This window comes from Myotis yumanensis, unplaced genomic scaffold, assembly GCF_028538775.1.
Source record: "Myotis yumanensis isolate MYYU_CA2020_CCGP unplaced genomic scaffold, mMyoYum1.0.hap1 SCAF_20, whole genome shotgun sequence".
NCBI classification, from domain to species: domain Eukaryota; kingdom Metazoa; phylum Chordata; class Mammalia; order Chiroptera; family Vespertilionidae; genus Myotis; species Myotis yumanensis.
The window spans coordinates 8,194,439-8,397,924 of NW_027223771.1; the positions used below are offsets into that span (position 1 = coordinate 8,194,439).

The 203,486-nt window shown below is 55.2% G+C and overlaps 6 protein-coding genes, 3 long non-coding RNA genes and 3 other non-coding genes across 22 annotated transcripts; 2 read left to right on the plus strand and 10 right to left on the minus strand.

Moving 5' to 3' along the window:
* The first annotated feature begins 7,421 nt into the window (after positions 1–7,421).
* Positions 7,422–38,617, plus strand: CHSY1 (chondroitin sulfate synthase 1). The gene is made up of 3 exons (XM_070400441.1): positions 7,422–7,760; positions 19,704–20,199; positions 35,256–38,617. Exons 1-3 carry the CDS (start codon positions 7,438–7,440, stop codon positions 36,852–36,854), a joined length of 2,418 nt encoding a protein of 805 aa, XP_070256542.1. The 5' UTR covers positions 7,422–7,437; the 3' UTR covers positions 36,855–38,617.
* An 11,181-nt stretch (positions 38,618–49,798) lies between these two features.
* On the plus strand, positions 49,799–56,415 carry SELENOS (selenoprotein S). The gene is made up of 6 exons (XM_070400432.1): positions 49,799–49,899; positions 50,340–50,474; positions 53,685–53,791; positions 55,375–55,464; positions 55,560–55,638; positions 55,913–56,415. The coding sequence occupies exons 1-6, from the start codon at positions 49,824–49,826 to the stop codon at positions 55,990–55,992; spliced, it is 567 nt and encodes a 188-aa protein (XP_070256533.1). The 5' UTR covers positions 49,799–49,823; the 3' UTR covers positions 55,993–56,415.
* A 13,277-nt stretch (positions 56,416–69,692) lies between these two features.
* SNRPA1 (small nuclear ribonucleoprotein polypeptide A') lies at positions 69,693–78,136 on the minus strand. Its single transcript, XM_070400643.1, has 9 exons — positions 77,948–78,136; positions 76,117–76,264; positions 75,393–75,471; positions 74,926–74,972; positions 74,257–74,359; positions 73,190–73,269; positions 72,722–72,797; positions 71,731–71,824; positions 69,693–70,075 (listed from the first exon to the last, which is right to left on the minus strand). Exons 1-9 carry the CDS (start codon positions 78,027–78,029, stop codon positions 70,017–70,019), a joined length of 768 nt encoding a protein of 255 aa, XP_070256744.1. The 5' UTR covers positions 78,030–78,136; the 3' UTR covers positions 69,693–70,016.
* Positions 78,137–82,513: 4,377 nt separating this feature from the next.
* On the minus strand, positions 82,514–86,814 carry LOC138998266 (uncharacterized). Of its 5 annotated transcripts, XR_011469122.1 has the most exons (6): positions 86,574–86,814; positions 85,426–85,663; positions 84,929–85,075; positions 83,705–83,857; positions 83,289–83,400; positions 82,514–83,201 (listed from the first exon to the last, which is right to left on the minus strand). It is a non-coding gene; the product is annotated as an uncharacterized lncRNA (long non-coding RNA). The 5 variants fall into 5 exon arrangements; XR_011469120.1 differs by lacking the exon at positions 83,289–83,400 and having other exon boundaries at positions 82,514–83,204; XR_011469118.1 differs by having other exon boundaries at positions 83,289–83,857.
* On the minus strand, positions 83,468–83,592 carry LOC138998704 (small nucleolar RNA SNORA54). Its single transcript, XR_011469210.1, has one exon. It is a non-coding gene; the product is annotated as a small nucleolar RNA SNORA54 (small nucleolar RNA).
* A 3,003-nt stretch (positions 86,815–89,817) lies between the features above and the next one.
* On the minus strand, positions 89,818–91,987 carry LOC138998268 (uncharacterized). Its single transcript, XR_011469123.1, has 2 exons — positions 91,473–91,987; positions 89,818–91,387 (listed from the first exon to the last, which is right to left on the minus strand). It is a non-coding gene; the product is annotated as an uncharacterized lncRNA (long non-coding RNA).
* Positions 91,652–91,776, minus strand: LOC138998706 (small nucleolar RNA SNORA54). Its single transcript, XR_011469212.1, has one exon. It is a non-coding gene; the product is annotated as a small nucleolar RNA SNORA54 (small nucleolar RNA).
* Positions 91,988–100,603: 8,616 nt separating the features above from the next.
* Positions 100,604–105,095, minus strand: LOC138998250 (uncharacterized). Of its 3 annotated transcripts, none has more exons than XR_011469111.1 (4): positions 104,832–105,095; positions 103,061–103,207; positions 101,419–101,985; positions 100,604–101,333 (listed from the first exon to the last, which is right to left on the minus strand). It is a non-coding gene; the product is annotated as an uncharacterized lncRNA (long non-coding RNA). The 3 variants fall into 3 exon arrangements; XR_011469113.1 differs by having other exon boundaries at positions 102,948–103,207; XR_011469112.1 differs by lacking the exon at positions 104,832–105,095 and adding an exon at positions 103,334–104,209.
* Positions 101,605–101,718, minus strand: LOC138998707 (small nucleolar RNA SNORA54). The gene has a single exon (XR_011469213.1). It is a non-coding gene; the product is annotated as a small nucleolar RNA SNORA54 (small nucleolar RNA).
* A 2,918-nt stretch (positions 105,096–108,013) lies between the features above and the next one.
* On the minus strand, positions 108,014–160,896 carry PCSK6 (proprotein convertase subtilisin/kexin type 6). Of its 3 annotated transcripts, XM_070400639.1 has the most exons (22): positions 160,617–160,896; positions 146,645–146,749; positions 142,070–142,180; positions 140,601–140,744; positions 139,387–139,463; positions 137,310–137,398; positions 134,815–134,987; positions 129,619–129,831; positions 126,013–126,113; positions 125,099–125,202; positions 123,504–123,621; positions 121,454–121,642; positions 119,685–119,821; positions 116,884–117,063; positions 116,177–116,215; positions 112,904–113,006; positions 111,604–111,800; positions 111,087–111,174; positions 110,532–110,635; positions 109,664–109,793; positions 109,305–109,417; positions 108,014–109,216 (listed from the first exon to the last, which is right to left on the minus strand). In XM_070400639.1, the coding sequence occupies exons 1-22, from the start codon at positions 160,872–160,874 to the stop codon at positions 109,119–109,121; spliced, it is 2,871 nt and encodes a 956-aa protein (XP_070256740.1). In that variant the 5' UTR covers positions 160,875–160,896; the 3' UTR covers positions 108,014–109,118. The 3 variants fall into 3 exon arrangements, with proteins under 3 accessions (XP_070256740.1, XP_070256741.1, XP_070256742.1); XM_070400640.1 differs by lacking the exon at positions 116,177–116,215; XM_070400641.1 differs by lacking the exons at positions 108,014–109,216; positions 109,305–109,417; positions 109,664–109,793; ... (3 more) ...; positions 112,904–113,006; positions 116,177–116,215 and having other exon boundaries at positions 116,971–117,063; positions 119,707–119,821.
* Positions 160,897–176,504: 15,608 nt separating this feature from the next.
* On the minus strand, positions 176,505–180,878 carry TM2D3 (TM2 domain containing 3). 3 transcript variants are annotated; one of them, XM_070400506.1, is made up of 6 exons: positions 180,776–180,878; positions 180,287–180,364; positions 179,585–179,742; positions 178,863–179,037; positions 178,152–178,227; positions 176,505–177,224 (listed from the first exon to the last, which is right to left on the minus strand). In XM_070400506.1, the coding sequence occupies exons 1-6, from the start codon at positions 180,864–180,866 to the stop codon at positions 177,059–177,061; spliced, it is 744 nt and encodes a 247-aa protein (XP_070256607.1). In that variant the 5' UTR covers positions 180,867–180,878; the 3' UTR covers positions 176,505–177,058. The 3 variants fall into 3 exon arrangements, with proteins under 3 accessions (XP_070256607.1, XP_070256605.1, XP_070256608.1); XM_070400504.1 differs by having other exon boundaries at positions 180,287–180,379; XM_070400507.1 differs by lacking the exon at positions 180,287–180,364.
* Positions 180,879–182,010: 1,132 nt separating this feature from the next.
* On the minus strand, positions 182,011–200,326 carry TARS3 (threonyl-tRNA synthetase 3). The gene is made up of 19 exons (XM_070400343.1): positions 199,948–200,326; positions 198,346–198,414; positions 197,932–198,128; positions 197,136–197,259; positions 195,681–195,802; positions 194,791–194,908; positions 193,962–194,026; positions 193,439–193,517; positions 192,266–192,412; positions 191,533–191,631; positions 187,883–188,049; positions 186,950–187,112; positions 186,342–186,479; positions 185,322–185,399; positions 185,136–185,236; positions 184,081–184,185; positions 183,122–183,194; positions 182,412–182,526; positions 182,011–182,241 (listed from the first exon to the last, which is right to left on the minus strand). The coding sequence occupies exons 1-19, from the start codon at positions 200,233–200,235 to the stop codon at positions 182,093–182,095; spliced, it is 2,397 nt and encodes a 798-aa protein (XP_070256444.1). The 5' UTR covers positions 200,236–200,326; the 3' UTR covers positions 182,011–182,092.
* Between the last annotated feature and the right edge of the window lie 3,160 nt (positions 200,327–203,486).

Below are 203,486 nucleotides of genomic sequence, written 5' to 3' on the forward strand. Positions count from 1 at the left end.
GTCCCAAGTACGATCCGCTTGTGGCTGCGTGTTGTGTGGACGTATGTCAACACGGATGCCCACGCTGCCGAGGCCCAAGGAGCCCGAGGAAGTACGGGTGGCTATAAGCGGGCCAGGGCCACTAGCTGAGCTCCAGAGCTGGGTTTGCTCTGTTTCTATTTTTTATTTTTTTTAATTGATTTCCAAGAGGAAGGGAGAGGGAGAGAGAGAGAGAGAAGCATCAGTGATGAGAGAGAACCATGGATCGGCTGCCTCCTGCACGCCCCACACTGGGGATCAAGCCCGCAACCCGGGCCTGTGCCCTGATTGGGAATCGAACCGTGACCTCCTGGTTCCTGGGTGGATGCTCAACCCCTGAGCCACGCCGGCCGGGCTGCTCTATGTGACTGTGCCTGATGGATGAATGGAGACTCGAGTCACAGGTTCCCACAGCAACCAAGCCCTCACAAGAGGCCGGGGAAAAGCCTCACACCACCGCCTCCTCTGTGGAGGGGTGAGCGTGGAGCGGGCACGGGACTTCCGTCTGCCCTTGATTCCTGGCCTGGGGTCTGCCCTCCTCTCCACCAGCTACTCCGACTGCTCAGGAATGGGTGGGCGGGTGGGAGGGTGGATGGGTAGACGGACAGATGGAAATCTCCAGGACAGAGGCCCCTGGACAAGAGCTCGCGGTGGTGGGGGTCTGAATGGTTCTCTATAAACAGACCGGGGGGTCAGCAGCCGTCTTCATTGACCAGGGGACGAACGGTTCCCAGGCAACAAGCCCTGGGAACCCCCCAAGCAGATGCCTTTTTCTTCTGCTGTGATGCTGGCCGGGGAAGTCATCAGCCAGAGAGAAGCGGAGAAGGGGGGAGAGGGGGGTGCCTGGCCTCCCAGAATCTGCAGCCGGAAATGACCTTGACCTTCTCCCACCCCCGTGGTGCTTGGGAAACAAAGGCCCAGAGAAGCAGCCAACCCGGAGAAGTGTGTTGTTACCCGGGGCAACGCGGCCCAGGCGCTCCTGGCTCCCAAGCCTGGGAATCTGTCCTTGCTCCTCCGCGGGTGGGTGTTTGTTTCGGTTTTTGTTTTGTTTTTTAAAGGCTGAAGCAGATCGGGTTTTAAAATGCGGCCCCAGGACCGGGCAGCCCTGGCGGACAGCCTGAAAAGGCAGATTGAGGCGGAGCGTCCACACCCACCGCCCAACAAGGACCCTCCTGGGTTCCCAGACGCCGGGCACCGTGTGCAGGAGGCAGCCGATCAAGGATTCTCTCTCATCATTGATGTTTCTCTCTCTCTCTCCCTCCCTCTCCCCCTCTCCCTCTCCTTTTCTCTCTGAAATCAATAATGAAATATATGTGTGTTTTTAAATTATATTCTTTGATTTTCAATCCTCACCAGAGGATATTTTTCCCATTCATTATTAGAGTGGAAGGAAGGGAAAAGGGAGGAGGGAGAGAGAGAGAGAAACATCAACATGAGAGACACATCGATTGGTTGCCTACCACACGTCCCCTGACCAGGGCTGGGGCTCAAACCATAACCGCGGTATATGCCCTTGCCCAGGAATCGAACCCGAGACCCTTCATTCCCTGGGTGGATGCTCTACCCACTGAGCAAACCGGCCAGGGCTCCATCCACTCTTTCTGCCCTGGGCATCTCGCTGGGCAAATGTGGAGACTGGTTGAACTGACCAGGGGTGGACACCTTCTCCTTCTCCTTTTTCTCTTCCTCCTTCTCCTCCTTTTCCTGCTCCTCCTCCTCCTCCTTCTTCTTTTTGTTGATTTCAGAAAGGAAAGGAGGGGGAGGGAGAGAGAGACGGTGATGAGAGAGCAGCTGCCTCCTGCACGCCCCCTACTGGGGATGGAGCCAGAAACCCAGGCATGTGCCCTGACCGGGAATCAAACCCTATGGAGCTTTCGTCTGGGATCCTGGGGACAGATGGTGACGATCGTGCAACACTGGAAATGCGCCCACTGGGAGTAAGTGACATAAAGCTGTACGTAAAGCTCTTGTACGTGAAATGCTTCAAAGGGTACATTTTGCATCGTGTATGTTTCACCGCAATAAGAACAAGGCGGATGCCAAAACCGGTTTGGCTCAGTGGATAGAGCGTCGGCCTGCGGACTGAAAGGTCCCAGGTTCGATCCCGGTCAGGGGCATGTGCCTGGGTTGCAGGCACATCCCCAGTAGGAGATGTGCAGGAGGCAGATGATCGATGTTTCTCTCCCATCGATGTTTCTAACTATCTATCTATCTCTCTTCCTCTCTGTAAAAAATCAATAAAATATATTAAAAAAAAAAAAAAAAGAACAAGGCAGTCTTACTTCTGTAAATAAACTCTCTGGACGAGCCCAAGAGGAAGTCAAAACAAAATAGTGTCGTTTTGCAATGCGGCCACCACCGGGCCCAGGGCTGAGGGCGGCAGGCCCGGGCGGCCTCCCCTCACTGCTGCCCACCCAGGGCCGGCCTGAGCCGGGGCCAAGACGGTCTAGGCCAGTGGTTCCCAACCTTGTTCCGGCCTCGCCCCACCTGAGCATCTCTAACATCCTGGGTACCCCCACCTCCCACCCCGGTGACATAGAATTCTTATTATTAAAAAAGGGAACTCCTGTTCATGAGGAGGAAGCATAAAAAGCCATGAACTCGGTCTAAACAAGCTGCCAAAGAACATGGCATCCATGAAAGAGAAAGACAAAAGGACGAAAGGACAGTGGACGAACTGAGGAAGAACTCACTATGAAATTGTTAAATAATAATAATGTGAAGGGGTAGGAAAAATAGCAAATGAAGTTTCAAAACACATCATGGAGAACTGAAACGCATAAATATGTCACAGTATATATGTATGGACTGCCTACGAGGCCCCTCGAACCATAAGAAATGAAAGCTCACTGTGAGTAACGCATTCTCGAATTGCCCCCCTTAAACATCAAGTTGCCCTCCAGTGGGGCGTGTGCCCCACATTGGGAACCACAAGTCTCGACAGAGGAGGCTCCAGGCACTGCCTGGGAAGACCCTGGGTCCGGTCCTTCATCCCTGTAGCTGGCGCCCCCTTCAGGCTCAGGTCGGAAGTTCATCACCTCCGCCTGGCCAGTGTGGCTCAGTGGTTGGTGCCGACCAATGAACCAGGAGGTCACGGTTCCATTCCCAGTCAGGGCACATGCTCGGGTTGCGGGTTCGATCCCCCACTTTTTTCAGCTCCCCACCCCCCTCCTGCATTTGAGGAGGGGAGCTCCGAAGCATCGTCTTCAAAGAAGCCCTTACAGGGAACTCTGTCCGTTTGCTCCAGGCTGGCTGCCAGCAAACAATTGGGGTATTTACTGAGGGTTTCCAAGAAATGGCTGCACGTTCTATGAAAGGTTATACCTGTCACGGGCACTCCATGTGTTAGCCCCAGAGAGAAACGGAACATGTGTGGGAACAGACTGATTGGTGAGAGAATGTTCAGTCACGTCGGTGGAGAACCATGTTAAGTCCCTGCCATAGATGCCCGGCCGGCGTGGCTCAGTGGTTGAGCATCAACCTATGAACCAGGAGGTCATGATTCGATTCCCGGTCAGGGCACATGCCCGTGTTGCAGGCTCCATGCCCAGTGTGGGGCGTGCAGGAGGCAGCCGATCGATTATTCTCTCTCATCATGGATGTTTCTCTCTCTCTTTCCCTCTCCCTTCCTCTCTGAAATCAATTTTTAAAAATATTTTTTAAAAAAAGAAAACAGCCTTGACCGGTTTGGCTCAGTGGATAGAGCGTCGGCCTGCGGACTCAAGGGTCCCGGGTTCAATTCCTGTCAAGGGCATGTACCTTGGTTGCGGGCACATCCCCAGTGGGGAGTGTGCAGGAGGCAGCTGATCGATGTTTCTCTCTCATGGATGTTTCTAACTCTCTATCCCTGTCCCTTCCTCTCTGTGAAAAATCAATAAAATATATTTTAAAAAAAAGAAGAAAGAAAAGAAAACAGAAAGGAAGTTGTAGGATGTGTTTTTAACACATTTCTCAACCTCAGCCTCGACGTGCTGAGGAGGAACTTGGAACGTGACGTAGTGGAAACACCCAGTGAGAGATGAGGAAGCAGCTCTGAGCGGGGACGCAGCTGGCCCCGAGGGAACTTCTGAGCGCGGAAGGGAGACGGAAACCAGGGTCTGTGCCCCTGATCCGGCCCAGGACCCCTCGTGGGCAGGGTGCGTGCCAGTAGGAGTCCTCATCATTGAATAACTGTAACCTGGGGCTTCCCCTACTAGTCTAACCTGATTATGATTAAGGACACTCGTTTTTCATTTTTTAGAAACTATTTGTAGTGATTTTAGGGAGAGGAATGGAGATGGAGCAAGAGAGAAACATCGATGAGAGAGAAACATTAAAGGGCTGCCTCCTGCACGCCCCCTACTGGGGATCGAGCCCCGCCCCCCCCCCCCCGAAACCCTGGCACGTGCCCTTGACCTCCTGGTTCATAGGTCAATGCTCAACCAACAGAGCCACACTGGCCGGGCAATGTGCTTTTCCTTGGATATTAGTCTAGAAGAAGAAATATGGAGTTGAAAGCGGGTTAGACCCGTGGTCAGCAAACCGCGGCTCGAGAGCCACATTCGGCTCTTTGGCCCCTTCAGTGTGGCTCTTCCACAAAATACCACGTGCGGGCGCGCGTACAGTGTGATTGAAACTTTGTGGCCCATGCGCAGAAGTCGGTTTTCTGCCTGGGCGAGTCTATTTTGTAGAAGTGCTGTTGATATTTGGCTCTGTTGTCTAATGAGTTTGCCGACCACTGGGTTAGACTATTGAAACCACCCCATAGGTCACAAAATGGAACATCTGTGTCTTGTCAGCTGTGTGCTTGATGGAAAAATCATTGTGAATTAGGGGGGTATTGCCGAATTCGGGGGATCCGATGCCCGGTCAGGATCTGCGGTGTTTGGTCTTACTAAAAACCTCACTGGGACGGTGTGTGAGCCGGTCATGTGTGGCTGTGTGTCCTGTATTTTCCCCACAACCACGGCCAGAATCCTGCATTGTGTATTCACCGCATAATGAGTAATTTTAGACGTGGGTCACCTCGGAGGGAGGGTGTCTGTGGGGAGGCGGGGGATGGCACTATTTTTGACATACATCACAAGTGCCAGGAGCAGTGGTGCTACCCGAAGAATAAACAGGGGCGACCCCATTCAACTGCAGAAACGGCAAATGTGCCACCACCCGGCGCTTCCGATTGTGTCATATGTCAATCATCTGATCATATTATTATTATTTTCCTAATATGTTTTTATTGATTTCAGAGAGGAAAGGAGAAGGAGAGAAAGAGATGGAAACATCCATGATGAGAGAGAATCATGGATCGGCTGCCTCCTGCATGCCCCCTACTGGGAATGGAGCCCCCCAAAACCCGGGCATGTGCCCTGATTGGGAATTGAACCGTCACCTCCTGGTTCCTAGGTCGACGCTCAACCACTGAGCCACACCGGCTGGGCCATCTAGTCATTTCAACAATGAGGAAAGATCCAAGGATTCCCCCAGGCACGCTCACCTTCTGTCTCAAAGTCCTGGGGTCACCTGATTAAATGCTGGGCCCAGGCAAATACTTGGCTCTCCAAAAGTCTCATTGGAAAACCCCAATATGTTGGTCATGAAGTCACTAGACTAGTACAGGGAAGGCAAAAGCAAGTAGACAGTTGTTTGTATGGGAAAGAATGCACGAATAATAATAAGACGAGAGTAAACTCGTGTTTCACGTACTCACCACTGTCACCCTACTTCTGTCCCACCCTGTATTGTAGGCCCTACAAACACTTGTCCTACGGGATCTTCCTCACTTCCGTGGCCTTGGCTGTTGTCTGCTGTTTTTTTTAAATTAAAAATGTATGCAATTTAAACTCCAAAACCTATCTTCAGAAATCTGCATTACTTTTTGTGGATGGACCCCATTAAAATGTCGACAAAGGCCCTAGCCGGTTTTGCTCAGTGGATAGAGCATCGGCCTGAGGACTGAAAGGTCCTGGGTTCGATTCCTGGTCAGAGCACAGGCCGGGGTTGTGGGCTCCATCCCCAGTGTGGGGGGCATGCAGGAGGCAGCCGATCCATGATTCTCTCTCATCATTGATGTTTCTCTCTCTCTCCCTCTCCCTTCCTCTCTGAAATCAATAAAAACATATTTTTAAAAAAAGTTAACAGAGACTCAGGTTAGGGTACCTACCGACTATCTGTCCACATAGAATATGGGGGGCGGGGCGGGGACATACCCTGCCATTTATTCCTCATCCATTAAATGCTCATACTGTTAGGAGCTTGGACATGAAACATGCTCGCTTTTTAAAAAATTTTTTTTTATTTTAAGCATCGAAACCGGTGACAGGGAACAAGGCAACTGAATTCACGGTTCACTCCCCAAGCGCGCACGTCGCAAGCGCCTCCCGGAGCTGTTGATTCTATACGTGCTCGTCCCGCCCGCAGAACTGGCGGGAACAAAGGGACAGTGTGAACCGGGACGACGCGGAGAAGCGGGAGGCCAGGTCCGCCCGGCGGGAGCGCAGGGCGTGGACGGCGGGTTGAGCCGAGGACAGTCTCGGCCGGGGCGCACCCGCCGATCGGGGACAGTTCGGGAACCTAGAAGCCCCTCCGCACGTTGGCCACGCAGCGGGCAGCCGTGGCGCCGCCTGGGGAAGCGGGGCCGGGGAGGCGGGGTCGCCGGGCGCCTAACGGGCCACTCGGGCGCCGGTATCCGGGGTCCCCTCCCGCGCCTGTCAGGCCGTGCGCCCCCGCCGCCCGGCGACCCCGGTGCACCCCGCGCGGGTGGGGCAGTGCGCGCGCGCCGGGAGGGCTTCGCTGCCTTTTTTTTTTTTTTTTTCTGGTTAAACTTTAGCCACGTGCACCGCCCCCCATTCACTTTTGCACCAATCGGAGGGCGCGGACGGATCCCGAGAGGGGCCACGACGCCTCGCCTCCCCACCGCTTCTTAACGCGCCGTGCGTGACGTGAGGGGCTCCTGTTGCAATGGCGAGCTGAGCCGGAGGATGTGCGGCTGCAGCGGCGGCGCCGGCCACGACGAGGACGGGCACGGGCGCAGCGCGATCGCAGCCGAGCCGGCCGGGGCGCACGCGGACGGGCAGGACCGGGGACCCGGACTCGGCGGCCGCTGCGGTCGCCGTCCCGCTGGCCCTGCGCCCCCGCGCGCGAGCGGGAGGAGCCGCCCCCGCGGCCCCCGCCCCCGCCGCCGCTTTGCGCCCCAGCCGCCGCCGCCGGCGCGCGCCGGGCATGGTCCCGCCTTAAAGGCGCAGGCCGCGGCGGGGCGCGTGCGGAACAAAGCGGCGGCGCGGGGCCTGCGGGCGGCTCGGGGGCCGCGATGGGCGCGGCGGGCCCCCGGCGGCGGCGGCGCTGCCCGGGCCGGGCCTGGAGGCTCTAGGACGGGCTGGCCTCCGCGGGCGGGGGCGGCGAGCTGAGCGCGCGCGGAGCCGGCGGGCGGAGAGCGGCGCGGACATGGCCGCGCGGGGCCGGCGCGCCTGGCTCAGCGTGCTGCTCGGGCTGGTGCTGGGCTTCGTGCTGGCCTCGCGCCTCGTCCTGCCCCGCGCCTCCGAGCTGAAGCGAGCGGGCCCGCGGCGCCGCGCCAGCCCCGAGGGCTGCCGGGCCGGGCAGGCGGCGGCGGGTTCGCAGGTCGGCGGGGCGCGGAGCGATGCGCGCGGGGCGCAGTCTTGGCCCCACGGCCCGGCTCCCGAGGGCGGCCCGCGCGACAGGAACTTTCTCTTCGTGGGAGTCATGACCGCCCAGAAATACCTGCAGACCCGCGCCGTGGCCGTGTACAGGTGAGCCCTCCTCCCGCAGCCGGCATCCCTCCCGCGGCTCCTGCCTTGGCCCGGTTCCCAGGACCCAGGCTCCCGGGGTGCCCCTCGGGGTGATGCCCCTCGGGGGAAGCCAGGCATTGAGCAGCAGAGGTCAGAGGCAGGACGTGGAGCTCTCATCACTCAAGATGCAGGGACTTGAGGGTCAGATGGACCACGGTGCCCCTCTGGGTGTGGTCCGCACCCTGACTGCAAGGCACTTTCTTTAAAAAATTTTTTTAAATATATTTTATTGATTTCAGAGAGGAAGGGAGAGGGAGAGAGAGAGAGAGGAAAATCAATGATGAGAGAGAATCATGGGCCACCTGCCTCCTGCACGCCCCCTATTGGAGATGGAGCCCGAAACCCGGGCATGTGCCCCGATCGGGAATCGAACCATGACCTCCTGGTTCCTAGGTCTCTGCTCAACCACTGAGCCACACGAGCCGGGCTGCGCAAGGCACTTTAGCTTTCCATGTTCCAACCTGCCTTTTGTTTGAATGGTCCCGACTGAACGGACCTCCCTCGATAAGGTTGTTAGAACAACTCTTGCGGTGACAGCGGGGGTTGCTAACTGGTTGTCTGAAATCTGCCCCGTCGTCCTTCCAGAGCCCATGGAAATGAACCTGGTTAGACCCCCCTTGGTTGGCATGCGCGTAGATTTCACTTTGGGGCGCTGCTGTTCGTGAAAGGGGGTGCCCAGTGAGCCCGCCAGTCTGTGCAGTCAGTGGAAAGAGCACCTTTGTGACTTTGGTCTCCAATGGCACTTAGGGGCACAGTGAACTGTTCAGTCACTCAGGGCCCTTCTGGGCAGGACCTCAGCTCTGGATTTAGACAAGATCCTAAAGGGGGGGACTCTGGCCCGCGGGGACGTGCTATTCACTAGCCCCGTCCGGTGATGTGATGCCGGCGGCTGGGCCCTACTTGGCCAGATGAGTCATAAAAGTGGCCAGAATCATGTTCAGGGATTAGCGACGGGATTAGGCAAAGTCGTCTTTAGCAGGGAGATGGTTTGGGAAAGGCAGATGGGTGCTGGGGTGAGTTTGAGGTAGACGAGGGGCGTGGGTTCGTCCGGAAACCTTACCCGTGTGAAGTACAGAAATGCTGAGGTGCAAACCCGGCTGGGAGGGCCTCCGGGAGGGAACTTTTGGAGCACACAGCGCTGAGCAAGGCCAAGCTGGTTGGTTCTTTTTTAAAAAATATATTTTTATTTCAGAGAGGAAGGGAGAGAGAGAGAAACATCAATAATGAGAGAGAGTCGTGGATCAGCTGCCTCCCGCACGCCCCGCACTCTGGGGATGGAGCCCACAACCCGGGCATGTGCCCTGACCGGGAATGGAACCGTGACCTCCTGGTTCCCTTTGCCCTTTCTTCGCCTTGATTTGTGAGTGTCCCCCCTTTAGGATCTTGTCTAAACCCAGAGCTGAGGTCCTGCCCAGAGGGGCCCTGAGTGACTGAATGCCCGTAAGTGCCCCTAAGTGCCATTGGAGACCAAAGTCACAATTTGGGAACCTGCAGATCAAGGTGTGTTCCCCCTGCCCCAGATCTCGAGTGAATAATTACCCAGAATTTTACTCGAATTGTGCTTTTTGGCCCGAGAACTATCCACATCATGTCGTTCTGTGACTGTACAACATTGGGGAAAGTTCTCAGAGTGGTTTGTTCAAATAGTAGATGGTGTGACTCCTTAACACCGCCCCCCGCCCCCCCCCCACACACACACCAAACAAATATATTTTTCTGGACGCAAAATCCAGTCGGCGTTCTGGTATACCCGCAGGACCCAGAAAATGGAACTCGGGCTGAACCTAGTGTTTTTTTTTTGTTTGTTTGTTTGTTTTTTTAAATATATTTTATTGATTTTTCACAGAGAGGAAGGGAGAGAGATAGAGTTAGAAACATTGATGACTGAGAAACATCGATCAGCTGCCTCTTGCACATCCCCCACCGGGGATATGCCCGCAACCCAGGTACATGCCCTTGACCGGAATTGAACCCGGGACCTCTCAGTCCGCAGGCCGACGCTCTATCCACTGAGCCAAACCGGTTTCGGCTGAACCTAGTGTTTTACACTTGGAGGTGATTTTTGTCCCAAAGCCCAAGGTTAACCCACTTGGAGTGCGGGAAACGAGTTAAGTCGGCTCGCGTGAATTGCGCGTACTCCGCGGGGAGCCGTCTTTAACTCGGTTCATATAGATTTGCGGTGGAGTGCGGGAAACGTGTAAACTCGGGCCGATTGTAACTGCGTATTACCAGATATTTGTTTGTAATCCACCCTTTCGGTGGATGGAACAAAACCAAAAGACAGAGCCATCTTATATTTTGGCGGGAAATTCACCTGCACTCCAAGTGAACCTCATGGCCTCCTTCCAAAATCTTTTATCTCATCTTTTTCAGAGGTACCATTTCTTCCCATTGGGTTTTTTTTTCCTTCAGGCACTTAGGGGAAAGCGGAAACGCAATTTACCCTCTGCCCTCCCTAACCCCTTGCTTCTCTGTGACAACTCAACTGCCTTTCTGATAAAGAAAATCCCTATCCAGACACGCTGTGTCCTGTCTTCCTTCTTTGTGGACAGCCCTGCCTTTCTGATAAAGGAAAAATCCTTAGGGGGGGAAACAGTGTATCCTATCCAGTCATTCATCGCTCTCCCACATACCTTTTCATTTATCTCTTTGATCTTAAGAAGTTACAGTTACTTGGAGCCTGAGGGGGACCTGCCCCGCCCTGTGAAGGGCCTGGGCTTCTCCGCCGTCCACCCTGTGTTTAGACTGGCTGCAGGAGATGGCACAGGACCGTTTTAGCCTGGAGGGACTCGGGAGGCAGGCCTGATGTGGGATGGAGGCTGTAGGGTGTAACTTATGATTACGCCTTTGCTGTGCTCTGCAGCCTGAGCCAGGAGTCCACGCTCAGCTCTTAGATTGGAAAAAGTTCATGCGCAGCTCGGTGTAAAAGCCAGCTGGGCCCTGGCTGGTTTGGCTCAGTGGATAGAGCGTCGGGCCTGCGGACTAAAGGGTCCCAGGTTCGATTCCGGCCAAGGGCACATGCCCAGGTTTCGGGCTCGATCCCGCCCTCCCCCCTCCCAGTAGGGGGCGTGCAGGAGGCAACCAATCAATGATTCTCTCTCATCATTGTTGTTTCTATCTCTCTCTCCCTCTCCCTTCCTCTCTGAAATAAATAAAAATAAAAAGTTAGCTGGGATCCTCCAGCACAAGGTGGGACTCTGGTTTGGCATGGGGTGTGGTCAGCTTACATCTCCCCTAAAAGGCAAATTCATTCCAATTCTTCCTTTGCCTTAGCAAACACTCCAGTGTTTTTGGTTTCTTTTTTTTCTTTTTTCTTTTTTCAATTCATTTCAGAGAGGAGGGGAGAGAGAGAGAAACATCAATGATGAGAGAGAATTGTTGATGAGCTGCCTCCTGCACGCCCCCTACTGGGGATGGAGCCCGAAACCTGGGCATGTGCCCTGACCGGGAATCAAACCAGGACCTCCTGGTTCATAGGTCGATGCTCAACCACTGAGCCACACCGGTCGGGTTGTCTCCTGGAGTTTCATTCAGAGTGAATTAGCAAGACCTTGGTTTAGGCAGGAAAGGGAGACGATTGCATTCTGTTCTGAGCAGTAAATTCTGCCTGGTGTGTGGGCGGTCAGTTGTAGAGATCGGTTGTAGGGAAGCGGGGAGATGTTAGGAGGGGGTGCGGGGGGCGGGGCTGGGGCTAGCGGGGGGCAATGGGGAGAAGCGGGCGGTCCCTGGGCCAGAGTTAAAGATGCGCTGATGGAACGTCCATGACTTGTAAGCAAGGAAGAATTGGTGGGACTTCTAGGATTTTGCCTTGAAGGGTGGGTGGTTGTGTCACTCTTGGGGGCGGGGGAAGGCCTGAGGGGGAATCGGTCTTTAGGGGAAGGAGGTGAGTCAGCAGAGAGCTGGGTTTGCACAGGAAGAGTTGTCAGAGCTCTCAGACACACGGGTGGGTGTATCCTTGGTTTCACCCACGTAATAAATTTATTTTCAAAAATTGAGAGGAGATCTGCATCTCAGGTGATTGTATCTTTGGAGCTCCGAACCGATCTTGAGCTAAGATTCCTTGACGGATCTGGGTGGCTGGAGATGTGCAAATACCTGCGACGGTTGTTTTGACTTCTCTACAAAGGATTTGTGTTCTAGGTCATTTCACTGCAAAATGGTCCCGTGAGTCCCCCGTAGCGATGTGTCATGTTGGTTGGTGACAGGTCATCAGTACGCCTGGGTTCCTTGCATCTCCCATTACTAGTTGCAACTCATATTCTTCCCTTTAAAAAAATAAAATAAATGACATTGTTTGATATACAGAAGTTACATCTTCAGGCCTCGCCTGTTTGGCTCAGTGGATAGAGCATTGGCCTGGGGACTGAAGGGTTCCGGGTTCGATTCCAGTCAAGGGCACCTACCTTGGTTGCAGGTTCCCTGTCCCTGGGCGGGGCACGTGTAGGAGGCAACCCATCGATGTCTCTCTCTCTCTCTCTCTCTCTCTCTCTCCTTCTTCCACTCTCTCTAAAAACCAATGGAAAAATATTCTCCGGTGAGGATTAACCAAAAAGAAAAATAGTTACATCCTCATGTCGTTCATTTTTTTTATTTTAATTTTAATCCCCCACCCCAAGCTCAGAAAGTCATTATCCAGGAGAGAGTTTTAAAAGTAACTTTTTTTTTTTTTCCTAATCATGAAAGGGGTAGGAACATCCCCACCTCCCGTTTTCCCCAACCAGTATACTGTCTTTCGAACCAACCCTGGTTTCCCTCCCGGTGGTAAGGCCACCTCCATCCTCCTCTGCATTCCTGGGTCTGTTTCTCGAACTTCCGATTTGGTCCCCTTGATCTTCCTGTCTGTTCTCCGGCCCGTCCCACCCATGGAAGGGACTGGAAGTCGAATAATATTTTAATTTCCGGTGGACAAGGGCCCCTTTGTTACTCTTCTGTCCCCGGCACTTCTTGGCTACACTTCACCTGTTCTTGCTGGGAGAGTTTTGATGCTCTTGAGCGATTTAAAAAAGTAATGGTTTGATTAGAAGCCTACATCCTTAGCTTTGCAGCCCATTATTAGGCCTAGGGCACTGAGCTAACCCAACACCTCTTTTTTTTATTCTTTTCTTTTTTTAATTAGTTTTTATTGATTTTAGAGAGGAAGGGAGAGAGAGAGAGAAACATCGATGATGAGAGAATCATGGATCGGCTGCCTCCTGCACGCTCCTCACTGGGGATCAAGCCTGCAACCCCGGCGTGTGCCCTGACCGGGAGTGGAACCATGACCTCCTGGTTCATAGGTTGATGTTCAACCACTGAGCCACACCAGCCGGACTAACCCAACACCTTTTATTTGTCTTGGTTCTTAGCTGCCCTGAGCTGAAGACGAGGAACTGTGTTTCTGTTCCTTTTTGTTGTTAATCCTCCCCTGATTTCCATTAATTTTTAGAGAGACTGGGAGGGAGAGGGAGAGACTGAGAGAAACATCGATGTGAGAGAGACACACGTTGATTGGCTGCCTCCTCCACACGCCCCGACCAGGGCTGGGGATCGAGCCTGCAACCGAGATACGTGCCCTGGACTGGAATCAAACCCAGGACCCTTCAGTCCAAAGGCCGACGCTCTATCCACTGAGCCACACCAGCCAGGCCTTGTTCTTTCTTTACTTTCTCAGAAGATAGAGGGGGATGGTTTCCCTTCGTTGCCCTGGGCGGGACAAAGGGGACAAAGGGCTCCCGGATAGATTAGCATCAGTCTGCAGGGAGTTGTGGGAAGAAAGCTTGAGAAACGCCAGCTCTGGATCCCGGAATCTCATGGCAAGATGTCAGCCCCCCTCCATGGCCTTGTCCCTTGTCCCTTTTCCCACCCTCGGTGAGGGTGCCTCTCCCGCCTCCTGGAACTCGGTAGGACCTTGCTTATCTGGAGGCTTGAGAGCAGCACTTGCTCTCTCAGAATTCCGTTCGGCACTTTCAGTACATCTGTACCCATCCAGGTGGTCAGCCTGTAAGGGAGTTTTTGGAGCACAACCCATCGCACGTTCTCAGTTACCTGCCCAAGAAGACGGGCGAAAAACGTGGCGAAAACGGAGGTTGGGGGACGGACTCGATGCCCTCAAACGGGCGGAATCGTCCAAGGAGAGTCACAGCTGTCAATGCATTATGTATTGTATTTGTGTTTGTTTCCTTTTAATTATATTTTTATTGAATTTAGAGAGGAAGGGCGGGGGAGAGAGAGATAAAAGCGATTAGGCCCGGCCAGTGTGGCTCAGTGGTTGAGCGTCGACCTATGAACCAGGAGGTGACGGTGGGATTCCCGGTCAGGGCATATGCCCGGGTTGTGGGCTCCATCCCCTGTGGGGGGCGTGCGGGAGGCAGCCGATCCATGAGTCTCTCTCATCAATGCTTCTTTCTCTCTCTTTCCCTCTCCCTTCCTCTCTGAAATCAATAAAAAAATATTTTTAAAAAATAAAATAAGGGGTCAGGAAAGGCCTGTCCCAGGCTCCTGCCCCTCTTTCTTTGCTTCGTCTTTTATGTATACAGGTTTCAGAGAAGAAGGGAGAGGGAGAGGGAGAGAGAAACATAATGATGACAGAGAATCACGGATCGGCTGCCCCCTGTCCTCACCCTGACGGGGATAAGCCCGCAACCCGGGCACGTGCCCTGACGGGGAATCAAACCAGTGACCTTTCGGTGCACGCCCAACCCACTGCGCCATACCAGCCAGGGCCAGCGCGGCTCCGAGTGCCTTACATCGTAGGCAGCTGCAGGACTGCCGGGCACAGATGGCAAGTTGGCTCCTGGCCCCCTGGCACTCGGCCGGGGTCATTCTGGTGTCAGTAAGTCCGTTAATCCCGCCCGGAAATGTAGGGCTGAGCACGCCTGTCTGGTTACTGGAATTCGGTTTTCCTCGGTTACCGGAACATCACGACGTGGAGGGGATCCTCGGGGGAATGGGGTGACTGCATGTGTCACAGGGACCCCGTGTGTTAATGTGCCTACTCAGCATCGCCTGCTCTCGGCATCGATTTTGCCTCTGGCCCCGAGTGGAATTGGGGGAACAAGACACAGTGATGATGTAGAAGGAGCGGCGCTGTCCACCTCTTCATTTTAACCTGGTGGTGTGTGAAGCATTTATCGCCACCGTTATCTGTTCTGTAGCCCAGTACATTCGTTTTTGGTTGTTTAAATACAAGCTGTAGGTGGGCCAGTGTGCTCAGTGGTTGGCGTCGACCTAGGAACCAGGAGGCCACGGTTCAGTTCCCCATCAGGGCACATGCCCGGGTTGTGGGCTCCATCCCCAGTAGGGGGCGTGCAGGAGGCAGCCGATCCATGATTCTTTCTCATCATGGATGTTTCTCTCTCCTTCCCTCTACCTCTCCCTCTCCTTCTTCCTCTCCCTCTCCCTTCCTCTGTAAAAATGAATTTTAGCCCTAGCCAGGTTCAGTGGATAGAGCATCGGCCTGTGGACTGAAGGGTCCCGGGTTCGATTCCGGTCAAGGGCACATGCCCCAGTTGTGGGCTCAATCCCCAGTAGAGGGGACGTGCAGGAGGCAGCCAATCGATGGTTCTCTCTCATCACTGATGTTTCTATCTCTCTCTTCCTCTCCCTTCCTCTCTGAAATCAATAAGAATATATATTAAAAAAATAAAAATCAATTTTAAAAAACATATTTAAAAATTCCTTGCATTTTACACTTTTCAGTGATCCATAAGATAGCTCCCCAGCACTTGAACTTGGGGACCATGTCATGAGATAAGAATTCGCCTTGTGTGCTCAGACTCTACATTCTAATTCTGCCTTTCAGCGAGGGCGTATCTGCGGTCACTGCTCGCAGGGCAGGTTGCTGTTAGCTCCTGATACCCTGGGACCGCTCCTGGGCCGGAGCCCGGGCCATTGTCCAGGTGGGAAACCTGTAATCCACCCGCCAACAGCTTTGTTAAAGCCAAAAAAAAAAAAAAAGGGTGACTGTAATTTGATTTGTCTTTTTTTTTTTTTTTAATCTCCCCACCTTTGTACCTCCTTTCAAAAAGAATGTGAGATTGCTCACGGCGTAAGGTCCTTGCACAATGAGACAGTTAACGATTTTAAAAGAGGAAACCGCACATCCGGAAACCGCAGGCACGGAAGCAGACGCCTGCAGCTAAGCGCCCCGGCTGTGCCGCTCCCCGAAATAGTCAGGCCAGGTAACGGCCTGAATCACGCTCCTGACATCTGCCCGAGCCTGTTCCTTCGGCTCCCGGCAAGGCCTGGAGTCATCATTCTTAGGCTTGGTCTTTTCTGTCTTTTTTTTAATATATTTTTATTGATTTCAGAAAGGTTAGGAGAGAGAAACATCAAGGATGAGAGAGAATCATGGATCGGTTGCCTCCTGCATGCCCCCTACTGGGGATGGAGCCCACAACCCGGGCATGTGCCCTGACCAGGAATCTTAAACCGTGGCCTCCTGGTTCATAGGTTGGTGCTCAACCACTGAGCCACGCCGGCCGGGCTATTGCATACATGTAATTCCTGGGATCTGTCCGTTCTCAGGGTAAAACTCTATTCTCCCTCCCTCCCTTGACCCCAAATTCTGAGATGATTTGATCATCTGAGTCCCTGTAGCACTGTGACCCTCAGACGACATGTGTCGTAGTGATTTGGGGGAACTCCCAATCTCCCCTTCTTACCTATCATCAGGAGCAAAACGGAAAGTGTAGAAAATTGTGAAAGTACTCAATCTTACTCCTTTTGTCTTTGAGTTTTTGTCCATTGAGTAGAGTGAAGCCTGTTTTCACTGCACAAGTGAAAGTTCCTGTTGTCTCATCTTTTTAGTGTTTTTTGGATGCTCTTTTAGCTGAAAGCTTTCCCCCAAATGTAAATTTTTTTTCTGACCCTAAAAGCACCTCTCTGTGGTTGCAGAAAATTTAGCAGATGTAGAGAACACAAAGGAGAAAGTGAAATCAAGCCTTTCTGACCCTTCATCCCAAAAGCAGCCAGCGTAGGGCTGGCCGGTGTGGCTCAGCAGTTAGAGCGTCGGCCCCCCAGACCAGAGGGTCATGGGTTCGATTCCTGGTCAAGGGCACGTACCTGAGTTGCAGGTTAGATCCCCAGCCCTGCTCAGGGTACGGGTGGGAGGCAACCAATCAATGTGTCTCTCTCTTGTCGATGTTTTTCTCTCTCTCCCTCTCTCTCTGTCTTTTTCACTACCCACTCCCTTCCACTCACCCAAAAAAAAAAGTCAATGGAAAAATATTTTCTGGTGAGGATTAACAAAAAAAAACAGTAAGCACTTGAAGGTAGAGTTATACATTGTTAATAATAGTAATAATCCACACCACAAGTCTATATACCACTGTCTGCTTTGTAAACTTTTTAAAAACATTTTTGTGAGTTTTTTTGTTGTTGTTAATTCTCACACGAGGATATTTTTCCATTGATTCTTAGAGTGAGTGGAAGCGAAGGGTAGAGAGACAGAGAGAGAGAAACATCGACGGGAGAGAGACATATCAATTGCTTGCCTCCCGCATGAGCCCCAACCAGGGCCAGGGATGGAGCCTGCCCACCGAGGTACGTGCCCTTGACCGGAATCGAACCCGGGACCTTTCAGGCCACAGGCCGACACTCCATCCACTGAGCCAAACCGACCAGGGCCACTTTGTAAACGCATCTCTACATGATGTACGTGGACCCAGGACCGTGGTCACGCCATAGATGCAATTCAGCCCAGAAATGCATTTGACAGCGTCGTTCTTAAAGCGACACGACATAGGAAGGGAAACCCGGGAGATGCCCACTCCGCGGCGGGTTCCTTGGCGGGGCTGGCGTGGGCCGGCTGCACTGCCCGGCTGTGATTCCCTCGCTGGCAGGACGGAGGAGCAGCCGGCGGGCGGAAGGCGGCTTGGCACGCTCACATTTCAGTTGTCTTATCTGGGCCCGAGCAAGAGCCGATTATCAGGCGGCGGAAAGCCGAGCTGGCGGGCGAGGCCTTCGCCAACGTTCTGTAGTTTCAGCTAAGTGGGAGCTCCGTGCCCGGTGACCACCGTGGCGACAGCAGAGTGGACGTTTGCTGGGGAGAGTGAGGGAGCTGACCTGTTCCTGTCACAGCAGCTTTTCCTTCATTTCTTTCACATCGTTAACCCACGCCCCCTCTGCCCCCAGGACAGTAAATCACCGTGCATGGTCAGAGCCCTCTGACGCGGTGGAGCTGTTTAAACTACAGGCGCCCGAAGTGAAAAGAGCGTAATTTCTTGAGATCGGAGGGTTTACGAAAACTTCAGATCGCCCTGGCCGGGGTGGCTCAGTGGTGGAGCATCATCCCATGCACCAAAAGGTCGCCGGTTCGATTCCCGGTCAGGGCACATGCCCGGGTTGCAGGCTCGGTCCCCAGTTGGGCGCGTGCAGGAGGTAGCAATCCATGATTCTGTCTCATCATGGATGTTTCTATGTCTCCCTCTCCCTTCCTCTCTGAAATCAATAAAAATACGTTTTTAAAAAATAACATTTTAAAAAAACGTCATATTAAGAGATTTGCCTCCAACCACCAGTCATTTAAGATGAGAAAAGGGCCACGCGTTTCCCCCTGGGTTCCCTACAAAGGAAAAGAGAATTGGGTGGAGTTAACCATAAAACTGCACAGAGGCTTATGACGGTGGTTTGGGGTTAGATTGTCTGCCTTTGAAATTAATTGGTTTCTCTTCTTGGACAATGACCTCATTTCAAGTCATGGTTTAGGCATTCAGGGTGTTGGTGATGGTCGCTCTGGTCTGGCTGGTGGGCCAGATTTTGACCCTCGATCTCTCTATGAAGGATTCCGGTGTCTTAAGGGAAAACACTTGTCAAGTTTAAAGTCTTATTCGACTTTGACCCTGACGTTGTCTGAGATGGATAGTACAACGGAATTCTAACCGCCCGGCTGGCGTGGCTCGGTGGTTGAGCGTCCACCTATGAACCAGGAGGTCACGGTTCAATTTCCGGTCAGGGCACAGGCCCGGGTTGCAGGCTCGATCCCCAGTGTGCGGCGTGCAGGAGGCAGCTAATCGATGATTCTCTCTCATCATTGATGTTTCTCTCTCCCTCTCCCTTCCTCTCTGAAATCAATAAAAATATATATTTTTTTAAAAACAAACCACAGAATTCTAACCCAGAATAAAAGGTGAAAGTCACCTTTACCCCTCAGACTTCCCATTAGGGATTCATGCTGTTTTGATCCTTCAAGTCACTGTCACCATAATAAACCCAAATCTAGCAGTTACGTGAGAGAAATATACTGGGAAGGACATTTGGGGGGAACCGTGTTTTTTGATCTTACTATGGCTAAATTTCACTGATCGGAATATCCTGTATGAGATGTTTTTCCTAGAAGTTGACTATTTCATCTCTTTTTTATTATTTTCCAAGAGGAAGGAAGAGGGAGAGAGAGATAGAAACATCAATGATGAGAGAGAATCATGGATTGGCCGCCTCCTGCACCCTCACTGGGGATCAAGCCCACAACCCAGGCATGTGCTCCGACTGGGAATCGAACCGCGACCTCCTGGTTCGTAGGTCGACGCTCAACCACTGAGCCACACCGGCCGGCCTGGTTGCGTTTTTATTTTGTGGAGTGGAGGAGTTTGTAGCCAGGGAGTTTGAGAGTATCAGCAAATCCGCCTGAACCTTCCTCCCTCGGTGGCCCGGTAATCGGGTTTCCCGCCGTCGCCAAAACTCCGCCGTCCTGGACCCGCTTCAACACTCCCTCATCCTTTTTTGTTGTTGTTGTTGGGATTCTTCTGAGAATGAATGGGGACTCGGCTGTCCCCGGCGGCGGCGGCGCGAGGGCTTCCGCTGATCAAGTGGCTTCTTATCAGATCCCCTTTGAAACGCAGCAGCAGCAGCAGATACACGGGTTTCGGGGAAACGAGGCGCCCGGCCCGCGCTGCCCTCTCACGCCCCCTCCGTTTCCCATTCCAGGACGTGGTCCAAGACGATCCCCGGGCGGGTGGAGTTCTTCTCGAGCGAGGGCTCCGACACGTCCATCCCCATCCCCATCGTGCCGCTGCGGGGCGTGGACGACTCCTACCCGCCCCAGAAGAAGTCCTTCATGATGCTCAAATACATGCACGACCACTACCTGGACCAGTACGAGTGGTTCATGCGGGCGGACGACGACGTGTACATCAAGGGGGACCGGCTGGAGAGTTTCCTGCGCAGCCTCAACAGCAGCGAGCCCCTGTTCCTGGGCCAGACGGGCCTGGGCACCACGGAGGAGATGGGCAAGCTGGCCCTGGAGCCCGGGGAGAACTTCTGCATGGGCGGGCCCGGCGTGATCATGAGCCGCGAGGTGCTGCGCCGGATGGTGCCCCACATCGGCAAGTGCCTGCGGGAGATGTACACGACCCACGAGGACGTGGAGGTGGGCCGCTGCGTGCGGAGGTTCGCGGGGGTGCAGTGCGTCTGGTCGTACGAGGTAAGAACGCAGGCACAGACCCGGTCTGGTTTTTTTTTTGTTTTGTTTTTAGATGTTTTTATTGATTTGGGAGAGGGAGAGGGAGGGAGAGAGAAACATCCACGATGAGAGAGGATCACGGATCGGCCGCCTCCCGCACGCCCCACACTGGGGATGGAGCCCGCAACCCGGGCCTGTGCCGTTTACCGGGGAGTCGAACCTGGTTCACAGGTCGATGCTCAACCACTGAGCCACACCTGATGGGCTGTTGTACATGTTTGCCTCCTTTTTTTTTGTTTTTTTCATTTGAATTCCCTTCTGTTACCTTTTTTTTCTTGAACAAAGAAAACATACCTTCTAGACCAGTGATGGCGAACCCTTTGAGCTCGGCGTGTCAGCATTTTGAAAAACCCTAACTTAACTCTGGCGCCGTGTCACATAGAGAAATTTTTTGATATTTGCAACCATCGTAAAACAAAGACTTATATTTTCGATATTTATTTTATATATTTAAATGCCATTTAACAAAGAAAAATCAACCAAAAAAACGAGTTCGCGTGTCATAGGTTCGCCATCACTGGTCTATACTTTTGTCCTGATGCCTCAGGTAATAAGTAGATGACATCTGGGGCCCAAAGGAAAGATGGTTTGCGTAGCTCATGCCGATGCTGTCGTGATTATCCAGAAAACGTGTCCGGTCACCTCCTGCTGGTCCCACAGATGTGATTGCAACAGCGTAGGGTTACTCCCCCGTCTCCCCGTCCCTCCAGAAACCTGGCTCTTCTCCTCTGGTCATGTTGACCCACGCAGTTTACAAACGTCCCTGTTTTGAACCCATAAAATGAGTAACGATGTTTTAAAAAGCCAATAGCATGAGGCTTTGTATGTCTTTTCAACCTTGGCTGTTCAGATAGCTGTTTTGATCTGTAAGTCTGCAATATAGTTGTTCCTTTCAGGATCAGTGGTAGGCGGTTGCTGAGTCATCTTGAGACAGAGGTGCAAGATTTTTTTTTTTTTTTTTAATATATTTTTATTGATTTCAGAGGAGGAGGGAGAGGGAGAGAAACATCCATGATGAGAGAGAATCGTGGATCGGCTGCCTCCTGCCCGCCCCACACTGGGGATCGAGCCCACAACCCCGGCACGTGCCCTGACCTGGAATCGAACTGTGACCTCCTGGCTCATAGGTCGACGCTCAACCCCTGAGTCACGCCGGCCAGGCCAGAGATGCAAGTGTTTGAAGGATGTCTCCACGGGGACATTTCTAGAGAACATGAGTCCACTTTGACTTCGCTCTGTTTTCATTGGCAGATGCACGCCCCTTGCCTGTGATCACGGGATCCAGCGTTAGTCAGAGTGGAAAGAATTATGTAGGTTGGGTTGTGTTGAGATTGATAAACTCCTGATAGTCGTGAGCAGCAGGGGAAATCGCCGGACCTTGTGTCCAAGAAAAAGAAAACACACTTTCCGATGTAAATTGTGAGCTCTTTTCCCCGGAGTTAATTTTCCGAGGCGCTTGCGCGAAGAAGACGTATTAATGGCCGGACGTGTCTTCCCGCCGGACTTGCTTTTCCCAGTGTCTCCTCGTCGCTCTGTTCATTCCTTCTGAACTTCTGGGGACGTGGACGAGTTGGAGTGCACGGGAAGTCGTGTTCGTGTAGTTTGTGATTATGAAAGATACAGTTTCCATCCCAAACGGGATTTCGGCGAGCCCCTTGATCTCCGTGCGCACCTGACACAGGCACCACCTCACCAGATTTAGGGGGTCCTTGTTCTCAGGGATTTTTTATTTTTTATTTATTTTTTGTTTTTGTTTTTTAATTTTTTTATTGATTTCAGAGAAAGGGGGAAGGAGAAAGACAGAAACATCAGTGATGAGAGAGAATCATCCATCAGCTGCCTCCTGCACGCCCACCCACCGGGGATCCAGCCTACAAACCGGGCATGTGCCCTTGACCGGGATTCGAATCGTGACCTCCTGGTTCCTAGGTCAGTGCTCGACCACTGAGCCACACGGGCCGGGCGGTGTCATGCATTTTTGCAGCAAGGAAAGCGGGTGGGGTATGTCCTGCCGTTTTCGGTAGAATACAGCTGGCAGGCTCCCTCTCCCTTCCTCTCTCTGAAATAAATTTTAAAAAATATTTTTAAAAATGAGAGAGAGTGTCACTCGAGATGTTTGTTACAGAGCGAATTTCCAGGCCCAAACCCAGAGCCAGGCTCTTGGCGGCGGAGTCGGAGGGCCCGCGCTGTTTACCGCTCCTCTGGCGAGGTCTTCTGGTTGCTCGTGTCCTGAGCACCATCCGAGCCCTTCACGCTCTGACAGCATTTCCTGTGACACGGTGACGTCTTCCCTGGAGGCGGAGGCTATCTTTCGGTCACTCAGAGAGGGAGGGAGGGAGAGAGGGAGAAAGAGAGAGAGAGATCATTGATGAGAGAGAATCATGGATTAGCTGCCTCCTGCACGCCCCCTCCTGGGGATCAAGCCCGAAACCCAGGCATGTGCCCTGACCGGGAATCGGACCCTGACTTCCTGGTTCCTAGGTTGAGGCTCAACCACTGAGCCACACCAGCCGGGCATCATAAATGTTTGGCAGGCTAATGCCTGACGTGGTTTTTCCCTTTCTCCCCTCTTCTACGCCACCGTGTTAAGTGCAATGAGTCGTGGAGCCCGATAGAAGCCGGTGACCGCAAGCGCTGGTCAGCAGTAAATCCCCAGAAACAGCCAGGGAAGGGGCCATAGTCGATGTGACCCCGCAAACAAATAGCACGTGGCCCGAGGTGCAAGTGACAAGCACTTCAAAGCTGGAACAAAGCGGTATTTTTCACCGCTTGTTGTCCCCGCGGTGGATTTCACTCACATCTTGTTGATGCACCCGGGTGATACATGCTCCTCAGACCTCAGCTGCTTTTTTCTTTTTTTAAGCCTCAGTGATTGTTCGTTGCCATGAACTATACCTTGAGATTTGCTTATCAACAAATTTCATTAAAAAAAAAAAAAAAAAAGTGATGGCACCCTGGCTTGTGTGGTTCAGTGGTTAGAGCGCCAGTCCCTGCACCAAAGGGTCTTGGGTTCGGTTCCCGGTCAGGGACACGGGCCTGGGTTGCAAGTTCAATCCCTGACCCAATCAGGGCATGTGCAGGAGGCAACCAGTTGATGTGTCTCTCGCACATCGATGATTCCCTCTCTCCCTCCCGCCCTCCCAGTCTGTCTCTTAAAAAAAAAAAGGAAGAAATATAATCGGGTGAGGATTAACAACAAAAAGTAGTTACAAAGTTTTTATTAATGACTGTGGCACCTCTGACATGCACACATTTTTTTTGGATAACCTTCCCTCCTGGAGGCCGGACTTAATTCCCCTCCGCCGGCCTGTGACTCATTTTTAATGAATGGCGTAGGGAATGGAAAAAAATATTTAAGCCCTGGCTGGTTTGACTCAGTGGATGGAGCGTCGGCCTGCGGACTGTAAGGTCTCAGGTTCGATTCCCGGTCAGGGGCACGGGCCTCAGTTGCAGGCTCGATCCCCAGTAGGGGGCGTGCAGGAGGCAGCCGATCCATAATTCTCTCTCATCGTTGATTGATGTTTCTCTCTCGCTCGCTCTCTCTTCCTCTCTGAAATCAATCAAAATATATTTTAAAAGAAGGAAAGATGCCGAGGCTGGTTTGGCTCAGTGGATGGAGCGTCGGCCTGCTGACTGGGGGGTCCCGGGTTCGATTCTGGTCTGGGGCGTGTGCTTTGGTTGCGGGCACATCCCCAGTGGGAGATGTGCAGGAGGCAGCTGGTCGATGTTTCTCTCTCATCGATGTTTCTAACTCTCTCTCCCTTTCTCTCTGTAAAAAATCAATGAAATATATTTTAAAAAAAAAGGAAAGAAAGCCTTAGCCGGTGTGGCTCAGTGGACAAAGCATCGGCCTGCGGACTGAAGGGTCCCAGTCCCAGGTTCGATTCCGGCCAAGGGCACATGCCTGGGTTGCAGGCTCGATCCCCGGTGTGGGGCATGCAGGAGGCAGCCGATCCATGATTCTCTCTCATCATGGATGTTTCTATCTCTCCCTCTCCCTCTCTGAAATCAATTTTAAAAATAAAGAAGAGCCCTAACCGGTTTGGCTCAGTGGCTGGAGCGTCGGCCTGCGGACTGAAGGGTCCCAGGTTCGATTCCGGTCAAGGGCATGTAGCTTGGTTGTGGGCACATCCCCAGTAGGAGGCAGCTGATCAATGTTTCTCTCTCATTTATGTTTCTAACTCTCTCTCCTCTCCCTTCCTCTCTGTAAAAAATCAATAAAATGTATTTTAAAAAATAAAGAAAGAAGAAAAAGAGATGTTTCAAAAGAAAGGAGGAGTACTGGGGACCCAGGGATTTTCTAACTGGACACAGACATGAGGTTGCTGCGTCTGCCGCGGCCTCATGTTCGCTGCCCAGCGCCCCCGGGGAAGCGGGGTGAGGCCTGAAAGAGTGGCCCTCTGTCCGTCTGAGTGGGCATTGTGCAGGATGTGAGTCTTAGCTTCTTGACTTCTAGGAAATCGCAGACAGAGAGGCCTTTGTTCGCGAGGGCTGCAGACTCCATCCCTCATAAAGAGCTTATCATCCGAGCGAGCTCATAACGCGCCGTGTTATTCCTGTAAGAAACGCGTAATGGTCCCAGGGCAGCGAACCTGCTCCCGGGCAACAAAGGCCCTTTCAGCGTCCTTGCGGCCCGGCCCGGCCAGCGCCCCCCCGTCCGTCACGTCACCACGGCCGACCCCGCGTGGTTCGTTTCTGTTCTCGCTCAGTGAACACTCGCCGGGAGAGAGAGGTTTGTGCCAGGTGACTTTCCCTGATGCCTGACATTTATTGCAACGATTTCTCTTTTTTAAAATATATATATGTTTTTATTGATTTCAGAGAGAGAGAGAGAGAGAAACATCAGTGAGGAGAGGGAATCATGGATCGGCTGCCTCCTGCACGCCCCCTACTGGGGATGGAGCCTGCCACCCGGGCACGTGCCCTGGACCGGGAATCGAACCGTGACCTCCTGGTTCGTAGGTCGATGTTCCACGGAGCCACGCAGGCCGGGCTCAGTGCCGTATTTATAGCTGAGTCCAGGCTGATGCGCTTGCCTCCGGTCCCGCGTTTCTGACAGTTTGTACTTGGGGCTGGTGGCAGTCGATTTTTCGAGTCGTGTTACTGTGAAGCCTGGGCAGGCCTCTGCTTGGCTCTCGTGAGGAAACTTGCTGAATCGATCTGCTCGGAGGCCGGGGTTGATCCCGTCTCCCCCCCCTAACTCCCCCCCCCTTCGTTTTATGGCTGTTCAGGTGCCTTAGGCGTCTACACTATTAGTGCAGGTCCGAACAGCTTACAGCAGATAAACACATTCCGTGCGTCCTACCAGGTGAATATTAAGGAGCCGAGAGCGATTTTTTTTCTTTATGTAGAAACTTTTCTTTATTTTTTTCTTTCTTTATTGATTTCAGAGAGGAAGGGAGAGGGAGAGAGAGAGAAACCTCCATGACGAGAGAGAATCATGGAGTGGTTGCCTCCTGCGCGCCCCCTGCTGGGGATCGCGCCCGTATGTGCTCAGACCGGGAATCGAACCTGAGACCCCTCGGTCCAGGGGCAGACGCTCTGACCACTGGGCAACACGGTGCAGGGCTGAGGGCTGGGGTGACCGATTTTTAAATACAGTTGTTCGCTGGCAAAGTGGGGGGGCGCTTGGTGATACTAACTCCTCCCATTCTTAAGTTATACATGGGTATGACTCTTTCCTCCTCTTCCAGCCAAAGATTGTTTGTTTGTTTGTTTGTTTCCAAAAATGCGGTGTCGAGGAAAAGGCTTATCTTCCCCTCTGAGGTGGTGTGTGGTTTCATTTTCCTTTTGACTGTAATGCTATGTTAATATAAAAAAAATTTTTTGTGCCCTGGCTGGTTTTGCTCAGTGGATAGAGCGTCAGCCTGCGAACTGAAGGGTCCCGGGTTCGATTCCGGTCAAGGGCACGCCCATGCCCAGTCTGTGGGCTTGATCCCCATTAGGGGGCGTGGAGGAGGCAGCCGATCCATGATTCTCTCTCATCACTGATGTTTCTCTTTCTCTCTCCCTTTACCTTCTTCTCTGAAATAAAAAATATATATATTTTTTTTTTAATTAAAAAAAAAATTTGTCAGGAGTGGACTAATTCTGGGAAACAGACAAGGTTTGTTTACGTGTTTCTCCCCCTTTAGGTTTCTTTCTTTGCTTTTGGTTTTGTTTCCTTCCGTCTGTTCTTGTTTCTCTTCAGTAAAAAAGTTCATTCTAGCCCTGCCGGCGCGGCTCAGTGGTTGAGCACCGACCTGTGAACCAAGAGGCCGCCGGTTCGATTCCCGGTCAGGGCACATGCCCGGGTTTCAGGCTCGATCCCCACACGTTTTCTCACGGGTGACAAAGTGTGTTTCCTCCCTCCCTTTTCTGTCGCCAGGTTACTGAGGTGGCCGAACACGGCTCTCTTTTCTGCCTCCCTAGCTTCCATTGTTTGCTGGCTTTCTATTGAACATCATTCTTTTTTGATGTGGTTTCTTTAAAGGAGGGGGTGTTTTTGTTTTTATGATCTTCCCCCAAAGATATTTTTTCATTGACTTTTTTTTTTAGGGAGAGTAGAAGGGAGGGGGAATGAGAGAGAAACATTGATGTGAGAGAGACCCATCGATTCTTTGCCTCCCACACGAGCCCCCGACCGGGATCGAGCCTGCAATCGAGGTACGTACGTGCCCTTGACCGGAATCAAACCCGTGACCCTTCAGCCCACAGGCCGCTGCTCTAGCCACTGAGCTGTCAGGAAACGCTGTAGATCCCATGCGGGTTGAGAGCTACGTTGTGTATAATAAGAGAACAATGAGGACCAGGCTTTCTTACCCGGCTGAAGGGCACGCTGGTTTGGGCAGCACATGCTGGTCTCTTTTCCCCTCTGAATCATCAGTGTGGACGGTGGTAATTAGGGACCAGGAGGCCCTGGAAATTATCGGTTATAATAAATCGATGTCCTGCCCACGGCCCAGCAGGCAAAAGGGAGGAATTAGAGACAGAAATAGTCACAGATTTTTTTTGTCCAGGAAACCTCTAAGAATATAATGAGGTATTGTCATGTCGGTAACTTTAATTTTAAAAAAAAATTTTTTTTTAAGGGAGGAAAATCCAAGTATAAAATATTGAAAGCTTAGGTTCAACGAAACAGATTTCAAGTTCAAAGCGTCTTACTTTCCGCTTTCGAAAATCTCCATGGACGGCTAAGGAACCTTTAAGGAATCTCTGACCATAATCCCATGATTTATTCGTTGATGGTGGAGTCGTAGAGTGCTGCCAGAAACCACCACTGTCATTTCTCACCACTTTTTTGGGGGTAATTCTCTTATTTTAAAGTAATTCTAGATTTAGAACAATTCCAAGAATAGGACCAAGACCTCCCATATGTCCGTCACCCAGATTTCTCGAAGGTAGACATTCACCACATCAGCTTTATCGTTTATTCTCTGTCTGGATACATTCTTTCTCCCTGAACCACTTGAGAGTAAGTTGCAAAGGAAGTTGTAGACCCAATGCCCCCGCTTTTTATATATATATATGTATATATAATACATTTTTATTGATTTCAGAGAGGAAGGGAGAGAGAGAGAAAAGCATCCATGATGAGAATCATGGATCGGCTGCCTCCTGCACGCCCCCTACTGGGGACTGAGCCCGCAACTGGGGCATGTGCCCTGACCGGGAATCGAACCGTGACCTCCTGGTTCATAGGTTGAATCAGCTCAGCCATTGAGCCACACTGGCCGGGCCCAATGCCCCCTTTTGCCCCTAAGTACTTCACTGTGTACCTGTCTCCTAAAAACAGGAACACAGCGTGACAATCGCAGTCAGGAAATTCATGCTGACACAGCACTAGTAGCTAATCCCCGGGCTCTATTTATATTTCACCTAATAACGTCCTTCACGGCCAAAAACAAAATCCTTAAATGTTCAAGTGATCCGGGGTGCGGGCCAGGATCACACACGCTGTTTAGTGAACAAGTCTCTCAAGTGTCTCTTAACGTTAACCTTGTCATGGCCATTCATGACCTTGACATCAACAGGTGTGGCCAGTTTTTGTGTGTGTGTGTGTGTGTGTGTGTGTGTGTGTGTGTTTTCAGGGCCCTCAAGTAAAAAGAAAAAAAATTCCTAAATTGGGGTCAGTGAATGCGGCCGGGAGTCAAATGCCCTCGTACCATTGGGCCCCCACTCAGGCCCAGGGGCAGGCTGGGTAGACGGGATCCTGCACGAGCAGCCTGTGGACCCGCTGCCCCGTGGCCAGGCGTGTCCTCCGCTGCGGAGACGGGCCTTTAGCTGGCATGCTGCTGACTTGAGATGATGAGAGAGCATCATGGATCGGCTGCCTCCTGCACGTCCCCCCACTGGGGATGGAGCCCGCAACCCGGGCCTGTGCCCTGACCGGGAATCGAACCCTGACCTCCTGGTTCCTAGGTCGATGCTCAGCCACGGAGCCAAGGCCGCCTCCAGTTCTCTCTTGGGCTCAGAGTCAGGAAAGGCGGACGGCGACGATCTTCCTTCCTTCCCTCCCTCCCTTTCCATCTGTCAGTCTGGTGGCTGTAGGAAGGACGTGCATCCCTGGGATTAAAAGGGAAGGGCAGCCCTCGCAGCCCAGGCACCACAGGGCCGGGAATGCCAGTCTGCACGTCTTTCCTGCCGCCACACTGCCCACCTCGTAATCTCGCCATCCGGTGACTCACAGCCGCCACCCTCGGCGGGGATCGAGCTCCTGGAGCTCCTTGTCCACCGGGAAATGCATCACAGTAGCCCCCAAAGGGCCTGAAGGCGGGAGGCGGGGGCCGAGGGAGGAAGCAGTATTAGGCCAGGCGCTCTGAGGCCCCTCTCTGCCTCCCCAGAGCGCGGACACATCGCTCTGAATCAGCGGTTCTCAACCTGTGGGTCGAGACCCCTTTGGGATCGCCTAAGACCATCGAAAAACACATAGATAATTACATAATTGTTTTTGTGATGAATCACGATGCTTTCATTGTGTTCACTTTGTAACAATGAAATTGGGGGTCACCACAACATGAGGAACTGTATTAAAGGGTCGCAGCATGAGGAAGGTTGAGAACCACTGCTCTGAATGGATGCGGGACCAAGAAAAAATAAACACCATTCCTAAACAGAAGGATGGAGCACTTTTGTTAGGAAGGGCGCTGATTGATGGCTGGATAGTCCCACGGCCGAGGGACTCAAGCCAGTTTCATCCTAACAGAACCCCTTCCCACAACAGCACATTCAGCCCGGCCGGCCTGGCTCAATGGCTGAGCATCAACCTATGAACCAGGAGGTCACGGATCGATTCCCCGTCCGGGCACAGGCCTGGGTTTCAGGCTCGATCCCCAGTGTGGGGCGTGCAGGAGGCAGCCGATCAATGATTCTCTCTCCTCATGGATGTTTCTGCCTCTCTCCCTCTCCCCTCCTCTCTCTGAAATCAATACAAATATACTTTAAAATAAATAATTTTTTTTTTCATGCTCTAAAGTATTGGGCGGCTGTGGTAGAACCAGGCCCGGGCTAGCGTGCCTGCTTCAGAAATCCCCGCCGTGCGAACCAAACGGTGTGAATGGAGTCGCTCTCCCCGGCCCCTCACTCGTTCCGGGCGATGTGTCCCAGCGCCGTGGTGACTCACGCGTATCCAGTTGCTGATGCAGCTGGAATGCGGGTTGGAAACGGCCAAAAGGGACGGGCCCGGCGGTTCGTGGTCGCGGAAGGTTCTATTCTGGGGAGCGCTGCGTCTGTTTTTAGTTTCTCGAAACCGCCTTTCACGCCCAAAACCGAAGAACAAATGTCACCGCCGAAGTGTAAGGCCTGCCCAGTGCTTTCCGCTGCTGGCACTTCAGCCCGAAGCGAATGTGTTTAAAGCACTTAGACAGCCCGGCCGGGGTGGCTCAGTGGTTGAGCGTCCACCTGTGAACCAGGAGGTCACGGTTCGATTCCCAGTCAGAGCACATGCCCGGGTTGCAGGCTCCATCCCCAGTAGGGGGCGTGCAGGAGGCAGCCAACCAGTGATTCTTTCACATCATTGATTTTTTTTTTCTATCCCTCTCTCCTTCTGAAATCAATAAAAATGATTTTTAAAAAATAGAAGGATAGAAGGACTTGGGAATATTCTCAGAATACAGTCTGAAACTTAACAAATCAGTCCAGATGGGAAATTTCCCCGAGGGCATCTTTTTAAAAACTAATAATACGCAGGTTTCAGCTTGACCCTAACCAGAACCGCGGCGCTGGGGTTGCATTTGGGACTGAACTGTTAAGTGAGAGAGCATGGACGTTCCTTATTATTAGTTATCAATAGCTGATGTTTAAAGAGGGACTCTGATTAATGGGCTTGCTGTCAAGTTTATCAGTAATTGGAGGGAGAATCTCACATTGGATTAACGCCCCCAGGTTAGGGAAGAAAAGCAGTGGGTGGGTCTCGAGTGTTTGCATAGACGCATATTTGTGAACAAGCTCAAACAAAGACAAACTGAAAACGAAACATGCTTTGCTTCTGTGTGTTCCAGGGCTAGGCCTGGTGTTCGCTGCGTTGCTAGGGTCACATGCAACCAGGGCCACGTTGGAGGCGGCCGATCCATGATGAGAGAGCTCACCGATGTTTCTCTCCCCTCCTCTTTCTGAAAGCAGTTTTTTTTATAATTGTACTTGTAGCCTCCGGTTGACATGTGCCTTATTTAAGCTTTCTCCCTTCTATGAAATTCTTGCTTTTCTTGTAGCTTGTGATTGTGGTGTGTCGTGTTTGGCTAAAGTCCTGATTGACAAGGAGTAGAATAGCTTGGTTTTACTTAGCGGTCAGTGCTATCAGCTATTGCAGGAAAATAAGATGATCAGAGCAGATTGATGACCCGGACGTGATCTTCGAATAACCTCTCGCCTGACGGCGGTGAGATCCCTCGGGGACTGAACTCCTGTCTGTCATGTATGAGCCGGGATAGCATGGGGTTTGCTGTACATCATTTTGCTGAAAGTTGCAGGACCTGTCGGGGGTGTTAAGTGAGGACTTAGTATACCTGTAAGTTTATTTATTTTTGTTAAATACTTTTATTGATTTCAGAGAGGAAGGGAGAAGGAGAGAGAGAGAGAAACATCTGTGATGAGAGAGAATCATCGATTGGCTTCCTCCTGCACGCCACCCCCTCCCCCCCCCCCCCAGCCCCCCACTCCACTGGGCACTGAGCCCACAACTCGGGCATATGCCCCGGACCGGAATCGAACCCGGGACCCTTCAGTCTGCAGGCCAATGCTCTATCCACTGAGCCACACTGGCCAGGGCTAGCCCTTTAGTTTATACACACACATATCTACTTCCCTATTTTACCTTACATGTGAATATGTATCTAAGAACAACATTTTTTTAAATGTCAGCAAGAGTAAGCTTCTCTTAGTCTCTTCAGTATTCTGTAATGAATATATATTGCTTCGTAATAAAGGTTTAGCCCTAGCTGGTGTGGCTCAGTGGACAGAGCGTCGGCCTGCAGACTGAAGGGTCCCGGGTTCGATTCCCAGTCAGGGCACATGCCCGGGTTGCCAGCTTGATCCCCAGTTGGGGGTGTGCAAGAGGCAACCAGTCAATGATTCTCTGTCATCATGGATGCTTCTATCTCTCCCTCTCCCTTCCTCTCTGAAACCAATAAAAAAAATTTTTTTTAAAGGTTTAAAAAAGTCATAAGTGACGTAAAAAGTTTTACGAGATGGCCTTTTCGGAATCACATGGCTTACAGGTCAGGCTCATAAAAGGCCGTGTGTCAGGCTCCCCAGGGTTCATGAAATCCCCGATTTCATCATCAGAGCCACGTCTTTATTAGAAGACACACATCATTTCTCCTTATTTCTTTATGTTGTTAATGCTCACCCCTGGACATTTTTCTCATTGATTTTTTTTAAATTTTTTTTTTTTAGAGAGAGAGAGAGAATGGAAGGGAGGAAGAGGGAGAGAGAAACATGGATGTGAGAGTGACATCATTGACCGGTGGCCTCCTGTACCCGCCCCGACCGGAGGGCTCGAACCTGTAACGTGCCCTTGACCAGGAATCAAATCGAACCCTGACCTCCTGGTTTGTAGGTCGACGCTCAACCACTGAGCCACACCGGGCGGCTCTTTTCCGCTCTCCCACTGAAGCCGCTCTAACGAGGAATGGCTTTCCTGCCTCCGGAGGGCATGGGGTTGGGGGAGCGGGGGGAGGGCGTGGAGTTGCTGAGTTCCTTTGAGTCATTTCCACTTTAAAAGACGCCCAGGCTGGCATTTCGACCGGCTCAGCGCTGGTTCCGGGCCAAGGCAGGGCGGCTGCCGGCTGCCTGCAGGCTGGGAGCGAAGGAAGGGAAGGAAGTGGGTGGAGAGGGAGGCGGGCGATCCCCCTGCCCCCTCCCTGGAGTGGCCGTCCACTCCTGGCCCTCCATCCCCCCCCCCCCCCCCGCATCCCCCCCAGCCCTGCCGAGACTCAGTTTCCCACCTGCCCACAAAGCCCGGATGCCCGACTATGGGCGCCTTCCATCGCCAAGTCAGTGGCTTTTCTCAGGGAGCGCAGGTCCCTGAGGGCTTCACCGCCCCCGTGTGGACACGGGCGCTGCCGCCAGGGCTCCCGCGCCAGGGACGGGGCTGCGGTGCCACAGGGCACAGGGCGCTTCCCGCTCCCTCACCGGCTCCGAAGCTTCCTCCGACTGGAACCAGCTTCCGCGAGCTGCACTCGCTTGTCCAGAAAGCTGGGGTCATGGTTTCTAGCTTTTATTCTATTTTTTTATATTTTATTGATTTTAGAGAGAGGAAGTTGAGAGGGAGAGAGAGAGAGACATCCGTGATGAGGGAGAATCATGGATCGGCTGCCTCCTGCATGCCCCACACTGGGGATCCTGCCAGCAACTCGGGCATGTGCCCTGAACAGGGTGGCTCAGGGGTTGAGTATCGTCCTAGGAACCAGGAGGTCAGGGTTCGAATCCCGGTCAGGGCACATGCCCGGGTTTTGGGCTCCATCCCCAGTAGGGGGCGTGCAGGAGGCAGCCAATCAGTGATTCTCTCTTATCATGGATGTTTCTCTCTCCCTCTCCCTTCCTTTCAAAAATCAATAAAAAGATATTTATAAAAAAACAAAATAAAGATAGGTCTGCATGCATTCATTCTTCCTATGTGACCACCTTTGCTTATCTATGAAAAAAAAAAAGCCGGCGATGTGCGGAAAGCGGAAGTGACCCCCACCCCCACCCCACCGCCCGGGACACGCCTTAATAAAGAGCACAGATGGGGGTTTAGATACGGTTTCCGGCTGCCCACAGGCCTCTGCTCCCACGGGCGCTGTTCACCGGCCCAACCACAAACGGTCCCCTGCACACTCTTTTTTTTTTTTTTTTTTTAATGTATTTTATTGATTTTTTTACAGAGAGGAAGGGAGAGAGATAGTTAGAAACATCAATGAGAGAGAAACATCGATCAGCTGCCTCCTGCACATCTCCCACTGGGGATGTGCCCGCAACCCAGGTACATGCCCTTGACCGGAATCGAACCCGGGACCCTTCAGTCCGCAGGCCGACGCTCTATCCACTGAGCCGAACCGGTCAGGGCTCCCTGCACACTCTCGGTCCAGCTGCCTCCCGTGGTTGGCAGTTGTCGTTTTACTTCCCCAGGCGTCACCCCCAGTTATTTTGAAATGGATCCGACTTTTCCTAAAAGGTATTTAGATTCCAGGATCGGACACCAACCATTCAAGACGCATACGCACGGCCTCTTTCTCATGGCGGGAGACCCACCGTAATTCCCATAAAGAGTGTGGCTCTTTCTCAATGGAGCCTTTGAAATACAAAGCAGCTACCCCTTGGACCTATTGGATGACAGTTGGCAGCGCCCACAGAAAGCGAATTAGAAGAGACCTAATAGGGGGGACCCCTTGTCCTGGGAGCCGGGGACAGACCCAGTTTAAGCCTGTGGTCTTGGCCTGGGTATTTTTTTTTTTTTTTAAATATATTGATTTCAAAGAGGGAGAGCATTATTGATTGCTGCCTCCTGCACACCCCACGCTGGGGATCGAGCCTGCAACCCAGGCATGTGCCCTTGACTGGGAATCGAACCCGTGACCTCCTGGTTCATGGGTCGATGCTCAACCACTGAGCCACACCAGCCTTGGGGTGTCGAGTTAACGCTGCTTCTTCCTGGGAAAACCTTTTCATCCTTCTCTCTGCCTGCGGAATGACACCGGCCAGTTCTGGTCTGTGAGGAAGTCTTGTTTACACGGTTTATAGTTATGAATCCTTCTAAGCTCCTTGGGCTGCTGTTGAGCAGCCTTTCCCCAGGCCCCTGGTATGCTGTGGCTCACATATAGGGTGTCCCAAAATTCACACAAGAAGTAATTTTGATAGAAAACACAGGTTTATAATGAAAAATTGTAAATTTTTTATTGATTCATAAAGGATACAGTATAGGGTTATGTATGGAATAGCACATCGGGTAAATGGCCTCCACGGCTTTGCTGGCACAGACACAAAGCCACGGTCTTCATTGGTCTTCACTGTCCCTGCTCCTGGGCCGTCATTGGTACTTGGTGATGCTTATCAAATTGAAGGGATTGAAATCAAAGGGCAACAGATATTAGAATCTGATTCAATCAACCAAGTAAAATTAGGCTTTTATTTTTTGTTGTTGTTGTTAATGCTCACGCAAAATTCAAAACTTGCGTGAATTTTGGGACACCCTTTAGAAAGATTTCTGATTTCTTTTTTTTTTAAGTAGGCAGGTAGAACAGCCTGATGGGCCCAGTGGTTAGAGTATCGGTCTGTGTTCGAAGGGTCGCGGATTCAATTCCCAGTCAAGGGCACGTACCAGGGTTGCAGCTTTGATCCTTGGCCCCTGTCGGGGCGCGTGTAGGAGGCAACCAATCGATGTGTCTCTCTGGCATCAATATCTCTCTCTCTGTCTCTCCACCTCCCTTCCACTCTCTCTCAAAATCACTGGGGAAAAAAAGAAAGTATGCGTGCCACAGAGAAGCCGGGGGGCGCTCGGTCCCCTCGCCCTAAAAACGCCGCCTTGTTTTTTTTTAATCTTCATGTCCCCCCCTTTCCAGATGCAGCAGCTGTTCTACGAGAACTACGAGCAGAACAAGAAGGGCTACATCCGGGACCTGCACAACAGCAAGATCCACCGCGCCATCACGCTGCACCCCAACAAGAGCCCGCCCTACCAGTACCGGCTGCACAGCTACGTGCTGAGCGGCCAGATCGCCGCCCTGCGCCACCGCACCCTCCAGCTGCACCGCGAGATCGTGCTCATGGGCCGCTACGGCGGCAGCGGCGGCGAGACGCACAAGGACGACCTGCAGCTGGGCGCGCCCCCGTCCTTCACCCGCTTCCAGCCCCGCCGGCGCGAGGAGATCCTGGAGTGGGAGTTCCTGACGGGCCGCCACCTGTACTCGGCCGCCGACGGCCAGCCCCCCCGGCGGGGGATGGACTCTGCGCAGCGGGAGGCCCTGGACGACATCGTCATGCAGGTCATGGAGATGATCAACGCCAACGCCAAGGCCCGGGGCCGCGTCATCGACTTCAAGGAGATCCAGTACGGCTACCGCCGCGTGAACCCCATGTACGGGGCCGAGTACATCCTGGACCTGCTGCTGCTGTACAAGCGGCACAAGGGCAAGAAGGTGACGGTGCCCGTGCGCCGGCACGCCTACCTGCAGCAGACCTTCAGCAAGATCCAGTTCGCCGAGCACCAGGAGCTGGACGCCCGGGAGCTGGCCGAGCAGATCAACCAGGAGTCTGGCTCGCTGTCCTTCCTGTCCAACTCGCTCAAGAGGCTGGTGCCGTTCGGGCTGCCCGGCGCCGGGAGCGAGCGCAAGGAGCCCAAAGAGACGAAGATCAACATCCTGATCCCGCTGTCAGGCCGCTTCGACATGTTCGCCCGGTTCATGGGCCACTTCGAGAAGACGTGCCTGGCGCCCAACCAGAACGTCAAGCTGGTGGTGCTGCTCTTCAACTCGGACTCGAACCCGGACAAGGCCAAGCAGGTGGAGCTGATGCGGGACTACCGGCTCAAGTACCCCAAGGCCGACATGCAGATCCTGCCCGTGGCCGGGGAGTTCTCGCGGGCCCTGGCCCTGGAGGTGGGGTCGGCGCAGTTCCGCAACGAGTCGCTGCTCTTCTTCTGCGACGTGGACCTGGTGTTCACGGCCGAGTTCCTGCAGCGGTGCCGGGCCAACACGGTGCTGGGCCAGCAGATCTACTTCCCCATCATCTTCAGCCAGTACGACCCCCGGATCGTCTACGGCGGCAAGGCCCCCAGCGACAACCACTTCGCCTTCACGCGGAAGACGGGCTTCTGGAGGAACTACGGGTTCGGCATCACCTGCATCTACAAGGGGGACCTGGTCCGCGTGGGCGGCTTCGACGTGTCCATCCAGGGCTGGGGGCTGGAGGACGTGGACCTCTTCAACAAGGTGGTGCAGGCCGGCCTCAAGACATTCCGCAGCCAGGAGGTCGGGGTGGTCCACGTGCACCACCCCGTCTTCTGCGACCCCAACCTGGACCCCAAGCAGTACAAGATGTGCCTGGGGTCCAAGGCGTCCACCTACGGGTCCACGCAGCAGCTGGCCGAGATGTGGCTGGAGAAGAACGAGCCGGGGTACAGCAAGGGCAGCCATACCAACGGCTCGGCCAGGACAGCCTGACGTCCAGCCCCCGCGCTGGGCCCAGACCTTTCTAATTCTCTAATTTATTTTTCTGGAAATTGTTTGTTTTTATTTTTATTTTTATTTTTTTTTGGGTACCAACCCCGTTTTGCAAGTTTATTGCACCAGGATCTATTTTACACGTGACCTTTCTTATACCGAGGACTCCTTGTTGACGATGGAGCTTTTTTTCTTTTTTTTTCTTCTGGGAACAAAAAATGTGATGTTTCTGCCTTCGGACACATTTTTCTCCTCGCCGGACACTCTGTAGCAGAACCCCGCTGTTCTCCGTGACTTGAAATGTACCCGATGAATGAATGAAACGTTTTTGTTGTCGTTGTTCCGTTTCTTCTCCCAGGCCCCTGCGCTCCCAAGTATTATGGTAACAAAACACTGTAACTCCGCTCACTGTTCTGTTGTAACTGGTCCCCATCGCACGGTCTCTACCTTTTGTCTCTGCCGCGAGGCCGGCGATGTTTTGAAAGCCACCTTGGGTTCCGATGGTAGAAGAAGGGAATGCGATCATCGTGCATATCGTCACCCCCGGAAGAGCCGTCCCACGTGCCCTCCTGCTCCCTGCGGTCACGTGGGGCTTTTGGGCAAAAGGGAGCGAGGGAGACACCGTAAGAGAACAGGGCAGTTCTTGCCACTCGTGTGGGCTCAGTGGATCTGGCGTTAAAATCCAAGAAGGATCTGGTATTTCCTCTCTCCCAGGCCTTTCTCCTCAAAATGATAAAATATCATTTCTTTCTTTTTTTATTTTTAATCCTTACCCGAGGATGTTTTCCTATTGATTTTTATTTTTTTTTTTTTAGGGAGAGTGGAAGAGAGAGAGAAAGACAGAGAGACACATCCATCAGTTGCCTCCTGCACCCACCCTGACCAGGGCCCGGGCCCCGGGAGGAGCCTGCAACCGAGGCACCTACCCGTGACCGGAATCGAACCCGGGACCCTTCGGTCCTCAGGCCGGCGCTCGATCCACTGAGCCACACCAGCCAGGGCTAAGCTATTCATCGTTAGGATGGCAAAGATGGACGGTGGTGAATCGGCTGTACCCCCGCTAAAACGAAAACAGCGCCCGCCCTGATGACAGTGTGTGGGGGGTGAGATTGTATTTGCTTTTGTTCCTTCATCTCCTGTCTGTGTTATGTCAGTGGAGACGGCTGTTTCATTCTTTATAATTCCCTTTTTTCTCCCCCCTTTTGTCTCCAGAACACCTTTAATTTATTTGATGCTCGTTGTTCAGCGCGCTGCCGATTTTCCGGGACCTGCTAGGCGATCTAGTATTTATGTGTATCAGGGCGTGTCAAATGGGTTGTATTTGCAGTAAACCGAACTCCAAAGATTTCATCCCGAAAATGCGCCTCCCCCCGCCCCCCCACATTCCTTACCATTGTTGGTTTTTTTACTAAACTATCAAGTGTTCTTTGACAATTTTGGTGCTCACGCGTTTTTTAGGAACAAAAGCGAAATGAACCTGTCACCAGGCCAGGACGTTCCGTTTTCCCCTGGCGGCCCGCACGTGCCTTAATCAAACGGTGTTCCTCACGTCGATGCCCAGCAGCGACAGACCTGCCACGTCAATCAGTACTCGCCCGTGGAGGTCTGCCGATCTGTACATAGCCAGTCGCTCCTTCGGCGCAATAAACCCGTCGACAGTATTTTTTTTCTATCGGACTCTGCAGAGCCACTGTGTCTCGTTGCTCCTCTGTTTCGGCCCGAGGGTTGTATGACATCCGGGGAGTAAAAAGCTTAAGTCACGAGTTCACGGTGTTTCTCGGTTGATTTGAGGGCGATATTGAAGCGGACTGCAGGGTGGGAGTGGAATGACACGAACCTTTTTTAAAATATATATATTGTTATTGCCCTGGCTGGTTTGGCTCAGTGGATAGAGCATCGGCCTGCGGACTGAAGGGTCCCGGGTTCGATTCCAGTCGAGGGGGCATGCCCAGGTAGTAGGCTTGATCCCCAGAGGAAGAAAGAGGGAGAAACATCAATGATGAGAATCATGGATCGGCTGCCTCCTGCACGCCCCCTACTGGGGATCAAGTCCGCAACCCGGGCCTGTGCCCTGACCAGGAATGGAACTGTGACCTCCTGACTCATAGGTCGATGCTCAGCCACTGAGCCACGCCCGCCGGGCTCCCCTGTGCTTGCTTGTCAGTCCTCCCAGCCCTCGGCTGGGGCCCGCCCTGGGGATTAGGCAGTGTGGCTGCGAGCGAGCTGCTGTAATCTGGCTGCAAAGGCGCTTAGGTGCGGCAGGGGCTGGGGGCCGGCGGGGGACCTGCCTGCTGCCGTGGCCCCGCAGGGCTGCACCTGCCTCCCGGGCCCCCTGCCCTCTCCACATCCCCAGACGATGTCCCTGCTGTCCCACTCGGGGGAAAAGGCCCCGAGACCCCCTCGGCTCAGTCTAACTTGTAATAGACACAAATGAAAATGCAGGTCACAGTGCAATGGTTCAGATGACAGCGTCCCCTTCGGTATGACTTCCAGTAAAAGACAAAACGGCTGCCTTGGCCGGTGTGGCTCAATGGATAGAGCGTCGGCCTGCGGGCTACAGGGTCCCGAGTTTGATTCCCAGTCGAGGGCACGTACCTGGGTTGCAGGCTCGATTCCCTGCTGGCCCTGGCTGGGACGCATGCAGGAGGCAACCAGTCGATGTGTTTCTCTCACATCGATGTCTCTCTCTCTCTCCCCCCCTCCCACTCTCTCTAAAAATCAACGGGAAAATATCCTGGGGTGAGGATGAACAAAAAAATAAGAACTACCAAGGGAAGTCTGCACCCAGTATCTTGGTTGCATCATCCGGTGAACACGCAGCCCCAGGAGCCCAGCTGCGCCGCTGCAAACGCTGAGTCATGACAGTGAGAAGACGGGCAGACGGATGTCTCGGTGACTCAGGGCCTGAGGAGCGGCCAGTTCCAGACACACGGCCTCCACTCCCAGGCCGCAGACGCTGGTCTCCGGAGATCGGAGGTCAGGGCCGGGAACGGAAGCGGCCGGCTCCAGATAACAGCGGCTCTTTCCAGCGCGGCCGCCGTGGCTCAGTGACTGGGCGTTGACCTATGAACCAGGAGGTCACGGTTCGATTCCCGGTCAGGGCACATGCTTGGGTTGCGGGCTTGACCCCCAGTAGGGAGCGTGCAGGAGGCAGCCGATCCATGATTCTCTGCCGTTATTGATATTTCTCTCCCTCTCTGAAATCAATCAGTATATATATATATATGCATATATATATCTATTTCCTTTTTAAAGAAGAATTCACTAAAGTGGGCATCCCAGGGACAGGACGGGCAGCATGAGGGAGACTGATTCTGTACTGTTGGGTGTTGCCCAGTATCCCACTGGGTACCCCAAGCCGTGGCTCTAGAGACGGGTGAGCGTTTGGGGTGAGGGGCAGTGGGTAAAAGCACAAAGACCTGTGTTCACAGGTGTCTGGTTTGTCCCTGTGGGGGGAGCAGGGGCCTCTGGGTTGGAGTCGGTGGCAGGCTGGCCCGGCTAGTCCTCGCTCACGACCATCCCTTGTGCACAGCTCTTCCCAAACTCCCAAGTTCACTCGCATCCCGCTGGCCACCTGAAATCAGTGAGGTGGGGGTATTTACACCACAGGAAGTGGCAGCTGCCTCAAATTGGCCTTTTCTCTCTGTTTTAATTTATTTTTTAAATGTGTTTTTATCGATTTCAGAGAGGAAGGGAGAGAGAGAAAATCAATGAGAGAGAATCATGGGTCGGCTGCCTCCTGCACGCCCCCTACTGGGGATGGATCCTGCAAGCCAGGGATGGAACTGTGACCTCCTGGTTCATAGGTATATGCTCTACCACTGAGCCACACCAGCCAGGCAGGCTCTACCTCTTCACTGTTCTGGGGAGAAGCTCATCTCTGGGCCTGGCCTGGCTGCTCGTGAGCAGGGGAAGTGGCCAGGTGGCCGGCCTCGGGCCTGTCTCCTTGCCAGGACTGTCCCCTTGAATGATGAGCCAGAAGGTCCGAGTGGAGCCTCGCTGTTCCCGGAGCTGGTTTCTCGTCCCTCCCCCGGGGGTGTGGGCCGGGATGGCCGGATGCCTTTGTCCCTGTGGTCGCCGGGAGCTTGGACGCAGTCCCTGGCCAGGCCCCGAGCCACCAGCTGGCTTCCTTCAACGGAAGACGCTATCTGTCTGCCGACGGGCCTGTGGCAAGGACCGCGGGCAGCCTGCCTCCGGGAGGACCAGCTGCAGGGAGCCAAGCTGCGCTTCCTTTTCCACCGAGAGGGGACTCTGGCTGGAGGGCAGCGGGTTTCGGCTCAGGGCTCCCCTACAGGTTGTCCCCCTGTCTTGTCTTGTCTTCCTGACTTGTTCCTCTCTCTCCCTCCTCTTTTTTTGAATATATTTTTATTGATGTCAGAGAGGAAGGGAGAGGGGGGGAGAGAGAGAGAAACATCTATAATGAGAAAATCATGGATCGGCTGCCTCCTGCACGCCCCCTACTGGGGATGGAGCCCAAAACCCAGATACGTGCCCTGACCGGGAATCGAACCGTGACCTCCTGGTTCATAGGTGGACACTCAACCACTGAGCCACACCGGCCGGGCTGAGCTAATCTTTTAATCACCAGCATTAAAATGCGGCCAACCAGCTCACCCTTGGGTTTGTGTGCAAGGCCCCCGCCCCCACACCCCCCCCGTGTACCCCCCACAGTGCATTGTGCCCCCGGCCGTTCACATGCGTGTAGAAGGCGCTTCAGGAGGCCCCACGCCTCCTGGCTGTCTGGCGCGTGGATGTGCGTGATGACAGTTCTACCAGAGACTCCCGGGCAGCGTGAGGGGGCGCAGCACCCCCAGGCGGGTCAAAGGCGTTTTGATTGAAGAGGCGGTGCCCTCACCAGGTAAGTGCAAGCTCATGGAGCCCAGGGGCAGGGTGGTGTTGTCCAGGCTTGCGGGGTGGTAGGGACAACCCCATGCACCCAGACCTCTCAGTCCATAGCGTCAGAGTAGAAAGGGGACACACGGGGCCCAGCTGGCGTGGCTCAGTGGTTGACCTTTGAACCAGGAGGTCACGGTTTCGATTCCCGGTCAGGGCACATGCCCGGGTTGCCGGCTCGATCCCCAGTAGGGGGCGTGCTGGAGGCGGCCGATCTATGATTCTCTCTCATCATGGATGATTCTCTCTCCCTCTCTGACATCAATAAAAAATATTTAAGCAAAGAAAAAGGACACATGTGCTGTGGGCAGCATTTAGTTGGCTCCAGCTGTATACACCTCTTTATTCTTCAGTCCCCACCGGGGTCTGCAAGGCAGAGGGTCTGCATCTATGTTCCCAGCTGAGCAGCTGAGTCAGGCCCCTCCTACCCCCCACCCCCAGGCAGCGCCTCTGAAGGGAAGGAAGCTCCAGCCACACAGGCAGCCTGGGCCTGGCGCCTCCGCAGGTGAGGTCACGCTTTGGGGGTTCCTGGGTTCGCTCCTCTTGCGGGGGGCAGAGACTTGGCAGCCTGGAAACCCGGGCCCCAGCGAGGCAGGAGGGGGCTGGCCCCGGCCGACCTTGGCTTCATGGGGGGTCCCTCAGCCTCCCACTGTTGTTATTATTGTGCTAGTTTTCCTAATATTGACATGGGAGACGAGCTAGCTTTTTTTTTATACCCACAGTGCCTAAAGGTAGGAGTATGGGATGGAAGGATGGACGAGTGAATGGGTGGGTGGAGGGATGGATCGGGGGGTGGGGGGATTGAGCAGATGAGGAAATTGAAGGCAGAGAGGGCTAGCTGCCCGGTCAGCTGCCACAGAGGCCGGCAGCACCCGTCCTTCCTCCTCGTCCCTGTGGGTCTCCCCTCCCACAGGTGGGGCACATGCCTGGCCTTCGGCCCCAGCAGCAGGCAGAGGCTCTGGGCACCCTGGCAGGAGCTCCCCGGGGGCGGGCAGCCCCTCCCCGTGTCCACCCAGGACCCCGGGAGCCTGCCGTTGCCCATCCGGGCGGCCCCTCCTACCCCACAGCCTCAGTGTGGGAGAATGGGGAACACATGGTGGGAGGCCCTGACAGATGGGGAGGCAGCGTAGGCACCCTGCAGCTGTGGCCAGGCCGGACTCAGGCCCTGGGCGCTGGGGTCCCGCCAAGCTCAGGAACCCAGTGCGAGAACATGGGGCTGGGGTGGAGGAGGGCCAGGGGTCAGGAAGGGAAAGGTCTGTGAGCACAAGGATTATCAAGATTTTAAATTCATTTTTAGAGACACAGGTGTAGCCTGGCCCATGTGGCTCAGTGGATAGAGCGTCGGCCTTTGGCTGAAGGGTCCCGGGTTCGAGTCCGGTCAAGGGCACATGCACGGATTGCAGGTCGATCCCTAGTAGGGGGTGTGCAGGAGGCAGCCGATCCATGGTTCTCTCTCATCATGGATGTTTCTCTCTCCCTCTCCCTCTCCTTCCTCTCTGAAATGGAAAAAAAACAAAAAAGATCCAGGTGTAGAGACAGAGGGGGTGACCTCTGACCCTCCCCCCGGACTGGATCATGTGGCAGAGGCAGCAGCCGCGGGCCAGCTGGTCCCCAGGCGCTGTTCTGGGCTTTGCTCCAATGGGCCTGGCCCGCGCCTGCTCCTCCAGCCTCTCCATCAAGTCCTAAGCCCCTCATTTCCTGTCCAAACTCCCTTTTGCTCCAAATTGTTAGCATGGTGTCTGTTTCCTGTAACTGAGCCCTGGCCGATACGGACTGGAATCTGAAACCTGGAACGCTTTTGTTTCTAAGTCGATAGACATTTTTCCCAGGCCGGCTCCCCGGGCGGTGTGTGCGGAGCATGTGAATGAGCCGTGAGGCGCTGGAGGACGGCGAGAAATGGGCACTTTTTTTTTTTTAATGTAAAAATGTATTTCTTATTGATTTCAGAGTGAGAAAGGGAGATGGGGAGAGAGAGAGAAAGAGAAACATCCATGATGAGAGAGAATGATCGATTGGCTGCCTCCTGCACGCCCCACACTGGGGATGGAGCCCACAACCCGGGCATGTGCCCTGACCGGGAATCGAACCGTGACCTCCTGGTTCATAAGTCGACGCTGACCATTGAGCTCACCGGTCAGGGAGGCGGCTTCTCTAATATCTTGGTTACTCTTCTCCCTGGACCCCGGGGGACATGGCCGTGTGTGACATCACAGGCTCGCCCTCTTCTGGAGCCGGCCCGGCCCCCAGCGCTGGAGGCACGAGGGCGCCCCTGTCCCAGCCGCTGCGCTGTGGGGAGAGCATGCCTCGAGGCCTGGCTCGGCCGCACCAATGTAGTGTTTAAATATTTATTTTTAGTGGCCGCTGGTTAAACAAATAGCAGCCTGGGTTCGGTGAGGGCAACCCTGCGAAGTAAAAATAAAGCCGATCTGCGCCTGGTCAGTCAGTCCTCCCAGCGCCTGCTGGGTGGACCCTGGGCCTGGAGCCCCTGGCGGCCAGGGCGAGTGGCGGGGCCAGCGATGCCAGGGCCCTGCGGGGGGCCAGGCCAGCGGGTGACCGCAGCTCCTGGCCGAGAAAATTGCAGCTGGCCCGGCCGGCATGGCTCAGCGGTTGAGCATCGACCTGTGAACCAGGAGGTCACTGTTGGATTCCCGGTCAGGGCTCATGCCCGGGTTGCGGGCTCCATCCCCAGTGTGGGGTGTGCAGGAGGCAGCCAATCCATGATTCTCTCTCATCATTGATGTTTCTATCTCTCTCTTCCTCTCCCTTCCTCTCTGAAATCAATAAAAATATATATTTTTTTAAAAAGAATATGGCCCTGGCCGATTTGGCTGAGCAGATAGAGGGTCAGCCTGGGGATTGAGGGGTCCCAGGTTCGAGTCCAGTCAAGGGCACATGCCCAGGTTGCAGGCTTGATCCCCAGTGGGGGGGGGGGGGGGGCGTGCAGGAGGCAGCCGATCCATGATTCTCTTTCATCATTGGTGTTTCTCTCCCTTTCTCTCTGAAATCAATAAAGATATATTTAAAAAAAAAAGAATATGAAAAGCAGCAGCCCCCATTATATTGGGTAACTTGTCTGGTGAAGATGAAATAAAACCACGTCACTTGGAAAGCCTGCGGGGGAGCCAGTCTCTCCTGCCTGGATTGGAGGCCGGGCCCTAAGGGCACAGGTGCTGGTGGGAAATATGGTTGAATTTCCGAAGCAGGTAAGCCAAGCGGGGCTGACAGGGGTCTGGGTGGCTCTCCGAGCAGCCGGGACCTCCTCACCTGAGCTGAGGTCCCAGAGGTCAGCGAGAGCCCCCAGGAGACCCGGGTCCGTCCACCAATGGGTGAGATTCTGCTTCCTGGGGATTGTGGACAGTTCGGCTCAAATCAGCTTGACAGGTTTGACTGTTTCCTGGGTGAACAGGACCCAGCAGGTGGCCTGAGCAGCCCAGGTTAGGAAAGGCCCCGGTGCAGCGGCGTTTTATAAACAGCATCCCCTTCAGCATCCGGTGGGCGAGCTGGGCCCAGGGCCCCGCCCCACCCAGCACCCCGGGGAGCTGCTCAGGCCTCCGAGCAGCTGCTGCGGAGCCTGGAGCCTCCCCTCTCGGCACCGGATACTCCCCAGCTGTTCCTGCCGGCCCTGGCGATCTGTCAGAGATCTCCGCCAGGACCACGGCCAGCCGGCCAGCCTCAAAGGACCGTCCCCGGGGCCGCAGCACCTGGCCAGCCTGGGCCGCAGGCTGCCGCCGCCTGGGTGGATGGATCCGGCCTTTGTTCGCTCCACGCACCTGGCTGAGGAGGAGGAGGCTCCCGGGAGTCGGGCCTCGGGGCTGGGCTGAAGGGCGGCATCATGGATGGTGCCCGGGCCGATGCACAGGGAACAGCCCAGGTGCCCCCTCGGTGGAGAGGAGGGCCTTGAATGCCAGGGCTTGGCTTGGCAAGATGTCTAGTGATGTGGGTTGTTTTCTGAGAGGGATTTTGAAAAGTTCTAGTTTGGAAGGAAGCAAAGAGAGAGGAAAGGAGGGAAGGAGGGTGGGAGGAAGGGAAAGAAAAAAAGAAAGGAAGAAAGAGGCCTAGCCGTTGCTCAGTGGTTAGAGCGTCGGCCTGCGGGTCCCCGGGTTCGATTCCGGTCAAGGGCATGTATCTCGGCTGCAGGCTCGATCCCCTGGTCAGGGCGCAGGCGGCAACCAATCGATGTCTCTCTCTCTCACATCGATGTTTCTCTGTCTCTGTCTCTCCCCCTCCCTTCCACACTCTAAAAAAAAAGGGGGGAAAGAAAAAAAAGAGAAGTGTATGGCAAACGCTCTCCCAGCCTCCACGGGTGCTGGTGTGTGAGCACTGATTTGCATCACGCTCCTCTGTTATTTTATGGAGCAATCGGGCCCCTGGTGACACCCCCCCCCCCCCCCCAGTGCTCTTTTCTGGGGCTGTGCCAACTAGTGCCTTGACGCCTGCCTTCCCCTAAAAGCAACACAGCCCTTTCGGAAAACTGCATAAACCATGTCACAATGTCATCGAGTTAGTGAGTGACTCAAACATTTCGGTTCTTGTTGCCGGAGTGTGGTTTGTGCAGCAAATTTCACGAGAAGCCAAAAAGGCAGCCAGATACCAGCACCGCCCCCCCCCCCCTTCCCTCCCCAATGCTTCGTAGCCATTTAGTGCCCCCCCCCCCCGACCCCCACCCCCGCTCCTTGCTGGTAGGAGAGCAAAGTCCTGCAACTACTTGGAAGGCAGTTTTGTCCAAGCTGCAGATTCCAAGTGCGTTTACCTTTGACCCGGCCGTCCCACTTCTGGGAATTCTCCTCTTTGCCACGTTGTTTGTGACAGTAAGAGATTAGAGCCCAGTGTCCATTGATAGAGGAAGAGAGAAGTGAGTGACCCAGCACCCGTCAAAGAATTAAACACAACTGCAGGCGTAATCCCGGGAGCGAGAAGCGCGCCCTCTGGTGGGCGAGAAAGGGTACTGCATGGTGCGGGACAGGAAGCAGAGAGGAGGTTTGCTACTGTTTTATTTTTTTTAAATCCTCACCCGAGGATATTTTTCCATTGATTTTTTAGGAAGAGTGGAAGAGAGAGGGAAAGACAGAGAGAAATATCCACGTGAGAGACACACATCAGTGGGTTGCCTCCTGCGTGCGCACTGACCAGGGCCCGCGCCGGGGAGGAGCCTGCAACCGAGGTACATGCCCTTGACCAGAATCGAACCCGGGACCCTTCTGTCAGCAGGCTGATGCGCTATCCACTTAGCCAAACAGGCTAGGGCTTGCTAGTGTTTTTATAACAAAACACAACAAGGATGCACAAGACATGAAAGTGAAACCTTTGGGGTGCGGGGGCGTTGGTTGAAAGGAAAGATGTGAGCAAGATTTCCCAATGGATAATTTAAACTATGCACCTGGCTTTTTATTCTTTTATATATATATTTTTTAATTGATTTCTGAGAGGAAGAGAGAGGGAGAGAGAGATAGAAACATCAATGAGGAGAGTCATTGATCGGCTGCCTCCTGCACGCCCCACACTGGGGATCGAGTCCTCAACCGGGGCATGTGCCCTGACCGGGAACCGAACCATGACCTCCTGGCTCATAGATTGACGCTCAACCACTGAGGCACGCCAGCCGGGCCTCAACCTGGGTTTTTTAATTATGTGAGTGAATTATCTAACTCTCCCCACAAAGCACCCATTTCCCCCCAGTTGAAGCCCTAAAATGATGAGCAGAATATTGGTGCCTGAGACCATACATTCAACGGGAGAGCTTATTTGGTGCAAATGCTGCTGTGTAACAGGAGTGGAAACGGGCCCACATGTGTTCCTCCCGCGTGGGAATAGCAAGAGCCTTCTCAAACCATCCAAACGCTCACACTTCCTCCCGAATCCATTTCTCCGTTGGCTTTCTTCTTGCTCCTCCCTGCACTTCATTTTTGCAGCCCCCATCATCCTAGGGCCTCGTGCCAGCTGTGGTTTTCCCTAAACCCTTAACCATAGAAAAGAAGGAATCCCTTTGCAACAGGTTCTTGGACTATTGTGTTAACCAGGGGGCTCAGGTGCTGGAACTCTGTGACAACGTCGCCCTCTTGTGGTTCGGAGCTGTTACTGCTACGAGGAGGTCTCTCTTGGGCCCAAAGAGAGTCCTGACCAGGTATTTCACTTCCTGGCCCGTAACAGCCGGTTTCTAATGACCACCGTCACCAGCATTTCCCAGGGTGACACCGTGGTCCCCGATTTTTGGCTGACTAGCTGGTGGCCCTGTTAGAGGCGAGGATTTGAACTACAAACGGTCAGCGAGGATCTGGAAACGGAATGAGAAAGCGGGGAGGCGGGGCTAGAGTCTGGGGTGTAACAAGCAGCCCAGATGGTTCCGGTGCCCAAATAGGTTTGAGAACCGTGGCTCCCGGCTCTCAGGTGGGAAATGGGTCCCTTTCCCCAACAGACTGATAGGGAATTTTTGGACTGGAACCCGGATTCTTTTTTTTTTTAATATATTTTTATTGATTTCAGAGAGGAAGGAAGAGGGAGAGAAACATCAGTGATGAGAGAGAACCATTGATTGGCTGCCTCCTGCACGCCTCCCACTGGGGATGGAGCCCACCACCCAGGCATGTGCCATTGAGTGGAATCGAACCTGGGGCCTTTCAGTCCACAGGACAATGCTCTATCCACTGAGCCAAACCGGCTAGGGCAGAACCCGAATTCTTTATCCACCGGAGTGGAAGAAGGAATCCATGGACAGAGGGTGGTATAGCAAAAGCGGAGGTTTATTGAAGAACAAGTACAGACTCCCATTGGGGAGGGGGAAAGGGTACTGGGGGTCGAATCCGCAATCCGGGCATGTGGCCTGATAGGGAATGGAACCTTGATCTGGTGCATAGGTCGATGCTCAACCACTGGGCCACACCGGCCAGGCAATGGTTCATCTTTTCTTTCTTTTTTTTTTAAAAAATATATTTTATTGATTTTTTACAGAGAAGAAGGAAGAGGGACAGAGAGTTAGAAACATCGATGAGAGAGATCGATCAGCTGCCTCCTGCACACCCCTCACTGGGGATGTGCCCGAAACCAAGGTACATGCCCTTGACCGGAATCGAACCCGGGACCCTTGAGTCCGCAGGCCGATGCTCTATCCACTGAGCCAAACCGGTCCGGCAATGGTTCATCTTTTCAAAGGAGGTGTTAAGAATAAAATTCAGCCCCAGCAGGTTTGGCTCAGTGGCTTGGCCTGCGGATTGAAGGGTCTGGGGTTTAATTCCGGGCAAGGGCACATACCCTGGTTTCCGGCTCCATCCCCAGTGGGGGGCGCGTGCAGGAGGCATTAGATCAGTGATCCTCTCTCATCATTGATGTTTCTCTCCCTCTCCCTTCCTCTCTGAGATTAATAAAAATATATTTATTTTAAAAAGATGTCATTGTCTTTATTGAGGGAGTCATGAATCGGGCAGCATCTAATGTAGCAACTAGAAGGGCACTCAGAAGGGTTGTAGAAAATGGAAGGTTTTTAGAGGCAGGAAGGTGGGGCAAAGGAGCTGCTGAAAAAGAAAAAGGAGCCCTGGCCGGTGTTGCTCAGTAGCTAGGTATGTTCCCTTCAAAACCTTCTGGGGGGGGGGGGGGGGGGGGACCCACCCCAAGTCACATTTCAAATAGGTTGAGAGAGGCGAGTGTCAGGCAGCGGGTGCAGGACACTGTGGGAGGAGGACTGCGCCGTAAAGACGGGGACCGTCTGGGACGGTGACGCCGAGCGCGTGTTGGGGGCCCTCGCTGGGCTCATTCCTCCCCAAGAGGTTTGTCTTGCGGACGGAGGAGGAGAAACGCGGGGATCAGCGGCCTTTCTCAGCCGAGAAGGTGACGGGGCGGCAGGAGCCGGCTGCGCGGCTTCCCCACAAACGTAAACACCCGGGGTGAGCGGACAGGGACAGCTGTCACGCGTCCAAACCCGGCGGTGCCTGCCACTCTGTCGCTGCGCCGCGCCGCCATTGGCCGGGGAGGCCGAAGCCACGCCCCCGAGCGCACGTCGTCTACGTAGGGGCGGGCGCGAGGCCGGAAGCCGGAAGCCGGCAGCCGGAGCTGACGCGGCGCAGCCCCGGCAGCGCAGCGGCCGCCATGGAGCAGGACGGGGAGCAGCTGTCGGCGCGGCCGGCCCTGGAGTCGGAGGGGCTGCGCTTCCTGCACGTCACCGGTGAGTCGCCGCGAGCCGCGGGACCCAGGGGGGCGGGCGGGGGGCCCCCAAGGTCGGTGCGTGGTCCTCCGCGGCGCGCCGGGCGGGCCGGGGCCTTGGGAGGCCTTTCCCTCCTGGAGCCGCTCTTCCCAGGGCGGCGGCGGCGGCGTCCGGCCGCTTTTCTTTTTTTTTTTTCTTTTTTAATTGGAAAGCAAGCTGTGGGCTTGCGGTAACTGGGATCCCTGGGCCATAGCGTGCGCCCCCCTCCCCGTCCGCCCGCCCGCCTGCCCTCGCTCCCAGCCGCCCCGGGGTCCCCCTAGGGTCCCCGTTTCTCCGTGTCCCCGGGTGACCGGGCGGCCTCTGCCCGCCCGAGTTGGCGCGGCTTCCCTTCATCCCCAGTAAGGAGTGTTTGTCTTTCCAGTTTCTCACAAACTGGTTTTTTTGGTGTGTTTTGCTCGCAGTGGGCTCCCTGCTGGCCGCCTACGGCTGGTACCTGGTCTTCGGCTGCGTCCTGCTGTTCGCGGTCTTTCAGAAGCTCTCGGCCCGCCTGAGGGCCTCCAGGCAGAGGCGGCCGGACCCGGCGGCGGCTGCTGTAGGTTCGTACCTGATACCGATCGTGAAATCGAGGCTGTGGTTGGGAGTAAGGAGCCCCGGATGGTGACCGGCGTGGGCAGGGGCGGGGGGGACGGACCGCTTGGCGCTTCCGAACCGGAACGGGGTGAACGAAGGTGCGATCTCGGTTTTCCCAGGGCAGAGATTGTTTTGTTTTTAATATATCTCATTGATTTTTTAACGGAGAGGAAGGGAGAGGGATAGAGAGAAACATCCATCAGCTGCCTCCTGCACACCCCCTACTGGGGATGTGCCCGCAACCAAGGTACATGCCCTTGACCCGGACCGAACCCGGGACCCTCCAGTCCGCAGGCTGATGCTCTATCCACTGAGCCACACCGGTTAGTTCCAGGGCAGGGATTTAAAAAAAAACACACACACAAAACATTTTTTATTTCAGAGAGGGGGGGGGGAGATAGAAACATCAATGATGAGAGAGACTTATGGTGCCTCCTGCATGCCCCCTACTGGGGATCAAGCCCACAACCCAGGCATGTGCCCTGACTGGGAATCAAACCCAGGACCTCTTGGTCCATGGGACGACACTCAATCCACCGAGCCACCACAGCCGGGCCAGGGCAGGGATTTTTAATGGGGGTGGATTAGGTTGGAAACTTCACTCAGGGGTCTGCCTGTGAACCCCGAGTGACCTCAGGCCCGGAGCGAGGAGGAACTCGGGTGTGGGTTAGTCGGGTCCTTCCCATGCACTTTATGTTGATTGATCACCTTCTTACTAGTCGGAAGCTGCGCTGCCGTTTCCATAGCAGCAGCATCAAACACACGCGGTCGTGCATCAGAGTCACCATGGTTACCGAGGTTGGGGAGGAGAGCAGAGGTCGTAAAACTCATCAAGCCTGCCTCTCCTTCCCCGTGGGCCTTGGGCCTGCATGCCCAGTCAGTCTCTTGGATTGTTGGCCCTATGGGCAACGAGAAACTACAAAGTCCAAGTGTAAACCTTTAAAGCAGGTTGAGAGTGGTGTCGGGAACAGCCCCAGGCACCTGCCACAGCCACCTCCACCAGTAACTGTGTAGGGAAAGGTGTGTGGTGCTGCTGTTCAATTTGGGGCAGGAAAATGTAGGTTAAAAAACTACACTTGGGCCCTGGCTGGTTTGGCTCAGTGGATAGAGCATTGGCCTGGGGACTGAAGGGTCCCGGGTTCGATACCGGTCAAGGGCACATGCCCGGATTGTGGGCTTAATCTCCAGTGGGGGGCCTTGCGGGAGACAGCCAATCAGTGATTCTCTCTCATCATTGATGTATCTCCCTCTCCCTCTCTGGAATCAATAAAAATATATTTAAAAAAAAAAAAGAACTACACTTAGTTGATTTTATTCTAAGCTGACTCAACAGTTAGCAAGGTTCCTGTAATCCAGGGGTCCTCAAAGTTTTTAAACGGGGGGCCAGTTCACTGTCCCTCAGACCGTTGGAGGGCTGGACTATAGTTTTAAAAAAGCTATGAACAAATTCCTATGCACACTGCACATATCTTATTTTGAAGTAAAAAAACAAAATGGGAACAAATACAATATTTGTATTTGAATGTGGCCTGCGGGCCGTAGTTTGAGGACCCCTGCTGTAATCACACCTCCATATCCAAAGTGGAAGTATACTTTTTGTTTCCTTTTTATTTTAAATATTTTTATTGCCCTGGCTGGTTTGGCTCAGTGGACTCAGCCTGCAGACCAAAGGGTCCCAGGTTCGATTCTGGTCATGGGCACATGCCTGGGTTGCGGGCTCAGTCCAAGGTGCAGGAGGCAGCCAATCAATGATTCTCTCATCATCATTGATGTCTCTCTCTCTCCCTTCCTCTCTGAAAGCAATAAAAATATTTTTAAAAATATATTTTTACTAGTGACCTGGAGTACGAAATTCATGCAGGGGAGGAGGGGTACGTGTCCCTCAGCCCAGCCTGCACCCTCTTCAATCTGGGATCCCTCGAGGGATGTCTGACTGCCATTTTAGGCCCGATCCCATAAACCGGCAGTCGAACATCCCTCTTGCAACCCAGGACTGCTGGCTCCTAACTGCTCACCTGCCTCATCACCCCTAACCACTGCCTGCCAGCCTGCTTGCCCCCCACCAGCCTTCTCACCCCCAACTGCCCCCCCTGGCAGCCTGATTGCCCTCACTCTGCTTGCCTGCCTGCCCACCCTGCCATGGCTCTGTGATCAATGCTGCACAGAGGGAGGCCCTGCCCACCCAGTGGGGCTCTGCTATGGGCCCTCCCAGCCACAGCTTGGTCCGGAAGTTTGTCCAGAAGGTCTCCTGGTCTAATTAGCATATTACCCTTTTATTAGTATAGATTGCTTTCAGAGAGGATGGGGGACATAGAAACATCAATGATGAGAGAGAATCATTGATTGCACACACCCCCACTGGGGATCAAGCCCACAGCCTGGGTATGTGCCCTTGACCGGAATTGAACCCGGGACCAGGCCAACACTCTATCCGCTGAGCCAAACTAGCTAGGGCTTGTTTTCTTTTTAAAGTTTTGCTCATCCCTGCCACCACCACCCACACACACCCCCCACACTCCTTTGCCAGCCACTTGACCATGACATTTTGACCCGCATTTTATGTGGATTCATTCAGCTAAGGGGCCTTGTTCCTGTGCTGTCTGTAGATAGTGATGATCACCTCCCTGTCCTTTGAGTGGTCATGATGGGATATATACCTTCCAACGCTAACTGGAGGGATTTTTCTTTTCTGTGGAAACAGGGATAAAGTGATAAAGTACGTGAGGCTCTCGATTGCTTTCTGGTGCCGACCTGGACTAATTTCAGTGATGGCCAGCTGTCTTCTAGAATTCTGGTCAACCTCGGCACTGGGTGCTGGGAGGTATCCCGGCTGTGGACTGATACCTCCCACCCACTTTGGTTGCCTCCTGCACGGCCCCTACTGGGGATCAAGCCTGAAACCCAGGTACAGCCGAGTGTGTCTGTCAGAGCACCTACCTTTCAGGCTGGGCCTCTCCAGGTCTTTCTGAATTTGGAGTTGGGGGGGAAGGGGCAGGAATCTGCATCTCGGGGAGGTTTCCAGTCCCGAGGGGCAGCCTCCTCCCCCCCAAACAGCCAAAACAGATGCAGAGGGGTCCCCACGTCTGTACTCCCACGTCTTTGTACTCGTGTGGGCTCTGGAGAGTTTCCGTGGTGCACAAGGTGCTTTACCTTCCCTCATTCTTCTCTCCTCACAGCTCCCGAGGATGTTGTGAGACGGCAGGAGGCTTTAGTGGCCGCGCGCCTGAAAATGCAGGAGGAATTAAATGCCCAAGTAGAAAGGCACAAGGAGAAACTGCGACAGGTAGGGTTGCTCCGCCCTCAACCACAAGGGTCTGAGGCTTAGCGGGTAAACACTGTGTGCACAGGGGTGAGTCCTGGGAACGGATTCGGCAGCATCTTTTCAGCTGAGGGCAACGCTCTCCTTGTGCGATTTGTTATGGGGATGTCTTGTACTTTCATTTTTGCTTAGTGGCTCTCCCAGCAGGATTTCAGCCACCATCTGCGTGTGGCAGGTGTCATGGCAGCAGACAGAGCACACACATTCTAGTTCAAGCTGCGTGTCTCACATGCCCCGGCCTGCTGGGGCCTCTCTGCAGGGGACGGAGGGAGAGCAGTGACGGGCTAAGCCCAGGGCTGAGAGGGCATTTGAAGGATTTGTTGGGCCCTGGGAGAGGGGAAAGGAAGAACCAAGGATGGAGGACCAGCTATGACCCAGTCTGTCCCAACAAAAGGAAATGCAGACTGGACTGCGTATTCGCTCCAGCGCAGAGGTTTCTGGGCCCCTCCTCACCCCGAGGAAGCCTGTGGGGCAGCAGCCCCGTGGGTCCTCTGGCGGCTTTTGTTTCTGCGTGGGCTGGAGCCCGGAATGAGACTGCCCACGCTCCGGTAACCTAAAATGTACCACTGGCACCTTTTTGTGACTAATTTTTCTAAGCATATAGGTTAGAAAGGCAAAGGCAGGCTGTGATGTCACAGGCAGGCATTAGAGAAGTAGGGAAAAGCAAAAAGATGACATTTTTCCCCCCAATAGTAAATCGCACAAGGAGAGGATTACAGGGTCTCATTCCAGTGGCCCCACAGCAGGTGGCAGTGGCCCCTTGGCTGCAAACCTTATTTGTAAGCCTAGTGCACACAACACACACACAAAAACCTATGCAAATAGATTGAACGGCCGAACAGTCACGATGACGTCTGCTGCAGTGGGATGGGGGGGGCAGGTGAGCAGGGGCACCAGCCCCTGGTCCCGTGCACCTACGTTCCGCCTGCCAGCGCAGGTCATTTGCGAGAGGCGGCTGCTGCCCACGATCGGCAGTAGGGGCAGTAGCTGCCGCTCGCACCGGCTGCTGGCCCCAATTGCTCCGCAACCCGCCCCTGTGCCCACCGCAGCCTCACGCCGCACTGGACCCCTAGTAAAAAATTTAAAAAAAAAAAAAAAAAGTGCAAACCCAGCAAAAGTGGCTCCTCTGGACTTTTTGCTGTTCTTTTGCCAAATGATAGTCCCCACCCAAATGGCATTGCTTGAGGCACGTTCCTGGCATAAATGGGGACTGGGAACCATGTGGTGGGATTCTGCATGGACTGACTGGCATCTCCCTGAAACCCCCACCACTAGATGCATGGAGGTAGAGGGTAGAGGGTTTGGTTGGGGTGTACTGGTCGACCTCTAAACCTAGGGCATTTTTACCTGGCTGGAGGGAGCTTGACCCTTTCCTGCAATTTTTTTTTTTTTTTTTTTTTTTTTGCTGGGCCATCTGGTCGACCCCAGCAATGTGCAACCCCCTTCAAACTCACTCCAACCTCTCAGGCCTTTGTACCTGAAAGGCAGAGTGTGCTCTTGCAGCCACTCATCCCCACTGCTCTTCCCCCCTCCCTCCCCTCTCTCAGCTTGAGGAAGAGAAACGGAGAAGGAAGATTGAAATGTGGGACAGCCTGCAAGAGGGGAAAAGCTACAGAGGTCATGCCAGGAAGCCTCAGGTGAGCCCCCAGGAGCGACAGCAAGCCTCCCACCCAAGTGTCAAGTAGAACATAATACTCACTTTGAGCCTTGTCCGTCTGCCCTCCACACACAGGAAGAAGACAACCCCGGCCCTTCTACTTCATCCAGCCTCCCCAAACGGCCAGCGGACAGGAAGCCCCTACGTGGGGGTGGTAAGGACCACCCCACCCAAAGTTCTGCTCCTTCCTCTCTAAGGAAGGCTAGAGGGGCAAGGAGGCGGGAGGTTTGGAGAACTTAGGCAGAGGGTGGTGATGCCCCCTTTCCCAAGGCCTGGCAGTAAACAGCCTGCGGCAAAAGCTGCAGGGTAACAGTCTCAGTCAGATACCCAATTAGTGAGAAGGTCCCAAACAAGGAGAGCATAGTGCCCAAAAAGCTCAGAGCTGCGTGGAAGGGATAAAGGGCCCATTTTCTTTGCTGTCACTGCAGGTTATAACCCTTTGTCTGGGGAAGGAGGAGGAGCCTGCGCGTGGAGACCTGGACGCCGAGGCCCATCAGCTGGCGGATGAGGCTAAGAAAGCCTTGCCCGTGTCACTCGACACGTAGCAAGCCCAGCCCTCACCCCCAACCCCCTTCAATTGCCTTACGCACCCTTTCTCACAGTGACCAACCAAAAGCCCAGGGGGCAATGGGGCTCCCTTCTGTCCTCCACCACCTGCACAGCACCCACCAGGCAACAGCGGGTCCCCACCTCCGAAGGAGGCACATGACTCAAAGTAAAGGACACTGGGACCTAGAGGAACGGCCCCCTCTCACACAGCCCTTCGCTGCTGCTAGGACAGTCTCTGTGATAGGTTGCGTCGAATGACGTCCTCCTTGTAAATGGTGAAGTCACCACCAAGGATTACCGAGGCTCACAGTTGATGGGGTTTCTGTAAGACCTGCTTTCATGTACAGAACACTTTGGAAGGCATAAAACGTTTTAAAGCTGCTGTCTTTATGCACCAGGCATCTCTTTCCACAGCCGCCTTTACTATGGTCATTATGTGCCTCCCACTGCGCCTCCTCCCAAGCCCCTACCCCAGGGGCTGCCACACTTCTTAGAGGTGTAGGTGCTTCTCCACAAGAACCTCACCTTGCTCAGGGCAGGGAAAGGCAAGGTCCCCCAGCAGCACGAGCCACGTCAACCCTGGTAGCCCAAGGCTGCCCACTGTATGGCCCCACAGCCACTGCACTCAAACGCTCCTTAAGACCACACTGCACCTAGGAGCAACTGCACACTAAGCCAAGCAAATTATATTCCATATGTGGCACCACAGCAGGTACAGCCCCCTCAGTGGGCAAAGCAGCAGCGGGAGCGAGCAGGGCACACGCCCCCACAGTGAAGGCCTGGACAAGGCTCAGACCCTAAAAGGCACCGAGGACAGCAAAGGCCCCCAACAGCCAGACAGCACTAGGTGACACCCTGGTACGCCACTACTCATGACCATCTCAGCCCTCAGTGGCTGGTTCTCTCCAAAACACAAGCCTCCCTGCACACTGAAGGCCTGTCTCAGGGGTGATGTCAAGAGACAAAGCAGGGGCCTAAGGTACAGCCCTTGCAAATGTTCCAAAGAAAGCCTGTGGCACAAGCTGGCTCCCTGGTAAACCAGGCACTCACTCATCACCTTGAGAGAAGGCAGCTAAGCCCCATGCCAACCTTGGTCACGGGATCCCTGGGCACCTCAAGCCTCCTACATCAACTGTGGCTCACCCAACTTGACCTCTGCACTGAGAGGGCTTCCAGGCAGGCTAGGCCCCCACATGCACACCACCCTGCAACTTGTAGCGGGAACAAGAGCTGGGTACCCTTGCCACAGTGCAGAGAAGCACACAGCCCAATGGGTTTCTCTCCCCAACTGGCTGGAGGGGTTGCCACCACCAAACCACAATGGAAGCTTGGGACCCATTCCCAGCCCAAGCTCAGCTTATGAAAGCAAGGACCCATGCACACACCATGGGTATCAGCCCCCTGGTGCCCTGCACACAAGGGCCAGCTGCTAAGACCTTTCACCTCACCCAGGTAACAAACTTGCACCTGGCCCATCCAGAGCACCTCAATCCCTGGTACAAAAGCACAGGGCCAGCTTGAGCACCCACAGCAGGGCTGGGAGCCCTCAACTGTCTAGGGGCTTGGTCCCCCTTCACATGGGAAGGTTAAGTGCTTTCTCAAGAAAACACCAGAGGCAATGCAGTCACATAAGCATCAAATACCCAGGAGTTTGGGCAAAGCCCTAGGGCAAGCTTTGGTGGGCCACAGCCCCAACCTTCCAGATGAGCCAACTACACAGCTGGGCACAGCACCACACAAGTGCCCACTCCAAGTGCTGGCCCCAAAGCATCAGCACCAAATGACCATAGAAGCACATCCATCAGCAAGAACAGCCATCACACATTAGGCCCAGGCACCAGCGCCACAAGAACCAGTCTGGAGAGGCCAGGACAACAGCACTGAAGAACAGGCTCCTTCAGTTCTGAGTCGAGAAGCCAAGGACTAGGCTTGAAAGGTGAGGTCCCACCACAACTACCGTTTCCAGGGCCCTGAGGCACCAGGTCAGAATCACACTCACCCCTTCATATGCCTTCGCAGACAGCTTAGCCACCACTTTTCCCACGGAGCTCACCACACTGGCTCACCAGCAGGAACCACACAGCAGTAAGCTTTTTCAGAGGTTTCAAAGCAGGACAGGAACTGAAGTGACAACTGGGAGCAGCACCATGGGCATCAATCCAAGGCCCAGCAGGGCCCAAGCTCTGCTGTACAAGCTCCCACACCACAGGGTGAGAGACACAAGCTAAGGAGGGCAAGTGGTCCTCAGATTCAATTCTGAAGGCAAACACCATGAGGATGAATAGGGAGAGCAGGGTCCACAGGGTCCACACCCCTGCCCTCCACATACCTCTCCCAGGCAGGGAGCCTCAGGGTGAAACGGGCACAACACACTCCTCAGCAGAGTAGCCAACCAACATGTTAGGTCCAGCTCAACAGCCACAAGCAGCAGCCTGGGAAGCTCCCAGCAGAACCCAGGAAGCCAACAAACTTGGAAATGCTCCCTCAGTTAAGTCAACAAAAGCCCAGGGGGGCTTCTGCAAGGTGAGCAAGGTGAGGACACGAAAAGGCCCACCCTACCCTGAGCATCAAAGGGCATCACAGAGACCCTGGGATGAGGACACTCACCACATTTGGTCACTGGAGCCCATGACAGCACAAGGAGGGGCCTCAAAGTGGGGGGTCAGTCAGGCACATTGTAGAGTGGATCACATGGGTGAGAACCACACTCACCGCTTTGGGCACCAGAGCCCAAGGAGGGGGTCTGCAAAGTGGGGGTCAACCAGGCACATTGTCTGAGGCATGGATCACACAAGTGAGAACCGCACTCACTGCCTTTGGGTACCACGGCGGCCAAGGGCTACGACCACCTCCTGCACCCACTCAGGCATCCCCTGCAGGCGGGCAGAGCGTGGTGTCAGGCTGTAGTCAAACCCTGAGGCCTAGTGGTGCACCCACAGAACCAACCTGATGAGCCACCCACTGCAGGGTCATTACCAACCTGGTGGTACAAAACGCTCATTTCTGATGAAAAAAAGGACCGCGCCTGTTGGCCGGTCCTCAGCACGGGTCACACGGGCATCCTCGAGTGGTGGCCCGGTCACTAATGCCTCCCATCACCCCTTTTCTACCACCGAGCAACTCACAGCCATCTGGTCAACCCTAGTGTCAAGGCAACAACCCAGAGCCGGGGTGGCCCCCAGAAAAGGTCCGTTTGAGTCCAGGATGGAAACTAACATTTCCATGGAGGCGGCCCCCCGCCTACTCCATGCTCCCTTCACCGCCTGTGCCGGTCCCCGCCTCCAGGGAGAGCTGGCATCCCAACCAGGGACCCTCTCGACCACCATTGGGGGGCAGGGCCCTGTCCATCCGTGTCTACATCTGAGGACTTAGAAAAATGACACTTCATCTCCTGCAACTGAGAAAGAGCCCCAGGAAAGTGGAGAAAAACCCAATTCCTCGGCATCTCCCAGGGTGTAGGCGGCCGGCCAAGCCCCTCACAACTCGAACTTGCCTCTCCTCACCCCTCTGCTGAGCGGGCCTCCCTCTGGGCATGGAGCACCCGGTCCAATTCGCTGCCAAGCCCCGGCATCTGTGGGCACCGGCAGCTGCTGGTCTGCCGGTCCGGGCAGCCACGCCACCGCTTGGATCAGAAGATTCGGTGAGACACCCCTTTTAACCTGCTTGTACAATACCTGGCAAACCGATAGGGCGCCAACTCCCAGCATGACCCTGCGGGAACCTCCCTCTTCCTCGCGCTCTACCGCCACATTTACCTCCATCTCCTCCCCCCGGGAGGAAACAAAAAAGCAAACAGACGCAACTGACCTGATAACCGCACGAGAGCCACAGCCCCACGTCTGCTCCACAGGGCGGCAAAGGAGCACAGCCGGCCTCCTGGTGGCTGAGACCCCGCCAAAACCTCAGAGCCTGTCTTCAAGCCCGTAACAGGGAGAACGACGCAGTCGACCGCACAGCAAGCAAAGGCGTCCCCCCTCGGAGGGGAACCTTCCGGGACGGCAAGCGGAAGCTGGTGCGTGAGCGAGCCTCACGCTTTCCTCTCGCGCGAGTGGGCGGCAGCCCGGGGAAGAGGTTGAAGACACCTGCGGCAGAGAGCCCAGCAGGTGGGGCCTGCTAGGCCCGCACGAGATGAGGACGATACCACAGTCAGCGTCCTGGCGCCCGAATGAATGCCAGGCCCAGTGTGGGCCTCTCAGCAGCAGAGGCAGAGCTGGGAGGTGGATCAGTTCAAGCCCGAGCCCTACACGCCCAGAGAGCCGTGTTTGCGATTACTGCAGGGAGCACACCCTTGCCTCCCCACAGAGCAGAAAAAAGACCAATTCCAGGCCCTGCAAGCTGGTAACAAGGCTGAAACACAAAGGGCATATAGCGTGCCCCTTACCCATCACTCACCTCCAGCCTGTCTCCGGATGATCAAGGGGAGAATTCCACAAAGGAGTCTCCAGTGGTTCACTTAATAGCACAGCCTCCTACACGCGCTCAAAGTACATATACCCTGGGCCGGCCCCGCACCTAGGCAGCAAGCCCCAGACAAGCCTGATCCAATGGCCAGCACTCATGGCGCCCAAAGCCAAGCGTGTTACGTCCTCCACTTGCTTTCCCTGCAAGGTCCATGCAGGCCCCATTTCTGTAGCAGCACGGTGCCCAAGCACCAGGTCCACTTCCCTCCGGTTCTCCACGGAGCCCCTGTGGGTCCCCGAGGGTGCTGCTCTACCAGGCCAGGAATTGTGGAAACACCCCACAACTCTGGGGATACACATATCGGAACAAACGACCAAAGCCACCCTAACAGTACACCGAGTTGCATGGCAGTTTTCCCCGGGCACTGTGGGGCACACCGTGCCGCTATTTGCGGTCCACGAATTCCTCAGAAGTAACTCTGACCAAGAGCCATCACCAGGACCACAGCCTCTTAACCTGGAGCCCCACACAGCACCGGCTAGGCCTGTCCACCTCAGAAGCAGGAATCGCAAAAGTTGAAGGGGAAAAACCAATGTGACAGGGACCCACGAGTGCTCATGGCCAAGTCCGTGGTGTGCTCTAGCTGCCCACCAAGTTGCAGCAGTGAGTCCTGGACACCAGCTCCACTCCCTGCGCACCCCTCATGGGTGGGGGACACCATTCAATCCTATTCTTCCGTGCAGCCCCAACACTTTGGGCCCGGCGTGACGTTGAAAGTTAAGCTACACAATGCGGCAGGCAGTCTCCAGCGAACACTGCAGTCCCGGCGCCCCGAGAGCGGGCGGGTAGCCAAATTGGTCACGGGATCAGCCGCCTCCAGCCCTTGGCGCTCTCGGCTGGCACTGCAGCCCTTACCTATTGCTCTCTGGGTCTATGCAAGCAAGTTTGGGGGAAAAAAGGCCGCAGAAGCGTTTCACCCACACACTGCCCCGGGCCGGCCCCACCTCGAGATCGAGCACCAGTAAAAGTGCAGACCAATGACCAACACACCCACGCATGCACGCAGGCGACTTCCCCTTGCTCTCCAGGCTCAACGCAGGCTCGGGAAAAACCCACAGAAGCGTTTCATGCACATACTACCCTGGGCCGGCCCCAACCTCAAGACTGAGCGCCAGTAAAGCCCGGACCAACGGCCAACACCAACGTGTGTGCTCGGCCTGTCCTCCTTGCTCATCAAGCACCACCCAGGGAAGGTCGAGCGTTCAGAGACCAGACCCCCCACTCGGGTCTGTATCCCTGGCGGAGCACTGGCCCAGCTCCGGTGGGCTGAGGGGCACCGATAGGTGCTGGTCTGACCTGTTCAGTTCCGTGCAGCCCCACACTTGGGCCAGGACTCTGCGTGAAAAAATCACCTCCTACGGCACTGGAGGTACAACCTAGAGTGAGCAAATGCAGCGTGGATGGCCACACGTGACCGACACGACCTTGATACCAACGGCGGCCCGCTGGAACGCCGCCTTGGGCATGATGACCACATTCCACACCTTTGGCTATTGCCCTGATCCTCGGTGTGGAACTGAACCAAGGATGTGCCTTATCCTGACCGCTGACGGGTCCACGGCGGCTTCCACAAGCGAGCGGACCCCTCCGGGCAACGGCCACCACACGTGGAACCCTTGCAGCTCCCCCGGACAGAAACACAGCGGGAACGGGGCAGAAGGACCCTATAGGCAGCGGCTCCTGCGGACGGACCCCCTGCAGCTTTTGCGAACCAGCCCACTGAGGCTCCGACGAGCAGGCAGACCATTCGGGTGGACACTACACGAGCGGTATTTCTCACAAGTGGACTTCCGCAATTGGGTCCACGGTCAGCAGCTCCCACAGCCAGCAGCTCCCGTGTGTGGACACCCTGTCTGCCACAGACAGGCCCAAGGCAGGGATGGGAAAGGTGGTGGCCTCTGCGGACAGGCAGGCCCACAGCCAGTGGTTCCGGCAGCCGGTCGGAACCGCTGCAGCTCCCGCGGGCGGACAGGCCCCACAGTCGGTGGTTCCCGCAGCCAGACAGAACCTCTGCAGGTCCCGCAGGTGAGTCCATGACAGTACCAGGACTGGCGGACCCTACAGCCGGAAGCTCCCGCGGGCGGGCAGGCCCATAGCCGGTGGTTCCCGCAGCCAGACGGAACCCCTGCAGCCCCCGCAGGCGGACAAGGCCCACAGCCCGACGGAACCCCTGCAGCCCCCGCAGGTGGACAAGGCCCACAGCTGGTGGTTCCCGCAGCCGGACGGAACCCCTGCAGCCCCCGCAGGCGGACAAGGCCCACAGCCCGACGGAACCCCTGCAGCCCCCGCAGGCGGACAAGGCCCACAGCCCGACGGAACCCCTGCAGCCCCCGCAGGCGGACAAGGCCCACAGCCGGACGGAACCCCTGCAGCCCCCACGGGCGAGCAGGCCCACAGCCGGTGGTTCCCGCAGCCGGACGGAACCCCTGCAGCCCCCGCAGGCGGACAAGGCCCACAGCCGGTGGTTCCCGCAGCCGGACGGAACCCCTGCAGCCCCCGCAGGCGGACAAGGCCCACAGCGGACGGAACCCCTGCAGCCCCCGCAGGCGGACAAGGCCCACAGCCCGACGGAACCACAGCCCGACGGAACCCCTGCAGCCCGACAAGGCCCACAGCTGGTGGTTCCCGCAGCCTGACGGAACCCCTGCAGCCCCCGCAGGCGGACAAGGCCCACAGCCGGTGGTTCCCGCAGCCGGACGGAACCGCTGCCGCTCCCGCGGGCAGACAGGCCCCACAGTCGGCCAGGACCGCTGCTGCTCCCGCGGGCGGACAGGCCCCACAGTTGGTCAGAACCGCTGCCGGCGGACAAGGCCCACAGCAGGTCGGAACCGCTGCAGCTCCCGCGGGTAGACAGGCCCACAGCCGGTGGTTCCCGCAGCCGGACGGAACCGCTGCCGCTCCCGCGGGCAGACAGGCCCCACAGTCGGTCAGAACCGCTGCCGCTCCCGCAGGCGGACAGGCCCCACAGCCGGTCAGGACCGCTGCCGCTCCCGCGGGCGGACAGGCCCCACAGCCGGTCAGGACCGCTGCCGCTCCCGCGGGCGGACAGGCCCCACAGTCGGTCAGGACCGCTGCCGCTCCCGCGGGCGGACAGGCCCCACAGCCGGACGGAACCCCTGCCGCTCCCGCGGGCGGACAGGCCCCACAGCCGGACGGAACCCCTGCCGCTCCCGCGGGCGGACAGGCCCCACAGCCGGTCGGAACCGCTGCCGCTCCCCGCGGGCGGACAGGCCCCACAGCCGGACGGAACCGCTGCCGCTCCCGCGGGCGGACAGGACCCACAGTCGGTCAGGACCGCTGCCGCTCCTGCGGGCGGACAGGCCCCACAGTCGGTCAGGACCGCTGCCGCTCCCGCGGGCGGACAGGCCCCACAGCCGGTCAGAACCGCTGCCGCTCCCGCGGGCGGACAGGCCCCACAGCCGGACGGAACCCCTGCAGCCCCCGCGGGCAGACAGGCCCACAGCCGGTGGTTCCCGCAGCCGGACGGAACCGCTGCCGCTCCCGCGGGCAGACAGGCCCCACAGTCGGTCAGAACCGCTGCCGCTCCCGCGGGCGGACAGGCCCCACAGTCGGTCGGAACCCCTGCCGCTCCCGCGGGCGGACAGGCCCCACAGCCGGACGGAACCCCTGCAGCCCCCGCGGGCGAGCAGGCCCACAGCCGGTGGTTCCCGCGGCCGGGCGTAACCCCTGCGGCTTTCGTGGATGGGCCCCCTGCGGCTCCCACGAGCGAGCAAGACCCTACGGGCGGTGGTTCCCACCCGCGGGCAAGTGGACCCCCTGCGGCCCCCACAGACGGGCCCACGGCAGGCTCCTTCGAGCGGTGGTTCCCACGCCGGGCGGAACCCCTGCGGTTCCTCACAGGCAGCGGCTCCCGCGGGCGGACCCCGGCGGTGCTGGTACCGCCTCCTCACAGCTCAGCCAGAAGTTGCCCTGAGGCGTATAGTCTATATGACTGCCGGTACAATCTCCGGAGAACCGATGAAACGTGGACACGCAGAGTAACCGGGGGCGATCCTGATATCGCCTCCGGGCTTCTGGAACTCTGCCTCGGGCAACAAGATCAAATCTCATCCCTTACCGAATGCCCCGGAGCTACGGAGGAAGGCGGCAATATAAAAGTGGCCACAAGGTGGCGACTGACAATAGGGTAAAAGTCAAAGAGACGCATCTGAAGGGTGGGGGCGTGGGCGAGAGAGCACCGCCGCGCCCCAAGACCCCCCAACTTTATCTCGTTCATCTCAAAGAGTCTCTTGTCTGGCTCCGAGCGGGTGGAAAGCGTCCATCACGGCCGAAGGCGTCCAACAGGGACCTCCTGGCCGGCGCGGCGAGACCCTGGCCGCAGAAGGGGCATTTGGAAATATTTTTTTCAGGAAGCTGCGGGGAGGGGGACTGACTCCCCACGCGACTTCCCGGCGCCCTGCGGGAACGTGGAAACTCCCCGGACACGCGGGCGCGGGCTCCCGGAGGACTTACCTGCCCCCGAGCGTGGACTGACCGCAAAGGTGAAGCCTTGCAAGTCCTCACGGGACTGCCATGGCCGAGGCGGGTTTTAGTCTATAATTGGAACCGGGTCCTGACACGGAAAACACACCCTAATCATTTTCATTTTTTCTCCGCACGTTTTTGTTTTTGTGCTTTGCCTTTAAGGATCTAACAGCCGGGCTCCTTGCCTGGAGACCAGCAGACCGGGCCGGATCACACTAGTCCCAGAGCCACGCGGGTGCAGAAGCCAACAGATGAGCCACTAACCGGACAGGGGGCCGGTGTGCGCAGACCCCGCCCTTGGGGACAGTGTTCAGAGGGGGGGGGGGGGGTGCCTGGTGATTTGTGCTTGGCGGGGACCTAGATGTCACCCAATCAGACCTGCCAACCTTATGCTTTCTCTCCCCTTTCCATTTCCTACCCTGCCTGGTTGAGTTAAAAATTCTCTCTGGTCAATGTACCTGGAGAGGTGCCTGTTCCCTGGCTGAACCCCGGGGGCACAGGTGGCTCAAAAGGGGGGGATCAGAGTTCTCTGTGGAGTCCCTGAGTCTCTGTCAGTTTCCCTCTCACGACATTTGACAAAGGAAGGAAGCAGAGGTGGTTTGGGCCTGAACCCAAGACACAGAGCTCCTCACCTGCTCCTGATGCTCACCCCCTCCTACCTGCAGCGGTTGCTTTAATGTCACTACACATCTAGAAGCGAAATGCACTTGGGCCGTGGCCTGTGTTATGCAAAGAGCCCAGAGCACCGGCTGTGAAACACGTGGGTTTATAGCAGGACTTACGTTTGCACCGAAGTTTTCCTCTATGTCCCATCCGGCCTGCAGGTGGGATGCACCAGGGCTGCCTGCGGTGCCATTTTTTGCTGCAGCCTCGACTTCCCTGCTGCAGGGTTCTATAGGAGACAGAAAACTAAGCCAACCAGAGCCCGCAGGGGGAGGAGCTGTGTCCTGGGGCAAGCGGCTACCATGAGGGCTCAGGCCTAGAAGCAGTTTCTCTGTGGCCTTTCTTAGTCCAAGGAGCTGGCCAGGCTCCCCTGCCCTCACAGGCGGCTTACACATTACTCGTGGCCTCACTATACCCCTCGGGGTGGGAAGAGGAGGGGGACGGGGAGGGGGAGAACAGGAAGGGGCCCACACTACTATTTCCCATTCAGAATACATGTTCGTTTCTCAGAGACAAGTGAAAGAGTTACTGGAAACTGTCTGGAAGCCCAGGGACGGGTGGGGGGTGGGGGGGGGGACGGACAGATGCCGCTGGTTGGGTATAATCCCCTCCTGTTGACCCGTGTGTCCAGCAGCAGCTGGCTGCCAGGCCCAGCTGGGTCTTATGGACACAAGTGGCCACAAAAGCATGTTCCCTTTGGGACTTCCCTTCCCTTCGCCCTGAGTCAGGTGTGGAAGGGACTGGGGTCCTACTTGGGGGCACACAAGCAAGGCAAACATTTTGTGCAGACAATCTGGCCACCCATAGTTCGTGTGAGTGCCAACAGATGAAAGGGAGCGTTTTGAGAGCAGCAGAGAAAACGTGCCCCCCCCCCTGCAAACTTCTGCCCCGAGGGCCTCTGCAGCCTCTGAAGTGTGATCCAGGCAGGTTTGCAAGGAGACAAGATGTCCCCACTGGCATCTAGGACCTTATGCAGCCCGTTTACACCGGCTGATGCTATTCTTGAAATAGGCATTCTAGGGGTAACAGAGGGCAGGTTTAGGGAATTTTTAGAAATTAAGGGGATCATGGAGGGAGCATAGGGCTGCAGAGCAGCAGAAGGTATATTTCCATAGAATGGGGGAGCTGAAACGCTGCAACAGGTGCATTTCCATAGAATGAGAGAGCTAGGACCAGCAAAAGGTCTATATTTACAAAATAAAGAGGAGCCCCTCATCCAGAAGGAGAAGAAGAAAGCCCAGAGGGAATAGGGAGACAATAAGGAAGGAGGGGGGAGAACCTCAGGTGTCCCATGTGAGGTTCAACCTTTGAGCCCAGGAGTTACTATGGTAACCATTCCAAGCGAATAGTGATGATCATTATCAAGGCACAAAGATCTGCAGCCTTTACAAGGTGTACCGGTTAATAATGTGGAGTTTGCATTATTAGCTGGTACACCTATGTATAAGCCCCAGGGAAAAGGAACTCCGTGGGACCCTTTCCCCCTCCCCATGTGGGAGTCTGTACTTGTTCTTCAATAAACCTCCACCTTTGCTATACCACCCTCTCTCCGTGGATTCATTCTTCCGCTCTGGCGGACAAAGAATCCGGGTTCCAGTCCAAAAATTCCCTATCAGTCTGTTGGGGAAATTGACCCATTTCCCACCTGAGAGCCGGGAGCCACGGCTCTCAAACCTATTTGGGCATCGGAACCATCTGGGCTGCTTGTTACACCCCAGACTCTAGCCCCGCCTCCCCGCCTTCTCATTCCGTTTCCAGATCCTCACTGACCGTTTGTAGTTCAAGTCCTCGCCTCTACCAGGGCACCAACTAGTCAGCCAAAAATTGGGGACCACGGTGTCACCCTAGAAAATGCTGGTGACGGTGGTCATTAGGAACCGGCTGTTATGGGCCAGGAAGTAAATTATGTGGTGACGACTCTCTTTGGGCCTAAGAGAGACCTCCTCGGAGCAGTAACAGCTCCGAACCACAAGAGGGCGACGTTGTCACAGAGTTCCAGCACCTGAGCCCCCTGGTTAACACAGTAGTCCAAGAACCTGTTGCAAAGGGATTCTTTCTTTTCTATGGTTAAGGGTTTAGGGAAAACCACAGCTGGCACGAGGCCCTAGGATGATGGGGGCTGCAAAAATGAAGTGCAGGGCGGAGCAAGAAGAAAGCCAACGGAGAAACGGATTCGGGAGGAAGCGTGAGTGTTTGGACGGTTTGAGGAGGCTCTTGCTATTCCCACGCGGGAGGAACACATGTGGGCCCGTTCCCACTCCTGTTACACAGGAGCAGTTGCACCAAATAAGCTCTCACGTCGAATGTATGGTCTCGGGGACCAATAGTCTGCTCGTCGTTTTAAGGCTTTAACTGGGGGGAAAATGGTGTTTATTGAGGAGGGTTATATAGATACTATGTTCACGTAATGAAAAGAAAATCAGATGGAAAGTTTAAGTTATCCATTGAGAAACCTCGCTAATGTCTTTTTCAACTAATCCCCCAAGGGTTTCACTTTTATTTCCTGTGTATCCGTGTCGTGTTTTGTTATAAATAAAAACACTAGCAAACATCTCTGCTTCCTGTTCCGCACCATGCAGTACCCTTTCGCACCCACCAGAGGGCGCGCTTCTTGCTCCCTGGTTTATGTCTGCAGGTGTTTCATTCTTTGAAGGATGCTCCCTCACATATTCCTCTCTTCCTCTATAAATGGACGCTTGGACCTAATCTTTTACTGTCACAAACAACGTAGCAAAGGACAAATAACCTTGTCCAAGTGTCATTTTGTGCTGGTAAGACTGGAGGGAAATTCCCAGAATCAGTATGGCACGGTCCAAGGTAAATTCGCTTATTGACGGTCATATTCCCCGTCAGGGCACATGCCCCGGTTTCGGGCTTGATCCCCAATAGGGGGCCTGCAGGAGGCAGCTGATCCATGATTCTCTCTCATCATTGATGTTTCTCTTTCTCCCTTCTTCTCTGAGATCAATACAAAGGTATGTTTTAAAAAATAAACGCATTTAAACACACACAGGAACAAAGTACCTTGAAATGCTATGTTGAGCTACAGTGCATGTGTGTATGTGTATGTGCAGAGGGTGACAGATGGCTTGCTTAACTGCCATTCAATAGTGTGCTCGTTACCAGCGTGTATGGGTGGTGATCTCTCATTTCAGTTCCTAGTATATTGCTCTATGGTCCCCTTCGTTCTAGCCTGGCTGGTCCCGGTGTCTCTGGAACCAGCACGCCATCCATCTCACCTCGCTCGCCTACAACCCTAGTTATTTCAGTGAACGACTGCTCAGTACAGCTGCTCTGGTGATGCTTGCAAACAGGACAAAGGCAGCATCCAGAACTCTGTCACTGCCCATGAGAGACTGTGATTGGCCCAGGTGCGTCCCTTTTTTTTATTTGTTTAATCCTCACCCGAGGATATGTTTCCATTGATTTTTATTTATTAACCATTTTTTAAAAATTTATTGATTTCAGAGAGGAAGAGAGGGAGAGACAGAAACATCAATGCTAAGAGAAAATCATGCACCGGCTGCCTCCTGCACGCCCCCTACTGGACATGTGCCCTTGGCTGGAATCGAACCTGGGACCCTTCAGTCCGCAGGTCAATGTTCTATCCACTGAGCCAAACCACGTAGGGCTCCACTGATTTTTAAACAGAGAGGCAGGGAGGGGAGAGACAGAGAAAAACATCGATTGGTTGCCTCCTGCACTCCCCCCAACCAGGGTGGGGATCAAGCCTACAACTGAGGTATGCGCCCTTGACCGGAATCGAACCTGGGCCCCTTCAATCCAAGGGCTGGTGCTCTACCCACTGAACCACACCAGCCAGGGCCCCAGTTTGTCCTTTACAGCCCTACCCTCGCTGTAGCCTCAAGGTGGGGGGAGTGCATCTCCTGGCCTTTGATCTGGGGTGGCCCTGGTGGCTTCCTCTGGTCAATGGCAAGAGGCATTGTGTCAACGGTGAGCACAGGCGTAAGAAACCTGAGTCATTCCCTCTGTGTGTGGCCGTCAACCAGCTTGTGCAGGAGAAAGAAACAGCTGAGAGCAAACAGCGGCTGCCGTTAACACCCAGTTTTATTTAGGTTTAAACATCCAAACATTTTACAGGGGACGGAGGCCTACTCAGAAACGAGGCCTCCTGCGTTTCCAGCTTAAAGGCGTACGCACACACATACACACACACTGCGCGCACAGTCCAGGCAGCAGGAGTCTCTATTTTTACTGTAAGAATCAGGCACTGAGATCTCCGAGTGCGTATTAGAAATGACTGCGGCAGTCGGAGCCCTTCAGTGAAGCTCGACACTGTGATTCCACGTTCAAGGCAGGACTTGTCCCTGGTGGCAGGGCCCCTCGCCCCGTGGACACCGGCCCCGCGGACACTCAGGACCCGTTGGCTACGACGTCTTCCTCCATCTCCTCCTCCCCGTCATTGCTGGGGCCTGAGGAGACACAAAGCGAGGGCCACAGGGTTTCAGGGACAGAGCTGCTCGGGGCGAGCGCCCGGCTCAGGCCCTGCTTGCAGGCCCAGGACAGGGCACCCCGCCCAGCAGCCCCTGCCTGAGGCGCTTCCGGTCAGAGACCAGCTGTCGCCCGCAGGGACCGAAAGGGATGGTAGATCCCAAAGGAAAAGATGGCAAAGGTGTTTGTTTCACTGCGGACTTCCTTAAGCGAGACATGAGCAAGTAACGCCTGGGTTTGGACCTCACAACCCCCAGGGGCCCCAGGACACCCCGTGAGAACCAGCGTCTCCTGAAAGGCTTACTCGCCTGCAGCTTCAGTTCCAACAGTTCTTCCAGCCGCCCGCCCAGCTAGGGGCCGTCACAGTGCAGCCAACCTGGCAGCGCGCACCACTTGAGTTCCCACTTGACACCCCCTGCCCAACCCGCCCGACAGAGCTGGCACTCAGGCACCAGAGGACCCGGTGCTAAGTGCTACCTGTAAGCACCTTACTCAGTCCTCCCACAGGCCTTTGAGCCCTGGCCGGTGTGGCTCAGTGGCTAGAGCATCAGCCTGAGGACTGGAGGGTCCTGGGTTCAATTCCGGTCAAGGGCATGACCTTAGTTGCAGGCTCCATCCCCAGCCCGGGCCCTGGTCAGGGCTCCTGTGGAAGGCAACTAATTGACATGTCTCTCTCTGTCTCTCCCCACCCCCTCTCTAAAAACCAATGGAAAAATATCCTTGGCTGAGGATTAACAAACAAAAAAAACAAAACTAAACTAAACCACACCAACACCCTCTGAGGTTGGCACTGTTACCACCTCAGGTTTAAAGAGGAGAAGGATTCAAGGTTGAGTGGAGGCTCAGAAATTGACTGAGGACAGAGCTGGGAGGCTAAGACCTGGGCCTCGCACCCGTGTTCCAACTACTAAGCCATCCTGTGCGCACAGCGGTCAAGTCCACACTGTCCTCTCATGTTCATGTCACTCCACGGCTATGAAATACTGTTTGCATCACTGTTTCCATAGAAAAACCCCAGGGCCTGGCCGGTGTGGCTCAGTTGATCATCAGCCTATGAACCAGGAGGTCATGGTTCGATTCCCCGTCAGGGCACATGCCCGGGTTGTGGGCTCAATCCCCAGTGTGGGGTGGGCAGGAGGCAGCCGATCTATGATTCTCTCTCATCATGGATGTTTCTCTCTCTCTCTCTCTGAAATCAACAAAAGTATACATTACAAAGAGAGAGAGAGAAAAACCCCAGGGCCCTCTGACACAATATTCTACATCAGATCACTTCCCCTCCAAGAGCATCTAAAGCAGCGGTTCTCAACCTTCCTAACGCCGCGACCCTTTCATACAGTTCCTCATGGTGTGGGGACCCCCAATTTCATTGCTACAAATTGAACATAATTAAAGCATAGTGATTCATCACAAAAACAATATGTAATTATATATGTGTTCTCCAATGGTCTTAGGCGACCCCTGTGAAAGGGGCGTTCAACCCCCGAAGGGGTCGCGACCCACAGGTTGAGAACCGCTGATCTAAAGGGACCCGTGAAGTTCAGGTTAGGCGGCCAGAGGCGCTGCTCTGGGGTCTCGGCACTGAACTGCGGGGGGTCCCTGTGGGGGACGTGGACAGACAGACGTGCGTTCTGACCTGCTCGGCGCTCCCTGCCGGGGATCTGGCCGGACTGCAGCAGGCCCTTCAGCCGCTCCACCTCCGCCAGCGTCGACGCGTTCGCTATGGCGTTCTGGGGACACGGGGACGGACAGTCAGTTTCACCGCAGCCTACCCATCACCCAGACACCGTCAGTAAGCAGTTCCAATGCAAACCACGCTGGGAGAAGCATTTTATTGGCACTGCAATTGACCCAAAAACCAAACAAGGAATTTCCGAAATTGGTAAAGACTCGCAGACCCTCCTATAGGAGAGGAAATAATCATTGCGTGTCCTAACATGTGACAAACGGAATTCCGATGAGGACCATGGCACTGGGTAGCGTAGGAGGCAATGTTACATCAGCATTTCTCACTGCGCCCCAAGCAGGACCTTTCAGCGTAAATATCTGACAGTAAAAACCAAGGGAGAGAGAGAGAAAAAAACCAAAACCCAGGCAGACACTGACACGGTGTACAAAGTCCCAGCTGCTGAAATACACTCGTCCTGGGAAATTGTAAAAGGCCAGAGCTGCCCCCACTTTGACCGGCTCCTGTACTTAATTCAAGCCCAAGTCTGGTCAAGTAATAGCTCCAAGCTACTTTTTCCGTTAACAACAATATCGCTGTGCCCGGCCGGTGTGGCCCAGTGGTTGAGTGTCAACCAGGGAAGTCACGGTTTGATTCCCAGTCAGGGCACAGGCCCGGGGTTGTGGGCTCCATCCCGTGTGGGGCGTGCAGGAGGCAGCTGATCCATGATCTTCTCTCATCATCGATGTTTCCCTCCCCCTCCCTTCCTCTCTCTGAAATCAAAGAAAACATTTGAAAAAAGAACAGACACCCCCACAGAAATCTAGCTGGGCTCTAACACCTGTGTGTGTGTGTGTGTGTGTGTGGGGGGGGGGATCAGAACTGGATTCATTGCTGACTCTGAGTCGGAGAGCCTCCCCCCTCCCCCCAGCAGCCCCCCAGCCGAGGCCGGCAGCATCACCTTGATGGCCTCCACGTCCCCGGGCGACGGGCCGCCCTTCTTCTTGTCAGTGGGCAGACCAGCACCTGGGTTGAAACTGGGGAGGGAAGGACACGACGGTTAAGACCAGCCCAGCAGGAACTGCTCCTCTTACTTTCAAAGCTTTTGAAAGTAACTCAACCAGTGTAGTATCTTATCTTTGTTAACAAACTGATACGAGAACCTCTCCTTCAGAAACACCACTCGGGTCATCACAGAGCTCGGGACACGGGACATGTGACAGCGAGACCGGATTCGAAATGTTGGCTCTGCCCACCGACGGGGCAGGAGTGTCACGTGATGCCCGGACCGCCGATGGTCCGGGCTCGCGTGGCGCCAATTCAGTGCCGGGTCAGGCCCAGGCGTTTGGGTGGCGTTTGCAGGAGGCCCCGTGGCGGCCGGAGTGTTTCTGAAGGGGAAGTGGAGAGAAGGCGGATGTCCGCAGCTTACGTTTTGCTTCTCCTGGCAATATCCTTTGCAAGCTGTGCACCCCGCTTGCCCTTGAACATTTTCTCTGCTTCCTGACGCTCCTACAGCGACACCACACACAGAGTTAATGGAAACAGGAAAGCACACGCGTGTAACGCATTCCTCAGAAACACGGAGGACACTCTTCTGAGGCAGACTGGGCTGCTCACCAAAGCAGAGCCAAGGTCAAGGTCAAAGGCGACCCTGGGCTCCTGCCTTCTCGGGTGAAGCTACTGAAAGAAGAGGCCCCTCCTCGCCTCAAGGCGGGGCTCCCAGACAACTAAGGCTCAGCCCGGCCCGTGTGGCTCAGTGGTTGAGCATCGACCTATGAACCAGGAGGTCAGGGCTGGATTCCCAGTCAGGGCACAGGCCCGGGTTCGGGCTCCATCCCCAGTAGGGGGCGTGCAGGAGGCAGCCGATGGATGGTTTTCCCTCATCATAGATGCTTCTATCTCTCTCCCTCTCCCTTCCTGCAATCAATTTTTTAAAAAATACACATACAAAAAAACAACAATTAAGGTTTAAAACAGGGGTGGGGAACATCTGGCCCAAGAAATCATTTGGCCTGGCCCTGCCAAGGCATGGGTGGGGGGCGGTATTAAATGTTGGACCACACAGAGCAGGCTCATGTCTAAGGTGATCACTGCATGGCCCGTGAATGACGTTGTAAATAGCCAGATGGCGCCTCGCAGAGGAAAGGTTCCCACCCCTGGTTTAAAGCAGGAATACCCCCCGCCCCCTCCAGTAACGGGAAACCACCCCCGTGGACTGGGCCGTCCAGATGCGGCTGCTGGACTGGGCACGGCCAGCTCCCACGGAGGGCAGTCTCCTGTGGACCATGCGACCCGCTGGGATGACTGACATGAGACAGCTTCGCCCAAAGGCCTGCCAGGAGCCAGGCTGCGGGGAAAATTTCATCTAATGTTTTCTTTCCCACGTTATCATTACAAGCCAACAGCAAAACTCATTAGGCAATTTAAAAAAACCAATCACAATATCAAATATCAAATCCACAGGTGGACACCGACTTACGACTGAGAGGCACTTACTTTGAGCTTCACCTTCTGGAAGTCCAGCACGCGGACTTGGGGGACCTTGTAAATGACGTAGAGGCGGTAGTGCTTCTTGTTGGTCACGGGGTTCCTGAGAATACTGCAAGGAGGGCAGCGTCACCCGGCCGCCCGGGGCCTTCCAGGTTGTCCCCCCAACCCCCCCCCCCAGCGCACAGATCAGGGGACAGCCCGCTGCTCTTCACACGCAACTCAACGTCACAACAGCTCAGGGAGCATCAGGGAAAGTGTGACAGGGCACTGGGCCCGATGGGAATATTTGCAATATTTTGTTTGTGGGGTTTTTATTGATCTGTGAGAGAAACATCCATCGGCTGCCTCCTGCAAGCCCCACACTGGGATTGAGCCTGCAGCTCGGGCCTGGGCCCTGACTGGGAATCGAACTGTGACCTTTTGGTGCCAACCACTGACCCACACCGGCTGGAGCTGCAATATTGTTTTTAAAGGATGCTCTTTTCCTCATTTTTTATGGTGGTTAAAACCAAATTAGGAGATTTATGAGTTTTAAAAGTAATATACGTATGTTTTCTTTAAAATTTTAAACTTTTCCCAGTTCCCATGCAGCATTCCTCTGTCCTCACTGGGTGTGAAGGTCCAGGCCGGGCAGGGGTCACTGTGAAGGACTCACTGTCACAGGGCGTCACTTACCTCAGGTAGGTCAGCGACTTGAGCGACGCCAGCGGGTCCAGGTCGCCCTGTGGAGGGAGAGCAGACACCCCCTGAGCCGCTGAGCACGGTGATGCCTCGAACAGAGCCAGCTGTTTAATAATTAATCTCTAAGCTGCTCCAGGATAAACGGAACGAACAGAAAGAGAGATGAGCGCACAGGAGTGAGAGGGAGCAACGAGGAGGGAAAACATAAAGGTGAGCGAGACAAGTCCTTTCCAGGAAAAGAAGACAAAGTCAGATCCGCCAGGAAGCACAGCGAATGCAGAGCCGGGTCGCTTCCCTGGAGGACAGGTTCCAGGCGGATCTAACCCACCACGTGCTGCTTCCCAGAGCTTCAGACCAAGGCGAGGAGAGGGATGCGGGACACTTCCCAGACCTGCCCAGCTGCCCAGGATCGGGGTGCTCCCGCCTCCTGAGAACCCTCCCCCCACCCCCTGGGGGCTCACCAGCTCCACGAGGCTGTTGTTGGTGAGGACGAGCTCCGTGAGGCAGGGCAGGGCCTGGTCCAGCGCCTCGCCGATGCGGCTGCAACAAAGCAGACGCCCCGAGTCAGTGACAGGGAAGCCACAGACCATGTGACTATGTCCCACTCAGAGGAGCTCAGACTCCAGGTGGCAGGAAACTGGGAGGCTGTTCTCCCGACACCCGAGCAACAGAGGCACAAACACAAAACCTTGCTGAGGCCCCAGGACCAGTGAGAGCGGCAAGCTATTGGAACCCACGCTTCCCGGAGGCTGTTGGGGGCTCTTCCTGCTCCCACGCTGTGAGGACATGAAGAAAAGGAGAAACCCCAGCCCGGCCTGTGTGGCTCGGTGGTTGAGCATCGACCTATGAACCAGGAGGTCAGGGTTCCATTCCCGGTCAGGGCACAGGCCCTGGCTGTGGGCTCCATCCCCAGTGTGGGGTGTGCAGGAGGCATCTGATCAGTGATTCTCGCTCATCATCGATGCTTCTACCTCTCTCCGCCTTCTCTCTGAAATCAATATAAATCTATTTTTGGGGTCAGTCTTGTGCTGCAGCATTTCCGTACTTAGGTTGTGTGCACCCTGAGATGGAAAAGGCTGGAAACCGCTGGGCGAGCCCGATGCCAAGCTAAGCTCCCACCTGCATGAGGACTGGCAGCGGGTACGCTCAGCCTGGGCACCAGCCGCTGCCCCGGCAGCCACTCACCAGATCCTGTTGTTGTTCACCAGGAGGGTCTTCAGTCTCCTCAGCAGCGGGAAGCCGTCCAGCTTCCGGATTTCATTGTCAGAAAAGTCGATGGCATCGAACTGGTCTAAGGTCGCACCCAGATTCTCGATGACGGGGATCTTATAGCCTGTGAAGTGGAGGGAAAGGCCACAGGCGTGTTAATAGGACTGAGAGGCACTGGGGCACATCAGCAGAACTTCCTGGTCATTCGATCCCAGGCCGGCATTCATCCAGAAGGTGTTTACCTAGGTCCGGCCGGGGTGGCTCAGTGGTTGAGCATTGACCTGCTCAGGGCACAGGCCCAGGTTGCGGGCTCCATTCCCAGTAGGGGCCATGCAGGAGGCAGCCGATCCATGCTTGTCTCTCATCATTGATTTGTCTCTCTCTAAAGATCAATAATAAAAAAAAAAATGTTTATCGAGCACCCAGGTACCGGCACAGGAAGTGAGGGACACAGAGGCCCGGGCCCCAGCTGCCATGAAGCTTACGGGTCAGCAGTGGCCACGAACACGGTGACGGCAACGAGGCCAGGGGAACTGAGGGCGAGGGCGTTTGTTAGGCTGTTCGCTCTCAGCCAGGCCCCGAGGGAGAGACCTGGCAGGATAGGAACCTACACGGCGTTCTGCTCCCACCACTGTGCGCACCGTTTCACACACGGGACGAGAGCTGCCTTTTGCACTCCTGGGGCTCGTCAGGACGTGGTCATCATGTGCTGGGTCTCCCCAGGGCCCACGGCCCCGGCTCCGATCCACAGGTGAAGGTGAGGGGTTCAGACACAAGGTCACGGGGTCACCCAGAGGGTCAAAGGTTCACGCACAACGGTAAGCCTCTCTGTGAGCAATTCCTCCAGGCTCTCACTGACTGGTGTAACTTGGGCGCAGTGATGGTGCTGGACGCTGGCACATACGATGGGAGCCCAACCGAGGTAAAAGTGCACCCCAAGTCCATGCTACAGACTCGAGAGGCGGTGGCAAACTCCCTGGGCCGGGACCGGGAGAGTGGCCATTAGCCTTGAATGGAATCTTTCTCTAAGAATCTGAATTTCAGCCCCAGCCGGTTTGGCTCAGTGGCTAGAGGGTCGGCCTGCAGACTGGATGGTCCCAGGTTCGATTCCAATCAAAGGCACCGACCTCAATTGCAGGCTCGGTCCCCGTGTGGGAGACAACCAGTCGGTGTGTCTCTCTCCCAAACCCAGGTTTCTCTCTGTCTATCTGTCCCTCTGTCTTCTACTCTCCCTAATAACCAATGGGAAAATATCCTCGGATAAGGAATAACCAAAAAAAAAAAAAAAAAAAGAGGGAGGGGGAACAAATTAACTTCATAAAAATGAAAGTACTCCGGCCTTGGCTGGTTGTCCAGTGGTTAGAGCGCCGACCCACGCAAGGGTCAGGGGTTCGATCCCGCGGTGTGGTCACAACTAACTGGTGTCGCTCTCACTGATGTTCTCCGCCCCCCCCCCCCCCCCCCCCCCGTTCTCTCTAAATAAAGAAAAGGACCAGCACGCGCCCTACCCTCACTCTGACGCTATCACTTTAACGTGTTTCCGGAGAACCAGCAGCTCGCGCTCGAGCAGATGAGGCTGAGAAACGGTCCCACGAGGCCGAACCGAACGCAGGCCCACGGATACGGGTCGGGCAGCGATCCGAGTCCCCGTGCCCCGAGCCGGCCGTGCACGGAGCCTCCGGGATGGTCCTTCCGCCCCGCCCGCCAGACTCGGGCCGGGGCGGCCCAGGCGCAGCCCGCCCACTGCGGGGCCAACACGGCCGGCCAACGGGTCCGGCGTCAGCCCCCGGCCTCTCCCCCGACTCACCCCGCAGGTCCAGCTCGCGGTCCCGCACGGCGTTGGTGTACTGCGCCGCCTGCTCGATCAGCTCCGCCGTCAGCTTCACCATCTTGCCGCCTCCCTGCTCCCGCTCCGCGGCCCCGGGGCTCCCGCCAGACAAACCTCTCGGCGTGGCTCAGGCCCGCTACCAGACACACTTCCCGGCGAGCCCTGCGCCGGCAAACCACATACCTTCCGGCGTGCCCGATCCCCTACTGACACACTTCCGGACCTACGCCATCCCCAAGACGTATATCCCGGCATGCCCCGGGACAACGCTACCACACTTCCCGGCGTGCTCCACAACAGGCGCAAGACGCACTTCCCAGCATCCCTCGCTTCTGACGCAAGACACACTTCCGGCATGCCGCCACGCAGCCGCTGACGCACTTCCCGTCATGCACCGCGGTCGACGCATGACGCGCTTCACGGCGTGCACCGCTTTGTGCCCGCCCACAGGCAGCATTGATTGATTGGGCCGATTTACTCGCTCGCCGCTCGGCGCTCAGGCCAAACAATGGAAGAGCCAGGCTCCGGATCTCTTGCGGTTCGGAGGTCCCGGGGCGCCTGGGCTACGTCCCCGGTTCTGGTTTCGATCCTGGGGGGTCTCTGGAGTCTGGAGGGGCCCTGATTCTAAGCTTTTGTATCCGCTGGTTAAGCAAAGTGTTAAGCACGCAAGACTTTAAAAGTTCCAGGATGAGGACTGGCAAGAAATGAAGACTCAATGCACAGGGTGCCTCTCCCGGGAAAGGGGGTGCAGCGGGGTCTCTGGCCGCCTGCGAAGGGCCTTCCTGGGACAACGGGCCACATGGGAACCCGTCAGAGGATTGGACCAGAGAGACGCTCAGCGTGAACTTCCTGATTCTGACGGTTCTGCAGGAGAAGGCCCTTGTTGATAGGAAATCACCTCTGAAGTATCTGGGAGGGGAAAAAAATACTTGGGAAGTGGTAGGGTATCACCTGGGTGATGTCAGTAACTTGTCTGTAGTTTGCATTGTGATGACTTAAAAAAAAGTTTAAACCACATGCAATTCCAAATATGTCCACAAGGCGGCGCCACCACACCACAAAACTGGTTTTCCCAGTTGTACCGGTTAATAATGTGGATTTTTTTCACTAGTCACTAGTAATGAATTAAAACTTCCTGCAAATGCTTTTTTTTTTTGGCACGACATTCGACATTCTTAGGCATAAAAATATCTATGATATTAACACGTTCAGAAATTTGATATAGGAAGTTTTGAACCTTGTCAATACAACAATAGCATACATATCAAATCGCATATATATCAACACATGTGCACTGGAACTTGCCATTTCGCTTGCTGGGTTTTAAAAAAGGTTTTCTATCTGTGTTTTAAAATATGTTATTGATCTCAAAGGGGCATCACTGGTGATGAGAGAATCATGGATCAGCTGCCTCCTGTACGCCCAGTACTGGGGATGGAGCCCACAACCCGGGGCCTGTGCTTGACAGGGAATCGAACTGCAAGACCTCCTGGTTCCTAGGTGGAAGCTAACCACTGGACAACACCGGCTGGGCAGCACCCATCTGTAATCACTCTGCCCAAGAAAGAGACGCCTTCGCTGTGGGCTGTTAACTCTGTTATTAATTTAGGGCTAGCACTGCATTTGCTCAGAGGGCATCTGGGGTTCCATCCACCCCTGAGGAGAGACTCCCCCAGCTCCCAACATACGCTCGGCGCCCAGGCCGAAACAATGGAAGAGCCAGGCTCCGGATCTCTTGCGGTTCCGAGGTCCTGGGGCGCCTGAGCTACGTCCCCGGTTCTGGTTTCGATCCTGGGGTGTCGCTGGAGTCTGGAGGGGCCCTGATTCCAGACGTTTGTATTCGCTGGTTAAGCAAAGTGTTAAGCACGCAAGACTTTAAAAGTTCCAGGAAGAGGACTGGTGAGAAATGAAGATCAATGCACAGGGTGGCTCTCCCAGGAAGGGGGTGTACAGGGGTCTCTGGCGCCTGCGAAGGGCCTTCCTGGGACAACGGGCCACAGGTGAACCCGTCAGAGGATTGGACCAGAGACGCTCAGCGTGAACTTCCGATTCTGATGGTTGTGCAGGAGAAGGCCCTTGTTTATAGGAAATCTCCTCTGAAGTATTAGGGAGGAAAAAAATTAAAATACTTTGGAGGTTGTAGGGTATCTCGTGGGTGATATCAGATCGCTCATGAAGAGAATTCTCTGTACCAGTAACTTGTCTGTAGTTTGCATTGTGAGGACTTAAAACAGTTTAAACAAACCTCATGCAATTCCAGAGATGTCCACAAGGCGGCGCCCTCAAACAAAAAAACTGGTTTTACCAGGTGTACCGGTTAATAATGCAGCTTTTTTTCACCAGTTACTAGTAATGAATTGAAACTTCCCGCAAATGCGTTTTTGGCACGACATTCGACATTTATAGGCGTAAAAATATCTATGATGTTAACACATTCAGAAAATTGGACATAGGAAGTTTTGAAGCTTGTCAATGCAACAAAATAGCACACATATCAAATCCCATACATATCAACACATGTGCACTGAAACTTGTCATTTCGCTTGCTGGGTTTTAAAGAAGGTTTTGTATTTGTTTTTTTAAATATGTTATTTATCTCAGAGGAGAAGGCAGAGGGAGAGAGAGAAAAACACCAGTGAGGAAAGAGAATCACGGATCGGTTGCCTCCTGCACGTCCCCTACTGGGGATGGAGCCTGCAACCCGGGCATGTGCCCTGACCGGGAATCTGACACCACAACCTCCTAGTTCATAGGTCGACGCTCAACCACTGAACCACACTGGCCGCAGGGCGTGCGGTTGTTTTAATGGTCTCTTTTGCAGCCAAAGCTCAAAAGAATGAGACAAAAAGGACGGTTTCCAGGCACTCGACGCTCCGGGAGGGACTCTGGTCTTGAACCCTCACCCTCAGCCTGTGAACCTGCAGCCACGGGCAGGCTGCCCCCAGTACAGGGTCCTCCCAAGGCACTCATTTTTCTGACTCTTCCCAGGCTTCCTGCCGCTGCACCAGACATGACAGGCCAACCCCAACCGGAGCCCTCCAGGCTGCACACAGACGCCATTTTCTCTTTTAAAAAAAAAATGTTTTGATTTCAGAGAGGAAGAGAGAGGGACAGACAAACATCCATTATGAGAATCACTGAGGGCTGCCTCCTTCACCCATAACCCGGAATCAAGCCAGGAATGGAACCCGTGACCTCCCGGTTCATAGGTCAGAGCTTAACCACTGACCCACACCGGCGGGGCCGCACCCACGTGTCATCGCTGTGCCCAGGAAAGAAACAGACGGCTTCGCTGTGGGCTGTTAACTCTGTTATTAACTTACCGTTAGCACTGCATTTGCTCTGAGGGCGTCTTCCTCGGTGCCATGGGTTCATCCGAGGGCCCCCCCCCAGCTCCCTACGTACATGTGCGCCGCTCGGCTTCCAGGCGGAAACAGCCCAAGAGCCAGGCTCCCGATCTCTTGCGGTTCCGAGGTCCTGGGGCGCCCGGGCTACATCCCGGTTCTGGTTGAGATCTTGGGGGGGGTCTCTGGAGTCTGGAGGGGCCTTGATTCTAAGCGTTTGTATCCGCCGGTTAAGCAAAGTGTGAAGCACTCGAGACTTTAAAAGGTTCCAGGAAGAGGACTGGCGAGAAATGAAGACTCAATGCACAGGGTGCCTCTCCCGGGAAGGGGTGCAGCGGGGTCTCTGGCGCCTGCGAAGGGCCTTCCTGGGACAACGGGCCACATGGGAACCCGTCAGAGGATTGGACCAGAGAGACGCTCAGCGTGAATTTCCTGATTCTGATGGTTGTGCAGGAGAAGGCCCTTGTTTATAGGAAATCGCCTCCGAAGTATTTGGGAGGAAATAAATTTAAAATACTTGGGAAGTGGTAGGGTGTCACATGGGTGATGTCAGATCGCTCATGAAGAGAGTTCTCTGTACCAGTAACTTGTCTGTACTTTGCATTGTGATGGCTTAAAAAAAGTTTAAACCTCATGCAATTCCAGAGATGTCCACAAGGCGGCGCCCTCAAACAAAAAAAACTGGTTTTACCAGATGTACCGGTTAATAATGCGGATTTTTTTCAATAGTTACTAGTAATGAATTGAAACTTCCCGCAAATGCTTGTTTTGGCACAACATTTGCCATTTTGGGTGTAAAAATATCTATGATGTTAACACCTTCAGAAAATTTGACATAGGAAGTTTTGAAGCTTGTCAATACAACAAAATAGCATACATATCAAATCACATATATATCAACACATGTGCACTGGAACCTGTCATTTCGCTTGTTGGGTTTTAAAAAAGGTTTTGTATTTTTTTTTTTATGTTATTGATCTCAGTGGGGATGGGAGAGGTACAGAGAAACATCCATGATGAGAGAGAACCATCAATCGGGTGCCTACTGCACCCCCACAACGAGGATGGAGCCCACAACCCGGAATCAAACCAGAAATCAAACCATGATGTTCTGGTTTATAGGTCAATGTTCAACCACTGAGCCACACAGGCCCGACAGCGCCCAAGTGTAATCGCTGTGCCCAGGAAAGAAACAGACGCCTTCACTGTGGGCTGTTTACTCTTTATTAGCTTAGGGTTAGCACTGCATTTGCTCTGAGGGCGTCTTTCTTGGCGTCATGGGTTCGATGCACCTCTTTGAGGTGGGGGCCCAGCTCCCAGGGACAGGTTGGCTTTGTGAGGACCGACGGTGGAGCCGGACTGAATGGAAACGTCCAAGCTCAAGAGAAAGTTTAAGGCAAAGGTTACTCCTGGTCCCGGGAGCCGATCCGTGCATTTCCAGGGAAATATTGGGGCTCTCTGTTCATAGGACCGCCCTGGGGAGAACCGGACCAGGCAGCTGATCCACACGCCCACACAGGTTGGCAGCAGGAGGTCCCGCCGTGCTGTCTGGCTTACAGTCCGGGCGGAGGACACAGGCGGCTGGGCCCTTCTTCACTCGTGGGGACGGCCCGTCCCGCAGGAGGCTGGGGTTGACCTTGGAGATGCTGGAAGCCCAGTGAGAAGGGACGGGCAAGGCCACATGCTTGACGGTCCACTTTGGTTGCAAGATTCGGTAAATGTGGGGGTTCCCAGGCAGGGCCTGGGGGTGCACATTGGGGTCCCATCCCCACAGGTATTCGGCCGGCGGGCTGAGTTCCAGGGGCCGCCGCCCAGGGGCCGGCAGCAGAGCTGAAGGAAGAGCTTGCACTCACACAGCCAGTTGGACTTCACCATCTCGCAGGTCTCCTCTGCTGGGGAGAATAAAGGGGGGCCCAGTCAGATTGGGGGGCGTGGGGCTCCCTGCCCTGCAGTTACTGCTCACAGGCCTGGCTCACCGTGGGTGCAGGTGTGGTTGGCGACGCCTGAGGCCCGACTCGCAGCTCAGGCAGTTCTCATCACACCTGACCAGGAACTGACCCGGGACCCACTGGTTCAGAGGTCGACGCTCTAACCATTGAGAAACACCAGCCAGGGCTGAAAATTTTTTCCTGCCTTCCTCCCACCCCACCCCCATGCTTGTGTCCAAGACCTGACACTGAGAGCACCATCAGGCGGCCAGTGTGCTGGCAGTGGGGCTGCTGTCGCACTGGAATGGAACCCGTTAGCCACAGCACGGCCCACAGGTCACGAACAGTGCTTTGCAGGGTTTGTGTTTAAAGGTGCCCTTTTCTTTTCTTCTCCATAGCGGGGAAAACAGAATTAGAAGGCTTATGAGTTTTAAAACAATATAGGTATTTTTAAAATTGTAAACCTTTTCCAGTTCGTTCCCATGCAGCATTCCTCTGTCCTCACTGGGTGTTAAGGTCCAGGCCGGGCAGGGGTTACTGTGAAGGACTCAGTCACAGGGCGTCTCCAACCTCAGGGAGGTCAGCGACTTGAGCGACGCCCGCGGGTCCAGGGCGCCCTGTGGAGGGAGAGCAGACACCCCCCTGAGCCGCTGGGAGCGAGGACCATCCTGCCCCGTCCTTCCCGCTCCGGCGCCCGATGCGCTTCCAGGGAACAAGCTGATGAATGCACTGGAGCTTCTGCACCCTCCCATCTCGGCCACAACAGCTTCTCCACCCACAGCGCCAATGGCTTTAAACAGCGCAGTAGACACACAGCGAGCTGGAGTGCGGGACTGAAATGGCTCAGGGCCCTGCGCTGTCTGGGAGGGTAGAGGTAACACTGGTCACCTTTCCACTTTGACAAATGTGAGCAGACACCTGTGGTGATGGCCAGAGGGAGGGGGCTGGTGGAGGCGGCAGAGGCGGGGAACCGGGGCGTCTGTACTAGTGTCAGCAGCAGAAGTAGAAACTTGGGTAGCACATCTGTGTGCATCCCTAGGAGCTAGGAACAGAGCCAGCTGTTCAATAATTAATCTCTAAGCTGCTCCAGGAAAAACGGAACGAACAAAAAGAGAGACGGAGCGTGCAGGAGTGAGAGGGAGCAACAAGGAGGAAAAACATAAAGGTGAGCGAGACAAGCCCGCTCCAGGAAAAGAAGACAAACTCAGATCCGCCAGGAAGCACAGCGAATGCAGAGCTGGGTCACCTCCCTGGAGGACAGATTCTAACCCATCAATGATGGGATGAGCATCCACCTATGAACCAGGAGGTCAGGGTTCATTCCCGTTCAGGGCACCCGCCCTGGCTGTGGGCTCCATCCTCAGTGTGGGGTGAGAAGGAGGCATCCGATCAGTGATTGTCTCATTATTGATGCTTCTACCTCACTCCCCCTCCCTTCCTCTCTGAAATCAATATAAATCTATTTTTTGGGGTCAGAGTCTTGTGCTGCAGCATTTGAGTGACTAGTTGTGTGCGCCCTGAGATGGAAAAGGTTGGAAACCGCTGGGGGAGCCCGAAGCCAAGCTAGGCTCTCACCTGCATGAGAAAAGCTTCCTCATTTCTCATCTTAGGAGGAAACGTGGAGGTGGCACTGGCAGCGGGTAGGACGCTCAGCCTGGGCACCAGCCGCTGCCCCGGCAGCCACTCACCGGATCCTGTTGTTGTTCACCAGGAGGGTCTTCAGTCTCCTCAGCAGCGGGAAGCCGTCCAGCTTCCGGATTTCATTGTCAGAAAAGTCGATGGCATCGAACTGGTCTAGGTCGCACCCAGATTCTCGATGACAGGGATCTTATAGCCTGTGAAGCGGAGAGGAAAAAAAATCCACAAGTATTAGTAAAACTAAAAGGTGTGAGAGTACATTAGCAGAATTTCCCAGTAACTTAATTTTTTAAAAAAGCTAGCATTCATTCAGAAAGTGTTTACCCAGGCCATGCCAGTGTCGCTCAGTGGTTGATGTCAGCCCATGAACCAGGAGGTCTTGGGTTGCAGGTTCGATCCCCAGTAGGGGCATGCAGGAGGCAGCAGACCCATGATGCTCTCTCATCATGGATGTTCCTATCTCTCTCCTCCCACCACCCCCCACCCTTTCTAAAATCCATGGGAAAATATGCTGGGGAAGGATTAATAAGAAGATGGATAGAATGACCTGGCTTTGTCCGCAAGGAGTCTAGGCCAGAAGCAGAGCCAGCAGCAGCTGGGCTGAGACCCCGTGGTCCCCATGGGAGCAGATTCCGGGCACAGACTGGAGCAGCTCATGCCCAAGGTGGTTGCTCTTCACAGTCTTCCTAAGTCCCCTTCTGATTTGCTGGACAGACAGCTGCCTGTCCCTCTGATTGCTTTGTTGTTGTTGTTCATCTTCACCCTAGGACACATTTCCATTGGTTCTTAGAGTGGGAGGGAGGGGGAGAGAAGAGAGACATGGATGTGAGAGAGACACAGGGATTGGTTGCCTCCTGCACAAGACCCGACCCGTCCCGAATTGAACCTGCAACCCAGGAACCTGCTCTTCACCTGGAATGAACCCCTGACACTTCAGTCCACCGGCCGACGTTCTAACCACTGAGACACCCGGCCAGGGCCAGAACACTTTCCTTTTTATGAACTTCCTTTTGGTGGAGAAGGGGTCATTTCCATGCTGACTGACCACTGTGCTGCCTGCCCCCGGGACATCTCCGACATCTCTCAAGTAGGAAATGGGCGGAGCGTTGAGGATGCTCATTGGGGTGTGGCCATGGCCTGGAGGTGCACTTAACCTTTACTGGGGTTGCAGCAGCTCGGGATCGGTTCAGTGTCCGCGGGGGTCACCTGATGACCTGTCTGCGTGAAGGGCCCGGGGCCGCTGACGTTGCTATGGAAGCACAGGGAGCCAGTCCTTCACTTTCACCCTAATGGCCTCGCCCGCCCCATGTGGCCAGAGCCCCCGGGGGTCTCGGGTTCAATCCCGGACCGGTAAGGGCGTGTGCGGGAGGCAACCAAACAATGTGTCTCTCTCACATGCATGCTTCTCTCTCTCCCTCCCCTCCCCCCGCTCTCTCTAAAAAAGAAAAGTAAAGGACCAGCGCGCGCCCTACCGTCACTCTGACGCTATCACTTTAACGTGTTTCCTGAGAACCAGCCGCTCGCTCTCGAGCAGATGAGACTGAGAAACGGTCTCACGAGGCCGAACCGAACACAGGCCCACGGATACGGGTCGGGCAGCGATCCGAGTCCCCGTCCCCCGAGCCGGCCGTGCACGGAGCCCACACGGCAGGCCCGCGGGCCCGGCGCCAGCCATGGGCGCTCTCCCCGACTCACCCCGCAGGTCCAGCTCGCGGTCCCGCACGGCGTTGGTGTCTGCGCAGCCTGCTCGATCAGCTCCGCCGTCAGATTCATCACCTGCCGCCTCCCTGCTCCCGCTCCGCGGCTCCGGGGCTCCCGCCAGACAGACCTCACGGCGTGGCTCAGGCCCGTTACCAGACACACTTGCTTCTGTGACCCGCGCCGGCAAACCACCACTGCACTGCCTGCCCGAGCCTGCAAAGGACCACTTCCGGGCAACAAGACCTCCTCTGACACACTTCCGGACTGGCCCCGGCCACCACTAGACGCATCTCCCGGCATGCCCCGCGCCGTAGCGTCACACTTCCCGGCGTACCTCACGACGGACGCAAGACGCACTTCCCAGCATGCCCCGCGCAGACGGCAGACACACCTCCCGGCATGCCTCGGGTCGACGCCGACACACTTCCCGGCGTGCTTCGCGACTGACGTGCACCGCGCCGACGTCGACACACTTCCGGTGTGCTCGCGCCCAGCGCCAGGTACACATCCCAGCGTGCCCTGCGCCCTCCAACAGGCAGCGTTAATTGATCAATCATACTATACGCGCGCGCCGCTCGGCGCCCAGGCGGAAACAGTCGAAGAGCCAGGCTCCGGATCTCTTGCGGTTCCGAGGTCCTGGGGCGCCTGGGCTACGTCCCCGGTTATGGATGCGATCCTGGGGGGTCTCTGGAGTCTCGCGGGCCCGATTTTCTAGACATTTGAATCCGCTGGTTAAGCAAAGTGTACAGCACTCAAGACTTTAAAAGGTTCCAGGAAGAGGACTGGCGAGAAATAAAGACTCAATGCACAGGGAGGAAAAAAATTTCAGATATTTCTGACTTCATAGGGTGTCAAATCGGTGATGTCAGATCGCTCATGAAGAGTTCTCTGTACCAGTAACTTGTCTGTACTTTGCATTGTGATGGCCTAAAAAAAGTTTAAACAAACCTCATGCAATTTCAGAGATGTCCACAAGACGGCGCGCTCGGACCACAAAACTGGTTTTACCAGGTGTACCGGTTAATAATGTGGATTTTTTCAATAGTTAACAGTAATGAATTGAAACTTCCTGCAAATGCTCTTTTTTTAGCACGAAATTAGAATTAGAATTTTTAGGTGTAAAAGTATCTATGATGTTAACACATTCAGAAAATTTGACATAGGAAGTTTTGAAGCTTGTTGTCAATACACAAAATAGCACACATATCAAATCGCATACATATCAACACATGTGCACTGGTACTTGTCATTTCGCTTGCTGGGTTTTAAAAAGGGTTTTGTATTGTATTTGTTTTTTTTAATATGTTATTGATCTCAGAGGTGAAGGGAGAGGGGCAGAGAAACACCAGTGATGAGAGAGAATCATGCATCAGCTGCCTCCTGCACGCCCCACACTGGGGATGGAGCCCGAAACCCGGGCCTGTGCTGACTGGGAATCCAACACCTTGACGTCCTGGTTCATAGGTCAGGTCGACGCTCAACCACTGAGCAGCACTGGCCAAAGGGCGTGCAGTTGTTTTAATGGTCTCCTGTGCAAGCAAAGCTCAAAAGAACAGAGACAAAAAGGACGTTTGCCAGGCTCTCCAGACTTCGGGAGGGACTCTGCTCTCGAACCCTCACTCTCAGCCTGTGCACCTGCAGCCACGGGCAGGCTGCTCCCAGGACAGGGTCCTCCCAAGGCACTAATTTCTCTGCCTCCTGAAGTGCCTCCTGCAGGCTTTCTGCCGCTGCCCCATAGACCCGACAGGCCATGCCCAACAGGAGTCCTCCAAGCTAGGCACAGCTGCCACTATTTTTCTCTTTTTTAATAAAAAAATAAATATTTTTATTGATTTCAGAAAGGAACAGAGATGGAGAAACATCAATGATGAGAATCACTGGTCAGCTGCCTCCTGCACCCCAACAACGGAGATGGAGCCCCCAGCCCGGCTCATATTTTTTCTTAAAGCGCTTTTTAAAAATATATATATATTATTGCTTTTTTACCTAGAGGAAGGGAGAGGGATAGAGAGTTAGAAACATCGATGAGAGAGAAACATCCATTAGCTGCCTCCTGCACACAATCTACTGGGTATGTGCCCGCAACCAGGGTACATGCCTTGAACGCAATCAAACCTGGAACCCTTCAGTCCGCAGGCCGATGCTCTATACACTGAGCCAAACCGGTTAGGGCCCGGCTCATATTTCTCTGTACTAGTAACTTTTCAGTAGTTTTGCTTTGTGATGGACTTAAAAAAAGTTTAAACCGCAATTCCAAAGATGTCCACAAGGCGGCGTGCTCGGACCACAAAGATGGTTTCACCAGTTGTACAGGTTAATAATGCCGATTTTTTTCACCAGTTACTAGTAATGAATTAAAACTGCCCGCAAATGTTTTGGGCACGACATTCGACATTTTTAGGCGTAAAAATATCTATGATGTTAACACCTTCAGATAATTGGAAATAGGAAGTTTTGAAGCTTGTTGTCAATACAACAAAATAGCATAGATATCAACTCGAATACATATCAACACATGTGCACTGGAACTTGTCATTTCGCTTGCTGGGTTTTAAAAAAGGTTTTGTATCTGTTTTTTAAAAATATGTTATTGACCTCAAAGGGGAAGGCAGAGGGAGAGAGAGAAAAACACCAGTGAGGAAAGAGAATCACGGACTGGCTGCCTCCTGCACGTCTCCTACTGGGGATGGAGCCCGAAACCCGGGCCTGTGCCCTGACTGGGAATCTAACCCCATGACCTCCTGATTCATAGGTCGACGCTCAACCACTGAGCCACACTGGCCGGAGGGCGTGCGGTTGTTTTAATGGTCTCTTTTGCAACCAAAGCTCAAAAGAACAGAGACAAAAAGGACGTTTTCCAGGCACTCGACGCTCCGGGAGGGACTCTGGTCTCGAACCCTCGCCCTCAGCCTGTGAACCTGCAGCCACGGGCAGGCTGCCCCCAGGACAGGGTCCTCACAAAACACTAATTTCTCTGCCTCCTGAGGTGCCTCCTCCAAGGTTTCCTGCCGCTGCCCCACAGACCTGACAGGGCATCCCCAACTGGAGCCCTGCAAGCTGGGCACAGCCACCACTGTTTTTCCCTTAAAAAAAAAAATTATACATATATATTTTCATTTATTTCAGAGAGGGACATTGATAGAGAAACATCAATGATGAGAATCACTGATCAGCTGCTTCCTGCACCCCAAACCGGAGATGGAGCCCCCAGCCCGGCTCATATTTTTTCTTAAAGCGGTTTTTTAAAAAAATATATTTTATTGCTTTTTTTACAGAGAGGAAGGGAGAGGGATAGAGAGTTAGAAACATCGATGAGAGAGAAACATCCATCAGCTGCCTCCTGCACACTCTCCACTGGGTATGTGCCTCCAACCAAGGTACATGCCTTGACCGCAATCGAACCCGAAACCCTTCAGTCCGAAGGTCGATACTCTATCCACTGAGCCAAACCGGTTAGGGCCCAGCTCATATTTCTCTGTACTAGTACCTTTTCTGTAGTTTTGCTTTGTGATGGACTTAAAAAAAAAAAAAGTTTAAACAAACCTCATGCAACTCCAATGATGTCCACAAGGCGGCGCACTCTGACCACAAAACTGGTTTTACTGGTTAATAACGCGGATTTTTTTCACTAGGTGGACTTCCTAGTCATGAATTAAAACTTCCCGCAAACGCTCCTTCATTTTGGCACAAAATTCGACATTTCTAGGCGTAAAAATATTGATATTAACACCTTCAAAAAACTTGACATGAAGTTTTGGGACTTGTTGTCAATACAAGAAAATAGCATACAAGTCAAATCGCATATATATCAACACATGTGCACTGGAACTTGCCATTTCACTTGCTGGGTTTTAAAAAAGGTTTTGTATTTTTGTTTTTTTAAAATATGTTATAATCTCAGAGGGGAAGGGAGAGGGAAAGAGACAGAAACATCAATGATGAGACCCATCCATTGGCTGCCTCCTGCATGTCCCACACGGGATGGAGGCCCCAACCAGGGCACCGAACCAGAAATGGAACTGTGACCTCCTGGTTTACAGGTCGAAGCTCAACCACTGAGTCACACCGGCTGGACAGCACCCACGTGTAATCACTGTGCGCAGGAAAGAAACACGCCTTCGCTGTGGGCTGTTAACTCTTTAGGGTTAGCACTGCATTTGCTGAGGGCGTCTTCCTCGCTGTCATGGGTTTGATCCACCCCTTGGGGGGGCCCAGCTCCCAGGGACACGTGGGCTGCCTGATGGTCCGAGGGGGGAGCTGGACACAACGAAGACGTCCAAGCTCGAGAGAAAGTTTAAAGCAAAGGTTACTCCTGGTCCCGGTAGCCGATCGGTGCATTTCCTGGAAAACAGAGGGGCTCCCTGTCCACAGGCCCCCTTGGGGAGAACCGGAACAGGCAGCTGATCCACACGCCCACACAGGTTTGGCAGGAGGAGGTCCTGTCGTGCTGTCTGGCTTACAGTCCGGGCGGAGGACAGGGGCTGCTGGGCCCTGTCACACGTGGGGATGGCCCGTCCCACGGGAGGCTGAGGTTGACCTTGGAGATGCTCGAAGCCCGGCAAGAAGGGATGGGGAGGCCACTTGCTTGATACTCCAATTTGAAGATTTGCTTTGGTCGGAAGATTCCGTAAACGTGGGGGTTCCAATTTGGGTCCCGGAAGGATGCGTCGACAGGCAGAGTTAGAGGGGACGTCGCCGTACGGACACCGCTGGGCGCCGCCACCCACCAGGCAGGCAGCAGAACTGAATGAAGAGCTTGCGCTCACACAGCCAGTTAGACTTCACCATCTCGCAGAAAGTCTTGTCCCCTGGGGAGAAACAAGAGGGGCCCAGTCAGATTGCGGGAAAGTGGAGGTCCCTGCCCTGCAGTTACTGCTCACAGGCCTGGCTCACCGTGGCTGCAGGTGTGGTTGGCGACGCCTGAGGCCCGACTCGCAGCTCAGGCAGTTCTCATCACACCTGACCAGGAACTGACCCGGGACCCACTGGCTCAGAGGTCGACGCTCTAACCATTGAGAAACACCAGCCAGGGCTGAAAATTTTTTCCTGCCTTCCTCCCACCCCACCCCCATGCTTGTGTCCAAGACCTGACACTGAGAGCACCATCAGGCGGCCAGTGTGCTGGCAGTGGGGCTGCTGTCGCACTGGAATGGAACCCGTTAGCCACAGCACGGCCCACAGGTCACGAACAGTGCTTTGCAGGGTTTGTGTTTAAAGGTGCCCTTTTCTTTTCTTCTCCATAGCGGGGAAAACAGAATTAGAAGGTTTATGAGTTTTAAAAACAGTATGTATATTTTAAAAATTGTAAACCTTTTCCAGTTCGTTCCCATGCAGCATTCCTCTGTCCTCACTGGGTGTTAAGGTCCAGGCCGGGCAGGAGTTACTGTGAAGGACTCAGTCACAGGGCGTCTCCTACCTCAGGGAGGTCAGCGACTTGAGCGACGCCCGCGGGGCCAGGGCGCCCTGTGGAGGGAGAGCAGACACCCCCCCGAGCCGCTGGGAGCGAGGACCATCCTGCCCCGTCCTTCCCGCTCCGGCGCCCGATGCGCTTCCAGGGAACAAGCTGATGAATGCACTGGAGCTTCTGCGCCCTCCCATCTCAGACGTAACAGCTTCTCCACCCACAGCGCCAATGGCTTTAAACAGCGCATTAGACACACAGGGAGCTGGCGTGCGGGACTGAAATGGCTCAGGGCCTTGCACTGCCTGGGAGGGTAGAGGTAACTGGTCACCTTTCCACTTTGACAAATGTGAGCAGACACCTGTGGTGACGGCCAGAGGGAGGGGGCGGGTGGAGGTGGCAGAGGCGGGGAACCGGGGCGTCTGTACTGGTGTCAGCAGCAGAAGTAGGAACTTGGGTAGCACATCTGTGTGCGTCCCTAGGAGCTAGGAACAGAGCCCAGCTGTTTAATAATTAATCTCTAAGCTGCTCCAGGAAAAACAGAACCAACAGAAAGGGAGACAGAGCACTAACCGGTTTGGCTCAGTGGATAGAGCATTGGCCTGCATACTGAAGGGTCCCAGGTTCGATTCCGGTCAAGGGCATGTACCTTGGTTGCAGTCACATCCCCAGTTCGGGGCGTGCAGGAGGCAGCTGGTCGATGTTTCTCTCTCATCGATGTTTCTAACTCTCTATTTCTCTTCCTTCCTCTCTGTAAAAAATCAATACAACATATTTTTTTAAAAAAGAAAGAGAGATGGAGCACGCAGGAGTGAGAGGGAGCAATGAGGAGGGAAAACATAAAGGCGAGTGAGACAAGCCCATTCCAGGAAAAGAAGACAAACTCAGATCCGCCAGGAAGCACAGGGAATGCAGAGACGGGCCGACGATCTAACCACTGAGACACCCGGCCTGGATCAGAGCACTTTCCTTTTCATGAAATTCCGTTTCCTCGGGGTCATTTCCAGGCTGACTGACCACTGTGCTGCCTGCCCCCGGGACATCTCCGCCATCTCTCAAGTCTGAAGGGGGCGGGCGTTGAGGGTGCTCATTGGGGTGTGGCCATGGCCGGGAGGCGCACTGTAACCTTTCCTGGGGTTGCAGCAGCTCCGGATCGGAACGGTTCAGTGTCGGCGCTGACACGGGGGCTGTTTGATGAGAGACGGTCACCTGATGACGCGTCTGCGTGAAGGGCCCGGGGCCGCTGACGCTGCTGAGGAAGCGCTGGGGTGTTGGGGGGAGGGGGAGAGGGGGGGGAGGGGGCGGTCCTTCGCTTCCTCCCTAATGGCCTCGCCCACCCCTGTGGCCAGAGCCCCCGAGGGTCTCGGGTTCGATCCCGGACCCGGTCGGGGCGTGTGCGGGAGGCAAACAAGCGATGTTTCTCTCACTTGTCTCTCTCTCTCTCTCTCACCCTCACTCTGACGCTATCACTTTAAGGTGTTTCCTGGGAACCGGCTGCTCGCTCTCGAGCAGATCAGACTGAGAAACGGTCCCACGAGGCCGAACCGAACGCAGGCCCACGGATACGGGCCGGGCAGCGATCCGAGTCCCCGTGCTCCGAGCCGGCCCTGCACGGAGCCTCCGGGATGGTCCTCCACCCCGCCCGCCAGACTCGGGCCGGGGCGGCCCAGGCGCAGCCCGCCCACTGCGGGGCGAACACGACAGGCTCGCGGGCCCGGCCTCTCCCCGGACTCACCCTGCAGCTCGCAGTCCCGCACGGCGTTGGTGTCTGCGCCGCCTGCTCGATCAGCTCCGCCGTCAGCTTCACCATCCTGCCGCCTCCCTGATGCCGCCTCGCGGCGCCCGGGGCTCCCACCAGACAGACCTCCCCGCGTGGCTCAGGCCCGTCACCAGACACACTTCCCTTTCTGACCCGCGCTGGCCGGCGAACGACAACTACACAGCGTGCCCGCGCCGGCAAACGACCACTTCCGGGCGCCTCGAAATTCTTCTGACACACTTCCGGACTAGCCCCGACCCACTTCTAGACGCACCTCCCGGCATGCCTCGCTCCGCAGTCGTCACACTTCCCGGCGTACCTCACGACCTACGCAAAGACGCACTTCCCAGGATGCCCCGCGTACACGCCAGACACACCTCCCGGCATGCCCCGGGTCGACGTCGACGTCGCCGCACTTCCCGGCGTGCCTCGCGAATGGCGCAAAGACGCACTTCCCGGCATGCCCCGCTCGCCGCTAGCCTCGCTTCCCGGCGTGCACCGCGCCGACGTCGACACACTTCCGGTGTACTCGCGCCAAACGCCAAGTACACATCCCAGCGTGCCTTGCGCCCTCCAACAGGCAGCGTTAATTGATCCGGCCGACATACTATACGCGCGCGCCGCTCGGCGCCCAGGCCGAAATAATCGAAGAGCCGTGCACCCGATCTCTTGCGGTTCCGAGGTCCTGGGGCGCCTGGGCTACTTCCCCGGTTCTGGTTGCGATCCTGGAGGGTCACTGGAGTCTCGAGGGGGCCCAATTTTCTAGACATTTGTATCCGCTGGTTAAGCAAAGTGTTAAGCACGCGAGACTTTAAAAGGTTCCAGGAAGAGGACTGGCGAGAAATGAAGACTCAATGCACAGGGTGCCTCTCCCGGGAAAGGGGGTGCAGCGGGGTTTATGGCCGCCTGCGAAGGGCCTTCCTGGGACAACGGGCCACATGTGAACCCGTCAGAGGATTGGACCGTAGAGACGCTCAGCATGAACTTCCTGATTCTGATGGTTGTGCCGGAGAAGGCCCTTGTTTATAGGAAATCGCCTCTGAAGTATTTGGGAGGGAAAATAAATTCAAATATTTCTGACGTCATAGGGTGTCAAATGGGTAATTTCAGATCGCTCATGAAGAGTTCTCTGTACTGATGACTTTTCTGTAGTTTGCTTTCTGATGCCTAAAAAAAAAATCTTTATGCAATTCCAGAGATGTCCACAAGACGGCGCACTCAACAAAACTGGTTTTACTTGTCATTTTGCTAGCTGGTTTTTTAAAAAAGAGTTTGGGTTTTTGTTTTTAGTATGCTACTGATCTCAGAGGGGAAGGAAGAGGGGCAGAGAGAAACACCAATGATGAGAGAGAATCATAGATCAGGTGCCTCATGTACCCCCTCACTGGGGATCGAGACCACAACCTGGGCCTGTGCCCTGATTGGGAATCTTACAGGGCGATCACCTGGTTCATAGGTCGAAGCTCAACCACTGAGCCACACCGGCCGCAGTGCATGCGGTTGTTTTAATGGTCTCCTTTGCAATAACAGCTCAAAAGAACAGAGACAAATAGGACGTTTGCCAGGCACTGGAGAACCCGGGGTCTCCCGGAGGGACTCTGCCATCAAACCCTCACCCTCAGCCTGTGAACCTGCAGCCCCGAGCAGGCTGCCCCCAGGACAGGGTCCTCCCAAGGCACTAATTACTCTGTTTCCTGAGGTGCCTCCTCCTAGGCTTCCTGCCGCTGCCCCATAGACCTGACAGGCCATCCCCAACCGGAGCCCTGCAAGCTGGGCATAGCGCCTGTGATATTTGTTTTTTTAATATGTACTTTTTATTGATTTCAGAGACGAAGAGAGAGGAATAGAGAACATCCATGGTGAAAATCACTGATCGGCTGTCTCCTGCACCCCCAACCGGGGATGGAGCCCCCAACCTGGCTTCCTATTTCTCTGTACTAGTAACTTTTCTGTAGCTTTGCTTTGTGATGACTAAAAAAAAAAAAAGTTTAAACAAACCACATGCAATTCCAGAGATGTCCACAAGGCGGCGCCCTCACACCACAAAACTGATATCACCAGTTGTACCGGTTAATAATGCGGATTTTTTTCAATAGCTACTAGTAATGAATTAAAACTTCCTGCAAATGCTTTTTTTGGCACGACATTCGACACTTTTAGGCGTTACAATATCTACGATGTTAACTCCTTCAGAAAATTTGACATAGGAAGTTTTGAAGCTTCTTGTCAATACACAAAATAGCATACATGTCAAATCGCATACATATCAACACATGTGCACTGGTACTTGCCCTTTCACTTGCTGGGTTTTAAAAAAGGTTTTGTTTCTGTTTTCCTAATATGTTATTGATCTCAGAGGGGAAGGCAGAGGGAGAGAGAGAAAAACACCAGTGAGGAGGGAGAACCATCAATCGGGTGCCTCCTGCAAGCCCCGTACTGGGGAGGAGCCCACAACACGGGCACGTGCCCTGACTGGGAATCAAACCCCACGACCTCCTGGTTCATAAGTCGAAGCTTAACCACTGAGCCACACCGGCCGGATGGATGGTGTGTAGTTGTTTTAATGGTCTCTTGTGCAAGCAAAGCTCAAAAGAACAGAGACAAAAAGTTGGTTTGCCAGGCACTGCAGGCTCCAGGGCCTCCAGGTGGGACTCTGCTCTCAAACCCTCACCCTCAGCCTGTGAACCAGCAGCCACGGGCAGGCTGCCCCCAGGACAGGGTCCTCCCAGGGCACTCATTTTTCTGACTCTACCCAGGCTTCCTGCCGCTGCCACAGTGACCCGACAGGCCATCCCCAACCTGAGCCCTCCAGGCTGCACACAGACGCCATTTTCTCTTTAAAAAAAAAAATGTTTTGATTTCAGCGAGGAAGAGAGAGGGATAAACAAACATCCATTATGAGAATCACTGAGGGCTGCCTCCTTCACGCCCAACCCGGGATCGAGCCAGGAATGGAACCCGTGACCTCCCGGTTCATAGGTCAAAGCTCAACCACTGAGCCGCACCGGCCGCACAGCGCCCATGTGTCATCGCTGTGCCCAGGAAAGAAACAGACACTTTCCCTGTGGGCTGTTAACTCTGTTATTAACTTACCGTTAGCACTGCGTTTGCTCTGAGGGCGTCTTCCTCGGTGCTATGGGTTCATCCGAGGGGACCCACCAGGTCCCTACGTACATGTGCACCGCTCGGCTTCCAGGCAAAAACAGTCGAAGAGCCAGGCTCCGGATCTCTTGCGGTTCTGAGGTCCTGGGGCGCCCGGGCTACGTCCCCGGTTCTGGTTGCGATCCTGGGGGGTCTCTGGAGTCTGGAGGGGCCCTAATTCTGGACATTTATATCCGCTGGTTAAGCAAAGTGTTAAGCACGCGAGTCTTTAAAAGGTTCCAGGAAGAGGACTGGCGAGAAATGAAGACTCAATGCACAGGGTGCCTCTCTCGGGAAGGGGTGCAGCCGGGTCTCTGGCCGCCTGCGAAGGGCCTTCCTGGGACAACGGGCCACGTGTGAACCCGTCAGAGGATTGGACCGGAGAGACGCTCAGCGTGGACTTTCCGATTCTGATGGTTGTGCCCGAGAAGGCCCTTGTTTATAGGAAATCGCCTCTGAAGTATTTGGGAGGGAAAATAAATTCAAATATTTCTGACGTCATAGGGTGTCAAATGGGTAATTTCAGATCGCTCATGAAGAGTTCTCTGTACTGATGACTTTTCTGTAGTTTGCTTTCTGATGCCTAAAAAAAAAATCTTTATGCAATTCCAGAGATGTCCACAAGACGGCGCACTCAACAAAACTGGTTTTACTTGTCATTTTGCTAGCTGGTTTTTTAAAAAAGATTTTGGGTTTTTGTTTTTAGTATGCTACTGATCTCAGAGGGGAAGGAAGAGGGGCAGAGAGAAACACCAATGATGAGAGAGAATCATAGATCAGGTGCCTCATGTACCCCCTCACTGGGGATCGAGACCACAACCCGGGCCTGTGCCCTGATTGGGAATCCTACAGGGCGATCACCTGGTTCATAGGTCGAAGCTCAACCACTGAGCCACACCGGCCGCAGTGCATGCGGTTGTTTTAATGGTCTCCTTTGCAATAACAGCTCAAAAGAACAGAGACAAATAGGACGTTTGCCAGGCACTGGAGAACCCGGGGTCTCCCGGAGGGACTCTGCCATCAAACCCTCACCCTCAGCCTGTGAACCTGCAGCCCCGAGCAGGCTGCCCCCAGGACAGGGTCCTCCCAAGGCACTAATTACTCTGCTTCCTGAGGTGCCTCCTCCTAGGCTTCCTGCCGCTGCCCCATAGACCTGACAGGCCATCCCCAACCGGAGCCCTGCAAGCTGGGCATAGCGCCTGTGATATTTGTTTTTTTTAATATGTACTTTTTATTGATTTCAGAGACGAAGAGAGAGGAATAGAGAACATCCATGGTGAAAATCACTGATCGGCTGTCTCCTGCACCCCCAACCGGGGATGGAGCCCCCAACCCGGCTTCCTATTTTCTCTGTACTGGTAACTTTTCTGTAGCTTTGCTTTGTGATGACTTAAAAAAAAAAAAAAGTTTAAACAAACCACATGCAATTCCAGAGATGTCCACAAGGCGGCGCCCTCACACCACAAAACTGATATCACCAGTTGTACCGGTTAATAATGCGGATTTTTTTCAATAGCTACTAGTAATGAATTAAAACTTCCTGCAAATGCTTTTTTTGGCACGACATTCGACACTTTTAGGCGTTACAATATCTATGATGTTAACACCTTCAGAAAATTTGACATAGGAAGTTTTGAAGCTTGTTGTCAATACACAAAATAGCATACATGTCAAATCGCATATATATCAACACATGTGCACTGGTACTTGCCCTTTCACTTGCTGGGTTTTAAAAAAGGTTTTGTTTCTGTTTTCCTAATATGTTATTGATCTCAGAGGGGAAGGCAGAGGGAGAGAGAGAAAAACACCAGTGAGGAGGGAGAACCGTCAATCGGGTGCCTCCTGCAAGCCCCGTACTGGGGAGGAGCCCACAACACGGGCACGTGCCCTGACTGGGAATCAAACCCCACGACCTCCTGGTTCATAAGTCGAAGCTTAACCACTGAGCCACACCGGCCGGATGGATGGTGTGTAGTTGTTTTAATGGTCTCTTGTGCAAGCAAAGCTCAAAAGAACAGAGACAAAAAGTTGGTTTGCCAGGCACTGCAGGCTCCAGGGCCTCCAGGAGGGACGCTGCTCTCAAACCCTCACCCTCAGCCTGTGAACCAGCAGCCACGGGCAGGCTGCCCCCAGGACAGGGTCCTCCCAAGGCACTCATTTTTCTGACTCTACCCAGGCTTCCTGCCGCTGCCCCATAGACCCGACAGGCCATCCCCAACCGGAGCCCTCCAGGCTGCACACAGATGCCATTTTCTCTTTAAAAAAAAATGTTATGATTTCAGAGAGGAAGAGAGGGACAAACATCCATTATGAGAATCACTGAGGGCTGCCTCCTTCACTCCCAACCCGGGATCGAGCCAGGAATGGAACCCTTGACCTCCCGGTTCATAGGTCAAAGCTCAACCACTGAGCCGCACCGGCCTCGCCACGCCCATGTGTCATCGCTGTGCCCAGGAAAGAAACAGACGGCTTCACTGTGGGCTGTTAACTCTGTTATTAACTTACCGTTAGCACTGCGTTTGCTCTGAGGGCATCTTCCTCGGTGCTATGGGTTCATCCGAGGGGACCCACCAGGTCCCTACGTACATGTGCACCGCTCGGCTTCCAGGCAAAAACAGTCGAAGAGCCAGGCTCCGGATCTCTTGCAGTTCCGAGGTCCTGGGGCGCCCTGGCTACGTCCCCGGTTCTGGTTGCGATCCTGGGGGTTCTCTGGAGTCTGGAGGGGCCCTAATTCTGGACATTTATATCCGCTGGTTAAGCAAAGTGTTAAGCACGCAAGTCTTTAAAAGGTTCCAGGAAGAGGACTGGCGAGAAATGAAGACTCAATGCACAGGGTGCCTCTCCCGGGAAGGGGTGCAGCCGGGTCTCTGGCCGCCTGCGAAGGGCCTTCCTGGGACAACAGGCCACGTGTGAACCCGTCAGAGGATTGGACCGTAGAGACGCTCAGCATGAACTTCCGATTCTGATGGTTGTGCCCGAGAAGGCCCTTGTTTATAGGAAATCGCCTCGGAAGTATTTGGGAGGAAAAAAATTAAAATACTTGGGAGGTGGTAGGGTCTCACATGGGTGATGACAGATCGCTCATGAAGAGAGAGGTCTCTGTCTATACTTGTAACTTGTGTGTAGTTTGCATTGTGATGGCTTAAAAAAAAAAAAGTTTGAACCTCATGCAATTCCAGAGATGTCCACAAGACGGCGCCCTCAAACCAAAAATCTGGTTTTACCAGGTGTACTGGTTAATAATGCGGATTTTTTTCAAGTTACCAGTAATGAATTAAAACGTCCCCTAAATGCTTTTTTTGGCACGACATTTGATATTTTTAGGTGTAAAAATATCTATGATGTTAACACCTTCAGAAAATTTGACATAGGAAGTTTTGAAGCTTGTCAATACAACAAAATAGCAAACATCAAATCGCATATATTTATGTCAATGTATGTATACTGGTATTGCCATTTAGCTTGCTGGGTTTTAAAAAAGGTTTTGTATTTTTTTTAAATATGTTATTGATCTCAGAGAGGAAGGGAGAGGGACAGAGATAGAAACATCAATGATGAGAGAGAACCATCCATTGGCTGCCTCCTGTACACCCCACATTGGGGATGGAGACCCCAACCTGGGCATTGAACCAGAAATTGAACCATGACCTCCACCACTGAGCAGCACCGGCTGGACAGCACCCACGTGTAATCACTGTGCCCAGGAAAGAAACACGCCTTCGCTGTGGGCTGTTAACTCTTTATTAACTTAGGGTTAGCACTGCATTTGCTCTGAGGGTGTCTTTCTTGGTGTCATGGGCACAGCTCCCAGGGACACGTGGGCTGCCATATGGTCCGAGGGGGTAGCTGGACACGATGGAGACGTCCAAGCTCCAGAGAAAGTTTAAGGCAAAGGTTACTCCTGATCCCGGGAGCCGATCTGTGCATTTCCAGGGAAATATTGGGGCTCTCTGTCCACAGGACCCCCTCGGTGAGAACCGGACCAGGCAGCTGATCCACACGCCCACACAGGTTTGGCAGGAGGAGGTCCTGTCGTGCTGTCTGGCTTACAGTCCGGGCGGAGGACAGGGGCTGCTGGGCCCTTTGTCACACGTGGGGACGGCCCGTCCCAGGGGAGGCTGGGGTTGACCTTGGAGATGCTTGAGGCTCAGCGAGAAGGGACGGCGAGGCCACGTGCTTGACACTCCGCTTTGGTCGGAAGATTCGGTAAAAGTGGGGGTTCCCAGGCAGGGCCACAGGGATTCCGATTGGGGTCCCCGGAAGGATGCGGTCGCCGTAAGGACACCACGAGGTTCCCAGGCAGGGCCTGGGGATGTACATTTGGGTCCTGTTCTCACAGGTATGCGGCCGGCGGGTGGACTTCGATGGGCCGCGCCCACGTGCTGGCAGCGGAGCTGAATGAAGAGCCTGCACTCATACAGCCAGTTCGACTCCACCATCTCGCTGGTCTCCGCTGGGGAGAAAAAAGGAGAGCCCAGTCAGATTGGGGGGCCGTGGGGCTCCCTGCCCTGAGGTGCCGGGTCCCAGGCCCTGCTCACCGTTGCTGCAGGTGGGGTTGGCGACGCGTGAGGCCCGCCTCCCAGCTCCGGCAGTTCTCGTGGCACCTGACCAGGAATTGAACCATGACCTCCTGGTTCAGAGGTCGATGCTCTAACCACTGAACCTCACCAGCCAGAGCTGCAATACATATATTTTTCTCCAGCCCTGCCTCCTCCCGCTGCCATGCTTGTGTCCAAGACCTGACACTGAGAGCACCATCAGGCGGCCAGTGGGGCTGCTGTCGCACTGGAATGGAACCCGTTAGCCACAGCATGGCCCACAGGTCACGAACAGTGCTTTGCAGGGTTTGTGTTTAAAGGTGCCCTTTTCTTTTCTTGTCCATAGCGGGGAAAACAGAATTAGAAGGTTTATGAGTTTTAAAACAATATGCATATTTTTAAAATTGTAAACCTTTTCCAGTTCATTCCCATGCAGCATTCCGTTGTCCTCACTGGGTGTTAAGGTCCAGGCCGGGCAGGGGTTACTGTGAAGGACTCACTGTCACAGGGCGTCTCCTACCTCAGGGAGGTCAGCGACTTGAGCGACGCCCGCGGGGCCAGGGCGCCCTGTGGAGGGAGAGCAGACACCCCCTGAGCCGCTGGGAGCGAGGACCATCCTGCCCCGTCCTTCCCGCTCCGGCGCCCGATGCGCTTCCAGGGAACAAGCTGATGAATGCACTGGAGCTTCTGCACCCTCCCATCTCAGACGTAACAGCTTCTCCACCCACAGCAGCGATGGCTTTAAACAGCGCATTAGACACACAGCGAGCTGGCGTGCGGGACTGAAATGGCTCAGGGCCCTGCGCTGTCTGGGAGGGTAGAGGTGACACTGGTCACCTTTCCACTTTGATAAATGTGAGCAGACACTTGGCCATAGGGGGGGACGGGGGGAGGTGGCAGAGGCGGGGAACCGGGGCGTCTGTACTAGTGTCAGCAGCAGAAGTAGGAACTTGGGTAGCACATCTGTGTGCGTCCCTAGGATCTAGGAACAGAGCCAGCTGTTCAATAATTAATCTCTAAGCTGCTCCGGGAAAAACAGAACCAACAGAAAGAGAGACGGAGCGCGCAGGAGTGAGAGGGAGCAATGAGGAGGGAAAACATAAAGGAGAGCGAGACAGACAAGCCCGCTCCAGGAAAAGAAGACAAAGTCAGATCCGCCAGGAAGCACAGCGAATGCAGAGCCGGGTTATCTCCCTGGAGGACAGGTTCCAGGCGGATCTAACCCATCAATGATGGGATGAGCATCCACCTATGAACCAGGAGGTCAGGGTTCATTCCCGGTCAGGGCACCCGCCCTGGCTGTGGGCTCCATCCTCAGTGTGGGGTGAGAAGGAGGCATCCGATCAGTGATTGTCTCATTATTGATGCTTCTACCTCGCTCCCCCTCCCTTCCTCTCTGAAATCAATATAAATCTATTTTTTGGGGTCAGAGTCTTGTGCTGCAGCATTTGAGTGACTAGTTGTGTGCGCCCTGAGATGGAAAAGGTTGGAAACCGCTGGGGGAGCCCGAAGCCAAGCTAGGCTCTCACCTGCATGAGAAAAGCTTCCTCGTTTCTCATCTTAGGAGGAAACGTGGAGGTGGCACTGGCAGCGGGGAGGACGCTCAGCTTGGGCACCAGCCGCTGCCCCGGCAGCCACTCACCAGATCCTGTTGTCGTTCACCAGGAGGGTCTTCAGTGTCCTCAGCAGCGGGAAGCCGTCCAGCTTCCGGATTTCATTGTCAGAAAAGTCAATCGCATCGAACTGGTCTAGGTCGCACCCAGATTCTCGATGACAGGGATCTTATAGCCTGTGAAGCGGAGAGGAAAAAAAATCCACAAGTATTAGTAAAACTAAAAGGTGCTAGAGTACATTAGCAGAATTTCCCAGTAATTTAATTTTTAAAAAAGCTAGCATTCATTCAGAAAGTGTTTACCCAGGCCCGGCCAGTGTCGCTCAGTGGTTGGCATCAGCCCATGACCCAGGAGGTCTTGGGTTCGATTCCAGGTCAGGGCACAGGCCCGGGTTGCGGGCTCCACCCCAGTAGGGGGCATACAGGAGGCAGCTGATCGATGGTTCTCTCTCATCATGGATGTTCCTATCTCTCTCCCCCACACCTCCGCTAAAAATCCACGGGAAAATATCCTGGGGAAGGATTAACAAGATGAGGCCGGGTAGAAGGACCTGGCTTTGTCCGCAAGGAGTCTAAGCCAGAAGCAGAGGCAGCAGCAGCTGCGCTGAGACCCCTTGGTCCCCATGGGAGCTCATCCCCAAGACGGTTGCTCTTCATGGTCTTCCTAAACTATCTTCTGATTTGCTGGACAGACAGCTGCCTGTCCCTCCGATTGCTTTGCTGTTGTTGTTCATTTTCACCCTAGGACACATTTCCATTGGTTCTTAGAGAGAGTGGAAGGGAGGGGAGAGAAGACAGAGAGACACATGGGTCGGTTGCCTCCTGCACACGCCCCGACCAGTCTGGATTGAACCTGCAACGAAGGAAACTGCTCTTGACCTCAAATGACCCCCTGATCCTTCAGTCCTCGGGCCGACACTCTAACCACAGACACCCGGCCTGGATCAGAGCACTTTCCTTTTCATGAAATTCCGTTTCCTCGGGATCATTTCCAGGCTGACTGACCACTGTGCTGCCTGCCCCCGGGACATCTCCGCCATCTCTCAAGTCTGAAGGGGGCGGGCGTTGAGGGTGCTCATTGGGGTGTGGCCATGGCCGGGAGGCGCACTGTAACCTTTCCTGGGGTTGCAGCAGCTCCGGATCGGAACGGTTCAGTGTCGGCGCTGACACGGGGGCTGTTTGATGAGAGACGGTCACCTGATGACGCGTCTGCGTGAAGGGCCCGGGGCCGCTGACGCTGCTGAGGAAGCGCTGGGGTGTGGGCGGGGGGTGGGGATACACGGTCCTTCGCTTCCTCCCTAATGGCCTCCCCCGCCCCGTGTGGCCAGAGCCCCCGCGGGTCTCGGGTTCTATCCCGGACCCGGTCAGGGCGTGTGCGGGAGGCAACAAAGCGATGTGTCTCTCTCACATGCATGTTTCTCTCTCTTTCTCTCCGCCCCCCCCCCCCCCCCCCCCGCTCTCTCTAAAAAGAAGGAAAAGAAAAGGACCAGCGCGCGCCCTACGCTCACTCTGACGCTATCACTTTAACGTGTTTCCGGAGAACCAGCAGCTCGCGCTCGAGCGGATCAGACTGAGAAACGGTCCCACGAGGCCGAACCGAACGCAGGCCCACGGATACGGGCCGGGCAGCGATCCGAGTCCCCGTGCCCCGAGCCGGCCGTGCACGGAGCCTCCGGGATGGTCCTTCCGCCCCGCCCGCCAGATTCGGGCCGGGGCGGCCCAGGCGCAGCCCGCCCACTGCGGGGCCCACACGGCCGGCCAACGGGTCCGGCGCCAGCCCCCGGCCTCTCCCCGGACTCACCCCGCAGGTCCAGCTCGCGGTGCCGCACGGCGTTGGTGTACTGCGCCGCCTGCTCGATCAGCTCCGCCGTCAGCTTCACCATCCTGCCGCCTCCCTGCTCCCGCTCCGCGGCGCCCGGGCTCCCGCCAGACAGTCCTCCCGGCGTGGCTCAGGCCCGTTACCAGACACACTTCCCTTTGTGACCCGCGCTGGCCGGCAAAACGACCACTACACGGCGTGCCCGCGCCCGCAAACGACCACTTCCGAGCGACCCGAACTCCTTCTGACACACTTCCGGACTAGCCCCGGCCCACCTATAGACTCACCTCCCGGCATGCCCCGCGTAGATGACAGACACACCTCCGGCATGCCCCGGGTGGACGTCGACACACTTCCCGGCGTGCCCCGCGACTGACGCAGACGCACTTCCCGGCATGCCCCTTTTGACGCCAGACACACTTCCCGGCATGCCCCGGGGGTGGACGTCGACACACTTCCCGTCGTGCCCTGCGACTGACGCAAGACACACTTCCCGGCATGCCCCGGGGCAACGTCGCCACACTTCCCGGCATGCCCCGCTCGCCGCTAGCCTCGCTTCCCGGCGTGCACCGCGCCGACGTCGACACACTTCCGGTGTCCTCGCGCCAAACGCCAGGTACACATCCCAGCGTGCCTTGCGCCCTCCAACAGGCAGCGTTAATTGATCCGGCCGACATACTATACGCGCGCGCCGCTCGGCGCCCAGGCCGAAATAATCGAAGAGCCGTGCACCCGATCTCTTGCGGTTCCGAGGTCCTGGGGCCCCCGGGCTACTTCCCCGGTTCTGGCTGCGATCCTGGGGGTCTCTGGAGTCTGGAGGGGCCCTGATTCTAGACTTTTGTATCCGCTGGTTAAGCAAAGTGTTAAGCACTCGAGTCTTTAAAAGGTTCCAGGAAGAGGACTGGCGAGAAATGAAGACTCAATGCACAGGGTGCCTCTCCCGGGATGGGGGTTCAGCGGGGTCTCTGGCGCCTGCGAAGGGCCTTCCTGGGACAACGGGCCACGTGAACCCGTCAGAGGATTGGACCGTAGAGACGCTCAGCATGAACTTCCTGATTCTGATGGTTGTGCCGGAGAAGGCCCTTGTTTATAGGAAATCGCCTCTGAAGTATTTGGGAGGAAAATAAATTTAAAATACTTGGGAGGTGGTAGGGTGTCACATGGGTGATGTCAGATCGCTCAGGAAGAGTTCTCTGTGCCAGTAACTTTTCTGAAATTTGCATTGTGATGACTTAAAAATAAGTTTAAACCTCATGCAATTCCAGAGATGTCCACAAGGCGGCGCCCTCATAATGAGAGTTTTCTGTACTGGTAACTTCTGTAGCTTGCATTGTGATGACTTTAAACAAACCCGCTGCAATTCCAGACATGTCCACAAGGCGGCGCGCTCAGCCCACAAAACTGGTTTTGCTTACCATTGTGCTAGCTGGGTTTTAAAAAAGGTTTTGTGGGGTTTTTTTCTTGTTATTGATCTCAGAGGGGAAGGAGGAGGGTCAGAGTGAAACACTAATTTTGAGAGAGAATCATAGATCAGCTGCCTCATGCACACCCCACACCCGAGATGGAGCCCCCAACCGGGGCATGTACCTGACTGGGATTCCAACCACGGGACCTCCTGGTTCATAGGTCGACACACAACCACTGAACCACACTGGCCAGAGGGTATTCTGTTGTTTTAATGGTCTCCTCTGCAATCAAAGCTCAAAAGAACAGAGACAAATAGGACGTTTGCCAGGCACTCGAGACTCTGGGACGGCCTCTGCTCTCGAACCCTCACCCTCAGCCTGTGAACCTGCAGCCACAGGCAGGCTGCCCCCAGGACAGGGTCCCCCAAGGCACTAATTTCTCTGCCTCCTGAGGTGCCTCCTCTAGGTTTCCTGCTGCTGCTCCACGGACCTGACAGGCCATCCCCAACCAGAGTCCTGCAAGCTGGACTCAGCTGGCACTGTTTTGTTCCTTTCAAAAAAAAAAAATATATATATATATATATATATTATTGATTTCAGAGAGGAAGGGAGAGGGATAAACATCCACGATGAGAATCACTGATCAGCTGCCTCCTGTACCCCCGACCCGGAATCCAACTAGGAATCGGACCCTTGACCTCCCGGTTCATAGGTCAAAGCTCAACCACTGAGCCACACCGGCCGGGCAGCACCCACGTGTCATCGCTGTGCCCAGGAAAGAAACAGACGCCTTCGCTGTGGGCTGTTAACTGTTAATAACTTCGGTTTAGCGCTGCATTTGCTCTGAGGGCGTCTTTCTCGGTGTCATGGGTTCGATCCACCCCGGCAGCGGGGGGGCAGGGCGGGGCGGCCACTGCCATACGCGCCAACCGATCTCTTGTGGTTCAGAGGTCCTGGGGCGCCCAGGCTACGTTCCTGATTCTGGTTGTATACTTGGGGGGGTCTCTGGAGTCTGGAGGGACCCTGATTCTAGAAATCGCCTAAGTATTTGGGAAGAAAAAAAATTAAAATGTTTGGGCGGTGGTAGGGTGTCACATGGGTGATGTCAGATCGCTCAGGAAGAGAGTTCTCTGTACCAGTAACTTGTCTGTACTTTGCATTGTGATGGCTTAAAAAAAAGTTTAAACCTCGTGCAATTCCAGAGATGTCCACAAGGCGGCGCCCTCACACCACAAAACTGGTTTTACCAGTTGTACCGGTTAATAATGCGGATTTTTTTCACTCGTTACTAGTAATGAATTAAAACTTCCCGCAAATGCTCTTTTAGGCACGAAATTCGACATTTTTAGGCCTAAAAATATCTATGATGCTAACACCTTCAGAAAATTTGACCTAGGAAGTTTTGAAGCTTGTCAATACAACAAATTAGCATACATGTCAAATTGCATACATATCAACACATGTGCACTGGTACTTGTCATTCGCTTGCTGGGTTTTAAAAAAGGTTTTGTATTTTTGTTTTTTAAAATATGTTATTGACCTCAGAGGGGGAGGGAGAGGGGCAGAGAGAGAAACATCAGTGATGAGAGTCATCGATGGGCTGCCTCCTGCACCCCAACACCCAAGGCCTGTGCCCTGACTGGGAATGGAACCCCATGACCTCCTGGTTCACAGGTCGAAGCTCAACCACTGAGCCACACCGGCCGGGCCGCACCCACGAGTCATCGCTGTGCCCAGGAAAGAAACAGACGCCTTCGCTGTGGGCTGTTAACTCTTTATTAACTTAGGGTTAGCACTGCGTTTGCTCTGAGGGCGTCTTCCTCCTGCGTGGGCCCCCCCCGCCCCCCAGCTCCCAGGGACACGTGGGCTCCCTGATGGTCTGAGGGGGGAGCCGGACACAACGGAGACGCACAAGCTCGAGAGAAAGTTTAAGGCAAAGGTTACTCCCATCCCGGGAGCCCATCGGTGCATTTCCAGGGAAATATCGGGGCTCCCTGTCCACAGGACCCCCTCGGGAAGAACCGGAACAGGCAGCTGACGACACGCCCGCCCGACACAGGTTTGGCAGCAGGAGCTCCCGCCGCGCCCTCCGGCTCAGTCCGGGCGGAGGGGCGTGGAGGACCCGGCCCCCGAGGCCATTCCACGTGGGGGACGCACTGCCCAGGGCCGGGCTCACAGCGGTGGCGGCAGGATGGCCAGGCCCGGGGTCAGGCACCTGCTGGCTGGCCCCGTGGGCAGGCTCCCGGGGACCCTGCTCGGAAGACTCTGGGGGGGGGAGGGGGTGGCGGCGGGCACTGGGGCCGGGGGGACCCCGAGTCCCGGGACGGGCAGCCCCTTCCCCTCAGGGCCGTGGGCTCTGACTTTCTGGGGCGTCGCGGCCATTTCAACAGCCACGGCCGATGCGGAAACAGACCCCCCACCGGCCCCAGGGCCCAGCGTTCATGCCCCCAAACGGGCCTCCACGGCGGCCGGTGAGGTTGACCTTGGAGATGCTCAGGGTTGGCCTTGGAGATGCTCCAAGCCCGGCGAGAAGTGACGGGGAGGCCACGTGCGTGCCGTTCGCTTTGGTCTGAAGATTCAGTAAACGTGGGGGGTCCCAGGCAGGGCCCGGGGTGCCCCTCGGGGTCCCCAGAGGGAGGCGGCCGGCGGGCGGAGTTGGAGGGGACGTCGCCACAGGGACACCCCTGGGGGCCGCCACCCTCCAGGCTGGGCGCGCACAGCGGCCGCCGCAGGCCCTGGCCCCGCGGGAGGTGAAGCTGTCAGAGGCGGGCGCTGCCCCGGAAACGGGCTCTGGCCCTCAGTCTGCAGGCGGGCGGGCGGACGGGCGGACGGTCGGATGGACGGGGGCGGCCTGGCCCTGCCCCTACCCGGCCCGGAGGCATGTGCGGCAGCAGAACTGAATGAAGAGCTTGCTCTCACACAGCCGTTGGGACTTCACCATCTCGCAGAAGGTCTCGTCCGCTGGGGGGAGAGGAGGGGGGGGGCCCGGTCAGACTCGGGGGGCCTGGGGGTCCCTGCCCCGCGGTGCCCCGTCCCAGGCCCCGCTCACCGTTGCTGCAGGTGTGGTTGGCGACGCACGAGGCCCCCAGCTGCGTGAGGCCCGCTTTGCAGCGGCTGCAGTTCCGGCTGGAGCCCTCGCAGCTCAGGCAGTTCTCGTCGCACCTGCCGGGGGACACGGAGGGGACAGGGGTTCCCGCGGCTGGAGAGGGTACCGGCCCGGCCGCTCCAGGAGGTCCCGGATGCAGTCCCGGTCGGGGCACACGCCCGGGGTGCGGGCTCAGTCCCCAGTGTGGGCCGTGCAGGAGGCAGCCCATCCATGATTCTCTCATCCTGGATGTCCCTCTCTCTCCCTCTCCCGCCCTCTCTGTAATCAATAAAAATAAATAAAGACGACGGACAGGCACGTACCTCCGGCAGACGCGGTGCGGCAGGCCGGGCATGGCCTCGGGGTAGTAGCCCTCGCCGCAGGCGGGCACACACTTCCAGTCCTGGAAATGGAGGCTGGGGGCGCAGTGGATGCATTCCTCCCTGCTGGGGCCTGGGGGGGGGGGGAGACGGGGGAGAAGGAGCGACATCAGGGACAGCCCCCCACCTCCCGCCCGGCCGGCTGCCGCCTGAGAGCCGGGGTCCTGGCCCAGCCAGGTTCCCAGGTGCCCACCCTGTGCCCACCCCGCGCCGGGCCCTCCCCATCCCCACCCACTAGGGGGCAGCACACACCCATTTCACAGATGGACACATGGAGGCCTGAGCCAAGCTCAGCACAGCTCCCCACAGTCGGGGGGCCCCCCCCAAAAAAAGAAAAAGGGGAGAAAAAATAAAAAAAGGAACAAAAACCAAACAAAATATATATATATTTTTTAAAAAGATAAAGGAAATAAAAAACGAACAAAAGTTCATGGGCCCTGGTTCCAAATGCTTCCTTTCCCAGCAGGCCCTGCTCCTGCGAGAGATCCGCCCCCGTCTGGCTCCGCCTACATGAAGAAGGGCTGGACCCCAATCGAACCCTGACCTCCTGGTTCATAGGGTGGCGCTCTAACCACCGAGCCACACCGGCCGGGTCCCACAACCTTTGCATCTTCCCCAGTTCCAGCTTCACGCCTATACACTGTAGCCCGCGCCCCCCATCTTGGTATTTGATGCCACAAACCTCACAGCCGCCCGCGAGGTCCTAGGGCTTCCTCAGGTCCCAGAGAGGGGAGCCGCCCACCCACCGGGGAACCCGGGTCCCAGGACTGGGGGCCCCACGACCCCGGCGCCCGGCCGGCCAGGCACTCACCCACGCAGGTCTTGCAGGTGGGGTGGCACTGCCCGCAGCGGACCAGCTCCGAGTCGAAGTAGGTGCCCGGCTCGCAGTCGGGAATGCAGCTGCCCCGGGCGAGGCTGTCGGTGGGAAAAGAAAAGGCAGTTAAAAAACCATTGCGCATTTACTGATTTCGTAAAGGAAGAGAGAGGGAGAGAGAGAGAGAAGCATCCATGATAAGAGAGAACCATGGATCGGCTGCCTCCTGCACGCCCCCTACTGGGGACCAAGCCCGCAACCCGGGCCTGTGCCCTGACCGGGATTCGAACTCGGGACCTCCTGGTTCACAGGTCGATGCTGAACCCCTGAGCCACGCCGGCCGGGCCCCAGTAAGATATTTTTAGAGGAGACGTGTGTGCAGCTGAGAGAAGAGGGAAGACCAGAGTGTGATGTGGACAGACTAGACCTTTACCCTGCAGAGGTAGCTTTCAGTAAAAACCGGCAAAGACACGGCAACTCAAGCATAAACACGAAAAGGAAAAGAAAAGCAGGAACAGGTGGCCGAGCGGAGGGGGGGAGAAGGGGTCCCACCTGAACCCCTCCTTGCAGACGGTGCATTTCTCGGGGTCGTCGACACACTTCTTACAGCTGGGGTGGCACTTGAGGCATTTTCTCTGGCCTGGAGAAAAGGAGACGGGGGGGGGGGGGGGGGGGGGGGAATGGACGCGATCCAATCCGGGCCAGCGAGCCCGGCCGGCGTGGGAAGTTCTCCCCAGAGAGGGGACCCCGCCCAGCCCAGTGAGGCGGCCGACTCCTCATTTCTATGCCCGGTGCAGCCACATGCACTTTTTTTTTTTCTTAATTTATTCTTTTATTTTTAAATATATTTTTATTGATTTCAGAGAGGAAGAGAGAGGGAGAGAGAGAGAAACATCCATGAGGAGAGAGAATCATGGATCGGCCGCCTCCTGCACGCCCCCTACTGGATGGGGATGGAGCCTGCAACCCGGGCACGTGCCCTGACGGGGAATCGAGCCGGGACCTCCTGGTTCATACTAGTAGGTCGGCGCCCTAACCACTGAGCAACACCGGCCGGGGCCGCACTCACTGTCGGACGCGTAGAACCCGGCGGGGCAGGGGTTCACGCAGGTGCTCGCCTCCTGGTGGTGGAAGAAGCCGCGGCGGCAGGACAGGCACTGGGTGGGGCTCCGGCCCGAGCAGGTCTCGCAGCCCCTGTGGCAGCGGCGGCAGCGTCTGGCGGCCGCGTCCCCGAAGTAGCCCAGGGGGCACTCGCTCACGCACTTCCTGTCGGAGCCAGAGCAGAGAGCACCTCCTCCCTCAGGCACGCCCGCGCTCTCCACCCGCAGCCCAAGTCCCACGGCCGAGGCCCGGCCCAGGAAGGGCCCGAGCGGCAGGGCCCGAGCTGCCCCCCCCCAAACCCCCAGCCCCCCAGGAAACGAAGGCCCCGGGGGAGAAGGTTAAACCGTTCATGCCCGTTGTCCTTTCTGTTCTTCTAAATAATACATTTGTATTGATCTCAGAGAGGAAGGGAGAGGGAGAGAGAGAGAGAAACCTCAATGGGGAGAGAGAATCATGGACCGGCTGCCTCCTGCACGCCCCCTACTGGATGGGGATGGAGCCTGCAACCCGGGCATGTCCCTGAGCGGGAATCAAACCGGGACCTCCCGGTTCATAGGTCGATGCTCAACCACTGAGCCACACTGTCCAGGCATCACCAGGATTCTTTTTTCTTTTTAAACTAGTGGCCCGGTGCACAAAATTCGTGCACTCGGGGGCGGGGGTGTCCTCCAGCCTGGCCTGTGCCCTGTCACAGTGCGGGAGCCCCTCGATCCATCGCCCCAGAGAGGTAGGGTGGGGGCCCGTGGACCCCAGCACAGGTGCGTGGAGAAGCCGCCGTGCGCCGCCCCCGTCCCAGATGCTGGAAGTCCCCGCCCACCTGCGCCTGCTGCACACACGCAGCCTGCTGATTGGTTGTTATGCGTGAGGGCGTCCCGACCAATTTGCATATTACCTTATTATTAGTATAGATTTTTTTTTTCCCTTATACATTTTCTTTTTCACTTGAATTTTTAAGTAGGGTGCCGGGTGTGTGTGTGTGTGGAGGGGCTGAGAACACAGCTCAAAACAGACCCCCTTTGCCCTGACCGGTGTGCTCAGTGGTTAGAGCGCCGGTCCAAGCACCGAAGGGCCTCAGGTTTGATTCCCGGTCCCGGTCGGGGCGCAGTTGGGAGGCAACCAATCGATGTGTCTCTCTCTCCCCCCTTCCCTCCCACTCACTCTAAAAATCAATGGAAAAATACCCTCAGGGGAGGATGAACAAAACACAGCAAAGCCCGTTCCCGTGGGTGGTGCGTGGGTTCCCCACGCGGACGGGCCCCCGCCCTCACCTGCCGGTCTTGGCGTTGCCCAGGCTGAAGTGCACGCAGCTGAGGCACTGATCGGCCCCGGGGCCGTCGCAGCCCTTGTCCCCGCACTCCGGGTGGCACAGGCCTGCAAGAGACAAGCCCGGCCTTTCACCCACGCACACCCCGGCTCCGTCCGCGCCGTCCCCCAGGAGCGCGGTGGGCCTGCGGGGCTGGGCTGTGAGGGGCACAAAGAGAACGTTGGGGACCAGCTGTCACTATAAGGATCATGAATCACGCTCTGTGACCCGTGGCTGTGCTGTTCTGATTAAAAAGGCACCTTCTGACCTGGCTGGGAGCTGCACGCGGCCCTGGAGCTCCCCTGGAAACGCAGCCCGTCCTCCCCACTGGGAGCTGCCTGTGATCATGGAAGGATGAACAGCTTTACTGCAGAAACCAGAGCGCCAGCCCTCTGAGGACCCCCAGCCTTTGCACACCCCACAGGCCTTTGCAGACCCCCAGCCTTTGCACACCCACAGGCCTTTGCAGACCCCCAGCCTTTGCACACCCACAGGCCTTTGCAAACCCCCAGCCTTTGCATACCCACAGGCCTTTGCAAACCTCCAGCCTTTGCACACCCACAGGCCTTTGCAAACCCCCAGCCTTTGCATACCCACAGGCCTTTGCAAACCCCCAGCCTTTGCACACCCACAGGCCTTTGCAAATCTCCAACCCGCTCACCTGTAAACTGCCCATTTGGCATCACCCTTTGGCCGACTTCCCATGCAATCTTTGTCCTTCTGCCCACTACCAGCAGCTGGCTTATGGGGGGAGGGAGGGGCAGAGCAGGTGTTTGTGGGTGCCCTGCTGCTCCCCCACGCTGCCGGCAGGACTGGAATCAACGCTCACGTAGGATTCCACCCTGTCTCTGCTGAACGGGCTCAGGGAGTGACCGGCAGCCCGGACCCCATGTTGTCCGGCTTGTCGGATCCGTCTCACCCTCCCTCAGGCTGGCGGGGGCATGTCCCCACGTGGCCTCTCCCCGGGACCTCGGGGCCGCAGTGTGCCCACGCCCACCCTGAGCTGCGCCTCCTGCTCTAGAAGAGCCCGGGGTTACCCCATCTGCCCAGGGAGGGCCCGGCCCGTTCTGAGGGCGTTTGGCGTCTTTAGGAAGAAAAGGGAAACACGCCTGGTGTCAGGTCTGGTTCTGGGAGGTGGTGGGAGCCCGGCCGGCAGCACAGGGACAGGAGCACAGGGACGGAGGGGAGGACAAAGGCCCATTCTCCCCGCACAATGGGGCTTTGCTGGCGCACAAAGCCCGCCCCTCCCCTCCCCACGGGGCCTCGGACCTCTCCGCGGGTTGGATGTTGTTGGCGTTTCCAACGTGTGCATTGGGGGTCCCCTTTCTAGGGTACGAACCCCTGTCTAAGGGGTGTTTGTCCCCGGGGACGCTCACAGCACAGGACACAGCCACCCTCCCCGACCTGCCTCCCTCCCTCCACTCCCCCTGACCCTCCCTCCCCTAACGCCAGGCTATTTGCTATTTGCGATGTCGAGGTCCATGCCCATCTGATCTGACTCCTGTACACTCTAGTCCAGCCATTCCGGGGAGGAAATCCTCAGAAACCCAGCTCCTCGCACTGTTTTGGCTGAAAACACACTACACTTGGCCACCCGGCTGCCCCCTTCCCAGCCCGTGGCCCAGACCTGGCCCTGGGGACCACCCGGCCTCGCTCAGCGGTGACTTCCCCGGAGCCCAGGCCGGTCTTGCTCGATGAAGTTAACCATGTCCTCAATCATGCCGATGTCCTCCGCCTCCTCCTCCCCCTCGTTTGTTTTTAAAAATATATTGTTAATGATTTTCAGAGAGGAAGGGAGAGGGAGAGGGAGAGAGAAACATCCGTGATGAGAGAGAATCGTGGATCGGCCACCTCCTGCACGCCCCACCCTGGGGATCGAGCCTGAAACCTGGGCACGTGCCCTGAGCGGGAATCGAACCGTGACCTCCTGGTTCATAGGTCGATGCTCAACCACTGAGCCACACCGGCCGGGCCCCTCTCCCTCTTCCTCCTCCACGCCCCTCCCCGTTGCCCTCCACACCAGGAAACCCTCCCTGGCTCTTGTCACCGCTACTGGCCCACCTGTCCCCCTGGCCCGAGAACTCGGGGACTTCTGAGCCTCCGAAACACGCCCTCACCCCACAGACCCCCACCCCCCACCCCCGTTCTATCCATCTAGACTCGGGCTGCGGACCAGTCTTATATGGGGAGATTCCCAGGTGGTAGAAGGTTAGTCGGTAGCAGATTTTATGGGGAAAACAAAGCGTTCATTTATGAATTATGACTGAATCTGATTTATAAATCACAGGGGGGAACGGCCGATCAGCCCATCCATCATTCAACGTCCGTGTTAAAGGAAATTTAAAGGGAATCGCCCATCATTTATGCTCGCGATGCACTGGGGGTGGGGAGGCTCCATGGTGTCACCGCCCGGCCCCCCGACCCCCGAAGCGATGACATAACTCAGAGCATCAAGGGTGTCGGAGGGCGCCCTCCGCGCATCTCGCAGCCGGAGGACTGAGCGCAGGAAACTATGCCCAACCAGAAACTCGGTTTCTCGCCAATCGCTGTGGGACGGTTCGGGGGAAGGAACGGCTTGCCGCGTAGCCTGCTGATCCTAGGGGCAGGGTCTGAGGCCCTCGCCCTGCGGCTGGGGAGCGGGCTGAGCCGGAGGGGCCGCCTGGCAACGAATGACATAGCTGGGCCCGGCCGGCGTGGCTCCGTGGCTGAGCGTCAACCTGTGAACCAGGAGGTCACGCATCGATTCCCGGTCAGGGCACAGGCCCGGGTTGCGGGCTCCATCCCCACTGGGGGGCGTGCAGGAGGCAGCCGATGGATGTTTCTCTCTCTCTCTTTCTCTCTCTCTCTCCCTTCTTCTCTAAAAACTCAATTTAAAAACCTTTGGGAAGGAATCCTTACAATGAAGCATCTGTACTTTCTGGGCGACGCCGCAGCCGCTTTGTTGGCCTGGAAACCCAATCGCGGGTCTTTCTGGCAGCCCCTGAGGCCGGTCCACGTCTCTGCCTGGCTGTGCCCGTTGGACCGCACCCGCCTGGGCCCCCGAGGACCCGGGTCCTGGCCACGTCCTGGCCACGGGGACGGAGGGTGGGTGGGTTTGAGAGGACCGGGCCGTGAGATGGGAGCCCGGGCGGAGGCCCCCGCACACGGGGCGGGTCCGGTTCTGGTTGGGCATAGCGAGGACCTCGATTTCCCGGCCTGGGGACGAGGGGACATACTTACGAGCCGGACGCATACTTACTGGTCTGAGAAACGCTAGGAGGGCCCTGGGAGGACCGAGCTGTGTGAGTGCAAATCAGCAGCGTTACTGCGGCTCCCGGACGCGGAACAGCCCCCGTCCTGACCCCCCTGTCAGCCAGGAGCAGCCCCACGATTTTTAAATTTTTTTTATATATAGTTTTAAAATTGATTTCAGAGAAGAAGGGAAAGGGAGAGAGAAACATCAATGATGAGAGAGAACCATGGATCGGCCGCCTCCTGCACGCCCCCTACAGGGGATCGAGCCCGAAACCCAGGTATGTGCCCTGATCGGGAATCGAACCCTGACCTCCTGGTTCATGAGTTGATGCTCAACCACTGAGCCACACCAGCCGGGCCAGCCCCACGATTCCAGAGTGGAAAACCAGCCCCATCTGGTGTGGCTCAGTGGATAGAGCACCGGCCTGCAGACCAAAGGGTCCCGGGTTCGATTCCGGTCCAGGGCACGTACCTCGGTGGCAGGCTCCTCCCCGGCCCGGGCGCTGCCCTGGTCGGGGCGCGTGCAGGAGGCAACCCCTCGAGGTGTCTCTCTCACGTCGATGTTTCTCTCCGTCTCTCCCTCTCTCTCTCACTCTCCCTGAAAGTCAATGGGAAGATATCCTCGGGGGAAAATTCACAAAACCAGGGAAAACCAGGGGAAAACCAGTCCTCGCAAGAGGCAGGCCGTGCCCCTGGATTCAGGCGCATTACCTGTGTAGTCCTCCTCGTCCTCCGGGCCCTCGGCCGGGGCGGGCGGCCGGGCGGCCTTGGGCGGCTCCAGCGCGGGCGTGGACAGCTCCAGCATGCGGGCGCGGGCCTGGTGCGAGCTGAAGGTGTGGTAGGGGTGCTCGGCCGTGCCGTACAGGACGAGGCTCCACTCCTTCAATTTCCCTGCAAGGCACCCAGCCCCCGCGTCAGGAGCCCTCCCACGGCACCCTCTCCCGCTGGGCCGGCCGTGGAGGGCGTAGGTCTGTGAGTTCTGAAAAAAACCCCACTCCTGAGCTAATGCTTCTTAGGATACAGCCTCCCAAAGGGTGGTTTTAAAGGTATGTTTATGACTGATTTCAGAGACGATGGGAGAGGGAGAGAGAGGGACAGAGAGAAACATCAGTGAGGAGAGAGAACCATGGACCGGCTGCCTCCTGCACGCCGCCTACTGGGCATCGAGCCCGCAACCCGGGCGTGTGCCCTTGACCGGGACTCGAACCCGGGACCTCCTGGTTCCTTGGTCGACACTCAACCACTGAGCCACGCCGGCCGGGCTGTGCCTTCCATTTGTGAGAGAGGAAGGGGGAGGGAGAGAAAGGCCCAGAAAAAAATCACGGAATCTGTTTCAGGCTTACGCCCCGGCGGGCGCTCCTCCCCGCCGAGGTGCCGTGAACCCGTTACCGAGTTTACCGCCGAGGGTCGGGCGGAAGGGATAAAAATGGCTCCGTCTACTTATAAAAACATAACAACATACAAGCACGCTTTCAAAGAGCAGGTTTCACGGCCCGGGCACTGCGTGTCATAGAGCCGTTCTACGACAGACTGTATACACACACACACACACAGAAATGCCAATCTCTACCCCATGCATTTAACACACAGTTAAAAACACACAGGCAGCCCCGGCCGGTGTGGCTCAGTGGATAGAGCGTCAGCCTGCGGACTGAAGGGTCCCGGGTTCGATTCCCCATCAGGGCACATGCCCGGGTTGTGGGCTCGATCCCCAGTAGGGGGCATGCAGGAGGCAGCCGATCCATGATTCTCTCTCATCATGGATGTTTCTCTCTCCCACTCCCTTTCTCTCTGAAATCAATAAAAAAATATTTAAAAAATAAAATAAAAAGAAGGGAGGCAGAGTCCGATGGATGGAAACGCTGCGGAGTCCTGAGTCACACGAGGTGACGCGTGGAGTCTGCGGACGGACAGCCGAGCGCGTGCAGACGGGGACCCTCACCGAGCTGTTCCGGGGGGTCGGGGGGATGGGGGGAGCGGGGGTGAGGCCCGTCTCCCAGAAACGGGAGTGTTGGGGCCGAACCTGGGAGCCGGCACAGAAGGCACGGGCTCTACAGGTGCCTTTCTCTCCGGCCGCCAGCATGGGGTCGCGGGGGCCATCGACCCGGGATTGTGAAACCTCAGCGTTTCCTGGGAAGTGACACCGGTCAATGTCGCCGGCGACAGGACTCGGACGGCCAGGCTCTTAGGGGGAAAGAAACGTGCGGAGGAGCCACAGGAGGCAGTCGAGAAAGTATGGGACTTTCGATGATGGAAAAGTCACCCGGGAGAGGCTCATTTCTCCTTTTTTTTTTTAACCCTCATCCGAGGATGTTTTTTGCATTGAGTGTTAGAGAGAGCGGGAGGGAGAGGGAGAGACAGAGAGAAATCTGATGGGAGAGAAACACGTCGATCGCTTGCCTCCCGCACGAGCCCTGACCAGGGCCGGGAACTGCAACCCGGGCATGTGCCCTCGAATGGAATCGAACCCGGGACCCCTCGGTCCGCAGGCCGACGCTCTATCCACTGAGCCAGACCGGCCAGGGCAGGCTATTCAGTTTTTTTTTTTAAAAAAGGTTTTAAAACGAGGGACATAAACTGAGGTCAACGTGCCAGAGGTGGTATTACTGCAGCTCGCATATCACTCAGCCGCCTTAATTGCTTCATAAACCCCAGGTCTTATCTGAGATTTGGAAACATTTTGCTCAGCACGCCACTGGCACGGAGCTGGCTTTTTTGTTTGTTTGAAATCGAACAGTAAGAGATTGAATAAGTAAAATAGAGAACAGAACGTGCAGAGGGATGGCCTGGAGCCATCGGAACTGAGTTTGCTTAAAAAATGAAAACAATTAAGTTGTAGAGATTCGAGGGGGAGCCCGGCCGGTGTGGCTCAGTGGTTGAGCATCGACCTAGGAACCAGGAGGTCAGGGTTCGAGTCCCGGTCAGGGCACATGCCCGGGTTGGGGCTCCCTCCCCACTGTGGGGCGTGCAGGAGGCAGCCGGTCCATGATTCTCTCTCATCAATGATGCTTCTATTTCTCTCTCTCTCCCTTCCTCTCTGACATCAGTAAAAACATATATTTATCTTTTTTAAACTTTTTAAATGGACGTATTTATTCTTTTAACCCTCACCTGAGGATACTTTTCCATTGATCTTTTAGGGAGAGTGGAAGCGAGAGGGAAAGACAGAGAGAACCATGGATCTGAGAGAGACACATCGATGGGCTGCCTCCTGCTCGCACCGTGACCAGGGCCCGGGCCGGGGAGGAGCCTGCAACCGAGGTACGTGCCCTGGTCCAGGGAATCGAACCCGGGACCCTTCCGTCCGCAGGCCGACGCTCTATCCACTGAGCCACACCGGCCAGGGCCATAAAAAAATATTTTGACAAAATGATGGAAACTGTGAAGTGTGTGCCATGTGCCTTTTTACCTTCATTTAAAAAAAATGGAAAGGGCTAGAGACACCGTGGGGAAAGCCAAGCGCGAGCCGCGACGGGGCGGCCGCACGGGGAGAGGAACGCCGCGCCTCTGACCTTGCCTCCCCGGGTTGCGGACCTGCGACGGCATGTCCTGGATCTCCAGCGTCCACTCCCCCTCGGCCTTCTCTCCCCAGCTGTGCACCGTCATGAACTCCCAGTTGGAAAACCCTTCGTTGGAGTGGTCCAGCAGCCTGCGAGGGGAGACGGTGGTCAGGACACGGGGGGCAGGGGCACCGGGAAGGGGTGGAGGGGTGGGGGAGGGGGGGCCAGGGCAGCAGGTCTGAGGGCAGCCCTCGTCGTCGGAGGGGAAGGGGCAGGGAAGACCCTGACTGCTTTCCCACCCTTGATTTTATTTTATTTTTATTTTTAAAATATTTTTATTGATTTCAGAGAGGAAAAGAGAGGGAGAGAGAGAGGTACATCCATGAGGAGAGAGAATCATGGATCGGCTGCCTCCTGCACGCCCCCTACTGGGGATCGAGCCTGCAACCCGGGCCTGTGCCCTGACCGGGAATCGAACTCGGGACCCTTCAGTCCACAGGCGCTCTATCCACTGAGCCACACCAGCCAGGACTAAAAATACATATTTTTTAAAACACGTTTTCTACGACGTAAGATTCGATTCTCGGTTGGAGGGGGTGCAGGGGGGATTTCTCCGAACATCCCCTGTAGGAAGGTGCTTCTCCGGGGAGCCTTCTTGGCCTGGCAAAGAGGGCAGGGGGCACCCCCTCTTCCTTCTAAGAAGCGGCAAAGGGCGGACTGGGTTCCCCACGTGATGCCGGGCAGAGTCCAAGGCCCGGGCACAGAACAGACGGCCTTTGAAGGGCCGTGGGAGTCAGGGGTGCAAACTCACCCTCCGGGAAAGGGAACACCCGGCAGGCAGAGCGCGCTGCCGACTGGGGCGAGATGTGGGGCCCAGGCCAAGGCCACAGAGCCGACAATCACACGATCTGCCTTGGGGGCCGTGGGGGGGGGGGGGGGGGCTGCCAACGCTCAGGGCTCACACGGCTGCCAAGTGGCCTCAAGCGGGTGGACAGCAGCGCCTCGCACAGGGGGGGTGGTGCACCAGGGCACCCCAGGACCCGCCCTCTAAGAATCCGGGGGCTGAAACGCTAGGGCCCTGGAAGGTTCTCGAAGGTCAGGCAGGCGACGAGAGCCGGACGGAAGGGCAGCCAGGAGCCTGTGCCAGGAATCGCGCCCGGCATTGCCGTCTATCAGGGGTGGGGGGGCCTTTCTTCTGCCAAGGGCCATCGGGATATTAATAACATCATCACTCGCGGGCCACACACAATCACCCACTTAAACATTAGCCTGCTCGCCCGGCCGGTGTGGCTCAGTGGGTTGAGCATCGTCCCAGGCAACCAGGAGGTCAGGGTTCGATTCCCGGTCAGGGCACATGCCCGGGTTGCAGGCTTGATCCCCAATAGGAGGCGTGCAGGAGGCAGCCGATCCATGATTCCCTCTCCTCATTGGTTTTCCTCTCTCTCTCCCCCTCTCCCTTCCTCTTTGAAATCAATAAAATATATATATATACAGTTTTTAAAAGATGAATAATTTTCTTTAAAAAAACCCCAGCACATTTCCTGAGCTGAGGACCAGAGAGAGAAGAAGGGGGAGAGAGAGACGGAGGGAAACATCAATGATGAGAGAGAGTCATGGATCGGCTGCCTGGTTGCCTGGGGAAGCAGCCCGGGTGCCAGTGCGAGAGTCCAGGCTGCGAGGATGCCCACGTGGTTCCCTGAAGGCCATGGACACCCGCCCCCTGCCCCCTGCCCCCTGCCCCCTGCCCCCTGCCCGGCCGCGCAAGGCCAAGCTGGCCTCACCTCTTTGCCAGCAGCTGGGACTTGGTCCCCGAGGGGGAGATGAGGTGGATCTGCAGGTCGCCGCGGCGCGGGTGGGAGATGGAGATGCGGACCACCACGTGCTCCAGGAAGCCCACCCGCTGGTCCGAGTGGTCGGCGCAGGCCGTGGTCAGGGCCGTGGTCCGCAGCGTCTGCACCACGGGGATGCTCCTTGGGGGGGGGGGGGGGGGGGAAGGTCACCCACGAGGGCGGTGAGTGCCAGGTGTGGCCTCGGGGGTCCCGCCCACTGCGGGGGGAGAGCAGCTTCGCCCTCCCGTCCGGGACACTCTCAGATGTCCCTCCTGGAGGGAGACCTCCGGCCCAGAAGACGGTTGTCCTTCTGGGAGTTGCTTAGAGAGGTTGAAGGAACGGCTTCCTGCCCTGGCCTGGGTGGCTCAGTCGGCTGGTGCTTCGTCCCGGGCACCGAAGGGTCATGGGTTCGAGTCCCGGTCAGGGCACATGCCCGGGTTGCAGGTTTGATCCCCAGTTGGGAGGCAACTGATTCATGTTTCTCTCTCTCTCTCTCTCTTTTCTCCTCTCTCTAAAATGGAAATGTAGGTGAGAATTAAAAAAAAAGAAAGGATCCTGGCCAGTGTGGTTCAGTGGTTGAGCACCGACCTATGAGCCAGGAGGTCACGGTTCGATTCCCGGTCAGGGCACAGGCCCGGGTTGCGGGCTCGATCCCCAGTGCGGGGCGTGCGGGAGGCAGCCGATCCATGATTCCCTCTCCTCATGGATGTTTCTGTCTCTCCCTCTCCCTTCCTCTCTGAAATCAATACCAATATATTTAAAAATAGATTAAGAAAGAAGGGTCCTCAGGCTGCCCAGCCGCCCGTGGACACACCCCCAAGGCCGGGCGGGCGCCGGGCCTGTTGTGGGGAACGCTGTTCCCGTGAGGCCGACCTTCCTCTCGGGGGGAGGGAGGCGTGAAGCCAAGGGCGAGTGTCTCCCAGGAATTACATCGCTCGGCTCCGTGGGGCCTGAGTCATAAGAAACCCTCAGACACGGTCACAAACAGCGACGTCATCCCCCCGAGACGGTAAACACGCGAACACATGACGTGTGTGCCTCGCGCGTGGGCTGGGGCGGCCGGCGGCTGGCGTGGGCTGCTCCCAAAGTTCACCGTGCGCCTGACCGGCCCGCAGGCCCCCCGCCGTGGCGGACGCAGGGCACGGGAGAACGCTCTGGAGGGTCCTGGAAGGTTCCATCCGGCCCTGCCGGGGCCTCGGGGGTATGTCCCCCGGTAAAGACCTCCCCCCCACCACCCTGTACTAAGAAGGCAGCGTGGCTGTGCTGTGGGGAGGTGACTCTGTGTGCAGTCTCACCCATGGGTGTCGTCTCAGGAACACCCTACGCTTTCAAACTCCGAGCACATCTCTGGGTCCAAGAGCAAGATCAAGGCCAGGGTGGCTCAGTGGTTGAGCGTCGACTTACGAAGCAGGAGGCCACGGTTCGACTCCCGGTCAGGGCACAGGCCCGGGTTGCGGGCTCGACCCCCAGTGGGGGGCGTGCAGGAGGCAGCCGATCCATGATTCTCTCTCATCACTGATGTTTCTATCTCTCTCGCCCTCTCCCTTCCTCTCTGAAATCAATAAAAATATGCTTTTTTTTTTTAAAAAAGGTCCTAGCCAGTTTGGCCGAGTGGATAGAGCATGGGCCCTTGGACTGAAGGGTCCCGGGTTCAATTCCGGGCAAGGGCACGTACCTCGGTGGCAGGTTCGATCCCCAGCCCTGGTTGGGGTGCTTGCGGGGGAGGCAACCGATCGATGTGTGTGTCTCTCTCTCATTGATGTTTCTCTCTCTCTCTCTCTCCCTCCCTCCTCCCTCCCACTCTCTCTAAAAGTCAATGGAAAAAATATCAAAACAAACAAAAAGAAACCGTTCCTTCCCCAGCTTCACGGTCCAGGAGCAAAAGCGCGCGGCCCGCCGTCCTGTGAGTGCACACCTGCCCGGGAGCACCTTGCAGCCGAGTCAGGGTCAGGGTCAGGGTCAGGGTCAGGCGCCTGGGGCTCCCCGCGGGGCCGGGCCTCACCTGGGCCTCTTGTCGGTGAAGGCGACGCAGGTGTGCTGCGAGGGCACCGCCGTCCACTTCTTCGCCTCCAGGACCAGGGCTTCCGCGTCCACCAGGCCGAACCCGTACAGATGGCTGACTGGAGAGACAGCCCTTCAGACCTGGCGCCCCTCCCCTCCGCCCCCCGACTCCCGCCTACGGAGGGCACCCGGCCCGTGACCCCCACGGCTCCGGGACAGACCACCTGGGCTGCTCAGGGTGGGGAGGATCCAACCGTCCGATTGCTCCCAGGATCCTTTGCACTACTCAGTCTAAACACTCTACTCCTGCCCGGGCCGGTGTGGCTCAGTGGAAAGAGCGTCGGCCTGCGGATGGACGGAAGGGTCCCGGGTTCGATCCCTGGTCAAGGGCATGTACCTGGGCTGCAGGCTGGGTCCCCACCCAGCCCTGGTCCCGGCGTGTGCGGGAGGCAACTGGTCAATGTGTCTCTCTCACATCGATGTTTCTCTCTCCCTTCCACTTTCCCTAAAAACCAAAGGGAAAATACCCTCACGTGAGTTTTAACAACAAATAAAAATAATAAAAACTCTACTCCTTGCCTGGCCTGGGTAGCTCAGTGGTTAAGCGTCGACCTAGGAACCAGGAGGTCAGGGGTTGGTTCGATTCCCGGTCAGGGCACAGGCCCGGGTTGCGGGCTCCATCCCCAGTGTGGGGCGTGCAGGGGGCAGCCGATCCGTGAATCTCTCTCATCACTGATGTTTCCATCTCCCTCTCCCTTCCTCTCTGAAATCAATAACATCTATTTTTTAAAGAACAAAATAAGATAAAACCAGAGGAAGAAGCAATTGGAGGCCCCTGGGTTGAGCCCTCGCTTCTTCCCTTTTGCCCTTTAGCTCCCCGGCCGAATGCCAGGCCACCGGGGGACAGTGGCACAGGCCATGGGCCCTGGTGAACTGGCCCCGCCCGATGTTGAACTTGGCCGGTGCGAGACGGTTCCAAAGTTTCATTTGAGAGGCCCGGGGGCGGCACCAGATATGATCTATTCTCCTCGTGAACGAGGCCAACGCCGAAATGTGGGTCAGCTCTCGTTACGGCCCAGCCTGCCACCCACATTCCTGCAGGACGAAGACACGCTGGCCCTGGTCAATGGCCTCCTTATAAGAAGAGGAACGGCCCTGACCGGTGTGGCTCAGTGGATAGAGCATCGGCCTGCAGACTCAAGGGTCCTAGGTTCGATTCCGGTCAAGGGCACAGGCCAAGGTGACGGGCGCAATCCCCAGTAGCCAGAGCGGTGATTCTCTCTCATCATTGATGTTTCTCTCTCTCTCCCCCTCTCCCTTCCTCTCTGCCATCAATAAAAATATATCTTTTTAAAAAAGCCACTAAGTCTGGGGCTCCCTGAACTCTAGTGACCGGAGGTATTTTCTCGTTGAGGTTCCAGGACGCTTTTCTTAAATCGCTGGACACAGACTTTTCATCCTTGTGACACACACTCGGTGTTCTCCGGGGATCATCGAGAACTCATGGCTCCCCCGAGACAGATTCCAGGCCCCCCCCTCAGGGCCACCAGCACGGGGTGCCTGGCCCCGCCCGGCCCCGCCCACCGGGCCCCGCACCTTTGTGGCCGGCCCCGTTGACCTTCCAGTCGTTCGCCTTCAGGTGGGCCGGCCGGGAAGTCTTCACCAGCAGGTGCTGCACGTCGCGCCAGGTGAGCTGGCTGCTGCAAGGACAGAGGGACACAGGCTGCAGGCGCACAGGTCACACGGACGGACGGACGGGCGGCGGCACAGGGGAGGGGGGCCACCCCCAGCCTGCACGCGAGGAAGCTGCGGAGGCTCCGTGCCCGGGCAGAGGGTGCATTCACACCCTCTTTTAAAATAAAAAAAATACATTTTTATTGATTTCAGAGAGGAAGGGAGAGGGGGAGAGAGACACAGAAACATCCATGATGAGAGAGAATCATGGATCGGCCGCCTCCTGCACGTCCCACACTGGGGATCAAGCCCACAACCCGGGCACGTGCCCTGACCGGGAATCGAACCCTGACCTTCTGGTCCATAGGTCGATGCTCAACCACCGAGCCACGCCAGCCGGGCATCAAATACCCCCTATTTGATCTCAGGGCTTACTCCCTGGAAACCATTCTTTACAAAGAGGGTGTGAACTGCCCAGCCTGTGTGGCTCAGTGGTTAAGCGGCCAGGGCACAAGCCCAGGTTGCATTGTGGCTCGATCCCCAGTAGGGGGCGTGCAGGAGGCAGCCGATCCATGATTCTGTCTCTCATTGATGATTCTCTCTCTCTCTCTCTCCCTTCATCTCTGAAATCAATAAAAATATATTTTAAAAAAAACTTACCTTCTTTGATGACTCATTTTTTTAAAAAAGTCTGGAGACGGATGGTGGTATGGGTGACTTTGTAGTGAGTGAACTGTACACTTACAAACGGTTCACGTGGTCCGTTCTGTGTTGTGTGTTATTTTTACAACAAAAACTTGAAAAAGAAAAAGGAGGGCAAGCGAGTGGGAACTTACTTTGCTTCCAACGCCAGGGCGATGATCCCCGCCACCATCGGGGCCGAGACCGAGGTGCCCGTGTGCCCGTCCGTGCAGCGCTGGCGCAGGTCCGTGGTGACCTGGCGGGAGGGGGGCAAGAAGGGGGGTCAGCTCCCAGGACAACTCCGGGGCCGGGACCCTCAAGATGCTGGTCCTGCCCGGCCGGCGTGGCTCGGTGGTTGAGCGTTGACCTATGAACCAGGAGGTCACGGTTTGATTCCCGGTCAAGGGCATATGCCCGGGTTGCATTGCAGCTCAATCCCCATTAGGGGGCGTGCAGGAGGCAGCCGAGCCATGGTTCTCTGTCATCATTGATGTTTCTCTCTCCCTTCCTCTCTGAAATCAATAAAAATACATTTAGAAAAACACACAGAAAGATGCTACCTGGACACATTCTTTAAAATCGATTTTTTACTGATTTCAAAGAGGAAGGGAGAGGAAGAGAGAGCGAGAGAGAGAGAGAAACATCCATGATGACAGAGAATCATGGATCGGCTGCCTCCTGCACGCCCCCTCCTGGGGATCGAGCCTGCAACCCGGGCATGTGCCCTGACCGGGAATCGAACCCATGCCCTCCTGGTTCATAGGTCAATGCTCAACCCCCGAGCCATGCCAACTGGGCTGGACATGTTCCGGGCAACCAAGCTTTCCTTCGTGCCTGGAACTCGGTGCTAGAGGGCTTCGCTCTCATGGGTAACAAATGCATCCTCGATAGGAACAAACAAGCCCACCGCGGGGTGAGGACGGGGGGCGGGGCAGCGGGAAGACGATGTTTGTGCTGAGACACGAAGAGGAGCCCCCGTGGCCCGGCCGGTGTGGCTCAGTGGTTGAGCGTCCACCTATGAACCAGGAGGTCAGGCACCAAGCGTCCAACGACACAGCCCCGCCCTGCTCCCCGCCAGCCGGCATGCCCCCCGCTGCCCCCCCCACATCAGGCTCCGGACGGGCGTCTGTTTAACGAGACCCCAGCCAGTCCCCGTGCAGCTGGGCTGGGCTCCTAGGTGAAAAGAACACCATTCAGGACCCGGCGGCCCGTCCCGGGGGCGCGTGCTCCACTGGGAAAGAAAAATAACTTAAATTAATACCTTCGTGAGCCGGCCTGGCCGCTGCCAAGCTGGCGGCCGCCGTGGGGACCGGTCTTTCCGTCCGTGCAGGGAGCGAAGGGGGGAAAGAGGGGGCCTGCGTGCTCCCCCCGAAAAGTGTAAAAATAACCCCGCACGTCGTTTGTAAAGACGTGGCTGAGCAGCAGGAGGAACGAGAAGATTAAAACAAAAAGAAAGGCATTGCCCGGCCGGCGTGGCTCAGTGGCTGAGCGTGGCCCATGACCCAGGAGGTCAGGGTTCGATTCCCGGTCAAGGGCACACGCCCGGGTTGCAGGCTCGATCCCCAGTAGGGGGCGTGCAGGAGGCAGCCGATCCATGATTCTCTCTCATCACTGATGTTTCTCTCTCTCTCCCTCTCCTTCCCTCTCTCTGAAATCAATAAACATTATATATATATACATATATATATATTTTAAATTAAGCCATGTCTGGCCGGCTACATGATCTTGTTTTTCAAATGTCTGAAACCCAACGTAATGGCTGTGCACTGGAATTCTGCATTAGTCTCAACTCAACACCCATCCCTCCTGATTTATCTAATTATTATTATTTTTAATCCTCACCTGAAGATGCTTTTCCCATTGGTTTTTAGAGAGTGGAAGGGAAAGGGAGAGGGGGAGGGAGAGAAACATGGATGTGAGAGAGACACATCGATGGGTTGCCCCCTGCATGCACCTCGACGGGGGCAGGGGATGGAGCCTGCAACCAGGGCACCGGAATCGAACCCGGGACCCTTCAGTCCGTGGGCTGATGCTCTAGCCCAGGGGTGGGCAAACTTTTTGACTCGAGGGCCACCATGGGTTCTTAAGCTGGACCGGAGGGCCGGAACAAAAGCACGGATGGAGTGTTTGTGTGAACTGATATAAATTCAAAGTAAACATCATTACATAAAAGGGTACGGTCTTTTTTTTTTTTTGTTTTACTCATTTCAAACGGGCCGTAGTTTGCCCACGGCTGCTCTAGCCACTGAGCGAAACCAGCCAGGGCTCCTCTTTCTTGTTAAAGTCAGAACGCACGAAGGGAAGGAGCAAATGCAAATCCCGACTCTCTGACAAACGAACACAAGGACTTTATCAAAGACAAATCATACTGATGCCCGCCTATGTGAGCGCAGGGGGCGCACACCGCCGCCCAGCTCAGCTCAGCGTCCAGAGAAAGTCCTTTTGTTGGGAAGGGAATGCCCCGGGGGGCCAGCGGGATTCCGACCGTCTTTCAGGAGAGAACCGAGCCTCTCTCTCTTCCTCGGCGCTGCACGCTGAGGCCGAGCCGGTCGGGTGGGCTGGCTCCCAAGCCAGGCGACCACAGAATTTGAGAAAGCCAGTCGGAGACGCCGTGGTGAGAATGCACCTCATTCTTAAAGGGTATTTTTAGACCTCGAGAGCCGGAGAGGGTTTTAATGGGCATTTTGTGCAAAAATTAGCCAGGCGGGGACTGGGGAAGGTTGCCAAGGGACGGAGGGTGTACAGCTAGTTCGCTGATGGGTGAGGGTGGGGCACCCTGCGGCCCGGCACACAACGGCCTGGACCTGGCTCACCTATCTTTGTTGTTGTTGTGAATCCTCACCCGAGGATATTTTTCCATGGGTTTGTATTTATTTTCTATTTTCTTAAAAGATAGATCTTTAAAAAAAAAATACAAGAAACTATATATATAAAAGCCCAGTGATTGAACAGCAGAATGACCAGAATGACTGGCCGACCAGTCGCTATGATGCACACTGACCACCGGGGGGCAGGCTCTCAACACAGGGGCTGTCCTCTGGTGGTCAGTGGGCTCCCACGGTGGTAGCACAGCTCACTGACCGGGATGAGAGGCACGCCCACAGCAGGCCAAGCCCTACAGGCCCCGCCCCCACCAGTGCACGAATCGCTGCCTCTAGCATATATATTTGTATTGATTTCGGAGAGGAAGGGAGAGGGATAGAGCGACAGAAAAATCAAGGATGGGAGAGACTCATGGATTGGCTGCCTCCTGCACACCCCCTACTGGGGATCGAGCCTGCAACCCAGGCATGTGCCCTTGACAGGGAATCGAACCCGGGACCCTTCAGTTTGCAGGCTGATGCTCGATCCACTGAGCTAACCCAGCTAGGGCTCCACTGATATTTAGAGAGAGCAGAAGGGAGGGAGGAAGGGGAGGAAAAAAGAGGAGGAGGAGGAGAAGAAGGAAGAAAGAGAGAGAGACAGACAGAGAAGAGAAACATGGATGTGAGAGAGACACGCTGATTGGTTGCCTCCCACACGCGCCCAGACCTGGGCCAGGGATCGAACCTGCAACCCAGGTACGTGCCCGCCCTTGACCAGAATCAAACCCAAGACCCTCCAGTCTGCAGACCGACGCTCTATCCACTGCGCCACACCGGCCAGGGCTCATCTTTTTGTTGTGAGCAAAAGGAACTGGTCCCCAGAGGGCCGGGGCTCCCGCCCCGAGTTCCATCTACCCCCCCTGACCGCCCCCCCCCCCCCCGCCCCAGAGCACTCACGATCTTCCTCTCGTAGAAGGCGCCGCTGCTGTAGGTGGTGGCCAGCGTGGACGAGCACTCCTCCAGGTACCAGGGCTTGTAGCCGTTCTCCGTGGTGCTGCTCACAGAGATGGTGTAGATGCTGTTGGTGTAGCCGTCGCAGGAGCAGTAGTCCCCCTCTCTCCCGCCGTTCCCCGAGGCCCAGACGAAGATGGAGCCCAAGCCCTGCCGGCCCTGGAGGGGAAGAACAGCCGTCTGTCAGCCCGCAGCCGGAGCCGGGCAGGGCGGGCCTGGCACAGAGGCCCGGGGCCCCGCTTTCCCAAGGTCCCTTCCAAGGGGCCGGGAGCGATGTGTTCGGACCATCCGGATGCCACTGGAGACGTGGCTCGATTTTATTTTTTTGATTCTCACCCGAGTCCCAGCCGACGTGGCTCAGTGGTTGAGCGTGGACCTATGACCCATGAGGTCAGGGTTCGATTCCCCAGCAGGGCACAGGCCTGGGTTGTGGGCTCCATCCCCAGTGTGGGGCGTGCAGGAGGCAGCCGATCCATGATTCTCTCTCATCATTGATGTTTCTTTCTTCCTCTCTCTCTCTCCCCCTTCCTCTCTGAAATCAATAAAAAAATATTTTTTAAAAATTCTCACCCGGGGACATGCTTAGAGAAGAGAGAGAGAGAGAGAGAGAGAGAGAAACAACAATGTGAGAGAGAAACATCGATCAGCTGCCTTCTGTACATGGCCTACAGGGGATCGAGCCCACAACCCAGGCATGTGCCCTAACTGGGATCGAACTAGCAACCTTTCATGCACAGGATGATGCTCAACCAACTGAGCCACTCCGGCTGGGCAGGCATGGTTTAATTTTTTTTTTAAATATATTTTATTGATTTTTTTACAGAGAGGAAGGGAGAGGGATAGAGAGTTAGAAACATGGATGAGAGAGAAACATCGATCAGCTGCCTCCTACACACCCCCTACTGGGGATGTGCCCACAACCAAGGTACATGCCCTTGACCGGAATCGAACCTGGGACCCTTGAGTCCGCAAGCTGACGCTCTATCCACTGAGCCACACCGCTCAGGGCCGTGGCTTGATTTTAACAGAGGGCTCTGTTTTGATTCACAGGGTTGAGCCCGAGGACAAGGCTCAAAAGGACTACTCTGTTCTTTCTTTTTTTTTTAAAAAAAAATGTTTTTATTGATTTTAGAAAGAGAGAAAGGGAGAGAGAGAGAAAGAGAGAGAGAAACAGCTATGCTGAGAGAGAATCATGGATCGGCTGCCTCCTGCACGCCCCCTACTGGGGATGGAGCCCACAACCCAAACCTGTGCCCTGATGGGGAATCGAACCGTGACCTCCTGGTTCCTAGGCCGATGCTCAACCACTGAGCCACGCCGGCCGGGCCAGAAGAACACCTGTTGGAGAGCGAGCTACATCTGACGAGAGAGATGCCACCGGGATCCCTGGGTGCAGAGGGTGCCGAGTGCCCGTCAGCGTGGAAGTGGTCAGGGCGTGGACGCCAGCCCAGGCCAGTGGCTTCCCACGTGCGTAGAGCCCGTGTCTGAGGACGAGCCCATGAAAGCGAGTCTTTGAGAGACGGCGGCAGGTGCAGGTGGCTTCCTGGTCTACCCCACGCCCACAAGACCCATGATTTGGCACCAAATCCGCGGGCTCATGCCAGCCCAGGCGGCGGCTCTAGAGCAGCTCACCGGAGACCCGGTTGGTGCAAGGGGGCGGGCCTGCGGGTGGGCACGGCCAGCCCCGTCTCCGCAGGAAACTGGGCCCACGGGGCTGGTAGCTCCGGCGTCCTTGCCAGAGACCCTGCTTTCCAAACACGCGGCAGGAAATTGATACTTAGGCCCGACGACGGGCCAATTTAGAGAGAAAACTGTCAACACCATCCTGCAATCCGGCCGGCCGGCGTGGCTGGGTGGTTGAGTGTCCACCGACGACGAGCCTGGAGGTCAGGGTTCGATCCCCGTCAGGGCACTTGCCAGGGCTGCAGGCTCCATCCCCAGGAGGGGGCGTGCAGGAGGCGGACAATCCATGATTCGCTCTCATCATGGATGTTTCTCTCTCACTCCCTTCCTCTCCGGAATCAATAAAAACATATTTCAAAAAAAAATTTGTTTTAATTACAAAAAAAATAAATTCTCTAAGCTGGCACTGTTTCTCATGAGTTCGCTGGACTTGCCACCCGTGAAATCCTGAGGACAAGATAAAAGGAGGAGGAGGTGACTGTCGGAGATTTCACGGGCCCAGGGTCACGGGACCATCTGGCACAAAACGGGGTTTTGTTTCCTATTGAGTTTCAAACAACAAAACCCCTCGTACGTCTCCAGGGCTGGGGCTCAGACCTGCAGCCCGCCGAGGTCACAGGCCCGTGACCGGGCAAAGAACCCGGGGCCCTTTCGGGGCGCGCGGGCCGACGCTCTAACCACAGAGCCACGACGGCCAGGGCCCGAGATCTCAGATGGTCCGACATCATCTCATAGGAATGACAGACGGGCGGCATCCACGGCTCCCCCGGGGGAAGCGCCGGCCCTCATTTACAGCTTAAAATTAGCTCGGTTTTGGGGAGGCGCCGCCTGTCATCAGGAGGGGGCGCCGGGTGATGGAGAGGGTGGCGGAGCGGAGTCCCGGGGAGATGAGACGGGTTTATGGGCCTGGAGGGCAGCAGCCGCGTGACACGGACACGCCTGGGTCTTCCGGCGGGGCTGGGCTCGGCCCGCACCGGGTCGGGCGGTGAAGGACTCAGGGGGGGTGGGGGGAGGCCTGAGCCCTGGAAGGAGGGTCCCTGGGTTGGGGACATTCTAAGACAGCGGTTCTCAACCTGTGGGTCGCCACCCCTTTGGCGGTCGAACGACCCTTTCACAGGGGCCGCCTGAGACCATCCTGCCTATCAGATATTGACATGACGATTCATCACAGTAGCAACATGACAGTGATGAAGTAGCCACGAAAATAATTTTACGGTTGGGGCACAACATGAGGAACTGTATTGAAAGGGCCAGAAGGTTGAGAACCACTGTTCTAAGAGATAAGTACTCTCCCCCGCCCCCCAACACATAGGAAAATGAATAGAGCCCGGCCGGCGTGGCTCCGTGGTTGAGCATCATCGACCCTCAGCACCACTGACCCATGAACCAAGAGGTCACAGTTCTATTCCCGGTCAAGGGCACATGCCCGATGGGGGGGTGGTTCCAGTAGGGGGCGTGCAGGAGGCAGCCGATCCATGATGCTCTCTCATCCCTGATGTTTCTCTCTCCCTCTCCCCTCCCTCTGAAATCAGTAAGAATATATTTTAAAACGAATAAATAAAAGGGCCTGGCCCCTGTCCCCTCGACCCCCGCCCTCCACCCCGCCCCTCTCTCCTCTCTCCAATAGGACAAGCCAGAGGCATCAGGCTGCCTGGGTCTCCTGCCCGAACCCCTGCCAGCGTCACCAGGCGCTGGGGCTTGCTGGGCCACCCAGGGCCACGGGGACGCTGACCACAGCCCCACGTCTGTTCCAAGAAGCTGTCCTCGCCCTGAAACCCGCCTCGCCACCCTGCTTGTTATAGCTGGGTCCCCGCCAGCCCCCTCCTCCCCCCGCCTTTCTGACTCACAGCGACTCAGAGCCACTGGGACGGACCTCCGGGAGGAGCCTGTCACTGGAGGCCCAGCACCCAGAGGTCTGCTCTGTTTAGTCCCTGGGGAGGTGCCACCCCCCAAATTCTACGCGTCTCGCGCTGCCTGCTGGCAGGGAGGGGGAGCAAGCAAGACCAAGACTTCCTGCCCGGCCGGCGTGGCTCAGTGGTGGAGCGTCGACCTAGGAACCAGGAGGTCACGGTTCGATTCCCGGTCAAGGGCACAGGCCCGGGTTGCAGGCTCCATCCCCAGTGGGGGGCGTGCAGGAGGCAGCCGGTTCGTGATTCTCTCTCTCGTCATCGGAGTTTCTTTGAACAAAATAACTGAGACTCGAAATGAGATTATTTTGGTACACCTTCCCCCCTCGTATCTTATCAGGGGGTTGATTCATTTTCTACATGAATCAGTGTTTTCTGACCCCGACTGTATTGCTTGGGTTTTTTTTTAAAGTACAAAAAAACCACACAGTTTTCCCAGAAAGGTTTCAAAACCGAACAAAGATGAATTTCCAACTTATAAGCTTGTTTTTATTTTCCACCGAGGACTTGACTGCTATGAGAGCTGCTGTTTGATAGTAATTAAATACGTGGCCATTGACTATAAACCTGTTTGGTTCAACAAACGACAATGATTGTCCCAGGCAGTGTTTTCTTTCTCCTGTTGGTGTTACTGATGTGTGAGCATGCTTTCAGATGAAAAAGCATGGCCCGGCCAGCGTGGCTCAGTGGCTGAGCGTCGACCTACGAACCAGGAGGTCACGGTTCGATTCCCGGTCAAGGGCACAGGCCCGAGTTGTGGGCTCCATCCCCAGTGTGGGGCCTGCAGGAGGCAGCCGATCTGCGATTCTCTCTCATCATCGATGTCCCTACCTCTCTCTCCCTCTCCCTTCGTCTCTGAAATCAATAAAAATCTTTAAAAGACCAAAAAAAAAAAAGACTAGGAAGCATGAATGGTAGCTACCTTAAAAAGGTGTGGCCTCCAGTTCAGATATTTTGTCCTGACTTTTTTTGTTGCTGCTGCTCTGATTTTAAAGCTGGATGGTTTCATGCTAATAAAACCTGATTCCGTCTATTTTCTTGTTTAAAACTCGCACACTCGCTGCTTGCGGTGCCCTCACTGCAGCCACGGGGAAGGAGTAGGAGAGCCTTAGAATTTTCAAGGGGAAAAGAAAGCCTGCAACATACAACACGCTGTATCAAACTAGTTTACACGCATGACACAAGTATTCTGAATTTTACAGAATTCGAACGTGGTTAGGAACAAGGTGTCATGTGGTAAGTTTATTTTTCACAAACAAAAAGCACATTTATATGTATCTATGTTTATTGACTGATTTCAGAGAGGAAGAGAGAGAGGGAGAAACACCCATGATGAGAGAGAATCACTGATCGGCTGCCTCCTGCACGCCCCCCTACTGGGGATCGAGCCTGCAACCCGGGCATGTGCCCTTGACCGGGAATCGAACCCGGGACCCTTCGGGCCGCAGGCCGCGATGCTCTATCCACTGAGCCAGATCGGCCAGGGCTGAATCCATCTTGGGGTGCCCCCCGTGCCCCCCGAGAGCGTCCGGCAGCCCTGGGTTACTCACACCTTTTTAATGCCGTACTCGAAGGCCTGCTTGGCCAGCCGGCCGGGCCCGTCCACCGTCTTCCCGTCGTCGTCGGGCCCCCAGCTCGCGCTGTAAATGTCGATGTAGTTGGGCCGGACGCCCAGCGACTTGGCCTCCACCACGTCGGTCACGTCTCCGTCCAGCATGCGGATGCCTGGAAGCACAGAGGGCCGGGTGCGCGCGAGTCCCCCAGACGCTGGGCCCGGGAGCAGGGACGCGGCCGGGGGAGCCCCAAACAGCTGGGGAGCTCGTCCGGCATCATTTTGGTTTTCTTCGCTTTTTTAAAAATATATTTTTACTGATTTCAGAGAGGAAGGGAGAGGGAGAGAGAGACAGAAACATCCATGATCAGAGAGAATCATGGATCGGCTGCCTCCTGCACACCCCACACTGGGGATGGAGCCTGCAACCCGGGCATGTGCCCTGACTGGGAATCGAACCATGACCTCCTGGTTCCCAGGTCCGTGCTCAACCACCGAGCCACGGCGGCCGGGCAGGAATGTCTATTTTTTTAAAAAATATTTTTTTGTTGGTTTCAGAGAGGAAGGGAGAGGGAGAGAGAGATAAACATCAATGATGAGAATCACTGATTGGCTGCCTCCTGCACACCCCCCACTGAGGGGGATGGAGCCCACAACCCGGGCACGTGTCCCCGGCCGGAATCGAACCTGGGACCCTTTGGTCCGCAGGCCGACGCTCTATCCACTGAGCCAAACCGGCTGGGGCGGGAATGCCTGTTTCTGAACAAGAAGAACAAGATGCCAGAAGACAGACCAGACCGATTTCCCGACACCCCTCCCAATGCCTTGATGGGGGGGGCGGGGGTGTGACGGGGGAAAGGGCGAGTGATGGATGAGAAAGAAAGCCTCATGTATTTAGGGTTTAATGAGCCATCTCGTTTCCGCGACGCTGCCAGGTCGCCCGCAAAGCAAAGGTAAATATTTCCCGTAGAAACCCGCCGTTCCAAGATTAGCAGGAAACGCCGAGGATGGCTCCCTGGAAACGCCAAAGGGAAGGAACACAGGAGAGAAAGGCCCATTTACCCCGAAGGATCAGGTACAGTAATAATCTGGGCAAACGACTCGGGCAACCACGCCTTTTCCTGTCGGGATTCAAATGCCTTGACATGCGGGGCCTGGCCGAGTCTGGAGGGACCGGCACCCCCTCCCCTCCCCGCCCCCCTCCAATCGGCCAATTCCTAGAGACTTCCGTGTCCTACGTGGGTTCCTTTCGAGGCCACGCCCAACCACCTGCCTCATGGGCTCCTACATCCTACACCCAGAGCCCCTACACCCAGAGCCGGGAAATTATTCCAACCTTCCAACCGGCCAATCTTAAACCTGCAGAACCTGCCGGGCCTGTTCCTTCCTGCAGAAACCATAGTGAGACTTCAGGAGCATGAGTCGCCCCCCCACACACACACCCCCCGCTACCCCCCGCCTCCTGCCTGACCCTGTGTTGCCGTGTGTGTGTGTGTGTGTGTGTGTGTGTGTGTGTGTGTCCGTGTGTGTGCGGTGTGGCCCCGCCTGGAGAACTCCGGGGGAACAAACTGTGCAATGCTCTTGCTTCCTGGTCTGCTGGGCTTACCATTCCTAAATGAACCATAATGAAAACTCTCCTTAAAACAGGTCATTTCTGCCCTAGCCTGTTTAGCTCAGTGGGTAGAGCGTCAGCCTACGGACTGAAGGGTCCCGGGTTTGATTCCGGTCAAGGGCACATACCTCGGTTGCAGGTTCGATCCCCAGCCCTGGTCTGGACACAAGTGGGAGGCAACCCATCAATGTCTGTCTCTCACACTGACCTTTCTCTCTCTGTCTCTCCCTCTCCTTCCCTCTCTCTAAAAAATAAATGGAAAAATATCCTCAGGTGAGGATTAACAAACAAATCAATAAAATAATAATCATCTATCTCTCTATAGAAAACCCTAATATGCAAATAGACCGAACAGCAGAACAACCAAACAACCAGTCGCCATGTCGTGCGCTGACCACCAGGGGGCGTGTGGGGAACATGGAGGGTGTTGGCAGCAGGCGGCCGAGCCCCGAACGTGGCGGGCATGGGCCGCAGTGGGATGGTGGAGCGGGTGAGTGGGGGTGCCAGACCAAGGTGGGGCGCCAGTCGCTGTCATCGGGGCCAGCCTCCGGTGGTCACTGAAAATTCTTTGCTCCCTCGCGCCACAGTCCCACCAGGCACTTGCACCGGCTGCCGGCACCAGCCCAGATCCCTTGAGGCTGTCAGTGGTGCGAGCGGCAGCTGCCTGCTCCGGTTGCCCCTGAAGGCTTCTCCACCTCCCCCTGCTCCTGAGGGGCGATCGGGGCACTGACAGCACCAGCCCTGCTCGCACCCGCTCGCTCCGCGCCATCAGCGCGTGGGCCCAGCCGAGGCCGACGAAGGTGAAGCTGCCGAGACCCCCAGAATGGGACGCCCTGGCCCCCTGCCCTGCCCGGAAGCTCCCAGCCCCCCACCCCGGCCTTACCTCCGATCTTCGCGTTGTACGCGATGCCCACGATGCAGTAGGAGTTGTTGGCGGAGGCAGCCACTTCGCCTGCGCATCGCGTGCCGTGCCTGAAACCAAAGGCGAGGCAGTGAGGACTCGGCCAGCAATTTGGGGGAATCTGGTGCATTGCTAGCCCTGGCACAGCCCCGGGCACAGCCCCTGCTGGCGACAAGGCCCGCCCGTGACCTTGGAAATGGCTCAGGGGTCGTATCTTCCTTTACCCCATATCGGAGTGGGCTGCTCCTCCCCCGGTCCCCGCTCCCATCCTCCCAAACTCTGCATTCCTCTAACACCACACTGCCTGGCACCCATAGGATGGAAGGAAGAACACAGTGAGAACACATGGCCCTGGCCAGGGTGGCTTAGTGGTTAGGCATCTACCTATAAACCAGGAGGTCACGATGGTCAGGGCACAGGCACGGGTGGTGGGCTCCATCCCCAGTACAGGGCGTGCAGGAGGCAGCCGACCCATGATTCTCTCTCTTCTTATTGATGTTTCTCTCTCTCCCTCTCCCTCTCTGAAATCAGTAAAAATATATTTAAGGGAAAAAAAAAAAAGGAGGACATATGGACCTAGCCGGCTTGGCTCAGTGCATATAGCATCAGCCTGAAGGATTCCAGGCTTGATCCCCGACACTGGTCCGGGCAGGAGACAACCCACTGATGTCTGTCTCTGTCTGTCTGTCTCTCTCTCTCTCTCCCTCTCTCTATCTCTACCTCCTTTCCTCCCTCTTTCCCACTCTCTCTAAAAGTCAATGAAAAAATATCCTTGGGTGAGGATTAACAAAAAAAATTTTTTTAAAAAAAAGAGGACTTAGTATGCCTCGTGCCTGGTGTACCTGCCACCCCCACGCTCACCCCACACAGCCCTCCTGTCCTTCCCACTCCCCGTGGACTGCCCCACCCCAGCGGAGGAACTGGGAAGAAATCGCCAGAAAAACAAACTGCTCCCCCTCCTCCCCACAATGACCCCATCAGCCACTGTGCCGGCCGCTCAATTCCTCCCGCGAGAACAGCGCCTCTTTGAGAAGCGTCCCCAGGGGACGAGAACCAGGGATGTCCATCTAAACCCGCCTCTAAAAACAGCCCGCGGCCTGCGTGCCCTGGACCCCAGCCCTCCATCCTCAGCCCCACGCCTACCCGGCGGCTCAAGGGGTCAGGCAGCTCAGGGTCTGTCTGGCCCCGGATGAGTCCTGCCCGGCAAAGGTCAGGCGGTGGCGGTTTCTGGGTCATGCCTCTGTGCCCTGCGGATGTGAGGCTGGGAATCGAGGCGCCCTGCACCCCAGGCGGGCTCCCTGCTGAGCGGGAAGGGCACCTGGGGATGTGCGGCAGGGACAGCAGTTCTCCACTCTCCACCCCCCACCCCCCCCAGTGCAAGGCCGAGTCTCTGCAGGTTCCCGGAGCTGCCAAACCTCCCCGCGCAGTCCCATGTGGGCACTGGCCTCTGCCCCTGGGAGTCGAATCACCCTCCAAGGGAAAGGGGACGTGGGTAGGACGCATCCTGGCCAACGGACGTCTGGTCAACAGTGGGGAAGAGAGAAAGGGCTTTTGTTCTTCTCCTGGAAATATTTTTGGAAGAACGACGCGGAAAGCTCAGGCGCGGGACACCCTGACAGAGAGAGGACAAGCAGGACACAGCCCGGCAAGTCCCAGGAGCAGGTCTGAGCAACTGAACTCCAACCCGGGGCTGCCATGGACGGCGCCCAAGTCACCTGACGCCTCCTGAGGCCGCCCCCTTCACCAGCAAAGAGACGGTGACAACCTTGTTGTGTGTATTTTTTAAAAATATATTTCTTATTGATTTCGGAGAGGATGGGAGAGGGAAAGAGAGAGAGAGAAACATCCATGATGAGAGAGACTCATGGACTGGCTGCCTCCTGCATGCCCCCTACTGGGGACGGAGCCTGCAAACCCGGGCATGTGCCCTGACCGGGAATCGCACCCTGACCTCCTGGTTCACAGGCTGACACTCAAGCACTGAGCCACGCCGGCCGGGCCCTTCTGCGGGCCATTTCAAGGGGCGGGGACGGCAGGAAAGAGGGACCGAGGGACGTACTTGTTTTCGTTGCTGGCATCGTAGCGTGGCGTTGGATCGTAATCATTTCCGTTGACGTCGTAACTTGCGTAGGAATCCTACGGAATGAGATCTTAGTGAGCGGAGAGGGGAGGCACGGAGAGAGCAAGCCTGCCCCAAGCATTATGACGCCTCCATTGGAAAACAGAGAAAAAAAGGCACTTGGTACTCCGTCCCTGTGACTGTCACCTTATCTATGTTTCATTTTTTTAAAAATTGAGTTTATTGGGGTGACATCTATATAATAAAAGCCCAAGTGACCGTTACGGCCAGAATGACCGGTTGCTATGATGCACACTGACCACCAAGGGGCAGACGCTCAAAGCAGGAGCTGCCCCCTGGTGGTCAGTGTGCTCCCACAGGGGGAGCGCCGCTCAGCCAGAAGCCGGGCTCAGAGCTGAGGAGCACAGCGGTGGTGGCAGGAGCCTCTCCTGCCTCCGCTGTAGGCGGGCGGTAAGGAGCGAGGGGTCCTGGACTTCGAGAGGGATGTCTGACTGCCAGCTTAGGCCTAGGGGGATTGGGCCTAAGCTGGCAGGCGGACATCCCCCGAGGGGTCCCAGATTGTGAGAGGGCGCAGGCCGGGTTAAGGGATCCACCTAGTGCACGAGTTTCATGCATCGGGCCTCTAGTTGGTCAATAAAATTACATAGGTTTCAGATGTACAAATCCATAGTGCATCATCTTCATTTAGGGTATCCAAAAAAAACGTATGCACGTACTTTGAGTAACGATAAAGGCAGTGTTTACAAAAATACATTTCACTTTCAAAACTGAGCTATGAGTCCTGGCCGGCGTGGCTCAGTGGTTGCGCATCAACCTATGAACCAGGAGGTCAAACTTCGATTCCCAGTCGGGGCACATGCCCGGGTTGCAGGCTCAACCCCAGCACGGGGCGCACAATAGGCAGCCGATCCATGATTCTCTCTCATCAATGATGTCTCTCTCGCTCTCTCTTCCTCTCTGACATCAATAAAAATATTTAAAAAATAAAAAAATACTCGGTCAGCAATAGACTTTAAAAACAAAAAAATTAGATGAAAAATAAAAAAAAAGAAGAAAAGAAAATCATACGGTGACAGAATCTATGGGGGGAACAATCCGTCGATAAGGGGATCTGGGCGGTCCCCACCTGTGCTGCTCAAGGGTCCCCTGTGCTGACTGAATGACGAGCACGTGAACGCCGAGGCCAGACTCACGTAATTGGGGGCCAGGTCCGGGTGGTTCCTCTCGATGCCGTCGTCCAAGATGGTGACCACCACGTTCTTCCCCGTGTAGCCTCTCTTCCACGCCGCCTGCACGTTCATCTCCGAGCGGCAGCGGCTGTGCTTGTCCCCGCAGTGCTGCGCAGAGAGACACACGGACAGTCCTGACCCTGGACGGACACAAAGCCAGACCCAGCAGAGGTGCCCCAGGCAGGTCAGAGGAAATGCTCTCTGGCGCCCCCTAGAGTCAGGTCTGAGGAAGCACTCTGGCGCCCCTGATAGCCTAGAACTGTGGTCAGCAAACCGCGGCTCGCGAGCCACAGGCGGCTCTTTGGCCCCTTGAGTGTGGCTCTTCCACAAAATACCACGTGCGGGCGCGCACGTACAGTGCGATGGAAACCTCGTGGCCCATGCGCAGAGGTAGGTATTTTGTGGAAGAGCCGGTATTTTGTGCAAGAGCCACACTCAAGGGGCCAAAGAGCCGCGTGTGGCTCGCGAGTCGCGGTTTGCCGAGCCGCAGTTTGCCAACCACTGCCCTAGGGCATTGTCTTTCTTCGGGGCCTCTGTCCAGGGCTCGGCATCTCCACCGAATCAGCCCTACAGCTGCCATCCCATTGCTTCCCTGTTCAATGGGCCCCGCAGGGACTTTTGTATCATTTCAAAAAGAATTCACATCTAGCTGGTTTGGCTCAGTGGACCAAAGGGTCCTGAGTTCGATGCTAGTCAAGGGCACATGCCCGGGTTGTGCGCTCGATCCGAAGTAGGGGGCGTGCGGGAGGCAGCCGATCCATGATTCTCGCTCATCATTGGTGTCTCCCTCTCTCCCTCTCCTTTCCTCTCTGAAATAAAAATAAAACCATCCTATATAATAAAAGGGTAATATGCAAATCGACCAAACAGCAGAACGACCGGTCGCTATGACGCTCACTGACCACCAGGGGGCAGCTCCTGCATTGAGCGTCTGCCCCCTGGTGCTCAGTGTGCTCCCACACGGGGAGCACCATCAGCCAGAAGCCCTGAGCTGGGCTCCTGGCTGGTGAGCACAGCGGCGGTGGCAGGAGCCTCTCCCGCCTCCATGGCAGCGCTAAGGACGTCCAATTGGCAGCTTAGGCCCATTCCCCGGGCCTAAGCTGTCAGTCGGACATCCCCCAAGGGCTCCGAGACTGTGAAAGGGTGCAGGCCAGGCTGAGGGACCCTCCCCCCGCCCCGAGTGCACAAATGTCATGCACCGGGCCTCTAGGACAGCGGTCGCCAACCTTTCAGACCTCACGGACCACCGGTTGGCGACCGCTGCCCTAGTATAATAAAAATTCACAAGAAAGCTTGGGCCGCCCAGCCCAGCGTGAAAGAAGTGCTTTCCGCTCGAGGTGAAGGCTGTCTTTCTGCAGTCACTGTGCGAATTCAGCTTCGCTGGGGGAAACGAACCCATCCCGGGAGCAGGGCCCCGGCGAAGGCGCACTCACCAGGTACCACATGTTGGGCCAAATGGGGTCGTTGAAGTAAAGGGACTGGGGTTCGCTGCGCACCAGCCTCTTCACCCTGCGTTTGACTTCCTGTTGCTGGAGCCATTTCACCTGTTTGGGGGGGGGGGGAAACTCAGTGACGATATATTTAATTAACTAATTTATTTATTTATTAAATATATGTGTATTGATTTCAGAGAGGAAGGGAGAGAGAGAGACAGAGAGAAACACCCATGACGAGAGAGAATCATGGATCGGCCGCCTCCCGCACGCCCCCTACTGGGGACGGAGCCCGCAACCCGGGCCTGTGCCCTTGACCGGGAATCGAACCCTGACCTCCTGGTTCCTAGGTCGCGATGCTCAACCACTGAGCCACCCAGGCCGGGCACAGTGTTAGGATTTCTTTTAAATGATCCCCCTGATTGTACACAGCTTCCGCATGGGTGCTACGGGCGGCTGTGTTTTCCATGAACATCTGAGTCCTCTTCGACGTCTCCCACGGTCAAGTTCCCCCGTTGGAAAAACGACAACTTGTCTGTGTCTGTGGAGGTGTGGCTGCCCCCAGCCCGGGACCCCGCTCGTCGACCCCACGATCGGCCTGGCCACTTTCTGCCTCCCGGCCCGGACGTGCCAGGAACTCCTTGTTCGTTTGCACGTCCCCCGGTGCGAGCACACAGAGCCGCCCGGTGCCATCCCAGCTGCGGTTCAGGGAAAGGCCTGCTGACGTGTTGCCTCACGACTAGGAGGAACCCAAGCTCCAATTAAACTCTGTGGGCAAAGTCCCAGGTTAGGGAACAGCACGCCCGCTCCTGTCCTGGAAATCAACACGCTGCAACCGCAGAGAACGAAAGCGCTGAAACAGCCCCGGCCGGTGTGGCTCAGTGGGTAGAGCGCCGGCCTGTGGACCGAAGGGTCCCGGGTTCCATTCCGGTCAAGGGCGCGTGTACCTTGGTTGCGGGCTCAAGCCCTGGCCCGGGTCGGGGCGTGTAGGGGAGGCAACCAATAGATGTGTCTCTCTCACATCGATGTTTCTCTCTCTCTGCCCACCTCCCTTCCACTCTCTCTAAAAAATAACGGACAAATATCCTTGAGTGAGGATTCACACACACACACACACACACACACACACACACACAGGCTCAGTGGAAATTGCTGAAATGAAGGCTGGAGCCCGGCCGGCATGGCTCAGTGGTTAGAGTGTTGACCTAGGAACCGGGAGGTCACGGTTCGATTCCCAATCAGGGCACACGCCCGGGCTGTGGGCTCCATCCCCAATAGGGGGCGTGCAGGAGGCAGCCGATCCATGGTTCTCTCTCATCATTGACGTTTCTCTCCCTCTCTCTCTGCCTCTCCCTTCCTCTCTGAAATCAATAAGAACATATTTACAATGAAGCCTCGGGCTGGAGGCTCCCAGGGCCCCCGGAGGAGCCGGCGAATAACATCTTTATCTTTCTATTTCTGTCATCCATCTGGCCGGGAGCTGCAGGGCGGGCCAGGGCCAAGCCAGAATCATCACCCTGAAATGTGAGGGTTGGAGGACGCGGGCAGCAACATCGGACCGTCCCAACGCCAGGTTGGAAGGGAGTCAGAACGAGTAATTTAAGAAAAATGTGGGAGGCCTCGCGGCCATTGGCCGGCGCCTCTGCAACATCCACCCTTCTCCAGTCGTTTGGCCAAAGGACAAGTTAAAAACAAATGCTTTCAGTTTGCTTCAATGACAGGCTCTGGAAAAAGCCCAGCGACGGGTCCCGGGCCCTGAGAGCAGCCGGGCCTGCACTCCCAAGGAAGGCGCTGAGCAACACAGCGCTTCGAGCCCTGGCTGGTGTGCTCGGTGGTTAGCGCCTCGGCCCACGCACTGAAGGGTCCCGAGTTCCATTCCTGCTCAAGGGCACGTCCCTGGGCTGCAGGTTTGACTCCCGGCCCAGGTCAGGGTGCGTGCATGAGGCAACCAATCCGTGTGCCTCTCTCACATCAATGTTTCTCTCACTTTCTCTCTCCCTCTCTCTTTCTGCCTTCCTTCCACTCTCTCTCTAAAAATCAATGAAAAAAATATCCTCTGGTCAGGATTTTTTAAAAAAAACGAACACAAAGAAAGTACTTTGAGCCCAGCTGGTATGGCTCAGTAGTTGAGCCTCAACCTATGAACCAGGAGGTCACAGTCGGATTCCCGGTCAGGGCACAAGCCCGGGTTGTGGGCTCGATCCCCAGTGTGAGGGGTGCGGGAGGCAGCTGATCCATAATTCCCTCTCATCATGGATGTTTCTATCTCTTTCTCCCTCTCTCTTCCTCTCTTTAAAGGTGAATTGAAAAAAAAGAAAGTACTTCGAGCAAACTGGCCTTTTATTTATTTTATTTTTAAAAATATATTTTTATTGAAACATGTTTTTATTCCCAGAGAGGAAGGGAGAGGGAGAGAGAAGCATCAATGATGAAAGAGAATCATTGATCGGCTACCCCCTGCCCTCCCCCGAGTGAGGATGGAGCCAGCAACCCGGGCATGTGCCCTTGACTGGGAATCAAACCTGGGACCCTTCAGTCTGATGGCCAATGCTCTATCCACTGAGCCAAACCGGCTAGGGCAAGGCCTTTTAAATTTAATTTTATGTTTTACCATTTTGGTAAAAAAAAAAAACAAGGGAGAGGAATTAAGAATGTAAGGAGAACCGGTGACGAAAGCTGTCTGAACCCTTCCTCCTCCTATTTTGACAAAAGGACGTGCTATCAGTACTTCTGGGAGGCGGGGGGGGCGGGGGGGGGGGGCGCTGTAAATTCCATCCCTTTTCGAGGCACTTGATACATACGATGGGGACTGGAGCTCATTACAGTGAAATGCTGCCTGCGTTCGTTTGACCGACCTTTACCCGCAGCTCCATAACATTCATTCCCACTTCGGTCACCCCCACACGCCGGCGGCTTGGCGTTCCCAAGCCCCTCGATAATCTTACAGCGTCTTTGCCTTTTCGTAATCCTGTTAACAACACAGCTCTCCACCTGAGACACGGTTGCAAAAAAGGCTTGGCCGCCCTGGCCGGTGTGGCTCAGTGGTTGGAGCGTCAGCCCGCAGACTGAAGGGTCCTGGGTTCGATTCCGGTCCAGGGCAGGTACCTCGGTTGCAGGCTCGATCCCCGGCCCCGGTCGGGGCACCTACCAGAGGTAACCCATCGGTGTGTCCTCACATCGATGTTTCTCTCGCTCTCTCTCTCTCTCTCTCTCTCCCCCTCTCTTTTCTGCTCTCTCTATAAATCAATGGGAAAAATAACAACAAGAACATTTCATTTTCCAAACTGAGCTATCAGCCGTGAGAGTGCGTGCACACTTTGGGGGGAACAGCCTGAATTTAATCAGAACGAGGAGGAGGAGTGGCGATGAGTCGGACTGACAGCGAAGGGGCTGGGTCTGCGTGGAAACCGGGCGGTTTCCCCAGAGGCTGCCCGGCCCTGCTGTCCATCACGCTCTCCGGGGCTGAACTCCGCCAGACACAACAGGCAGCGGTGGAACGCCCGGCCACTCCTTCTCTCTTTCCTCTTTATTGGCTCCAAGGATGCTCCAATAGCGGCCCTGCCAACAGTCTATCCAGAAGTCCTGTAGCCCGGCTGGTGTGGCTCAGTGGTTGAGCACTGACCTAGGAACCAGGAGGTCACGGTTCCATTCCCGGTCAGGGCACATGCCCGGGTGGCGGGCTCCATCCCCACTACGGGGCCTGCAGGAGGCAGCCGATCCATGATTCTCTCTCATCACTGATGTTTCTCTCTCTCTCTCCTTCTTCCTTCCTTCCTCTCTGAAATCAATTAAAAAAAAAAAAAAGAAGTCCTGTAGAAAAGGGATGTTTATTGGAGGAATCCTAAATGCCAGGGCCTTTGCCTGGGAAATCTTTTCTTACTCTCATCTCCTTCCTTCGAGGACACAATTGGCAATATGTTGCCCGCACACTCAAACTGAATATAGCACTTTACTTTTATTTTAATACTAGAGGCCTGGTGCATGAAATTCGTGCACGGGGTGGGGTGCTGGTCCCTCAGCCCGACCTGCACCCTCTCCAATTCGGGAGCCCTCAGGGGATGTCCTACTGACGGCTTGGGCCCGCTCCCCATGGTTCTGTGCTCTCTGCGGGGCCTGCCTGCTCCACGCCACGGGGATGGCCAAGCAGGCCCTGCTGGGTGCTGCCTGCGGGCGCGCTTGCCTGCTGGGCTCACGTTGCCGGGGTGACGCCGCCAGCGTCCTGCCCCGGCTGCTATGGGCACCACCATCTTTGTTGTGGAATGATGGTTAATTTGCATATTACTCTTTTATTAGATAGGCTTTTTTTACTTGATTTCAGAAAGGAAGGGAGAGGGACAGAGAGAGAAACATCAATGATGAGAGAGAATCCTTGATCGGCTGCTTCCTGCACACCCCACACTGGGGATGGAGCCCGCAACCCGGGCGTGAATCTCTCTCATCATTGATGTTTCTGTCTCTCTCTCTCTCCCTCTCCCTTCCTGTCTGATGTCAATAAAAATATATTAAAAAAACAAAATAACAAAACAGCCAGCAACACCCTAGGCACCCACCCTGCCCAGGGAGCGGGGGCTGTACCTGGGGGTCCATTCGCAGGAAGGTGTGAGGGCCTCTGCTGCTCAGGGTTGACCTCTTGAAGGTCTTGCCGTGATAGAAGTGGTAGTAGTTTTCCAGGTTCCCGATCTGCAAGACAAGAAACAGGACGTCAGTCGTGAATACAGTCCTCCAAACGGTTTCCAAAAGCCCGCATCCGCCCGGCCGGCCGGCGTGGCTCCGTGGTTGAGCGTCGACCTAGGAACCAGGAGGTCACGGTTCGATCCCCGGTCAGGGCACTTGCCCGGGTTGCGGGCTCCATCCCCAGTGTGGGGCGTGCAGGAGGCAGCCGGTCCAGGATTCTCTCTCATCATGGATGCTTCTATCTCTCTCTCCCCCTCTCCCTCCCTCTCTCTGAATTCAATAAAAACATCGAAAAAGCCACACAAAACCCTGCAGCCCACAAAAGCCTTCTGGGACCCTAAGAAGGTCCTCCTGCTGCAGGTCAGAGGCAGCACCCCCTTGGACCTGCACCCTGGCACTTGGGAGACGTGAATGGGTGTCCACTCAGGGTCACGCGTCCCCGAAGCAGCTGAGCGAGTGTCACGCCAGGTCTACACCAAAACACTCCTCCGTAAACAAACCGCGTGCTCCCCACCCCTCGGCCGAGCGGGAATCTCTAAGAACGAACAGTCGCTCCGTCCGCTCCAGGGCTACGCGGGAGCCAAGGAAAGCACGCGGGTCCGGCGTGGGGGACTGGGCAGAGGTCAGCTGAGCACATCGCACTCCCCGGGGGGTCCCTCCGTTCTGAGGGGGCGGGGGTCCGAGGAAGCCTGGGGAAAGGATGTGGCCTGGGGATGGACGGACGGACGGACGGACGGCCCTCCCGGGAGCAGCCACATGCCCTTGTGTGTGACGAGACGACCCCTGCATGTCAGGTCACTGCTCTCCGAAGGCCTCTGTCTTGCCCTTTACTGGCTGCTGGAAAGAGCCCGGCCGGCGTGGCTCGGTGGTTGAGCACCGACCTATGAGCCAGGAGGTCGGTGGTTTGATTCCCGGTCAGGGCACGTGCCCGGGTTGTGGGCTCCATCCCCAGTAGGGGGCGTGCAGGAGGCAGCCCATCACTGATTCTCTCTCATCACGGATGCCTCTATCTCTCTCCCCCTCCCCCTTCCTCTCTGAAATCAATAAAAATATATTCAAAACAAACAAACAAAACAGCTGTGGCACCAAACAAGGAAGGGGCAGGCGCCAAGGCGGGTGGGGGAGAGGCCCAGGTTGGGGTGTTTACAGGAAGAGCCAGTTTTTTTTGTTTTTTTGTGTGTGTTTTTTTCCCCTGCAAATACGAGGACAGCCAGCTTCATTGGTCCTCCCTGCCCAGGCAGGTCAGGTGTGAGGCAGGCCGGAGGACTGGATCAGGGAGGGGGCCCGGCCGGCAGGGTGGCTGGAAGAGGGGAGAGTGGGGGGGGAGCGATTACTCCTCGGTGACACCACACCCTTTCGTACGGTCCATACAGAGCGGGGCAACAGTAGCTCTGTTGCCCAGTGGTTAGAGCGCCGGCCCTGGCACTGAAGGGTCATGGGTTCGATTCCCGGTCAAGGGCACCCACCTGGGTTGCAGGTCCCATCCCCGGCCCCGGTCAGGGTGGGTCAGGGTGGGTGTGTGCCTGAGGCAACCAGCTGATGTGTGTCTATCGGTTTCAGAGAGGAAGTGAGAGGGAGAGATAGAAACCACCCATGGATGTGCTTCTCTCACATAAATGTTTCTCTCCCCCCCCCCCCCCCCCACTTCTTCCCCACCTTCCTGAAGGAAGAAAAAAGACGACGCGGCACTTTTTTCCGGGCCCCGAGGAGCGGAGGGGGAGAGCCCTAACGTATTGATCCCCTTTGATCGCAGCGAAGGCGCTGAGGCGCAAAGGATTCCACCCCAGATGACATCCGATCGTTCCAAAGGTCCCCCCGCCCGCTCGGGCCTCCGATGGACGTGACCTCAGACGCAGGTGCAGTTCTGTGAGCTCTGCAGTCAGCAAGCTGGGGTGGGGGTGGGGGGGGAGGAACAGGGGGCGTGGGGCCAAGCACATACTTGGGTCGGGACACAGGAGTCCCGCCCCGGCCGCCCTCCCCGGCCAGCAGGGCGAGAGCCGCCCGCCTGCCTCCGGGGAACAGCCGATAAGCAGCCGGGAAAGGTCCCAACTCAAGGTCTCAGCGATGACTGTTCGCTGTCTCGCTCCCTGGCCTGCCCTTGGCCCAAACAGATGTTCTGCTGGTGGTTGCTGTTCTGTTTTGCTTTTTAATAAAAATTTTTTCTAGTTATTAATTTGAGAGAGAGGAAGGGAGAGAGTGAGAGAGAAACATTGATGGGGTGTTCCACTCATTCATGCACTCACTGGTTGATTATTCTTTTATTTATTTTTATTCTTTTTATAGATCTCAGAGAGGAAGGGAGAGGGAGAGAGAGAAACATCTGTGATGAGACAGAATCATGGATCAGATGCCTTGTGCACGCCCCCCACTGGGGATCGAGCCCTCGACCCAGGCATGTGCCCTGACGGAGGATCGAACCCTGACCTCCTGGTTCCTAGGTCGACACTCAACCACTGAGCCACACCAGCCGGGCTCCATTTTCTTTTTAAAAAAATTTTTTTAGCCCTAACCGGTTTGGCTCAGTGGATAGAGCGTGGGCCTGCGGACTGAAGGGTCCCAGGTTCGATTCCAGTCAAGGGCATGTACCTTAGTTGCGAGCACATCCCCAGTAGGAGGTGTGCAGGAGGCAGCTGATCGATGTTTCTAACTCTCTATCCCTCTCCCTTCCTCTCTGTACAAAATCAATAAAGTATATTTAAAAAAAAAAAAAAAAAAAAAATTTTTTAATTTAATAATTTTACAGAGAGATAGAGGGGAAGGGAAAGAAAGAATCATTGATGTGTTGTTCCACTCATTCATGCATTCATTGGCTGATTCTCGTAAGTGCCCTGCCCGGGGATCGAACCGGCAACCTCGGCGTATCGGGGCGTGATGCTCTAACCCACTGGGCTCCCCGGCCAGGGCCTGACACGGATGTCCTGAGCCCTGTCTGCTCGGGACCTCTGCAGCTTTTGGGGAAGAGTCTGTCTCAAAGTCGCAGGCGGCGGAGTTCAGTTATATAACGTTACGGATCCCCGGCGGGGGGCGGGGGGGGGGGGCGCTGCTTAAGAGAAACACGACTAATTAGCCCATAAAAACCGACACACCAAATGAATTCCGTCCTGCTCTGGCGACTTCCGCCCGGAGAAAGTTATAAACACACGGCGGATGGCCACGGAACCTATATTTAGCCGGCGCGGGGCTACCTGGCATTTATAATTAAGGAGGTCCAGGGAGAGAGAGAGAATGGGCAGTTTGTTGTTGTTGTTTTTTTAAAGCATTAAAAAAAAATTTTTTTTTTTAATGAAAAAAATTAAAACCCCTGCTTCCCATTTCGCTCACACAGACACAGGGCAGCATGCTCTTACTGCGGTAATTAGAATGCCGACCCCAGCGAGGATGCTTGCCTAATTTCCCGGTCTCCCAGATTTGCCTTCTGCAACACGCAGTCCCCCCCACCCCACCCCGGAGCATGTAATTAAGCTGCTGGACTTCCTGCGGGTTCCTGAAAAGGCCTTCATTTCGACAAAGTTCATTTTCTCTTCCCCGAAGCCAGAGGGGGCGGGCTTTGGAGGAGGGAATTGACTTACGTACCTGGCCTCACCCTCTACCTTTCACGTCCGCAAAGGGCCCACGTGTGACAACCTCCACAACCCTCGTGCTGGAGATCTTCCTTCTGTTTGTTTTTTTATTCATTTTTAGACTAGTGGCCCCGGTGCACGAAATCCGTGCACATGAAAAGGGAATTAATGAGAGGAAATATTTTAATATTGCTATTTGCCCTTTCTCCATAATAGAAGTGTCAGAGATGAAAGAAAATTAGTAAAATGTATAGGAATATCCCCCTCCTGTCAGAGTCTGGGGCACGCCTCGGGACCCAGAGTCAAGTCCCCGCCCAGCCGCGTGCGCCTCGAAATCGCGAGAGACCCAGACCCGGCCGGCCCCACCCCCGTCAGCCCCGCAGGGTGGGGGAGTGCAGCCTCAGGTCCCTGGGCCCTGGTGCGAGGGCGAGACGACCATTTGCATATTACCTCTTTATTATATAGGATTTTTATTGATTTTGGAGAGGAAGGGAGGGGGAGAAGGAGAGGGGGAGAAACGTCAATGATGAGAGAGAATCATGGCTCGGCTGCCTCCTGCACGCCCCCTCGTGGAGATCGAGCCCGCAACCCGGGCCTGTGCCCTGACCGGGAATCGAACCGTGACCTCCTGGTTCACTGGTCGATGCTCAACCACCGAGCCCACGCCAGCCGAGCAGGCTGTGGCTTTCCCTTCTGAGAGTGCCTTTAAATTCCTCACTTTAGGAAATCCTCACTCATTCATCAATCCATTCATTGCATCGCCTTCGTGTGAATCCAGCTTTGCTCCTTGGAGGGGCTGTGAACTTGGTGTCTCGTCCGATCAACGTGCTGTCTAAGGAAGCCGGAATCCCTGGTCTTCTAGGCAGGAAGTCCCGGCCGCCAGGAGAGAGCCGGCACCGTATGCCGATTTACATATTTTATCACATGCAGCACGTTTTTATTTTGCCAGCTCCCCTTAAAGCCCATTAAGCACTTAATTGGTTTGACTTCCTCGTACAACCAGGACATTTTGTATTTTTTGCTTGCCTGATGCAATTACCATAATCTCTGCCTCTGCCTCTCCCTGGAGTCATCTTAACACTTTCTCCTTTAAAAAAAAAAAAAATATATATATATATATATATATATATATATATATATCGATTGATTTCAGAGAGGAAGGGCGAGGGAGAGAGAAAAACATCAATGATGAGAGAGAATCACAGACCAGCTGCCTCCTGCACGCCCCCTACTGGGGATGGAGCCCACAACCTGGGCACGTGCCCCTGACCGGGAATCAAACCGTGACCTCCTGGTTCCTAGGTCGACGCTCACCACTGAGCCACGCCAGCTGGGCAACACTTGCTCCTTTCCATTACTAAATATTTTATGTTTCTCTCCTTATTTTCTCGGACTCTCCCTCCAGAGCAGTGGTTCTCCACCTTCCTGATGCCGAGACCCTTTCATACAGTTCCTCATGTTGTGGTGACCCCCAACCTTAAAATTATTTTCATGGCTACTTCATCACTGTCATGTTGCTACTCTTATGAATCGTCACGTAAGTATCTGATAGGCAGGATGGATTTTCATTGTTACAAACTGAACATCATTAAAGCATAGTGATTCATCACAGAAACAATATGTAATTATCTATGTGTTTTCCGACGGTCTGAGGCGACCCCTGTGAAAGGGTCGTTCGACCCCCAGAGGGGTCGCGGCCCACAGGTTGAGAACCGCTGCTCCAGAGCAGGCCCTCCTCGACCGTTTTTAGGAAAATGCCCAGCCTCCTCTTGGTCCCTAAGCTCCCGGCTCACTGGGCCACTGTTCCCCGTTTTAGCTTCACGTGCCTTCATTCCTATTATGTGTTACGCGTTCCAAGTTTCATGTCCCTCGGGCGTTCATGTTAATAGAACCAGGAGAATCTATAAATAAGAGCAGCTTCGAGGAATAATGCACTCATTCTTCCCCCCGGCCCCTGCCCCCACTTCTCGTACGTGCCCTGAATTCACCGGGAGGCACGGTGCTCCTCGGAGGGACGCCTCACTTTCAGAAATCACCATTCAGGCCCTGGCCAGTGTGGCTCAGTGGGTAGAGCGTCAGCCTGCGGAATGAAGGGTCCCGGGTTCAATTCCCGGTCAGGGCACACCTCCGGGTTGCAAGCTTGATCCCCAGTGTGTGGGGCGTGAAGGAGGCAGCGATCGAAGATTCTCTCTCTTCCTGTCCCTTCCTCTCTGAAATCAATAAATATCCTATATAATAAAGAGCTAATATGCAAATGGTTGTTGCGCCCTCGTGCCGGGGCCAGGGGACCCCGAGGCCGCGCCCCCCCACCCCGCGGGGCTTGACGGGGATGGGGTGGCCAGGTCTGGGTCTTGTGCGATTTTGAGGCCCGTGCAGGTGGGCGGGGACTTGACTCTGGGTCCCACGGCGCGCCCCAGACTCTGACGGGAGGGAGATTTTCATATACATTTTACTAATTTTCTTTCATCTCTGACACTTCTATTATAAAGGGCAAATAGCAATATTAAAATGTTTCCTCTAATTAATTCCCTTTTAATGTGCATGAATTTCGTGCACCGGGCCACTAGAGAGTGTGTGTGCGTGTGTGTGTGTGTGTGTGTGTGTGTGTGTGTATTTTGTTGTTGTTAATCCTCACCTGATTGATTTTCAGGATTAGTGGAAGGGAGGGAGGGGGAGAGAGACAGAGAGAGAGAGAGAAAAGGAAACATCAACGTGAGAGAGACAATCAATTGGTTGCCTCCCACACTGGGGCCGGGGAAGGACCCTGCAACCCAGGTATGTACCCTTGACTGGGAATTAAACCCAGGACTCTTTGGTGGGTAGGCCGACACTGTAACCACTGAGCAACACTGGCCAGGCCGGGTGCCTGCTGGGGGACGGGGGCCCCTCCGTCCTCGGCGGGCAGGCCCGGGAGCTGCCGGCCTCCGCTGGCGTATGAGCTTTATGGGGATGCTTCTCCCCGGGGCTCAGTGCCTCTGCGCCCGGAGCACCAGCAAGTTACGGGGTCCCGGAGCCACCCTAATCCTCGGGGATGCCAGACCAACCCCGGAACACACCTCGTAAACGCCGCGGCCCCCGAGGCCAGATTCCACGGGGATTTCTTGGATGACGTCACCGGCCCCGTTCACTAAGCCCCTGGGCTTCGAACCCTCATCTCTAGACACGAATGTAAGAGGTCTCCGAGGGGAGTAGGCGGTTTCTCCCAAGTCTCCCCTGGCCCCACCGCAACCCTAAGAATCTTGTTGTTCTCTCGACATCTGTGGTGGTTGTTGTTAATTCTCACCCAAGGATATTTTCCCACTGATTTTTAGAGAGAGTGGAAGGGAGGGAGGGAGAACAGAGGAGAGAGAGGAGAGAGAGAGAGAGGGAAAGAGGAACATCGATACAAGAGAGACACATCTATTGGTTACCTCCTGAACATGCCCTTGACCAGGGCCGGGGATCAAACCTGAAACCCAGGTACGTGCCCTTGACGGGGAATCGAACCCACAACACTTAGGCGCCAGGGATGATGCTCTAACCACTGAGCCCACCAGCCAGGATTTTTCCAACATTTGATTATGAAACACTTATTGGTTGGACTCTTGCCTCTAAGCACCAAGACCCTGCCCCGTCCCGGGGAAGGCATACCACCGGCTCCTGCATGCCCCCTCCTGTGGATGAAGCCTGCAACCTGGGCATGTGCCCTGACCAGGAATCGAACTCGGGACCTCCTGGTCCAATCCATTGGACGATGCTCAATCCATTGAGCAACACCAGCCGGGCCCTAAGGATCTCTGAGCATCACTTCCGTGCCCACGGTACGTGCAGAAACACAACCCTGCGGCATCTGAGATCTTGCTTCCCAGCAACTGTCAGTGTGGGCCAGAATACTCTTCTATAAAAATGCCAAAAAACTTGCCCTAGCTCAGTGATGGCGAACCTGTGACACGCGAACTCATTTTTTTGGTTGATTCTTCTTTGTTAAATGGCATTTAAATATATAAAATAAATATCAAAAATATAAGTCTTTGTTTGACTCTGGTTGCAAATATCAAAACATTTCTATATGTGACACGGCACCAGAGTTAAGTTGGGGTTTTTCAAAATGCTGACACGCCGAGCTCAAAAGGTTCGCCATCACTGCCCTAGCTGGATTGGCTCAGCGGACAGAGCTTTGGCCTGTGGACTGAAAGGTCCCGGATTCAATTCCGGTCAGGGCACATGTCCAGGTTGTGGGCTCGATCCTCAGTAGCGGCCGTGCAGGAGGCAGGCAGCCAATCCATGATTCTCTCTCATCACTGATGTCTCTCTCTCTCTCCCTCTCCCTTCCTCTCTGAAATCAATCTATAATAATAAAAGCGTAATAGGCTAATTAGACCGGACAACCAAGCGACCTTCCGGATGTCCTTCCGGGCAACCTTCCGGACGAAGCCAGGGCGGAGCCCCTTGCACGAATTTTGTGCACCGGGCCTCTAGTAAAAATATATTTTTAAAAAGAGGAAGAGCCGAAACCGGTTTGGCTCAGTGGATAGAGCGTCGGCCTGCGGACTGAAAGGTCCCAGGTTCGATTTTAGTCAAGGGTATGTACCTGGGTTGCAGGCATATCTCCAGTGGGAGGTGTGCAGGAGGCAGCTGGTCGATGTTTCTCTCTCATCGATGTTTCTAACTCTCTATCTCTCTCCCTTTCTCTCTGTAAAAAATCAATAAAATATATTAAAAAAAAAAAAAAAAGAGGAAGAAACAATTATTTCCCCACTTCTTATTCCTCCGACTATGGAAAATCCTGTGGCCGGGCGGCTCAAATGCCATCGGCCGCAAAGCCTTCCGGAACTTCCCAGGTGACACCAGCCCCGGCCGCCTCCGTTAGCCTAAGGTCTCTGGATTCCGCCTCCATCCCTTTTGCAACAGTGACTTGGGTTCTTGTCGGCTGTAGGTTGTTCCCTGCCTTGTTCGTCTCCGAATCACACAGAGGGACCAGCCCTGGCCAGTGTGGCTCAGTGGATAGTGCGTCAGCCTCCAGACTGAAGGGTCCCGGGTTCGATTCCGGTCTAGGGCACGTACCTCGGTTACAGGCTTGGTCCCTGGCCCTGGTCCGGGCACGTGCGGGAAGCAACCAATCGATGTGTCTCTCTCACATCGATGTTTCTCTCTCTCTCTGTCTCTCCCCCAAAACGACGGGCGCGAGAAACATCTGCCATACACTGACACCAGGAGATTAATACGCGAAAGACAGAGACAACCCCCACCAGCTATGGAGATAAACAATAACCCGGTTGAAACATGGGCCAAGAATACACATGAGCAATTCAGAGAGGAATCAGAATGACTAATCACGTCATGAGGAGGCATTTAACTTCCAGGGTCTTCGAAAGCAAAGCGGATGCAAACAGCAAGCCCAGCGGGCGATCCATGATTCTCTCTCATCACTGATGTTTCTCCCTCTCTCTCCCTCTCCCTTCCTGTCTGAAATCAATAAAAAAAATATATATTTTGTTAAAACCACAGTCAATTCCAGGGAACGAGGTCCCAGGCGACTGCTATGCTGGGGTCCCCCTGTCCCGCCCGAGCCCCCGACACTCTGGTTGGAAAAGATTCTGGGCCGGGATTTTAACACCGGGCTCAGCCTCAGCTTAGGAAGACACGCTGTGGGCAGACGACAATTTTTTTGTGCTGACACGGGCGAACGCGGGGCGGGCTCACCTGAAATTCTGGGCCAGGTACGGCCCGCTCCGGAGCTATTTCAGGGAAACTACTGGAGGCAAGCTGAGAATCCTTTAAGGCTCTCACATCTCCCAGGCCCCCGGCATCCGGCCCGCCTGTGTCCAGGCTCAGCCTCAGAACCCACACCTTAGCTCAATGCAGGGGATAGCACGGGGCCCACCCGGCACCCTCAGGTCAAACATTCCAACACTCAGCCACCCAGCTGTGGGGACTGGGTCTGAGAGAATATCTCTCTCTCTCTCTCTTTTTTTTTTTTAATGTATTTTCATGATTTCAGAGAGGAAGGGAGAGGAAAGTAGTGATAGAAACATCAATGATGAGAGGGAATCATCGATCGGCTGTCTCCTGCACGCCCCCTGCTGGGGATCGAGCCCGCAACCCAGGCATGTGCCCTTGGCTGGAGTCGAACCCGGGACCCTTCAGTCCACAGTCCGATGCTCTATCCACTGAGCCAAACCAGCTAGGGCAATATCTCTTTCTTTTTTTTTTAAGAAAGAAAGTGGAGGGGAGAGGGAGAGACACACACACACACAGAGAGAGAGAGAGAGAAACATCGATGTGAGAGAGACACATCGATTGGTTGCCTCCCGCACGCGCCCCAACCAGGGCTGGGGATCAAGCCTGCAACCCAGGTATGAGGCGCCCGATCCATGATTCTCTCTCAGCATTAATGTTTCTCTCTCTCTCTCTCTCTCTCTCTCTCTCCCTTCCTCTCTGAAATCAATAAAAATATAATTTTTTAAAAAACCACCCCACTACAGATGAAGTTTGACATTTCCTTCCCTAGTTCCTCTCCCCCACTGCCTCCATGGTGCAAGCATTCGTAAAATCACACAGACTGGATTGGCCTGTTTCTTTTTAAAATCCGCACGCACAGGCCCTCCACCTGCACCCTGCCTTTCGCTCGGCGCCGTGCCGGAGTTATCTGTGCAGATGCGTATCTGCTTCATTCCTTTCCCATCGCCCTGAGCTACTCCACAGGGCGATTCGCTTTTCCCCTCAGATTCACCTTTCCCCTCCTCGACAGACGGGGGGTTAGACTGTGACTCCCACCACCTGCAAAGCGCCCCTGGACACTCCTAAACACGCCTCCCCGAGCGCCTGTGCGAGAAGGTCGCTCCTGGATATGAACTCGCTGACCCGACTCGACCTCCCGGTGGCCGGCCAGCTAGCTGACTCTCTCCAGAGTCCGGATGCCGCCCTAGGCGATGTGGCTCAGTGGATAGAGCGCCGGCCTGAGGACTGAAGGGTCCCGGGTTCAATTCCCAGTCAGGGCACAGGCCCGGGTTGCTTTGCGGGCTCGAGCCCCAGTGTGGGGCGTGCAGGAGGCAGCCGATCCATGATTATGATTCTCTCTCATCATGGATGTTTCTATCTCTCTCTCCCTCTCCCCTCCTCTCTGAGATCAATAAAAAATATAGTAAAAACGAAATGTCGCGATGCCACTTGTGGCACCTGAGCGTGCCCGCTGCTCTGTGCCCTGGCCAGCACTTGATGCTAACGTTTTCCCACGCTGGCCAATCGGAGAGGCATGAAACCGCGTTACTGCCTTAAACCACACCCACCCCAGGAACTCCCAGGGAGCTGGCCGCCCCTTCTCCTGTGTACTTATTATTTTATTTTTTGGTGAATCCTCACCTGAGGATATTTTTCCATTGCTTTTTCAGAGAGAGAGTGGAAAGGAGAGAGGAGGAGGTGGGGGGGGAAAGAGAGAGAGAGAAACATCGATGTGAGAGAAACACATCAACCTGTTGCCTCCCCCACACCCCCCCCCACCACCACCTGAATGTCTTATCTTCTCAGATGTTGCTGTGGTTAAAGGTATTGTTAACCAAGCAACCGCTCACCCCCCTTCACATGATCCCTGTAGTTAGTTCTGTCCTCTGTCCGTAGTGACATCTGATTCTTTCCTCTTTTTTTCTTCTTTTTTTTTCAAAATATATTTTATTGACTTTTTACAGAGAGGAAGGGAGAGAGATAGAGAGTTAGAAACATTGATGAGAGAGAAACATCGATCAGCTGCCTCCTGCACACCCCCCACTGGGGATGTGCCCGCAACCCAGGTACATGCCCTTGACAGGAATCGAACCCGGGACCCTTCAGTCCGCAGGCCGACGCTCTATCCACGGAGCCAAACCGGTTAGGGCTCTTTCCTCTTTTTTAAGGCCTGGTGTCTTATGGGCGATCTCTCGTAGGATGACGAATAGAGGAGCAAAGAGAGGCTAATTGGTCTTGTCCCTGACGCCGCATATATTTTTTTAATTAATCATCCCCTGAGGATATTTTTCCCGTTGCTTTTTAGAGACTTTTTAGAGAGTGAAAGGGAGGGAGGAGAGAGAGAGAAAGAGAGACATCGATGTGAAAAAAACACATTGATTGGTTGCCTCACACACTTATCCTGTTGGGGGGGTAGGGATTGAACCTGCAACCCAAGAAAGTGCCCTTGACCGGGAATCGAACCTGTGACTCTTCGATGTGTGAGCCGACACCCCAACCACTGAGCCAAACCAGCCAAGGCACAAATGCATATTTTTCTTTTTTTTTTAATTTCAGAAAGGAGAGGGGAGAGAGAGAGAGAGAAGCACCAATAATGAGAGAGAATCACGAATCAGCTGACTCCAGCACACCCCCTACTGGGGATCAAGCCCTCCACCTGGGCCGGTGCCCTGACGGGGAATCGAACCTGTGACCCTTCAACGTCTAACCACTGAGCCACAACGGCCAGGGCGCGGTGCCTAATTTTCACCGGAGAAGACCCAGAGCTTTGATCCGACTCTCACAGGCCTCCAGGATTGGAGGGAGCTGAGCAACCCCCTGTCTCAAAGACCTCTGCCCCACGTCACACCAAACAGAATCGGGGTACCAGCTGAACGGAGGAAACGTAAAAAGAACCAGGCCAGGACTTAGGGGCGTGCCCAGATCCACGACCCAGACAGGACTGTGCGTTGGGGCAGGGACCAGGAGCGCCAATGGCCCAGCAAGGCTTTAGGGGGACCGGGCTGGCTGGCCCGGGGGGGGGGGGGGGGGGTAACACACGCTAACTGTGCGGACGCTCACCAGCTTCCATCCCTGGCCTCCGCTCCCTCCGTGGACTCGCCCGCAAATCAAAGCTAAGAATATCTCCGTCATCGCGTTTATGAGTCACAAAACCTCCAGGGTTGGGAAGGCACAGGAGGTTCTTAAAGAGTTCTCACTGAGGAGGGAGGGAGAGGCCGCAATGCCCGCCTGCCTGCCCGGGGCCTTTTCCACCAAAGACCTGCCGGTGGGGGAGGGGGACAAAGGCTGGTTGTGAATAAAGAGTAACAGGCCCAGTCCGGCCCGTGAGGCTCAGTGGTTGAGCACCGACCTAGGGAACCAGGAGGTCAGGGTTCGATTCCTGGCCAGGGCACATGGCCCGGTGACATGCTCGATCCCCAGTGTGGGGCGTGCAGGAGGCAGCTGATCCGTGATTCTCTCTCATCATGGATGTTTCCTATTTCTCTCCCCCCTCTCCCTTCCTCCCTGAAATCAATAAAAATATATTTTAAAAACAAACAAATAAATAAATAAATCGCACCAGGGACCCTTCAGTCCGCAGGCCGGCTGAGCCAAACCAGCCAGGGCCAGCATTTTTTTAATATGGCTTATTGATTTTTTTTATTTTCTTTAGAGAGAGAGAGAGGAAGGGAGTGGGAGAGAGAGAGATAGAAACATCTATGATTGGTTGCCTCCTGCAGGCAAACGAGGCATGTGCCACCTTGACCGGATTCGAACCCGGGACCCTTCCGTCTGCAGACCGACGCTCTATCCACTGAGCCACACCGGCTAGCCTCTCTTGCTAAGTGCCAGCCTGCCTGACAGCCGGACCGCGGGGCTCCCCCGCCAGCTCATTCCTGGCTTGGCACTTGGCTACAGTCACCCCGGGATCAGTCCAAAAACTTGTTGACTGTGTGCACACGGTCCCTGTCCCGGTCCCTGTCCCTACACAAGTTCGGGAAATGACTTGTCCAGGGCCACACTGCCCGTCTGCGGAGCCACTGCAGAAGCCTAGAAGGCAAGCAAAGGACCCCACCCCACGCCCTGCACCCCCACCACCACCCCCCCTCCGCGCGCCTCCAGCCACCTCCAGGGCTGCTGGGCCCCGAGCTGTCCCGACAGCCGCCCTCATAGCGAGCCCTCATAGCGACTCCCAGGCACAGGCACCCGGGGGTCCCCCTCCAGGAGCCGGGGCCACAGAGGGCGCCGGGGTCCCAGGGAAGCCCGGCCACGCACCACGCGCCTGTCACCCTGGCGCGCGCTCAGGGTCCAGTTCTCCGTCGAGGGCAGCGCGGGGGGGGTGGCGGGGGGCGGGTCTCAGGCCCCGAGAGCCCGGCGAGCACGGAGGACAGCGCCCGCGGGCAGAACGCTGCGCCCCACCGCCCCGCCTCGGGCCAGGCCGGGCAGGTGTCCGCTCAGGGTCACCCCGCCCCGGGACGCGCCACCTGGTGGCCCCCGGCCCGCCTCCCGTGCGCTGCGCTCCCAGGGCGACTCCCCGCCGGGTGCCCGGGCCCCCACCACCGCGCGCGCGGGCCGGGCCGGGTCCATCCAGGGGCCCAGGAAAGTTTGGGGCGCGCAGGGCCCGCGGCACTCACCTGGCCCAAGTTGAGGTAGCCGTGCGCCTGGGCCACGCGGTCCGCCTGCGCCGGGCCGCCCAGCACTTGCACTGCCCAGTGGTTGGTGTAGACGGGGCGCGGCGGCGGCGGCGCGGAGCAGGCGGCGGGCAGCGCCAGCAGCAGCAGCCACTTCCAGGGGCGCAGCGCCAGCGGCCGGGGCGCGGGCCGGTCGGCGTCCCCCGCGTCCTCGGCGGCGGCGGCGCGGGGCCCGGGCGCAGGCGGCGCGCGCGGAGGCATGGCAGCGGCAGGCAGACTCCGCGGCGGGCGCCCGAGCGGCGAGTGCGCCGGGGGGGTGGGGTGCCGCCTTTTAAAGCCGCTCCGCGCGCCGGGGAAGCGCCGCCGCCGCCGCCGCCGCCGTCGCCGCCGCCGCAGCGGGCGGGAGCGAGGGGAGGGGGAGGCGGCGCGTTCCCGCCCGCGCGCCCCGGTGGTGCCCCTGCGCCCGCCCGCACCCGGGACCCGGAACGCCCCTCGCCGGGAACTTCTCGCAGACTTTTTGGGGGATTCGCGGGACGCAGGCACGAACGCCGGGCAGCCCGAGCGAGCGGCGGCCGTGACCCCGCGTGACCTCCTGGGAGGCGGGAGGGAGGGAGGCGGGGAGGGCCCAGGGCGCATCCCCGGTGAGTCCAGTTCCCGGAGCGCAGGGGGCGGGCCGCGCCCTCCCACCTGGTGGGCGGCTTCTGCGTCCCCATTGGCCCGGTCCGGTTGGGCCTCCCGCACAGGTGGCCTGGCTCCTTCCTGCGTGAGACCGTGGACTGGCACAGGGTCTGGGTTCCAGGGGGAAAGGGAGTCACCAGGGCCCCGGCCGGCCTGGCCCGGTGGCGGAGCGGCCACCTGTGAGCCAGGAGGTCACGGTTCCATTCCGGTGAAGGGCACGTGCCTGGGTTGTGGGATCGATCCCCAGTAGGGGGCGCGCAGGAGGCAGCCGACCCATGATTCTCACCATTGATGTCTCTCTCTCCCTCTCTCTCTCCCTGTCTGAAATCAATAAAAATATTTAGATATAATAAAGGGCGGGTCATGGCACTGTCCCCCCAAACGAGACCTAGTTGTAGGGGCGGTTGAATGGGGCACAGACATCCGACCCATCAGCTGGGCTCCTGGGGTGTCCAAGAGACACCTAGTGGTACATAGAAGCTGGGGCCCACCTCAGCAAGCGGGGTGCGTCCGCTTCGCCAAGCTGTCCCCTGGGTACCTGCGGGATCGCCAAGCTGTCCCCTGGGTACCTGCGGGATCGCCAAGCTGTCCCCTGGGTACCTGCGGGATCGCCAAGCTGTCCCCTGGGTATCTGCGGGATCGCCAAGCTGTCCCCTGGGTATCTGCGGGATCGCCAAGCTGTCCCCTGGGTACCTGCGGGATCGCCAAGCTGTCCCCTGGGTATCTGCGGGATCGCCAAGCTGTCCCCTGGGTATCTGCGGGATCGCCAAGCTGTCCCCTGGATATCTGTGGGATCGCTGGGAGCGCAGGGTCCCTCCTGCAGATGCCTGAGGGCAGTATCTACCCGGGAGGGCTGTGTAGAGAATGCCATGAGCCTAGGGGCATGGAATAAGCTGTTAATAAATGTTGGTTTTTGTGAGCCAGCCCAGGGCCTGCTACACAGTGGAGCTCGCACGGGGCTGGGCCAGCCGTGGGAAAGTCAGGCGAATCTTTCCCGGGGCAGCCTAGAACCCAGGGATATGGATTCGGTGCATCCTGGAGAGCTATGTAAATGGGTTTTCCTTGTTTGGTTTGAAATATATTTTTATGAATTTCAGAGATGAAGGGAGAGGGAGAGAAACATCAATGATGAGAGAGAATCATGGACCGGCTGCCTCCTGCATGCCCCCCACAGTGGGGCTCGAGCCTGCAACCCGGGCACGTGCCCTGACCGGGAATCGAACCGTGACTTCCTGTTCCATCGGTCGACATTCATCCACCGAGCCACACTGGCCGGGCAAACGGTCACAGGCAAACAAGCAAATGGCTTCAGGATCTCCTCTCCCTTCCTCCCAAGATGCCGGTCCCTCCCGGCCCCATGCGGGAAGTCAGCTTTTATTTTCCCAATTCCTACAGAAACCAGGCCCAGCAGGCCTGGAGGTGGGAGGAGAGGGCTGACCGGGGTTCAGTTTCCAGGGGTGTCCCCTTGTGTGTGGGGTGCTGTAGAGAACTCGCTGGAGTCTGTGGCTCGGCAGGTAGAGAGGGTAGGTGACGAGGGATGGGAGAGGCCTGGGAGAGGGTGGGGCCGTGCAGGTGGCTCCCCCAGGTCCTCCCAGCCTCCCCGTCAGGAGCCCTTTGGTTTCGTAACCCCATGACTCATCCTGCAGGCATGAGTCACCCCAGTAGAGGTGGGGGAGAAGGAGGCGTGGCGGGAGGCCCTACCGGGACCAGCCAAGTCCGTGTCCACTGGGGCCTCTCTTGGCACCTGCAGGTGGGTTTCCCACACGTTCTTCTCCCCCCCCTTTTTGTTAATTTTTTTTTATTATTGATTTGAGAGAGGAAGGGAGAGAAAGAGAAACATCCAAGATGAGAGAGAATCATGGATCGGCTGCCTCCTGCACGCCCCCTACTGGGGATCGAGCCCGCATCCCGGGCCTGTGCCCTGACCGGGAATCGCACCCGGGACCCTTCAGTCTGCAGGCCGACGCTCTATCCACTGAGCCAAACCAGCCAGGGCTCTGGGGGATGTTTGACCATCTGGGGCGGGGAGGGCATGGAGCAGCTCCAAGCCCGTTCTGCCAAACCCCCCCACCCCCGCTCTTGGCCTCTCTGATGGGACTCTCCCTTTCTATCTAGAAGATCACCACTGTCCTAAGAAGGAGCCTTGTGAAAAACGCTGCTCCTGTAAAACAATGATCTCGGATCTAGCAATTATGTGTCACAGTGTTCCCTTCGTAAACTCCCATGTGGAAATAACAGTGTCAAACAAGAAGCTTTGGAGCTAAAAATTAAAAATAAAAAGCTGAAACTCCCTGAGGTGCCCTTCCCAACTAAGAGTGAGAGCTTTGCAATTCAGCTGGTTTCCCTTTTTGCCTTGGCTTCCAGGAGGCTCACGGCCCCATGTGCTAGAAAAGCACAATAGTTTATTTCCTCCTTGCGGGGCAGTTAGGATACCTAGAGTACCCATCTCAAAGAAACACAAACAGAAATCTGGTGAGAGGCAGGAGGAGAGTGGAGAAAGGCATGCGGGGCGATCATGGGAAAGCCAAGCTGCCTGGCCGGAATGGCCAGTCTGTCTAGGAGCAGCCTGTAGCTCCACAGGGGAGCGGGGGAGCGGGGGGGGGGGGGGGGGGCGGGCAGGACAAGCAAGAAAGACAGCCCCATCTTGCTAGGGGCCGAGAGGGCTGTGCCCCGAGCCTGGTCTCCACCCTGCTGGCGGCAAAAACTCGAGATAGTGTAAGTGAGTGCACAAGAGTCCTTGGGAACCCAGACTGAGGACAGGCCTGGCCGGTGTGGCTCAGTGGTTGAGTGTTGACCTAAGAACCAGGAGGTCACTGGTTGGATTCCTGGTCAGGGCACAGGCCCGGGTTGCAAGCTCGATCCCCAGTGGGGGGCGTGCAGGAGGCAGCCGATCATGTGATGTTTCTATCTCACTCTCCCTTTCCCTTCCTCTCTCTCTAAAAACCAATAAAAACATATTTTTTTAAAAAGGCAAAGAGCTATTGAAATGGCACAAACTTTTCCTACCAACTCATCATTTATTTTTTAATATATATTTTTATTGATTTTGGAGAGAAATGGAGAGGGAGAGAGAGATAGAAACATCAATGATGAGAGAAAATCATGCATCAGCTGCCTCCTGCACGCCCCGCACTGGGGATCGAGCCCGCAACCCGGGCATGTGCCCCGGCCGGGAATCGAAACCTGACCTCCTGGTTTATAGGTCGACGCTCAACCACTGAGCCACGCCGGCCGGGCAGCCCATCATTTAAAGGCTTTGCCAGCCCAGCGTGTCTGCCGTGACATTCTGCCCTCCCAGCTCAGCCAGGCAAGGGGACCTCCTGCCAACCACCCCGGGGGCGTGGACCGCACTGTGCCAGGCGGATCATCCCGGTGTCTGAGGAGCCGTTGGGATGCGTCACATCAGTAGGTGACGGGCGGCCCACCTGTTCGTTCGGGCACGAATAGCCCATCTTGGCCCCCGTGTTCTCACACAGCCACGATCTGAGCTTATCTCCTGGGCATGATGTGCGTGACGGTGTTGCGGCTTCACTGGTTTTTTTTTTAAATTGATTTCAGAGAGGATGAGAGAGGGAGAGGGAGAGAGAGAAACATCCGTGATGAGAGAGAATCACAGATCGGCTGCCTCCCGCAGGCCCCCTACTGGGGATCGAGCCTGCCACCGAGGTACATGCCCTTGACCGGAATCGAACCCGGGACCCTCCAGTCCACAGGCTGACTCTCTGTCCACGGAGCCAAACGGGCGAGGGCCTGCTTCTCATCTTGGACGATGCGGCCGTGCCCTCTGACCTCCATGCCCACGTGCTTCCCTCAGAGCTTTTTCCCATAGAGGCCGGGTGAGGGGTGTGGCCCACAGCCCCAGGGAGACAGGCGCCCAAGTGGTCATTAAAACGAAGAAAAATGCGAGCCTGGTGACATGCTGAGTGTCAGTGGAGATGCTGACGACACTGGAAACAGCCGGGGGCGTCAGCGAGATGACCTGAATTTCCGGCCGGGGCGAGAATCCTTTCCATGTGAAATAGGTAAGTGATCCGTGGGGCTCTGTCCTCACCCCGAAACAGCAGACTTGATTAAAAGGTCAGAGCGGTGCCCGGCCGGCGTGGCTCCTGGGCGGAGCGTCCACCTAGGAACCAGGAGGTGGCGGTTCCATTCCCGGTCGGGGCACACGCCCGGGTTGCAGGCTCCATCCCCAGTGTGGGGGGCGTGCAGGACGCAGCCTATCCATGATTCTCTTCCTGCACGTTGGGGTCGGAAATACCGATGAGGCCGAGCTCACCCCCACTCCTGCAGCCCAGGTGACAAAGGGAGGACAGATGCGCAGTAGCCTCGCGCACCGAGGGTCCGAGAGGCGTCCCCATCAACGTGTTTTCGGAGCCAGGTGTCAGCACAGGGAAGCGTTCCCACATCCGCAGTTTATTTTACCCACGGAAAGCATCCCAGAACGGTTTCCTGTGTGTGGACGGCAGGGGGAGGCGTGTGATGAAAAGCAAAAGTCGCCCAGGCCGTTCCCTTTTCCCCTGGGTAGACCCAGAAGACACCGCCTCCGACCCTTTCTGCATTTGGCTTTTCTGGTGCTTAGCATCCTGGTTCTATCTATCTATCCATCTATCTATCCATCCACACTAGTGCCTGGTGCACGGATTCCTGCACATTGAAAGGGAAATAATTAGAGGAAATATTTTCATATTGCTATTTGCCCTTTCTCCCTCAGCGCCTGGGAGCCAGGCGGCAGCCCCGCCCCTCACCACTGCTGCTCATCCCAGTCTGTGGGGTGATGGGGGGGGGGGGGGGGGCGTGTGATCAGGCCCAGCTCCCACCTGCCTTGGTCTGGCACCACCCGCTCACCGGTTCCACCATCCCGCTGCAGCCCCATTCTCGTAGGGTCCCACTGGGGCCGGCAGCACCTCCACTGCCGCCCGCTGCCACCGCCTCGTCGCCAACACTGCCATGTTCTGCACCGCCCCCTGGTGGTCAGTGCACGTCATAGCGAGCGGTCGAACATGTGGTCTCCCGGTTGAATCACTGCCCCAGGGGACAATTTGCATATTAGGCTTTCATTTTACAGGATTTTTTAAAAAATTGATTTCAGAGAGGAAGACAGAGAAAGAGAAACATCCATGATGAGAGAGAATCATGGATCGGCTGCTTCCTGCACGCCCCACACTGGGGATGGAGCCCGCAACCCGGGCACGTGCCCTGACCGGGAATCGAACCTCGACCTCCTGGTTCCTAGGTCGATGCTCAACCACTGAGCCACCCAGTGGGGCCGGGATTCTGTTTGGAGTCACAAACATTGCTGCGGCAAATTTGGCCTCACTCAGATCCCTCCCCAGTGACCATGCCCACCCCCCACCCCCAGCAGCGGACAGGAAGTTCATGTGGCTCAGACACACGGCACCGACCGGCTCAGAACTTGAAAGGTTCCCCGGCTCCCCCTCAGACGTTTCTCCGAGTTAAGGCAAAACCAATTACGTGTTTATCCTGCCGAAGCTTAAGGGCTCATCACGCCAGGGGCAGGCGGACTTGTGGTTTCAGACGGTGGATTTTGCAAATGGGTTTTCCTTTTGCCTCCCACGTCCCAATAAAGAGGGACCAAATGAAAAACAAAACAATCTCCCACACAGGATGGGGCCCAGGGCCGAGGGGCTGGGCAGGGGGTGAAGGGTAGGAGAAGGGGTTCCAGGCAACCAAGACACTAAGAGGAATCGGAGGGGTGCAGAGCAGGGGCACAGGGAACAGAGGGCACAGCGCCAGGCCGGGTCTCAGAGGGCACCAGCGACGGTCACAGCAGGGCCCACCTGCCCGGTGAACACAGAGGGGGAGGGAGGGTGTTAAACAGGATGTTGAACCGAAGTTTTGCTAACAAAACCGCTGCACCGCCCGCCCGGCGTGGCTCGGTGGTTGAGCATCGACCTATGAACCAGGAGGTCACGGTTCGATTCCCGGTCAGGGCACGTGCCCGGGTGGCGGGCTCCATCCCCAGTGTTGGGGGCGTGCAGGAGGCAGCCGATCCATGATTCTCTCTTGTCATGGATGTTTCCATCTCTCTCTCCGTTCCTCTCTGAAACCAATAAAAATACATTATATATATATATATATATATCCTCAGGTGAGGACTAACCAAAAAACAAAACAACTAATTCTTCAGATCCACCCTCCAATGACAAAGAAGCTCTCCTTCCCTGGGTATCGCTGAGGCCCCACGGATGCAGGGCTGGGATGCAGGGATGGGCAGGCACTGAGATGCCACCGTCCCTGGACGCGGTCCTTTTCAATTTCCTGCTTCCCAGCTGCGGGATGCAATTTCCAGCATGAAACTCTCTGCCTGGGGGCGGCGGGGGGTTGTGGGGGGAGAGCGCCCCCGCTCCACACCTGCAGCTGCCCCCCTGCCTTCCGCTGGTTCGAAGGGGTTTTTTTAAACACACACACACACACACACACACACACACACACACCCCGTTTCAATCAGCACGGCCGCTTCCTGCGAAACCTTGGCTGTAGCCACCGGCCAGAAATACGGCCCCCAGTGGCGGGTGGCGGGTGGCGAGGGAGGAGAGCGGGTCTCTGTATACAAAGGCCTAACATAACAAACACGCCGAAGCATTTCCTGGTAAACAGCGCCAGGCAAACATTCCTAGCCTGAGCCTCGGCTGCATTCAAAATATTTGGACGAGACCGAGCTCGACGTATTATTATCATTAATATGAAGGTTGTCCTTCCTGGCTGGGGTGGACCCAGGCCGCCCCGTCCTAACAGGGCCTCGGTGGCAGTGGCTTTGGCTTGAATTCTCTCTCTCTCTCTCTTAAAATATATTTTTATTGATTTCAGAGAGGAAAGGAGAGGGCGAGAGAGAGAGAGAGAGAGAGAGAAAGAGAGAAACATCAATGAGGAGAGAGAATCACGGATCGGCTGCCTCCTGCACGCCCCCTGCTGGGGATCGAGCCCGCAACCCCGGGCATGTGCCCTTGATGGGAATTGAACCCAGGACCCTTCAGTCTGCAGGCTGACGCTCTATCCACTGAGCCACACTCGTCAGGGCCAGAAACACATTCTGAGAAGGGCAGCTCGTGAGCAAACCAGCCCACTTTGGAAGCCATGTTTTTCTTGAGAAATCGGTTCAATTTTTCTAAGAAAGTTCGTTCGTTTGGGGCCTGAGGCTGTCATTGTTCTGTGTCTTCCCGGGAGGGGGGTGCCGGGGGCGGGGCGCGGGTCAGGGAGGCCGATGGATCCTAAACAGCTCTCCCATCAGTCCTGCCATGGTCACACTCCCCTGGCCTCTCCCAGCCGGCCAGCTCACAGCCCGTGCCCCCGGGACCGGCCCCGGCCCCGACCCCAGAACGCCAACCTCTGGCAACGTTCTGAGCTGCGGGCTTGGCCTCTCTCCTCCCTGCTGACCCGTCCATTTGCTTTTCAGCTCGTGAGCAGTTTTCTCAAATCGTCTGACTGCGAATGAGTGACCCGGTGTCCAGCTGGCCTGGCCGGTCGGCCGCCCCTCCCACCGCGGACCCTGCAGGCGCCTGGATGCCCCCCCCCCTCCCCCCAGACCAGAGCTGGCCGCCAGGCTGTGGCTCCAACGCGCACTGTTGGCGTATTGTGTCCCGCCCCGGGCTCTGCTGACAGGGTCTGAGGAGACGCGGTACACGCCTGGGAGGCCGGCACTTCGCTTTTCTCCGGTTAGAAACAAGGCTAGCCGGTGTGGCTCAGTGGGTGAGTGTCGACCTATGAACCAGGAGGTCACGGTTCGATTCCGGTTAGGGCACAGGCCCGGGCTGCAGATTCAATCCCCAGTGGGGGGCGTGCAGGAGGCAGCCGGTCCATGATTCTCTCTCATCATGGATGCTTCTGTCTCTCTTTCTCTCCCTCTCCCTTCCTTCTCTCTCTAAAACCAATAAAAACATAGTATCAGCCCTAGCTGGTGTGGCTCAGTGGATAGAGTGTCGGCCTGTGGACTGAAGGGTCCTGGGCTCGATCCTGGTCAAGGGCACATGCCTGGGTTGTGGGCTCCATCCCCACCAGGGGGTGTGCAGGAGGCAGCCGATCCATGATTCTCTCTCATCATGGATACTTCTATCTCTCTCTCCCTCTCCCTTTAAACAAACAAACAAACATGTTATCAAAAAACAATCTTATGCTGAGGATGCTAAGATTCACGGTTAAGAGTGGGTCGTCTGTGTGGGACCAGGATATTCGTGCCATAAAGAGAATGAGAGAGAGAATGAGAGAGAGCGAGAGAAAGGTGGGGAGAGAAAGTGAGTAATTGAGGAAGCGGAGGAGTGGAAAGGTTTGCCGCTTCCCGCCCCGTAACCAGGGAGGCCCGAGCATCGCAGAGCAGGGGACAGAATGGAAATGACTTAAATATTTAAAGCTCGGGCCGCGAGCCGCTGTGCAGGCCGCTCTCTGTTAATATTTAACGCTGGGAAAACAACTGTTTACGGGAGAGATTAGCAAACCCTGCAGATGGCTCAAGGTTTTGGGGGGGTGAAGGGGGGGGACCATCAGGGGACGCCCAGCTGCTGGCGTTTCTGGAGTTTTGGGAAGCGCAGCAGCTCAGGCCTCGAGGCTGAGGCCGCAGGGGCAGGGGCGGGAGGCCCACAGCCGTCCCTGGGGTCGGCCAGGATGATAAACAGGGTCACGGGGTGGGCGGCCCCGCTCCAGCATTGCCGTTTGCAGGAAACCCAGCCCTGCAGCTGGGCCTGGGAGGTGGCTCCTGGCGAGTCAGCCGGGCCCTCGTCACTGGGGCAGCTGCGTCCTGCACGGTGACCTCGTGGTTCATAGGTTGACACTCAACGGCGCAGCCACAGCTGCTGGCCCCGGGCGGGATCCCTGGCGGCAGCCCCGGGCAGGTGCTCGAGGGCAGAGCAGGCTCTGCCGGTGGGAGAGTCACGAGTTGGTTTGAAGGTTGCCCGGGTCACCCTGGGGTGGGCAGGGACTCCGGGGCAGGCCGTCCCCACAGGTGGCACATGAGCCCTTTTGCAGGGACTGCGGGATAGGTGTCTTTAAAAAAAATTTTTTTTAAAATAGTTTTTAAAAGATGCCCTGGCCGGTTTGGTTCAGTGGATAGAGCATCGGCCTGTGGACTGAAGGGTCCCGGGTTCGATTCCCGTCAAGGGCACATGCCCGGGTTGCGGGCTCAATCCCCTGTAGGGGGCGTGCAGGAGGCAGCTGATCCATGATTCTCTCTCTCTCTCTCTCTCTCATCATTGATGTTTCCCTCTATCTCTCCCTCTCCCTTCCTCTCTGAAATCAATAAAAATATATTTTAAAAGAATAAAAAATAAAAAAAAGCACGTACCTCGGCTGCAGGCGCCATCCCTGGCCCTGGTCGAGGCACATGAAGGAGGCAACCAATCGATGTCTCTCTCTCTCTCTGTCTCTCCCTCTCCCTTCCACTCTCTCTAAAAACAACACACACAGACACACACACACACACACACACACCCCAGCTCAGTCCTTGAGAAACGGAGAACATGGCGATTCCTGTGGCTGCTGAGTATGGGATTGGGGTTTATCCCGCCAGGTTCAGGGATCCCGAATGGAAAACGGGGTCACGTTCCAGGTCAAGAGAGTCCCCACCCTTGTCCATCACACATCCTCGCTCGGTGGCCACACAGAGCACCTACTGCGGGCGGGGCAAGTGGACGCCGCGCTGTCCGTGGTCCTGGCGCGGGAGCCGCTGTGGCCCCGTGGCCCGCGAGGCCGGGATGGACGAGCTTTGGGGGAAGCTGGTGTTCGGCTCCGGGCAGAGGAGAAGGAGACCCCCAGGCAGCAAGAAGGTGTTCATGGGAACTGAGGTTTGGAGGGACGCGTGGGAGCCACCCCCAGCCTGCACCTGCTCGCTCCTGGCTGCGTCCGGGGTGGGCAGAGCGACCCTGTCTGCCTGCACCTCCGTCCTGCACTCATTACGGCCCATTTATTCCTTTTATTTCTTTATAAATTTTCTTAAAATATACTTTATTGATTTCAGAGAGGAAGGGAGAGGGAGAGAGAGATAGCAACATCCATGATGAGAGAGAATCACGGATCGGCTGCCTCCTGCATGCTCCACACTGGGGATCGAGCCAGCAACCTGGGCATGTGCCCTGACCGGGGATCGAACCGTGACCTCCTGGTTCATAGGTCGACCCTCAACCACTGAGCCACGCCGGCCGGGCCCCAGCCAGCTCCAAGGGCCTCTTTGGACGCAGAGCCTTTGGCGCCGTTACCTGTGGATGGGCGTAGGGGCCATCGCCACTTGGTCAGGTCTCTCGGGTGCTGGCAGGCCTGCCTGTTACCTGCGGACAGTTTTGCGTGTGACTTGGCAGCTCCACCCATGCGGCACCTTTTCCCTCAAGTGGATCCACCCTGGGACGCCGTCCTGGGCAGGGCGTGGGGCCGCCGCTCTGAGCCCACTGCTCCCTCGCTCAGCAGCTCAGCAGCGCTGTGGTGGCCGGGAACTGGGCCCCGGGGACGCAGGCGGGAGCGACACAGACCCACGCCCTGTTCTCTCGGGTGGACATTCTGTTTGGCTCTCACGGGGGAGGCAGACGTAAACAGGGCGTTTAATGAAACGCGAGCGTGCAAACACACACACACACACACACACGGAGACGTGATGGAGAGGAAGCTGCCGTAGGAAAGAGGACAGAGGGGCCCCGGGAGGCGGCAATGACATGGGCTGGCGGGGTGGGTGGGGCCCTCCGCCCTGGTGACATGTGAGAGACTCAGGAAATGAAGTCGGAAGCCCTGGAGGAGGCAGCAGGCCCTGGGGCTGGGGGTAGCCACGTGGGGACCAGGGCCAGGGGGATGATGTCCCTGGGGGGTAGGGTGGGTCACGCGGGCCTGTCACCCTCGGGGCTGTGGCTCTCTCTCAGTGGGAGCCAGGGAGCTGGAGCGGGGAGGAGGGACTTGGCAGAGCACAGGGACACGTGAGCCTCTGTGACAGGGTCTGTGTGTGAGCTGGACAAGGCTGCAGGGACACACTGGACGCGGGAGGCCGCTGGAGGGTCCGCGGTGATCCAGACACGAGGCAGTGACCACAGGGACAGGCACAGGGGCCGTGGTGGTGGGACAGTGGTCCCGCGGTGAGTGCACTTCGGAGGAACCGAGGATGAAAGAAGGGGCACCCAGCCCGGCCGGGGTGGCTCAGTGGTGAGCGTCGACCTATGAACCAGGAGGTCACAGTTCGATTCCCGGTCAGGGCACATGCCCGGGTTGCGGGCTCGATCCCCAGTGTGGAGCGGGCAGGAGGCAGCTGATCCATGATTCTCTCTCATCATGGATGTTTCTCTCTCTCTCTCAGCCTCTTCCACTTTTTCTCTTAAAAAAAAAAAAAGAAAAGAAAGAAAGTCGTCAGCAGGGAGAGCCAGTCTGCGAATCACAATATGGAAAAAATGTCGCGGAGACGAGGGCGAGTGAGGGATCCCTCGAGCCCCCTTCGTTCCAGTGAAGAGGAAGGAGAGTTGGCAGGGAAGCGAGGAAAAACGCAGGGCACTTCCTGCGGGCAGGAGGCGGGCCGTCCTTGGAAACTTCTGGAGGCATCAGCTGAGGACTGTTCCTCTTCCCCAAAAAACCCTTCCCGTGGCTCACCTGTCCCTCCCTCCCCCGAAAGCAGTGATTTATGGGTGTCACATACTCCCCGTTGGGACCAGCTCGACCGACGCTGCTGGGCCAGCCTCCAGGCGGGGAGCCTTTGGTGCTCGGTGGGGAGCTGAGGTTTGGGTGTTTGCTCGCAGCTGTGAATGGCCGGACGCGGCCTCGGAAAAGAGCCGTGGGCCGGTCTCGGCTATAAAAGCTTGTTTAGAACCAATGGGAACCTGGACTTCAAGTCTACAGAGACTCCGGTCCCCGAGCAGGAACTGCCAACCACACATTTCCTGCACCAACATATGGGGGTTCCTTGGGGGTCATTACCCTCCCATTGTGGGGGCCCTAAGAGCACCACCCTAAAAGGGCCACCTCTAAGAGCACAATGGACCCCAAAAAGAATGGAGAAGAAAGGAGAGGGAGAAACATCAATGATGAGAATCACGAATTGGTTGCCTCCTGCACGCCCCACAATGAGGATGGAGCCTGCAACCCGGGCATGTGCCCTGACTGGGAATCAAACGCTGACCTCTTGGTTCATAGGTTCACCCTCAACCACTGAGCCACGCTGGCCGGGCTGGAGGCCTCATTTCCGCCTCGCATTCCTCTCCGTAACTCGAGTGTCAGGCACAGCCAGTCTACAGGGGCACGTTGCAATAGAAAAGCCACAGAAACCAAATTGAAAAGAAAATTTATGACCCTTTTTCAAACCAATATCCTAAAGCTGACTGAGACAGCCAACCAGATACGGCCCCTGGATTGCAGGAGGAATTTAAGGGGCACTTCTGGCTAGCCACATGCACGCGGGGGCATCTGGCCATCTCCCAGGCCCCCAGGGCACGGATGAAGGATGTCCCAAGGACCTCGCTGGGGATGGAGAGCGAGGCTCTGCTCGCCGACGATGGGCTCATCTCCTACTTCTTTCTGCTCATCACACTGATTGCTCATCCGTTAGGGGTCCTCAGGCCCCCGTGCTGGCCCATCACGGCCACAGGAAGTTCCGAGGGAGCCAGAGGGCTCGAGTTTCTGTGCCTTAGAGATGGAGGCGGCGCGGCAGGTATGGGGCCAGATGTCTAGAGACGATGCCCTATTCTTTTTCTTTTTTTAAAATATGTTTTTATTAATTTCAGAGAGGAAGGGAGAGGGATAGAAACATCCATGATGAGAGAATCATGGATCAGCTGCCTCCTGCACGCCCCTCACTGGGGATGAAGCCCGTAACCCAGGCATGTGCCCTGACCGGGAATCGAACTGTGACCTCCTGGTTCATAGGTCGACACTCAACCACTGAGCCACGCCGGCCAGGCCTCCCTGCTTCTTGTTGGATTAGGTAACAGCTCATGTATTGCATGCGATGGCATTATATTCTGTTACTTGCTGCTCAAAGCCACCAACTGCGATCGATGCTCACAGTTGCCCAGCTGGCTTGAGACGGAACCAGGATAAATGCCAGGCCAGCGCCCATCCTACTAACCTGGAATTGCACGTGTAAGGGTTTCCCGCCCCGTGTGGAGCATGCACCACATAGCGGACACACACTTGCTTTGGGGCCGCATCTTCATCTGAACTGTCAGGAAGAATTCGTACCGACAGGCCCCGCTCCCGGCTCCACCCACCAGGGACGCCTAGTGCTCTTCCTGCAGGCCTGGCTGGTGCCATCGTTTTCCTGGGGTGTTTGGCTGATAGAGCAGGTACTGACGGAAAGTTTTCTGTGTGTGTGTGTGTGTGTGTGTGTGTGTGTGTGACTGAGTGTGAATGTGAGCAGGTGTGTGAGCTGAGTGTGTGTGACGGCTCAGCCTGAGGCGGAGGGGTCTCTGACCCTGCACTCGAGAGCACTGGGGATCCTAGAAACAGCCAAATGTGCTAATTGCGAGATGAACGGCCCTGGGCGCTGTGTCTATGGGGCTCCGATTAGACGTCATAACGGAGATCTTGATAAAAGAGTGAGTTCACCCAAGTGACACCTTGTTAATTCAGCCCTGGCGGGAGGCGCCGGAATCTAATTTTCCAGGTAACGGCCATCACTCACACTTACAAATGAGCCCTCTATCGGGGACAACTTCATCCTTACCCACAGCCTCCCACACCCCGCTCCCCGCTCCTCTGGTGCCTCGTGGCTTCCCTGCCTGTGGATGGGCCGCCCCACGGCCGCAGTCGGAGGGCTTTGGGGGTGAGTGTGACCATCCATCACATCCCTATGAAACCAGCTCAGGTCACGGCCCCTTCCAGCCTCACACCCACAGGGAGCCGGAGCCATTCACACAGGCACCTGGGGATCAATGACAGCAAAATGGCCCCGGTTACAGCATCCCCAGCTATTGAAATGCTCTGGCTGAGCTGACACATCATCAATTGCACCGTCACCCGATGAAGACAGAGCCTGTAGGAGGGGAGAACGGGCTGGAGTCGGGGTTCAGGGGGACAGGGACACCCCCATCTCAGAGCCCCAGGGAGCTGGGAGTCAGGACTCAGGGCCCCGCCAGCAGGTCTGTGTTGAGGGGCTGATCTGAGAGCGCAAATGTAATGGGGCCGCGCCACCTAGTGGCCGGAGCTGGAACTGCGGCTCGGCGACCCCAAGACACACCTGAGCCGATCTTCCAGGACAAGGTATCCCCAGAGGGAACCAGCCCCCTTTCAGGTAAACGGTGATGAGTAAGCTGGTGAAGAAAATCCCCAAAACTACTTCACAGCTTCCCAACCTGACGGGCCGGTTAACCCTCTGCCTGCTCGGATGCCCAATTCCAAAGGAAAACGCCGAGTCGGAGGTTTCGTGAGACCTTTGTAAGCCCACATCGGGTTAGTAACTGCTTTTCCAGCCTGGGCCGGTGTAGCTCAGTCGGTGGGGTGGCGTCCCGTGCACTGAAAGGACGCCGTTTCGACTCCCGGTCGGGTTGTGGCTCAGTCCCCAGTGGGGGGCGTGCAGGAGGCAGCCGATTGAAGTTTCGCTCTCACATCGAAATTCCTCTCCCTCTCCTCTCCTCTCTCTGGAAATCAATTGAAAAAAAATTTTTTTAATTGCTTTTTTTTCCAATAAAGGATCTGTGGACTCAAAAACACTCGTGGTGCTAAAACACACTGAACACTCCACGGTACGCCAACGACCGAGCCAGCTGTGAATACAGCGAACCAGGGCCCGGACTGCGCGGTCCCCGCTACGCAGACTTAGGTGGACCCACGCAGCTCACACTCGTGTTGCTTGAGGGTCAACTGTATTTTCCATCCGCAGTTGGGAACCCCCGTATCTGCAGGGCTGACTTAACTCACACGCGGACATTCGACCGCTCTGGATTGGCGCCCTCACCCCGTGCTGTGCAAGGGTCAATTGTTGGAATGGAGCGATGCCCTGAAAAAGACACATTTCACCTTTTTTTTTGTTAATTTTCACCTGAGGGCATTTTTCCATTATTTTGAGAGAGAATGGGAAGGAAGGGGGAGAGAGAGAGAAACATCCATGTGAGAGGACACATCAACTGGTTGTGTCCCGGGGATCGAGCCTGCAACTGAGGTACGTGCCCTTGACCGGAATGGAAGCCAGGACCCTCCCGTCCCCAGGCCACACCGGCCGGGGCACATTATTCCTCTTAATGGTAACAGCTGCTACGATTACTCAAGATGATCTATTAATACAGAAAACAGTCTCCAATGTTTCTTAGAGCCAGTTATAACTTTATTAATTCTTCAGTCCTCTCAAACCTTTTACATTACTAATCAAGTTCAAACCACAGCCACCAGACATGAAAGCTCTAGTTCACGTTAGACAGTCAGACGAAGACCAGACGTACACACGACATCGCAAAACTCATGGAGCACTGAAGTGCGGGTGGTCCGTTATTGGGCTAAAGAATAAACCGCCCACTTCCCGCGTCACAGCTGAAAGGCTCCTGCAGGCCCACCCGTCCAGGCCGAGATCCGAGCGATGCACTTCGACTTAAGCAACAGAAAACGGAGTCACGGGAACGAAACCGATTTCCAGTCACTGCAGTTCATTCCTCCAGGTTAATCGAGTCCCAGTTTTTTCACAGAAAAAAATACATCTCAGGCAAATGAAACCGAATTCCAGAGAAGCGTGGTGCAGTGTTTTTGCTTTTGTAATTTTACCTTCATCAAGGCAGGCCAAGTACAGATGCTGTACATTAAACACACACTAATGCGCACTCGCGACATCACTTCCTCCGGCCGAGGCCTTCCAGGCGCACGGATCGCCGCTAAATGTACAGAGAGCCGTCTGCCGGCCCCACGTAGCCGACGCCGATCAGCAGCACGTCGATCAGCGTCCAGATCCCCAGGCCGCCGAAGCTGAAGAGCTTGCCGAGGCCTTCCCTCCACTGGCCCAGGTAGAACCGGTCCGCGCCGAAGCCGCCGAGGGTGATGCTGGAACACCAAACAGGACCGGGTCCACCAGCCGTCCCCCCACCGCCCGGCCGGGTTAGCGCCATGACCCCGAGAGGTCACACCTGGGAAGGACCTCAGGACCCCAACCCCCTGGGGGATCACAAGGACTAGTACACACTTTGCAACACCAAGTTAGACTTGGAGTTTTGACTGTGCGGGGGCTGACACCCTTACCCTGTGTTGTTCAAAGGCCAGCTGTAATCACGGGCCACGGACTGTTAAAATGTCCACAGTAAACATACGACCTTTAGCTGGACTGAAACCTAGGGTTTCTCTTTAAAGAAAAGTAATGCCCTCCTTGCATTTTATTCTGGAAAATGGCACATCCCTAGGACAAAGTGCGAGCACGAGTCAGGGGTTGGCACTGGAAGGCGAACAGCCCACCGCCCCTGCTGCCCCGGGTCCAGCTGTTCCAGTCACTCGTCTCTAAACATTAGTGTTAGGGCCCAGCGGCGTGACCCACAGGTTGAGCGTCGACCTGTGAACCAGGAGGTCGAAGTTCAATCTCTGGTCAGGGCACAGGCCTGGGCTGTGGGCTCAATCCCCAGTAAGGGGTGTGCAGGAGGCAGCCGATCCATGATGTTCCTCTCCCTCATCATTGATGTCTCTCTCTCCCTCTCCTCCCTTCCTCTCTGAAATCACTAACAATATATTTTTTTAAAAAATTTAGTGTTAGGAACAAATGACGCAAGATTCCTTCCCGTGCTGAGATCTAAGTCATGTGCGGGCTTCCTGGGAGACAGGTAACATCCACTCCATAAAGGGCCGGTTCTGACCCCTTAAGCATTTCCCACAGCTGTTTCCTCAGGTCTGAAGGAGGAGCTGGTTGGAGCTCAGTGTCTGGAAGATTCCACGGACCCCAACAAATTCCCAACGGCCCTCTAGCTTACTGGTGACACAGCTCACCTCAGAGCCAGGGCCGTGGACCACTTGTAGCCGCCGGTCCAGTTGCAATACAGCATCTTGGGAAACGTCCGGTTACCTTTAAGGAAAAAGAAAGCTCTCCATTTAGACACATGGGTCTAAACATACCCTTACACAGAGACTTAACTGAACTAGTGGCCTTGTAACTAAAAATCTAAACACTCAGCCTCCTTACAGTAACGCCCACTACGGTGAATGGTAAGAAGACAGACCTGATCATCCCTAAGCGCAGATTTAAAATTTAAATGTTAGGTCAGGCCTGGCCAGCATGGCTCAGTGGTTGAGCGTCAACCTATGAACCAGGAGGTCACGATCCAATTCCTGTCAGGGCACATGCCCAGTAGGAAGCGTGCAGGAGGTAGCAGATCAATGTTATGGTCTCACATAAATGTTTCTCTCTCTCTCCTTTCCTCTCTCTCTAAAAATTAATAAACGATTCAATGACAGCATTAGACTTCATACCTTATGGATTTTGTCTTGCTTTATTGCTCCATTTTAAAAGATAAGAGCATTGCAAATGTTCTGGATTTTTATAGTTCATTTTCATATTAATGAAGCTTGGCATAACTCCAAAGTGCTGATAAATGCTCCTGGTGAAATAATTTAACCCGGATTCTCAGATGTCTGACTAAAGTTCCATACGCAAGCTTAGAGAAAAGCATCTTGCTCCCCAGGCCCGCGGACCCGGCTCACCCAGGCAATGCACGTGGTCCCGCACCGTGCAGTTGGCGGTGTAGCGCTGCCGAGGACAGGACACCGTCATGCAGCTGGTGGAGTTGGAGCACTCGTAGTCTGTTTCCGGGAGCTGCCAGCAAAACCGGCAAGTCATGTTGATGACGAAGTGCTTTTGGGATCTGAAGTCCTGATCCTGCGTAGCACAGGACACAGAGCTCATCAGTCATCACAGAGCAGCTTATCAATATGTCCACAAAACTACAGTCATATGGCACAAAGCATGCCAAATACTTCATGATCTGGCAGGAAGTGGCAAGAAAATATCTGGATACAAACTATTATGTATCCAAAGCAAATAAATATGGTATGATCCTATGATCATAAAAACATACACCCATAAATATATAGGAAGAACATCTAGACAAAGGCACATCGAAATCACTAAGGTTATTTCAGGGCGGGGAGATTAGGCCATCCCTTTTAGGCTTACACAGCACGTGTTCTTTGTAAGTTGTACATTTGGAAATGACAGGGGAAAAAACCCTGTAAGCTCTCCAGAGAGAGACTCTATCTTAGCTTTTTTTTTCACTTTTTCCTTCTGTAATAGATTCATAGAAGCGGACTTACACTAAATGCAGAGCACGTTCTTTCAGAATCTTTCCCGTCCTCCAGTCTAACCGCTCCTGAGAGCTCCAGATTTACAGCGAGTTCATCTAGAGCAAGCTGGTGGCGGCACTTACCACACAGGTAACGGAAGGCTTGACTGTGCAGTCGAAGGCGACGGGCTTCCCGTAGACACAGGAGAAGTTGGTCCTGCACTCCACGCAGTCGGCAGGGAGCCTGCTGCACAAGCCATTGCTGGGACACTTCATCACGTAGGGCGGGATGTCGGTGCTTTCTGCGAGGGGCCGGGGAGACAAGCTCATTCTCTCAGGACACGGACTTAACAGACAGACACACCATTTCCCAAGGTCAAGGGGCATGATGGGGAGCAAGGAGACAAGGCTGGCATGGAAAAAGCAGAGCCGGGGCCCGAGAGACAGCTGCAGCCACAGCAGGGCTCTGCCCCCAGCCGGCTCTGGGGCCCGACGAACAGCTCAACAGCTTAAGGAAAAAAAGCATTTAGCCCGGCCGGGGTGGCTCAGTGGTTGAGCATCGACATAGGAACCAGGAGGACACGGTTAGAAAGGGCACCTGCCGGGGTTGCGGGCTCGATTCCCAGTAGGGGGCGTGCAGGAGGCAGCCGATTGGTGATTCTCTCTCATCATTGATGTCTCTCTCCCTCTCCCTTCCTCTCTCTGAAATCAATAATAAAAAAGGGGGCTGGGTGGGAAGGAAAGTGATTTCATCCACTAAAAGACATGTCATCCAAAAAGGAAAAGCGAGGGAGAACCCAGCAGAGAGAAGTGCACACATTTACCGGAACGTAAGACGCCTAGTACCTGCCGCCCTGGGAACCACCGTGAACGTGCGCGTGGCGCCCGGATCCCGCACCGCCCGAGCCCGCGGCTGCGAGTGCTCTAGGTTTAAGGATCCTACGATCAGAGACACCGGTTACCCCGGGACGGGAAACCCCCGCGGGAGGGTAAAGGCGGGGTCCCCGCCACGCAGGGACTTGCTCGTGAAAGACCTCAAACTCAACTGCCCGGAAAACGGAAGTGAGACGCCAACAGGGTCCACGCCCATCGAGGCCCGTGGGCAACTGGGGAGCAAAGCGCGGAGTCGGGGACCCCCGCCCCCAGCCCTCCGTCTCCCGCCCGTAGGGGAACTTGCGGCCCAGGTGTCCCCGCGCCGAGGGGCGTCCCCCGACCGGCGGCCAGCCTTGGGCCGCAGCGCCCCGCCACCCCTCCGCCCTCTTCCCGTGGGTCTCGGGGGTCCCCCGGGCCACCCAGCCAGACCCAGACCCGACGTGGCCCCGGCCTTGAACTCACCACCGCCCGACAAGATATAAAACTGTGAGAGGAAGAGCAGCACACGGCAGAGGCGGCCCAGGACCCCCGGCCGGCCCGCCGCAGCCGCCATCTTGCCGGCGTGACGCACTTCCGGGGCGCGGGCTGGAGGTCGGCTGAGGGGCGGGGCTCCGGCCTGCGCGCCGGAAAGGGAGGAGCCTGGAGCGTGTCGGCCCCGCCCCCTCGCCCCAAGGGCATCCAGGGCGCAGGCGCATGGTGGCTCTGGCAGCTGCGACGCTGCCTGGTTGCCTTGGTTTCCAAGCGCCTCCTCTGCCCGAGGACGAGGCGCTCGCCCCTCTAGAGACCGGGAAAGGTCACCGGGACCGAAATGCACACCTAATGGCAAAGCAGAGGCGGGCTCGTTGGGGAGGTGGCACCACTCATATGTGGCTGGATGGATATATTTAGACAAAGGCCGCCATGTGCTAGGTACTGTGCGACAGTTTTGATGACATTCCATTGCCTTTCATATTAAAAAGGCCTTGTTTGCAGATGAAGAAACTGTGTCCCAAACTGTATGGGAAGCGACTGAGGCTCTCAGGTGGGCCAGGTGGCCCCGCGAACCCGGGGCTGGCCCAGCCTGTACCCAGTTGGCATCTCCGCAGCTGCCATGGGTTCAAGACACTTATGTCCAGATGTTCCTCTACGACTGGGAGAGGCTGGACGTTAAGTCAGCAGGATTCCAGGCCCCCAGGCCCCCGGACAGGAGCCCTGGATGTAAGATGAGGGTCCGAAGCCTGGGTCCCTCCCTGGAGGCCAGCCTTGGGGATGGGAGAGGCCCGAGGCATCCTGCGTGCTCAGGTGGCAAACAGTAGATTCCACAATACTGGACCCGAGTCCTTTGTCAATAACCCAATGTTCAGTGTTAGCTTCTCTTGTGGTTGTTGGTTAGTTAAAACAAATGAGAACATACTGTTACTAGAAAATAAGATGTTCTGCCATATTCTAAAGAGCTTGCAGACTTTTATTTAAAACCTATATTTTGAAAATCACAAATCTTAGCAATAACACTTCATAATCCTCATTTTCTGGTATTTCTCTTTTTTTCAATGAATAACATTTTCCCATATAAGTCTCTCAAGACATTTGGGAAATTAAAAATTTCCTCAAGCTTGTTCTCAGACACATAAGTGAATTAAACTTCATACACATCGGCTACTCATTCATCGTCTCCTCTTCCACTGCCCCCGGCAGAGGAACCGTCAGTGGGCCCAAAGTTCTCAGAAGTACTAACTTTAATTAAGAAAAATGCATTTTTTTCGGGGGGGTGGTGTCAAAACAAGGTTACACAGAAGGACTTCAGAATTCTTCCTCAGCATTTAGTGTACGCGATTTCTTGAGATTCTTCAATTTATCGATGGCAGAAGCGAGTGATATCTCTCCATGAATTCTGTTGTCCCTTGTTCGAACGTTGACAGCATTGTTTGCTTTTTCCTTTTCTCCAACCACTATAGAAAAGAAAGGGAAATAACACTGTAAATCAACAATTTACAAAAGATGGAGCGAGCAGTCACATGACCGGTGTCTTGAGTTTTTCTTCAGTATGGAATTAAAGTGCTTCTGGAATTAAAGTGCAAAAAAACAAGCATTTAGGAGAGCAGATGCAACTTTAAATTACCCAAAATAAAATTATACTGAGCCAGCTGTGCGTTTCGGATTTTCTTATTGAGTGTACAGCTATGATCTAAATCGATGTCGGCCATGAATCCTTCTTCAAAAAATGTGCTGGACACCTGCAAGAATAGAAAACGCTCTATTATTGCGCTGGCCTGTGGACTGAAGGGTCCCAGGTTTGATTCCAGTCAAGGGCACATGCTCAGGTTGTGGGCTAGACCCCCAGTAGCGGGCGTGCAGGAGGCAGCCTATCAGTGATTCTCCCTCATCATTGATGTTACTATCTCTCTCTCCCTTCCCCTTCCTCTCTGAAATCAATAAAAATATATTAAACAACAACAAAAAAGAAGTGTTTGTTGTTTTAAGCTGCTAAATTTTGGGGTAATTTGTTACACAGCAATAGATAATATAAATATTCTGTCCTAATAGAGCCACATGGAAAAGAATAACAAATATGAGATGTTTTAAAACAGCAAACTCTCAAAAACATCCAGAAATAAAATGGTTCTGATACAGTACATAGGCATTCCTCCCAATGGCTGAAAACACGGGTTGGCAGTGAATGCGTTAGTTATGCAGTATTTTCAGGCATGAATACGTTTCAGGTAAAAAACCTCCTCACACTAGATGCCAAGATTGTTCTGCACGTTGCTGGGCACTTGGATAGGACAGCAGGTGACAAGGAGGTTTGTCATTAAATGCGTCTGATTTTACCTGAAGTGCATACTTGTCACAAGTCGGCCCCACAGGGATGACCATCACCTGACGCGGAGACAGCCAGAAAGGCCTGAGAAATAGAAAAAATAGGTATTTTCAGAATGACCATTTGTTACATGATTAAAAATAACCAAAGATTTTTTTTTGTGAGCTTTCTCATTCAATAGTTTTTAAAAAATATTTGATTTCAGAGAGAAAGGGAGAGGGAGGGAGAGGGAGCGCGAGAGAGAAACATCAATGATGAGAGAGAATCATCGATCTGCTGCCTCCTGCACACCCCCTATTGGGGATCGAGCCCGCAACCTGAGCATGTGCCTTTGACTGGAATGGAAACTGGGACCCTTCAGTTTGCAAGCCAATGCTGTATCCACTGAGCCAAACCGGCTAGGGCTCATCACTGATGTTTCTCTCTCTCCCTCCCCGTCCTCTCTGAAATCAATTTAAACAAAAAATATATATATATTACACCCCGCCCTTGAGGGCATTTCCCTTCCCCACTTCGCCCCTAAGCGGGCTGGGCCTGGGGAGCAGTTCTCCTTGGCCTGTGCCAACGTATTGCTCAGGGCCATTTGTGCTGCAGGGTTTCCTCCAAAGTCAGTGGTCAGGGCGCCCCACGAGGCAAACACCACGGGTGGAAGGAGGGGTGGCAGCGGCAGGAGGGGGTACCCCCCTGGGAGTGTGGGCCTTGTGATTCCCAGGTTCCAACTTTCAAAGGCTTGAAATGGTGAGAACATGACTGTGTAAGTCTACCGAGTTTCCCGGGAGGCAAATGAGACAGTTTCATGTCGCTCGGCCTCACTTTCTGACTCGGCAGCGGGAACGGGAATTTTTCACTTGCCGTGTGCATGCTGGCTCGTGCTAAGGCAGGAGCCACCAGTTTGTTTTCACGTTAGTTTTCTCTCTCAGACGTGACTTCTAAGGAATAACAGACACGTTTTCTTTTCCACGTCACTTACCACTTCCCCCCGTAGTTTTCCGACAGGATGGCTATCATTCTCTCCACTGAGCCCAGAACGGCTCGGTGAATGATCACAGGGCTCTTCTTGTCATCCCCGTCCTTACTAAAAAGGAAAATGACACATTTCAGGGTTTTCTTTTTTTTTTTAAATACACTTTTTATTGATGTTAGAGAAGAAGTGAGAGAGAGAGAGAGAGAAACATCAATGATGAGAATCATTGATCGGCTGCCTCCTGCACGCCCCCTACTGGGGATGGAGCCCACAACCCAGGCATGTGCTCTGACTGGGAATATAACCATGACCTCCTGGTTCACAGGTCGATGTGCAACCACTGAGCTACACCGGCTGGGCCTGACTGATTTTTGACAAAAGTACAACAGCAAGTCCATGGAGAAAGGATGCTCTCTACAACCAATGATGCTAGAATAATTAGACATCTAGATGTAACCAATCAACTCTGACCTAAACTTTCACATCTCAGACAAAAATTGGACTCCAAATGGATCTTAGACGTATGTGTGAAACTCAAAACTAGAAAACTTTTAAGATAAAACGTAGGGGAAATCTTCATTGCCTGTGCTTAGGCAAAGAGTTTGCAGACATGATGCCAAAAACATGATCCATGAGAGAAAAAATCTATGACTTAGACATCAGTGAAATACAAAACTTAAAATGAAAGGGAAAGTGAAGACACTATTAAAAAAAAAAGAAGAAGCTACAGCCCGGCCAGTGTGGCCAGTGGTTGAGTATCCATCTTTGAACCAGGAGGTCATGGTTCGATTCCCGAACCCACATGCCTGGGTTGCGGGCTCGATCCCCAGTGGGGGGGCGTGCAGGAGGCAGCCAATCAATGATTCTCTCTCATCATGGATGTTTCTCTCCCTCTCCCTTCCTCTCTTTTTTAAAAAGAAGCGACAGCGTAGGAGAAAATATTAGCAAATCACATACACATCCAAGGGCTTACATCTAGACTCTATAAAGAGCTCTCGACATTCACAGCGCCACATGACGAGGATGTCAGCCTGCACTGTTCCCCACATCCAACCACTCACCTGACATAGGTGAGGTGAAACCTCTGCGGGAGCTGGAAGTCCAGCTGGATGGTCGCACACTGATGGGACCTGCCCAGGGCATCCTTGATGCTGATGTCAATCTGCAAAGCAGGTGAGGTTTGCTTAGTCATGGTTTCTATTTCTCTTTTCCACCGTCCTCTTTATTGAAGCACAGGGTCCACTTACTTTAGGGCCATAAAATGCTCCATCTCCTGGGTTTAGCTTCCATGGTTTTCCAAATTCCATCAAGCTCTTCTGCAGTTGCTATTAAGAAAAGAAAAAGAGCCCTAACTGGTTTGGCTCAGTGGATAGAGCGTCGGCCTGCAGACTGAAGTGTCCCAGGTTCAATTCCGGTCAAAGGCATGTACCTTGGTTCCAGGCACATCCCCAGTAGGGGGTGTGCAGACGGCAGCCGATCAATCATTCTCTCTCATCGATGTTTCTAACTCTCTATCCCTCTCCCTTCCTCTCTAAAAAAAAACCAATAAAAATATATTTTAAAAAAAGAAAAAGAAAGATGAGACTGTGCCTGGCTGGCATGACATCGACCTATAAACCAGGAGGTTGCTGGTTCGGCTCCCGGCTGGGGCACATACCTGGTTGCGGGCTTGATCCCCAGTACAGGGCGTGCAGGAGACAGCAGATCAGTGATTCTCTCTCATCACTGATGTTTCTCTCTCTCCCTTCCTCTCCCTGAAATCAATAAAAATCTATCTATAAAAAAAGAAAAAATTAAATTAAAAAAGAACAAAAAAACCCAGCCCTAGCTGGTTTGGCTCAATGGATAGCACGTTGGCCTGCGAACTGAAGGGTCCCAGATTCAATTCCGGTCAAGGGCACATGGCCGGTAGGGGATGTGTAGGAGGCAGCTGATCAATAATTCTCTCTCATCATTGATGTTTCTCTCTCTCTCTCCCTTCCTCTCTGAAATCAATACAAATATATTTAAAACAAACAATGACAGTGGTTATTAGTGACTGGCACTGGAAAGAGTAGACACACCTTGCTATGAACTGTGAAGTGTGAAATGCACGTACCGTGTTGCTGTCATCACTGTGACGAGGACAGCTGGGTAACTGCGTTCTACAGCTGGCGTGTTTGTTCCACAGCTTCCCACGTCCACCCCCACGGCAGGGCGCCCCTCTTCGCACCAGGTGAGTGCGACCACGCGAGCATTACCCTGAGTCAGCGCTCCGTCCCACCTACCTTTTCAGCCTCGTCCCATAACTCGAGCTCGCCTAAAAAGTTCTCTGGCCGTGTTGACAGATTTAGTTGAAAGGAGAAGCCGAACGTGGAGTAAACAGACTGTAAGAACTGCAGACACCCCTGGATTTCCTCTTCAATCTGAAATGAGAGCAAATGAAATGTTTTATTAAAAATTTTTTTAAAAAATTATTTTTATTGATTTCAGTCCTAACTGGTTTGGCTCAGTGGACAGAGCATCGGCCTGCAGACTGAAGGGTCCCAGGGTTCAATTCCAGTCAAGGGCACATGCCCGGGTACGGGCTCAGTCCCTGTTAGGGGGTGTGCAGGAGGCTGCTGATCCATGATTCTCTCTCATCATTGATGTTTCTCTCTCCCCCCTCTCTGAAATGAAAATATATAAATATATATATATATATTTTTTTTCTTAAAGAGATTACTGATCTGAGACCCCAATTTGAGAATCACAGAACATGAGGCTGAAGGAGACCTCAGAGGCGAGACTGGACTTTGTAGTTTACAGCGACTCTGAGAGACTGAGAGATGCTGTGAGACGAGGAGACCAGGCACCCCGGAGTGGGCGCTGCCCGGGCCCACCCGGCACCGCTCACCTGCTCCACGGTGCAGAAGATGTGGGCGTCGTCCTGCTGGAAGCGTCGAACCCGGGTCAGGCCACTCAAGGTTCCCGACAGCTCGTTTCTATGAAGAACCCCAAAGTCGGCAAATCGAATGGGCATTTCCCTCCAAGACCGCGGGCGGTGGGCAAACATGAGACTAGAAAAGAGGCGGTAACACACAGCTTTTACTCAGTGGGGAAATGGTTAAGTGATTAGCGAAACAGTGACAAGTTATGATTAAGCCTCAAGACGGGTCCATTTTTATTCTGGTTCTTAGATCACGAGCTTTAAGAAATTTCTTCTCCTGAGTTACCGCACCTTGGACTTGCATCGCTTTGGCGCCCTAGGAGCCTGTCTACCATCTCTCCCAGAATGCATCTCTCCCAGAATGCAGCCTCCTATTCCCATTCACCCAGGGAATTCCCACTCACCGTTTACCACTCATTTCAAAGGCCACTTTTTTTTCTTTTAAAGAATAGTTTATTGCTTGGCTAGCGTGGCTCAGTGGTTGAGCATCAATCTATGAACCAGGAGGTCACAGTTCGATTCCTGGTCAGGGCACATGCCCGGGTTGTGGGCTCGATCCCCAGTAGGGGGCGTGCAGGAGGCAGCCGATCCATGATTCTCTCTCATCATTGATGTTTCCATCTCTTCCTCCCTCTCTGACATCAATAAAATTTAAAAAAAAAAATAGAATAGTTTATTGATATTTAGAGAGTGGGGAAGGGAGAGGGAGAGAGAGACACACATTGATGAGAGAGTGGAAATACCCATCGGCTGCCTCCTGCACGCCCCCTAACTGGGGATCGAACCCGCAATCCGGGCATGTGCCCTGACTGGGAATGGAACCGATGACCTCTCGGTGCACAGACAACGCCCAACCCACTGAGCCACACCGGCCGGGCCTACTTGACAGTCAATACTCACCAGTGCCCTGGGCAGTTCATGGGTTTGAGGGCAAAAGTGTCCTTGTCCACATGGAAGGCGAACATGCTCTGGCTGTAGTGCTGCCAGTGGCCCGAGGCCTCCCAGAGCCGACTGCTGAGCACGTTGGGAGAGAGCACTTCCGTGAAGTCCCGGCGGTGATACTCCTCCTGCGGGGAAAGGCATGGAGAGGTCAAGGCCACGTGGAGTCCGACTGCGAGCGCAGTGTGTGGACGCGGGGTCACCTCGTGTGCACGTGTGATGGGCGTGCCAGCAGTGCTGGGGGTGGTCCCTTCGGATCGTGAGAGATGAACGCGCTCTCTCTGTCTTTCACGTGAAGTGTGTCTATCACGACAGTATCTGACGCTTTGATTCTTTGTGACTTAGGAGCTGGATACTACACAGAGAGCATTTATAAAAGCACAGATCTCCAAGGCCGCGGGAAAGGAGAGGAGGAGAGCTGCGTTCTTTATGGTCAGGAAGGCGGGTCAGGGTTGCCTCCGCCGGCTGGGAGAGCTGCAACCACACGGGAGGATCCGAAGCAGGCCTGCGTCAGCTGAGAGGGGCTTCTAGGACCCACAGTTATTATTATTGATATTTCTTAAAAAGTGATTTTTACAGAGAGAGGAAGGGAGAGGGGGAGAGGGAGAGAGGGATAGGAACATCGATGAGAGGGAAACATCAATCGGCTGCCTCCTGCACGCCACACACTGGGGATCGAGCCTGCAACCCGGACATGTGCTCCTGACTGGGAATTGAACCGCGACCTCCTAGTTCATAGGTTGATGCTCAACCACTGAGCCACACCGGCCAGGCTGTAGGATCCACATGTTTAAGGCACTGGTTCTGACTCCTATCAAAAATACCCTTGCCTTTCTGATACCCAGTGCCACGTCTAGGCTTTCTCTCTCGGGAAGCTTTTAGAGTATTTTCTTTCTCTCTCAAGCTCTAGACTCTCTCAGCAATGTGCACGGTGGCCAGGGACAGCATGCTTTCCCACACAAAACCCCCGACACCAGACCTGCCCCTTGCCCATGTGGGGCCCCCGATGCTACGGACCCACAGGCAGAGAACGCCTGGCTCTCTGGCCAGGATGACGGGCCCCGATTCCTGGGGACACCGACACACAGTAGAGTGAGGACTGCGTCTGGGGTGCAGGGAGGAGCCTCAAGCGCTTCCATATCCAACAACGGCCAGCGGAGAGCCCCAGTGACCCAGTAAAGACAGGCCCGCTAAGAACCCGGTCCTTTGGGGAGAAGATGGAGGTCACCCACAGTCATGGGTGGAGTGTATCCCTCCCCGCAAGAAGCTAGGTGGGAGCTCAGGATGAGACCTTATTTGAAAACAGTCTTTATTGAGGGGGTCAAGTTCAGAGGTCATTGGAGTGGGTCTGAATCCAATGGGACTGGTGTCCTCATAAGAGGAGGAGGTTTGGAGAGAGAGAGAGGAGGGGGAAGAGGAGACGGGGAGAGAGAGAGAGAATGAATGAATCATGTAGAGGAAGATGACGTGAAGACACGCAGGGAGAATGCCAAGGAAAGGCAGGAGACTGGAGTGAGGCACTGACACGCCAAGGAAGCCCAGCGGTGACTGACACCCCCCCCTGGCTGGGAAAGGGCAGGGAGGACGGGTTCCCCGCGGGTCTCAGAGGGAGCACGGCTCTGCCAACGCCTGGATCTCACGCTTCCCGCCTCCAGAACAGCAGAGGACACATTCCTGCTTTAGGCCACTCGTTTTGTGTGTGTGTGCGTGTATTTTAAAATATCTTTTTCTTGATTTGAGAGAGGAAGGGAGGAGGAGAGAGAGAAGGAAACATCAATGATGAGAGAGAATCACGGATCGGCTGCCTCCTGCACGCCCCCTACTGGGGATGAGCCCACAACCCGGGTATGTGCCCTGACCGGGAAAGGAACCGTGACCGCCTGGTTCATAGATCGACGCTCAACCACTGAGCCACGCTGGCCGGGGAGACTTTGCAGCTTTCTGTGTGTGCTGCATGCACAGGCCACTTCCTTCCGCCAAGGGTACCTGGGCGTTCACGGGATCCACCTCAGCTGCGTCTGCCCCACACGCCCATCCCAAGACGCGGGCGCAGGCCTCCCCCCGGCACCCTTACCTTGGCACGAGAGGCCTGGGGCTGTGTGTCTAAAGGGCTGCGCACCCTGCACCTCACACAGTGAGACCTGGGGCCGCCCCCAGCCAGGTCTGTGTCGCATCTACGAGAGATAAGAGATCCTGTAAGGCCGCTCCTCCCGAAGCCTGGAGAGTTCCAGGTGCCAGGGGCCTGGATGGTTTCCCAGCAAAGACGGCAGCGCATTGGGATCAGCAGTCATGACGGTCCTCGCCCCCCGCTGGCGCCTCTGATCACAGTCAGTGATTCCTCAAGCCTCGCCCCCTGCCCTCTGATCGCCTCCTTCGGCTTCACGGGGGCCGGCCCCTAGGAAAGACGCGCAGCCCAGGTAAGCGAGTCCAGCGCGGGCAGCGTCCAGGGGGGCAGTGTGAGAAGAGGGGACAAAACGAGACTAGTGCCTCAGACAGAACCACCAGCACATGCCATGTGCACTGTCCCCGGGAAGTTCTTCTTTTTTAAAAAAAAATATTTTTACTGATTTCAGAGAGGAAGGGAGAGGGAGAGAGAGAGAGAGAAACATCAATGATGAGAGAGAATCATGGATCAGCCGCCTCCTGCACGCCCCACACTGGGGATGGAGCCTGCACCCCGGGCACGTGCACTGACTGGGAATGAACCCTGACCTCCTGGTTCATAGGTCGACGCTCAACCACGGAGCCACGCCGGCGGGCTCATCAGGAAGTTCTTGAAGAAAGTGCTTCCCCAAGTGAGAGGGCTAAGCAAGGAGGAGGAAGACGCGCCAGCAGGAGAGAAGAGCATGAGCACAGGACGGCGATGAGGGGCGCAGCCGGGATGGCGGCAAGAAGACGTCTGAAGCCCTCACTCCGGGGCGAGAAGACCCCAGTGGGAACAGAATCACCGAGAGACGCCCCAGGTCATCAGCATGTGCCGCAGGGCTTCCCGGTGCTCGCAGGGAGCGGAGGGTGAACCAGTGACAGGCGCTCAGGGAGCGGAGTCAGGGAACGTGTAGCTGGTTAGTGACGATAAGGACAGAGCGCAGGAAGGGGAGCGCCGCCCCAGCAGTCCACGCGGTCGCCCGCAGCAGCAGCCACAGCACACGGTCCCGGACGGACTCTCACCTGCGCGTGTACTACAACCGAGCATCTCACAGAACTCTCTCCCTCCTGGCTCTGGGGCTGCCCGGTCACACCAGACGATGAAGGGGCCCCGTGACCCCCGGGCCGCAGTGAGAAGCAGTGCTTCCTGGTTGAGCATCCTATGCCAGCACGACCCCCCTGCTCTCTCCCAGGAGGAGCCCCTCACGGCGTCTGACGCTCACCTCCGAGTTGCACCTGCTCTAGAAGCTTACAGGCACCGCGGAGGCATTGGATTAAACCCGAGGATGGAACTAGTTTAGGAAAATGCCAATCATCTCAACGTTTTCATGAGGAGGCACAATCGGCATCAGGCTCCAAATCCTCACTGTGACCGAAATAAAGTCCATGGGGAGGCCGGGCCATGTGACCATGAGAGGACACGGTGAGAGGCCAGATGGAGCTGAGAGGAAGGGAGAGTCACTCACGCGGATGAAATCCATCAGTGTGTTATAGATGAAGGCGCCCCTGGGAAGGAAGAAACAGCTGCCCGGACTCAGGTCGTGGAAGAAGAAAAGCTCTTGGTCCTGAAATGAAACCATAAATTGATGTCAAATGCCACGGTGGGTGCTTAATGTTTACTGCACACGTGACACGCTAGACATGAAATGTGCACGGCCCTCATTCCCATTCTCTAACCTTTGTACCCAAAGTCCCTCAATACTCCCACCTCACTGCCCTGCATAGCACATGGGAAGCGACCCTTTGTATTGATCGTCTCACTAACTAAGCTTTGAACAGTAGCTTTTCCTTCGCCTTCTATTTACTGCTACTTTCTTACTTGGCCTCTTGGAGGATGGGTGTCATGGGGAGAAAACACGGCAAAAAGATCAGAAATATTCACAGCTGGCCCGGCCCGTGTGGCTCAGTGGTTGAGCAGCGACCCATGAACTGGGTTCGATTCCCGGTCGAAAGCACGTGCCCGGGTTGCGGGCTCAATCCCCAGTAGGGGGCATGCAGGAGGCAGCCGATCCATGATTCTCTCTCATCACTGATGTTTCTCTCTCCCTCTCCCTCTCTGATATCAATAAAATATATTTTTAAAAGCTATTTAAGAACGCAGGAGGAGAAATGTTACTTTTGGAACCATTTAGGTTTGGGACAGAACCGCGAGCCGATAAAGGCACGCGCCATCGCAGGGGTGAGAGGACGCTGGCCCACCTTCCCGATTCGCCTGTGGTCCCGGCTCTTGGCCTCCTCCTGGGCCTTCTCCCAGGCTCTCATCATCTTGCTCTCGGGGAAGGCGATCCCGTAGACCCGCTGCAGCGCTTCCATGGCGGGGCTGCCCTCCCAGTAGGTGGAGGAATTCTAAGCATCCAACAACGTTCTGGTGAGCGTAGCTAACATTCGGTTATAAATAAAATCTGTCTTACATACGCACAGCTTTCCAATATAGCATCAACACAGCTTCCATGACGGTGACCTTCTGTAGCGCTGGAAAGACTCTTAAGTTGGTTCTAACTAAACCTTCCCAGTCCAAATCCATCAGTACATTACGTAAAGAGCCCAGCCGGGGTGGCTCAGTGGTTGAGCATCAACCTATGAACCAGGAGGTCACGATTCGATTCCCGGTCAGGGCACATGCCCGGGTTGTGGGCCTGGTCCCCTGTGTGGGGCGTGCAGGAGGCAGCCAATGGATGGTTTTCTATCATCATTGATGTTTCTGTCTCCTCTCCATCTCCCTTTCTCTCTAAAAACCAATTAAAAAAAAAAAAGACATATAGCCCTAGACTAGTTTGGCTCAGTGGATAGAAAGTTGGCCTGCGGACTGAAGGGTCCCGGGTTCAATTCCAGTCAGAGGCACTTGCCTGGGTTGTGGGCTCAATCCCCAATACGGGGTGTGCAGGAGGCAGCCAATCAATGATTCTTTCTCATCATTGATGTTTCTATCTCTCCCTCCCTCTCCCTTCCTCTCTGAAATCAATAAAAATATATGTATATAAAAAAAATTTAAAAAGACATATTAAAAAAAAGAAAACCAGTATGTACCACAATATCATAACCAGTTAACTGCCACGATGTTTTGAATTTAATTAAAAAAGGTCCGTCGCTTGCGTCTATTGATGCTTATGGCGTACAAATGGTAAAATATCATACGAACAAGAAAAATGCATTGCAACACAGGAAGGTTAAATGAAAATCAAAAGCTACACATAATGTCCTAATAATCAGAATTCTAAAAAAAATGATACTGTTTTTAGAAGCCCATGTAAAAATCAAATAATGAAGGGTTTTTAAAAATAGCATGATGTTCAGATTATGAAGCATATGACTGAAATTCCTAATAATTTAGTTTATCTTAAGTCTTCTCTATGAACAGCAATAAACCCTTACCTTGAAAATTTTGATGGCTTTGATTTTCCCGGTGTGTCTCACGTGGGGGCCTTTACAAAGGTCGATGAGGGGGCCGCACCTGTAACGAGATACTTCAGACAGGGCCAGTGCCATCCTGGGAGACGAAGGAAAAGCAGTGACTGCCTTCGTGATAACATCTCCGAGTCCCTAACTGAAGTGACACTAGGACAAGCACATTTACAAGTAGATACCACCCCAGGCAAACTGCTTCTCCTGCTGATCCTTCAAGAGAACCACTGAGCCCTGGCTGGTTTGGCTCAGTGGGTAGAGTGTCAGCCTGCAGACTGAAGGGTTCTGGGTTCGAGTCCAGTCAAGGGCACATGCCCGGGTTGCGGGCTCGATGCCCAGTGGGGTGCATGCAGGAGGCAGCCGATCAATGGTTCTCTCCCATCACTGATGTTACTATCTCTCTCTCCCTCTCCCTTCCTCTCTGAAATCAATAAAACTATATATATTTTTTAAAAAGAGAATCACTGAGGTTTAAAATTTACGTGCACGTTACCTGTAAACCGTGGTGGTTGGAGTGTTAACCTTCTCGTTCAAAATGCGGCACTTAAACTTATTGTACTACAAAGAAGAACAAATCTGTACGTCATTACGTAAGAAGTTTACGTGGGAAAGTATTTTCTTTTTTGCAACAAACACTGAATGGTGTTTACTGCGTTCTAGGTGCTGCGATCCTGGGGATAGAAAGAGCTCACAGCCCGGTCGGCGTGGCTCCGTGGTCAGAGCATCAGCCTGCACAGCGGGTGGTCGCAGGTTCTATTCCTGGTCAAGGGCACGTACCTGGGCTGCAGGTTCCATCCCCGCCCCTGGTCAGGGTGCATGTGGGAGGCAAACACTGGATGTGTTTCCCTGCCATCGATGTCTCTCTCTCTCTCTCTCTCTCTCTGTCCCCGTCTGCCCGCCCTTCCACTCACTCTAAAAAATCAATGGGAAAAAGATCCTCGGGTGAGGATTAACAACAAAAAGTTGTCTACGTTAATTACTTTTAATCTTCCTATAACCAGGTTTTCTTCTCCTAAACAGCTCCTTGAAGTTATCCGGCCCTGGCTGGTTTGGCTCAGAGCATCGGCCTGCAGACGGAAGGGTCCCGGGTTTGATACCGGTCAGGGCACATGCCCCGTTGCAGGTTCGATCCCCAGTAGGGGGCCTGCAGGAGGCAGCTGATCCATGATTCTCTCTCATCACTGATGTTTCTATCTCTCTCTCTCTTCCTCTCCCTTCCTCTCTGAAACCAATAAAATATATACATATACATATACATATACACGTACATATACATACATACATATATATATATATATTTTTTTTTTTAAAGAGGAAGTTACCTTAAACATTTCCAAAAGGACGTCCTTGCTGACTTCCAATCTTTCAAAAGGCTGCTTTTCCTTTATAATCGTCTGACAGATGCTCTCCAGCGCCGGCAGCTCTGTGCTGGACACGGCTCTGCAGGGGGAGCAGGTGAGAATCAACACTTGCCAGTCCTCACCACGTGCCTGTGTGGCCTGGGTCCTGCAGCCTTTGTCACTCACCAACAAGCTTTCTCACTGGAGGAACTTGGTGGTTTTTTGTTTTTTTTTTAAATTTATATTTTTATTGATTTCCGAGAGGAAAGGAGAGAGTGAGAGAGACATCCATGATGAGAGAGAATCACGGATCAGCTGCCTCCTGCACGCCCCCTACTGGGGATGGAGCCCACAACCCAGGCATGTGCCCTGACTGGGAATCGAACCGTGACCTCCCGGTTCCTAGGTCCACACTCAACCACCGGAGCCACGCTGGTCAGCTGGGACTTGGTGTTTTGATGCACCAGGACTTCAGAAAATCAGACATTCATCCGAAGGCAGATAACTTTTCCCAGATAGGGAGATGGGCATTAATGGATGGAATGATCTGCCTTCAGTCTCTTCGACGAGGCCTGCAATTTGAAAGCCCCGTTGGGCCTGAACAGCATGGCTCAGTGGTTGAGCGTTGAATTATGAACCAGGAGGTCATGGTTGGATTCCGGGTCAGGGCACATGCCTGGGTTGCAGGCTCGATCCCCGGTGTGGGGATTTCAGGAGGCAGCCAGTCCATGATTCTCTCTCATCATTGATGTTTCTATCTCCCTCTCCCTTCTCTCTGAAATCAATAAAAAAATCATTTAAAAAAATGTAACCATGATAAAACCATGAGCCCAAACCACATGCACTCCGAAGTGAACGTTCAGTGGTGTTACCTGTCTCCGATGAACATGTCATAGTAAAACCCGTCCTCGATGGGTGGGCCGTAGCACAGGTGGCCTCCATAGTAGAGCTCCATGGCCTCGCCCAGGACGTGGGCGCTGGAGTGCCAGTACACCTGCGGGCACCGACACAGACGCTGCTGGCGATCACGTTCCATCATGCAAAGGCATAACGGAGTTAACATGTGGTTTGGTGTTAACACCAGGCCTCAGGGCAACATCGATTTGAAAACAAAACCAATGACGTTGCCAACCAGAAAGCTGTGTCCTTTGACAAAAGGACCCTCGTTTCTGGTGTGCACATTGATCAACTTTACAAGAACATTTTTACTGTCATTTTCTCTGTGAGTTTACCCAGAAGTCAGGAAGTATTTCTGTCCTGTGGTGCATCATGCGCTACATTATAAATAGGATCATCTTTTAAAATAAAAGCTGGTTTTGCTCCGTGGATAGAGCATCAGCCCATGGACTGAAGGGTCTCAGGTTTGATTCCGGTCAAGGCCAAATACCGTGACTGCAGGCTTGATGCCTGACCTTGGTTGGGTGCATGTGCAGGAGGCAACCAATCGATGTGTTTCTCTCTCTGTCTGTCCCCCTCCATTCCACTCTCTCCAAAAAATAAATAGAAAAATATCCTCAGGTAAAGATTGACCAGAAAAATAAATAATAAAGGACCCATGGATTTTTCAATCAAATAGAAAATGCTTTTACAAAGCCATTAATTTATCATTTCGCAGACCTGAGTTTTCCAGATTTGTTTTGCTATAGGGTTTCTTTCTCATGGGTATGCACTCAATATTCATAAATTGGTTGATGTTCACAATCATAATAATAGGAAAATAAAACCCAGGGGGGAAAAATAAATCTTTGATACTAAATGACACTAAAAGAAGCATCAGGCCCAGCTGGTGTGGCTCAGTGGTTGAGCGTCGACATGAACCAGGAGGTCACGGTTCAATTCCCGGTCAGGGCACATGCCCAGGTTGTGGGTTCCATCCCCAGTGTGGGGCGTGCAGGAGGCAGCCGATCCATGATTCTCTCTCATCACTGATGTTTCTCTCTTTCTCTCTCTCTCTCTCTTCCTCTCTGAAATCAATAAAAATATGTATTTTTAAAAAGGTATTGAATACCTATTAAATCATGATAGACACGTTTTAAGCCTTAGAGCGCCACAACACTCCTCATGCCTGACTTTGATAGGTGGTTTTTTGTTTTTTTGAATATATTTTATTGATGTTTTACAGAGAGGAAGGGAGAGGGATAGAGTTAGAAACATTGATCAGCTGCCTCCTGCACACCCCCTACTAGGGATGTGCCTGCAACCAAGGTACATGCCCTTGACAGGAATCGAACCTGGGACCCTTCAGTCTGCAGGCCGACGCTCCATCCACTGAGCCAAACCGGTTAGGGCTCGATAGGTGGTTTTGTACACGTTGTTGAAATACTCACAGCTTGTGCCTCCTCATTGTCAAACGTAAGCAGCTCCAGCGTGGAGTCCCCCTCCAGCGGGCGGTCCAAGTCCCATAATTCACCATTGACCTTGGCTATTACGGTACTTTCGGCCAGCTCTCGACTGGTGAGAGAAAAAATCACCGGGCAGTTAACCTCGTCACGGGCTACCATGATTTGTTAAAGCACGAGAATAAAATCACTCCCAGGGTTTTTTGTTTGTTCCTTTGTTTGCTTGCTTTTTGAAATCCTCATCCGAGGATATTTTCCCATTGAATTTTGGAGAGAGTAAAGGGAAGTGGAGAGACAGAGAGAGAAACATCAATGGGAGAGAGACACATCGATTGGTTGCCTCCTGCACGTGCCCCAACCAGGGCAGGGGATCGAGTCTGCAACTAGGTATGAACACTTGACCGGGAATCAAACCTGGGACCCTTCAGTCCGAGGGCCGATGCTCTAACCACTAGCCACACCGGCCAGGGCAAGAACAACACATTTTCAACAAGCTCTGGCCCAACACTTATTACTGAACATCGCCCGGCACGGGTGGCTCAGTGGTTGAGCATTGACCTATGAACCAGGAGCTCAGGGTTTGATTCCCGGGTTGCAGGCTGGATCCCCAGTGGGGGGCATGCAGGAGGCAGCTGATCGATGATTCTCTTTCATCAATGTTTCTCTCTCTCTCTCCCTCTCCCTTCCTCCGTCTGAAATCAATGAAAACGTATTTTAAAAAAGGCTCACAATAGCCAAAAACAAGCCAAAACCCACCTGAAATCTTCTCCAATCTGTGGTTTACCTGATGTCAGCAGCCACCTGGTACGGTGTGGTTTTCCACGCCTCCCCTTCCACGGTTTTCCCATCAGCCACTCTCACTGTGATCGCATCGCCTGCTCTCCCCTCGCTCCCACCGGGGGCACGTGACCGCTGATGCTCTTTCTTCAATATCTCAAACAGCGCCAATCTTTCCTTTATGAAGTCTGGTTGGCTTTTCACCTGAAAATCATTGGCATGCACTCAGGTGAGCATACGCATCCCACTTTTTCCTTTAAAAAAAAAAAATTTTTTTTTTAAGTTTCAGAAAGAGGAAGGGAGAGGGAGAGAGAGAAGCTTCAGTGACGAGAGAGCATCGTGCACCGGCTGCCTCCTGCACGCCCCGAGCGCGTCTCAATGACAGGCAGCGTCTTATGCTATTTCCAGAGCAACGACTGACCTCGCTGTCAGGCTCCCGTTCCTCCGTCATATTTCGAACGTCCTTTCCTCGGTTTTGGCGAGGAGGAGGCTGGGAGAGAAAGGTAGATGGTAAACAGCTCATGCTTGCGACACGAAAGAGCGACACATCTGAGACCCGAGGGAGGAGGGGGAGATGCCAGCAAGTGCCCCCTGTGTCGGGGCCCTTAGCTGGGCTGTCCTGAGCGCCCCCTGCAGCCCTCCGTGGGCAAGTTGTTTTCTGAGGTTTGGTCCTTTCCTGTCTGGGAATTCTCCTATCTTCTTGCTAAAAACAGGATATATAGGGTGTCCCAAAATTCACGCAAGATTTGAATTTTGCGTGAACATTAACAACAACAACAACAAAAATAAAAGCCTAATTTTACTTGGTTTATTGAATCAGATTCTCATATCTGTTGCCCTTTGATTTCAACCCCTTCAATTCGATTAGCATTACCAAGTACCAATGACGGCCCAGGAGCAGGGACAATGAAGACCAGTGAAGACCACGGCTTTGCGTATGTGCCAGCAAAGCCGTGGAGGCCATTTACCCGATGTGCTATTCCACACATAACCCTAGACTGTATACTTTATGAATCAATAAAAAATTTACAATTTTTAATTATAAACCTGTGTTTTCTATCAAAATTACTTCTTGCGTGAATTTTGGGACTATATATATATATATATATATTCCATATATATATCCATATATACACACACACACACATATACATATATATTTAAATATGTCTTAACTGATTTCAGAGAGGAAGGGAGAGGGAGAGAGAGAGAAACATCAGTGATGAGAGAGAATCATGGATCGGCTGCCTCCTGCACGCCCCCGACCGGGGATCGAGCCCGCAACCCGGGTATGTGCCCCTGACCGGGAATCGAACCCTGACCTCCTGGTTCATGGGTCGATGCTCAACCACTGAGCCACACCAGCTGGGCTATTTTTATATACTTATTGTATTTTAAATCTAAAAAGATTTAATGTATTTTAAAGTCCCCCCCTAAACTTTAAACAAATAATGTCACTGGAAAACGGCTGTGTAGCTGCCACCAGAGACTTTAAGCCCATTATTTCATGAAGATGTGGATAGGGCTCCCTGGTTTTCAAGAACTGTCTCCCCCCCACCCCCACCCGGGTCTGAGAAAGCCTTCAGAACGCAGGAAATTCATTACGTCCCAGGAAAACAGTCTGCTCATCAATGAACTAAAACAGTAAAATCCTGCACGAAGTAAGGATGCTCCATACCCAGACCTCAAGACGACAAGACCCCAACCTGCCCAAGCGAGGAACAGAGCTGTCAACGCGCCAGCATTTTCTTTTCTTTCCAAGCAAAGGAAGCTGCTGTTCCCGCTCCTACAGAAACGTGGGGGCGGCGATGGAATGGGGGAGCTGAGCCGTGCACCCCGAGGTCAGCCGGGCGGGGGTACCGGGAGGGCAGGGCACGCACGCCCTGCAGGGACCAGGACGGACCGCGCCCCGCACAGCGCTCAGGGCGCCGCCCGCACCCGTACCCGCCCTTCCCGGGGAGAAACACGCTCAGTGTGCACCTCGGGGCGCCCTACCGAGCCCCCCGCCGGGAGTCCCCGCTACCTGCGCGCCGGCAGCCGCGCGCCCGGCCTCCTCCGGCGCCGCCTGGTGGCTCTGCTCCTCCGCAAGGCACAGCCGCAGGCGGGACAGGCGGCGCCGCAGGTCGCGGTTCTCCGCCCGCAGCTGCGCCACCTCCCGCGTGAGGCAGGGCCCCTCGGCCGGGCCGCGGTCTGGCGGGTTCAGCTGCGCGTCCCTCAGGCGCTGGACCTCGGCCCACAGCCAGCGGATGTCCTCCTCCTGCCGCTGCAGGCGCGAAGCCACCGCCTCGGCCGCCAGGGCCTCGGCCGCCATGGCGCCCGCCTCCCTCGGCAAGGGCGCCGCGCGGGGTGACAGGTGGTGGCAGTGGCGGTGGGGACAGGGAGGACGGACGGGCAGCGGGGACCGGACACAGCGCGAGGGGCAGGGCGGGGAGGGCCGGGGCCATGGGAACTGGGGAGGCGGGGCTGCGGTTACGTACAGCGCAGGGGCGGGGCTATGGGAACCGGAAAGGCGGGACTGCTGTTACGTACAGCGCAGGGGCGGGGCTATGGGAACCGGAAAGGCGGAACTGCTGTTACGTACAGCGTGTGGGCGGGGTTATGGGAACCGGAAAGGCGGGGCTGCTGTACGTACAGCGTGGGGGCGGGGACTATGGGAACCGGAAAGGCGGGGCTGCCGTTACGTACAGCGTACCGGCGCGGCTACGGGAACCGGGAAGGCGGGGCTACGGTTACGTACAACGTACCGGCGAGGCTACAGGAACCGGAAAGGCGGGGCTACGGTTACGTACACCGCAGAGGCGGAGCGACGGAAACTGGTGAGGCGGGGTTACGTACAGCGAAGGGGCGGGGCTATGGAAACTAGGGGGCGTGACGATGCTGAGAGGCGGGGCTGCGGCTACGTACAGCGTAGGGGCGTGGCTATGGGAACTGGGGAGGCGGGGCTGCGGTTACGTACAGCGTAGGGGCGGGGCTATGGGAACTGGGGAGGCGGGGCGACTGGGAGAGGCGGGGCTGCGGGTACGTAGACCGCAGGGGCGGGGCCGAGGCGGGGCACACTTAGGGAATAGGGGCCGCTGGGGGCGATACCCTGCACTGGCTGGGCCTGGAGGGTGGTGAGGGGCCCAAATAAGCTCAAGGTGCTTTCAGAGCTCTTAGCTTGTCGCCAGGCGTCGGTTGAAACGCAAATGGTCCCAAATCTTGGAAAGGCCAACACCTTTGGCTCCTGTGGCTCCTGTCTCCACCCTCCGGAATTCTGGCTTCAAGCCTGGTAATTAGACAAAGATCTTATATGCATGTATGCATTCCCTATGGACACCGACAATAGGGTGGCGAGGGCCTGGGTGGGCCGGGAACCGGGTGGAGGGGAGGTATGGGGGGAAAAAAGAGGGACATCTGTAATCTCAATAATAAACATGAAAAAAAAAAGTGGCCACTGAGAACCAGCCTTCTTTGGCCTTCATGCCACGGCTGGCCAAGTGCAGAGGCTGCTGGGCCAGGCTACCTAGAAGAGATCTGACAAAACTTTAAATCTGACCCGCAGGTGCGAGTTCCTGGAGGCCAGGGCAAATGCCACACGTACATCATTGGTATCGCTCACAACCAAGAGCAAAAAAATGGATTTTTATGAACATCCTTAGGGGTTAGAACGTGGCAAACACTGTGCTAAGCTCTTTGCAGATAGTAACTCTAATGCTTATAACAGGAGAAACCCAGGCCCATGCATATAGATGGAGAAACCGGAGCACAGAGAGGCTAAGTAACTTGACTGAAGTCACACAGCCACACTGCATGACGGCTGAGATTCAGACTCCGACCGAGGCCAGTGTCTTTGTGCTTAACATTCCGGTGCCTTGCGGCCTTGGTGAGACCGAACTGAACGTGCCATGTGACGAGATCCGGGTGATAAATGCCAGGAGCGCTCCCAAGCTGTTTGCATTAAGCTCCCGGGAATCACAAACAGCCCCCAGGAAGAGGCGCCCAGTAGAAGGGCCCTAAAACACTGTACCTTTCCCCTCCGCCTCCCTGGTAAGCGTCTGGGCTGGTCCACAGACCCCCATCCCTCCCGGTCGCTCCCACCGATTTCTGACATGACCTTTGCATTGCCACCCGCTAGGACCTTGCCGAGGCGCCCCACACATTTCCTCTGGCTTCTTTGCCGTTTGTCTTTCTTGCCCCCCACCCCCACCCCCCAAACCACCACCCATCCGCTTTCTGTCCCCATGGATTAGTTTATATTTTCTACACATTTCTGTAAAGGAAGTCATACAGTATTATTCCTTTTGTTTGGCTTCTTCCCCTTAACATGACAGCTCTGAGATCTACCCGTGCTGTTGGGTGTATAACAAACCCCATATTCCCATAGGCTAATGGATACAAGGAAGCGTTACGTTCCTACGCCATCTCATCAACGTCATTAAGAAAAGACACTGGATGAAATGGTGCTGTTCGAGGACCTGCTGTACATCCTGTGGGACGTTGCTGTGAACCTAAAACTGCTCCAAAAAAGTCTATTTAAAAAAGAAGAAGGAAAAAAAAAATGTGGCCTGTAATACTGAAAAAGAACCACGAGATGGCACCATTTCCCTCAGAATTTTCAACTCTCCAATTAACTCCGCGGCTGGCCCGGAGGAAAGCACCGGTTCTGGGACTGTCTGTCCAGGCTTCATGAGGCTCAGAAGTGCTTCGCCACGTACGTGGCCACAGCCCAGCCCTCGGCGTGTACTTTACCAGGAAATGGATATTTTAAACGTAAGTTTATGCCCTGGCCGGTGTGAGCGGATAAGCGTGGGTCCACGGACTAAAGGGTCCCGGGTTCGATTCTGGTCAAGGGCACGTATCTCGGTTGCAGGCTCGATCCCCGGCCCCAGTTGGGGCTCATGCATATCTCTCTCTCTCTCTCTCTCTCTCTTTCTTCCCCTCCCTTCCACTCTCTCTAAAACTCAATGAAAAAAAATGTCCTCGGGCCTAGCTGGTGTGGCTCAGTGGATAGTGCATCGGCCTGCGGACCAAAGGGTCCCAGGTTCGATTCTGATCAAGGGCACATGCCTGGGTTGTGGGCTTGATCCCCAGTAGGGGGTGTGCAGGAGGCAGCTGATCAATAATTCTCTCTCATCATTGATGTTTCTCTCCCTCTCCTTTTCTCTGTCTAAAAACCAATTTTAAAAAAACATGAAAGAAAAAAAAAAAGGCTATACAGCTAAAGGGCAGAGCCAGTACCCAGACCCCGGCCATATGCTCCTTCAACCCTCAGTCCCCAGTGTCCTCTCCCCCATTCGATCATGAGACGTGGTCGTGGGCTCCCCACAATAACTGGGCCAGTGGGGGCGGGGGGAAGGTTGGCCCTAAAGGTAGAAAACAAAGCAACTCCCAACAGACACATATATTTCTGCCAGTTTATTGATCATTGAAGCATTTCCATGGAGAAAAAGGGTTCACTTGTGTTTTGTAAAAAAACAAACAACTTTGGATGACACTGTTCTATTTCTGGTATCCACTGTCCGTTTCACACATAAACGCTGAAAATGGTCCCTGCCTGGCTCTGTGCCATGAAATCTCGACATC

Excerpts from the sequence above, each read along its gene's own strand:
- CHSY1 (XM_070400441.1), top strand. The coding sequence starts at position 7,438 with ATGGCCGCGCGGGGCCGGCGCGCCTGGCTCAGCGTGCTGCTCGGGCTG. Across the intron at positions 7,761-19,703 it reads CGCGCCGTGGCCGTGTACAG|GACGTGGTCCAAGACGATCC; the intron begins GTGAGCCCTCCT and ends TTCCCATTCCAG. Across the intron at positions 20,200-35,255 it reads AGTGCGTCTGGTCGTACGAG|ATGCAGCAGCTGTTCTACGA; the intron begins GTAAGAACGCAG and ends CCCCCTTTCCAG.
- SELENOS (XM_070400432.1), top strand. The coding sequence starts at position 49,824 with ATGGAGCAGGACGGGGAGCAGCTGTCGGCGCGGCCGGCCCTGGAGTCG. Across the intron at positions 49,900-50,339 it reads GCGCTTCCTGCACGTCACCG|TGGGCTCCCTGCTGGCCGCC; the intron begins GTGAGTCGCCGC and ends TTTTGCTCGCAG. Across the intron at positions 53,792-55,374 it reads ACAAGGAGAAACTGCGACAG|CTTGAGGAAGAGAAACGGAG; the intron begins GTAGGGTTGCTC and ends CCCCTCTCTCAG.
- SNRPA1 (XM_070400643.1), bottom strand. The coding sequence starts at position 78,029 with ATGGTGAAGCTGACGGCGGAGCTGATCGAGCAGGCGGCGCAGTACACC. Across the intron at positions 74,360-74,925 it reads AAGTCGCTGACCTACCTGAG|TATTCTCAGGAACCCCGTGA; the intron begins GTAAGTGACGCC and ends CCCTCCTTGCAG. Across the intron at positions 73,270-74,256 it reads TCCAGAAGGTGAAGCTCAAA|GAGCGTCAGGAAGCAGAGAA; the intron begins GTAAGTGCCTCT and ends GTGTCGCTGTAG.
- PCSK6 (XM_070400639.1), bottom strand. The coding sequence starts at position 160,874 with ATGCCTCCGCGCGCGCCGCCTGCGCCCGGGCCCCGCGCCGCCGCCGCC. Across the intron at positions 111,175-111,603 it reads CGGGTTCTACGCGTCCGACA|GCCAGAGAAAATGCCTCAAG; the intron begins GTGAGTGCGGCC and ends CCTTTTCTCCAG. Across the intron at positions 109,217-109,304 it reads CAACCACACCTGCAGCAACG|CGGACGAGACCTTCTGCGAG; the intron begins GTGAGCGGGGCC and ends CTCTCCCCCCAG.
- TM2D3 (XM_070400504.1), bottom strand. The coding sequence starts at position 180,866 with ATGGCGGCTGCGGCGGGCCGGCCGGGGGTCCTGGGCCGCCTCTGCCGT. Across the intron at positions 179,038-179,584 it reads AGCCTTCCGTTACCTGTGTG|GATCAGGACTTCAGATCCCA; the intron begins GTAAGTGCCGCC and ends TGTGCTACGCAG. Across the intron at positions 178,228-178,862 it reads GGACCACGTGCATTGCCTGG|GTAACCGGACGTTTCCCAAG; the intron begins GTGAGCCGGGTC and ends TTTTCCTTAAAG.
- TARS3 (XM_070400343.1), bottom strand. The coding sequence starts at position 200,235 with ATGGCGGCCGAGGCCCTGGCGGCCGAGGCGGTGGCTTCGCGCCTGCAG. Across the intron at positions 194,027-194,790 it reads TCCTTTTGGAAATGTTTAAG|TACAATAAGTTTAAGTGCCG; the intron begins GTAACTTCCTCT and ends TCTTCTTTGTAG. Across the intron at positions 182,527-183,121 it reads GTGACAAGTATGCACTTCAG|GTGTCCAGCACATTTTTTGA; the intron begins GTAAAATCAGAC and ends CTATTCTTGCAG.